Below are 264225 nucleotides of genomic sequence, written 5' to 3'. Positions count from 1 at the left end.
CATGGAAGAAGATAAAACGGGATACAAGAACAGACACGTGACTCATTAAAATATTTACAAAAAGACACAGAGAAAGGATGGAAAAGAAACCAAAATATTAGTAGTAGGTATTTCTGGGCTGTAGGATTATAGGCATTTAAATTTTTCTGTCTCACTCCTGTGTTTTTGGTATTCTCGGCAAGGGCATGTGCTAATTTTCGATGTCAGCACGTATTTATAACCGGAGGCACGGACGCCCCACATGCTGCTGCTGCGCTCAGGGTCCCGCTGGCTGTGCAGAGCTGTGGGCCACCTCGGAAGTGTCATCCCCTGCCCCCCGGCAGGAAAGCTCCCAGAAAGGATGGCCTCAGCTCCCGTGGCCTCCGCGGACCCCGCTGGGCCCCTGTTTCAGCCCGAGTTAGTTTTATTTTGCGATGGTTGTTCCTACCAGTGATATTCTTTATGGAATTGTTGGAAGACTATAGCTCCTGTTTCTTCTCTGGCTGGCGTATAAGTCAGTGTGAGGCACGCCCTGCAGATATTTCGGGACTGCTCTGTTTTCAGAATTGCTCACCGGCCTTGGTCTCTGTGGGCTTTTCCACAGTCTGGTTTGTCCTGCGGGGCGGGGGGGGGACCTCTCCTCTGTGTCTAGTGTCCCATCAAGGACCTTCCTGCCGTGGGAGACCCTGCCCCCCCAGTACCCCCCCCCACGCCACGGTGATGCTGAGTGCCTGTCCTCTCCCTGCTGATGGCTCCTGGGATGCACGCCCGTCTGTGGGGAGAACAGAGGGCGGGGTGGCGGCCACGGCTGGCTGGGGGTCCCAACACATGTCACTGCACCTGTTCAGGCAGCAGCGGCTGGGCGAGGTGGGGCCTGCTGTGCTCCCAAGTGCACAGTAGGGCAGGATCACAGGCCCTGCAGACTCACTGGGGAGGGGAGGCCGGGGTCTTGCAGACCCCTGGTTGCCCCGACACCAGCACTCACTTCGCCCCCACGACTCTGCTTTGAAGCCTTCCTCGGTTGTTATCTGACCGTGCCAGCCAGGGTGCGCTTCCCCTCCCGGGCCTGGGCCGCGGGCAGGGGTGCTCCCGCTTGGGCACAGCGTCACGGTGGCTGTTCGGGGGCCCAGTGCCTCCCTCCGGCGTCTCGACTGACAGCCGCAAAAATGATCACATGTGGTGTCCTGTCCTCAGCTTCTTCCAACCCCACATTTTTTATTTCATTTGAGTTGTGTGAGTTCTGGCAACACCCCTGAGCCTCCTGTCCTTCTGGCATGTTCTCTGGGTGATGCCCAACCCTTCTCTCTGTTCATCACTGCAGGGTGGGGCCCTCCCTTGGGTGTCTGTGAGTCATTTTGCATAAATGCCCCAGAGCAGGGCTTCCTCCCCTCTGGTCCCAAATCCTGCCTCACCCTCAGTTCCTCCTTCACATCTTGGACAAACTCACCTCCAGGGCAGGCAAGAGGCAGCAGGAGCTGCTGATACGGGGCCTGCTGCTCCTCCCAGTGAGACAGCTCCTCCTTCATGGGCTGCTGGACGTGGGGACGGTCCCTTGTGATCCACTAGCTCCCTGCCTATCGCCCACTGCTCACCCAGACCCCAGGTGGGAGCTGGCCCAGGGCGCCCTGTTCTCTGGGTCTCATCCTGTTCTCTGGGTCCCAGGGGCTCTCACTGGGGGTGGGGGCGGTGCTTCCTCCTGGCACCCCACCTTGCTGTTGGCTTCTAGTGGGCACGTCCCTTGCCCTTTGCCTCCACAGCTAATTGCTCTCCCTCTTCTCCCCATTCTTTTTTATTTTTCATGCTCTGTTTAAAAGACATGTTATGTTCCAGCTAAGGTCGAAAATTTTGGGCAAGAAAAAATATTAGATGTATGTATAAGTGAGGTCATTCAAATGCGATTCATGCTGTGAGGCTCTGTGCATGTGGTGGGGTGACCTGCAAAGGTAGCTGGAGCCCTCACAGCGGTGCCAGAGGAAGAGCAGCCACTCACACCAGTGGTTCTTAAGCGTATTATTTTCCTCGTGAAGCAGTGCAAGTGTACGTAGCAGGGAGCACAAGCAGGCAGAGCAGGTCCTGGGGGCTCGCGGGCATCATGGATCCCCCTGCCCCGACACCTACTCTTAGGGCTTTGCAGGGCAAGAAGACCATGGGACTCCGAATCCATCCCAGAAAACACATCAACTGCTTAGACTCATGAACTGTCCCTGACACTGAGGGTCAAGGGACAGCTCTCCTGGGATCCTGGGGGGTGGCCCGGCTAGTGACTGGCCCTTTATGGCAACTCCTGACAGGTATGTGGTGGGCACCCCAGGCCTGTTTCTTTATTCACTGGGCTCCATGCAAGGTCACGGCCAGTGGAGCAGTGAGTGGGGCCCACTCACTTCCGTCTTGGTGACTCCAGGGCCTCATGTGAGATGTGGGACATGGAAGGTCCTTGATCAATTGAAAAATATCTTGAAATTCAGTATCTTTGACTGTCTTCAGATCTCTGGTGACCCTGCCCACCGTGCTGAGGGTCCCGGGGTGCGTACACGTGTCCCCGCTCCGGGTGGTAGAGGATAGGTCTGCGGCCAAGGCTCTGGCCACGCCGAGCTGGGCTGTCTGCAGTCTGCTGACCATAAGGCTTAGCTTCGCCGATGCTTCTCAAACTGTGGTGCACGCGGGAACCCGCTGGGCACTCATTGAAATGCAGCTTGGGTTCGGAGGGCGGCTGAGAGGCGGGCATCGGTCGGCAGCTGCCCTGGAGGTGCTGTTCATGATGCTGCCCTGGGGTGTGTGCTGCGGGTGGGTCCTGAGCATCTGCATGCCCTCCCCTGCCGCTGCACCAACACCTGCAGCTGCATGCTCTCCCCCGTGGCTGCACCTGCACCTACACCTGCACGCCCTCCCCCGCAGCTGGACCTACACCTGCACCTGCACACCCTCCCCCGCAGCTGGACCTACACCTGCACCTGTATGCCCTGCCCCGTGGCTGCACCTACACCTGCACCTGCACGCCCTCCCCTGTGGCTGCAACTACACCTGCACCTGCATGCCCTCCCCTGCTGCTGCACCTACATCTGCACCTGCACACCCTCCCCCGCGGCTGGACCTACACCTGCACCTGCACACCCTCCCCCGTGGCTGCACCTACACCTGCACCTGCACACCCTCCCGCGCGGCTGGACCTACACCTGCACCTGCACACCCTCCCCTGTGGCTGCACGTACACCTGCACCTGCATGCCCTCCCCTGCTGCTGCACCTACACCTGCAGCTGCATGCCCTCTCCTGTGGCTGCACCTACACCTGCACCTGCATGCCCTCCCCTGCGGCTGCACCTACACCTGCACCTGCATGCCCTCCCCTGCCGCTGCACCTACACCTGCAGCTGCATGCTCTCCCCCGCGGCTGCACCTGCACCTGCACCTGCACCTGCACACCCTCCCCTGCGGCTGCACTTACACCTGCCCCTGCACTCCCTCCCCCGTGGCTGCACCTGTACCTGCACGCCCTGCCCCGCAGCTGCACCTACACCTGCACTTGCATGCCCTCCCTCGCGGCTGCACCTACACCTGAGCCTGGACACCCTCTCCTGCAGCTGCACCTACACCTGCACCTGCACGCCCTCCCCCACGGCTGATCTGCTCCTCTTAGCTTCCCCCAAATGCAGCTGCGTCCAAGTGGGGCTGGGCTGCAGGAGGGATGGCTCCTTGGCTGACTTGCCGTGTGTTGGGGGATCTCAGGCCAGCACTTGGAGCAGGCCCCTGCCGGGGAAGGGAACTCAAACAAAAGAAAGTGCGGGCAAGCTGATGGATGCTTTTTCTGAAATAACAGAGGTAGGCTGAAGGGTCTGCAGAAACCTCCTGCTGTCCTGTGTCCTTTATTGAAAGGAGAAGACTTCCCCCATGCCTGGTGTGCACAGCTTTGTGGCAACAGTACAGAGCTGGCTTTGCTGACACGGCCTGCGACCTGTGTCACCACGGTTTTCAAGGCTCCTCATTCCCAGATGCGCTGCTAAGACAGGATTAGGGAGGCGCCTGGGCCACCTGTCTGAGGAGCTGGGGACTCTCCTGGCAGGCGGAGGTGGAGGGTGACCCTACGTCAGGGACAGGCTTTCTGGGCTCTGCACCGTGCCCGTTACCCTTCATGAAAAATCGCTGGGGAAGCTGAATTCTGAGTGTTCTATTTGCCCCGTCTCCACTTCAAAGGACTGCGTGAGATCTTCATTAAAATTAATAAGAATTACGTGCCTGCTGCGAGCTGCTCCCGTTCTTTCCTTCCTCGTGTGTGTCTAGAGGACAGACGGCTCTCGCACACCTCTCATTAGTGGAACGGGAGGAGGAAGGGGCCTTGCATCAGCCCCAGCTCCCTGGGGAGCTCTGCACGGAGCTCTTCAAACTCGAGGGGACGGGATCTAAGTGTCTCTGCTGCATTTCCAATCATCTCCTACAACCAAGGGAGGGACACTTATTTGCTTTTTGCAAAAAGCTTCTTGTCATTTGGGGGAGCAAGAAAACCTTCCTGGGAGCAGGAAGGCGGCAGTAGAGCCCTTGTTCTAATCCGCGCTCCTCTGGGAGCCTCTGGGTTTATAACCACGATCCTTTTCTACCCACGGGCTGCTTCCCAAGAAATGTCTGTGGGTGAAAAGAGGTCAGCCACGCAAACCACCTGGGATTGCTGCAGAGAATGTGTTGACAGTCTCAGCAGATTTTAATGGTTCTCACCTCTCCTTCCCCAACACACCCAAGAGGTAGAATGTTCCTACTGGGAGCAATAGGTCAGTGTGCAGGAGTGCTGGCAGGGGGCGAGCGTGAGGGGTGCTGGGGGGCCTCCTGGGTGCCCTGGGGGTCTGTGCTCAAACCCAGCTGGTGCTCACCAGCTGTACAACCTCGGGTGGCCTGTGTGCACACGCATGAGCATAAGGGGTGTGTGCGTGTCTACTTGTGTGTGTGTGTACATGTGTTTGAACAGGTGCAGGTATGTTTGCACACACGTGTGTGTTCACGCAGGGGCCTATGAAAAATCACAGCTTCCCCAGCAATTTTTCATGAAGGGTTTATAGATGCATGTGTGTTAGCATGTATGGCGTGTGCACGCATGTGTGTGCATGCATGTGTCAGTGTGCTCTCTGCCCAGCACCAGCGAACGGCAGCTTTTCCCAGCCTGCTCGGGTAGCGACTCTGCCCTGGGGTGGGAGCGTGTGCACGGCGGGCTGGGGTCTCTAACCCCCTCCAGGCCCGCTGGCCCCAGTGCCCAGACCCTCCCCACGCTGGTGCTCCTGTAAGGCCGCTGGGCGTGTGGCATGAGCAGGTCCTCTGGTGCCTCAGGGCCTGGGGGGGCCCAGTGGAAGAGGCCACTGTCTAGGGGGAGAGGGGCCGCTGGTGAAGGCAAAGGGGTTGCTGGTGGCTGCCCTGCTCTCCACTGGTCGAGGGCCCTGAGCCACGGCACAGCCCGGGGGGCTGGTGTTCCCACAAGCGGTCAGCCCTTCTCTGGGGTTTGGAGCCCTGGATGCCGACGGAGGCCTCAGTCTGGGTGAAGCGGACGCTACCAGGCGCTCGGCGACACAGGCGCTGGACACCGCTCTGGTGCCACCGCCCAGATGACGATGCCGGGGCTCAGAGTGTCGGTAAGGTGTCCTGGGTGCCCAGGCGAAGGACTGGGGCCGGGCTCCCAGCAGCCTGACAGCGGGGCCCACACCCTGAGCCACCGAAGGGCAGCCTTCACCAGTGTGCTGTGTGGCTCAGGTGGGCCACTTGGCCGCTCTGACTTCCTGGCTCTCGTGGGGCAGCAAGTGTCCCCTCGTGGGGCTGCTTACACATGGAGGTTTACCCTCCGGGTGCCCGGGGCCCACTGAGAGCAGGGTGCCGGCGCGGCGGGCGCCCGGTGGGGGCTCAAGGACCGCCTGCGACATCTGCCCCGTGAGGCCTCGGGTTTTCCTCAGGAGGCCCGGGTCCCACGCATCTCCCAAGGCTCAGTACCCGCCGGGGAGGGAAGGAAGGGCCACGGGCGCAGCAACACCCGTGAATCGGCGTTGGCGTTGGGCGTGCGATGCAGAGATGGCCCAGGAGGGTTGGGAGCAAGGAGTTTAGGGAGGACGGCGGCCCCGTGGCCTCGGAAGGGCGCGGGCGCGGAGGGTTTTGCTGCAGGATGCTCTTTGCAAGAGGCTGAGCGGGAGCACCGTCCTCACCTCTGATGCTCTGACCACACGCGTGGGCCCGAGGGCCCCGGATCGGGACAAGGGAGGTGACTCGGTCGGCCGCGCTGCCTTTGCGGAGCACTGCACGCCGGGCGGCGGGAACAGCATGTGTGTTTGTCCCGGGCCGGAGGCCGAGGTCTGGGATCCGGCTGCTGCTGCTCGGGCTCTGGCGACGGCCTCGCCCTGGCCGGACACGACCGACGTCCCCACGACGGGAGGCGGCGAGCTCTGGTGTCTCCCTTCCTGCAGGCACACCCGTCCCCGCCACCTCCTGACCGCGTGGAGCCCCGGTCACCTGCCGCTCCTGTCGCAGGGGTCAGGGCCTCAGCCCTGGGGGGCAGGGCGGGCGGGCCGCGTGGGAGGCAAGGGCCCCCGGGACGTTCCAGACGGCGGCGGGGACACAGCGCAGGGCTGGGGGCAGCCCGATCCGCTGGCCTGGCGGCGGAGCCCCTGCTCCTCCTTAAGCACAGCGTCAGGGTGGCGTTTGGCGTCCCTCCGCGACAGTGACTCCTTGGCCTGTCGCCCCACATGCCCACACTTGGCGGCGATGGCCGCACCGTCGGGAGCAGGGTGACCGCCGATGGAAACCGTTCTGTTACGTTTCCCTCTGGCGGCCCTGGTGGCTCACCGTGGGCTTGACGCGGGCGCACCTGTCCCGGGGACCCCGAGGGCAGGAAGGGCTGGGCGGGAGCCTGGAGCACGCTCCTTGGCAGTGACTCAGGGTTGGTGGCCGGAGGGACACAGAGGAGCATGGACGGCCAGCTTCCAGCGCTGCCCCCGCGCGGACCCCCTCCCCCTGGGGTGCCGCCCCCGCCCCCCGCCGTCGCTCCCTGCCCGCTGCCCTGACTCTCTCCACTGGGCCCCCGACCCCGCCTGGGGTCCCTGTGACCTCGTACCCGGAGGCCTGTGCCTGTCCTCATCCCAAGGCTTCTCTGCAGTGCTCAACTGATGGCCCTGCTCTGTCCAGGGCCTCACACTCACCACATCCCACCAGTGTCAGGGCGCAGCTCCCACCCTGTGGGTGCCCCCACCTTCTGCAGGGTGACCTCCAGACCGCCTGTTTTCAGTTACCCCCACCTCGCTGGCCTGAGGCCCTGCTGGACCCTCCTGCTGGGGGTCCCCACGGGAACGCCCACTTCCTGGTCCCCTCCCCTGCCCCTGCGTGCCCCGGTGCCTCCCCACCATCACCGCTGCCAACCCCTTCCCAGACGAGGCTTTACTTCAAGCCCTACGTTCCCCACCCCCGACACGGCTGCAGTGCACCTGCAGCCCCCCTGCTCCCCCGGCCGCGTGTCCTCGCCCCCTTCCAGCCCCTCTTGTTACCAGATGCGTGTCCAGCCTGAACCCCGTCTTGTCTCTCTCCTAACTCTCGACCTGGCCGGTTTGTGCGTCAGCCCCCAGGTCGCCTTCCCCCACCCCCAGCTGGGTCCCGGGCCCCTCCCCAGGGCTTCCCCGCGGCGCCTCTCTTGTTACGACACTTCTCACACCTGTTACAGGTGTCCGATCCCCCAATGTCCCCGGCACCACACACAGCACGCCGTCCACAGGGTCTGTGGCCTGAGGCGCCTCTGTTGCGGCTGGGCCATCTGGCCTCGGTCTCCCTGTCGTCCCCGCCTACCATGGCGCCTGGAGAGGGGCGCTGGGCCTCAGAGCAGCAGGTCATGGCTCCGTCCTGGTCCTGCTGTACACCGGGGCTTGACCCCGACAGGCCACCCAGGCCCACGGGGCCTTGTCTGTGCAGCAGGTCACGTCTGTGACCAAGTAGGCCAATGGACATGAGTGTGCTTTGTGGATAAGGTAGTGTGAGGGCAGCTGTTTGTGTGTCACGGGGGTGTTTCCCCGTCAGCCGGGGCTGGTCCCGAAGCCTGTGCCCTGTCCACTCATCTCTGTCCAACCCTGATGTAGGCAACATCGCCAATCCAGGAGCTCCCGGCGGGGCCAGCCCCAGCGTTAAGGCGTGAGAAGGTGTCAGGGGGCTGAGCCTCGCCCGGATGCAGCATAAAGTCCTTCCCGTCACCTCTGTCCTGCACAGCTGCTTGCACCAAATTGCTTTTAGTTTTATTCAGTTTAAGGTCATTAAGTTAAATCTGATTGCATGTTCCCTTTACCGTGAGGGTTCTGCGTGTATTTGCTTGGGATTTGCTGGCTCGGTTTGCGGTCTGCGGGGACCACCCGCCGACGGGCGGGAGCGGATGCCAGGTGTTTAAGAACATTGTGGGAGAAAACCTTCACGTCGAGAAAATCCCCTCTGCTGGCGCCATTTGTCCTGTGAATGGGCGACACCTGCTTGTCTTGGTCGCCGTGCATCGGTCAGCGAGGCCGGTCCTGTGGGCTCACGGCGTGCGGACGGGTCCCTGGGCCAGCCTGTGGTGATGCGACCGTGGGAGGGGCTCGGGGCAGAGCGGGGTGGCCACCCTCAGTGCCGTGCGGAAGGCTCTGATGGGTGCTGTGCAACCAGGCCCTGCTGGGGGTCACGAAGCATTCCCTGGGCCCTCCTCTGTCAACCTTCCCTCCCCCTCCACTGGCCTCCGGGGACGAGAGCCACCCGTGCACCTCCAGCTCCCGAGGGCAGCCCGTGGGCCGGTCGGTGGGACTGTGGCCTGCTCCATGTGGTCTGGGGCCGGGACGGAGGCCAGATAACCTCCCTGCACCGATGTAGCTGCCGAGCAGGAGGGGCCGTGGCTGCGGTCGGGGCTGGTGCTCGTTCGGCAGCGCGTGTGACTTCCCGGGGGAGGTGTGCCTTCCTCCAGAAACTCTATCAGCAAGAACCACCCGGGGCCCATCACTCGCGTGACTTGGAAGAGACGAAGACGAGAGCTGTGCACCTCCGTCTCCTCTCGTGTGTGTGTGCGTGCGCGTGTGTGCGTGTGGGTCATGTTGAGCAGGAGGTGTTCTGAATTACCTGTGCACCAACCAACTTTGATCTTATTGTTTTCTACAGGAGACATGGGTGACAAAGGACAGAAGGGCAGTGTGGGTCGCCATGGAAAAATTGGTCCCATTGGTTCTAAAGGTACTTGCGACGCCCTTCTTGCCCCATTCCCTCCCCGGCGGACGCGCGGGCGCCCTCGAATGGTTGCAGGTTGGCTGTCCTGCCTGGGGGCTGTGCCTGTTTATTTCTGTGTGCTTTGCACACGGTATGTTCGGTCCCAGGGTTTGCATTTGGGATCGGTCAGAGTTACCTGCAGGGTGTGCGCCACCCGGGGTGGGGCGAGCGCTCCCAGTCCCAGAGGATTCACAGGGCACCCGGGCGGAGAATGAAGCGCTGAGCCCTGTTTGGGTGATGGGAGGGCCATGCTCCAGAAACACTGTCCACCTCCAGCTTTGGTGACTTCTTGAGATCTGGGGTGGCTCTCCGTGAGAACGGGGCCCAGGAAGGCAACAGCCAGTGTGAAAGCAACCCTGTAGTGACACCCGCGGGTGCGTGGGTCCCTCTCGCGGCCTCGTCTGATGGCACAGCCCTGCAGAGGTGGGCAGGTCAAGAGGCCCAGGCCCGGGAGGACGAGGATGCTCCGAGCCCCTGGTGTGTCCTGTGCTGGAGTCCCCGGGCCCTGAGCTCACGATGAGTGGGCCCGTGGAGGCCTCCCCACCTCTCCTGGGGGTGCTAATGAGGAGGCCAAGGCTGGGGGGCGGGGTCGGCGGCTGCCGAGCACCTGCGGCAGGGAGGGGTGCGGTGTGGGCTGCTCCATGCCCGTACCAGGGTTCTGTCGGGGTTGTGAGCTGTGAGTGGGTTGGGGCGGTTTGTTCTGACTGGTGGCCACGCACCTCCCCGTAGCTGCAGCCCGTCCCCGGCAGGAGCAGGTCCTCTGCCAGGAGCGTGATGGAGACAGGCCAGCTCCACGTGTCTCCTGGCAAAGCCGTGGGGAGCACCTGCTGGGACAGCCCACCAGGGAAAGAGCACCTAGACCTGCAGGGTGCAAAGAGGGACAGGTGTGCTGCACAAAGGCTTTGACAAATAGTGGTGACATACTCATCACATAAAAGCGGCCACTTTAACTATCTCGGAGTGCACAAGGCAGGGCATTAAGCACACCTGCAGTGACGTACAGCCAGCACCACCGTCTCCGGGACGCCTCATTCCCCGAGGAGGGACCTAGTCCTGGTGGAGCAGGGTCTCCGGGCCCCTCCCTCCGCCGTGGCCCCCTCTCATCCGATTCCCGCCTCTCCACGGGTTTGCGTGTTCCACGGGATGCACCGACGTCTGTCTTAGTCCACTTGGCATCACGTGTTCACGGTTCGTTTCCTTCCTTCCTGAGGCTGAATCGTGGCTACACCACATGTCCTTGGGCCATGCATCTGCCTCTGGGGATTTGGGTCGTTGCCACCTCTTAGCTGTCGGTGAGAACGCAACGCCTGCTGGCGCCCAAGTAGAGACGTGTGTGCTTTTCGTACACGACACGTGCTCGGGGTGAAGGCCAGCGTCTCGCCGAGGGACAGCGTGCCCACAAGCCCTCGTTTGGCTTAGCTCACGCGCTCAGCTTCCCGGGCCCTCGTCCAGCCGACCTTCGGGTCACGTTCAAGCCCCGATGCTGGCGAGGGAGTCACAGGCTCGTGTGGACGGACCGACGCCCTCTGCCTCTCCAAGCGGACGGGATACAATGTGAATCCAGAGCGGGGGAGGCACTGCTCCTTCCCCGTCCCACGCCAGCGGGGACGTCCGGGCTGTCTCAGGGAGGACGAAGATCACACGGCAGGAGTACTCATGTGCCGTTGATGGATTTGTCGTCTGACTTTACAGGAGCCAGACAGCGTTGTTGGCACGACTGTGTCCAACCCCTTCGTTTTCGAAGCTGGGCAGCAGGGTGGGGCGGGGGCTGTGGGGCGTGTCCTGTCCCCAGGAGGCCGCGTCTCAGGCCCGGCGGCCCCGAAGGTCCCCGGGCCCTCCCACAGCCAGCATCCCGCCTTCTCTGTTCCCCTGCCGTGACGGGGGCGAGCACTGGAGTCAGATTTAGTTGTTACTGACTCAGGGTTCGTGACATGATAGCTACAGATTGTTCTATGACACAACCGGGATTTTTCAGAATCAACTTCAAGAAGGACCGTCTGGTAATCTCTCTCATCTCGTGATGAGCATATGCTCCATGTCACATCCATAGAGCCTGAAGAATTAATTATCTGTAGAGCACACCTCCCCGTATTCACAGCAAAGGGAGGGTCTGTGGGGAACCCTGGGACATTACACGTGGAAGAAATAACACCGTGAATCTTGGCAATTCTGACCTCATGTGATGTGCCCACCTCTGCTTGACCTTGGTCTGACCTTGCTCTCTCTCTCTTTTTTTTTTTTTTTTCAGGTGAAAAAGGAGATTCTGGTGACATAGGACCCCCTGGCCCTAATGGAGAACCAGGTATGACATAGAGGGTCCAAGGCTTTTAAAAAATGTATTAAAAGTTGCATTTTCTTTCTTTCTTTCTTTCTTTCTTTCTTTCTTTCTTTCTTTCTTTCTTTCTTTCTTCTTTCTTTCTTTCTTTCTTTCTTTCTTTCTTTCTTTCTTTCTTTCTTCTTTTTCTTTCTGATTTTACTTATTTATTTATTCATGAGAGACACAGATTGAGGCAGAGACAGGCAGAGGGAGAAGCAGGCTCCATGCAGGGAGCCCAATGCAGGACTCGATCCCAGGACCCTGGGGTCACGACCTGAGCTGGAGGCAGACGCTCAACCGCTGAGCCCCCCAGGCGTCTCTGCATTTTCTTTGTTTTATTGAGAGATAACGGACGTACATTCCCATAAAGGATTAAGGCGCACAGCACGATGGCTTGATGCACTGATACTGTGAAATGATCCTCACCATAGGTTCGGCTGACACCCATCTCATATCTAGAAACAGTAAAAGGAAAAGAAAGAAAAGGAAATAACAGATTATCCTTGCGATGAGGACTCAGAGGACTTGCCGTCCTCCCAGCTGCCCAGTGTGTCACGCAGTGTCAGCTACGGGGCTCACGTGCGTCACATCCCTGATGGGCGTTTACCCCATGCCGGGGACCCTTCCGCTGGCTCCTGTCCCCCAGTACACATGGAAGTGAGGTCCTGCGGAGTCTGTCCTTCTCCGCCTGATTCGTTTCACCCAGCTATAGGCCTGCAGGGTGCATCCATGTCATCAATGACGGGGGTTCCCAGGGCGCCTGGGGGGCTCAGCCGGTGAAGCGCCTGCCTCGGCTCAGGTCGTGATCCCGGGGTCCTGGGATCGAGTCCCGAGTTGGGCTCACTGCTCAGCGGGGAGCCTGTTTCTCCTTCTCCCTCTGCCCCTTCCCTCGCTCATGCTCTCTCTCTCAAATGAATAAGTAAAGTCTTAAAAGAAAACAACAACATCCCAATGACAGGGTTTCCTAATTGTTTAGAGCTGAATAGTCTCCGCTGTGTACATGTCACAGCTCATCAACCCATTCATCCATGTATGGATGCGCACGCTGGTTGGCTGGTTTTTCTTCCTCTCTATAGCAAGTCTTGAGGGGCTTCCATTGCTTGCGAAGCTTATAATGTGCAAAAAAAAGAGTTAGTTGAAGAAGCGCCAAGTGGGAGGCATCACACTCTGGGACTTCAGGCTATCCCATAAAACTACAGTAATCGAACCAGCGGGACACTGGCATAAAAACAGTCACACAGACGAATGGAACAGAACCGAGAGCCCAGAAATAAACCCAGGCATACACGGTCGACTAACACTTGATAAGGGGCCAAGAAGACTCCATGGAGAGACGACGATCTCTTCCATAAACGGCGCTGGGAAAATAAGACAGTTACACAGAAAAGAATGGAACGGGATCCCTATCGTACACTGCTCGCAAAAATTAATTAGAAATGGACTAAAGACTTCAATGCAGGACCCGAACCCATGGAACTCCCGGAGGAACACACCGGGAAGAAGCTCCCCGATGCGGGCCTTGGTCACGAGTGTTTGGATAGGACACCTCACGTGTTAAGCCACAAAATGAAAAGTAAGCCAAGTGGGACCACCTCCAACCAAAAGCTTCCGCAGAGCAAAGGAAACCACCAAGAAAGTGAAAAAAGATTCACAAACTGCACGTTTGTTAAGGGGTGAAGATCCAAAACATATAAAGAGCTCATGCAATTCAATAGCCAAACAACCTAATTAAAACATGAGCAGGGACACCTGGGGGACTCAGCCATTGAGCGTCTGTCTGCCTTGGGCTCAGGGTGTGACCCTAGGGTCCCGGGATCGAGTCCCGCATCGGGCTCCCCGTATGGAGCCTGCTTCTCCCTCTGCCTGTGTCTCTGCCTCTCTCTCTGTGTCTTTCACGAATAAATAAATGAAATCCTAAAAACAAAAATAAAAAAATAAAACATGGGCAAAGTACCCGAATAGACATTTTTCTAAGGAAGATGTACGAAAGGCCAACAGGTGCCTGACAGGACGCTGAACACGTCTAGTCCATCAGGGGGATGCAAATCGGTATCACAGTGAGAGGTCACGTCACACCTGGTGGATTGGCCGTTATCAAAGGACAGGTGTCGGCGAGGAGGCGGGGAAGGGGAGCCCTCGTGCCCTGCTGGAGGGAGGGCAAGCTGGCGCAGCGCTCTGGGGACAGTGTGGAGGGTCCCCAACAAGTTGAGAATGCAGCTACATGTGACCCAGCGACCCCGCTCCCGGGAATATATCCAAGGGAAACAGCTGTGACTCCAACAGCGTCTGCGCCCCCGGGTTCATGGCGCATTATTTCGAGTAACCAAGACGTGGGGGAAATCACGCTGGAGAAGTCGGTGCGAATCACGGACTAAGACCGCAGCGGTCTGGGCTTAGGGGCCCCCTCCCCGTGGGCTTCTGCTGCCTCAGCTCCCCCGCGCCTCCCCCACTCTGCTGGCCCCCAGCCCGGCCCTGCCCGGCCCCTGCCTGGTGCGTGCCTGCCATGCCCCGCGGCCCCATGTGTGGGTCGCCCTCCGTGCCCGGCTGGCAGGTCCCCCGCCGACCACCGTCCCGCTCTGTCCCCTGCTGCCCATTGTCCTGCCTCGTCCCACACTGGTCCCCGCCGTCTGTGCCGTCCTCCATCGGCACAGCTGTCCTGTGTTTTCCGTCCCTGCCACCAGCCTCTCGCTCGGGGCTTGCCGTCAGGCCTGGGGGTGGGGAGCCCTGGAGCCTAACAGGCCTCCCAGGGGCTGGTCCTGACCGCCCCCCCCAGACCCTGTGCCTGCAAGACGTTCAGGCGTCCACTTGCTGAGTCAGCCTTTCTCTCTCTCTCTCTCTCTCTCTCTCTCTCTCTCTCTCTCATACGGTGTCTCCACTTGCTGTCATTCATCCCGATTGTGATATTCAGAGAATAGGCCTCGAGAAAGCTTGGAGCTTGGAAATGGGGGAAAAGAGGTTTCTGAGTAAAGTCTGAAGGGCTCGGACGGCGCTGCCGAGGGAGGAGGAAGGCTGGTGGGCGTCCACCCGGCAGAGCCGTCCCGGGCCGGGCACAGCACCTCTGTGGCCGCCTCTGGACATGGCCGGTCCCGCGGGGAGGAGGCCAGGAGGCCTGTGGAGCCGTCCAGGAGGCTCGGGGACACGGGGGACCAGCCCAGCACTTGTCGCTGCAGAGCCCAACCCCGAAAGCCTGGCCACTGGGGGGGAGCGCGGACGGCCCGGGTCTCCGACGAACTCCTGCTGCAGCACCAGCCCCGGGCCCGAGTGTGGTTTGGGACGCCGAGTGGGAACCGGATCTGGGCGTGGGAAGCGAGGGCGACCTGGACGCCGGGTGACGGACAGGGGCTGAGACTCTGGAAGGCGGGCCCCGTCGTCCAAGGGGGGTGGTCAGGCCGGAAGTGCGGCTGGACCCTGCGCCAGGGGCTCTGCGGGGAGAGGAGGGTCCTGCATGCGGGCTCTCCAGGGGCCGCCCAGCTTGGTCCTGGGGGAGGCGACAGGCTGGTGATGGCCAGGTCCCCTGCTGCGGTGGGGATGGGGACGGGGGTGTGAGGAGGCCCTTACGAGCAGTGCTCCTCACGGGAGGTGGCTTGGGGCCCCCCGAAGGGCCAGCACCCTGACCTGAGCTGGCACGGCCGGCAGTGCCGTGTGATGAGCCCTCAGGCCCTGGGGCCCCCACCGTCCTCGGAGGGTCCCGCTTCTCTGTGGCTGCAGGGTCACGGCCCCGGCGCCACCCTCCAGCCTGTCCCCCTGCACGTCCCCTCTTCCTTCCCCCAACCAGAGCCCTATTTCGGAACCGCGCTGCCCTGAAGTGGCTCCACGGCTCGTCCTCGCCCTCAGGGTGGAGCCTGGGATCTGCAGCCCAGAGGGCCCGCAGGTTCCGCTTGCCCAATAAGCTTTCTGCCTGGGTGGGGGGCGGGGGGGGCGGTCACCCGCTAACGCCAGGGCCGTGTCCCCGCAGGCATCCCGTGCGAGTGCAGCCAGCTGAGGAAGGCCATCGGGGAGATGGATAACCAGGTCACCCAGCTGACCACCGAGCTGAAGTTCATAAAAAATGGTACGTTCCCTGCGTCTCCCCGCCCCCTCCCCACCCCGAGACCGCGGTCCGTGTGTCTGGCGCGTGTGCCGCGCACCGAGTGTGCTTACGGAAACGCGAGTGCTCACTTTCCAGCACTGCCCCCCCCCGCAGCTGTGGCCGGCGTGCGCGAGACGGACAGTAAGATCTACCTGCTGGTGAAGGAGGAGAAGAGGTACGTGGACGCGCAGCTGTCCTGCCAGGGCCGCGGGGGCACGCTGGGCATGCCCAAGGACGAGGCCGCCAACGGCCTGATGGCCGCCTACATCGCGCAGGCCGGCCTGGCCCGCGTCTTCATCGGCATCAACGACCTGGACAGGGAGGGCACGTTCGTGTACTCGGACCGCTCCCCCATGCAGACCTTCAACAAGTGGCGCAGCGGCGAGCCCAACAACGCCTACGACGAGGAGGACTGCGTGGAGATGGTGGCCTCGGGCGGCTGGAACGACGTGGCCTGCCATGTCACCATGCACTTCCTGTGCGAGTTCGACAAGGAGCACTTGTAGCGGGCCGCCTCCCGGGTGGCCGCCCCCTGGCCCTGTCCCCCCGCCCCTGCCCCCCCGCCTCCTGCACGGGGCCCCTGGTGCCTGCGGCCCGCCGTCGGGAGGACAGGCGACATTGCTGGGCGTTATTGGTGAAGACGTGAGGTCTTGTCACCCGTATGGTGGCCACATGCTCATTATGGAATTATTACTCAGAATCGCTCTCGCCTTTGTCCAAACTATAAAATAAAAGCTTGAAAGATGACAGGAGTTCATCCAGACAATGGCAGTGGGGTTTACGGGATGGTCTTCCTTTAGATTTCTGCCTGCAGAGGGACCCGCGTCACCCTGGCTGACTTCTCTATGAATCACCTTCATGTGTATGTCCCCTTCGCCGTTGGCTACGTAGGGACAGTTCCGCTCACAGCAAGCGCGGCTCGGGGGAGAGAAACCCGAGTTCCCCACGGGACACGCGGGCATGGGTGTCCCCGGAGGTGCTGTCCGCCCCTGTGATGGCAACCCCACCTGCCTTGTGATGACCTCATTCAGGGGGTCGGGGTCCCCGGGGGGCAGGACTTTCCCGGGGCTCAGCTGGACCCCCTTCTGCACGTGGCGAGCCGCAGTGGTCGTGGGTAGGGTCGGGCTCGGGGTCACGGGGGCCTGTCCCCGGGGCAGCTCCCGACGCCCCGTCCCATCGCAGGGGTGTTGTGTGCACGGGCGGAACCACCAGGTCCTGGGAGCTCAGGGCGGGGACACCACAGGATGCGGACACCGGGAGGCCCGTCCAGAACCTTTTCGTGCATCACATTCCCTAGTGAAAAACACGCTTCTTCAGGTTCCAGACACCACCACACGCAGGCACACGCAGAGGCAGCCCAGCTGGGGTCGTGGGGGCAGCTCCTCAGGGGCCGCTCATGCTCCTTGTCCTACGAGTGAGGCCCCGGCCGCCCGACGGTCTGGACCACGTCTTTGAGGATGTCCGACCTCAAAGTGTGGCCGACCGCCGCGGACGACAGTGGTGTGTCTCCCGCTGGAAGCAAGGGCAGGTCCGCTTAGCCTCCAGGGCACCGGGCACCAGTCACCGTCCAGCATGCCCCCAGCCTGGCGCTCCCCACCTACCGCCCAGTGCCCGCCTCTCTCCGAAGGGACGCCTCCCCGGGGCCCATCCAGTGGGTGGGGGCTCGCAGCTGTGCTGGGGCAGGGCACGGACGGGGTCCCCGAAGCCTCTGCCCCGCGGTGCCTTTCCTGCACCCCGCACAGAGGCCCTGCTCTCCGTCAGAGGGCGGGTTGGAGGCGTGCACCCGCCTCCCCCGGGGCTCTTCTCCTGGCTTGTGCGCCATCCTGGGGGAGCCCCGGACCCCCCTCGAAGCTTCCTCTCTCTCACTTGGAGGTGAGGGGGATGGAGGGTGACACGTCTGTGCCCTTGTGTCACCTCCGACTCTGGAGAAATTGGAGGGAGCTCAGCGGGTCCAGCCCCTCCTGCCGCGTCCTGCACTCGGCTGAACTCCGAGGGGACACACGGCCTTGTGGCTGCCCCCTGGTGCCCCTTGCCCCCCCAGGACGAGGACCCTGTCAGAGCGAACCTGATAGGATGCCAACAACCGGGCGTGAGGTCAGACCACGGTCCCGAATTTATTCCCCAACTTCTCAGAAGGAGCCTGATTGCAGCTTGCAGCGTCTGATCCGCAGAGGAGGGGGGACGGCCTGGTTGAGGCCAGAGCCTGGGGTCCGGAGGTGCCGCACTGACCCGTGGCCAAAGAGCGGGTGCACTTGTTTTGTTCGGAGCTCTCCAGGAAGCAGGGGCCCAGGTGGAAGAGCACAGCCCCGGCTGCAGGCCAGGCCTCGGATCCGCGGGTCTACACTGCCATCCAGCGGCGGCAGGAGGACGTGTCCGCAGCCAGACCTGCAGGGAGTAGGGAAGACACAGATGCTCCAGGGAACTGTTTTGGATGGTGTGTGTGTGTGCGTCCATGTGCATGCGTGAGTGCATGTGTGTGTGTGTAAATGCATGTGTGCATATGTGAGTGCATGTGCATATGCAAATGAGTGTGTGGATGTATGAGTGCATATGTGAGTGTGTGCGCACACTTGTGAGTGTGCGTGTGCAGATGTATGAATGCACATGTGTGCATATGCAAGTGAGTGTGTGGATGTATGAGTGCATGTGGGGGTGCGTCTGCGCATATGTATGAGTACGCATGTGCATGTGTGAGTGTGTGCATGTGTGAGTGTATTTATGAGTGCGTGTGTGCATGCATGAGTGCATGTGTGTGCATATGCAAGTGCATGTGGATGTATGACTGTGTGTGTGGATGCATGAGTGCATGTGTGCACGCGTGAGTGTGTGTGCATATGTGAGTGTGTGCTCATGCATGTGCATGCGTGTGCGTGGGGGCAGGGAAGGGGGCACAGCTAGAGGCGGGGGGGAGATTCTGCAGAATAGGGGCAGCAGGCAGGTGGGGAGGGAAGGGACGGGCTGCGGCTCCCACACCCCGGGCGCCGTGCCCTTCAGAAAACCCTCAGCCGTGTGGTTCCGCCTCCCCGGCGCGAGTGTCCCCAGCGCGGTGGCGGCCACCTCCAGCCACCGAGTCAGGAGAAGAATCGGGGTTCGGAGCGTGGGAGGACGATAAGCTCTGGGAAGGGGAAGCGATGGATCTCTGGTCTCAGCGTCCCCCCAGCGCGAGCACCAAGCTTGGTCCAGGCCGCGGGGAGGATGACGCGGGGTGTTCCCGCGGGGCAGGCTCGGGTCCCCGGCAGGGGTCTTCTCCCCGGGGCAGCACCGTCTCGTGTTCCTGCCTCACTCCAACTCGCACGAAGACCCTCACTGTCGGCCCACGCCGGCCGGCTCCCTCCAGGGACCGTTTGGACCACGCACCCACCTCGCTTCCGTGGGGGAGTGGGTGGCAGGTGAGGACCGAGGGGCGGTCACCGGGCACAACCCACTGTGATCCAGCGGATCCGAACCCAGAGAGGGAGGTGTTTCTTAGCTGTAGGCGGGAAATCCGAGTCTGCCTAATTTAAGCAGAGAGGGGATTCGTTGAAAGGTTTTTGGGAGGTCACAGGAATTTTGGGAAGACTGGAGAGCCCCCCTGGGGCCTTGCGGAAAGGTGAACCCAGGGTCAAGGGGCCCGGGAATGACGCCAGCGCCTGATGGGAGAGGCTGCAAAGGGGTGCGGAGGACTGTGGCCACATTTGCAATGTGCCACCTACACGAAAAGGCCCCATGTGGCCAAACATGAGTACAGAGGTCCCTCCTGAGAGGACGGTGCGAGAGGGTGGTCTGCGTGGGGTTTGGCACGTGTTAAATGGAAGGGAAACCCCACGAGGGGACCAGCAAGCTGCAGGCCCATCTGTTCCTTTGTCGCTTGCCCTGACGGCTCGGCAGGCGCCGTGGGCCATGGGCCGGGGTAGGTCCTGCTCACAAGTCTCTTCAGGGCCTGGGGCAGCTTGGGGCACGAGGGGGTGGGTCACAGGCTGGGGTGCTGCGCCCAGCCCCGGTGGCCCCGAGAGGCTCCTTACGCGCCCCCTCTCACCCCCTGGCACAGACGGCGCAGAGGCAGCCCCCGAGGCAGGGCAAGCATGGCTGCAGGATGCTGCGTCTCTGGTCCCCGCTGTCTCCAGGCCAGTCACCCGAATCCTAAGCCTTCCTCACCTGCCACTGCGTGGGCTTCCGGGGCGGGCTCGGCCATCCATCGCTCTGTGATGGTTCAGCAGCTCTTGTGCCTCATCTTGCACAGTTTCCGGGCCCAGGAACGTGGGAGCAGCTGAGCCGGCTGCGCGCTTCTGGCCCCGCGCCCCCTGGGGCCGCAGTCAAGGTGCCAGCAGGCGGCTCTCGACCCCAGGCTCCGGGTAAAGCGCCTGCTGTCGGCTCTCCCGTGGCCCCGACGGGCTCACCTCCGGCCCCGGCTGCTGCCCGAGGCCCTCATCCCTCACCGGAGCCGCCCAGGAGCTGTGCGTGGGGCTGCCGCACGCGGCCCTCGAGCGCGTGACATTTGGAAAGTAAGACCGAGGACATCGATTTTAAATTTCGTTTACTTTTCTTACATGAACTTACATTTTAGATGTGATTTTAAGTAGCTAGCGGCTGGACAGTGCGGCTCGCAGAAGCTTGCTCTCCAGATGTGGTCCCGGACCCCCTCCCAGCACCGCCTTGCCGCGCGTGGGGGTGCAGACTCCCGGCGCCTCTCAGAGCCGCGGCGGGCACCCGCACCTCAGCAGGTTCTGCGGTGGCTCGGAGGCTCATCAGACGCGGGGAGCGGGCTCCGGGTGCGGACAGCGGGCCGGGCAGCTTGTCATGCCATGCCAGCCCCCGGCATCCCTCTTGGCTGTTCTCTGTGCAGGGGGCCTAGACTGGGGTCGTGGGTGAAGGGGACAGCGGGAAGGGGTCACAGGGTCACCTCTGTTAATGTAATAAAACACCACCTGCTCCGTGCAGAGCCACAGGCTGTGGCTTGTGTCCGTAAGATCTCCCTCTGGAAGGGTGGACAGACGTGCCAGCACGACCTGAGGGTGTGGGGACCGGCCAGAGGGAGGTTCCTGGAGGTGGCGTGCTTTCCCAACTGGTTTGGTTTCATCGGGGAGAGAGCTGGGGGCAGGCGGGGAGGAGGGGCCAAGCCTGGTGAAGACACGAAGGACGGTGATGCACTCCCGGCCCCACGCCTCCGAGGCAACGTGCCAGGGGCCGCCTGGCCGCTCGGAGCTCCTGCTCCCAGTCAGCCACTCAGGACTCTGGTGGCCTTGGATAAATCTCCTCCTTCCTGAGCCTGTGTTTGTCCATCTGTGGACCAGGACATGACCGCTCTGCAGGGTGGTGTGACCACGCAGTCAGCTATGCACCATGCACGTCGGGGCCACGTGCTGTTCCTGCCTCATCGTCTAGACCACAGGCTCCGAGGGCAGCCACCTGCGCTGCTGCACGCCACGAGGAGCGGCACCTCTCATCATGGGTTTCCTCAGGGTCTGCGGAGTCCTTTAAATTGTGTGAAAACTCCAGGTGCATCTGTGTCTTCCTGGGGCTGAGGGTCCCTCTCCTTTATCGAGCCCCCCGAAGGCTATCTTCTCCAGAACCGTTGCTGGGCGAGTAGAATAAACGTGTTTGCTGAAGGCTCCTAGACACAAGAGTGGGCGTGAAGGCTGGAGGTGAGGTGGGCGTTTCAGGGCCAGGCGGGCAGGTAGGAGTGGTGGCGGCGGGCCTTCCAGGGAGGAACCAGCCGTGGGCCTCCTACAAGGCTCTCGCCGAGACTCCGTCGGCTTCTCTGCTCCACCTCGGAGCCCCCTCTCCCTGCAGCCCTTGTGACATCACAGAGGCGCGGCCAATCCCCGGAAAGTTCTGTCTTGCTAGGTGAGGCTCCTATAAATTCTCTCCTGGCTGGCACGCGAGCACCATGGCACCTTGGCTGGCTTGTGGGGAGCAGGAAATCCAGTCCTAAACACTGAACTTCGGCTTCCTGGGCGAGGTTGGGGTGCTGTTTATACTTAACTCCCTGTTTTAACGCTGTCCTGGCCAAAGGAACAGGACGCAATGAGCTTCTGACAGTGTTGAGAGGTAAGGGCTGGGTTCCTGCCCTCCCCACTCCGCTTCCCGTCCCGCCACTCTGTAAGTCCTGTGACTTTGGTCTTTACCAAGATGCCAGTGAGTGAGGCCTGGAGGGGACGTCACCTTGTGTCTGAAAGCAGAGCCAGCCAGGCCTTCACCCATTGCTGCTTACGCTCCCTCTGGATCTGTTCGAACGTGGATAGATTTCTCTTATCTCACGGAAACCTCAGACTTCTGGCCCAAGGCTTCACCAGGAGTCACTGACGGTGACAGCGGGTCACCGAGGGTCACCGAGGGTGTGCTCCCCCCGCGGTGACTCCTGTGGGCAGAGCCCGGCCCACTGGTCCGAGAAGACCCTCCTGTAGCTCCGTGCTCGCCTCGCCTCTTTTCTCATTTTAAGGCAAATCCCAAAGGGTAAAATAAAGAGCAAGAGCACTTGAGTGTATAAAATCTCCAGATTATCCTTTTTCCATCAGAAAGAGAATGACTGGCTCTTCTCACCGGGGTAACCATCCTCCTCGCTGCCGATGACTTGCTGTGATTTGCATTAAAAGCTGGGGCGCCTGTTTTTGTGCCAGGACCACCTGTCTTGATGACCACAGCTTTGTAGCACAACCTGAAATCTGGCATTGTGATGCCCCTGGCTATGGTTTTCTTTTTTAAAATTCCCCTGGCTATTTGGGGTCTTTTCTGATTCCACACAAATCTTAAAATAATTTGTTCTAACTCTCTGAAGAAAGTCCATGGATTAAAAGTGATTTAAATGGGAAAATTAACAAGGCAGGAAACCACAAATGTTGGAGAGGATGTGGAGAAAGGGGAACCCTCTTGCACTGTTGGTGGGAATGTGACCTGGTGCAGCCACTCTGGAAAACTGTATGGAGGGTCCTCAAAGAGTTAAAAATAGACCTGCCCTACGACCCAGCAATTGCACTGTTGGGGATTTACCCCAAAGATACAGATGCAGTGAAACGCCGGGATACCTGCACCCCGGTGTTTATAGCAGCAATGTCCACAATAGCCACACTGTGGAAGGAGCCTCGGTGTCCATCGAAAGATGATGGATAAAGAAGATGGTGGTTTATGTATACAATGGAATATTCCTCAGCCATTAGAAACGACAAATACCCACCATTTGCTTCGACATGGATAGAACTGCAGGGTATTGTGCTGAGTGAAATAAGTCAATTGGAGAAGGACAAACATTATATGGTCTCATTCATTTGGAGAATATAAAAAATAGTGAAAGGGAATAAAGGGGAAAGGAGAAAAAATAAGTGGGAAATATCGGAAAGGGAGACAGAACATGAAAGACTCCTAACTCTGGGAAATGAACTAGGGGTGGTGGGCGGGGGGTGCGGGTGACTGGGTGGTGGGCACTGAGGTGGGCACTTGATGGGATGAGCACTGGGTGTTATTCTGTATGTTGGCAAATTGAACACAAATAAATAATAAATTTACTTTAAAAAAGTGAAAAAAAAAAAAAAAAAGAAAGTCCATGGTATTTTGATAGGGATTGCATTAAACGTGTATATTGCCCTGGGTAACATTGACATTTTCACAATATTAATTCTGCCAATCCATGAGCATGGAATATTTTTCCATCTCTTTGTGTCTTCCTCCATTTCTTTCAGAAGTGTTCTATAGTTTTTAGGGTATAGATTCTTTCCCTCTTTAGTTAGGTTTATTCCTAGGTATCTGATGCTTCTGGGTGCAATTGTCAATGGGATTGACTCCTTAATTTCTCTTTCTTCAGTCTCATTGTTAGTGTCTAGAAATGCCACTGATTTCTGGGCATTGATTTTGTATCCTGCCACACTGCCGAATTGCTGTATGAGTTCTAGCAATCTTGGGGTGGAGGCTTTTGGGTTTTCTAGGTAGAGTATCATGTCATCGGCGAAGAGGGAGAGTTTGACTTCTTCTTTGCCAATTTGAATGCCTTTAATGCCTTTTTGTTGTCTGATTGCTGAGGCTCGGACTTCCAGTACTATGTTAAATAGCAGTGGTGAGAGTGGACATCCCTGTCTTGTTCCTGAGCTTAGGGGAAAGGCTCCCAGTGCTGCCCCATTGAGAATGATATTTGCTGTGGGCTTTTCGTAGATGGCTTTTAAGATGCTGAGGAATGTTCCCTCTATCCCTACACTCTGAAGAGTTTTGATCAGGAATGGATGCTGTATTTTGTCAAATGCTTTCTCTGCATCTATTGAGAGGATCACATGGTTCTTGTATTTTCTCTTGTTGATATGATGAATCACATTGATTGTTTTACTAGTGTTGAACCAGCCTTGCATCCCAGGGGTAAATCCCACTTGGTCATGGTGAATTATCTTCTTAATGTACTGTTGGATCCTGTTGGCTAGTATCTTGTTGAGAATTTTTGCATCTGTGTTCATCAGGGATATTGGTCTATAATTCTCCTTTTTGGTGGGTCTTTGGTTTTGGAATTAAGGTGATGCTGGCCTCATAGAACGAGTTTGGAAGTACTCCATCTCTTTCTATCTTTCCAAACAGCTTTAGTAGAATAAGTATGCTTTCTTCTTTAAACGTTTGATAGAATTCCCCAGGGAAGCCATCTGGCCCTGGACTTTTGTGTCTTGGGAGGTTTTTGATGACTGCTTCAATTTCCTCCCTGGTTATCGGCCTGTTCAGGTTTTCTATTCAGAAGTGGACCCTCAACATTATGGTCAACTAATATTCGACAAAGCAGGAAAGATTATCCACTGGAAAAAAGACAGTCTCTTCAATAAATGGTGCTGGGAAAACTGGACATCCACATGCAGAAGAATGAAACTAGACCACTCTCTTACAACAGACACAAAGATAAACTCAAAGTGGATGAAAGATCTAAATGGGAGACAAGATTCCATCAAAATCCTAGAGGAGAACACAGGCAACACCCTTTTGAACTTTGCCACAGCAACTTCTTGCAAGATGCATCCATGAAGGCAAGAGAAACAAAAGCAAAAATGAACTATTGGGACTTCATCAAGATAAGAAGCTTTTGCACAGCAAAGTGTACAGTCAACAAAACTACAAGACAACCTACAGGATGGGAGAAGATATTTGCAAATGACGTATCAGATAAAGGGCTAGTTTCCAAGATCTATAAAGAACTTATTAAACTCAACAGCAAAGAAACAAACAATCCAATCATGAAATGGGCAAAAGACATGAAGAGAAATCTCACAGAGGAAGACATAGACATGGCCAACACGCACATGAGAAAATGCTCTGCATCACTTGCCATCAGGGAAACACAAATCAAAACCACAATGAGATACCACCTCACACCAGTGAGAATGGGGAAAATTAGCAAGACAGAAAACAACAAATGTTGGAGAGGATGTGGAGAAAGGGGAACCCTCCTGCACTGTTGGTGGGAATGTGAACTGGTGCAGCCACTCTGGAAAACTGTGTGGAGGTTCCTCAAAGAGTTAAAAATAGACCTGCCCTACGACCCAGCAATTGCACTGTTGGGGATTTACCCCAAAGATGCAGATGCAATGAAACGCCAGGACACCTGCACCCCGATGTTCATAGCAGCAATGTCCACAATAGCCAAACTGGAAGGAGCCTCGGTGTCCATCAACAGATGATGGATAGAGAAGCTGTGGTCTCTGTATACACTGGAATATTCCTCAGCCATCAGAAACGACAAATACACACCATGTGCTTCGACGTGGAGGGACCTGGAGGGTATGATGCTGAGTGAAGTAAGTCAATCGGAGAAGGACAAACATTATATGTTCTCATTCATTTGGGGAATATAAAAAATAGTGAAAGGGAATAAAGGGAAAGGAGAGAAAATGAGTGAAAATATCAGAGAGGGAGACAGACCGTGAGAGACTCCTAACTCTGGGAGATGAACAAGGGGTGGTGGAAAGGGAGGTGGGCGGGGGTGGGGGTGACTGGGTGACAGACACTGAGGAGGGCACTTGATGGGATGAGCACTGGGTGTTATTCTGTATGTCGACAATTTGAACTCCAATAAAAAAATTAAAAAAATTAAATAAAAGCTGGGGTGCATTCACGGTCCGCCCCTTTCAGAGGGGATCTTGCTCCTCTGCGAGGGATTATTTAAGAACTCATTGAAACACACAGACTTGGAAGCAGTCACCTCGGGCAGTGTGGGCGCAGAGGTGGCCTCTGGGGGAGCGGAGGTTGGGGCTGGCGGGCGCCCCCCCTTCCGCAGACACCTCGGCTTTCCCTCCTGCGGATGGAAACAGCGCGACACATTAGACTGCAGGGGAGATGAACTTCCCCGGAGCCCCCGAAGGTGCCGTGCAGCCCCGGCCGTCGGGGACACTCTCGGGGTTCGTGGCTCAGGAGAGAAACTTCCCCGATGCAGACCACCCGGTCCCTTCCGCAGCGGCCGGGGCCGGTGTGTGGTCAGGCCTGCGCTGTGTTCTGGAACCCGCATGTGAGGGGTCCCCTCTTTTCTTTGGCACATTTAAAGAAATTGTTTATTTAAAAATTTTTATTCTAGTAAAGTTAATATACGGTGTTGTTATTAGTTTCAGGTGTAGAGTATCGTGGTTCCGTGCCTCTGTATGTCACCTGCTGCTCCTCACAACAGGTGCCTCCTGCATCCCCATCACCTGTTTCCTCCTCCCCTCCCAGGCCCCTCCCCTCTGGTGACTTCCGTGTGTTCTCTGTAGGTAACAGTCTGTTTCTCATTTTGTCTCTCTCTCTCTCTCTCTCTCTTTTTTTCCCTTTGCTCGTTTGTTTTGCTTCTTAAATTCTGCATATGCGTGAGGTCATATGGTGTTTGTCGTTCTCCGACCGACTTGTTTCACTCACCATCATGATCTTTAGGTTTATCCATGTTGTTGGACACGGCAAGACTTCATCCTTCTTTACGGCTGAGTAATACTCCACTGTGTACACACACCACATCCTCTTATCCCTTCTTCGGTCGATGGACACGTGGGCTGCTTCCCTGTCGTGGCTGTCGTGGACAAGGCCGCTGGAAGCACCCTGGTGCGGTGTCCCTTTGGGTGAATGTTTCTCTATTGTGTGGGTGATGCCCGGTAGTAAGAGAGCTGGATTGTACAGTAGCTCGATTTTCTGTCTCATATTTTTATCCTGGGGCAGAGGGACTGTTCGTATAATGCTCTTCGAGACTGTTTGGAGAACACACATAGTAAGTTATGCAGCTCCTAGGGAAACAGTGAAGACTTTGCTGTCTTCCTCATAGTCCATATAGAGGTGGGGCTGTGGCTCTACCCCAAGGCTCGTTGGAAATGCATCCCTTCCCCTTTCATTACTGCATGACGCTGGGCAAGCTCCCCGCCTCTCTGGGCTTCTCTGCGACAGGTATGATCACAGAGGACTCTCTGGCTGGCGTGAGGAAGGCATGAGAACAGGTGTGAAGATGCGGGGTTGGGGCTTAAAGACATCCCTTGTCTTCTGCATGCCCGTCTCACATGGTTACACTTATTTTATGGAATGTGTGGCAGGAACCCAACTGTAGCCAGACCCAGAGCTTTGGTGGAGGTGCCAGCGTGGCAGACGAGCCGCAAGCTGGGGTACTCAAATTAAAGCCGACCGGTGGGGCTGCTGCCTGGGCTCGACTAGCTGGGAGCCCAGGGCAGCCTGCAAGCCGTCAGCTGGGCATTTGCAGGGTTAGGGGCTGGGGGCTCCCAGACGGACAGATCAGCCTGGGTCCCCAGGGGCTCCAGCTGGCGTCCTGGGTGCACCTCTGTGTGTCCCTTAAAATGGCCACAGCCTCTGGCCTCAGGGATCTGATGGGCTTCATGGTCTCTCCCAGAAGCTGAAAACTCTGCATATCTCTCTGGCCCCTGCGGTGATGGTAGCTTGTCTCAGTAGTTAAGTCTGAACAAGCAAATATGGGCTCGTGTTAGTGCTGTTGTCACACATTCTCAGCATCTTTTTAAAAAATGTTTTTAATTTAACATTTTTAAAGTTTAAATTCAATTAATGATCATATGGTGTATCATTAGTTTCAGAGGTAGAGTTCACTGATTCATCCGCATTAGAGAACACCCAGTGCTCGGGATGCCTGGGTGGCTCAGTGATTTAGCGCCTGCCTTTGGCTCAGGGCGTGATCCTGGAGACCTGGGATCAAGTCCCGCATCGGGCTCCCTGCGTGGAGCCTGCTTCTCCCTCTGCCTGGGTCTCTGCCTTTCTCTGTGTCTCTCATGAATAAATAAAATCTTAAAAACCCCAGTGTTCATCCCATCACATGTGCTCCTTCATGCCCATCTCCCAGTTACCCCTTTCCCCCACCACCCTTCTCAGTATCTTAGAACAAATTTGTGATCTTTGGGTCTGCAGGTCTGAAGTCCAGCTGGGCTCAGCCGATTTCTCTGCTCTGGGCTTCACCAGGCTGTGGTCAAAATATCCACCAGCTGGGCCTGATTATTAGGAGGCTCGGGGGATGGGGTAGGAGAATCTGCTTCCGTGGTTGTAGGACTGTGGTTCCCGGGTCCCTGCTGGTGTCAGCGGGGGCCATTCTTCGCTGTGGTCCTTGCTCTTGGGCCTTCTTGACGGTGTGTAGGGGCTTTCTCTCGTTTGGAAGCATGACTCAAACCTTTGATTCTTTCTGACTTTCCTTCTGCTGGTGGTAGCTTTTGCTTCCAGCCAGAGAAAGGTCTCTGCTCTTACCGTGTCATGCACGTAGATCAGACCCACCTGGATTAGCCAGGATTACCTCCCTGTCTTAGGATCACATCCGCAAATCCCCCACACCCCCTGCCTGGTGCGGTGTGATGTCACGTGGTTACAGGGTCAGGCATTAGGAAGCCAAAGAGACGGTTTTGTCCTGTTGTTGGAACTTTCCTGCATTGATGAGCAGTTGCTAAAGAGTTCTGAGACCATTCCTGAACATTGAACATTGTGTCTAAATTAATAAAAAGGGATTTTAAAACAATGGTGTTTGGGGATCCCTGGGTGGCGCAGCAATTTGGCGCCTGCCTTTGGCCCAGGGCGCGATCCTGTGTCTCTGCCTCTCTCTCTCTCTCTGACTATCATAAATAAATAAAAATTAAAAAAAAATAAAACAATGGTGTTCTACAATGTGCACCATTGGCTAGAACCTTCTCTGGCAACGGAAATCTCCCTTCTCCTTCTGTGCCATTTGGTGCAGTAGCTACCAGCCGCACCTGGCTTCTGAGCACATACAATGTGGCTAGTGTGACCAAGATACTGAGGTTCATATATCATTGGATTTAACCTTGTGTACACGTGTGGCAAGCGGTTCCCATCTTAGCGCAACCATAACACACCCTGCCAGCGTTCCACCTTTTGCATGCCCGGTGCCCAGTACTGATGGCCTGTGCTACTCACAGCCCTGACCCCTGTGTACAGCAGTGGGGAGGGCGTGTGCGGCAGTGGGGAATATTGTTGCTGAATGTTACCTGCACCCACCCCCTGCTCTGCTACTCCTGGGACACTGTAGATTGGGCCTCATGCTCCTTGCAGGTTTTTTTTTATTTTTAACATTTTATTTATTTATTCATGAGACACACACAGGCAGAGGGAGAAGCAGGCTCCATGCAGGGAGCCCAACGTGGGACTCGATCCCGGGTCTCCAGGGTCATGCCCTGGGCTGAAAGCGGCGCTAAACCGCTGAGCCATCCGGGCTGCTCTCCTTGCAGGTTTATCTCTTGTGGGGCCTCTGACATATTTTACAAAGGTCTGTTTGTTTTTCTTTTATTTCAGTGAAACACATTTTGAGCACAGCTACTAATGGAGCTTTAACAACAGGAATGATGAAGGGTTGAAGTAACTGCGACTCGGGGGCAGCTGTGCAGCACCCCGTCTCTGGGGGAGCTCACAGGCTGGGGGTGGGGGGACACGCCAGGGCGCAGGCGCCGTGGGGAGGCTGAGGAAGGAGCCCACGGAGACATCTGTGCCCCACACCGAATTCATTTCTGCTAAGTAGAACAGACGCGTCCAGGGGCTAGGTTTCCTTTGGAGAAAGAGACATGGGCCTCGAGCACCTCCACCTGGGTCCCAGGAGCTCTTCTGCGAGCACACAGGCATGTTAAGGGTGTGGGGAAAGCGTGTCCCTCCTGCCTGAGGGGCAGGCTGAGTGGCCTCACCCCGCGTACTGGCCCCGGTGCTGCCGCAGCAGGAGTGGGAAGGCCAGGTCCTCGGCCACACAGCGCTCTGCTGCCCTGACGGATGTTTTTCAGAGGAGGCGCTGCTCATTTATTTATTTGCCAAATGGAAGCAGTCATTCCCAGAAGGGAGCGTTCTTCTTTTTAAGATTTTATTTATTTATTCATGAGACACAGGGACACAGGCAGAGAGAGAAGCAGGCTCCACACAGGGAGCCCGACGTGGGACTCGGTCCCGGGACCCCAGGATCACGCCTTGGGCCGAAGGCGGTGCTAAACCGCTGAGCCCCCGGGCTGCCCGAGATCGTTCTTTTTAAGAAGTGCTGAAGTGAGTGAGTGTGTAAATCGAGCATCGGGATTCAGACCCTGAAGCTCGGACCCTGGCGCGTTGAGATGGAGCCCTTGGAAACACGTGTAAAAGTGCGGCTCCCTCGCCCGTGCCCTGCAGCCTGCGGTCCAGCGCCGCTCGCTGCACGTCCTCCGAGGCGCATGGAAGGAAAAGAGGAGATGCAGCGAGGATGAAAAGAGCACCCCTTCCCCGGCTCCGGGCGGCCGGGAGGCAGGGTGACACGACCCCGTGAGCAGCCCCCCGCGTTGCCATGACACCTGGCCTTTCCCAGGGGCTCTGGATTGTGCACTTTGGCAGGATGTTGGGGCGCTCTGACCCGGTGCCTGCCGGGCTCGCTGCCACTGCCTGGACACACGAAAACCGAGCCTTTTCCGAAGGATGACCAGGTACATCCAATGCTTTGTGATCATTTAAGAAAATTAAATAACACGACGAGCCTTTGTCGAGCGCCCACGACGGGCCTGGCGCTGTGCGGTTTTGTCCGGGACATGGGACAGACGCGAAGCCGTTGCTGTCAGGGGGAGTGACCCCCATCGGTGACGGCCCCGTCCCTGCCGGGCTGGCCCCGAGCTCTGCGGGCTCAGCCTGGGGTGCTGGCCGCTGGAGGGCCCCCCGAGCCCGAGCTGGGAGCACGGCCACCTCGCCTCGTCTCAGCCTCGTCTCAGTCTCGCCGCACGGGCCCGGGCCTGGCGTGCATCGGCCTCATGGCCCGGCTGGTGCCGCGTGCGAGTCGCGCTGGCGCCCCGCGAGGTGCCCGAGGTGTGAGCCCTGTGCCTCTCTGGCCGGGCCAGCAAGGCTTTCTGTGACGGAAGCTTCCGCGTGCGTGCCCGCTACCCTCCACGGAAGCCTCGTGGCTACTGAGCACGCGAAATGTGGCTAGGACAAGGGAAAACGGCATTCTTAGCTTCATTAGATTTACGTAATTCTAATTACATCTCACAGTTAGGTGACTACGTGCATTAGCCAGCCATGCCTGGCCAGCAGCTTCCCGGGTGGCCGGTGCCGTCTTCCAGCTCCATGACTCCTGCGGGCGCCGGCCTGCCCCCCGCCCTGTCCCCCACCCTGTCTCCCCATCCACCCCCATCAAGTCCTGGCTCAGTGTCCAGGTCCTAGCGGAGCCCCTGAGCCCCCTGAGGTCCCGTCGTGCTGCGAGGACGTCACTGCCACCTCCATCAGCAGCACTGCGGTGGTTGCGTCTGCGTCCTGCCCCCCACTGTCAGCTCCGAGGAGCAGGTGTAAGGCCAGAGCCTGGCTCAGTGCCCGAGCGTTGCGGGCCGGCACACACGGGTCCCCAGTGACCTATGCTGCAGCCTGCCACGGCCACCTGTGCCGGCACCGTGCTGGGGGCTTTCAAATAGCAATCACATCGGGGCGTAGCTGCGTTGGGAACGTGGCTCACTCTCCAGCTGTGAGGTTTGCACAATTTACATGACCCCTCAAAGGCGCGTTTCTTCATGCGTAAGATGCCAACGAAACCAGAATCTCAGCGTTGTTCTAGGATGAGGAGAGAGAGAGCATATGCGAGCCGTGCACGACGTACTGCAAACTCATGCAATATTAGAGGATTTCTTCTGCACCTTTTCAGCCTCAGGAAGATTTTAGTCCAGTTAGGGAATCAGTATTTTAAAACATAAAATGGGTTAGAAAACATTGTTAGCTCACTCATTTATTTATTTTTAAAGATTTTATTTATTTATTCATGAGAGACAGGCAGAGACACAGGCAGAGGGAGAAGCAGGCTCCCTGCGAGAAGCCCAACGTGGGACTCGATCCTGGGACCCCAGGATCAGGCCCTGAGCCAAAGGCAGGCGCTAAACCGCTGAGCCACCCAGGGATCCCTGCTCACTTACTTGTTTAGCAGATATTTATTAAGCTTCTGATGTGGGCCGAGCCAGGTTCCACGTCCTAGGAAGACACCAGAGGCCCAAACGGAGATTACAGTCCTCACGGAGCACACACCTAACTGGGAAAGACGGATGCTGAGATAATAAAGAAGTAAATTACACAGTATGTCTTCCGGCTACGGGCTCGGGGTGTGGGAGGTGCTGGGGGGAGTGGAAATGTCGCTGTAGGTGGGGGGGGGTGTCAGGGTGGGTCTTACTGAGAAGGTGATCTCGGAGCACACAGACTTGCACGGAGCTGAGGGGCCGCCCCACAGAAGCCTGGGGAGGAGCCTCCCAGCAGAGGGAGCAGCAGGTGCCAGCGATGAGGGCAGGACCAAGCGGGGGTGGGAGCCGTCGTGTGGCGGGGCCCTGTGGACCTTGGAAGGACACGAGCTCTTACTCCGTGGAAGGGGAAGCACACGCACCAGGGTTTTAACAGACTGACCAGCTTGAGGAGGCTGCGCTGGTGTGTTGCCGAGGGCGGCCGGCGGCAGTGAGACCAGCTGGGGGGTGTGGAGGCCCAGGGACAGATGGGGGTTCCCTCCCGCCCCACTGCCCCTGGCACACATTACTCGTGTGTAATACGTGATGGATTTCAATGTGTTCAAAAGCAGACGAAGCTATCGGGGCCTCCATGACGTGCCCTTCCCCAGGGATGGAGCCATCGAGCCACGGCCCGCCTAGTTACACACTTTCCCTGCTCCTCGGACACTTCTGAAGCCGGTTCCACCTGTGATGTCGTTTTGGGGTCCTGGGTCTGGCTGCAGGGTGGATGTAATGTTCTGAGAGATCGGATTCGAGGACGTGTGGGTGACGTGACCCTAAGACTGCACCCTGGAGGGGGAGGTGGGGGGACCTGGGTGGGGCTGGAGTCCAGTGGGTGGCGCGGTGACCCGGGGACGGGTCACACATCCCGGGGAGACAATTTGAGGTGGTGGGTGGAAATCCAGGAAGGTGATACGTATTTGTGGGTGATGTTAGGAGCCTGGGGGACGGTGTGAGGCCAGCGGGGGCAGGTACGGAGGGGACGGGGGGACGTGGAAGAGACGGGGACCCCGCAGAGTGAAGAGCTCAGGGAGGGACAAGCAGATGACAAAGGCAAGGAGCTGCCTGCTGTTTTGTAGCGATACCTAACCACCCAGAAACTGTTCCAGCTCATGCTCCTCAGGGCAGGTCACGGGGCGGTGTTTGTTCTAAAATGTGTAACACAAGCGTCATAAGGAAAAATGTCATTTCGTGATTAATTATATTCCCATCCTTTCAAGGGAGCGTTGACTTCTCGTGCCCATTGACCGTTGTGTTTTTTCCTTTGTGAATAATTCTTAGTGAGATCTTAGTCTTTTATTTATTTATTTATTTATTTATTTATTTATTTATTTATTTATTTATTTTTGTGATGTTAGTTTTTGTGTGGTTTGCTCTTGTCACTGTGAGACATAGGAAGTAAGGTAGGAACAAGGGGACCTCCGTTGGCTAAGGAGTGAGATGACCTCCAGGCCGGCCCCAACTCGCCCTCCATGCCGGCCCTGACTCGCCCCCCACGCCTCTGCCCTGCTCCAAATCTGCTTTCCCAATTTCAGAATAAGGGTGTGGGGCGCGGGGTTGGATTAAGTTACGTGAGCCCCACTGGTCACATGACAAAGGGTCCTGCATCCTCTTGGATCGAGCGACCTGTGTGCCTCCGTCTCGATGGCTCTAGAACCTCGCTCCGCATGGGCATCTGGGGGCTCTGTTTCCCCCATCGGGGAGCCCCAGGAGGCAGGGCATGTGTTCTACATACACCGGTGCTCGCCGGGGCTGCCACCTGGTTGCTCAGCAAGTGTTTTTGAGTGGATCCAAACACTATTGAAAGCAAATTATTCCTTTGGAAATGAAAATATTTTTCCCCTTTTAAAAATTATTTATTTATTCATGAGAGACACAGAGAGAGGCAGAGACACAGGCAGAGAGAGAAGCAGGCTCCATGCAGGGAGCCCGATGGGGAACTCCATCCTGGGACCCAGGGTCACACCCTGGGCTGAAGGTAGATGCTCAACTGCTGAGCCACCCAGGTGTCCCTTTTTTCCCCCTTTAAAAAATAAAATAAAATGGCAATTTGAGGCAGCAGGATTTGCGTATTTAGTGGTATTTTGTTCTTACACACCTTGGAGGGGAACCATGCCCGAATTCCCTCCTGGGTCACTGTGTTTGTGCAAAGTCACCTGCAGGGACCCCTGGCGGCCACATCTGAGCGTCGCAGACCCGGGGCTGGGAGCCCACGCGGGTTCTGCTGCCCCCACGCGAGGCTCACCCAGCTGCCTTTCTCTTTGCCAGGAAGCATGGCTGACTCTCCCAGGGAGGGAAAACTGGCCAGGTCCCTGGACTTCACGCAGCTGGTCGACATGGCATCTGAGTCTGTAGGAGGACAGGTGAGTGCGTGGGGCGTCCCCACGCTGAGGGCCCACTCGCCCGCCGAGAGCCCGGCTGGAACGGCAGGCTGGCGCGGCCTCCTCCACGAAGCCCGTCCCCGCACACGGCCTGCGGGGAACCCGTTAGAACCGGTGACGGCGCTGGAAGTGCAGCCCTGCCTCAGGCTTAGACCGAACTGATGCTTGGCGCCCGCGGGGAGAGTCCCCTATCCTGCGTGTCTCTCGCAGGGTAGACCGCTGGACCTCGCACGCCGGGGGGGGGATAACCTGGAAGGCGTGTTGGCCCCGTGCAAGGGGCGGGCTGGCCCCCAAGGGAGGGCCCCGAGTGCCCGCAGCGCGCAGGCGCCGTGTCCGGGGCAGACAGGGGGGCCTGGGGTGCCCTCAAGACGCTTGCGCTCCGCCGGGGAGACAGGTGTGGAAGCCGAGGCCCGGGCTGTCCTCATGGCGGGGGCAGGTGTTGGCGGGGCGCATCCCCCCAGCTGCGGGCAGCTGGACGGGGCGGGCAGGCTTGGGAAAGGCCGTCCAGGTAAGTGATGCTCAAAGAAGTCCTCAGGTGGGAGAGGTGGCCGGCAGGGCAGAGGGGCGAGGGGCGTCTCAGGTGGGATGCGGGCGGAGGGAGCATCACACGCGCCCCTGGTTTAGTGTTTCTGGAAGTCGGCAGGTGGTGTTGGGCAGCCTGAGCCTTGGGAGGTCGGAGAGGCCCTGTGCGCCCTGCGAGGGTTTCTGCTGGGAGCCAATGAGGACCTGGACAGGTGAGGGGCTCCTAGGTGTCCCCTCGCCCGTGCTTTGCCCTGACACATGCTTAGGGGGCAGGTCGACCCCAACACAGCAGGATTTCCCCTACCCTCTGCCTCTCAAACAGCCAGCAGCTCAACACAGCAAGATCTTCGCTGCCTTTTAGGTTCTGGGCTGGGGTCAGAGACCAGGAGTCTCACTGGAGGCAAATTATGCTCAGATACCGAGATCATCTTTGCCAGTAATTTATTTAACACAGGTTCACTGTGGAAATTATTATTTCTAATAATAATAATATTTCAGAAGCCAACAGCACACAGGATGATGTCTTCTACACAACATACCCTAAACCAGTGATGGGTTCGTTACACTATTGTTCCAGGCAAGGGGCAGAGGAAGGGAAGAAAGTCCAGGTCCACGTGAGGTGTCCTCTCCTTTTCTTCTTTTTCTTTATGATTTTATTGATTTGAGAGGGAGAGAGAGCAGGAGCAGGGGGAGGCAGAGGGAGAGGGAGAGGCAGACTCCCCGATGTGCAGGGAGCCTGACGGGGGGCTCGATCCCAGGACTCCGGGATCGTGACCTGAGCCAAAGGCAGATGCTGCACCGACTGAGCCCCCCAGGTGCCCTGAGGTGTCCTTTTCTAAGAGTCTGTTCTCCATAGAGTCATCCTTCTGGCTGCAAACTAGGTGCCCCCTGCCAGCTTGGGTCCCCGGTGGGCGATGGCACTGGTGTTGGCGGGCAAGGCGGCTGCTCCCATGGTCATCATTTAGAGGCCGCTAGGGGGCTCGAACCCACCCACGAGGAGCAGCCTCACCAAAGCAGGGGCGGATGAGCCTCGTCCCCCGAGGCTGCCGTCCGGCTGAACCTCTGGCCGCCGAGAGTCGCCTGGCCACGGCGGGGGCAGGGGCCCCAAGATCTCGGACAGCTCCCGAGGTCAGCGTTAGCCTTGGCCAAATGCTCTGGATAAGGCCTCCTCACAGATCTGTAGTCGAGGTTTAGGTGTCGGCTCCGTGAAGCCGCTGCACCTGTCAGGGGTCAAGTTGTTGAGCTGACACCAGGTGTCCGTGACAAGGCCCTGGGGCAGCTTCCCCAATGTGCCCAAGGTCACCCGAGAGCAACACAACCTCGCTTACGTCTTAGACACGCGGGCGTGGAATGGTAACCAAGCCACACCCAACACCAGTGCGCGGTTCCCCTCCTGCCTGGAGCCGTCCCTGGGTCCTGGGTTAGGCAGGGGTGACAGCAGCCTGTTTGGCCCCGAAAATCCGTTTTACGCCTGTTTTCCTGGTGGAAGCAGCGGCAACCCCCTCACTCTCGGGAATGTGCGGCCCTGGTTGACGGATGACCGGCCAGCCCTCCTGCGGGGCATCCTTCGGGGAGTCGGCCAGACCACAGCGGTGGCCCAGCGGGGCGGCATGAGACGTGAGACCGTGAGATGATCGCAGAGCCCAGTGTTCTCCATTCTCGAAAGAGCGCGTTGGTGTGTTTTCTCGCCACGCGTAGGGAGTTAGCCCCTCCGCATCCGGACGGCAGGGGGTGAAGAGCGAGGGCGGGAGGGGAGGGACGCAGGGGGCGGGCGGTGAGGTCCAGACAGTCAGGAGGGCCCTGGGCTCATTGCCTGCTGCTCCTCTCCCCCGGCCACGTCGCGTCTCTTTGCACTGTGTCTCCTACTGTTTCACTGAGGGAACGGAGCAAAATGGTTTTTAATTCACGGTTACTTCATCTTCACCTTTCTTTATGTCCCCAGGTTTTATTTGCAACAGATGACTTTTTTGCTCCTGCGGAAAACCTTATAAAGGTAAATCGGCGCTCTGCAATGTGGGCTGTTGGTGTAGAGCGGTCTGTGCCTCCGTGTTAATTAAAATTCCCCCGAGTGTCTGGGGCGGGGGTCCTGTAACGTGTACCAGTGAGTTAGCACGTGGGACGGCAGAAGCATGTAGAGGTCAGCTCCAGCTCACGCTAAGACGCCCCGGAGACAGACGGGCACCTGACGCGGGGGCGGGGGGCCGCACCACTTTATGGGGAAATGACTGAGATCCTCGTACGTTGTCCTGTGTCCGATAGTGAGTTCGTAATCTGTAATCCCTGCTGGGGGGACACTGGCATGCAGCTTGGAAGTTTGGAAAATCATAAAAAATAAATCTATGTGTAAATTATATATATATATATATATAATATAATTATAAAAGTGTAGGGCACGCTTACTAAAAAAAATGAACAAAAATTTCCCAGAAAATACTGACAAATGGAGGGAGGAGGTGGAGCCTGGGATGGAATCCTGCGACCTTGTTACAGCAGCTGTGGGGTGTCGATTCTTGTGAGTGGGCGGGTAAGCACGGGTGCACCCAGAGCTCACAGCCCATACCCGGGGTGGGGGTGGCGGGTGACTGCAGTTGGTCTCTGCCTGGAGACTCTAAAGCATGGTTAGGGCATCTCATATATATGAACTTACGCCCCGCAGAAAATGACAATAAAATGAGGAACAGAGATGTTGATTTACTTGTTCCAGGTCACACGGCCGATAGATGTCAAAGCTCTTATCATTTTACCATATGTCTGCCTAAAGGAAATTTAAATGCAGGCACACCTTGACCTAGCTGTTCCGCAGATTTATATTAATTGCACACGCAGGCAAGGATATATAGAAAATATTCATTCTTGTGTTGTCCAGAGGGGGGAAAAGAACCCAGCCTAAATGTCCATTGATAGGGGAACTGGTTAAAGAGTCCACGATACGAGCTTCCAGATGGGGGACGCTATGTGACTGGCAAAAAGAGCGAGCCAGCGCCCTACGCACCTGCGGCGAGAGGTTCGGGCAGGTTGTGTATACGTAACAAAGCGTTCAAAAAGATTCATGTTAAATCGTGAAGTGTGGTTGCTATGAGTTGTCTGGGCATGGGAAGTGGATGGGACGAAGAATGGGGCCTTGTTCCCCATATTACACTTGACTATATATAAATATATTCTCTGTGCACCCATCCATATCCGCACACACGTGTGTGTATATTCCCACTTACGAGTCACGTCAGATACGCTGTGTCTTTATGTATAAGCACATTCTCCTTTTTGAATGAAAATCTCGGATAAAGCTGAAGCCCCTGTCACCACCAACTTTAATGCCGACCCACTCCTTCCCTTTACAGAATTAGCATCACTGTGAGGTTGGCCTGTTCTTCGAATACAGTTCATCCCGTTAAATCAATATGTCCATCTCCAGAGGTGGGACGTAGTGCTGCTGTGTGTTTTGTCATTTACATACGAGTTCTCATCAAGTACTTCCCCCTCAGCGAACGTCCCCCTGGATCCGAGCGTGCTCCGCCCGTGCCGAGGGGTGGACAGCTGGTGGCCCCCACTGCCCGCCACCTCTGGCCCCCATTACACCGGGTCCCTTTCCCGTGTTGATGCACATGTAGGTCGGTTAAACTTTACCTGGCACGAACATCCGAGTGTGCAGGGCTCGGCACACGTGTGGGCTTATCCCTGGGCTTGGGCTTTGGGGTTCCTTTCTTAAGCACTGATTTGCTGTCCTTGGCGAGCACCGTTCTTGTGAAGCACTGTTTCCAGTTCAGTAGCGTGTTTCTTTCCACGTCCATCCAGTTGCCACTGACCCTGAAGCCCCCGAAGCCACACTAAGCACCAGGAAGCTTGGGGCAGAGCGAGCGGCAGGGTTTAAGCGGGGGGGGGTTGGGGGGGTGGGGTGCAGCCCCTCTTCTCTCACTGGGTTCACGGCACAGCTTCCAAATCCTTCACTGATCTTAAAGACGTGTTTGGATCGTAACACGATTCGAATGGCACCAACTTTGGCGTGACGATGCCAAACAGATATCGGGCACTTACCACGTGCCAGGCACGGCTCCAAGCATTTTAACGTGTGCTGCGGCCTCAGAAGGAACACGGCCTTTGACACCTAAGGATGCCGAGGCACAGAAGTCAGGCGTGAGCCCGAGCATGTGTGGACCTGCCGTGGGCCCCACGTAGCGGCTCCCCGGGGGCTCAGCCCGGCCCCACCACCGCGTGTCTGTGACTTTGTCCTTCTCAGCACCTGCTGGGGAGACGCAAGATCCTTTTTGAACCTGAGTTGTTGTGAAAGGGACATGTCCCCTAGCTTGGCCACCCACTACCCACAGAGTGATTTCTGGGTCTATGCTGTTCCTGGGGCTGTCACAGGTGTCATTTCAACCTCATCGCAGCCCTGCAAGGGGTGTGCTCAGCAGCCCTGTTCTTTGGGATGAAGCAGTAGGGGCTCAGCTATTTGTCTTGGGGCTGCTAAGGGGCTGAGCTGAGCCTCACCCCTGTCCTGTTCCCACCCCCGCCCCTCGCTGGGCGCAGAGCAGCTCCAGGGGCTGGGGTTTGAGCGTTCAGCTGGGCCCGAGCATCCAGCCTACCCCTGACTCTTTGGCCAGATTCCTTGTGAAGCAGTCTTTGGTGGGTTGCTTGGGAAGCCGGTCCTCTCTGACTTTGCTCCTTTCAGGGTACAGTAGGCGGCAATGGGGGGTTGTACCCTTTGTGGGGCCGCAGAATGAACCGTGGGGGGCCTTTATCTATCGCCATTGGCAGTTAACTCTGTGTTCTGAGGCCCACAGACAAGCAGAATTGCCTTCTCTGGAGGTGATGCAGAGATAAGGAGGCGTCCCTTGATCCGGAATGGGTTCCCTGTGTGTGAAGGCCACCCCCCTCCATGCCTACCAAGGAGTCCCATAGAGTCCTGGGTGGCACGGCCCACCCATCCTTTTGGGGCAGGAGTCGATGTGCTGGGAGCCCAGGCCCGGGCATGGATGTTAACGATGGACTTGTTATGCATGTTTGCTTTAGAGTGACAGCCCAAGCTTCAGAGAACATGAATACACTGAGTTTGGGAAGTGGATGGATGGATGGGAGACCAGAAGGAAGAGGATTCCAGGTAACGAGACGCTCTTCCACTCACTATGGTGAAGCTTAACCAAGGGGTTGGGAAGCCAGTGTACATTTTGGGTCAGCTTTGTCACGGGCCCTGGGCATGCTCTGTCGTCTTGGATGACCCTTCTGAACGTCAGGCTCTGAGGAGGGAGGACGGGGTCATGTTGCACCACCAGGCAGAAAGGAGGGCGTGCACATGGTTGGGCCGGGACGGCACGGGTGTTGGTGAGGCTGTTGGGGGTGGCAGTGCAGACCTACCCGCAAGGTGGTGGCAAACTTCGCTTGGTGTGTATGTTTGTGGGGGGACTTCAGCGCGATTCCTGAGGCAGATGCTCTCATCCTCATTTAGCTGCTGTGGAGTGAGGCCTCACTCACTCACTCACTCACTCACTCACTCAGCCCCAGTCACATCACCTGTGAGCAGAGCCGGGATCTGCACACAGATCTGCCCTTCGTGTCACCTGAGGGTCTACTTTTATTCATTGCTACTCATCGGGCTTAATTAAAATAGACCTTTATAGCAGCCCAGGTGGCTCAGCGCCACCTTCAGTCCAGGGCGTGATTCCGAAGACCCGGGATCGAGTCCCATGCCAGGCTCCCTGGATGGAGCCTGCTTCTCCCTCTGCCTGTGTCTCTGCCTCTCTCCCTCTCTCTGTGCGTCTCTCATGAATAAATAAAATATAAAATAAAATAGACCTTTTAAAGTTGAAGAAATGTCCATAAAAACAAACTAATCCAGCATTAGGCAAATAACCAATTTTTTTTGTGTGTGTGTGTGTCTGTCTCAAGTGCTACAGAGATACTGGGTATTTCTAAGGGACTCCAGACTTTATCAGATTCTAATGAATCTGGGCACGTCTGCCTGCAAGTAACCAAGAACTACCTGGTGACCTAGGACTCTGAGATTTCCTAGACCTTAGCAGATGCAGGTGGTGAACCGGGCGGGCCCCCCCAGGAAGTCCTGAGAGCGTGAGATGATGGTGAGTGTGCCGTTTCCAGGACGCCCGGATCCACACTGAGCACCTGCCGAGCTGGGCCAGTGTCGTCTACATTGCACAGTCACATCTGACCTTCAGGGAAGCTGTTCTCGCCCCTGATTCACAGTTGAAGAAACGAGGCTCAGAAAGGCCAATTTTCACTTTGGAAACCGGAATTGGATTCAAGGCCTACACGTGTCCTGCTGTGACTGGAACAGGGGTTCTCATGGGACATGGGGGCCTCGTGTGGCCACGTGACGGGGGATCTTTAAGTCATAGCTGGGAGTTGACCTGTGTGCACTTTTCTTGGCGGGAGGACGATGTTGCTGTTGTTTTCACTTCAGTTCTGTTCAATCACACGCTTTGTCTTCCGAGTTAAACCTGACGGGATGTCCTTTTTTCGTCTTGTAGGTCACGACTGGTGCATCATCAAGCTGGGGATACAAGGGATTATCCGGGGCTTCGATGTGGATATTTCTTACTTCATGGGAGATTATGCTCCTCGAATGTCAATTCAAGCAGCAAACTTGGAAGAAGGTGCCTTGAGAACCCAGAATGGGTGCTGTGGGGTCGTGGGGCCCATCGGCCCAGCCTGCTGACGTGCACTTTCCGCCCAGACAGGTTCAGCCACTTGTCTGAGGTCATGTCACTTGGGGCTTTAGAACTTGGATTCCCGATTTGGTGCTCTGTGATGTTTGATTTTTAGCTTGACCAAATGTAGGGTTTGTTATTCCCCTTCAGGCCTCTCCCAGAGGCACATCCTCCTGGCACCACCAGGTTTGACAAACAGGTTGCAGGGGAGGGTGGCAGGGAGTGGGCCACGGGGACAGTGTGGAGCTAGGTCTGGGCCAGCTGTGGACAGGTGTCATTGGCTTTTCTGTGGCTACCCCAGTGTGCATAACGGTGCGGTAGCCGTGGGGTTTTCAGGAAGGGTTCCTTGCTGCCTTGTGGGATGCAGGACCACATGGATCCCACAGGCTCGGTAAGTTAGACTGTTGTTATTCCTTCAACTGGCACAATCTGATGCTGGTCCCAGCATTTTTTAAAAAAGAAACAAGTGCCATTATGTGTGTGTATACACATGTACTTAGGGAAGATAGGTCATGCCAGTTGGCAAATTTACGCTGAGACATTGTGTCCCAGCCTTGTACGAGGCTCTGTGGAAAGATGGGCCTTGCTCCAGACGACAGTGGGGGGAAGCCGAAGAGTCAGGTGTTGATGGAGAGATGCTACTGTGGAGGCAGGAAATGACTAATGACAATTAGTAAGATGCCTCCCGCAAGCCAGCAACTGTCTGGGATATCGCCCAAATGTCAATTCCAAGGATGCCATGTGGGGGTGGAGGGGAAATCCTGCTTCTGGAACAGACCTGGCAAATGTGCCAGAATGTCCGTTGATCCAACTTCTAAAAACTCTACTCATGTGATAAATTTGTAGCAGTTGGACTTAACTTGGAGATGGTGTGTACTATTTTGACAAGCACACGTCCTGCCAGATGTTTTGCAGCACTTTTTGGAATTACGTAGTGTTTTAAATATTGAGGAGCTTCAAGTGTGTCTATTACTTGGATCATCTGATTCTTTGACTTAAGAAATGTTATCTATGGGGTTATCTGGCAAAATGAAAGTGAGCATACAGTCCACTAAGAGAGTATACTCTCTTTGACTTTGAACACCAACCATAACCCTACTGGTCAATCTACCTTCAGATAAACAACCAGAGATCCCACAAAGAGGAGTCAGGATGGGAGCCGCAGCCACACCAGAGGAGTTTGAGGCTGTTGCAGAGGTATGCCTGCAAACAGGATGGGGGCTTGTCATGGTGGCTGGGGTGGCAAGGACACCACTCTGCATGCCAGGCCACGAGGGTGTTTCCTGAGGACCCTCAACCCCAGGCACACTTCCCCTCATTTACTTGCCCCGCAAACCTTGCAGATGCTTTGCAAGTGGTTCATGCAACCCCGCACGAGGGAGTGGCATGGGCTCCGCGAGGTTTAGAGTAGCGTGTCTCAGGGCGCTCTGCTTACCTGTGCTCATCTGCCGGATGCTGCCCGGATGAGATTAATATAGAAATCCACAGTAAGAGTTCAGGTACCTTTTACAGCAGTATGACAAAGCAATCTTATGCCTGATGAATCTGATAAACAACATGGGCTTGTGTTCTGGCACACTCTTGTTTTTTAAAGTTTGTCTAGTAATTGATTTATATCGTGCCTTACAAAAGTGTCGATCGTAGCAGACTAGAAAATAAATAATGTCAGCCACACAGTTCCTTAAGTTTGAGGAGCACTGACCTAGAAGAAATGATCACAACATTCAGGTCAACTGGTCAACCTCAGGTCTCAGGGCCTAAGAGAACAGGTTGTTTTTTTACTAAATGTTCACGTCATAATTCTGGTTTCTTCTAAGAATCCCCAGAGGGAATCTCAGATGGTGTCCTTCAGTTCCCAACCCTCCTGCCTGTTCTCTGGCCACCATCATTTCATCAGGATGAAAAAAACCCTTAGGCCTTTATTCTGTTTGTTAGACCTGGGACTTAATCTTTATTAGTATTTTTATTAAAGTATTTTATTAGGCATCCATCATCAATTTTTATGCCAAAGTATTTGTATCCTGTGGATCCCACACGAGCCGTAGGATGAGAGAATTTATTGTTCCCTGGAGCCACTGCTAACATTTTTATATTTATTGCTAGCTAAAGTCTGATGACTGGAATTACCTGGTCCCCATGACAGAGCTTAAACCAGGAAAGCCTGCGTCCAGCCACAATTATTTTGCTGTCAATTCCCAGGAGAGATGGAGTCACATAAGACTCAACATTTTCCCAGGTAAGTTTGACATGGACTCATCTGTCTGTGGCTTCTTAACGTGAGTCATGTATCAGAGTGAAGTCACTCATCGCTCTAGCATTTTAGGGTTATAATTTGCCCTTTTTGTGCTCTAGGGAATTCTCATTCCAACTCAACCATCCATTGGTAGTTATTGAAGAAGCATTAGGTCGGGGCGCCTGGGTGTCTCAGTTAAAGTGTCTGCCTTTGGCTCAGGTCATGATCCCAGGGTCGAGATTGAGCCCCACATTGAGCTCCCTGCTCCACATGGAGTCTGCTTCTCCTTTTGCCTCTGCCCACCAACCCCCACTCGTGTTTGATCTCTCTCAAATAAATAAAATATTAAAAAAAAGGAAAAAGTATGACGTCAATTAGGATATGAAAGAACTAAGCTGTATTAGGTTAAATATCTCCTAAAGATTTCTCCCTTGCCGGATGCACTAGCAGATGAAATAGTGCGTGCAAAGGACCCTCATTTTCCTTTTTTAAACAGCTTTATTGTAATGTAATTCTCATGTCATGCAATTCACATACTTGAAATGCACAATTTAGCGGTTTATAGTATATGTCAATATATGAACAATTTAAAGTCTACGGAAATATACAGCAACGTGCAGCCATCACCACAGTCAATTTTAGAATGTTTTATCACCTCAAAAAGAGATCCCATCCTATAACTATCAACCCTCATCTCCATCAGCCCTAAGCAACCATTAATCTACCTTCTGTCTGGATATTGGTGACTATTCTGGACATTTCATATAAGAGGTCTTTTGTGACTCGCTTGTTCCACTTAGCATGTTTTCAGGGCTCATCCGTGTTGTAGCATTGTTAGGGGTCCATCATTCCTTTTCATGGCAGAATGGGTATTCCATCGCATGGAGGAACCACATTGTTCATACAGTTGGTCCGTTGGTGGACATCACGGTTGTTTCCACTGTTGGCTGCCTATGGATAGTGCTGCGATAAATATTCCTGCACGAGTGTTTCATTTGAGGATGTATGTAGGACTGGGATTGTTGGGTCCTGTGATAACTGTATGTTTAATTGTTGGAGGAATGATCAGATTGTTTTCTAAAACGGCTACACCGTATTACATTCTCAGCTGCAGTTTGGATGGTTCCAATTTCTCCACATTCTTGCCAACACTTACTATTATCTAACTTTTTGACGGTAGCCTTCCTAGAGGATGTGAAGTGGTATCTCATTGTGGTTTTAATTTGTATTTCTTTAATGACTAATGGTGGGGAGCACATTTTCAGTTCCTTACTTGGCCATTTGTATATGTTTACATATATAACATGCATATATAAACGTGTTTTTTTGGAAAAGTGTTTTTTGCCCATCCTTAAGTTGTTTTTTTTTATTGAATTTTAAGAGTTCTTTATATATCCTAGATACAAATCCTTTATAAGATGTATGATTTGCAAATATTTTCTCCTGTCCAGTTATAAAGGGGATGGAAGCAGTAGGACAACCTGATGGGACACATAGGGTGGCAAAATTTACTTTTTCAGAGCATGGAGGGGTATATTTAATACCCTTGATAGTTTTGATTAAAAGGGAGGCTGGATATTAACTCTGCAAATAAGAATCTTTTTTTTTTTTAATTTCAAATCAACTTTACACTCAACAGACAAGTGTCTGTTATACCATCTAAGTGGATCACGAAGTCCAGTGAACCAGAGCAGTGGTTCTCCTAGGTTAGCTCCTGCTAAATTACTCCCTCTATTATGTTTTTTTAGGGTTTTATACTAGCTCAGTTTGATTTTATTTATTGTAAATGTCAAGACTGGTCTACTAAAAAAATGTTCTGAAATTTTTTTAAGTTGCTCAGTTTCATCAAATTTTTCATGTAAAAATATATAGGGCTTGGTTTCAGTAGAATATTCCGATTAATGAAAAAAGCTTGCTCCTGTCTTCCAGGAAGTACTATTTAAACAAATAAAAATATTCACCTTATTAGAATCAGATAATGTGAGCTGATGTTGGCGGCTACTATCCGCTCTGCAGACCTAATCTTGGCTGCTGTGGTTCTCGGAAGTGATCTGGTTTTGTGAATATTATCTTTTCTGTTCTCAGTCATATTGCTAAGTAATGTGTTGTCATAAAAATAAAAACATGAGGCTCTTGCATGAGCCTGTGTGGGACTTAGCAATGGTAATCTGTGGCATCAAACATTGTATCTATGGTGAATTTTCCAATTGCTTTTTGACCTTCTTGGAGTTATTAATCCTGTAAAAAATATGAACAATATGAGCACTGACTATGTACCAGGACTGGTTCTAAGAGATGATAGAGATGAGAACCAGATAGATCATTATCCTGGCTGTCAAAAATTTTATATCCTGGTTCTGGGCCTCTGATATCAGTAGGGGCTTAAACAAATAAAATTACAGGATAATTTCATACTGTGATTTGAGCTCTGAAATAAATATGCGGGAGGTAGGGATTGTACACCCCAACCTGAGAGAATTGGGCAGGGCTGGGCAGAGCTGGAAAGATGTAACCAGCTGAGAGGAAAAGCCTTTTTGGGACCAATACACCGATGGTGAGACCTAACAACAAGGAGGCTCTTTTGGAGAGCTGGGGAAGTTGTTCCAGTACAAAGGAATGGCAGGTGCAAAGGCCCTGGGGGCAGGAGGGTTGGTGTATTTGAGAAACAGAGCGGGCAGTTTGTGGAGGGCTTTGTTGGTCATGAACCACAAAGAGCCATCTTTCCAAGTAAGGAATAACTCCGGCCTCTTTCCTCCTCAGATGGTGGAATCGCACGTCTTAGAGTGTACGGTATGGGGCAGAAAGACTGGACTGCAACCGACCCCAAAGAACCATTTGACCTAGTAGCCATCGCTCACGGGGGCACCTGTGTAGGATACAGCAATGCACACTTCGGGCATCCAAACAATATGATCGGTAAGATGATGCTCTGGGAGCTGGTGTTTATTTGGGGCGTCTGGGCACCAGCATTAAGCACCCTCATATGGAATGAATGATTTAAGAGGAAGGTGCCGTCTCAAATCCCAGGAGTGGGTGAGATCAATGGTCCATACACAGGATTTGATGCCTTTATGGTGTGAAGTGAATCAATGTGATTTTCCTTCCTAATTTTGGCTTGAAGGGAAAAGGAAAACTTACTAAATCTCTGGCTGTATGTTAACAAAGCACTAAGTTGAATGAAAATGACTTAACGTAGCAATGCTCAGGCGCGTGGGGTCTGGAATGTAAAATTATGCCAGTGCATTCATGCTCACATTTAAGATAAAATCTTGTGACATTCCCGTTAAACCGTGTCATGCCTGGCAGGAGTCGGCAAGGCCAGGTCAATGGCAGATGGCTGGGAGACGGCGAGAAGGCTGGACAGGCCGCCGGTATTAGAGGTAAGAAGTTCAAAACAGCCACGATGTAAAGTTCCCTATATCTCGATTTATTTATTTTTTGTTTTTTAAAAAGATTTTATTTTATTTATTCATGAGAGACACAGAGATAGAGGCAGAGACACAGGAGAAGGAGAAGCAGAAAAAAAAAAAAAAAAAAAAAAAAAAGAAGGAGAAGCAGGCTCCATGCTGGGAATCCAATGCAGGACTTGATCCCAGGACCCCGGGGTCACTCTCTGAGCCCAAGGCAAGGGCTCAATCGCTGAGCCACCCGGGCTGCCCTATATCTCATTTTAAATTGACAGCAAGGAAATGCTTATTTCAGAACCTCTCAGGCAATGTTCTGGAAGTAGTCTGTGTTTCCTGGATCCTCTGCTGCTTCACTGTATGGTCACGGCAGGACCCAGGAGGCCCCGTGCTGGCCACAACGACCACTCCAACCCATTTTGCAATGTCCCTGTTTCTTTCATAAAGAAACGGGGATCTACAATTTAATGATAGAAAACCCATGGATAAATTCACTGGTTGAGCTGGAGGAAAAAAAAAACCCAAAACACTGGTTGAATCATTTTTGGTATCTGTGTGTCCCTGGATGAGACCACCATTGTGGCTATGGCAGGTTGGGGACTCTAGAGCTGGCTCAGCCGTCCAGTTTGGCCAGCGTCTACTGTGAGAGGTGAAAGTCAAAACGAAGCAAAACAAAACACCTTTCAGCGTGTGAATCCCACTGAGAACTTAACTGGTGAACACCCGTTTCCTGGGTTAGTTTTCATGTCAGCCAACACTTCTACTGTAAAGGAACATTTGGAGGCAGACCATATACTGGTATAGATTTGACCAAGAACTTAACTACTTCAAAAGGTCAAAACAAATTGATTAGAGGACCTGGGGCTGGGTTAGACCCAGACCCCCTCCTATGGGTCCCATCATGCACAAATTTATAATCGACCTAGAAAATCATATAAAAAATAGATGAAAACTTACCAAGTACCCTAAACTCATGAGTCCGTATGAGGCATTTAAGGACTAATAGGCCAAGGGGCCATTAACACAAAAAGTAATTTACGTATTGGCATGGGGAACACTCTTTTATAGTAAGAAGTAAATATCACAAGTATGTGTCAACATTTTTCACTTGCTGGTTTTCAGAATTCGTTTTTCGAAAGGCACCATGCTGGCTTATCTTTTTTTTTTCCTTTTTCCTTTTGGATTCCAGAATGATGAGAATGGTGTTCTCCTGGTTCTGGGTTCTGAATGGGCCGTTTTCCGATTGGCACACCCTGGAGTAATAACTCAAATTGAAATTGATACAACATATTTTAAAGGTAAATGCAAAGTTGTCCAGAAATGCATCTAATGGAGTGCTGGTTATGGAGATGACACGATCCTGTGGGAGCAGAGCTCAGGGTGGTGGACTCGGGATGTAGCTTCAACACTCAGATGATGTGTGGTTTTGAGCAATTTCCATGAATTGTTGGTACCTTACTTTTTCTTTATAAAATGTCAGAATTGGATGATCCTTCCCTCCCCCAAAGTTGGATGAGATTCTGTGATGCTGTAGGACTCTTTACTACGGGGACCCTGGGTCTCACTGGGAAGAGTGTGAAATAGTGATTAGGACACGGGAAGAACTGGATGGGGCATCATCTTACTGGGGCAGGTGGTTGGGGGCAACCATGTCCGCTCCAGACTGGACTTTTAAGGCAGGAAGCTACACATTTTCAAAACCATGCTCTTCCATTAGTAAAAAAATATTGGCACTAAGCACCCCTGATATTCAATACCTACTTTCTTATGAAAAGTATACACATGTCATCATATTGACAAAATTCAAGAGCAGTTATGAAACCTGTTGGGTGAGATTTACATACCTACTGGATTGGGTGTCTCATGGTTGTTTAGTTGTCAGTAAACAGTGGCAATTTATTTTCATATTTCGGATGTCTCGATGTTTAAATGTCTCGCGAATCACTGTGACTTCGCTTAAGCGCTAACTACCAAACCAAGGCACAATATATATTTAAAGGGAAGCTCTTCTTCAGTGGTCGTGGATTTAATGATTTCAGGATGTGTGGGTCATTGGGACCTCTTTTTTGGAAGACTATTTTAGATCTGATTATCAGGTTACTGTTTTCACTTTTCAACACAGCTGATGAAGAGCTCCTCCTGGGTCAGGGGCCGATGTCAGCTCCATTCTGTTCTTGCGGTTCGTGGATGCTTGTGTTTCTGGTGGCATCTTTCATCCACGGGGCTCTGCATGGGTAGTTCAACATCACTGGTTAGTTTTGTGAGCGAGAGGTTAATTAGACCCAGGTCACAGTCAGTACATCCGTGTAACTAGGGGGCTGACCTGCACCGTCTTGAGTTTGTTGCTGTTGGCTCTCTGGGCTCTGTCCATCACAACGTGAGGCCAGGCCTGGAATGGGGGGCGTGCTGTACCCAGCTGAAATCTCAAGTACACAAGCCTTGATATGCACGTATGTGGGTAGATATTAAAGAAATAGAGACACAAATAGTGGCTTTAATGTTCTTCTCCTGCATCTTTTGGGTTTCCACGTGCACCCAGGAGCGAGCCCTCTCACCTGAGAGGTCAGATACAGATTTTGTTTCAATCCTTCCTCTGCTGATCTTCAAGTCTTAGGGGACCCCTAAGGCGGTTCTCCCCACAAAGAGTGTGGTCCTGCAACCCCACTGGGCACAACCCTGATGACATTCCAGAGAGAAGAGCGACTCAGGACCCTGTGTCTCACCCAGGGAGCACTTAGCACACCCCGGAACACAGCACTTCGGGTTGGTGCCACGCACTGACCAGTTAACTCAGCTCGGTCTTCCTTTCTGCTTTGCATGACCGAGTCTGATGCCGTAAGGAAAGTGTCTTCCAGCCTCATAATAGCTTCAGGCGAGCCACGTGGCTGTACCCAAGTATTTAGCTGTGCAATCTAGGGTGCTTAATGAAGATACCTTCAACTTTCCAAGTAAACTCAGATCCAAACTCGGATGCACCAGCCCGTTCACGTATGTCAGGCCGATTTTGATTCCTCTGAAAAACACACACCTAGATTTCATCCGGCAATCCAACCCCGTCATGACTGGGTACATTCCTTCTCTCACGTGTGTCACACGTTGGGTGTTGTTCAGAGACAGTTTGTTCTCTGCTGGGTCTTTGATTTGATGAAAAAGTCCAATACCCTGAGCCAAACCACTGAGTACCAACAGCAGGGAGAGTCACTGTGCGTTTGCTCCGACAGGCAATTCTCCCGACAGCTGTAAGCTGGACGGTTGCATCCTGACAACCCAGGAGGAAGAGGACATGATCAAGCAGAAATGGGAGCTTCCCGGCCAGAAGTGGAAACCGCTGCTTCCAGTCACGAAGGTATGGCGCCCATGGGGGCTGTGCAGGCTCGTCCCAGCCCGGCCCCTTCCCTTGGATTCGCTTGCCAAACCCTCTGCTCCGTTCAACAGTAAAGGGAAGGAGCTTCCAAACATATTTGTGGGTTCATGTAATAAAAGATAGGCTCTTGTTTTTCATACCTTTGCATTTCTAACAGCCAAGTTTTCTTTTAAACCATCATGTGCAAAGAATATATATATTCTTTATATTTCCTATATATTTCCATATATACTCTGTATTTCCATACACACACACACACACACACACACAGAAAATGTTTCTTTAGTATATTGACTTTTTAGAAGGGGTGACTAGCATATTTAAGGCTATAATGGTGTGTCCTCCTGTGGGATGGATTCTGAGATGTTCTGGAAGTGTCCTCTTCGATCCCGTGGGAGGTAGTCACTTTCGGGTCACAGCAGGGGGTCAGGACCTCCGGGAGGCACCAACATGCCTGCTTCTTACTTTCTTTTCCTTGTCGGTGTGTCTGCTTCACTAACCATTAAGAACCACAGACACCATGGGCCCGCGAGCTCAGGTCCCTATTGCCAGGCCATGTGATCCCTGCTAGCCTAGCTTTCCTGGGGGCCAAGCGGCCTGTTGTCAGTGAGTAACTTCCCTGGTTTTGGGCCCTGAGCCTGCCCAGAGGGATGGCCCAGGTGAGCCGGCCAGGTGAGCCGGCCAGGTGAGCCAGGCCGCGTGGGCGTGGGCCTCGAGCTGCGTTACCCCCAGGCCGTTTCCCTGTCTCTTCCAGCTGTCCGCCGACGAGAGTCACCTGTTCCACAGCCTGACCCTGGAGCTCCAGGACGTTATCACTCACGCGAGGCTCACCATCACCCCCGACGGGGGTGTCAGCCGCCTGCGGCTCAAGGGCTTCCCCAGCTCCATCTGCCTCTTGCGGCCCCGGGAGAGGCCCACCATGAGGTTCTCGGTGAAAGTGGGCTTCCGGGCGAACCTCTGACTCCGCGGGGCCCAGCGCTTGGGGGATGACTCAGCCCTGCGCCCCTCCGGAAGCGTTTTTAACACCAAAAACCGAAGAGGGTTCCAGCAATCAATGTTTTTAAGATGGATGTAATCCCTGGGGATTTAATAAAGGGGTCGCTGTGACACGTTGGTGCAGGGAGGTGTGGGCGCTTCGGCACGGGCTGCGCGGGGAGGCAGCGGGTGGGAAAGATCCCTTTCAGAAACACAAGATGCCGGTATTTACAGTATATTCCGTGCGCCCGTAGGTGGCCTTGGCAGCCGGTGTCCTCAGGCCCATTGCCTTTGCAAGTTCGAGCTCATCCAAGTCCCTGGAACAGCAGGTCTGGAATGCCTGGTCTGGGCTCAGGAGGACGGGTGTCCTCTCCCAGGACAGGGAATGACCCCCAAGGACACCCACCCCCTGGAATTGGTGTTCCCCAAATGAAGGTGCCTTCCGAGGTAGACGTTTGAGAAACCTGGTGCCAGCTGACCAGGAACCCACCTTCCCACATGTGGGGCCCACACAGGTCTTCCTGGACACGATTCTGATTCACAAGAGGGGCCTGGGATGCCGTTGAGGGGGTGTGGGAGGGGCTCAGCTGTTTGGGACATGCCTTCTGCCTAGGCCAGGACCCGGGATCGAGTCCCACCTTGGGCTCCTGCATGGAGCCTGCTTCTCCCTCGGCCTGTGTCTCTGCCTCTCTCTCTCTCTGTCTCTCATGAAAAAATAAAATCTTTAAAAAAAACCAAAAAGCAAGAGGGTCCCAATGCCCTCGCCCCACCCCAGCCTCTCCCCACAGGGCGCTGGTGCGGTAAGGTGGTGAGTGGCGGGGGGATCCTCTGCTCCTACCAGGCTGCAGGGACGGAAATCAGGAGGGTGGCGCCTCCCTCCCTCTCCCTGAGCTCTGCCCCCCCCCCCACCTGTTAGGCTCCTGATGCCCCCTCCCCCTTCCCCCTCGGCTCTCCTTCCCCCTCCCCTGCCCTGGCTCTACCTCCCCCCTGCCCCGGCCCCACTCTCCACCTCTCTCTCCCCTCCCTAGGCTCTCAGACGTCCTTACTCCCCCCACCCCCCACCGCTGCAGGCCGGGGCGGTCACAATGGCAGGCGGGCGTCAGCGCGGCGGGGGGGTGGGGGGCGGGGAGCCGGGGCCGCACCGCAGAGGCGCCCACGCCTGGCTGCCCGGGGCTGGAGCGCGGGCGGGGGCGGGGGCGGGTGGCCCGGGCGGCGGGGCCATGGGGTGGCGCGGGCCGCCGGGGCTGGTGGACAGCGCGCCCGCCAAGGCCATCGTGGTGTACCGCAACGGGGACGCCTTCTTCGCGGGCCGGAGGTGCGTGCTGTCGCGGCGCCGCGCGGCCACTTTCGAGGCGCTGCTGGACCAGCTGACGGAGCAGGTGGAGGTGCCGTTCGGGGTGCGGCGCCTGTTCACGCCCACGCGCGGGCACCGGGTGCTGGAGCTGCAGGCGCTGCAGGCGGGCGGCAAGTACGTGGCGGCAGGCCGCGAGCCCTTCAAGAAGCTCGAGTGAGTGCGGCCCTCCCCCGGCCCTCCCCCGGGGCCCACCTGCCGCCCCGCCCCGCCCCGCCCCGCCCTCGCCCTCGCCCTCGCCCTCCCTCGGTGCGCGCTGACCCCGCGAGGGCGCGAGCGTGGGGGCGCACCTGTCGCCCTGCTCTCGGTGCGCATTGACCCGGTGACCGTAGGGCGCACCTGTCACCCTCCCTGAGCCTGACCCGCAGAGTGTGGGTGGCGCACCTGTCACTCTCCGTGCAGTGACCTGGCTAGAGCGCAGTAGCGTGAGGCACACCGGTCGCCTTCTGCACCTGCTGACTCCCCAGCGGACAGCACTCCTGTGCACACAGCCCGCTCCTCCTGGTGGGCAGCGGTGAGGGCTGGGGTCCACCTGCCAGCAGCACCTGTGTTAGCATCAGAAAGGGCCTGGGGAAGAGGAGTGGGTGGGCAGTGGCCATGAGGTCAGGCCTCTCTGGAAAGGCGACTTTGGCTGGAAGATGGGGTGGGGGGGAGAAAGGGAGTTAGCCATGCGCAGAGCTGGGGAAGCAGGCTGGAAGGCGGGACTCCTACCTGGGTCACCCCCAAGTGGCTGCCCCAGGCTGCTGTGCTGCCTTCCTGGCCCGGCCTGGCCACAGGAACGCCGTGTGATCGTGGGCCTCCAGCCGCGTCCCCTGCTAGGCTGGGCCGTCATCTCCAGAATCCCGACACATCGCACAGTGCTGGCCACAGTACAGGCCTTGAATATCTGCGGAGAGCAAACGTATCTGCTGTTGAGATCAAGACAGCCAGCGGGAGGGATGTTAGCTGTCCCCGGCAGGTGGCCATGTGTAAATGCCGGGGCCACTGCAGAAAGTCCTGATGGAAATTGGTCGGCTGTATTCAACTTGTTAGTTGAACTGCATGGTGTCCACTCAAAATGTCAGTTTGATTCTCTTTGGCTTAGCCCGACCCTGGCACTACAATCCCTTTGAGATCTTATTGCATATGGAGGAACACAGCGTAGTTCCCTTTAGACTCATACTTTTCTTCTCGAGAGCAATCTCCTTACAATATTTCTAAACTTTCTTAGCAACTGTCATTATACAAATGTCTTCGAAACCCAAAATTCAAGCTTGCGGTTCTCCAACAAGTAGTACCTGTTGTTCACCTCTTCTGGTGGTGCAGAGTTGGGGTGCTGTAGAGGCTGGGGGCGCTTTATAGTTTATGGTTTAAGTAAAACTGTGTAAACACCACTCTGGAGCAAGAGAAGGCATGACCTGATTTGAAAACCTGCCACCTCCGTCCCCATCCTTTTCCCACAGGTGACCACCACTATTTTGGCCATTGAATCATCCTTTCATGATAATCAATCCTCAAAGGACAGATTTTTCAATGTTTCACGTTTGTGTACTTTATGTAAATGCGATCAAATCGTATACAGTTTTCTGCTGGTTGCTTTTTCACCCGATAGTAGGCTGTGAGGTTCATCCGTGTCACTAGTGTGTAGCTGTAGGTCATTCACTTTTACTGCCATGTGTTCTTTGATTGACTAAAGTACCAGTTCACTTGTCCAATCTGTTGATGGTTGATTTGGGTTGTTCTAAATTTTATGCTGAAATAAATAAGGACAGTGTTGCAGACATTCTTTTGCATGGCTGCTGGTGCACGTGGGTAAGACTCTCTCCAGGGGGGTGCATTCGTGATCTACCGCGGCATAACCAACCACCCCAAGCGTTTTGGCTCAAAACAGCTTTATTATCATAGTTTCTGTGATCAGGAATTCAAGACCAGCTTAGCTGAGTGGCTCTGGCTCAGAGAGTCCCCTGAGGTTGTAATCAGCATGCTGGCTACCGTCATCTGAAGGCCTGACTGGGGTGGGTGCTTCCAGGTTCGCTCCCAGGGCTGAGGCCGGAAGCTTCATTCTTGCTGTGGGAGCCCCTCCGTAGGTGACTTAGCAGCTGGCTCTCCCTAGCACCGGGGATCTGCGATGGAGCCCGGCTGATGCTACAGTGTGTGTGTTGTTGCTGCTGTTTCTCTGTCATGCCGTCTTCTCTGTCTGCCTAGTTATCTCTGTGTGCTGGGCAGTACTTTCAAAACTTATTTGGGGAAATAATTTGAGGCCTAGGGTGATATGTCTTTGGCCAAAGTTGATTTTTTGTGTATTTGGGCCAGATAGCTGTCATCAACGGTTCTTGATCACCTTAATACACCTTTAGAATGTAAGATCACTTGGGCCATCCTGAAGACTTGAAGACAAGATGGCCCCCCCTCGGGTCCCAGTTCACAGAGAAAGGTAGTTCACAAGGAGCCCCAGCGCTCGTGTGCCCTGAGCAAGTGCTTCTGGCTGCTGGCCACAGAGCCTGTCAGGGACACGATTCAACCTCTCAGCCATCTGTCCACAGTTGAAGAGAAAGCTCTGGGGTGAAGTGACGCCAGGTATTGGGCTTACATGTTTGGAATTCCTTTATTTCCTGGATCTTGGCCCAGTAATTCCTCATTATCCTTGTGAGATGTCTTATGTTTCAAGTAAATGTTTTCATTTTGTTCAACTTTATTAGTTTTTAGTGGACAGGTGGATCAGAGTTACTTAGTCCATTGTTCCCAGGGGTGGAAGCCTTCTCTCCCTCCTTCTTCATATACATTTTTATAGATGTCTGATTCTGTGGATGACAGTGTCCTTCAGTCCACAGAAGGTATTTTTTTTCTTTTCTTTATCTTTTTTAAAGATATTTGAGAGAGAGACAGAGAGAGCGAGCTAGGGGAGTGGCAGAGGGAGAGAGAGAATCCCAAGTAGACTGCCTGCTGAGCGTGGAGCCCAACGTGGGGTTTGATCTCACCACTCTGAGGTCATGACCTGGGCCAAAACCAAGAGTTGGACGCTTAATGGACTGAGCCATCTAAGTGCCCCAGAAGGTACTTTTCTATTGACTTCTAACTTCAAGATTGCAGATAAGAAATCAGTTCTCATAATTTACTTATTTGAAAGTAATATTTTATCTTTTCTGACTGTTTAAAAAATATATTTTTTGATCTCTGTACTGTGGTTTAAGCGATATGTCCAAGTACAGATTGATCGAACCCTCTGGAGTCCGGTGTGGTGACTCATCAGCCACTGCGTCTTCAGAGGATGCCTCGTCTTCTCTCTGTGTTTCCTGCTTCAGAGTCAATGTGGATCGGCTTTTCTCACTGATGCTAAGCTCCAGGCATCTTCCTCTCTGTCTTGAATTTCTCTCTTTTATCTTTGTACTGTTCATTAGGTACTTTGTGCACATCAGTCTTTTGGCTAATTTTTCTGCTGTGTGTAAGATGTCATCAAACCAGTTCACTGAGTTTTAAATTTACTTACTTTTTCATTTCAAAAAATTCTACCTCGTTCTTTTCAAATCACGTACGTGACTCTTTCGAGTTTCTCAGTCTTGCATGCACTTCCAGGCTTGCCTTTTATTGAAATGTTGTCCTCCTGTGGCTGTGTTGGAACCCGGTTTCTGTTATTTTTGTTGTTTTCTCTCAGTTGAGATAGTGATCTCCTTGTTAGTCTACTTTCTGCCTGTATGTGACTCCTTTTATATGGATTTTACATGAGGAAATTTCGTCCAGGACTGAGGCAAAAGTGAGGTTCTTTGGAGAGGGCATCTGTGCTCATCTGCGCGCTGCCAATACTGCCAGCCCCAGAGCACTCTGATTCAGTTAGTAACGTGAGATTTTCGGGACCACCAGATAGTGTAATTTTGTGAGCAAGCTGGCTTGTGATCTGAATTCTTAATGGCATCTGCAAAGATGCAAATTTAACATCCTGTTGATTTTGAAGGAAAATCTTAATCCACAGCCATCCGAGTTGCTGAGAGGTATTGGACTAATGCCATGACATTTTAGAGTCAAGTTCATTACAATGATAATCTTGTGTGTGGGAACTGCCTGCAAGAACGTATCCATAGAGATGTCTGATTTTGTGATGATTTTTTTCAGGTTGGTTATATGAATTTCCTCTGGAAATTCATGTTGAAACCTAATCTTCAGTGTGGGTGTTAGGAGGTGGGGCCTTTGGGAGGTGAATGGGTCATGACAGTGATCCGGCCATGAATGGGATTAGTGTCCTTGTAAAAGGGACCCCAGAGAGCTTGCTGCCCTTGCTGCCAGGTGAGGACACAGCAAGAAGGCAGCCATCCCTGAACCAGGAAGAGGGCCCTCGCCGGAACCGAACCACTCTGGCACCCTGATGTCTGCTGTTGAAGCCACTCAGTCTGGTGTCTTTGCTACTGTAGCCCAAGCGGACTTAGATACTGCGTATGCTGAATTTTGATTTTCTACCAGAATCCAGTATTCAGGTAGGAGAACATGTTGCTACAAAAATTGATTTTAAAATCCTTTTCAATGCATGTATAATGAAAAGTAATTAATCCCCCCCACACACACACATTTCCTTGTAAAATCAGTGTATGTTTTATGTGTGAGCTGATGAGGAAGGAAGCTTGAGAAGCACAGGCCAACATGCCCGCAACATGCTCAATACATTTTCCTCTTTCCTCTGTCCTGCGGGTCGAGGCATTTTCTAATAGGCTCTATCAGATCCCTGATTTGGTAGGGAAACTCATAGTTTATTTGAAATGCTTTGGAAAAAAAAAAAGAAAAGCTTTGGACACGTGGCCGAAATATTGAGACTTTGAGGCATTTCTCTTCCCAAATCTCTTAACGGTTGTCATTAGTGTTTTCCGTGAGGGAGGCAGTGTGGTCCAGTTGGCCAACGGGGGGTGGGGAGGGCAGGTGGGGTTCTCCTGTGGCCTCGATTCCCTGCCATTATCCATATACCTTCAGTGCTGTACGTAGGTGGATGCTGTTTGCACGTGAAGTTCATCACGGAGACACATTTAAATTTCATTTTCTTCACTACTTTTTAGATCAATGAACTATGAAATCAGAATCCAGATTTTGGTGAATAAAGCTCTGACAAATATTTTGGCTTGATCTCTGCTGGTATCAGTAAGCTGGCACTTGTTGGAATGTGTATTCTGTAATTACTGAGCCACTGAGCAGTTAAAATTAATTTTCTCCAGCAAATAATCTTCTAATTGTGCCACCAGCCAATGAACTTTGCGGTGAAACCTGATGATGTATTAGCCATCCTGGGGCTCTGAGCATAAGAATGGCTGCAAAACGGTACATTGAAAATCTGTATAGAATCCAGTCATTATTCAAACGGTTCCTACATATTCTGGAATGAATTAATTTGAGGTGAAGAACATAAGTTTTCCTTCTATAAAACAAATATCATAGGATAGTAATTGCATTAAAAAAAAAGTCTAGTAAAACCTAGAATTCATGGTTTCTTTTGTGGAGAAAGCCATATTCACAAAAACAATGTAAATAGGGCATTGTGTGTGTGTGCACGTGTGTGTGTGTGTGTGTGTGTGTGTCCATGCACGTGTTTGGAGGAGACACCATAGTATTTGGATTATACCAGAAATTTCCTGTTTGCCACATGAGTTTGCTGTTGAGATTTGAAATGAAAGAGCCTTAAATCACACTGTCATAGTTCGCCCGCACCCAAACATTACTCCTGTCTCCCTGCCTCCCGCTTATACCCTGAGGATAGTTGGTGTCAGGAAAAGAGTATCAAAAATGTGGACTCAGGGACAGAGACCTGGTCTGAATTGAACCCTAGTTGTTCCTATCTCAGCATTTAGCCAATTAAATGACTTTGCTGAGGGCCCATGTCCTCATCGATAAAATGGGGTTAGTTCATAGCCAATGTGGTGCTGCTAAAATTTAGTGAATGCCTGGCTTGATCCTAATAGGCGGCTTCTTCCTTTCCTTTTTCTCTGGATGCAGCAAGGAGGGATATTGCACATTAACGTCCAGTCTCTGCTCAAAGGCCTGCTCCCCTCTCTCCAGCCCCAAGGAAACCCACGCCCCACCAAGCCCTTCTCCGAGCACCAGCCTGATGATTCCAGTTCACTGCACCTCTGAGGAATTATCTGTTCTTTCTTTCTGTGGTATTTGTGTGTTCTTTGGAATCCAGCTTCGAAATAATAGACAGCATTTGTGCTTTTGTAGGATTTTTTTATGCCTTAGTTTTTCTGCATTTATTTTTACTTTTCAAAAAAAGATTGATTTATTTTAGAGACAGAGGGAGAGGGAGAGAGTGAGCATGAGTGGGAGGGGTAGAGGGGAGGGAGTCCCAAGCAGGCTCTACGAAGAGCATGGAGCCCCATGTGGGGCTTGATCCCATGACCCTGAGATCACCACTCAAGCCAAAACCAATTGTTGGACACCCACCGACTGCCCCACCCAGGCGCCCCAGGCACTTATTTTTACTTTTTGTTTCCACTTAATGATAGAATAAGTTGTCTCATTTGGGGATTAGTGTTCATAGTCAAACATGGAATTTTGAGGGTGAAAACTGGAAGCAGAGCTCAGAGGAGGCTGCAAGCAGTGGTGGTAAGCCAGAGATCTGGGGCGGCCACGTGTAGCTTGGGTCCCATGGGTTTCAAAGCTGTGAGTTGGCTGGGACGTTTTATAACAAGGGTGTTCATGTAATAGCACGACATTTTAGTTTTATTGAAAAAAAAATAGAGGATTTGATTGTTCAAAAGGATGGTGTTTTTAGTTGTCTGCATTTCCATGTGAAAACAGTGTCCTGGAGCAATGAGCTCTGCTCAGCTCAGATGGGAAGTGGGCTTGCACTCACCATAGTCCCCAGCATTCCCTAATGCTGCCCTGTGTAAGCATCGTCATTACCTGCCTGTAGGCATTTGGCTCGTGACTCCTGACTCGACTGAACACTTAATTCCCTTTTCTTTCTAGCTGCCAACTCTTGGTCCATACCTGTCTGAATATTGCTAAAACTGTTGACAACAACACCAATCTCAGATATGTAATTTTTTTTAAATCAGAAAGAGACTTTAAAAGATATAATTAAAATTAAGGTGTTTATTATCATGAAAAAATATGTGTCCTATTTTTGAGGCATATGGAGAGCTCTCTGGAAGTTCTCACATAGGTGTTATGCTGGTGACTCTTCTTGGTGTTCACTTTTGGCAGAATGGGGACAACGATATAATTCTGTGTGATGGGGGGTGGTGGTGCAGGTGATGAGCTGCACAGGAGGGATGCTGGGTGAGCTCACTTCTGGGCCCTTTGGTGACCTGGTAAATAAGGAGGTTGAATGAGATGATTGATACAGTTCCTTTTGGATTATTAAGGATATGAGAAGGAAAGAGTGTCACTCAGGAGGCAGTTTCCCGTGGGTGGTGTCAATGGCAGCTGCTGTGTGACATGGTCCTGTGGTGACCTTGCTGTTGGGTGTCAACATCCCACATGCTCCTCTTGACTCTAGTTTTAAGTTGCTGTGGAGTCACGTATGGGAATGCCAAAAAGGAGTCCTCTCTTGAAGAGGCTCCCATCTTCCACTTCGATACTTACCTTCTAATTAGGTTTTTCTTTCTTCTTTTGCAGTTATATTCATATAGTGCCCAGAAAACCTACAAAGATGAGAAAGTTGAAGGAAGTAAGTATTCACTGCTAATTATTAAAGATGGGATAAATGGGGTGACCTGGGAAAATATCGAGTGTCAGTATTGAATCATGTCAGTTGTACAAAATCAGCATTTTGTAGGCGATGCCCATAGGGGCATGCTGCTCTCAAAGCCCGAATTCATTGTAAAAGCTTGTCATACTCATCAAAGCACTTCGTAACATGATGGAAGTCAGTAAAAATACTCTAAGACCGTGGTTAGGAAGACCGTCATCTTTGAGACACACTTGTGCAATTATTTATTGAAAGTCTTCACTTTTGTTTTGGGGGGATTTGGAAAGACAGGCATCAGGAAAGGCTATTTTAAGGTCCATCACTTAAAGTTGAAGTTAATTATCATGCTAAATTTAAAGATTTGCCCCAGTTCTCGGCATTGTTGTGCTTGACAGACTTTTGAAAGGTCTACAGGGTGGAGCTTTCCATCACTCTGTTCACATCACCTGATTCTTAGCAAAAAAAAAAAAAATCCATTTAATAAGTATAAAAGAGATCCACTTTTTAAAATAAACAACAGAAATTGCTAGGTTTTAAGCAAGATATCCTGTTGATATTTAGAATGTAATATGGTTTTTATTTATTTTTTAAACATAGACTTGTCATTTTGTTGGGTATTCAGAGGTGAGATTTCAAGAGTATTTACTTCTCTCAGTGGTAGTTTTGGTATTTTGAATTTTCTGCTCCGTGAACTGGTGTGATGGCTGAATGGTGAGACATGTATCATGTACCAGGAAGACATCCATGCTGGTCCCCTCCCTCCGCAGTTTAAAGAAGCAGGGCTTCTGTGTGCCCTGGGATCTGTGCCCGAGGTCCAGTAAAGGGCAGCCTAGGAGCTCCAGCACAGGTCTCAAGCATGAGCCCTCAGAAGCATTGAGCTGTTCCCTTAGGGTCTGCATTGCAAGGCACGTGATGAATCAAGTCATATTTGTCATGTACCCACCCTAAACTGTGACTTGCCAGGGCAGTGGGCAACTTTCCAACAAGAAACACTCCTAGCAGTGACAGAAGTTCAGGGCCACCTGAATAAAGAGGGTGGGAGGTGGTGTGTGATTCTCCTCCTCCTCCTCCTCCTCCTCCCCTTCTTCTTCTTCTTTTTCTTCTTCTTCTTCTTCTTCTTCTTCTTCTTCTTCTTCTTCTTCTTCTTCTTCTTCTTCTTCTTCTTCTTCTTCTTCTAGATTTTATCTATTGATTTGAGAGAGTGAGAGTCAGAGAGAGCACAAGTGGTGGGAGAAGTCACTGAAAGCAGATTGTGTTGTTGTTGTTGGATATGTAAATTCTATCTTGGTGGGAGTGTAGTATTTTCAGGGACGTGTATCTGTGGTGTAGCCAACCTTGAATGAGCTTTGACTGAAGGAAGATTTGGTCCAAGAAATCTGTTCCCATGAGTGGACCCTAAAGATAGCCTGAAATTAAGATCTGGGTCCTTCTGTCCCATACAAAGATGGAGGGCTAGAGTCACAGGGCTGAGGTTTGTAGGTCATACCGGTGGGCGTCTCTCTCTTGCTATCTCTACTGCTCACCTAAACTACTTACCTTACCCCCTTTTGGTCATCTCTGATTACTTTTTTAAAACAATATTTTTAAAATTTATTAGAGAGAGAGAGAGAGAAGAGAGAAGAGAGAGAGAGAGATTGTGACCAAGATAGCATAAGCAGGGAGGAGAGGGAGAAGCAGACTCCCCACTGAGCAGGGAGCCTGATGTGGGGCTTGATCCCAGGACCTGAGCTGAAGGCATACACTTAACTGACTGAGCCACCTGGGTGCCCCAATATCTGATTACTTACCATTACTTAATACACCATGTCTTTGTGTTTCTTGGGGGACATACCCATAATTCTGGGGATAATATAATAATGAGCTAAAAGACTAGTCTTTTATTGATTGGACACCTGCCACATTGGACACCTGCTAAGGAAGTCAGCTGCAGCGGCTCCAATCACAGTAGACGCTGTCCTTCCCATGCCCTCCAGCCCAGCCCTGGAAGAGCAGGGAGGAGGAGAAGGCTGAAGGCGGACAAGATAAAACACGGTGCCCACTGTGGCTGGGTCAGGCCTGTGCGTGGGATGTAGGATTCAGATTTAAATTAGAAATGGCAGGCCTTCTTCTGTGTCTGCTGGGATGATCATGTGGCTTTTCATTTTTTGTTTGTTAATATTATGAATACATTGATTGATTTTCAGATATTAAGCCAACCTTGCATTCCTGAGACAGACCCCACCTGTGAAATATTGCCCTTTTTATGCATTGTTGGGTTTTATTTGCTAAACTTTTGTTTGTAATTTTTATGTCTATGTTCACGGAGGGATGCTGGTCTGTAGCTTTTTATTCTTGTAATGTCTCTCTCTAGTTTTGGTATCATTTCTTCCTTAAATGTTTGATAGAAGTTATCAGTGGAGCCAACTGGGCCTGGAGTTGTCTTTGTGGGAAGGTTTTTGACTACAAATCCAGCTGCCGCACTGGATACAGGGCTCCTAGGGTTGTCTGTTTCTTCTTGAGTGAACTTTGCTAGTTTGTCTCTTTTGACTTGTCCATTTCATTTTGGTTGTTGAATTTATTAGCATGAAGTCATTTCCCTTTTATTTTTTAAAAGATTTATTTATCTATTTGAGAGAGAAAGATGGAGAGTGGGCATGTGGGAGCAGGAGGAGGGGCAGAGAGAGAGAGAGAGGGAGAAGCAGACTCCTTGCTGAATGTGGAGCTGTATGCGGGGCTCCATCCCATGACCCTGAGATCATGACCTGAGCCGAAACCAAGAGTTGGAGCTTTACTGACTGAGCCCCCAGGTGCCCCATGAAATTGTTTATAGTGTTCTTTTATCATGTTAACATCTGTGGGATCCCATGATGTGACCTCCCTCATGCCTACCATTCCTGGTCATTTGTGTCTTCTCTCCATTGTCCAGGTGATACTGTCTATAGTTTTATCAATCTTAACAATCTTGAAGAACTAACGATTGGCTTTATTGGTTTTCTCAATTTCTTCGCTCTGCTTTCTATTTCATTGGTTCTGCTCTGAACTTTCTCCTGTGTTGTTGGGTAGGGAGCCATGCTTCTGTGTGGGGTGACTTGCACCCTCACTTCTTTTCTGAGCCCATCGCTCTCCTCTCATGCTCCCCCCAGGTGCCCTTCCCTCCCAGGGCTCAGGCCTTCATGGATGGTTACTATGTCTTTGTCACAGGAGGGAGTGACTTTCTTTCTCTGCCATGTGATGCATTTGCATTTTTGTCAGAGATACTGTGGAGACAGCGTCTTGGCCCAACAATGGAGATTTAAAAAAATTTTTTTTATTGGAGTTCAATTTGCCAACATATAGCATATTACCCAGTGCTCATCCCATCCCATATTACCCAGTGCTCAGCCCCACTCAGTGCCTGTCACCCAGTCACCCCCTCCCCCCGGTCACTTCCCTTTCCACTACCCCTTGTTCGTTTCCCAGAGTTAGGAGTCTCTCACGTGCTGTCTCCCTCACTGATATTTCCCACTCATTTTCTCTCTTTTCCCCTTTATTCCCTTTCACTATTTTGTATATTCCCCAAATGAATAAGACCGTATACTGTTTGTCCTTCTCTGATTGACTTCACTCAGCATCATTCCCTCCAGTTACAATGGAGATTTCTGTTGTGGTGTCAGGCGGAGGAGGGGAGTGACTGGCTTGGGTGTGACCTGGGCCCACCAAGCGGTGTTGACCTGCTTGCTTGCCTCCTCCTCCCCTGTCCGCCAATTGCTGGGTAGACCTGCTTTTCCCAGCCTCGCCATGGAAGCTGATGCGGGTAACTTCCTCCTCCATTGGCTGGCATTTGTCAGCAGCTTCATTATTTCTTCTAACCCACGCTGTGAACATGGGAGCAGACTTAACCACCTCTGACCCTGGGGATACTGGTGAAGTTTAAATGTGCTATCTTGTGCTCACTCTGCTTTCATTCTTTTCTTCTCTGCTTCTGTTTGCATTTTTCCTAATCCTCCACCCCCTTAGTCTCCCTCTTCTTTCTTCCTTTTTGGTTATTTTATTCATATGCCATCATTTGAGACTGTATGGTGATGTAGACGGTTGACACCAGGCCCGTCGGAGTGGTTGGTCTCATGTGTTACTATTTTATTTTTTCCAAAAGGAGTCATTGAAGGATGTTCTCTCAATGTTGAACTTACCCCATGGATGCTCGCTGGGTGATTGCTTGCTTTGCATACTGTGGCCCCTCTGAAGAAGAGGCCTGAGGTTGCCGAGGTGGGATGAGGAGAGCGGGCGAGAGAGATGCTGGTGTACGAGGAGCAGCTGGCAGTCAAAATAGTTTGGAGAAGATAAAGCATCTTACAATATGAAGAAATAAATCACCAAACCAATAGGATTTGAAATATAGGAGTAGTTAGGTGGGAAACACTGTTGCTCTTGGTAAGAGTAACACAAAATGAGGCAACCCACGGCCCGCTGCCTAGCAAGAGGCCCCAGGTGACTTAGGAGCTCAGTGGACAGTGGTTGCTGTTGTCGTTGTTCGGCTGCAGAGCAGGGGCTGTCGTCGGGGCAGGAGCTCTCGTGTCAGCTGCTCTGAACTACCTGGCTGATTCCAGGCGAGTGGCTGGTCTCCAGGCCTCCCCAGAGACCTGGGAATGCTGGCCTGGCCCATCCTCAGCCTTTCCGCTCCTCTAGCTCTGTGACTTCCACTCAAGGCTCATGATCATCCAGCGCAGCCGCTGTCGTGGAGGGCACGCAGGAACCCAGACAGGGACCTGCCCTCCTGTGCCATCATCATGGAGAAACCCCCAGGGAGGTCTGGGCAGCGTCCCTGCGGCCCTCTCCACATGCCGGGAGGGGGCGGCAATCCCAACTTTTAGAATCATGATAGAACTTTACAAGGTACATGGTATCAGATGAGTCAATTCTAAAACCCCAGTCATAGTTCTTCTGTTTTATTGAATGTAAAAAAAAAAACGACATTTTCCAAAAAATGGGAAATAAAAATTCATCATCATCATGACCAAGAAGGCCAAGAATCTATTTCTCCAGCCATGTTTTATTTTTATTTTTGTTATATTTTTAGAAAAGATTTTATTTATTTAAGATTGAGAGAGCGAGAGATGGAGAGAGAGTGTGAGCAGCGGGGAGGGGAGAGGGAGAAGCAGACTCCCCATTGAGCAGGGAGCCTGACACTCCATCCCAGGACCCCGGGGTCATGAGCTGAAGGCAGACGCTTCACCGACTGAGTCCCCCCGTGTCTTAGACACACCTGCCTGGTCTCCCCATCTAGTGCCCACGTGGTAAAAGCCGGGGGAGGGCTGCAGAGGTGCCGAGGGCTTGCTCAGATTTGCCACATTTCTACAGGCAATGGTGCCAGGGTGGGGGAAGCGTGATTCCCCACCTGCTTGCCTTTCCCACCCCGCACCTCGCTGCTCCAGAATGGCTAACCTATGATGATTCTTGGACGTTTTTGGAAAGAGTTTAAGCTGATTTTTTGGTTTTTGTTTGTTTTGGACTCAGAGGATCTCAGAACAAGAACTGAAGTGCCTTTGGAGGTGGCCCAGGGTGACCTTTTCCTTAATGGACAGAATGAGCAAAGGAGAGCCCACTGTACCTTCCGTGGGGTTTCTGTGACCTGTGGCCATTGTGTGTCCCTTTACAAGTATATCTGTTTGGGCCCTTAGGCTAAGCAAAGGGCCACTTGTTAAGTGGTGTAGGAGCCTCTCTGTTACTCCAGCTTGCACAGCACACGCTCCAGACCCTGATGAGCACCGTTCACTAATTATGAGACTCTCCCCCTGATGTGGGTACGTGACGGGGTCTTTTCTTGGTGCTAGACTCACTTGGGTCTTTTTTGTTTGGGGTCTTGCACCTCAAACAGGCTGTGAGGATGTTCACTGAGGGTAGTCGGAGCAGCTGGATGAGGTGCCAAGACTAGAGACTTGGGAGGCTAACAGCAATAACAGCCGCCACCACCACCCCACCGCCACAGCTGCTCCCAGCTGAGCTCCTAACGCATTCCTGGCGTTTTGCTGAGCGCCCCACAATTGCACCTTCTCATCTCCTGTCACACATCCTGAAAGCAGACCTTACACGACAGGCACCACTTTCGTCTGCATTTGCACGCGAGGACACAGGTGCACAGCCCGTTCAAGGTTATCAAAATTGAAGGTGATGGAGCCAGTGCCCGAATCGCGGATGACTCAGACTCAGGACACAGCCTCCTAAGTGCCCCGCTGGCAGAGGTTCAAATCCCCAGTTTGCTAAAATCTACGATAAAATATTTTTTTGATGGCTTATTACGGCCAGGACGCTTCGCGACGGTGTGTTCTTGGTGAAGATTCTTAGCAGCTCGGGTTGTTTACACGCAGGTGTTTGGCCTGGTTATTTTGAGGGTGAGGTGTGGATGCAACTCCTGCTGCGGAGCAGGCCTAGTAAGCCAGAGCCGGAAATACACCTGCGGTAACCTGAAGGGTCTTCTGGCGTGGGTGTGGATTTGGTTTAATTACCTCGGACAGTTGGTTAAGGAGCCACAAAGCCCACTGAGCCCTTCAGCCTCTCAGGCAGATGGGTGACACGATCTCTGAAGCTGTCATCACCGCCAGACAGTTACAGAAAGCCACATGAGCTTTCTTAGGAGATTATATGCAGTTCAGAGGAAAAAAAAATCCAGAATCATGTATTTAATTGCTGGGGTTATTTAATTAGGCAGGTGATAGCAGGGTTAATGAATCATTAACACATAAAAAACCAATTAGCTCATTGTTTCCATAATTTGAGGCGATGAAGCAGAAAGCTGTTTCTTAGGGTAGTTGTACCTTAATAGAATTTTGCAGATAATAATTTCTGTTGTTTTGTTTTTAAACTAGGTCAGTAAATTCATGGTAGCTATTGATGCTCGAGGCTTTGATGGTGCTGCTATCAGCAGGCAGGTGGATATAATCTTCTAGATGGTGTGACATGGCTCTAGGTCTCCAATGACCTTGCGTTTTCTGGATTCTTCCTGGAGGAGCAGGGCTGTTTATCACTTGCCGTGACAGCGTCTATTCATTCACAGTCACGGCGTCCTTCTCCAACTCCTCCTGTGGGCCACTCGCTCTTCGGACTCTGGGGGTCCTTTGTCCCATGTGACAGTCGAGAGCTCTGCTTCTCAGGAGGCTTGCAGCCTATAAGGAGGAATTGATAATAGGTAAATAAATAAGCACGAACATTAAGACAGTATTAAATGCTGTGGTGGAAACGAATCTAGGGCGTGACTGGTCCGGGAGGGCCTCTCTGAGGAGCTGCTTCCAAAGTGACTTCCTCGTGCAGGGAAGAGGGAGGTGTGCAGACCCAGGAGAACGTTCCAGGCTCAAGGTCTTGATGTTCAAGAGCTGCAGGAGTGCGTGCGGGGCTGTGGTGTGGGGAGGCCGGGAGGGGAGGGGGTGTCGTGGGCGAGTAGCCATCGCCGCCACAGGGGCTGAGTCACAGGGTGACCACGGCGACTACTGTGTCCAAAGGCGACTCTGCCCCGTGTGGGGAGGGGGTGAGGGTGGGATGCGAGGACAGCCGCCTGGCCAGCACGGTAGGGGCGGGGACAGCGAGCGCCGCGGGGGAGGGGGTATGGCTCTGACGGGGGGCGGGGTTGCGGGCATGGGGGGAGGCGGAGACGTGCTAATGGTTTAGCTGCGGGCTGTAAGGAGCAAGGGACTCCCCAGTGTCTCCCAGGTTCTGGGGTAGAGATGGGGAAATGGGGGGACGAGCAGCTGGCTGTGGGTCAGACCAGCATTCTCTCGGGGCCTCAGTGAGATGCAGATGCCCAGAGGCCTCAGTGAGATGCAGATGCCCAGGTGTCTCTCTGTCCCACCACCTCTCTGCGTCTCTCTCCATCCCGCCATCTCTCTCCGTCCCACCATCTCTCCGTGTCTCTCTCCACCCCGCCATCTCTGCATCTCTCTCCATCCCGTCATCCCTCTGCATCTCTCTCCGTCCCACCACCTCTCTGTGTCTCTCTCCGTCCTGCCATCTCTCTGCATCTCTGTCTGATGTGTTGGGAGACTCGGGTTCACTGCATGGGGAGTTATCACTACGGGGCAGGTGTGGTGTCGCGCGTCTTCTGTTATCTCACAGGCCCCTGCGAGCTGTGTCGTCCCCCCTGCAGACAGGACTGGACTCAGCTCAGGGCTGCATCGGCCCCGCAGGCTCGCGCGGGCAGGGGCAGGGGGAGGCGGGCTGGATGTGAGGCCTGGGCTGCAGGGTCCACGTGCCCTCGTCCCACCTGCGGTTGCCCGTGGCCTGCTCTGCCCGTCCGGGCCTCTCAGGCAGCCCTCCCTCCTGACTCGGTGGTTCAAGCCGCAGCAGGTGCTGGACGGGCCTTCTCCTCGGTCACCTCGCCGTGACTCGTCCTTCTGACCCTTCTCCACTCTACCCGGCGGGCCCCCTGCCTCCTCGGGGCCTCAGAAGACCCAGAATGGCACTTTCTCCTCCTCTTTTTAAAAACCAGTGCCGGGGAGAGCAGGAGATGCCCAAACTTTGTCACCCCTGTTAATGGTCCATGCAGCTCCCTCGTCCCTCTCATGGTGAACCCGGAGGACGCAGGTCGGTGTTATTCTTGGCAAAGGAGCTTTGTAGGTGACTCTGACGCACGTGGGGTAACTGGGAGAGCTGCGACAACGTCACAGGTCTGGGTGGTCTGTGTGGGTGTGAGCGGGGCAGCCTGGCAGGACTAGGGAGTGGGGGGAGACAGGGCGTCCAAGCAGGCAGGGTCGGGGGACTCAGGGCGGTCAGGCAGGACGGGGTGGGGGGAGACAGAGCATCCAGGCGGGCGGGGTGGGGGTGTACAGGGCGTCCAGGCAGGTGGGGGGGGAGACAAGGCGGTCAGGCAGGCGGGGTTGGGGGAGACGATGTCCAGGCAAGCGGAGTGGGGGGATCCAGCTGTGGGCCCGGGCGGTCGGCCTCTGCCCTCCTGCCCTCCCTGCTGGAGCAGGGCCCCGAGCGCCGGTGCCCACCTCGGGCAGAGCCTCTCCCAGCTGCAGGCCTGGCAGGGAGAGGAGCTCAGGGAGGCAGCGCGCTCGGGGCAGAGATAAGGCTCAGGAGCAAGGGAATGAGGGAGGGGTTCGTGGTTGGACCCCAGTCCCAGCCCCAGGCCTGCAGCTAATGGTTCCGGTACAGAGTGACTCGTCCCCTGCTGCGAGCTGCATGGTGGGCCTGAGACTGGTGAGGGAGGGGCAGCAGCAGGTGTGCAGGTGCAGCAGTGCCGGGGGTGGGGCTCCAGGTAGGGCTCTTGGGGGCGGGGCTCCAGGTAGGCCTCTGGGGAGGTGAGGCTCCAGGTCAGGGCTCCGGGGGTGTGGCTCCAGGTCAGGCCTTCCAGTGGCCTTGGTGTGAGGAAGGGTGGCTCGTGCATCTCAGCCAGGAGCTCACTGTGCAGCGGGGCCACCTTACAGGGACAGCAGCATGTGGCCTGGGCGACCCACTCATTAGAGGGTGTCATTAGAGGGTGCTTGGTGGAATGGGTTTAGCGCTGGCACGGAGCGGCTGTGCTGTGCGTGGTACATGGGCTCTGAGCTGGCAGGAGCCTGAGCAAAGGCCCTGTGCTGCCGAGGTCCTACGTGGAGCAGTGGAATGAGGTGGGTGCACTCGGGGAGAGGCAATGTGGGGGCCTCGTGTGCCCGGGGAGGCTTTTGGGCTATGGAGGGCTGGAGGGTGATGAGGCCCCAAGCTCTCCAGCTGGGTGGGCTGGGTGACAGGGAAGGAACACAGCTGGGGCAACTTTCAGGGGTGCTGATGGAGAGGCCTCGAGAAGCTCCGGGGCTGCGCGGGGCCATGGGCTCAATCCCCCAGTGCGCCAAGGGCGCAATCCCCTCCTCTTGCTTTTCCGGACTCTTAAAGGAGAAGACCGTGAGGAAGAGAGGTTCTGCTTGTCCACGGCAGGGCTCCCATCCTTGTCGCCCCGGAGGGTCTAGGCCCTGGGGGGCGTGAGGCTGAAGGTGAATGAGGCCCCAGGGGTGGCTCAGCCCCTTAGGTTGGAGTCGCAGGGAAGAGAAGCATCGGGGAGCCCGGGGAGGCCCTCTCACCACCTGGCAGGACATTTAGCTCGTCCCCCGTAGCCTAACTCAGAAACCTCAGTCATGGGATCCCTGGGTGGCGCAGCGGTTTGGCGCCTGCCTTTGGCCCAGGGCCCGATCCTGGAGACCCGGGATCGAATCCCACGTCGGGCCCCGGTGCATGGAGCCTGCTTCTCCCTCTGCCTATGTCTCTGCCTCTCTCTCTCTGTGACTATCATAAATAAATAAAAATTAAAAAAAAAAAAAGAAACCTCAGTCATTCTTGGCGCCCACAATTTGCCTGAGCCACATACCTGGGGAGCCCACCCTACACCTGCCGGGCGATGAGCTGCTGGGCGCCCCTTAGCACCCTGGTCGGTGTGTTTCCCCCGACCTCCCGTGACTGCTCCAGCCCACTGTGCTCTGCACCTGCGCACGGGACCTTCACCCCCACTGGAGTCCACAGCCACTGACCCCCATCCCTGTCACCTGGCCTGGCTGGGTGGGAGTCCCGTTCTGCTCCCAGCAGGGAATCCAGCCTCCCTGGAGCCCGTCCTGGGGCCTCCCTGCCTTCATTTAGGTTTTGGGGCCGTGCTCTGCAGGCCATTGGTATTTACCAGGTGTTCGCCAGTTTGAACTGAAGTCTCAGGCCTGCTTTTTTCTTTTTTTTTCAGATCAAACCAGTGGTACATTGTGATATGATTGTGCCGTCCAGGTGGCAGACATTTCATCGTACATCTCGACACGTTAAGTGAGTAAGGTCTTGTGGGTGAGAAATCACGACTGCTGTAGCTCCTTAAAGATAAATGTTCGAGCTACGCGGACTTGCCTTCACCCCTTCACCCCTCTCCCCTTCACCCCTCTCCTCCTCCCCTCCTCCTTCTCTCCCTCTCTCTGGCAGGGACACCTGTATGATTCAGCCTTTTAGGTGCTACATATCCTTTCTTCCCTTGAACCCTGATTTTGGAAAAACATTCCAATTGCCATGCTGTCCAACAGTTTACATGGAGGTTGAAATCCAAGGGCTTCACGCAGACAATTTGGTCTTAGGGTTTATTTATTTGGTTTTCAATCCAGCAGTTGCAGCTGCTGGGTGTTGAAAGGACACTCACGCGTGGCTTCCCCACCCTGAGCTCTTGTTGGCAGAGCCCTGGGGTTACAGGGAGTCCTGCTCCTGTGCTGCTCGGTGTGCAGCTGTCCAGAGTGATGGAAGCCACGTTCTGGGCCCGTCTGGCTTACGTTTTGGGGTTGGGACAAAGAACATACTTGACTCAACAAATCATTGGCTCAAATCCTGCCTTTAAAAAAAAAAAAAAGATTTTATCTATTGATTCATGAGAGACACAGACAGAAACAGGCTCCACGTGGGACTCGATCCCAGGACTCCAGGATCATGCCCTGGGCTGAAGGCAGGTGCTAAACCGTGAGCCACCCAGGGATCCCTCAAATCCTACTTTTATTTTACTGTCTTTGTGAATGGCACACACCTGGTCTCCCTGAACTGGCTCCCTTGCTTGTAAAACGGGACTCCCGAGCCGCGTGGCAAGGTGCGCTGAGGGCTCCCTGGCGACCTGTCCAAAAGGCCCATGCTGCCGGTCCCAGCTCTGACGCTCCCCAGATGGCAGTTCTCTCCAAATCCTCCTCGTATTGTGATATTTTAATTTTAATCCATAATATTTTACAGATTAAAGTCTCTGGTGTTGAGGTGGGCATAGGTCCCTCCCTTTTACCATGTTCTGCTCCCAGTGGACAGAATTTCAGCAAGAGGCAGGGGCTCTCCATGTCCAGGCGACACTAGCAGGGGCGTCCAGTCCTGGCTGCCGTCAGCATCTGCCACATTCCTGACCCGGTGCCCTCCATGCTTGTGCTGACCGTCAGGGGGCTGGGGGCCCATTGGATGGAAAGCCCCTGCTACATAGATTCCTCAGAGCCCAGACTGGGAAGTGGAGGGATGTGGGAAATGTGACCTGTTGATTAGTCAAATTTGGCCTCTTTCATCTCTCTTCAGAGCCTCCACGATCAAATACCTTTCCTTGCTCGTGTGCAGGGCACACACGTCAACAGCTAGGCCTTTCCATTGTGCCTTCTGCAAGTCTGAGAGCTGGTTTGAAAGGATGAGAGGCACAGTGTTTCCGAATTTTGTGAAAGACCTCTGTTTCTGAAGAATGTATAGAAATCTCAGGGGACAGGATTGGCTTATGGTCCTTCCTGGCAAAGAAGCATATTGCTAAAGCTATATATATATATATATTTTTTTTTTCTGGCATGAGCCAAGACATCAGTGATTCTCACTTATTTTGATGGACATTTTTCTATTACCACTTACACTTGCTCCATGCAGACCATGTACGCATGTACTCCATGCATTATATTGGTGTGTCAGAAATTCCACTAGATGGACCCAAATATCCATTGAAACACAGTGTCTTATCTACAAAGACCTGATCATTTTTGCTTGGAGACCTTGTAACTATAAAAACAAGCAAACAAAATAGTTAAGATGGGTTCCAGAGGCTTCTCTCATCCTCATGGGTGGGGTGGTAGGGTGATGGGGTTGGGGTGGCTCATTGAGCATGTGCTGGATTTGGAGGGAGAGCCCCATGCTCCCCTGTCTGGGTCTCCTTAGAATTGAACTGGTCCAGGCGATATAAATTTGAAGTGGAGGTTGAGGCTCGATTTATGTCCTTCAGCCTCTAAGCAAGCTGTGTAACCTGGTACATGTTGGGTCATTGTAATCACCATCACAGGCACCTGACTGAAGTCCATTCCTAGATCCATGTGGTATTTCCTATTTGAAAAAAATTAGGGACGCCTGGGTGGCTCAGCGGTTAAGCATCTGCCCGGTGGAGTCCCAGGATCGAGTCCCACATCGGGCTCCCCGCATGGAGCCTGCTTCTCCCTCTGCCTATGTCTCTGTTTCTCTCTCTCTGTGTGTCTCTCATGCATAAATAAATAAAATCTTTAAAAAAAGAATTAAAATATTTCCTATTTTAATAATTTAAAATATGTCCTCCTTAGAATATTTAAAATATTTCCTATTAAACATTAATGAGCACCATTGGCGGTACATTGACTATAGTTTTATGCCTTTAACTTCTCTTATTTCAGTTATTTTTGAAAATCAATGATTTTTTTTGTGACCAGAGCAACCCATGCCCGCGGTAAATAAATATATAGTTTTAAAAGGTATACATTAAAAGTAAGTGTTCCTCCCACTTTATATCCCTGTATCTCTAGTGACTTCCCAGAGGCAACCACTGCTAACCCTTCTGGAGGGTCCTTGGAGTGCAGGCTCCCAGGTACACACTTTGGCAAACATAATATCCTACAAATACTGTTGTGCAGCCTCCTTTTATTTTACCACATAGTGTATTTTGGAGATGGTTCCTTATGAGCACACATGGGTAAGCTGTGCTTTAAAAAAAAAAGGCAAAAAAAAAAATAAGCTACAAAGTTTCCCAAAATTTGGATGTGCTCTAATCTAATGGTGCTGGGCTTTTGCCATGTGCCAGGGGCTCCTGCCCACCTGTTACCTCTCCATCACCTGCGTTCCTGGGAAACCGTTCTTGGGTGTTCCAGTGGGGTTGGTCGGTCAGCCATCCAGCCGGCGACCGGTCTGATGCTTGAATTCTGGTGTAGCAAGGTCTAGTTCATTCTTCATCTCAACTAGCAAACTTTGGGTGACGTGTTTAGTCCAGCATGCCCTCTGAACTTGTGATTTCCTAATTTATAAATTGGAGATAACAGTTCTTTCCTTTTTGGGGGGGTCTTTTAAAATTAAAATATTCATATGGGTAGCTTTCCCCATGTTTGCATGCTTATTATAAATAAATGTGAGAACCTAGAAAAGTGTAAAGAGTGAAATAAAAATCCCTCATCCTACACTTCGGACAACCACTATTAGCTGGAGGGACACTTACTTTTCCTGTTCTCTTTGTATCTTCTGTTGTGCATTTTTTTTTACGACATTAATTATATTTGACCATTTCCCCTGTAAATATAAATTCTGCATAAACAATTTTAAACGGATGCATAAGTGATTATTGTATGGCTGGGCCACAATTTATTTAACCATTGCTCAGTTCCTGGACCTAGAGGTTGTTTTTATGTTTTTGTTTCTATAAATAATCCTGTGGGAAACATCTTTACATATAAATCTGTTTCATTTCCATGCATTGGATTTTGCGAAATGGAAAGAATGGGTCAATGGTTATTAATCCCATGCATCTCCTCAGTCTTTGTGACCAGCTTGCACCTGAGGAAGATCGTGATACTCTGAGCAGCGCTGCTGTATGTGTCTGTGTGTCTGTCTGCTGGGGCTGCCACAGTTTTGGGGGGGACACAATTCAGTTCATAACAGTGCCCATTACCCCACACTCAGGATAAGCATGTATGTTAAATATCCCTGAAAATTTAGATGAAAACCCAACATGACCTTGTTTAAACACTTGTTTCATTATTAGTAATCTGTGTTTGTAAAGACTTTTTTGAATAAAACACTTAGGAAAACCAATAGATGGAACAGGGTAGCAAATATTATTTGGAGTGATAGCACATAAGTGCATTGTGATATAACTTGAACAGAACATTGTTTTCTAGGGTTTATTTTGGGGCAATATTTTACCCATGGAAGGAGATGGTCTCTGCACTGATTGGAAGCCCCTTACCACAGAGCATTAGAAAAGAAAACAGATTCTCTGTATTTTCTCACAAACATATTCAAGTTTAGATTTGCTCTAAAAAGAAAAAGAGATGTATTCATCCAATTTTAAGTTATTTGCATTACAGGAAAAACGGCAACAAAACAACAGTAACCATAAATAATAATGTAAAAAAATGAAAGCTGGAATCGTAAAATCGAGCTCCTTAAGGTTAAATACTATTCATTGCTTTTAGACTTAAAGAAACAAGGCTCGTATTTTACATTATTTTAGTAGGAGTCACAAGAGTCTAAAACTGTTGCCAAGTGACTTGGACCAGGTGGCACAGCCTCATTAACGGGAGAACCTTGCCATGTGGTCTCTCCCCTCTGCTGACCCCCTGCTTCCCTCCAACACAGGAGAAAAATAAACCTGCTGGGACCTCGGCGAAGCTGCCTTAAAACTGCACGAGCGAAATCAGTTGTTTTATTATCTTTTCGGAGGATTGCACATTATTTCCTCTTGGACACTATCTTGGCTCCATGGGAAGGGACAGTAACTGCATTTTTAAAGTCAGAATTCCCCCTTTATTTGCCAAATGGGCACAATTTTCTTCCAGTTTACTCACCATAGTGGAGGCGTGTTATTTAAAAAGTGGAGTTTCGTTCTGTTCACATGGGCACTTGATTGTGAAAAGAGGTTTCCCTGCGGTATTGCTGTGTCCCCGGGCCTTCAGCATCGAGCCGCTTGGTGATGGTCCCCGGCGGGCCAGGCCGTGTGTCCGAGGGCCGCCTGGTGTGGTGCGTGCCCCTCCTAGTCCTGTAATGAGGGGTCCTTCTTGGAATTTCCAGTGTTTCACCCTCAAGTGTAAGGTGGTAATGAATGCTTTTTTTTTTTTTTCATTCTTACAGTGTTTTCACAAATGGAAGACTGTTTATCCCACCTGTAAAGATTATCATACCCAAGTTCACTCTGACCGAATGGAACAGCGTGCTGGCCACAATTGGGGAAAAAGTCTTCCCTCTAGGAGGCGTGCGAAAGTAAGGCTCCAGCACCCGTGGGAGACCCGATCCCAGCGCGGGAATGTCTGGCCTGGACCAGCAAGGCCTGCGATGCGACATCGTTAACTCTGAGTCTGATTCTTTGGGGGAGACAGTATTTCCTGTCTTTTTACCACACTTATTTTTAACCGGTTTATTTCATTTTTCATTCAACATAGTTTATTGAACATCTGACATGTGCTAGGTGCAGTGAATTTGGTGAATGAGGCCATGGGGATGGGGAGAGGAGGGGTGGCCAGTGGTGGGGTAGACGGGGGGGACAGAGGTGAGGTGGCCATGGGGATGGGGAGGGATGAGGTGGACAGAGGGGGGATGGAATGGGGACAGAGGTGAGGTGGCCATGGGGACAGGGAGAGGTAGGTGGATAGAGGGGGGTTTGGAGTGGGGACAGATGTGAGGTGGCCATGGGGACAGGGAGAGGTGGGTGGATAGAGGGGGTATGGCCATGGGGATGGGGAGAGGTGAGGTGGCCAATGGTGTGGGGTAGACAGAGGGGGTACAGAGGTGAGGTGGACATGAGGATAAGGAGAGGAGGGTGGCCATGGCTGGTTGTGGGAGTGAATCCAGGGACAGTCTGGTGATCTTAGACCAGGGGCCTGGTGTGGATCGGTGGACCAGAAGGACAGAGCAGTGGGAGCAGCAGGGCTAGCAGGTTGTAGAGGGAAAGGCTAGGGCTTCAGCGCTGGGAGCACTGCCGGGGATGAGGAGCCCCAGCCTCTTGCATGGGGGTGAGTTGAGGAGGCGTAGGGAAGACACAAACCTTCCAGGTTGAAAAGTAAGAGGTGTGGGATGAAGGATCATCTTTTTTTTTTTTTAATAATAAATTTATTTTTTATTGGTGTTCAATTTGCCAACATACAGAATAACCCCCAGTGCTCATCCCGTCAAGTGCCCCCCTCAGTACCCGTCACCCAGTCACCCCCACCCCCCACCCTCCTCCCCTTCCACCACCCCTAGTTCATTTCCCAGAGTTAGGAGTCTTTATGTTCTGTCTCCCTTTCTGATAATTCCTACCCATTTCTTCTCCCTTCCCCTCTATTCCCTTTCACTATTATTTATATTCCCCAAATGAATGAGACCATATAATGTTTGTCCTTCTCCGGTTGACTTACTTCACTCAGCATAATACCCTCCAGTTCCATCCACGTTGAAGCAAATGGTGGGTATTTGTCGTTTCTAATGGCTGAGGAATATTCCATCGTATACATAAACCACATCTTCTTTATCCATTCATCTTTCGATGGACACCGAGGCTCCTTCCACAGTGTGGCTATTGTGGATATTGCTGCTGTGAACATCGGGGTGCAGGTGTCCCGGCGTTTCACTGCATCTGTGTCTTTGGGGTAAATCCCCAACAGTGCAATTGCTGGGTCGTAGGGCAGGTCTGTTTTTAATTCTTTGAGGAACCTCCACACAGTTTTCCAGAGTGGCTGCACCAGTTCACATTCCCACCAACAGTGCAAGAGGGTTCCCCTTTCTCCGCATCCTCTCCAGCATTTGTGGTTTCCTGCCTTGTTAATTTTCCCCATTCTCACTGGTGTGAGGTGGGATCTCATTGTGGTTTTGATTTGTATTTCCCTGATGGCAAGTGATGCAGAGCATTTTCTCATGTGCATGTTGGCCATGTCTGTGTCTTCCTCTGTGAGATTTCTGTTCATGTCTTTTGCCCATTTCATGATTGGATTGTTTGTTTCTTTGGTGTTGAGTTTAATAAGTTCTTTACAGATCTTGGAAACTAGCCCTTTATCTGACACGTCATTTGCAAATCTCTTCTCCCATTCTGTAGGTTGTCTTGTAGTTTTGTTGACTGTATCCTTTGCTGTGCAAAAGCTTCTTATCTTGATGAAGTCCCAATAGTTCATTTTTGCTTTTGTTTCTCTTGCCTTCATGGATGTATCTTGCAAGAAGTTGCTGTGGCCGAGTTCAAAAAGGGTGTTGCCTGTGTTCTCCTCTAGGATTTGGATGGAATCTTGTCTCACATTTAGATCTTTCATCCATTTTGAGTTTATCTTTGTGTCTGGTGCAAGACAGTGGTCTAGTTTCATTCTTCTGCATGTGGATCCTCTCAATAGATGCAGAGAAAGCATTTGACAAAATACAGCATCCATTCCTGATCAAAACTCTTCAGAGCGTAGGGATAGAGGGAACATTCCTCAGCATCTTAAAAGCCATCTACGAAAAGCCCACAGCAAATATCATTCTCAATGGAGCAGCCCTGGGAGCCTTTCCCCTAAGATCAGGAACAAGATAGGGATGTCCACTCTCACCACTGCTATTCAACATAGTACTGGAAGTCCGAGCCTCAGCAATCAGACAACAAAGATATTAAAGGCATTCAAATTGGCAAAGAAGAAGTCAAACTCTCCCTTTTCGCCAATGACATGATACTCTACATAGAAAACCCAAAAGCCTCAACCCCAAGATTGCTAGAACTCATACAGCAATTCGGTAGCGTGGCAGGATACAAAATCAATGCCCAGAAGTCAGTGGCATTTCTATACACTAACAATGAGACTGAAGAAAGAGGAATTAAGGAGTCAATCCCATTGACAATTGCACCCAAAAGCATCAGATACCTAGGAATAAACCTAACCAAAGAGGTAAAGGATCTATACCCTAAAAACTATAGAACACTTCTGAAGGAAATTGAGAAAGACACAAAGAGATGGAAAAATATTCCATGCTCATGGATTGGCAGAATTAATATTGTGAAAATGTCAAGGTTACCCAGGGCAATGTACACGTTTAATGCAATCCCTATCAAAATACCATGGACTTTCTTCAGAGAGTTAGAAATTATTTTAAGATTTGTGTGGAATCAGAAAAGACCCCGAATAGCCAGGGGAATTTTAAAAAAGAAAACCATATCTGGGGGCATCACAATGCCAGATTTCAGGTTGTACTACAAAGCTGTGGTAATCAAGACAGTGTGGTACTGGCACAAAAACAGACACATAGATGAATGGAACAGAATAGAGAACCCAGAAGTGGACCCTGAACTTTATGGTCAACTAATATTCGATAAAGGAAGAAAGATGGGATCCCTGGGTGGCGCAGCGGTTTGGCGCCTGCCTTTGGCCCAGGGCGCGATCCTGAAGACCCGGGATCGAATCCCACATCGGGCTCCCGGTGCATGGATCCTGCTTCTCCCTCTGCCTGTCTCTCTCTCTCTCTCTCTCTCTCTCTCTGTGTGTGTGACTATCATAAATAAATAAAAATTAAAAAAAAAAAGGAGGAAAGACTATCCATTGGAAGAAAGTCTCTTCAGTAAATGGTGCTGGGAAAATTGGACATCCACATGCAGAAGGATCATCTTTATGGGCAGTGATGGTCCCCAGACGGTGGGCCTTGGGGTGGAAGAGCCAAAGCCTTTACTCCTATTTCACATGTTGATTATCTCTCTTGGGGGTAAATTAAAATGTAAACGATTGATTTACAATCACATTTACAATCAACGGTTGTGACACCACCGAGGGAGACTGAGCATCTCTTGTGAGCAGGACAAACTGTTGGGCGTTTAGAGCCACGGGGTCGGGGTCGTCATTAGCCCTAGCGAGGGAGGTGAATCCCAAGGTGACCCTACGCATGCCGGGCAAGTTAGATGTCACCTAAAAATCAGTACCGCGGGTCCTGGATGATTCCAGAATGCAGCTATAAATATCGGTGTGTGACTCTCAAAGACAGGGACAGTCGTGCGGGGCAGACAGACTTGTGTGCCCTTTTGGAAGGAGCCAGGAGCGGTCGTGGAATTAATCCCACGTGTTACACGTGAAATGGCAGAGGCGAAGCAAGCAAGGCAACAGGACATTAGGAGGGAAAATAGGTCATAAGATGGATAAGCTTATTACTTTTTCTCCCTCCAATTCTTTATGGTCGAGCTCAGAAGAAGTGCAGAGCCAGGGAATGAAAGAAATGCTTGGACGTACGAATAGTAGGTTGATTTGGTCTCCTCACTTCCTGGAAGGAACACTTAGCCTTCTAGAACAGACGTCCAAACAGACCCGCGCCCCCAGTCTCGTCCTGGCAAGGGGAGCTCGCCCGAGGGAAGACCTTGACTCGAGCTTCTCCAGGGTCCGGTTTCCTCCCAGCGCAGCCACTGTGGAGAGAGAGCTCACCTCCTGCACCTCCGTCCCCCGAGCCGTCAGCTCACCTCATCCTTGTTTCTGCGGAAGGCGCCCCGATCCTCCTGGACCCCAGAATCCGACCAGGGCTCCAGCTCCTCGGGCGCCTGTCGCCCGCTGGGCCTCACAGGTGCTGGGCTGCTCGCCTCCTTCCCTCCCGATGGGACCGTTACCCTGTTTGCTCCCCTCGACGGCCCCACCGCCTTGCCGTGAGGCACCCTTCGAATTGGGGGTTATGGCGAGTAAGATTTCTTTGACCAAATTTTTAAATCTTTTACATTTTTAAAAATTTTAAATTCAATTTGCCAACGTATAGTATCACCCCCAGTGCTCATCCCATCAAGTGCCCTCCTTGAAGTTTTCCAAACGGCAACCCAGGCTGTCCCCCTGCCTCCCGCAATCCCTCGTGGCGCGTCTGCGGGAGTCGCTTCCCTCGCACTTAGCTCCGTGCTGCAGGGCCACGGTCCGCGTGAGTCTGTGCAGGAACCTTCCGAGGCCCGTGAAGGTGACCGGTTTCCGGCGCGCCTTCCCGTTTGCAGGAGCGCGTGGCTTGCTGCGAAGTATTTTTGCTTCCAGGTCTGGAAGGCGTCACTTCCCCGTCCTGTGCCTTCCGTGCTGTTGAAACATCTGATGTCGGGGCGGCTCTGGCTCTGGGGCGAGCCCTCGGAGGCCGCGTGCCTCCCTGTGTGCCATCCTGTGCCCGCGGGCCAGGGTTCCATGGCCTCTGATTCCACGCCGGCTGACTCCAGCGAGGTCCTCTCCCTCTCTTCAATCCCGAGAAGTTCACCTTCATGCATTTCTCTTCCTTCCCACTTTAAAGTTACTTTTTTGAGATTCTTACTTTCTGGCTGTTGGCACTCCTGCTCGGCCTCATTTCTCGGCTTTTCTCGAATTCATGTTCCTTCTCACGCTGCTTTCCCCCGGGACACCCCTCACGGCGTCTTCCCCACAGCAGCTCGTGTCTGCACCCCTCCTGCTGGCGCCCCGCACGGTGCTGTCTCCACGACTCCGTCTTCGCTTCCATATTTCTGTTTCTTTTTTATGCATTCTTGTTTCATATTGATACTATCTCCTCCTATCTCGTTTATAATATTTTTCACGTTTATATTGAATTCTGGGCCCATGTGCTCCATCACTTCTGCCTCTGGTGGAATCCACGGAGCACTCCGCGGTGGAGCCTCGCTGGCTGGCCCGCCCGGCCCTGCAGCCCCTCGGCCCACCTGCCTCCGTCCCACCCTGGCCTGCTGCCGGCCTCTGTGCTCCCCTGACGTAGTCCTGGGGCCACTCGTTCCAGCCATCGGGCAACGTGGGCCCGGGGACAATGGCAGGAGAGGAACAGAATTCCATGCCTCACTCTTTCCTTGGGAGCTTTGTGCTCCTTGTCACGGCCACCTGCTGCCCGCACGCTCTCCAGTGGCTTCTCGCGCTGTCTCCCTCAAAATTCTTCTTGGTCACCAGGGAGTGGTCTCAGGCAGCCATTCCCCTGGGGGGCCCGGAGCAGCAGCAGCAGCCGGGCACTTGCTAGAGGTGACCGAGTGTCCCGGTCCATCTAGACTCACCGAATCCAAGGCCCCGAGGGCAGGGCCCGGCTGTCTGCGTGTTAGCAAGCCTTCCAGCTGGCCTGTGCTCAGGTTTGGGGAGGATTGATGGAGGGAAGGACAGTCCTGTGGCTTCTACCTTTTCAGCGTGACCTGCCCCCTTCCCACGCTGGAGATTGCTGCTCCGGTTCCCGATCGCCTCGCACACCCTTGCTCTGGCAGCCAGGCCGGGCTCCTTTGACTCCCTCAGCCGCATCGGCCTGACGCACCCACCGGGGTCAGCTATCTGTTGCTTGCACGTAGCTCTTGTCTGGTCTTCCATGGCAATCTCCAGTCACTGCGGCAAAATCAATCATCCTTTCCCTAGAATATTCTAGGCTCCAGAATTCACCGTGCAAGTTCCCTGTGTGCCTTTCACCTGTAGTGATAGTCGACCCCTGCGTCCTGCCTCCCCAGATGGCGTTACCATCTCCCGTGGGGAAGCCCTCCCACTGTCCCCACCCTCCTGCGTGCCTCTGCTTTTGTGAGGCCTACAGCCGAGTCTGGTTTTCCTCCTCTCAAAAGTCCGGATCTTTGCCCTTCTCTGCTTAGGTTTGTGTCCAAACCCTGGCTTTGGGCGAGCAGTGACTTCCTTTCCTCATATTTATGTCCAAGACAGTGTCCATCTCATTGTCCGGTGCTCAGCATTGAATGGATGGAATCATTTCTTAAGATGAATGAATGAATGAATGAATACTTGCTAAAAAAGAGTACAGAGTAAAAGGTAGACAAATATTAGTCTTTTGGTGCTTATAAAAAGGGGCATTATTTGCTGCTAAGTACTGGTTTGTTTTCCAAGTATTGTTATAATAATATAATCCAATTTGTATTAATTCTTGCTGTTATTAGTTAAAATTAATTGAACACCAACCAAGAGCTTAAAATGTTCTCAGGGGCCTCTGAGTACTTGTACATAATTAAAAATATACTTTAATTAAAAAATCTAAAATTGGAAAGCAAGCCTAACTCTGGAAGAGCAGCTCCCACGGGCTTTAATTAGCTCGTCTGGATTACGCTCGCCGACGCGGTCATGGCTTTGCCCCTAACCCACGTCCCAGTCGTATGATCTGCAGCAATGCCCCTAGCCCAGAGGTCGCTGCCCTAAAGTCTCCTGCCTGTCTCTTCTTGCTTTCTTCACAGATTATTTACCATGAACGGGCATCTTTTGGACAACTCCAAGGATCTGCAAGACAACCACTTTTATGTTGCTGCAGGACTGGAGACCTTCAAATATTTCCCTTACTGGAAATCCTCAAAGGTGCCCAGTGAGGTCCAACAGTGAGCACGCTTCATAAATTAACCTCTGGAGTTGGTGCAGTTTGCCTCTTTTCCTAGTATCGCCCCCGAGCATGGCCAGTTCAGCTGTGGGTTGTTTTTCTGCATATATGACACAGTTTTGGATTCTCACAGCTGGGCACGTGGGAACCCCTGTCGTTCGATGTATCACAAGGGCAGTGAGCCCTTGTGTTGTGTGTTCTGCTTTTTCCCTGGGGCCACTGGGCGCCTCGGACAGGAAGGGTCTCCGTGTGCCCAACAGTCGCAGAGCGGGCCCCGGGACACAGTCGTGATAGCCCATCTGGCGCCTTGTTCTGTTTTCTGAATTTAGCAGGCTTTTCCTGACCTGGAATCCAGAGTTTGTGTGGGGCAGCAGGCTCTCCTGGTGGAAAAGGTGGTGACTGTTAGAGCGGAGCCCAGCCCGGGCTTACGGGGTACACCATGGTGTGCGTGTTTGTAGACTCGTGGGAACGTCTACAAGGAAGACGAAGGCACGGGTGGGATCTCCCATCCCATCACTGAGGAGCACGCACAGCGGCTGCCCCTTCTGGGGCATTTTGCTCACTCCGCTGCTTGCAGTCTGAATTTGGCCAGACGAGCTCTTGTAATTAGAGCATAATTCTCCCCCGTAGGCTCCTGCCTGAGGGACGCCCTGTGGACTTACTCTGAAGAGCAGCCCAGCGTTGGGGCTCTGACCTGCTTGCCCAGATGTTGCCAGACCATCCCGCACTGATGCTCACGTAGACAGGCGTGGACTCTGCGTCCACCCGCAGTTCTCACAGTTCAAGGACCTTGAAGTCCCCTCATAAGGTGGTCTCAGTTACATTCCCAGCACACAATTACACTTGATGCTTCCTTAGAGAGACTTCCGTGTTCCACCCACCTTGCTTTTTAGCTGTGCCGTAGGTAAGAGCTCCAGTGTTCCCTGCTCCAAATACCCAGAGGGCCAGCAGTAGTCCAGAACACTTCCTGACTTCCCTGGTGTTGTACTGGCCAGATTCAGGAGCCCGTTTATTAGTCTGGGCCCCTCAGAGGCTACAGTACTGGGTGTCCAGGCTCGGTGATAGGTCAGGAAGGAGGAGGTGACCTGCAAGACTGGAGTTCAGAGGTACATACCAATCCAAATCCTCAATTTTTTGTCCCAATCAAAGCCCTAGCATCAGGGCAGAGTCTGAGTTCATTGCCTTTGGATCCTCTGAGAAGACAGGGTGGGATGTGGGATGGCAGGCAGGCTGCCTTGGATATGCCTTCCCGTGGACCTTGAGCCACAAGGGGATGTGCCTGCCAACCGTGCCCTTTGTCACCCACCCTGGAAGGCGGGGCTCTGCTCCTCCCTAACTTGGTAGCTGGGTGTCAGGTGCCTCCCTCCAGTGCACACGGAGCTCTCCTTCCTGGGGGCTGTGGGATGCAGAGTTTAACTCGGGCTCCTGGCGCCCATTCCGGGTCTGGCTGAGAGGAGTGGTTTCCAGCTGATGATGCTGGGATTTTGCGGCCTTGACTGCTCAGCCCCATGGGTGTGTTTGAACTACAGGCAGCGACAGCAGCTATTTGAGAGCCTGCCAGGGACCTTCCCTGTAGCTGCTTCTCATGTTTCTAATGGTCATTCTCTTGAGCAAAGAAAAAGAGGTGTCAGCGTCCATCTCATGGTGGAACAGGCAGGTGGTTTCGCCCCCACCCACCCTTTGAGTTCCCTTGCCCAGAGCCTGGGAAGTTGAGACGCCACCAGGGGACCTCGTGACTATTTGCACTCATGTGCTGTTAGGGCTTCTACTCTGAGGCAGATAATGGCTTTTGTCCTGTCCGAGGGGATGACCCCACAGCAGATGGTTAGGTTAGGGTCCTGCCTGTGAGCCTGGCAAGAGCGGCTATTTCCTGATTTTGTCCACGTGCTCTTTCATGCCGAGTGTCCTACCTGCGCGGTGGGTGGAGATTACTTAAGGGCTGTTGAGATGAGGTGCATGGTCCTCTCTCCTCCCATGTCCCCTGCTCCCCACACGAGTCCCCTGGCTTCTCCATGTGTTTTGTTTTCCCCTGTCACCTGTTCATGTGCTGAGCCCTGAGCTGGGTCTGTTGGTAGCTTTCTCCCTCACCAAAGAGGAAGAGAGTCCACAGAGTTGCTAAGAGAGTGATGTCCATTCTCACATGTGACGTGGACCCAGGAGGTGCCCCTCTGCTGGGGAACTGGGTGCCAGAAGTGCTCCCTCCTTGTGTAGTGATGGCGGGGGTCAGCCCCCACACGGAGGGATCAGGAGCAGGGTGTGTGCCTGGGCGCCACGGGCCGCGTCAGAGGGGCAGGCGGCTGTCGTGTGGAGGAAGCAGGCTGGGCTGGGCTGGGCTTTGCATGCGCATGGGGTCTCCTTGCTTCCCCTGGTCAGCGGAGCGGCGTTGACTAGACCCTCATGTCTCTGAGTGGTGCTCTCTCTCTGGCCCAGGGAGAGCCTGGTGCATGTGCCACAGGTCCCCGCGAGAGTGCATGAAAAATCCGTGTTTGTGGGAGTGGCTGTCAACTGTGAAAACCTCAAAGCTGTTAGAATTTCCCCCCATGGTTGTATAAAAGCTTTAGGGCATGAGCCACCTGTAACGATGCTGTCCCTGGGCCAGAATGCCATCCTGATATAAATGGAAATCCATCGGATTTTCCAAGGTGTCCAGGAAGGAAGCTGGGCAGAGCTCAGTGGGGACCGTTTCTGCTCCGAGAATGGGAAACACCTGTTGATGTGAGTCGGTGCCAGAGGGGGGACTGGATGCGCCTTCGGAATGGCCTTGTCTTTTGGTTGACTCTTATAGATTCTAGCTGACTGTCTTTTGTCTTTCAGAAAGTATACGGACATCGAGAAGTACTCACGAAGGAAGAAAATAGTAAGTCCTTTTCAGGGCACCCGGGTGGCTCAGTAGGTTGAATGTCTGGCTCTTGATTTCAGCTCAGGTCATGGTCTCAGGGTCATGGGATTGAGTCCCGTGTTGGGCTCTGCTGAGTGTGGAGCCTGCTTGGGATTCTTTCTCTCCCCCTCTCCATCTGTCCCTCCCCAGTTCATTCTTTATTAAGAAAAAAAAAAAGTCCCTTTCATGCAGCAAAGATGAGAACTGTGCTTGATCCCAGAGGCAGGTGGAAGCCAGGTCCTGGCGGCCGCACGGGTCCCTACCACCCGTGTCTGTGATGGCCAACATCTCTAACCATCTTATCTAAACTGTTTCAGAGGCTCTACTGACCTTAGTATTCATTCCATGAAGCTGCTGGGGGCCTGCTGCCGGGTCCCCTTCGCTCAGGCATGTTCCCCGCTGGGACTTTGCGGCCTTGAGGCCCCATGCACTGACCTGTTCTTTCCCAGTATCTAACGGTCAGCCCTTGATGTGGCTTTTCCCTTGGTGCAGCTCAGACTTCATAACCACATCTCAACCTCCCTCTCGGAAGTACTCTGGCTTCCTTATGCCCCTGAACCACCGTGGTGCTTGCTTGGCCGGAGTCCAGCCTTGGATGAGCCCAACCCCTCGCCTGCCCGTAGTTGCACTGAAGGGGTCAGTGTCGCTGGGGGTGATAATCCGACTGACCCGACTCTTCACCCCGGCTTCCCTGGAAAAGCCATACTGCTTAAAAAAAATGCTTTTCTGAATACATTTTGCTCAATTTTGTCAGGGATTTTTGCATTGTCTGTTGATAAGTGAGGTTCACCTCCAATACTTCTCTTTCATGTTGTCCTCATCTGGCTTTTGGTGTGAGGGTTTTCCTGACTCTGTTGTTATTTTGGTAGCTTCCTGAGCTGAATGATCATCTTATTTTCAGTTTTCTTTCTCTATGGGTTGCCTTTGGGATTAAGTGTTTGTCAGATGAATGGGCGAGAACCATCGAGAACACAGAACTGATAGATGTGATCCTGCCCTACGGATGCGCTTCGTCGCGTGAAGATGGACGACACACGGATTTGTCTCATGGTTAAAAAGTTGGTGTGAGTGAGCCAGTAGGGGCGATAGTTTGTAGGAGGATAATCGACACGTGGAGATGGGTGAGCGGAGCACGGGTCCTAATGTGGGTCAGAGAAGAGGGCAGATTTTCCAGGTGGAGAGAGGGCCCAGGAGATGTGCACAGGACTCCAGCCTCGCAGAGTTTCCTCAGCGGTGTTTTCACGTGTGCCGTGGGTACTGAGCTTGAATGTGGGAACAACACGAGTGGTACAACAGTGGAATCTCCTGCTTCAGTGGTTTGGGAGGCCTCTGAGCTCAGAGGACAGAGCCAGTAGCCCGGGGTCGTCATTACTTGCTTTTGTTAATGCCCATATTTCGTTATGTTGTTGTGACGCTGGGTTCCCATAGGGAGGAATAGTTTTCTTTTCCTTTTGTTAAATATTTGTTCTCCTTGGTCTAAAATTTAAGACATGTTTGTTCTGATATTGTTTCTTTTCTTTGGAAATCTATGACTGGGAAAGTTAACAGGTTTTGATGATGATATTTAACATTAAGAATCCTGAAACAGAATGATCACAAATATGCATACACTGCATCAGAAACACAAGGTGTTAGTCAACGAAAAATCATCATTGAAAATATTCTGTGACATGAGACAAGCCACGTAACAGCAGAGCAAACACACTTTATTCCAGAAAACAGAAAGTCCTAGAAAAGAACGCCTTGATTTTAACAAAGGTTGATGTAAAAATCTCTGCGTTTGTTGTAAAAAACACCTGTCAAGGTATTTTTACCTTATTTGTTGTTCCTTGTGTAGAGGTCTACGTGATTTGTTGAGCTGAGAGATCGCCCCATGTGAGGAACCGGTACATTTTTGAGGGTGAAAACTGTCCCATGTGCCAGGCTTCTCTGGCTGCAGGAGGCTGGGTTTTATTTCACTTTATTTTCTGAGGCTGAGTTTTAGAATTAGTCACAGCAACCACATTTTGGTAAGTACGGTTGCTTCTGTATGTGCGTGTGCCAGGCTTTGCACGTGTCTCTTATTAAACTTCTTTGATTTGTTTTCCATGTGAAATGGGGTGCGTCTTACGTACATGGCCTCTGACCACTGCCGTTGGCACTCGTGTGTGGTTTTGCTGTCATCACGGTGAGCCCAGCTAGAGCGGCTCAATTTGCTGTCTCTCCCACTGAGGTACGCATGTGGTTGGCACCACACGTGTTGAACGTTGTTGCTGTGCAAAGCCCTCAAGATGATTGGATCGAAGTGAAAAATTATTATATTCCCAGAAAGGTATATAAAGATAGAAGGGCAATCTGATATTAGTGGAGTACATTCTTCTTGAATTCCTTATATTTTTGCAAAGAAACAACCATCTCTTTTATGGCACCTGAGAAAGGAAATTACTATTGTGCAGTGGAAGATACCGGTCAGTCGTGTATTACAGGGGAGCAAGCCATGCCCACGTCTAGGAGATGAAAACAGCAATGAGCACCACGTGTCATATGATTCATGGTGTTTGATTCCGTGAAATGAGAAGGCAGGTAATGGCCAGGAGCACAGGGGTCTGGGTGGCTCTGGATGCGGGAAAGTGGGAGAAGCTGGCGTGGATCCAGGTGTCCGTTAACTTGAGCCAAGACTGTTTAGTCCAATGAAGATGACTGAGTGAACCTATTCTTGTTTCGTTATATCAGATCCAGTTTTACAGCAACTCATTTACTGTGATTTTATGTCTATTCTTTTCAAGGAAGTGCGGCTAATTTAATAAATGTTTAAAACTGTATTCTTTTATTATTATTTTTTTAAGATTTATTTATTTTTTATTTATTTATTTATTTATTTATTTATTTATTTATTTATTTATTTATTTATGAGAGAGAGAGAGAGAGAGAGAGAGAGAGAGAGAAAGATATAGGAGGAGGGAGAAGCAGGCTCCATGCACCGGGAGCCCGATGTGGGACTTGATCCTGGGACTCCAGGATCACACCCTGGGCAAAGGCAGGCGCTAAACCGCTGAGCCACCCAGGGATCCCCTAAAACTGCATTCTTATATTAAAATGAATATTTTAATGTGTAAGCCTCTGTAAAATATCAGTAAATAATTAATAAGCTTTGTATTTATATCACATCCTTAACCAGAATGTTGATACTGCCTACTTCTCTTTTGGGCATAGAGCACAAACATTGGGGAGTGAACAGAAATGAAGACGAGCTAAAACACTGACAAATTAGAGGTGCCTGTGTATGTGTGTGCGTGCACGTGTGTGTGCGCACGCGTGAGAAACAGAGATGCCTACCGTGGGACACCCATGCTTTAATGACCAGGTCTAAACTGTAAAGTGCAACATGGAGCAAGTGCCTTGGAACTGACATTTGCAGGCCAGTGACGTCAGGACCATGGCAGTATCACACAATATCCAAGGCTGCGTTTGTGTCTCCTTCTAGTGGCCTGAAGGTGCAACAGTTTGGTTCAAATGTTAGCAAATGTTGCACTTTAGCAATGCTTAGAGTGGGGGCTGGTTCACTGATGGCACACCTCGACCCACTTGGAAGCGGGACGGTCACTCTGGAAGCTGGTGGGAGGGCGTGCCCGGACTCTGAAATTAGCCGGGTGGTTTCTGTTCTTCTAATTCACATTACCCCGGGAGGCTGCCTTTCATGTGCCCGAGCAAGACTATCTGTTACAGCAGCAGCAGAGTTTAGCTGGATTGGACAGTTTCTCTCCAGAGAAGAATGGTAGTCCCCGGAGCACTACAGAGAAGTGAGCACAGCGTGCCCCACGTATGTTTCCTGAGGATGTTTTTAATGGGAGAAACGATGAATGAAATTAAAAAACAGCCCCCGTCACCTTTGCAAGAAGCGCTCGTGCTGATATCAGATTTGGGACTCAGAGCAGGAAGAAGCGGGGACAGGTGACACCTAGAAGTTTCCTCGTGTGGGGAAGACACAGATTCTCTGTTTTCCTGCTCAATCCGTTGTTTCCGAGAGCTGCCGTAAGTCTCTGTTGCTCTGACAATAAAGGAGCACGCGGAGTGTCCACTGTACACCACGTGTGTGTATAAAGCTGAAGGCTGCGTGCCCCGTCCTCGGGGAGCTCAGGCCAGGGGGGCGCTGGTGGGTGGAAGCTGCAGGTGCGTGGCCACCGGGTGCACGTGTGCCGGGGGTGGGAGTGCAGACGAGGGCTCCTCCGCTTGGGACACGGCGACGTTGGAGCAGGGCCAGCTGTGCAGGCACATCTGGGGCGGCAGGGCGGCGTGAGGCTGTGCCTCGGGCGCAGGAAGGCAGGCGGGCAGGCCCGTGTGCGGGATGTGAGCCCAGTCGCCTCCCAGACCCTGCACCCTGGCAGCCCTTCCCCTGTCTTTGCTCTGTTCTTCTTTTCCTACTCTTCTTGCATCTTCCCACTCAGCTCAGGACACCAGCAGAGATTTACTGAGCACCTGCTGGGATTACTCCATAGGGCCCGTATCCGTGTTGTGAGGTCGCCGATTGCCTGGGTCCAGGAATGCAGAGGGCGGCTCCTGGGTTCTGCTGGCGACGACGTGTGGGTGGGTGCTCCGGGGACCCAGCACAGGGGCCTGAAGCCGGGGGGAAGGGAGTTGCAGGTGGAGATGGCTGGATGGTGGGCGGGAAGGCCCGGGCGGTGGTGGGGGGCCCATGGGGGCTAGGAAGGTGGACGGGCTCCGACGGGACGCTCACAGCGCTGAGCTGAGGCACGCGCACTTCATCCTGCGGCTGGGACACTCCTGTGAGTGTCTGAAAGGCACAGGGAGAGGAGATTCTAGCGCTGCTCACTCATTGGGCAAGTATTTACTGTGTGCCTACTGTATACCACCCGGCTCCAGGCTCCGGGAATCTGTTATTAGACGAACATCCCTGGTCCCATGAGGCTTCCAGCGTCCTAGTGGTGAGAGGCAAACAGTAAACATCCTAAATGAAGGCTGCCTGCGGGGCTGGGGCGACAGGATGAAGGGGAGGAGGGGCCCTGGGTGTGCAGGCCATTGCGGTCCTTGTGGAGAGAGACGGGGACAAGCCAGGCCTTGGGCTAAGACGAGACGAGAAGCCACACCAGCCGGCTCCACATTTCACTGGATGTCGTAGGAATAAGGTGCTTTAAAACACTGGTGTTTCCTTCAGGCTCTAGGTAAGGTGTGAGATTCAACAAGAAAATCAATTTATTGCACTTATGGCCGCTCTTCACCCACCATTGCGCTGGCCCGAGGTTCTGTGTGTGTCGGGCCACCTTCCAGCTGGGTGTGGACCAGCTCATCTTCGTCTTGTCGCCGCCCCAGGGGTGACCGGGCCGGTGGCCAGGCCGCGACGGTCTTGGCTCTCGTGTGTGCTTGGCTCTGTGCCAGCGCTGCTCTTGTGTCCTCACGAGGGCACCGTGCTGTGTCACCGTCCGTTGACCATTACTTCAGAGGTAACACGGTAAATACGTGGTGTCTGTCAGAGGGGCCGAGGATCAGGGAAATGGTTGCGAGAAATAGGCATCAGCGATGCTCCAGGAGCCTGGCAGGTCGTCAGGATCCCTGCCCCCCGCTGCCTGCGAAACACGAGCCACACACACGTACCATGTTCTGTCTCTAAAACCATTTATTTTTTTTAAAAAAATATTTCTTTCTTGATGACAGACACAGGCAGAGGGAGAAGCAGGCTCCAGGCAGGGAGCCCGATGTGGGACTCGATCCCAGGTCTCTAGGACCAGGCCCTGGGCTGAAGGATGCTGAGCCACCGGGCTGCCCGCTAAAACTAGCTCTGCTGAGATCTTGATTCCTATGCTCTGAGCAGGATTGCAACCTTTACAGAAGCCCCTTAAAATGGGTAGAGAGATTTTGCTTGGTTCTTGTGTTTGCTTGTGGGACTGTTCTATGCACCTTAATTTCCGCCAGGAGAAGCCGGCCGGTCACTTGCATCGTAAATATATTGATGGTACAGGGGGGTGTTTGGTTGACGTTTCTCGGGTGCCGTGGAGAGCTCAGGAGAAACCTCTACGTATATAGTTCTGCCTATGTTCGGTAAAGATAGAAAACTGGGACGGCGCTTTGTATCATGGGGACAGTTTGTGGGATGGAGCTGGAAGGGCCCCTGGGATGAGCTCACCGTTAGCTTCGCTTCCACTGTGACTCCCACGTGCGTGGTCATCTTCCGCTGTCAGTAGATTTTTTTAGACACCTGAGTTTCCCTTTATCTCAACTCAAAACAAACCTGCCATGTGCTTAATATCCTTTTATCAGAGATGCCTCGCCTTGCTTAGAGGTCCCAGCGGGAATAGCTTTGTGAGTTGTTGGAAACAGGGGCGTTTATTCCTGAAGCTTCCAGGTGTGTCTAAAACCACACGGGCCTCCTCAGACGCACCTGTGCCCTTTCCAAAGCCGCCCCTCGCTGTGTCAGGCCTTATGGGGGCACCTCCGGAGGTGCTGACCTCACCCAGGGAGGGGAGTGTTTGTGCCACTTTGCTGGAGACAAGCGTAAGGGACTGAGGCGTCCAGACGGTGCCGGGAGGGAGGTCTCCTCCGGGCGCCCGAACGAGGCCGGCGCTTGCCCAGGGGTCAGACTCATGGCTCGCCGCTGTTCCTAATGTAGTTTTCATTCTTGGTTTGTGCCTTAGGAGGATTCCCAAGGAAAAGAACCTCATAAATACAACATTTCCCGTAAGGAACAGGATTCTGTGTTTTATGCCAAAGAGGGGAAGAAGAAAATGCTGGTAGACTCTTTAATACCAAACGGCGCAGGTAATGTGGATTTCATCATTTTTAATGGGCGTTAAAAATGCTGCCATTTTAAGAATGTGTTTTTTTTTTGTTTGTTTTTTGGGGGGTCAGTTTCATGCTGCAGGGAGAAGGCTTGTAACTGTCTGATTTTGACACTTGTGACTTTCTGATTTATTACGAGACCTTCAGCTCCAAGGGCCGTGGTAGTGGGAGGAGGGAAACAAAATCCCGCTGGTGAAGGCGATGGACTTCTCCACCCAGGAAGCCCTCCCGGATCGATGCAGGAGTTCAGTCCTCCCCGTGCACATCAGGGCAGGCGCGAGCTCTCACCCTGAGGGCCGACGACACAGCAAACAACCCGCAAACCAATCAGCCTTTGGGGGGAAATGCAAAACTAAAATCCGCCTGATTTTTTTTTTTTTTTTTTGAGGGTGAGGGACATTTGAAAGATTAGACTTTGGTGCTGATTTTATTTTATTTTTATTTATTTTTTAAAGATTTTATTTATTTGAGAGAGACAGAGAGAGTGAGCGAGCACACAAGCAGTGGGGAGCTGCAGAAGGAGAGGGAGAAGCAGGCTCCTCTTCGGTGCGGAACTCGATCCCGGGACCCCGGGATCATGACCTGAGCCAAAGGCAGACGCTTCACAAACTGAACTACCCAGGCGCCCGTGGAGCTGATTTTAAAATGAAATAATTAAAAAAAAATACTTGTTCCGCTCCTGCTTCTGTTTTGCGGAGCCCTGGCTGGGAGCCGGCCACCTGGGGTCCCTTCAGCGTGTGTCGCAGGTGCTTCGTGGGTGGCTGGTGACGCGGAGCATAGGACCAGGGGAAGGGGGGCTCTGCTTTGCTACTCTGCAGCATCTGACAGTTTGGGGGCATCATTTTTCTTGAAGACTTCCCCTTCCTGGGTCCTCCCCACACACCGCGGGTCAGGCTTCCTCCTCTTTATGCTCTGATTGTCTCCTAGCTTCCGGGGAGCCCTCTGCTTGCTTCCAGGTGACAGTTTCTACTGTCTCCCTGCGCTTCTCTCCTGCTGCCTGCCCGCTCTGGGCTTTCCTGTCCCAGATGATGGTCCTGTCCCACTGCTCCCGGGGGCCCTGTCTGGTGGGGCCTCGGGGGCCTGTGCCACTGTACCCTGGGGACCCTGTCCTGCTGTGCCCCTGGGTCCCTGTCCCGCAGGGCACCTCTGGAGGCCCGGGGGCCCGGTCCCGCTGTGCCCCAGACACTGGTCTGGACAGGGGGGTGGGTACTGAGACACCTGTCCTTCCATGGCACTCCTGCCTGCTGGGCGCAGCTGACACCACGTGCTGATGCAGCCTGACCACGGCCAGGATGGGCCCAAGACCAGAGCCTGTTGCCCCATAGTCCCCGAAATACTGTAATATGTCACCGCTAATAGAGAATTTAATCAGCGCATGTAACATTTCCTTCTTGGCCAAGCCTGTCTTTCGTGGCTGGGATGGCCCGGCACGCATCTGACCTTCCCTCCGGGAAGCGGGGTGTTGGGACCCGGGTTCCTACTGCCCTCCCAAGCCTGGGGCCCTCGGCTCATTCCTCGTTTACAAACGGACGCAGTGTAGACGGGTCCATCGGAGGCTCTTAAGTTCAAGCACGCAGAGGGGAGCCTGGAAGCGCCGTGGGGGACCTGACGGATGCTGCATCTGCCTCCTCCTTACCTTCACCGCTTCCGCCCAGGACTGCGGGAGGGTCCTTGGGGGGCCGGGGGCCAGGACGGGGGTGGGAAGGACAAGGAATGGAAAGAGCTGGGGTCCCTGCGCCCCTGGCCGCCGCGGGTACCTCCTCTGGGCGTTGAGGGAAGGGGCCGGGCTCCTGCTTTTTCTTTTGCTGTCACCTAGTCTCAGGTGGAGGATGAGGTTCTCCAGACCCCCGGGATTCTGTAAGCACGTGATACACCCAGTCGTAACGCTGATGAGATGGTTTTTGTGTCAGCTCCGGGGACTATGTCACACCGTGCGATTTTAACACCTCGTTTGTCAAAACTCATTTTGTTCATTACTTCAAAATACGTTCTTGGGATCCCTGGGTGGCGCAGCGGTTTAGCGCCTGCCTTTGGCCCAGGGCGCGATCCTGGAGACCCGGGATCGAATCCCACGTCGGGCTCCCGGTGCATGGAGCCTGCTTCTCCCTCTGCCTCTGTCTCTGCCTCTCTCTCTCTCTGTATGACTATCATAAATAAATAAAAGGTAAAAAAAATAAAACAAAATACGTTCTTGAAGTCATCTGGGAGTGACAGAGGTGCGTGTGCCCAGACCGTGATTGTGATGTGTGCGGGGTTCTCAGAGTTTCTTTCTGACCTGGGCCCTGGGCAGAGGAAGCCCAGAGGTCGCCGAGCCATGACTTTGGTTTGGGCCAGAAGATGTGCAGTGGGCATTGGCATGAAAACCTGTTTGTGCTGTTTTTCTCTAGAAGGCGACGTGTACAAAGCGCAGACTCCTAGCACGGAAACCCAGGGAGCGCCGGAAGTCAGAGAAGACAAGGATGTGCAGGTGGAGGTGCCCGTGGACCAGGTGGGTAGCAGGTGTCGTGTGACCGTGCCCTCGGCCTTCTTCCTTCGGCTCCGTCAGCCCCGCCTGGCTGCAGTCTCCTCCTCCCCCGACTCCCAGGCTCACCCAGGCTCTAGATTGTTCTCTGCCCCCTCTGGTCAGTGACTGCTCATCCCTCAGGTCCTGCATCACACGTTTTCCTGCCCGCTACTCTCCCTGGTGGGTTCTTCTGCTATGGGGACCGTTATGAATTTGGAGTCCAGCCTAGACTGGTGAGGTCCTGTCAGGTTTGTGACCGCGTAGTCAGCTGTGTTGTCACTTGAGTGCTGTCCGTTTCCCTCACGGTGAGGACGGGGTCGGCCTGCTGTGCTCGTTGCCGTCAGCCTTGTCCCCGGGACGGTGCCTGGCAGGGGAGGCCCTCAGAAACCACCGGCGGCACCACAGGGTGCTGGGATGCGTGGGGCACCAGGTGACGTGGTTGGGGATCGCAGTTCTCCCACTGCTTGGCCGTCTGACCCCCTCCCCCTCACCCGTGCTGTGGGCATTGATGCCCCTGGATGGCTCCTGGGGGGCAAAGTGAGGTCCTGCACTTGTGAGTACCTGGTTCTAGGCCTGGTGTGCCCCCGCCCCACCTCCTTGGGGCTCACAGAGGCATGAGGTGGAGGGAAGTGGGTGAGGCGTGAGGGGGCCACCCCAGCCTGGATGGGAGCAGAAGCACAGGGGCCTGGTTCCAGCCCGGCTCGCCCCGCGCCCACCCGCTGCAGGTGCGTCTCCACGGGTCTCTGTCCCCAGCCCCTGGTCCTGCAAAGGGCCGGCGGGCCGGGTGGGCTCTGAGATGCACAGCTTTGTCCCCAGTATCCACCTGAGGGCACTAGAAACACATTTCTTATTTTTTAGTAAGATTTTATTTGTTTATTTAAGAGAGAGCACGAACAGGGGGAGGGGCAGAGGGCGCAGCAGAGCCCCGCTGAGCAGGGAGCAGGGTGTGGGGCTCGATCCCAGGGCCCTGAGATCATGACCTGAGCCAAGGCAGACACTGCACCGATGGAGCCCCCCCCGGCGCCCCAGCGTCCTGTGCAAGTTCCACGTGGGCATCAGAGCTCTGTTTTCCCCCCTCTGACGTGGACTCGGCGTCAGTCCTGCACGTGTGGTTAGAGCCGAAGCCCGGGCGACAGCGAGCTTTCCGCTCCCCTTTGGAAGATCGCGCGTAATTTTCTCACTTTATTCTATTTTTCTTTCCCGTGGTATATTTTACGAACGAGACAGACCACGTCCGGCCCTGGCCACTTCCTCTGGCATCTGGAGCACTTTCCCCGGGGGTCCTGTTGTGTTCTCTAAATTGCCAGTGATAGCATTTATTCTTTTCCTCGACGTGGCGAGAAATGACCAGAAGATTCAGTTCTCTCTTAAAACCCAAACTAACCATGTATGTTTATTGCACATTTAAGGATTTTTGTAATAACTAAATGCAGACATTTTCGACAGTTAGGGTTATACCAGAAATTAGCACCCGGCCCCCCTCCAACGCTGGTTAGGGTCCTCGGGGTGTTCCCGTTCTGGGCAGGTTTGCAGCACAAGTGTAGTCCCTAGTGTCATGCAATCTCCATCACTGTGACCGAGAAACATTCTGGGGAGTTTGCGTCGCTAGTGTTTGATTTCCGTGGTATTCGGGGCAGTGCGGTGATGGGGGCTCCCCAGAAGGGTGAGTAGTGGAGGGAAGGAGGGGCTCTGGGGGCTGACGGGGCACTCCTCCATGGAGGGGGTCAGGAAGGTCAGAGGGAGGAGGAGGCCAGGCCCGGGGGTCAGGAGAGCCGCTGCCGCTGTCTAACCACGCCTCTCCCAAGGGGTGGGTGGTGGGTGGCGGTGCCTGGGGCTGCCTGGGTGTCAGGGGATGATGTCAGAGCAAGTTCTGCAGCTTTGAAGGACAAGGAGGCCATGGGACTCCCAGCTCGGCTGCCTCATGGGCTTAAAAATGAGAGGTGTGGGGGCTGGGCCAGTGGGGGGTAGCGCGTGCACGTGCATGTGAGCAGAGACACACACCTGCTGCCACCTGCGGGGCTGGAGACGAGCGGCTGGAGGAGCTGAGCGGGTGGTGGGGTGGTGGGCGCCCGGCACACCTGGAGGTCCGCTTACCGCCCGCCCTTCCCCCCCGCCCCCCGGCAGGGGCTCGGCTTGGGCTCCGTAAGTCCCAGGGGACAGACGCAAGAGGGTCCCAAGGGATTGGATAGACGGATGCCCCGCGGGGCAGGTTGAGCTGAAGTTTGTAGACAGACCCGTCCCCGGACTGAGTTCTGTGTCTTTGAGGACAGGACTCCCCGAGGTCACGGCCTTCCCCGTCCGTCCCCCGGGAGACCACGGTGCGCGTTAGCATAGTCGGTGTTGCAGAGAAGTCCTAACATTAGACTAACGTGTAAGCTTTTGGGTTAACGCCGGTTTCCTTCCCCAGGAATGATTTTCCTTCTGGGATCCCCGTGAAGCACGGCGTAGGCCCTGCCACCATGCAGTGTCCAAGGGGTGGTTTTCTGCCCTGGGGGAGGGGAGAAGAAGGTGGTGTTGTGGAGCAGGGCAGCAGGATGTGGTTTGGCGGGTCCGCCGGGTGGGGTCCTCACGCAGGGGACGGACACTCTGCTACCTGCAGACCTGGCCCGGGTGGGGGTTCGATCAGAGTGGCCCAGCCCGGGTGGGGGTTTGCCCCAGAGTGGCCCCCACGCCTGGAGAACCACGTGTTTGTCTTGGTTCTGTGTTTGCGTGCTGAGTGAGCTCTGGGCACGTGTTGCGGCTGCTGGTTTCCTTGTGGGGGGAGGAAGATGCTCCCACTGATGCCCTTGGGACTTCCCAGCCCGTTAATGAAGGAGGGTCTGGCCTCCGTATTAAACTATTAGCTTATAGTGTTGGCTTTTATAATAACCTGGAGTACTTTGCTCGTGTTTTTGAGGAACTGGTTTTCACCTTGTGGGTGAGCCTGATGATGTCACATGTTACTTTTTATTTTTTATTCATGAGGGATGCAGAAAGAGAGGCAGAGACACAGGCAGGGGGAAATGCAGGCTCCCTGCGGGGAGCCCGAAGTGGGACTCGATCCTGAGACCCTGGGTTCACATCCCAAGCCGAAGGCAGAGGCTCAACCGCTGAGCAACGCAGGTGTCCTGTCACATGTTATTCCTTATCCCCGGGGCCTCACCTTGTCTTCACTTTACTGTTGCTGTGAAGATACAATATTACAAAATATAACATCTCAGTGACTCCATTTATGAATTTGGAGTCCAGCCTAGACTGGTGAGGGGAACCTCAAGAACTGGGCGTCCCCCAAGCCTGAGGGCGTCGTTGGAGCTGAGCGTACTCACTTGCAGTCGAGAGCACCAGTTGCCAGCAGAGGACTGGAGGGAGCCTCGGCGAGGGGCGAACGTGCTAGAGGCCGCTCCACTCACCATGGCAACATCGCCGTGTCGCTGAACTCCCTCCCCTAGGCGAGGACTCCAAGTCCCGATCAACGGAGAGGGTGGGCTGTCCTTTGCTCCTGCTGGGTGACGTCATGGAATGTCCACCTTTTGTGGTAATGAGCGAGACTCACACTGTGGCCTCTCATCTTGCCTGTGTTCCAAGGGCTAGAAACTTTTGTACTTCTGAGTTGGTTTGAGAATCTCTTGTTGCTGCACAGAGAGGGGAGGACGGGGGGATCAGAAAGTGGGGCGGGGGTGTCGGGAACAGCGATGAGCAGAGAGGCCACAGCTGCTCTGAGCATTGCTCCCTGACAGTCCAGGAGGATGGTTGATTGCACGTTTTGACCTGCGTTCTGATTCCTAAAATGTCCTGTTTTTGTGGTCCTGTCTTCCGGTTGTTTTCTTTGTGATTTTTTTTAATAATAAATTTATTTTTTATTGGTGTTCAATTTGCCAACATACAGAATAACCCCCAGTGCTCATCCCGTCAAGTGCCCCCCTCAGTGCCCGTCACCCATTCACCCCCACCCCCCGCCCTCCTCCCCTTCCACCACCCCTAGTTCGTTTCCCAGACTTAGGATTCTTTATGTTCTCTCTCCCTTTCTGATATTTCCTACCCATTTTCTTTGTGATTTATTCACAAAGATCGATGCGTCCTTGCAGCGATGCACACCACTGTTTCTAGCCTCCACCTTCTGTCTCTTGGTTTTCTCCCAATGGAGACATTTGCAGTTGCTTCGGTAGAGCCTCTTTCTCCTGCTCACGTTGGGCTCCTGGTGGTGAGAGCGCATCCCCAAGCTTTTCTCAACTTGGCGCTGAGACGCTTGTAGAATTCCACTGATGGCCGTCGTTGGCTCATGGGAGAAACGAGGTCGAGATGCCAGGTCAGCGGCGCTCTTCTCAGTAACCACATGATCTCGCTTACGTGTGTTGTCGCTGCTAAAGCTTCAGTGTCACCGAACCCTATTAGTCCTGAACCAAGTGGCTCCTGACCAAGACGGAAGGCGTAGCGTGTGGGAAACACAATGCAAGGGACGGGGAGAGAGCCCTAGGGTCTGGCACTGGGATGTTACCAAGTGTTACGCTGGATTATAGTTGGTCTTGACTCACATTTTCTTTTTTCCTGTACTATGTTGTTTCCTTTCGAGTTTGTGTTTTTAAGATATTACAAATTATTTCCAATGCTTTTTGTTTCTCTCTAGTTTTATGTTTTTAAAAAAGATTTTATTTATTTGTTCATGAGAGACAGAGAAAAAGGCAGAGCCACAGGCAGAGGGAGAAGCAGGCTCCATGCAGGGAGCCCAATGGGGGACTCGATCCCGGGGCCCAGGGTCATGACCTGAGCCAACGGCAGACGCTCAACCACGGAGCCACCCAAGTGTCCCTCTCTCTGGTGTTAATAGCACACACTGTATCCCCTTGCCGACATTTCTATCAGCAGGCCTTGGGTGGAGGTCTAAAAGAGAAGATGCTCTATCAGCTTTGACTCTCTGGGGGAGATAAATTTTTACACCGGCTTCTATTTCAAAGTCGTGAGTTATTTTTTTTTTAAATTTTTAAAAATTTTTATTTATTTATGATAGTCACAGAGAGAGAGAGAGAGAGGCAGAGACATAGGCAGAGGGAGAAGCAGGCTCCATGCACCGGGAGCCTGATGTGGGATTCGATCCCGGGTCTCCAGGATCGCGCCCTAGGCCAAAGGCAGGCGCCAAACCGCTGTGCCACCCAGGGATCCCCAAAGTTGTGAGTTATTATACCCCAATGTTAAGGAAACATTTCTTAGCTCTTATAATTTACACAAAATGCCACCCAGATAGTAACACACTGAGGTTGAAATCCTTCCTTGATCAAGGTGCGCATTTTTCACAAAAGCAATGTCTTCTGCCAGAGTTAAGGTCATGTTGATTTTTATAAATATCTTAAAAGACAGAAAAGTGCCTAGAATGGTGGGTTCTCTTTGGCGCAGGACTCTGACTTTTGAGTTTTTCTGGGGGAAGGGAGAGATACTTTAGCATTTTTCACCAATTCCACTCTCCAGAGCGCCGTTACGTCGTCATTCCCCAGCGGGCGCTGGGCACATCCAGTGGATGCTTGAGAAGGGAAATCAGGGGACCGGGTTGGCTCCTGACATCTACTGAAACGTGGTCATTTTCAGAGAGTCCCCCGGGGCCAGTCCCAGCAGAGAGCGGCTTTGCTTAGATTCCCTGTGGCAACCCGAGCAATGCACCTGAACTTTAATTCATTTCACTCCAGAGAAAGAGCTAAGAATGAGACATGAGCTAATGTAAAACCAAAATAATTTGGATTAATTAGGAGAAGGTCAGTATGCATTTGTATAATCTCCAACTTGTTTAATTAGAAAAGACATAATGGAGCTTTAAGCTTTAAGCTTTGTAGGTGCAGGGAGTAGCTCGGATTAGGCTCACTAAGGTCCCTGGGGTACTCCCTTTAATGAATAAATTAAAAAGCATAATTAGCAGTTTATCTGTTCGGATGCTTCTAGCTGGAAAGAACAGCAACCCACGAGAAGCGGCTCACACGTGAGGGACACTTATCCAGAGTCTGGAGGCCCCTGCGTCATGGGAGCTTGCAGGGTCGGCCGGCCCAGCCGTGTCATCCCGGGCCGGTCGCTGGCGTCGCTGCGCCCGCCTTCCTCTGCACATCGACTTCGGGCCTCAGGCTTGTTTCCTCACGGTCTCAAGACGTTTCCTCTGCTGTCAGCGGCACGTTGAGACGTGAAGGCTAATGTGACGAATGGAGACCCCACTTCCCTCCCTTGTGCCTTTATCAGGTGGTGAGAACAGTCATACCCAGGGGCCCTCCTGAACTCTATGGTGTCTTGACCTAGTCCTTGCCGTAGTTGGGGAGACGCCATGGGCCTCCGGTGGTGTAGACTAACCAGGGTCTGCGTCTGGTGTCTGGAAAGTGGCCTGGGCTCTCCTTAATTATGTGATTTTTCTTTCAGCGAGGGGTGAGGTAGGGACTGGTTGTGAGCTAGGTAGCTCTGGTGTCTACGCACAAATCCCTCTGCACCTTCCCGTCATCACAATGGAGCTGCCCGTCTTCCTGCCTTCTCCTGGGCTTTGGATCCTGTCCCCTCTGAACCGTTCAAGGGTCTGGCGCTCTCAGGTTATTTGTCTCGCCTTTTTTGGGTAGGTCGGACTCCTGGCTGGATGCTACGCATGCTGGAAGCGAGCCGGTTATAACCAGAACCGTCCCTCCTTGGCCTCCTTCCTCTGCGAGCAGTCCTTGGAGGGATGGTCCCTCCTCTCCCCAATTCCTCTGTCTCCTCTCCTCTCCTCTCCTCTCCTCTCCTCTCCTCTCCTCTCCTCTCCTCTCCTCTGCCTCTTCCGGCTTCTGTCCACAGGCACACAGAACAGCTCGCTGCCTCATGCCCCAAATCCAACACACTTCTCAGTTCTCAGGGCACTTGACCTTTCTCCTCCAGCCGACACTTCAGGCCGCTCCCTTTTCCTCAAGCGCCCTCTTCCTTTGGTAAGACCCACCGGCTCCCGATTTTCCTTCCATCTGTCTAGCCTCTCATTCTTGTTCTCATTCTCATTCTCTTTTTTTTTAAAGTGTTATTTTTTAAGTCCTCTCTACACCCAACTGGGGCTCTAAGTCACGAACTTGAGATTGAGGGTCTCATGCTCTTGCCGCTGAGCCGCCCGGGGGCCCCATTCTCCTTCTCCATAGGCTTCTGATCCTCCAGTTGGCTTGGAATGTTAGAGGTCAGCATGGGTCAGGGCAGGGCAATGTTCTTCTTGCTCTAGGTCATCTCCCCAGATTGAAAACTCTGTCAGGCGGTGCCACTCTCTCTGCAGGTCTCTTTTCTGGGCTCCAGATGCAGATGCACACACATGCACACACATCCAGAGACACACACACACATCCAGAGACACATATTTACTTCTATAAACACACACCCAGAGACACATACACACACATCTAGATGAACACACACATACATCTTTTGTAGATCCAGACACATACATACCTCTACACACACATATACACAGCCATGCACCCACATATCCACACACACACACACACACATATATTCACACACACACACACACACACACACATACTGTGAACTGACATCACCTGTTGGACGTTCCGAGATACTGAAGTTCACAGTGAGAATGAACACGTGTCCTTCCACACCGTCTGCACACCTTGCTCTCTTCCCGTCAGGGGGTGTATGATGCCCGTCCATCCAGTAAGACAAAGAGAAACGTAGAGATATTCCTGAGACTGATCGTTTCACCTCCTCCATATCCAGACCACCTCAACGCCTGCAAGTGTGACCTCCTAGATACGTCTAGAATCGGCCATCCTGACTACCACCATCCCCTGGCTAAATTACTGTGATCTCTTTTTCTCCACTGTCCAACCATCCCTGAAACCCCTCAAACTCAGTGCTCCTTCCTGCAGCAGGGCCTCCACGTGCCCTTGCCTTTATCTGGAATATTCTTTGCCTTTTTATGTATTTTTTTTTATCCCTCATATTTCAAGTTGTAGTCACACCAGAGTGTATGGTAAACCCTGGTACATCCTATTAGCTCCACGTATCTCTCTTACAAAGCATATCACAGTCGTGGTTTTATACTTACTTGTGCGACTCAATTAACATTTGTCTCCCCATATGAGTGAGCTTCTTGGGGGCCACGCTGGTTCGCATTCCCTGTCGTTGTATGCCAGCCCGCAGTGGACGTGAGGCGTGTGCACTTGCTGCGCCCACTCTGACTGGTACAGAACTACGATGGAAGTAACCCTTGGGGGGGCCCTTTCTTTCTTAGCCACAGAACCACATGGCTTTCGTCTGGCGGAGAGGCTCCAGGGCACCAGTTACACGGAGCTCACTGCTTTTAGCCAGTGAATCATGAAACCAGGAGCATGATATGCGAGGATGTGAGCGGCACCACTGTGTGTGGAGCGGGACCACCCAGGCGGTGGCGGGCGGGTCTCGAACACAGGGAAGGAGGACACTGGTTGGGGTCCTCAGGGGTGGACGGAGGATCATGGGCATTTATTACCTGCGGGCCGGAGGCATCTGGAGGGATGAGCCATTCCTATTTACATGAAAGGGGTTTCTAGTGTTCCTCCTTAAAGGTTTCCCCGACAATTTTGTTGAATAGGTTAGGATTTCATAAGTGGAGCAAAAGGTAAAAAGGCAGACACAGTTCTGGGTTTGAAGTAACCACCGTGGAAAAAACGGCAGTATTTTCAGCTCTGTCCACAGAAGTGGTTCACAGAGTTGCACTATTTCACCGCCCTTTGCTCCTTCATGGGGTTTCACAAAGCTTGACTGCCACTAAATCCAAACGTGGTGTGTTTTCTCTCTAGACACCAGCTGAGATAGTTAAGGAAGATGAAGAGTTCCACAATAACCCCCCTGATCTTGAAAGCAACAAGGTGAGCCAATTCTACTTTTATTTTGAGTTTAATGGTGTGGGCCGAAGGCACCTCCTTATTCCTTTTTAACATGTTGGGTGGAGCTCACGTTTGATGAAGAAAGAATCTAAAAGTCCAGTCCATTCCAGAATAGAGATGAGCATGGAATTAGAAACATAGCATGTTCCCAGGCAGGCTGTGCCTTAGATCTGGTCTCTCGGGTGCCAGAAATTACGTGAGTAATTTTAATGGCTTCTATACTTATCCCAGTTACGTTTTACTGTGTTCTCAGTCACAGACTTAAAACTGTTTTAACAACAACTTTGAAGAGATATTTTTAGAGGGAAGAGTCTCAAGGTGACTAGCAGAGGTGTGTAGTTACGTAGGCGTCTGTGGACACCATGGTCATCCTGCTTTGTGGGGCGTACGTGTTGTGTAAACAGTCTTCTTGTGGGACAAAGCAGGACGTGGACGGCGCACGCTCCACAGATGGCAGCATGAGCCAGGCAGGGGGGAACCCTGGCTGCGGGTGTCTGTGTCCAGGTGCTGCTCCTCTCCCCGTCCAGATGCTGAAGATGTGCCGTCTGAGCAGGGAGCGTGTTCCTGTGGCCCTCTATGAGGTCACGTGTATCGGGGAAACAAAATTTACTTTGCTTTGATCTTATTTTTTTTTGAGGAATATATGGCATTTAGAGCTGATTAACATATCCACCACAGGTAGTTACCATTTCCATTTTTTTCTTTATCATGGGGGGAACGTTTAAGACAAAATTTACTTTACGTAATTCACGTCGGTAAGAGATTTTTGAGAATTTGTTTTGAAAATTCCATGTCTAGATTTTTTTTCAGAGTAGTTCCTTATTAATTTTTTTTTTTTTTTTAGAGAGAGAGAGAGAAAGAGAGAGAGCGTGCAAACGCAAGTGGGAGATGGTGTGGAGGGGCAGAGGGAGAGAGAGAGAGAATCTTAAGCAGACTCTGTGCTGAGTGCAGAGCACCACCCTGAGATCATGACCTGCGCCGAAATCAAGTCAGATGCTCAATGGACTGAGCCTCCAGGCACCCCTCTTGTTTTAAATTTTTTTGGCTCCAGGCAGGGGGTTGTATAGTAGGTCTGGGGTATCACATCCTAGTCCATTCTAATGCCAAAGCCTTCAGAACTACCAGTAAACCTGGGGATATGGGATGGCCTTACGAGCTGTCCTTCCCCACCCTTCAACCTGCCAGGCGGCCTCCTGGTTCTCACATTCAAGAACAGAGGCAGGTGAGCCCGGGGGGCCGCCGGGATGGGCTGGAGCCACTCGGCACGGTCTCAGGCTTCTCGCCCACCTTGGGAGGGGCATTTGTGGGAAGGGAGGTCTGTTTGGGTTTTTCCAACATCAGTGGCATTTATGATCTGAAACAGATGGTCAAAGGGATCGGGCTTTCAAACAATTCTCCTTCCTTATATTCTTCCATAGTTTTGATGGGGAGGCGGATTTCAGTGAAAGCATACGGTGTGTATCTAGATAGTCGGCAAGACTTTCAACTGAGGAGGAAAGAGAATGTTTAGTTGCTTTGGTGTCAGAGCATGAGACTGGGTTCTGGGAGTCAGAGGAATGTCTGTCCTGGAGCGTCAGGTGAAGGGGTGCGGAAATCACCTGTTTGCACTGGGGGCATAGCGGAGAAGGGCACTAATGTGTGTCAGTTTTTATTTTATTAGAAATAGGGCACAGGCATTGTGATGACATTGAGTTCGCGCTATGCCTGAGCACCTTGCGTGGACTGGCCACGGGACTTTGCCATCCTTGCCTTATTGACTCTTTATGTAAATCGACTCGGGCCTCTGGGAGTTTGTGGGTGTTAGTAACTTGACATCAATCAGTAGATTTAATTTCTTAGAGTGAATCAGAATGTTCACTCTGATGCAGGATCGGAATAATGGCAAATTTGAGCATCTAGTTTTTATTTTTATTTTATTTATTTTTAAAAGATTTTATTTATTTATTCATGAGAGACACACAGAGGCAGAGCCACAGGCAGAGGGAGAAGTAGGCTCCATGCGGGGGGCCCAATGTGGGACTTGATCCTGGGTCTCTAGGATCATGCCCTGGGCTGAAGGCAGGTGCTAAATTGCTTAACTCCCCCCCCCCCCCCCCCCGCCAGGGATCCCCTCACCTAGTTTTTAAACGTCTGGGTTTGCAATCTCAGCTCCTGGGGAAAGGTGGTGATATGGAGCAGCGGCAAGACGTGAGGGGGCAGGGAGGGCATAGGGAGCTGGGGGTTTGCTCTGCTGGGCACTGTGCTTGGCCCTGCTGCCGGGGCTGCCTCACCTCACGTGCACTCCTCACCTGGGTGTCAGCACCCAACTTTGTAGACCTAGAAGCAATGAGACAGGAGAGAGCTTGAGTAACCCACCACCACCCTACAGTCAGGAAGAGGGGGAGTTTGCATTTGAGCTCAGTTCTGAACAATCCAGGGCTGTGCTTTCTGTCTGCACGGTGAGCTCTACTACTCGTGCCTAATGTCTCAGGACAGCCATTTACTGTGTCAGGCTCCAGGTCTGTCCCTTGTGATGCTAAGTGTTGTGTTACTCCTGTCCAGGAGTGTTTACTTCTATGAGGTCCACACCACTCCATCTTTGCTTCTTGTGTGACCGAAATAGAACTTTGTGAGTGTTTTTCATTATTGACATGAAAATCTAGCCTGTGTTTTTGAGGCAAGAAGGAGAGCAAGCATCTTATGTGTAATATAACAGCTGGTAATAATAATAAAGTAATAATTAATGCTTCCTGGCTGTTGGCCACAGTGATCCGTATCTGCTCTCAGTGAAGTATAGTTTTTTTTTTTTAAAGACTATTTATTTATTTGAGAGAGAAATCACGAGCAGGAGGAGAGTGGCAGAGGGAGAAGCAGACTCTTTGCTGAGTAGAAAGCCTGATACAGGACTCGATCCCGGGACCCTGAGATGATGACCTGAGCTGACGGCCGGAGCCACCCAGTAGCCCCAGGGAACTGCAGTTTTATTTTGTGTTTCATTTCCCTGTTGATTTGAAAAATGAGTCATGTGATATTTATTAGACACTGACTATATTAAGGTTTTTTTTTTTTTTTTGGTGTGTTATCTCCCCCTTCCCCTTAAATTGTGAAATCCTTAGGGAGCCGAGCACATGCCTTGGCACTTCCCGTGACCCTCACAGTGTCTGGGACAGTGCCTTCTACACAGTAGGCGTCCCATAAATGTTTGTGGATTTGCTTTGAGCTACCAATGGCTAAGGTACTTAAACTTAAGTATATAATCCCTGGGGTAAAATGAAAATCACCTTGCAAGGTTGTAAGAGCATGTGATTGTGAACAACATTTAAAAAATATGTATCTCTGCTCTTTGATCATAAGGGTGTCTGTTATCACCTAAAATATTTTGTGGTGAAATAGATGTATATGTAAAGCAGAAAACTTGCCATTTTAGCCATTTTTCAGTGTATAATTCAGTGGCACTAGGTCCCTTTGCCGTGTTGCGCTGCCATCAGCACCGTCTATGTGCAAACGTCTCACTGTCCCAAGCAGAAACTCTGTGCACCGAGCTCAGACTCCTCATCGCCTCCCCTCTGCTGCTGGCCGGAGGAGCTACGTCCGTGTAGGTGTCAGGACGAGATGCTCGCCACCAGCCCAGGGAATTTGACACGTGTCTTATTTTGTCCTTATGTATGTTACTGGCACAGAAGTGGGTGAAACCAAGAGCAGAGGTAGAAAATAGAGCCGTGCTTTCACCCGACACTCCCTCCTCGGGATGCTTCGACGACGCTGATTCTACAGCGGTCACGGCCCTACTGTATCTGACGCTTCAGTCATACTTTCACCTTAACACACACCATCATCATTCACCAGCTCATTTGAAAAGCTCTTCTGTGAACTGATAGAAATGATGTGTGTACGTCTTACCTGTGTCACATTGTGTGCACGGCACCCTCTGCGAACTGACCTGGGTGCTTGAGAACTCTCCGAATCCAATATCCCACAATATACACATTGATAACACCAAATAGAAACAGGTGGGTTCACTCTTAGGGCCCCCTGGGGCTCTGACCGCCACGGGAAGCACAGGTGCCACACAAACAGCAGGTGGACCCGCACACACGTCCAAGGAGTGAAGGCCCCAGAGAAGATAACGTGTCCTGTTTTGTATAGAGTACTTAACTAGAAGAGTGTGAAAATGCAGAATTTAGAGTAGGAGAGGTGTGGTGCCAGGAGCGGGGCAGGACATGGGAGGAGGGAAGCCGCCGAGGGCCTCCTTACCAACCGGGAAGGCGAGGGCAACAGGAGGGTAAGTTGTTTGACACTATCCTGCTTGCAGAGAGTTGATTACATATTTTTTTAATAATAGGAAAAAGAAGATGAAAGTCCTTATGAAGATAATGAAAGAAAGGTTTGTCCAACCAGTTCTGTAATTTTTGTGTTTAGTGTTCTGAAGACCTCACGAAATGCCCAAATCTCACCAGATGCTTTTTAAGGAATACAACTTTGGGCCCCGCCCGTCAGGCTCAGGGTGAGCGTGTCAGCGTGGAAGGGCGCAGGAGGAGGATGGGCTCCCCACAGCCGCGCCACTTGCAGCCCCCAGGAAGGTGTGGCTGTGGCTGGACAGCTGGCCCCACGTGGCAGGCGGGGACACGTCCATCTCCATGGTCCTGCCCTCCCGGCGGTAGCTCCGTCCTACACAGAATCAGCCTCACTGGTGGGACACCTGGCTGGGGTGGCTCAGTCAGTTAGGTGTCTAACTCTTGACCTCAGCTCAGGCCTTGACCTCAGGGTCATGAGTTCAAGCCCCGCGTTGGGCTCCATGCTGAGGTGGCACCTACTTAAAAAGTCTCACTGTTATTTGTTAGATGATTAAGTGGCCATAATGATTTTTGTCTGAGTATGCAAGATTTTACTTATTTCTTAGTTCACTTAGCTTCCTCATCGCTCCTTGAGGAACTTGGGCCATAAATACTAATATTGGGGAAGGTTATCTAATCAAAACCGGCACGCGGAAGACACCTGGGATTTGACATGAGATCCACCTGCACTGGAATCCCCGTCCATCGCTTCCCGCCGCGTGAACCTTGGCATAACCCCGTAGGAGATCAGAGCCTCAGTCTCTTCCTCTGAAGTTTGTTTGATGGTTTATTTATCAGCCAAATTAACCCCGACGTCATGATTTTTATTTATGATCTCAGAGATAACTGAATTGTAAAAGCATCGTGACAGCAGCGGGGGCGGGGTACGCACACGAGCTGCGGAACCTGCTGCCAGTGCACCTGTCAGGTGCGGAGGCGCGTGCGGCCACCTGAAAGCGCGGTGTTCCCGTCCCAGCTCTGCCGCAGACTCGTGAGGCGCCCCTTGTGCAGTGAGTTCTCCTCTCTGCGTTCAATAACCCAATCAGCAGTTACATTGCGCATTTATGGGTGTACTTGCCTCCCAGGAATGGATCGAGACCATGGGTTTGAAAGTTCTTGAAAAGAGCACCATATCTGTGTTTGTAATATTTTAAGGAAAGTGTGTTTCAGTTGGAAACTAGACACTTGGCTGTTCCCACTCATAACTCTCCCGTTAAAATCAGTGTCATCAATTTTCTTATCTCGAATTCCATCCCCTGGAATCTCAGCCAGCAGCGCGTGTGCACTTTGCAGGGAGAGGGCAATGGGTGGGTGATCAGCGCGATGTCCCCGTAAGCTCAGACAACACCCTCTCAGGCTTCAGGGCCGAGTAATTCTTTGGAAAATACATTATTTGCTTGGCATACGTGTTCCTTGCTCTTTTAGCCTGAAAGTATTGATAAACATGAAGGAACGAAGAGGGACAAACTCTGGACACACAGAAACTGTGTCTGGGGTACAGTTTCCTACCCCGAGGCTCAGCTGCCTTAGGTGCAAAATTGGGGAAAGCGTCCAACCTGTGACGTCCGTACAAAGATTAGACATATCCATAAAGTGCCTTCTCCAGAGGGTGGGGAGTAAATTATAGGGACGATTATTCTCTCTAATGGTGGTGCCTACCACAGGCTCAGGTCCTTTAGGAGGAGAAATTCCATTTTATTTATATTTTCATTTTTCTTTTTCTTTGTGTAAAAATTATTTGAGAGAAAGAGAGATAGAGGGAAGGGGGAAGAGCAGAGGGAGAGGGAGAGAATCTCAAGCAGACTCCACACATAATGCGAGGCTTGATCCCACGACCCTGAGATTGTGACCTGAACTTGAAATCAAGAGTCAGACACTTAACAGCCTGAGCCACTGGACACCCCTATATTATCATTTTTTTCTTAGCACCAGGCACACACAGTGCCTTACTCATTGTTGGCGTTATTTTGTGAAATTGAATTTCACAGGTTTAAAAATTAAGAACACTTTATCAAATTATGAAAAAATCATATTATAGAATTATAAATACAGATGAGAATAGTAAAAACCCTGAATTCTTCTGCTTAGAATCTGTCTTCGCTTTTGTGTATATTCTTAAGGGCTATTTTCCATTAAATTTTTTCCATGGTGTGTTAAAGGGATCTTGACTTTGCTGATAATAAAAAACTAATCAATACTAGTAGAATCAATATTTAGGATACTTTTGGTATTTTGAAGTTTTTCTTGGTATACTTCAGAATGTTGATTTCATTTATTGGAAATAGATTTAAACGTTTTTGATCAGAGATGCCACTCACATTAAGAAAAACCCCCATCAACTAGCAAGACAACACATGGATCATGCATACGTGGAGTTCTACAGAGTAGTGTTACAGGTTTTGCTTTGGGCATCATCTGTTTTGACACTTTGATCTCATATCAGGATCAAAAGAGACCTTTCCATTTCTCTTTTACTGGAATAAATATCCCATTGATTTCTCACAAGGTTTACTTTGTTACTGTGGTGAAAACTTGAGAGGCTTACGAAAACAGAAGGAAGACTTTACCCAGTGATAACATTTAAAAATGCAAAATGAAATAGAAGCCATGAATCCAGGGGTTGAATTATTCCATCGTGTCTTTGATAGTAACTCTCTGAAATGTGCCAAAGAACTTTTTAAATGCCCCACTTGTGCATTTTGATGGTTTTGTTTAGGTTTTCATTTTAGGATAGAACACGTGCACCTCACTTCTGGTTCAGAAGAGAGGTTGCCATAGTGAACGTTCCAGGTGCAGAGTAAGGAAGATGATGAAATGATAATTGTGACACTTTTTTTCTCAAAGACTTCAAATACCAAGCGTAAAGTGATTGATGAGTGTGCTACCGGTAGGAAAAAGTACCTTGAAGTAAGATTTTTGGCATAGGTACTCATCGATTTATAAAATGGTCTATCACCTTTTAGGGTTTTACGACAGTGTTATGTACGATGAGATCAAGCCCAAGTTCCTCCAAATGCATGGTGATGGCAACTGTGGACCATACCTCAGATCTGTGTTAAATGCCATCAGTGTGACAGGAAAATAGCAGGTTTTGTCTGTTTTTGAAGCATTTATATTGTAGCCCATTGCGTGATACCAGAAAAATGGTGTCACGCAACATACGAATAGAACTTACGTCTGTTAGTTATTAAACTTATTCCTTGAGGTACATGTAGACTTTTATAGATCTGTCACCTGTTCTAATAAAATCTTGACGTCTATAAACGGAAACAATTAGAATGTAAATGAACACTGAGAATCTGCTATCCAGTCTTGGAGTTGGCGATGAGGCGTTGAGAATCATTCTGCGGGCAGGTCATCTGCCGTTGTGGCTAACGTGAGAGCGCATCTCTGAGTGGCAAGTCTTGTGTCTTCTGCACAAAGAGGTTGTGCAGAAGCGATGTTGCTCGTGCCGGCAGTGGGGAGGAGCAGGATCCAGGTGAGGGACGGCAGTGGCGATGGTCAGAGGATGTCTGGCCGTGCAGGTGTGAGGCCCTCGGTGGGGTGCAGGCGCGGTGTTGAGGCCTGAGCCCCACCCTCCCCTGCAGCAGAGGGCTGGCCCTGCTTCCCCTGAAGGAACATCATGCTGTGTGACACCGATTCTCATGCTTGACCTCTGAGCCTAGGTGTCTGGCCCGACTCCCAGTCTCTCTCCAGTGCCGATCTTTACTTGGTCCGCCACTCACCTCTTCCAAGACGTGTTTGAACTGCCCCTCTGGTCACTTCTTACTGTTCTCTGCTTTTAGCGACTGTGCTGGCTATTGTCATAGGTCCCTGCCCCCAATCCCTCCCAGTTATTCTGTGTGTGCTTTCGGATTTTCAACAACTCCCTGTTCTGTGCCTTTTGTTCATTTTTTCCTACTGAACAGTCCGCCCCTTGGCTGGGGGTGTAGCTCCTGCTCAGAGCCTCCCCTTCCTTACTCACCAGGAGCACAGCTTGTTTGAAAAATTCTTCACCAAATGGGGCTAGAATCTGGCAGGAGAAAGAGGCAGGGATTTGGCCCTCTCCACACTTCCAATCTTCAGTGCTTAGGTTGTTGAAAAAGTTGGAGATTTGAAAACACAGTATGAATTTGCGTGAAGTCATAAGAAAATTGAAAAACAAAATAGAGCAAAACAGTGGGTAGTTTTGATACCATAGTTATGGAATAGGAGTTATGTATCATTGGCAAATGCTGTGGGCTCATTTTCTTAAAAAAAAAAAAAGAGTCATGTTCCGTTTTGTTTTCTGGTTTTCTTGTCGTCATGACTCCCCCCCAAATCATGCTGTGCTGAGACATTCATTGAGGATCAGGTCTCATAGGAAGAGGGGTTTGAAGGAAACAGGCACTTCCCCACCTTACAAGCTCGCCTGCCCTAAGTGGGGTCGCCGAGGCTGGAAACGGTGGTCCTCATGGCCGACAAGATCAGACAAGAAGACTGAGTAGTTGATGTGTCACTAGTCATAAAACGAGTGACAAAACAATGAGACCTAAAAAGTAATCAAAGTAATGGTTTATGTCAACTGACATAAATCGTATTTAAATGATTTAACATACTTAATAAATGCCAAGCTCAGAACAAGAGGCATTTTCCTTCGCTTGCAGCCACTGCTAGAAACCCTGTGTAAGCATCCTGCGACGGTAACTGGGGGCCCCGGCCTGTAACTGTGATTCCGTCTTATTGTATGCTTTATCAGTCAATCAGGAGACGGTTTTCATTTAATTAACATTGCCAGAAATGCCAATAAAACCAGGGAGCTTTTGATCTAGCATTGTGTCTGACTCAGGGGTTTTGTGACAAAATGAAAACGGCATTGATTCTCTAATTGATTTTTGAAATTCATTGCCTGCCCGGTATCTTTACCATTTTTCCCCCCTCTTTATTATCTTGATACCATTCTGTCGCTACAGCTAAGTATTTTATTGCTTCCCTGAGAGACGAGGTTCGTATTGATCAACACTGGAGTCTCAAAAGCTAAGTGTAAGTCATCAATAATGCTAAGTGGGATACGGTGCATTAGATATTAAGTAATGAAATTTTTAGAGAATTACATGGTTGGAGAAAAATAAGGCTTGGATTCCCCTATTACATAGGAAATTCATTTGGATTAGAACAAAAAGAGAAATTTGCACTTTAAAACAGAAGAGATGCTTTGTCCCCAAAATATAAAGGTATTCAACTGTATATATGAATGTATATATATGAATATATATGAATATATATATTCTGTGTATATATTCTATATATATGAATATATATATATATTCTGTGTAATGGATTTCATTAATAAAATGGAAGGTATAGAATATATGTTTTATAATAGGATGAACCAATTGATTTTTTCATATGGGGGGTTCAAACACTTTTGTTGAGTTCATGACAATTTTAGAAATCTCAGTTAAGGACCTGGAGGAGGAGATGAAAGGCTTTGTTCCAGTCCAGAGAAGCAGCAAGTGAAAGAGGATTGGTGAGATATAAGAGGACCAAGGCCCGGGGATGTCTCGTGAACAGTGTATATCGTTTAGTTGAGAGCAGATCTCACCTGTTCTCACCACACACGCACAGCAGGTGGCTCTGCGAGGTGGATGGGCTCCTTACCTTGTCTGTGGTCGCCACTTCTTAAGAACCACGGTGTCGCACCACCCGAATACGTCCAGTTGTCACTTATCCTCATACCTCCGTGAGGCTGGGAAAGGAGACCAGCAGGTGCAGGCCTGTGTCTTCTGTCTCGGAAGCGTCCGCACTTCGCTCCTGGCTCCCGGGCTGGGGACCCTCCGCAGCCTTCCGGGCCTGCCTGTCCTCGGTCCTCACCCCTCACCCCTCGCCCCTCTCCCAGCCCTGTGTGTGCAGCGGGGCTCCCCTCCACGGAAGGTGACGTCAGGGCGACTTCCTTCCAGCTCCAGGCCCTCTCTGGCTCCCAGCTGGGTCCCCACGTACCCCTGATGTGTCTGTGACCCTTGTCGCTGTGCGGGGAAGGAGGGAGGCAGTCTAGATGCTCAGGTAGGCTCCCTGCTCCTCATCAGCCGGTTCTTGGCTGTTCTCTCCGTAGTTTGTCTCCTTCACCTGCTGTCTACAATGCTTTCTGTTATAGAAAATGAATTTTTAGCAGATGGACAAAACTCTTGGAGCCATCTGCTAGGACACAGCCAAGAATAGCACCAGGATTTTGCTGTGAGCAAACGTTTGATGAAAAGCATCAGCAGAGGTACCTCCTCGGGGGTGAGAGCAAGGAATTTAATAGAACTTTATGCCCAACTTATAATGTTTAAGTAGCAGAAACCGGACTTGAGAGAGGGTCTTTCTGTGCTCAGCGAGGTGGTCCCTGCAGCTGTGATCCCAGCCCGGCGTGCGGGCATCGCGGCCCGGTTCTCTTCTCCATGGGTGGTCCTCTTCTCACACTCCTGCTGTCTTCGGGCGGGCAGAGTGGTTTTTTTGTTTTTTGTTTTGTAGATTTATTTATTTATTTTAGGGGGTGCAGAGGGAGAGAAGCAAACTCCCCACTCAGTGCAGAACCCGACGTGGGGCTCGGTCTCACCACCCATGAGAAGAAACCAAGAGTCAGATGCTCAACTCATTGCACACCCACCCCCCCAGGCTCCCCTTTATCAAAATATCCCCATATAGGGCACAAAGCATCGCAGTCACAAAGGGAAAGCATTTTATTCATATTTCCCTGGTTTTCCACATGAGTTATGGAGATGCCATGTATAATTTTCAAGATATATGAATTGTTTTTAATTGTGAAAGTATACATGGACAATTGACAATGTATTGTATGGGACCAAGCAACCTGGAGTTTAGGTTTGGGTAACATAGGGCCACAAATATAATTTTTGGATGCAGAAAGTAACATTTTAAATTCTCATTTCTGGGAAAGCTTCATGAGAAACCTTTACTGGCGGTCTGTGCCATGTTCCGGGAAGGTACTTTAAGGTGAATTTATTACCTAGTTACCCACAACAGATAGCCATATTTTGGAGAAAAAAATACTTTCTCCTGTGAGTAGGTTCAAAAGAAGAAAATTAAAAACAGGAAGGAGGGAGCTGGAAGGGCCACGGGCACTTTGAATTGACAAGGAGATTGTTCAGGGGCCTTTTTTCTTGATTCTACGTTATCTTCTGTGAACCTGGCAGCTTTCCCCCAAGAGAAAGTGGAGATGAGAAATAGTCGGGTACCCGTAACTCCAAACCCAGGTCTGCTCTTAAGATTTCTGGGAGATGCCATCTGTGAAGCCATGTGATATCGAGTCAAGTCAAGGCGTGTTCTTTATTCGTCTTCGAGGTTTGTCTATATTGGTACTGAAGGAGGAGAATCCATGGTGGTGCAGAAAAAAAAAAAGTTCTATAAATAAAATGCACATTTTCTGCTTGTAAATAGAATGAGTACAGAGAAAATAGGCTTTTTTTTAAACGTGTGATAAGTCAAAAAACATATACTTCACACTGAAATGCCTCAACTAATGCATCTCACAAATCGATAAAGGTCACAAGCACAGAGTGCAGTGAATTCCAGCAAACCGTACGTCTATCCGGGGTGGGTGAAACGCTCCTAGACATCCTTCGGATCCACCCTCTAAATCAGAGCCTGTGCGACATTCGACATTCTTTGTCACTGTTGTCCAAACATGTGTCATGAACCTACACACCTGCCACTGACCGACAGCCCAGACAGTCTGTCGCTGGAGGATGCAGGTCTCTGGGATCTTAAAAGCCTGAGCCAGGGGTGTCTGGGTGGCTCAGTTGGTTGACTGTCCAACTCTTGATTTTGGCTCAGGTCATGATCTCAGGGTTGTGGGGTCGAGCCCCATGTTGGGCTCCCCGCTCAGCGGTGCGTCTGCTTGAGATCCTCTCTCTCCTTCTGCCCCTCCCCCTGCTCACGTGCATGCGCGCTCTCTCTCTAAAATAAATCTTAAAAAAGAAGTCTGAGCCAGAAGCACCCCTAGAAATGACTCTTCTCCAATCCTTTCACGTTACTGAGGAGCAAATGGAAACATCTCTTCTCTCCATAATGCGAGTTTTAGAAGTTTCCCTATTGCAAGAGAAATGCCTGAAACCAATCCCAGATCCCAGTGGGGGTGTTCTCTGCCTTCAGAACCTGTTCATTTGCACGAGACTCCAGGCAAGGTTCAGAGACAGTAGGACGGGGCTCTGTCGTCGGAGCGGGAATGGTGGCGGTGGGTCCTGCAGAAAGGCTGCGGCCTGTGGGGACCAAGGGCGCCGTGTGTTCCACGCAGGTTTGCTTGCTTTTCCTCAAGCCCCCGAATGCTCGGCTTGCTCACCCACCTCTTTGGCTGCAGCGATCTGGTCCAGACCTTCATCTGTACGTTCCAGGACTGACTTTTTTACTCTTTCCAGCCCGTGTGTTTCTAGAGGTAAATGAAGGTGGCCCTTCAGTGGCTTCTGGTAACTATTTGGAACTCTGGGACGAGTCAGGGCACCTCTGGATGTGAGCAAGGTGGAGGTGGCCATCTCGTCCTGGGGATACTCCTAGGACGGTCCCTTGCGCAGCCTCCTGAGGTTGCCTTGTAGTCAGATGTGGCTTCAAGCCCCGGAGGAAGAGACACCTCTTCTTTCCTAAATGGGCCCACCCTCCACCCTTCTCCCAAATGTCTTCTCTCCCCCACTTGTGTGGGGCGCTGTGTCTATCATTTCTGTCTGCCTCGTCTGTGTCATTGTCTTTCCCCTGCCAGGGGATGTCTGTCCTGCTCTCCAGGAAGCAGGGCTGCCTGCTGCGAGGAGCCGTCCTGGCGGCCCAGCGCGGTGGCAGTGGTGGAGCATGGCCGGCCAGCAGGTGACCTCGCCCGTCCTTGCCGGCCAACCTCGAGTGCTCGTCGGCTTTGTGCACAGCCCCACGTGACGATGGCTGCTGTTGTGTCAGGTGTCCACACGAAATCATTCCACTTTCTCCCTGTCTCTCCTTGGGGGCCCCTTAAGGTATGGCCCCGCCCGCTGTCCTGTAGCTGCCCCCTCATGATGGGTAGGCTCTGTGAACACTTCTCATCTGCTGCTTCATCCTTCATTTAATTTTTTTTTTTACTATAGCATATCAATCTCTTGGCCATCAAACCCCTCCATTCCATGGTGTGACACTCTTTTGTCCCAACAGCCTGTTGACGTCTCTGTCTTGGTTTGGCCCGTCCCCAGCAGACACCTCTGTCATTCTGGTTCCCCTCTCTGTGGCCGCCCTCACGAGGACTTTACCTGATGACTGAAATTTGAGTCATGTTGACCTTCCCCACTGGTCCCCCTCCTCTTTCCAAATGCCATTTCAGTCCCTTGTCTTTTTTTTTTTTTAAGATTTATTTATTTATTTATTCATGAGAGACACACAGAGAAATAGAGGCAGAGACACAGGAGGAGCGAGAAGCAGGCTCCATGCAGGGAGCCCAATGTGGGACTCGATCCCGGGACTCCAGGATCACGCCCTGGGCCGAAGTTGGCACTAAACTGCTGAGCCACCCAGGGATCCCCAGTCCCTTGTCTTTTTAACAGAAGCTTGGACAACTGCCCTTCTTCCAGACCCTCAGAGCACGTAGAGCCTCGTGATGTTCGTGAGCCTCTGCATTTCCACTAAGATGTACCTTCAGACAGGACACATCCTGAATGCCGCTCGGTTCCTCCTTGTCTCTGTTATGGCAACTTTGTTCTTCCCTAAAGATTTAGGCACCACTTGGTGCCGGCTTCCCAACGTCCCTTGCTCAGAGTCTTCCCTCTGGCTCTGTGCCTCAGTGCTGGTCACCTCCTGGCATCACGCTGCTCTCCTGACTCTGTTTACCCCTGTCCACCCTTTCTCCTTGAACTATATATAACCCTGCTGTTCTCAAACCTTTATAGCCCCTACCCAGGGCTGACTGCGTCTGTGAAACCATTTTCGGCGCTCCAAACTTTGGCAGTTTTGGAAATCCTGCTCAACTTGCTCTGTGTGAACGGGGTTGGTGTGCACGGTTATTAACGTTGCGTTTTGCAGATTTGTTACCCACCATCTCATGGGGCATGTGGTTCCTCTTAACAAATAGGAATTAAAACGAGAGTCTCAGGACAACTATCTATTCCTTCATCGTAAGGACCATGTCTTACGCTCCCCGTGGCCCTCAGCAGTGACCAGCAGAGCCCAGGGCACATAGTAGGTACTCAAAAGGTAATTGGTGATTAGCTAACATTTGAGATTTTCAGGAAGCAGACATTTAAGATGAGGATCAAAATTTGTCCTCTGTCCCTGCAGCTGGGATGTGCCTCCGTTTTTAGAGAGGAGCTCTTCCCCCTTTTCTCCTTTCTGCCTAATTTGCTGAGGAGCTACTTTCTATTCTGTTGTATGTGCCACCCCTTATTTTGTTTCCTGGCTTCTGATTTTTAAAAACTTTAAGGCTGACAGCAAATCTGTAAAGGAAGGACTCAGTAGGATCAGACACCTTTTTAAAGAAACATTTTCTTATCTTGCTTGTACTTGATTTTATAACCAAAAGGTCATAGTTATTACATTATCATCAATATTGACCAAAATCCTGCCCTTTTCCCAGTAAATAATTAAAAAAAATTCACATATCTGCCCACCCTTCCCCATTGGTTTGTTCTTGGTAGTTAAGAGTTTGGGGATCCCTGGGTGGCGCAGCGGTTTGGCGCCTACCTTTGGCCCAGGGCACGATCCTGAAGACCCGGGATCGAATCCCACGTCGGGCTCCCGGTGCATGGAGCCTGCTTCTCCCTCTGCCTGTGTCTCTGCCTCTCTCTCTCTCTGTGTGTGTGACTATCATAAATAAATAAAAATTAAAAAAAAAGAGTTTGTTTCTTGGTGTCTCTTTTTTTCCCTTTGTTCATTTGTTTCTTGATTTCCAGGTATGAATGAAATCATACGGTATTTGTCTTTCTCTGACTTACTTCACTTAGCGTTAAACTCTTTAGGTTTATCCAAGTCATTGCAAATGGTAAGATTTCATTATTTTTTTATGGCTTAGTAATATTTCATTGCCTATATATGCTGCTTCTTTATTCATCAATTGTTGGACCCAGGCTGTTTCCATAATTTGGCTACTGGAAATAATGCTGCAAAACATAGAGGTGCATGTATCCCTATGAATTAGTGTTTTTGTCTATTGGGTAAATCCCAGCAGTGTGCTTACTGGATTGTAGTGTAGTTCTATTTTTTAACTTTTTAAGGACCCTCCATACTGTTTTCCACAGTGGCTGCACCAGTTTGCATTCCCACCAATAGTGCACAAGGGCTCCTCTTTCTCCACATCCTCACCAACACTTGTTATTTCTTGTGTTGTTGATTTTAGCCATTCTTTTTTTTTATTTTTTTTAATAATAAATTAATTTTTTATTGGTGTTCAATTTACCAACATACAGAATAACACCCAGTGCTCATCCCGTCAAGTGCCCCACTCAGTACCCGTCACCCATTCACCCCCACCCTCCTCCCCTTCCATCACCCCTAGTTCGTTTCCCAGAGTTAGGAGTCTTTATGTTCTGTCTCCCTTTCTGACATTTCCCACACATTTCTTCTCCCTTCCCTTATATTCCCTTTCACTATTATTTATATTCCCCAAATGAATGAGAACATACAATGTTTGTCCTTCTCCGATTGACTTACTTCATTCAGCATAATACCCTCCAGTTCCATCCACGTTGAAGCAAATGGTATTTGTCGTTTCTAATGGCTGAGGAATATTCCATTGTATACATAGACCACATCTTCTCTATCCATCATCTTTCGATGGACACCGAGGCTCCTTCCACAGTTTGGCTATTGTGGACATTGCTGCTAGAAACATCGGGGTGCAGGTGTCCCGGCGTTTCACTACATCTGTATCGCCAGCAGTGCAATTGCTGGGTCGCAGGGCAGGTCTATTTTTAACTCTTTGAGGAACCTCCACACAGTTTTCCAGAGTGGCTGCACCAGTTCACATTCCCACCAGCAGTGCAGGAGGGTTCCCCTTTCTCCGCATCCTCTCCAGCATTTGTGGTTTCCTGCCTTGTTAATTTTCCCCATTCTCACTGGTGTGAGGTGGGATCTCATTGTGGTTTTGATTTGTATTTCCCTGATGGTAAGTGATGCGGAACATTTTCTCATGTGCATGTTGGCCATGTCTGTGTCTTCTTCTGTGAGATTTCTGTTCATGTCTTTTGCCCATTTCATGATTGGATTGTTTGTTTCTTTGGTGTTGAGTTTAATAAGTTCTTTATAGATCTTGGAAACTAACCCTTTATCTGATACGTCATTTGCAAATCTCTTCTCCCATTCTGTAGGTTGTCTTTGAGTTTTGTTGACTGTATCCTTTGCTGTGCAAAAGCTTCTTATCTTGATGAAGTCCCAATAGTTCATTTTTGCTTTTGTTTCTTTTGCCTTCGTGGATGTATCTTGCAAGAAGTTACTGTGGCTGAGTTCAAAAAGGGTGTTGCCTGTGTTCTCCTCTAGGATTTGGATGGAATCTTGTCTCACATTTAGATCTTTCATCCATTTTGAGTTTATCTTTGTGTCTGGTGCAAGAGAGTGGTCTAGTTTCATTCTTCTGCATGTGGATGTCCAATTTTCCCAGCACCATTTATTGAAGAGACTGTCTTTCTTCCAGTGGATAGTCTTTCTTCCTTTGTCGAGTATTAGTTGACCATAGAGTTGAGGGTCCACTTCTGGATTCTCTATTCTGTTCCATTGATCTATGTGTCTGTTTTTGTGCCAGGACCACACTGTCTTGATGACCACAGCTTTGTAGTACAACCTGAAATCTGGCATTGTGATGCCCCTAGTTATGGTTTTCTTTTTTAAAATTCCGCTGGCTATTCGGGGTCTTTTCTGATTCCACACAAATCTTAAAATAGTTTGTTCTAACTCTCTGAAGAAAGTCCATGGTATTTTGATAGGGATTGCATTAAATGTGTACATTGCCCTGGGTAACATTGACATTTTCACAATATTAATTCTGCCAATCCATGAGCATGGAATATTTTTCCATCTCTTTGTGTCTTCCTCAATTTCCTTCAGAAGTGTTCTATAGTTTTTAGGGTATAGATCCTTTACCTCTTTGGTGAGGTTTATTCCTAGGTATTCTTATGCTTTTGGGTGCAATTGTCAATGGGATTGACTCCTTAATTCCTCTTTCTTCAGTCTCATTGTTAGTGTATAGAAATGCCACTGACTTCTGGGCATTGATTTTGTATCCTGCCACGCTACCGAATTGCTGTATGAGTTCTAGCAATCTTGGGGTGGAGGCTTTTGGGTTTTCTATGTAGAGTATCATGTCATTGGCGAAGAGGGAGAGTTTGACTTCTTCTTTGCCAATTTGAATGCCTTTAATGTCTTTTTGTTGTCTGATTGCGGAGGCTAGGATTTTAGCCATTCTCACAGGTGTGAGGTATCTCACTGTGGGTTTGATTTGCATTTCCCTGATGATCAGGGATGTTGGACATCTTTTTATGTGTCCGTTGGCCATTTGTATCTCTTCTTTAGAAAAATGTCTATTCATGTCTTCTGCCCATTTTTAAATATTTTATTTAACTTCAATTTGCCAACATGTAGTCTAACACCCAGTGCTCATCCCATCAAACGCCCTCCTCAGTGCCCGTCACCCAGTCACCCCATCCCCCCACACACCTCCACATCTGCAACCCTTTGTGTGTTTCCCAGAGTCAGGAGTGTCTCATGGTTTGTCACCCTCTCTAATTTTTCCCACTCAGTTCCCCTCCTTTCCCTTATGGTCTCTTTCACTATTTCTTATATTCCACCTATGAGTGAGACCCTATGATGATTGTCCTTCTCTGATTGGCTTATTCCGTTCAACATAATACCCTCCAGTTCCAACCAGGTCAAAGTGAATGGTAGTGTTCATCCTTTCTGATGGCTGAGAAAAATCCCCTGTATATATAGACCACATCTTCTTTATCCATTCATCTGTCGAAGGACATCGTGGCTCCTTCCACAGTGTGGCTGTTGTGGACATTGCTGCTGTGAACATTGGGGTTTCTGCCCATTTTTAATTGGATTGTTTTTTGAGTGTTGAGTTGTATTTCTTCATATATTTTGGATACTATCCCTTCATTAGATATGTCATTCAGTAGTCTGCCTTTTAGTTTTGTTGATTGTTCCTTTGCTGTGCAGAAGATTTTTATTTTGATGGAGTCCCAATAGGTGTTTTTTTTTTTTTTTTGCTTTTGTTTCCCTTGCCTCAGGAGACATGTCTAGAAAAAATGTGTTACGGCTGATGTCAGGAGAATTACTGCCTGTGCTCTTTTCTAGGATTTTTATGGTTTCAGGTCTCATATCTATGTCCTTGTCCATTTTGAGCTTATTTTTGTGTATGGGTAAGAAAGTGGTCCAATTTCTTTTCTTTTTAAAAAGATTTTATTTATTTGACAGAGAGAGGGCATGCACACACAAGCAGGCAGAGCAGCAGGCAGAGGGAGAGGGAGAAGCAGGCTCCCCACTGTGCAGAGATCCCAATGCGGGGTTCCATCCCAGGACACTGGGGTCATGACCTGAGCTGAAGAGAGATGCTTAACCGACTGAGCCACCCAGGGGCCCCCATGTGGTCCAGTCTTATTCTTTTGCATGTGGCTCTCCAGTTTTCCCAACACCTTTTGTTGAAGAGATGTCTTTGTCCCATTGCATAGTCTCGGCTCCCTTGTTGAAGACATAATCATGGTTGATTTCTGGGCTTTCCATTCTGTCCATTGGTTTATGGGTCCATTTTTGTGCCAGGACCATACTGTCTTGATGTATTTTTTTTATTTATTTATTTTTGTTGGGGGGAGGGGCAGACGGAGAGGGAGTCTTTTAAGCAGACTCAGTGCTGGGCACAGAGCTCGACGTGGGGCTCGATCTCATGACCTTGAGATCGTGACCTGAGCTGAAACCAAGTCCAACGTTCAACCAACGGTACTACCCAGGCGCCCCCTACAGCTTCGTAATATAATGTGAAGTCTACAATTGTGACGTCTCCAGCTGTGCTTTTCTTTTTGTTTTGATTGTTTTGGCTATTTGGGGTCTTTTGTGGTTCCATACAAATTTTAGTGTTGTTTGTTCTAGTTCTGTGAAAAATGCTGTTGGTGTTTTGATAGGGAGAGCACTAAACGGGTAGACTGAGTAGTATAGACATTTCAACGGTATTTGTTCTTCCAATCCACGAGCGTGGAATGTGTTTCTGTATCTTTGTGTCATCTTCAGTTTCTTTCATCAGTGTTGTATAGTTTTCAGTCGACCGGTCTTTCGTGTCTTTGGTTAGCTTTATTCCTAGATATTTTATTATTTCTTGGTGCAATTCTAAATGGTACTATTTGCCACATGGTACGTTCTGATGAAAGATGAAATGATTACTCAGAGTCCAGTATCTTGGAACAAAGAGAGGCCCGAAGGGGCTACACCATCAGACACCGCCAAGAAGTGTGGGTGCCGAGGTCAAACCCCAAGCCTGGGTCGGCTCTTGGTGTTATTATTGTAAAATGTAAAGTATGTGGGAACAAGGAAGTATAAACGACTCAAGAAACCAATCACATGAGGGGCAGCAGGGAACTATGTGCGTGACTATGTGCATGGATCTCAGGGGGGGCATTAACTAGGGGGCCGAGGGTGACGGGAGACCTGACCTAGAAGGCCTGACCATCTACCCACCAGTGTCGCTGTTTTCAGCATGTACTATTTTCAGTACGGACCCATGGTAGGAATGATTGGCTTTTGCACACACATAGAGCTGTAGCCATTTATGCGTGTCCCTGTTCTTATTCTTTTTTCTTTTACCTGCTGAGATCTTGCTCTCTCATAAGTGTTTTCTTAATTTCTCTTTCTGCTGCTTATTATGAGTGTATAGGAATGCAGTGGATACCTGTACCTTGATTTTCGTATCCTGTGACCTCATTTTTTTTAAGAAATATTTTCTTACCTTGCTTGTACTCGATTATTCCATGAGGTCATAGCTATTACATGATCATCAGTATTTAACCAAATCCTATCATTTTCCCAGTAAATAATTTTGATATCAAAAATAAACATTTATTTAAAATATCTCATTTCCTTTATCCTGCAGAAAAGGGGGAACACACCTATGATGTGTAAGGGAGGTTCATTGTTATGCAGGAAGTTAAAAAAAAATGTTCTTAACCTAATTTCAGAGAGCGCCTACCTGGACTGTCTTTACTACAACTGCAGGGCCTTTGCAGTGAGATTTTCATGGTGTTATCTTTTACCCCCATTCTGGCTTCTCAGGGAATTGTAATGTAGATTTAGGAAAAGTCTACCTTCCATTGAATTATTAGTGACACTTTCTTTCTAGATCTATTTGGACTAGACTGGATTCAGATTCAAAACTTGGCAATATAGGGGCACCTGGGTGGCTCAATCAGTTGAGCAGCTGCCTTCAGCTCGGGTCATGGTCCCTGGGTCCTGAGATCGAGCCCCGCGTGGAGTTCCCTGCTCAGCAGGCAGCCTGCTTCTCCCTCCCCACCACTTGTGCTCTCTCGTGCACACTTTCTTTGTTTCTCAAATAAAATCTTTAAGCAAAACAGAACAAAACTTGGAAATATAAACTGAAGTGAGGATGAAAGCAGTCACTGACCTGTATCAACTTAACATTTTTTTCCTTATCAATAATATGGATAACTAAAAAAATAAAATATGGATAACTGAAAATCAAGGAAATAACCCAAATAATCTCACTTAAGTGAAACATCCCTAATCCAACCTCATGAGGACCCGTGCAGAGCTGATGACAAACAATACACCTTTGATCCTTTCTGCTTACTCTCTGGAAGGCCTTTGGGGTAAGAGAGAGTGGCATTTACGTGTAGGGGAAGCCAGGAAAGGTGCACGTAGGGTCACAGTGATGCTGGTGCCTTGGGGAGGAGCCATATGTGCACCACTAGTGACCCTGCAAAATGACAAAGAATGAATGTGTCACCTCGGGCCTATGTTTTCGGTTCTTCACATCTGCAAGATGTTTTATTTTTATTTATTTATTTTTTTAGAAATATTTTATTTATTTATTCATGAGAGACACAGAGAGAGAGGCAGAGACACAGGCAGAGGGAGAAGCAGGCTCCATGCAGGGAGCCCGACATGGGACTCGATCCCGGGATCACACCCTGGGTCGAAGGCAGACGCTCAACTGCTGAGCCTTCCCAGGTGTCCCGTGCGAGATGTTTTATTTTTATTTTTATTTTTTTTTGTTTTTTTTTTTTGTTTTGTTTTTGTTTTTTTTTTGAGATGTTTTAGAAAGTATTTATGGCGACTAGGTTTTTTTTTTTTTTGCAACTAGGTTTTTGCAACTTTTTTTTTTTTTTTTAAAGATTTTATTTATTTATTCATGATAGACACAGAGAGAGAGGGGCAGAGACACAGGCAGAGGGAGAAGCAGGCTCCATGCACCGGGAGCCTGACGTGGGATTCGATCCCGGGTCTCCAGGATCGTGCCCTGGGCCAAAGGCAGGCGCCAAACCGCTGCGCCACCCAGGGATCCCGCAACTTTTGTTTTTAGTGTTCCATCTTAGAGACGGTGTAAGCCCGTACGAAGGGCTTACCACATGCTTTCCACGATGCCGCAGGCCAAACCAAACAGTTCCAGTGAGAACAGTGATAAAGTGCAAGTACAGAAAAACCTCATTTATCTCTCATTTTTAAGCAATGCTGAGTTTTGCAAAAGTGATCCATATACTTGAGGCCTCTGTAGATAAGCCACGATTCTTCGTTTTGAAAAATATGTCTCCTGATGAAGTCCGTCGTCGTTTTGCACACAGCAGATCTCTTGGCTGTGTTGTTTGATGTTTCCAGAGAGGACTGGGGTCCCAGGCTTCTGTCTCTTTGCAGAGTGGCTCCCGCTTGCCGTGCTTTCCGGGTTCTCCTACGAACTTTGGTTTTTCCTGCTTTCTCTCACCGTGGGACTAGGAGTGCCTCCTGGGGCTGGCGTGCCCGCTCCGGCCTCACTCGTGGGCGGGAGGCAGAGGGACGCTTGCTGGACGTGCACCTGCGGGCTCCGGGGGGACACTGGGACTTTCCCACGGACAGAGCACGTGGACTTCCACGTGTGGCCTCGTGGAATGGTTTTGATTCCTCTTCACCTTTGGCTCCCACCTGAGGGGCTGTCCCTGGCATTCTAGATCTCAGGCCAAGGAGGGCTTGCTCCTGGGCCCCCTGACTCATGTGCCTCTGCTCGTTCTGCTGTTGTCTGGGTGTCTGGGCGGCTTCTCGCAGGCTCGCCTTAGCAGAGCCAGGAACTGTTGGGTACACCAGCGCCAGAGGGTGGTCCTGGTTTTTTTTCTTTTCTTTGAAAGCTAATGTGATTTTAGCAGCATCATTGAGGTCTAATTTTCAAACCCTGGGATCCGGGGGGCTTTGGCAAATGTATCCGAATGCCCAGTTAGCGGTGGGCAGGAGAGCGGGGTGGGCTTTCCAACCAGACGGTGGTTCTCGGTTCTTCTGCGACTTCCTCACTTCCAGGAGTTCACCTGAGATTTCCAGGTGCTCAGCTGCCCTGAGCGGCCCCCCGGCCTACGTGGGCAGAGAGGCTGTGATTTCCGGCACCAGAGCCACGGTGGGCGAGGAGCACCCCGGCCAGGCCCGCGGGAGTCGGGGACCAGCACTGCCCGTGGGCAGAGAATCCCCCCGTGTCTCTGTCCTTCCTTGGTGCTTTCAAGGGCTGTCGTGGCTGTTTTTAAGGACTGTAATGATTTCTTTTGTTTTATAATTCCAATGGGCAGGAAGAGTCACCCCACTCAGCACTTGGCACCATCGTTCCTTCTCGGGTCCGTTTACCTCCTTCGTAAAGACTGAAGTGTAGTTTACGTCCGGTGAACCCCGCCTTCGCAGTGTGGAGTCTGGGAACCACGCAGCCGTGTTCCTACCGAGTCAGACGAGGACAGGACATCCACTGCCCCCAGGTCCCTGGCGCCCCTCGTCCTCCACCACCGGCCCTTCCTCCCTCCCCTGTGACCTGGTCGCCACTCGGTGGAGGGTTGGGGGGCTCTGTCCTGAGGTCCCGCCTCTCCCATGGTGACGTGGAACAGGAATTGTACATTGTGTTTCCCGAGGAGTCTTCCACCCACGGTGATACATGTGGGACTCGTGGGGTGGCTGGGGTGGTGAGAGTTTTCATCAGAGGCAGGAGAGGGGTTTACTGACTGTGCAGCAGGGGGGCAGCCCGGAGGGCCGCAGAGGGGAGGCTGTCTGCCAGGGGGCAGCGGTGGGGGGTAGCAGTGACAGGGGCAAGATGAGGACCTATAGGAACTGATGGGACTTCCCCGTTAGGGTCCCTGGGCCCGACTGTGAGCAGCCGTCGGTCAGCCAGGGCCTCTGGGCGATGGGAGTGGGGTGGCTTGCTGGGTCTGTTCACTCCCAGCCCGGGTCGCTGGTGGCCCTTGGGCCTCACTCTGGCCCCACGGCACCTCTGCGGCCCGACGGCAGCGTCTATGGGAACCGTGGCTCAGAGGGACCCCAGTTGCCCTTCCGCCTGCGGAGCAGTGCTCCACGTTGCGGATCTACCACTACGTGTTGTGCACTCACCGGTTGAAGGACGTTGGGTGGTTCCCAGTTTTCTGCTGTTTTGAAAAGAACTGCCGTGGGCCTCCACGCACAGATTGGCTAAGTACCCAGGGGCGAGGGTGCTGGGTTTTGCGAAGCCTACGTAGCCTCGTCACGTGGAGAGCGGGCACATGCTCCCACTCCGCCCTCCGTGGAGCCCTTGTTGGTGTGTCCTCTCTCTCTCCATATGTAGTCCGTGTGTTAAGGTTTGTGCAAGATCCTAGTGTCTGGTTTCAAGAGGGTCATGAGCCCGCGGTTTTCATGCGATGCCTTTAACTTTGACGGGTTTGCTACCAGGGCCAGGGGGGCCCAGAACCTGCCCCCGAGGGGGGTGGTCTGGAAAGAGCGCTGAGAGGCAAAGCGCCCTTCTCCTACCACATGGGGGACATCCGTGTGGCGTCCCCAGTCAGCACCCTTCGTCCCTCGGGGGCGTGGTGTTCATCAGGTTCTCCTCCGTGAACGTCCTACTCTGTGCGTCGGAAGCCAGTCCCTAGGTCTCGCCTCCAGAGGACGTGAAGTGTGAACTCACCACCACCTCATTGGGAATATTTGCTCCTTGTCTCCAATTCAGTTATTTGTTTCCGCAACCATGTATTCGTGTCCGTGTGGACTTCTGCACGTTCATGTTCTGCTCTGGCTTCTAACCCAGGTTTACGCTGTTCGCTGTCCTCATGGCTCCGGCGTGGGTCGTTGTAATTCTTTCAGCCCGGCCCCGGATCCTTTGACGTGCTTTGTTATTTGAAGAACTCCGTTTTCTCCCATTACCGTGAGCTCCTCCAGGCCTGTCCGCTGTCTCTGCCTCCGCCCTGGAATCGGCCACCTTCCGGGGGGCCCTGGCTGTGCGCCCTCAGGCCTGCTGCGCTCGCTCTGAAATCTTCCTACCGCTCGCCACCCCCCCCCACGCTCCGCTGCAGGGCAGCCGGTGGGCGCTCGCTCAGGCCCTGTCCCTCCGTGGCCGCGTCCGTCTGTCCTACATTCTAGGCTGACTGGTTTCCCTGTGGCCTCAACTCTCTCTGATGAGCTCAAGAAGATTGTAGTGTCATAGATTTTTTTTTTTTCACGTTTTCTTGTTGTTAGGATAGGAGGGACTCTTTCCAGTTTTCCACATTCCACAGTGAAGCTGGGTCATTTCTGGTATGGGAAATGTTGGGCAGGATGAGACGGTGGTAGAAAACTTGGAGCGGCCCACAGGAATCTGTGTGAACCGGGTCCGTCGGTCCCAGTGTCTGGCTCAGTCCCTGAACTGCCCGGAGCGAAGGCTCCAGCACACTGGGGCTGGAACCTGAGACCAGACGAGGGGAGCTTTTCTCATCCATGTTGACCCATGGGCTTCACTGATCTTGGTCTGGACTCACGGCCCCGGCCAGAGTGAAGGTGGCACCTGCCATCTCATGGAAAGGTAGGTAGCCTTCCAGCGTGGGTTGTCATTTTTTTGCAAATCAGTGTTGAGTGCAGTCGTGTCTCTAGTGGGCTAATGCCTGTTGCAAACCTCAGTTCTCAGGGTGCGGTTGTAACTGAGCGCCCTGCTCTTGGGACTCCTGGTTATAGGTTAGAGAAAAAAGTTCCAGCTGCTAACACTGATGGTTTCTATTTCAGGAAGACAATTCACGAATGTCTTTTAAGAAAAGCTTTCCCTTAAGACAGAACACAAAGAAAAAAGGTATGTCATGTAGATGTTGAAGAAATAGAAACGTATATATACTCTGTCGTAATTCCACCATGGGTGAGGACACTGGTACGATCCTGTTATAAACAGCTAGTCAGGCTTGTCTCCTAAAATACGGTTAAAATATGCAGAGAACATTCCATAGAGCAAAAGTCTTGCTTCTTGCCCACCACCCCTCTCTGGGCCCCCACCCCAACCCCATAGAATGGTAATAACATCAGCAGAGTATAAATGCTTTCCTACATTGCTTCACAACTGTTTATTTGTAATCATATATTTTTTAGGTTTGTAGTTATTTAAAATTTTTTTAAAGATTTAATTTATTCATGAGAGACACAGAGAGGGAGGCAGAGACACAGGCAGGGGGAGAAGCAGGCTCCATGCCGGGAGCCCGACGTGGGACCCGATCCCGGGTCTCCAGGATCACGGCCTGAGCCAGAGGCAGATGCTCAACTGCTGAGCCACCCAGGTGCCCCCGGATTTGTAGTTTTATTTTTTATTTTCTAATTTAATTTAGTTTTTAAAAAATATTTTATTTATTTATTCATGAGACACACACACACACACACACACAGAGGCAGAGACACAGGCAGAGGGAGAAGCAGGCTCCATGCAGGGAGCCCGATGTGGGACTCGATCCCAGGACCCCAGGATCATGCCCTGGGCTGAAGGTGGCGCTAAACCACTGAGCCACCCGGGCTGCCCAGGATTTGTAGTTTTAAAAGCAGTTTGATGTGTAGGCCTTTCTGCTATAACGTGTCAGCCACGAGGAGTGGGAACTTGGGAAAAGCTTGGGAAATGCTTTGCAAATTGTAAAGATCCTACGGACCTACGCATCATTTGTCTTTTCATTAGGTGAGTGGGACACCTTACAGATGGGGGGCGGAGGCACAGAGTGGGCAGGTGTTCTCTCCAAGGTCACATGTTCTTTCCTGTTTCCAAATCCTCCTGCTGCAGCAGAACCCAGACGGCGTGTCTTCTGGGGTCCGAGGGTCTCGTAGGGGCGGGAGGGGGCAGTTCGTAGCCTTGCATCATGACTTGCATCTTTATTAGCAACGACTGTGCTCGTTGGATGGAACCCAGCCCCCCAGACAGAGCCCCTGCAGCCCCTTTGCTCTCGGAAGTTGGTGAGTGAACACAGTTCCGTGAGACGGTAGTGTCTCCTGAGATTACCTCATAGTCGGGATCGCCTCGCTCTGCTGGTTGCCCCCCGCTCCTTCCATGGACCCGTGTACTGTCCCCCTTGGGAAAAGATAGTGGGGTGTCTATGCAGGAGGGGCTGAAGGGAGCTCTGCTGGCTCATGGGGAGGAGGTGCGCCCAAACTCCCTGGCCCCTGGGCGGGCTGTCACCTGTACGTCTCACTGACCACCAGGAGAGCCTGGAGCATGTGTGGGTGAGGAGCACCGGGTCCCTGTCAGGCGGAGCCACCATGGAGCCAGAGGGACGGCATCTTCGGGCCAGCGAGGCCGGGCTAGAGGACAGTCGCTGCTTTTCAGGCTCCAAGACGGTAGTGAGGTTCTCTGTGCTGTGGCTGAGTCTTTACACTATTTCCCATCTGTGGGCTGGGGGTGGGCACCGGCTGGCTTGGGACCCATCCCGCCTTATCATGTTGGGGGCTTCAAGTTTTAAAGTTTCATTTTAACTGCTTGCATCTCCATGATGGAAATCTTTCAACAACTATTTCTATTGGGTGTTGGGGAAAGAGAGTCTCCAGCGAATGTCGGGGGAATGCCCACCTCTTGATTTTTGACGCTTCCCGGCAACTTGGGAAAATCATCACTCGGTAGGATAATCCTCAATCCTTATCCCCGTAGGATAATCCAATCCGCCAACAAGATGATCAGAGGATTGTTATGTCTTGTTTGGAAGAAAAGAGGTGTGCGAAGCACGTCCCCAGGTGGTACAACTGGGAGGTGGGGTGTGCCCGGCGTGGGGCCCACACGAGGGCCCCTGATGGCCGCCTGGTGACCACAAGGGAGCGAGCCCGCTGGGCAGGCTGGTAGGTGGGCCCCCAGCACCTATGCAGTTGTAGCTGAACGGGTCCCAACCACGGCGTCTTTATTTGTTCTTTGATTTTTAACGAAGGGTGCTCTTCAGGTGACGGGTCACGCCAGAGAAATCCCAGTGGCCAAGCCTAAGCGTCTCCCCCCCACCAGCCATGCCCGGGCCGCTCCCTGCGCTCGAGGCCTGGAACACTTAAAAAATCATCCCATGGAACGCTAGGGGCTTCCATAGAGTGTTAAGTGCAGGACACATACGCTGAACCATTTGCTTTAAGGGCACTTGTAAAATACGCACAGATTCCAGGACACCTCCGTAGACATTTCCTTTTGGTTTTATTTTCCTTTCAACGACCTTGCCAGGTGACCATCCTCCTTTCTCAGAGGAGAGTGGAATGACGACCTGCCTTGTCCTTGGTGGCACAGGTGACAGAAGAAACAGCAGAAATTCAAGCAAATCCACTCCCCCCTCCCCACTCCGTCGTTGGTGAGGCGCTGCCCCGAGGGCCTGGGGGCACCCCCCTGAGCCTGGTCCAACCAGCCCCTGCCGGATGGAGGGTTTGCCCCTCATTCCAGCACCGTGTTGCCCCATGAGGTGGCTGTGGGTGACTGTGACCTGTCCAGTCTGTTTCCAAGCGCCTGGTTCCCTGTGGGCTCGACTGCATAGAGCTGTGGTTCAGTCACAGCCTTCAAGGTCGCAGGCCCTTTTCCACTCAAGTGCTGTCCACGGGGCTGTTGGGGTTAGCCCGCCAGTCAGGGGCCACTGGAGATTGTGGCCTGGAGCAAGGATTTATTTGGGAAAAGGTAATGAGCCCCTTTCACACCTCCCTTAAAAGATGTCACCTTTCCTACCAAGCGTGCACGGCTGTCAGTGGCCATCTGTCCTGCAAATGCCAAGGAAGCAGGTGCTTCCAGTCCTGGAGTCCTGGCAGCTCTAGCCCCGTTTCCAGAGAGGTGCTGTGCCTTCTGGCATTTTCTCAGTGTTTGCGGCATTTGTTTTTCTGGGGCAAGGAAGCCGTTTTAAGTCCTTGAGGGTTTTTTCTTTTTTCAAAAAAATATTTTATTTATTTATTCATGAGAGACACAGAGAGAGAGGTAGAGACACAGGCAGAGGGAGAAGCAGGCTCCCTGTGGGGAGCCCGATGTGGGACTCGATCCCAGGACCCCGGGGTCACGCCCTGAGCCGAAGGCAGATGCTCAACCACTGAGCCACCCGGGGGGCGTCCCACGTCCTCGAGGTTTAATCCAAGGCGGTGATAAGTTCATTTGTTTGTTTTCTGTTCCTCGGAGTGATGTTTGGCTGTGTCCCCTTGCTGTTAGTTTTGCTTGTTTTTGAGAACTGGGAAGTCGAGGGACATTCAAAGTGAAGGAACAAAAGAATCAGAAAAAAAAAAAGACCAATATTTTTCCCGCTGTCATTTTCAGCCTTTTTACTTTGCTTCAGAGTATTCACAGTTCCAGGGACAAAGTCAAGGGACTGTGCGCGATGCCACCCTGTGCCCGGGTGCCTGGCTCGAAACCCCCCTCTGCAGCCTCAGTGCCAGGGGCCCTCACCTGTTGCTCCTCTGGACGCCGAGGGGCTCGCAGCCACCTGGCGGAGCGTGGCCAGGCCAGACTCTTCGGCTCTTCAGAGGCTTCATTAGGTGGCTCTGTTCCCCCCTTCCTATGATTTTAGCCAATCTGGAAACTTAGGACTCATTTAAAAAAAATTCTAACTTACTGATTGTCATTCAAAGAGCTGCTAACAGTTGGTGAGACTGTGGGTCCAGCAGGTGGGATGGCCTCAGAGAGAGCGGAGAACACGTACCTAGCATCCACCTTGTCTTTTGGCTCAACGCATTTTTAGTTCAAAAGCACATCACCATTTTGCGTGCTTTTCTTTTCTTTTTTCTTTTTTTTTAAAGATTTTATTTATTCATGACAGACACACACACACACACACAGAGAGAGAGAGAGAGAGAGAGAGAGGCAGAGACCCAGGCAGAGGGAGAAGCAGGCTCCATGCAGGGAGCCCGACGCGGGACTCGATCCCGGGTCTCCAGGACCATACCCCGGGCTGGAGGTGGCGCCATCAGGGCTGCCCATTGTGGGCTTTTCTTAAGCGTGGTCTATGTTGACCGCCTCTCTTGACCTGTGGTAACAACAGTCTGCTCCGGCAAAATGAATTATGACGGTTTATCGTTTAACTCGTTTCCTATCTTCGAGTGTGAAGGGGACTTACTTGCCTGAACCAGGCTTCTGCTCACTTCTCTGCTGTTCTTAAGGGTGTCATCCGAGCGACCCCGAGCCGAGTGATGATTGGTTGCAGGGCTGTCGGCCCTCATCCCCCTTCCCCGTGTCCCCACCCCTCAGTGGGTGCATCCTGGCTCCCTCTCTTCCTATCAGGAGGCCACAGGATAGAGCCTCTGCTCCAGGGAGCTGCTCCCAGTTCTCTACAGCGTAGAGTGAGGCCAAGCTGGTGTCTCAGCTTCCCTTATGCTTGGAAGCCACCTTTGCTTGAAGAAGTGGACTATTGGTAAGTAGGTGTGGGAAGGAAGTAACTGAGCTCTAAGGCTTGTGAGGCCAGCCCTGGGTGGCAGGGGAGGGTGTTGACCACGCAGAAAACAATTCCACTGAACGTGCATCTTACCTTAGCAAAGGAGAGGGAAAAGTGAGAGAAAAGCAAATGGTCGCTGTTGGCCTGGAGTCTGGCCCTGGTTTGGGTTTCCCCGTGTACCTGCGGCGTGCCCGAGTGCTCCGTGTGGGCCCGGGTGCTTGGGCAGGAACTCGGCCAGCTGGCAGTTCTTTCCTTTCCGTACCTTACAAGTGCTGTTATTTGAGAGGTTTTATTTTTTTTGGGCAAATTCGTTTAGTGTTATCCTATGATCTTTTATGTAGGTAGAAAATGATGCTTAGGACGACAACGTGGTACAAAGGGGAGTAAGCGCCGAGCATCCACAAGTAGCCCCGCAGCCTGCTGTCTCCCGCTGTGTCAGCTCAGACCAGTCCGGGGGCCCTGAGCTCACTGGTCAGAGGAGGCAGTGGCATCAGCGGCTCCCTTTCAGTTCAAGTTGGGCTGAATTGGTGAAATCTGAGTGTCGTTCAAGTCTCCCTGTTAGCTTTTCTGAGCTGGCGAGCGTGTGAGGCGCTGCCCTGTGCCTCCATGAGGCTGCCCACGCTGAGGCTGCGTGGAGGGCCTGGAGGTGACTGTGGGGACAGCTGCCCTGGGGGACGAGAGCTCAGTGGCCCCATGGGCTGTATGATGGGATTGACGTGGGGGTTGAGTTTGAATCTGATCTTTACCTTTAGACAGAACTCGATCCAAGTAATTCTAGAGAAAAGTCTTCACTATACTCTTCTCCTTAGATACTTTCCTGACCCCTAAACCTCAGTCGTTTCTGAGCATCTAAGATCTCTCCTTCCTGTGTGAGCCGGACCAACTCGGGTCCTGTACAGCACTTGATCTGCAGTCATTCTTGGGAGATGTTGCGGTTTGCTTCCAGAGCACCATGATAAAGCAAATACTCCAGGAGAGCGAACATTGCAATAAACTGAAGTCAGACGAAGCCTTTGGTCTCCTACCGTACAGAAAAGTTGCATTTATACTGTAGTCTGTTGCGTGTGTAATAGCACGCAACATCCTTGCATCTAAAAAAACAACGCACATCCTTGAGTGAAGAAATACTTTATTGTCAAAAAATACCATCCTCTGAGCTTTAGGTGAGTGGTCATCACTGCTCACACATCGCCGTAACACGATGACAATGATGAAAAAGGTTGAGATATGGCGAGAATGACCAAAATGTGACACAGAGACCCAAGCAAATGCTGTTGGGACAACAATGCTGATGGACGTGCTTGATGCAGAGTTGCCACAAGCCTTCAGTTCATAAAAGAACCCCTGTATCTGCAAAGTGCAATAAAGCAAATTGCCATAAAAGGAGGTCCGCCCACATACGAAGCCCTGCTCCAGTTTGGTAGGATCAATAACGTTAGCTCGATTAAGAGATCCTTCAAGTTCATAAAAATTGTTTCTTGGCATCTGTACAAGTTGAGTTTATATGGCTGCTTTCCTCTTCAGTGATGGGAGACTACGTGCCGTATACACGGGGAGAAGGCGCTGTTTCCCTTGCCTTTCCCGAGAGCCATGAGGTCAGGGTGTGGGCTTTCTCCTGTTTGTGGGCATCCCTCCTCCACAGTGGTCTTGGAGAGGCTGTCCTTGGATAAAATAAAACTGATAAGGGAACATCAGTGTGTAATTACTTCTAAGTCGTATCAAAACGATTCGAGAATTGATAGAGAGAAGCCAAGTATTCATCAGAGGAACTGAGCATTCGGATGAACCTTGTGTGTGTGGAGGGAAGTGTGCTGGACCCAGAGCTTGGGGGCGAGTACGTGCCCTGCTCCTGGAGTCTACGGCATCCAAGCAAGTCACTGAGACTCTGAGAGTTACTTTCCTCACCTATAGAATCCATAACATATGGCCCTGTTGTAATGTTCAGTGAGGACAGACATGCTGGGAACTCTACACTGTGTTCCAACACAAGGCGGTTCTGTTCTTCATTCTGCGCTTCCTTTTCGCGGAGCCCCCGAATCCTGCAGGTCTGTTTGCATGTCCCGCTGAGGCACCTGCATCTCTCGGCTGGGCCCAGGGTCCCTCTCCTGCCATGGCACACCTTCAGCAGTGTCTCCCTTTAATTTCCAGCCATCTCTGCACACCTGATTTTGACAGGTCCTCCAGGTGGCATTTTATTGTCCTTGTGTGCCGAGCGGCTATTCAGGTTGAAATGATCCAGGAAGGCATCCTCTCCTGCTTCCACTGTATAGTTTTGTTGAATTTCTTGGCCAGTCCCACAGGAATGATACCTGTAGCATAATGTGCCGTTGTCCCTTTCAAATGCAACGCATGAAGAAAAGAAGAATAAATAGCTTATATCATGATTGGAATTTAGGCTAGGAAGGGACCTTAAAGATCCAGAAGCCGGGCCCCTCATCTCCTCTGCAATTTCTCTTCCGATGAGGTTCTACTCTCACTACTATCTGGATCTTATTTTTTAGGTGTAGACTAAAGGGCAAAATTAATCAGTTTTTAATCTTTGAAAGGAAACACTGGGGCATGTTGTAGAGTGTAGACCGCGGGGTCAGGGCTGGTACCACCAGAGATGAAGTAACATCGACCTAATGTACCTCTTGGGAGGACACAGTGGGAAAGGCACTGCTCCTCTGTGTTGCCCCCTCAATCCGTGACTCCTGTCCACTCGTGAGAATAGATGAGCCACACTCAGCCTGGGGGACGCTCCACGGAACCCGACCAAGAGTCTTCAGAAGTGACCTGGCCATGGGGAGTGAGGAGAGCCTGAGGAGCTGTCACAGTTTGGAGAACGCCAGGACACACGACCAGTGGCTGCAAGGTGCTGTCTCGCATCGGATCCTAGAACAGAAGAAGGATATTAGAAACTACTGGGATCCAAATAAAGCGTGAGGTTACATGGTACCGTTTTAACGCTAATTTTAGTTTTCGTGACCGCACCACGGTTAGGTGAGAGGTTGACTCCAGACGGAGCGGGGTGAAGGGCGTGTTGGGACTCTGTCAGGATGGCAGGGGGCGGTGGACACAGGTCATCACGTTGCTTGGCAGCGACAAGGTCCAAGGTGTGGTCTCGGGGGGAGGCTGGAGAACAGGCTCGCTGGATGTGACGAGGTGTCAGAGCTGGGAGACCAGGACGGGAAGGTGTGTCGCAAGTGGCTACTGAGATCCCCGAGGGTGACTCGGGGGCTCTGGGAGGGAGGGGGTGGCCTGAGTTGGGGGGAGAGGGGCGTGGCCAAGGGGAGGGTGGGCGGCGGGTGGAGTCTGAGGACAGGAGCTGTGTGCAGAGGGGCTGGGATGTTTCAGCGGGGAGGCCTGGAGGTCCTGACCGGCGGTGAGGTGCAGGGAGGACCCGTCCCCACTTCCGAGCATGTGAAGAACAAGCTGCCATCGCTTGGGAAGACGAGTAGGGAGGCCGTGTCCTCAGGAGGGTGCGACTTGGAGCATCTGTCCTGCAGGGCACTCGGAAGCTAGTGTACCTCTGGGCCAGTGGCCTGCATCTGGAAGTTCACCCCAAGACTGTAAAGTCAGACAAGTTCTTATTCTGTAGATTCCCACTTAAAACAGCAAGCTGGTGCGTCTGTGACTTAAATTTATTTCCGTTTGGGGAGGAGGGGCTCTTCTCTTATTTTTCCGAATTTTCTATCATGAGCACATTTGAATACAAACGAACGATTAAAATAATTCTAAGAACAAAACGGTCTATCCTGGCTGCAGGCGGGCTCCTTGGGCTACCCCGTTATTCTAGGTCCCCCGTGGGGCACGACTCCTTCAAGCCACTTACCAGAGAGGCTGCGAATCCAGACTACTTTTTGGCTTGGAATTTGTTTTTTTTTTTTTTTTAATTTTTATTTATTTATGATAGTCACACACAGAGAGAGAGAGAGTCAGAGACACAGGCAGAGGGAGAAGCAGGCTCCATGCAGGGAGCCCGACGTGGGATTCGATCCCAGGTCTCCAGGATCGCGCCCTGGGCCAAAGGCAGGCGCCAAACCGCTGCGCCACCCAGGGATCCCTGGCTTGGAATTTGTAATTGCCTCTAAGGACTTGGGAAATGTCTTTGCCGATTTATTTAAAAATATTCTAAAATAAATAAATAAATAAATAAATAAATAAATAAATAAATAAATAAATACCTTCTAGCCCGCAGAGAAATCAGACGCATTAGGTAACAGTTATGGACTACAAAAATTAATTGCTCTCTAACTCTGGGCTTCTAACTTTTTTGCCAGGGATTTATACCTTGAACCAAAACGTTGGTTTTATTTTCACCAACTTGAGCCTGACGTCTTAATCCATCAGGAGTGGCTGCCCGGTAGCCTGGCAGTCACAAAAGTCCGTGGCAGTGGACACACGGCTTCCGGGCCCCGCGTGCTGGAGACCTGACGGGTGCTCGAGCTCTCGGGGGGCAGCAGCGGGGCGTCCTGAGCCCCTCCGGCCCCCCGGTGGCCCCCAGCCCACTGCTCTGGAATCTGTGGGTCTCCCGTTCCTTCTCGTCCGCCCCAGTTTTCAGATTCCCCGGCTGCTGCTCTTGGCAGTTTAATCTCTCCCATCAAGTCTTGTGACAGCTTCTCGAGTTCCTTCCTGCAGTGGCTGGCAGCTCCCCTGGCTGCTCTGGTGCATCCTTTCCATCCCCCTTTGCCAGAGCATCAGGCCTCCCAGCGCGGCTTCCGTCCAGCCTTTTGGCTCCTGGGTTCAAGGTCTTGGAGGTGCTTCATAGCAAAAGTGTTCCTGTGTTACTCATGCCCGAGGCGGGGGCCCCACCGGTCCCGCAGAAGCGCGTATCTGTAACGGGCCCGTGTTTTCATGCTATGTTCCTGCGCTGGCAGGGACTCCATAAAAACCTCACAACACCTGAAGTCAAAGCGAAATTGCCAGATAAGCTGTTAAATGGGGCGGATCCGCACAAGCTGCTGCGTTACGTGCAGCGTGCCGTGTGCATTGGCGTGTTCGATCTCGCAGGCGTTGACGCGAACTCATGCGTTTCTACTTTTAGCGTTTTTTCATTTTAGACTGAATGTTCCGTTTTTATTGCTATTTACTGTTGGGCTTTTTGAAAGGCAGCTGTTGTGTAAGTTGAGCTGGTTTACATTTTCTGGGTATTCGTAGGGTACACCCGACACCTGCATTTTACGGTTTACTGGTGTAACCGGAGAGACTCTGTTACCTACTAAATCTTGTGTGGAGCAGAGGAAATGCCACCATATGCCCCTGACTTCCCTCGATGAAACTGCACGAGGAAGCAGTTTATGAAAAATGTGCTTTTCTTTAGAGGAAGAAAAAAAAGATCACAATTTTGCCAGTTGCCCTGCGATCTCAGAAACTACAATTTGCATAATGTTGGCAGGACTTTCTGTGTTATGATGCACGACTATCCTTTTACTCAAATTGGCTCTAAACTCCCTCTACGCTGGTCAACATGGTTATATCCCAGCGATTCCTTTAGATGTAGGTCTTACATCTAAATCTCATGGGATGTAAACCTTCTGGTCAGTTTATTAATATCTGGATTTTTCTCTCTTTTTTCAGCATCTCTCAAGAACCTCAGCAAGAATAAAAAAGTGGTTCCATTTCCTGGTAAGAGAGTGAATTTTCGGTGATCATTTGTGGGGCGTGTGTGACATGCACAGATGCATGGTCTGGGCTCTCTTTGTCCATTTGGGAGTTTCCCACTGAAAATGTCCCCAGGGGGTCACTCTATGCATGGCCCCAGCCCCGGCACCCAGCGGCCCTCCGTCTACTGGCAGCTTTCCACTTGTATTATGTGGCTTTGAACAGATGACTCTTTCATCACTAAGCAGTGTAAGCGACACTCTGTACGGCCCGGTTTTTTGGTCGTTGGTAAGAATGGGTTTGGACCCAACCATATGGTGGTGCTGTCTGGCAGCCCACAGTTCAGTCCAGGTGTTATGCAAATATTTTAATATTTCACTGAATACCCTTCTAATATTTTGTAAAAAAGAAAAACAGGAGTAGAGAAAGGAAAAACCAAAGCTCCTGACACTTGTGACAAAGAGTACAGATTTCAGCAGATAGATAAGCGCACCCAGATGACACCCTTTATCCCCATGAAGAGGTGCACTGGGCTGTGGGCTCAGCTCTGGTAAGAAATGTAGCACACGTGTGTGTGGCACCAGCAGCATCTCACTGGCGGCTGCACTTAAAGGCAAAGAGAGCTCAGGGAGTTTGGAAATATGTTTTTTTCTATATTAATATAATGCCTATATTATTTCATATTAATATTTAACGTGACTTTGTAATACATTTTATGGCAATCTGTTACATAAGCATGCTTTATTACCTTAATTCTATTTTTAATCTTGCATATTCTAATTTTCTTTATGTTTAGGAATGCTTTATGTGTAGGACTGGGGGATGGCCGGTTCATTCGTTATTTATTACCTTATTCTTTCATTTTTCCAACATTTTCTGAGTACCTTCCGTGGGCTGGGTTGAGCGGGGTGCTGGAGACACAAGGCGGAGTGAGGCAGCCCTGCCTGCGTGTGGGGACAGGTGGACTGTGAGCAGGGATCACACCCCCTGCAGGAGGAGCGTGCAGGGCCCCATGCTGCCGAGTGAGCCCCGGCGCTGCACGCCTCCCCGGGGTTTGCAAAGGGCTGCTGAGGCCGTGTGCCTCTCACTGCTCTGCTGTCACTGGGCACATGATCATGTGACCCTGTGGTGGCTCTTAGTCCTCCCCCTTGCTGATTACACTTGTATGTGATCACGAGTTGGTCACGATGAGTTTTTAAGGCTCATTGTCTGTTTTCATTCACTCACCACCGTAATCCTACATTTTTAAGATTCATACATTTACTCCTGGGTTTCAAGAAAGAAATGACTGGAACCCAGGGAGGGAAGGAGACTTGTCTAATATTATTCATAAAGTAGGGAGCCAGGACTCGCATGAACACAGAAGAAAGCAGTGTGGAGCTGCCGGGTCTGTGCCGGGTGCTAGCTGGGTCTGTGCTGGGTGCTGGCTGGGTATATGATGAGAACCTGTCTGGGTGTGTGCTGGGTGCTAGCCGGGTGTGTGCTGGGTTGTAGCTGGGTATGTGCCGGGTGCTGGCTGGATGTGTGCTTGATGCTGCCTGGGTGTGTGCTGGGTGCTGGCCAGGTGTGTGCTGGGCACCTGGCTGGGTGTGTGCTGGGTGCTGGCTGGGTGTGTGCTGGGTTGTAGCTGGGTATGTCCTGGGTGCTGGCTGGATGTCTGCTTGATGCTGCCTGGGTGTGTGCTGGGTGCTGGCTGGGTGTGTGCTGGGTGCTGGCTGGGCCCGTGCTGGGTACTGGCTGCTGCTGGGCGCCGAGGGGCGAGGCTGGAGGAAGCTCAGTGTTGCTGCCCGTGGGGAGCTCAGTGTGGTGGGGGCGGCGCAGATACACACAGGTGGGGGAGGTGCAGAAGCCTCGGAACATTCCGGGAGGGCGAACGGCTGCCTGCCGGGCCCAGGACAGAGGCTGTGGGGGTGTGTGCACCGTGTGACACAGGAGAGGTCCGCTCAGGTGAGCGTGGAGGTAGGTGCCGATGCCGGCGGCGGCGCTGAGTCGGCCTGAGTACCGTGGCCCGGCGGCCTCCTGCGGGGACACCGAGTGGAAGGCAGGCCCGGTGGGAGGTAGAGACGGGGACGCGGGTCACAGCGTCGGGGGCCCCGGCAGCAGGTGGGCTGGGCACAGGGACGCCGGGGCGCAGGGACTGCACAGGACGTGGTCCTTTGTCCATGGCGCCCCTGGGTGCCCTCCCCTCAGGGCATCTGGCTTGCCATCTCCCGCACACGGCGCTGGCACTGGGGCTCACCCCACACAGCAGCCTGCAGCCTGGGCCAGGGGGTCCCGGGTGGGGTGGCCTGGCTGAGGGGCCCCGGGCTCGGCCCTAGAAGGGGACTGGCCGGCCTCGCTGTGGCCTGCTGTGTCCCTCTGAGGGGCTGGGGTCATCCTGCCGCTACGCAGGGCAGGGCCGATGTGCTCAACTTATGTGAACGTGACGTTGGTGGCAGGAGGGGAAGAGTGAGAGCATTGCCTTCACCCACAGCATCTGTAGGGGACAGGCCCTGGGGCGGGCATGGGCTGGAGGGGACAGTGTGCCCTGAGGGGACAGGCCCTGGAGGGGTGTGGGCTGCACAGGGGACGTGTGCCCTGAGGGGACAGGCCCTGGAGGGGCAGGGGCTGCGGAGAAAGGTCTTTTCGGGAAGACCTGTGGACGTGAGTAGATTGAGCAGACCTGGTGACAGGTCAATACCTGCGGCAGGGATGAGGTTGGAGTTGGGCTTCTGGACAGGGGTCTCGGTCTTGCTTCCGTAAAGGAGAGAAAGAAGCGGTTTTGGGGAGGCATCAGGCCAGCACATTATCCAAAGTTCCCGGCTTCTCTGCGGTTCTGTGAGCCTCATGGTGAAGACATCCTTCTAGGAGTAACTTCCAACGGTTCTCCTGTCAGTTTCCAGGGCCGGCCTTGCAGTCCCTGTGCCCGGTGGCCTGTGTCACCCTAGGAATAGCGGGTCTCGGCATCAACAAATGTGGTTTGGCAAGTGATAGGTTAATAAGTCCCTCATAGTCTTTCTGCTTCTTTAGGTCATTTTCTTCTGTTGGTGCCTCTTCTGGAGAAAGACAGTGGCTCTGGATTCTCCTGCACTCTGATTCTTTTTTTAAAATTTTACTAAAAGTGCCTTTTTTTTTTTTTTTTTTTTTTTTTTTACCTCAGTGACCTGCAGAAGAAGCAAGGGCCTTTCCTATGGTTTTTCAGTTTTTAGACAACTAAAGGATTGTATCTATTTAATATTTGGTAACACATTATACTTGTTTCTCTTAAGCTTCTCTGATACTATTACATTCTACCTATTTTATGCTTGTTTAAGATATTTCCAAGTGGGAACAAAAGTGATAATGTATGTAAAGCACAATGTAAATGTGACGTCCTATGTGAGACTTGTTTTTGTTAATATTATCACTATCAATATGAGGTCCAAGGATAGATATAGTGGCAATGTTTGTCATTTTATGATTTATTTCACTTGGTTTAAATGGCTACTATGTTTACTGGTGATTTTGTTTTATTTTGTTTACTGAAAACAAGAAAAAGAACCATATGGCATTCTAGAGGAAAAAAACACACCTGCACTACTAGAACCCGCAGTAAAAACAGAAGACCAAAGCGAACCACCCATGGGACAAGAACCACAAGAATCATCATCAAGACAATCAGAAGAAGAATATGAGGAACAAGAATTGCTCAAGCAGCCATCCTTGGGGCAAGCATCCCAAGAACAGGTGCCCAAGGAACAAGAATCCCTGGAACAGCCATCCTTGGGACAAGAAGAGATGACCCAGGGAGAAAAAAACTAAACAACAAAAACCATGAAAACAAAATATCAGCCACGTTGTAAAGAACAACAGTCAGAAGCTAGAAAGGACCAGAAGGCAAATGAAAATAAAATTAGACATTTTTTTTCACATTATACTGAAGAGGTATGCTAGCACAATATTAAAATTGTGCATTTCATATTTTGGTGGCCAAAGTTAAAAACGACTAAGACTAAATTCATCTGGAATTCCTTCCTGTGTTCCCTGAATGTAAAGCTGGAAGGGGGTGGGGGAAGTGACTAGTGAAATGTCATGTAGATCCCCACCTGGCTCCCACCCTCATTATTTACAATATTGGTCTGTATCTGGTATTCCAGAGTGACTCATCTGCCCTGAATATGACATGTATTTACATAGTGTGATCGATCATTGATTAAAAATGAGTAAAGGTATCTTATAATTATACACATTATATGCATACACCCAAGCACATATATACATCACACGCACACATGCACTCACATATGCCTTATATGTCAGAGATTGACAGTAGAACCCATGGAAAGGTACATTTTTGGTGATTAAGAAAATACAGATTATACTCACTAAGTGTGTGAACTATGGATGTGCCTCAGTTTACTCATCCATAAACTGGGGCTAATAATAATACCTAATTCATAGTTTGTTGGGATAACTTAAATAATGCTTATTATAAGAACAGTGCTGGACACACTGTTTAGAGGGTACTAAACTATGTTAGTAATGTTAGTTTTACTTCATTTTGGCTGTTTTTTCTTTGTTATTAAATGAGAGAAGACAAGCAGGTTATTCTACCCAAATTCTCTGCTAAGATTGTTAGTGTACTTGACTCCTACGGTTAACCGAGCTTCTTGGCTGCCAGAACAAAAATGGAAACAAGGATTTTGGGATCGTCAAGGTCTTTACCGTTGTTAGTATACAGTGTTGACTTGTCGATGGAGAAGGAAAAGCTACCATTTCATGGTAACGATGGCTTCTTGATTTCTTGTTGGACATGCCTGGAGCATTTATGACACCGTAGGGAGGGAATTGTAATCACATGGAAACCACCTCCATCTTATCTGTAGGTTTTCTTGGTTAACTGATACGTTTCTGGTGGAGAGCCCACCGATTCTGATCTAACTTCATGCTTAGTGCATATTTTGGTGCTTGAAAAATAACTTTAGGATGGCATTTCCTGCTCCTTTTTGCCAGAGGCTTCTGTCCCCATGTCCTGATGTCTGGCATGGGAAGAGGATGGATTGGGAGTGAGAACTTTGGGTCTAGTCCATGTGCCACCTTTGTTGACTGTATGGTCTTGAACATTTATTTGTCCTTTCTGAGCATCAGTTGCCTTCCGTAAGATGAGAATGTTAGAACCGTGAACAAATCTAGAGATGGCAGAGGTCACAGCGGGCATGTACCGTGGTCACCACAGGGGTTTGGAGGCTGGTCCTGAGTCATGTGTAACTGTAGCTTTAGGTGGCAGGGGCAGGGCATGGACTCATGTGTTTCTTTCCTTTCTTCCTTAAAAAAAAAAAAAATGTTCTAAATCCACTGTAATACTCAACCTACCATAGTACAGAATTATCATATGAATCAAATAAAATTAAGCTTTCTGAAATTCATAGTACTACCCTGGTGTAATATAGGTTCATTTAATTTTAATGAATACATGAATACTGGTCTTCATGTAAAATACCACATCTGGATGATGTTCATGGGGTGGAGTTTCAGGGAGGTTTAGGTGCCAGAGGGATGGACTGCTCAACTCCTTCAGAGAGTTATTAAGTATTAAAATCAAACAAAAAAAATGCAGACCCCAACAATGCAATGGTGTCTTAGCATATTTGAAGAATGGGGCTGAGGTTGGAGGGGAGAAGATGGACAAAGGGTCATCTTTATTTTGTTTTTAACTCTAGTGTCATTAGCCTACAGTGTTATATTCGTTTCAGGTATACAATACAGTGATTCAACACTTCCCCCCGACACCCGGGGCTGATAAGTGTCCTCCTTCATCTCCATCACCTATTTCATCCATACCCCCACCCGCCTCCCCTCTGGTGACCGTCCATGTGTTCTCTATATTTAAGAGTCTGTTTTTTGGATTGTCTCTTTTTTCCTTGTCTGTTCATTTGTTTCTGAAATTCCACATATGAGCAAAATCTTATGGTATTTGTATTTCTCTGGCTTATTTCACTCAGCATAATACCCTTTTGTTCCAAGTGGCAAGATTTCATTTTTTTTTTATGGCTGGATAATATTCCCTTGTGTATATACAAACCCCCTCTTCTTTATCCATTTATCTATTGAAGGACACTTGGGCTGCTTCCACGTCTTGGCTATTGTAGACAATGCTGCTATAAACATAGGGATTAAATTAGTGTTTTTGTATTCTTTGGGTAAACACCTACTAGTAGCAATCGTTACTACTGTGTTGTAGGGTAGCTCTATTTTTAACTTTTCGGGGAGCCTCCTGCTGTTTTCCACAGTGGCTGCCCCAGTTTGCATTCCCCACCAACAGTGTAAGAGGGTTCTTTTTCTTCCACGTCCTCGCCAACACATGTTGTCCCTTGTGTTTTTGATTTTAGCCATTCTGACAGGTGTGAGGTGATGTGTTGTGGTGGTTTTGGTTAGCATTTCAGGAAGGGGCTTCTTTAGATCAACCACTGAACTTAATGAGATAGCAGAGGACTACTGAAATAATTTCAAAATAGGTTTTCAGGGGTGTTTCTGTATCGGTACCTGCCTGGAAGCCAAGTGCTGTTTGGATGCCCTGTGATTAGCTTTCATGCCATATTGTAGATTCTCAACATGCTACAGGCTGCTGTCTAGAAAAACACCCAGAATCTAGACTCTAACAGGAATATCAGCTCTTGGGATCTGGGAATAAAATGTGACCAGATAACAGGTTTGGGAAGTTCCATTTTAACCTGCTTTTAAAAAATGTGTTTCAGATGGCCTGGGAGTGGATACCAATAAACTAAAAAAAATCACCTTTATATCTACTTGACATCAGTTTTTCTTCAATCATCGTGCTTCCATCTCACATATGGACATTTTAACAGCGAGAAAATCACATCTGGATTGAAATAAGCCCATACACTCTGTCTTCTCAAAAGCTAAAGAGGAAGATTTTCCAATGGATTCCATAGTGTTCTAATCTTTTCTTGGTGGTATTTCTTTTTAGTAAACATTTAAAAGCATGAAATGTGGTTCTTTATAATTAAACCTCATAAAAATCATTCAAAAAACAGAGGAATTTGGAATAAACTGCACATATTCCCCTCATTTATTTTTTTGGAATGTGTATTGGAAGGTATTATTGCATTTTTATTAAAAAAATTTTTTTTAGAGAGGGTGGGAGGAGCAGAGGGGGAGGAGAGAGAGAGAATATTAAGTAGGCTTCACACCTAGTGTAGAACCCCACATGGAGCTCGATCTCATGATCCTGAGATCACCACCTGAGCTGAAATCAGGAATCAGACACTTAACCTACTGAGCCACCCACATGCCCCTATTGTTGAATTTTTTTATACAGCTTAGAAGTTTTCGCAGTTATCTAGAACTGGTATATGAAGTTCTAAGTGAGAAAATATTTTTACCTTCTGAACGATCAGTTCAAAATGAAAAAAAATATCCAAGGTTAGGTGGGAAAAGGATATTACTAATTTATTTATTTATTACTTATTTTCATATTTATTTATTTTATAAATTATTTATTTTCATTTATTCATTTTCATATTTATTTATATTCATTCATTTTTGTAAAGGGTATTTCATAATACCCATACCCATAATACCCATGCAATTAAGTATGAAGATTTAAATTTTCTTTGGCAAAGATTTTAATGTCAGCAAATGACATCTGCCTTCACATCACTTGTTTTTGAAGTTGGTCTGTATTAAAGTTTATTTTTATTTAACTTTAAATGTCAATTTCCTAGATTGCTCTGAAACTCATATTGCCTCTTTTTTCCTGGAGTGTAGCTCATTTTTTATTTTATTTCATTTTGTTATTAATTTAAATTCACATTAGTTAACATATAGTGTATTAGTAATTTCAGAGGTTGAGTTCAGTGATTCATCAGCTGCTTATAACACCCGGTGCTCATCACATCGCAGGCCCTCCTTCATGCCCATCACTCAGTTACCCCATCCACCCACCCACCCCCCCTCCAGCAACCCTCAGTTTGTTTCCTAGAGTTAAAAGTCTCTTATGTTTGCCTTTTGAAAACAGCCAGATTTTATGTGCCATATGGGCCCATTTTCAAAACCTTCAAAGAATTATAATAATTCATAATCCCATTTTCATACACTCTAAATCAAACTAGTCTTTTTTTTAAGATTATTTATTTGAGAGAAATAAACTGTGCATGAGCAGGGGGAAGGGCAGAGGAAGAGGCATGGAGCCCAACATCGGGCTTGATCCCATGAGATCACGACCTGAGGCAAGGGCAGACGCTGAACCGATGGAGCCTCCCAGGTGCCACTAAATCAAACTAGTCTTTGATAGAAAGTTGAATATGAAGTTCAGTTTCCCTGTAGAGTGATTTTCTTGGTTGGAATTGTTCAGGGTTGCTGTGCTGATTCCCCATGCTGCCGGGGCTCAGGGTGGAGTCTTTCCCTGGAGCACACCCAAATGGCTGAAGGTCTCAAGCACTTGGAAACATATGAAAGTTTTCAGGGATGTTTTTGCAAATTTAAAATGTGGAAAGAAAAAAAAAATAAAATAAAATGTGGAAAGACCCATTTGTTTCTCTGTTAATTAGATAATACTGTGTGTTTCTGTGTTTGTGGGAAAGAGATTATTAAGAGAAGTCTTGTTTAGTTTTTATTAGAGCCAGAGAGTGGAGCAGATTGGAACTCAGTTGTCTGTATTCCTTTTTTCATCTGCTTCAGATACATTGACTAACAAACACTTGCAGAGAATTAGCTTTCTTTTGAGTTGCAGAAATGCCCTCAGAAACATTAACACATATATCTCCCCTACTCCCCTCTACCCAAGCATCTTGTTTGCTGTTTTCTTCAGTTTAATGACCATCTCTGCAAGCTGGATGGACCTAAAAGTCCCACTCCCATCATTTCACTGATGGATCTCCTCAAAGTGCTTGGGACTCCACACTGGACCAGTGGCGGGTGAGTCATCACCCACTTTGGCTCTTGGGGCTGATGCTTGGGCATTAGGAATATTTTGCACATTTCCCCCTTTGAATCATTTTCTCTTGTATTGGTCTTTTCATGGAGGGACAGTTTAAAACATGGGGGCATCTTATCACCACACTGAGCCCCTGCCACTATCAAAAAGATTTCCTCCAGAATGAAGCTACAAATTTCCAATTATGTCTGCCAATTTTCTGGAATATGTGACCTTCTTCCTTTAAGTTGTTTGATAGATTTACTAAATACATTTGATTGGGTTTATCTATTAAGTGAGTAGAAAAAATAAAACATAAATCTATGTTGGTAAAAATTAAATGTTTTCATAATGATCTGATGAATTATTGCTATATGTTAGCCCCCACTAGCAGGCTATCTACATGTAATGTAGTTACATTTTCAAGAATCAGTTTGATCACTAAATTAATTAGAAAAAGTTGGTGAAAGTCACCTATAGACTCCTTTTTCTTGTAATTATAAGCTTAGAACAATGAACAGTTCTTTTTTCCTGTATGTCCACTCTTTGAAAATATAATGAGAATCAAAGCTCTAATTGGCCTGAGCCTCTGCAAAGCCCTGTGGAATATTTCTGTGTATCTTTCATAAGAGAAAAATGTTGAGCAAAACCCACAAAAGCTGTCTGCTCACAGAACTTTCATTCTAGTAGGAGAAAGAGGGTAGTTGAGTCTTAGGGGCACTGCAGTCCAGTCCCAATTTCACTTAGTTCTTAGTCCATTCCTTAGTTTTAATTGGGTTCAATTATCATCCCCCACGAGGGGCCCCTGGGTGGCTCAGTCAGTTAAGATCCGCCTTTGGCTCAGGTCTTGATCCTGAGGTCCTGGGACTGAGCCCCATGTCAGGTTCCTTGCTCAGCAGGGAGTTTTCTTCTCCCTCTCCCTCTGTGATTTCTCTCGCTCTCTCTCAAATAAAATAAAATCTTAAACAAAAATATCACCCCCACTAAAGTTTAGCAGAAAAGGGGAATCTTCCCTGGAGAAATAACATTGTCTTACACAGTGCCCTGCATTCAATAAGATGCAGGATTCTGTTGCTGAAAATCCAGAGACTAAGCAGGCAGGGGAAGCACAGGTGATACAGTGATCTCACAGGAGTGCTGATGTTAGTAACAAAGAACTTGACAATAATAAGAATCAGTATATTCAGGAATATAGAAGGAAAATAATAGAGACATTTACCAAAGATGTGGAATCTACAAAAAGAGGTCAAAGGGAAATTTTAGAACAGACCCATATGATATCTGAAAGTAGCAATGAATGGAGATAACATGTCAAATACGGCAGAAAACAGGACTATAAACTGATCAACAGAAAATGCCTGACTGAGGCACAGAGAGAAAAAAAGAAGAGAAAATGCATAAATGACCCTAAGGGGCATACATGATGTAATGAGAAGGTTTACTATCAGTGAAGGTGGGTCTCAGAAGGAGAGGACAGAGGGAATGTGGCAGGAGAACTTTGGGGGGAAGTAATCCTGTTAATGGCAACAGGGAAGTGGGTCAGGAAGAGCAGGGAGATGGAGGGCGCGGGGAGGTTTTAATTTCCCTTTGCTTCTCCTCTTTCCTCCCCTCTTCCCCCCTCCCTTTCCTTTCCTTTCACTTCCTTTCAGATGATTGATACTCAAAATGTGGCAGGCCACTATTAGAATGATTCCATAGAAAGAGTGAGATGGGCCAATTTTAAGGAACTACAGGGAAAGGAAGCAAGATCAGGTGGACTGTGGGCTATATGGACTATTGGCACACACTTCCCTTGTAACAAGAGTGAGTGGGACACTGATACAGATGTACTCATGGTTGTAGGTTTTCTGGCAGGAATCTTTGGTTGCTTTAATGAAATATGCACTGGGGTAAGCAATGGAGAGTGAAGATGGGATATAAGAAATTGTAAGAGAAGGCAGGAGGATAAAATACACTTTACTAGGAAAGGGACAGTGATACATGCCAAATTCAGGGTTAGATCTTGAGATTAAAAAAGGAGAAGAGAAGAAAAAGTAAAGATGGTAAGTTCTTTCAGGTGGGAGATGAAATGTTTTTTGCGGGGGGACAAAGTTTGCAATCTTAGAGGATAGCTTAGCCTTGCAAGGGAAGACTTGATGCTCTCAGACCCTAAGGAATACTTTGATACAGGAGGCCAGGCTAGAGAGTTATAAAACTGCTCTTAAAAGACAAAACTAGGGGGAAAAAAAAGATAAAACTAGGAAAAGGAATAATAGTCGCTATTATGTCAGGAAAGAATTATTGGAGCCTAAAGAAATATAACACAGGGAGAGAGGATGAAGTTCAAGGGAGTGAAATAGAATTATTTCCTTAAAGGGAGCCTAGAGTCTTGAACCTCGAGACAGGAAACCCATTAAAGATGCTGATAGGGACTCATTAATAAGGGCAATTGGATAACCATCCCCTAAAGACTCAGGACTATGAAAGATTAGATGAGAGAAGGGAGAGAACTTCAGGGCCTACAAGATGAATGAAGATGCCGCAGTATTTTTAGGCAGGGAAGCAGGTCTAAACTGCATGGGTAGCTTAGTTAGTTCTCTAAGGGAAGGTACAAAGAACATGAGGCTGCTGGGGACAGGCAGGCAGGTTCCTAGCATGTGGGTTACATGGTGGACTGGGGAGCAAATAGTTCAGGTGGAATTTTACAACACGGAGTTGAGGAGGCACAGAATTTGTTCAAATAATAAATGCTTTGGCAAAATAAAAATTTATTAATTTTATACTTTTTGCCATGGGAGTTCCCTCAAGGGTGACATTATGGAAGAATGTCAGAAAACAAATATCTGGATTGGGGAAAAAGGGAACCAAGGAAAGCATGCTGGCTTGAGAGTGTCAGACCCTAATGGGGCACATGAGGAAAAGTGAGAAAGTAAGCAAAAGAGGAGCGTTTGCAGACGTCTGCTGAACCGCCTGAACTTCGTGGTGGAAACCAGAAGGAAAAGGTACAGTGGGAACTTATTTCTCCTTTACAGAGAAAGACACAGCAAAAGAAAAAATTCTGCTCCCGTGGAAGTAGCTAGCACAGGTAAGTTACTCAAGGCCGGGAATACTGTGACTGGCTTCCCCTGACAAAATTGTGGGAAGGGCACACATCATCCCAAGGGATCATTGTTGAGGGGCTGGGGTTCTTGCTTCTCAGGTATTTCTTCTTTTTGTCCCAGGGATGACTGTTCTCATGACTGCTGTCCCAGTGGCGATTCTCTCTGGGCTTCTATCTTTACTGTAGTTTTTAGCAGTATGGGTGTTATTTGTATTGTGAGATTTTTTTTTTTTTTTTGGTACAGTTTAAGATTCTGTCTTTGCCTTTGACTTTGGATAGTTTGATTATGATGTGTCTAGCTGCAGATCTCTTTGAGTTGATCTGATTTGATGTTTGTTTAGTGTTCAGCTACTGATTGGACAGAGATTTTATTAACCACCTCAACCCAGAAAGTCTCCAGCCTTTCCCGAAGGGCTCTATGTGTGTGTTAGGGAGCCTCTAGTACTCCAGCAGGGGATTTGCAGCTCTGCCTTTGCCTTTACTTCTTGCTTGCATAGTCTTAAGGTCAGCCAAAGGTGAGAGTTTAGGGCCTACCCAGGTCTTTCCTGGGTATACATGTGGCACTGCACATATGTGTGGCCTTTTAGCTTCTCAGGAATATGTCAGAACTTTGCAAAAACCCCATATTGACATATCATTCTCTAGTTTTTCCTTTAAATTGAAACTTAAGAATTTTTCATCAGCTCTAACAAATGTTGCCACTTCAAGCAGACGTGATATTAAACAATCGCCACTGATTGTTTTTGAGAAATGCCCCAGGGGATAGGGCTCTTTGTACAGAGTGAGTTCTGAGTCAGGTTAAACAAAGAGAAGCCTTGAGAATAGGGCTTTTTACAATGTTGCCAGACAGGTCGAATAGGGACAGATATCTGGGTATGAACTTCTGGGGAGTTCTTAACTCATTCTTTCTATAGTGGATGCTAAGCCACAGTTTTTCACAGCTGCTGCAGTTATGAGACTGTTAGTTTTCATGGCTCCTGTTAAGCTGAGGAGATGGAGATTGGAATAGGTTTGCTGTTCTTAGTGAGATTCAGTTATTGTCTTGAATAAATGCCCCCCGAACAGCTGCAACATTTTGGATAATTTAATAAATTATGAAAAAGTTAATTTTGATACTTTTTGGTGTCAGAATTACTTATATAGAGGGGTGGTCTTCTGATGGCCCTTACTCTGGCATCTCAGAAATGCTTCTCTCATGAAATGCTAGAAGTGTGTGCTTCCCCAGTTTTGCACCTGCCATATTTTCTTAATTCTGTTCTCCTTTGGTTCACGTAAGTACAGAGAGGCAGATCAGCAAGTCAGCTGCCATGCAGGCTCCCAACTGGGGAATGGCACATCAGGTTGTCTTTCTTGCAAGCCCTCAATTTTTTTTTGTGATTGATACATATGACAGCCTCCTTCACTTGACTGGGTGGGTGTGGGAGCAAGCACTTTTCTCCCTCTACTTAAAGGGATGGAGGGAAGGAAGAGCTGAAGCATTCTCCACTGAGCCAATGATTAAGATGCTCATATTATTATCTGAATGAGGATATTTTTAATAGAAAAAAGAGTATTAAAGATAATTTAGTATATGTATGTGTGCATAAAGGGAGGGAGAGAAAGAGGGAAGGAAGATAAGTAGAGAAAGACACACAGAGGAAGAGACATACACAGACACACACAGAGGAAAAGAGAGATTAACTCCAAATTAATTTTATGACATTGGTGCCCCTGAAGATAGTTCTCCTAGAAAAACTGTTCTTAAAACAAGTTTTTGTATAAAATAAGCACAAAATATCTGTGTGCATTAAAACAAAACATGGAGATTTTTGATATTGATTGTCTGAACTTAAGCAAAATAATCTTGGTATATGTTCACATGTGTTAGTGCATCTTAAAATTATCTTTAATACCATGTCCTTGATAATTTTCCCAAAAATGTATGTTTTAATATAGTCTAATTATTAATTTTTCATAAAATTTTTAGCAATTGTCTCCAAATAACATTCTGTAGTTCATGAATTTGAAATTTTTGACACCTTCATTTAACTCTTCTCTATGTACTATCAGATTTTTAATTGAGAATATGCTCTCAGAGGTGCTTAGGGACCTGGTAAACTCTGAGCAAATTTTGCTAAGTATAGAAAATTATAAAAAAATATATCAATAGTATTTAAAAATACTGAAATTGTAAATATTTTAAGCAAATACTTTTGTGGTTATTGTCTTTGTTGCTTCCATTTAGGGCCCCTTTCATTGACAAATATTTTTATAAACTCATCAGAGAAGTTGTTTCTTTTGATGATTCTTTGAATGCTTTGTTAAATTTGTATGCTGCAGAATCACAATGCTTCTGAATTTTATCTTATTATAATACAGTATATAAACCCATACAATTAAAAATAGATGCTTCATCAACAAATTCTTCCTACAAGTTATTTTCAAGCAAAATTACAGATTTTCAGAATGAAATCTTCTTCTCCAGTTGACCTCTTATCATTCAAAATATTGGGCATTTTCCTTTTTTTGGTAAGTATTATTGTCAATGAGTCCTGTTTTCAAGCTTTCCCCCAATAATTGCAAGTTGCCCGGATTTCAAAAGTAGGTTTATTTGGCTCTTTGGGTTGAATAATCTGATCAAAGCTTACAACAAATTTTGAACAAACTACAACAAAAATTTAGAAAGATGTAAGAAATATTTAATTGATTGTAGAATCCTTAGTTTGATGTACAAAGTGGGTTTTCAAAGCTGAAGCATTTCTGCAATGGCAGATGGCAGGAAGCAGAGAGAAAAGAGCCTATTGGCATGCATGGGGAAGTTGTTTTTGTTTAACCACATTATCACAAAAACATTGTAGTTCACATGCTCTTTGATATATAAAAATATCAATTTTGACAATGACAGCTTTTGTTCTGGTTGGTGGAATGTCGCATGCACAGCACAACCATTCCAAGTACCCTCTGCTCCGTTTAAGTCCTCAATTTGGTAAGAATATTACTGAACCACAACACAGTGCCCTGTTTCAATGTGGACTCATGAGATCCCCACAAAACCTATTATTTTGCCTAATGTTCAATTTTTAAAAAAAGATTTATTTATTCATGAGACACACAGAGAGAGAGAGAGAGAGAGGCAGAGACATAGGCAGAGGGAGAAGGAGACTCCCTGCAGGGATCCTGATGTGGGATTTGATCCCGGATCCCAGGATCATGACCTGAGCTGAAGGCAGGCACCCAACTGCTGAGCCACCCAGGCATCCTCCTAATACTCATTTTTTAAACTGAATTTGCAGTAGCATTCACAGAAACGTCAGATGCTCAACAGAATGGAATTCCCAAACCTTTTACTTTATTCTATGAATTGGATGGAAAACTGAATCACCGGAATTAGTTAAAATTTCTATTCTCAGTATCTGGTGATGCTGATGTGAAACTGGCATAATTTAACTCCGCAGTATTCTTCTGGAGCCAGCACATTAACAGCTATTGCTTCACATTTTGTACGTGAACAAGAAAGCTCAGAATGAGCCACATTAATTTACAAAACCCATCATTTGACGTAATGCAAAAGGAGAAGATCTGATAACTCGACCAGTTTCTATTTGGTTTGGGGTACCCTGGCTCTGCTGAACTCCAGCCAGACCACCTCAGAGCCCATGAGACAGACTTTTGGGTTCATTTCACATCCTTGGTTGAGTGGGCTGTGTCCATTGAGGTGAGGTTCTCAGCATGGCATCCTCCTGAGGATCCCAGCATAGGGGGCATGCACTCGCCTTGGTCTCCAGATCATGGGGAAGGAAGCATTAGGGGGAGGCTATCTGACATCCCAAGTGCTGTGAGGTCTTCTCTCATGGCTGGCAGGAACATCAACAATTTCTAGTTTAGGTGGGCTTTGGGAATTGTCTGTCTGTGTCTTCATGGTGGGTCTTTCCTTGGGTTGTTATTTCTCCTGGATATACAGATAAATTTTTCACCAGAGTTGTCTGCAGATCTTGGAGCTTGCTCTTTGGGCAGCTCCCTCCTCGCTGATACTCTTGCCCCTGCAGCCCTCCCCCCCCATCCCCCTCTCTCCCATTCTCAGTCTTGTTGGGTTCTCTTGGCTTGTCTGCTCTGTGGCCTGGAAACTGTCTCTAGGCAGAAAGCCAATAAATTGTGACTCCTTTTTTTAATTTCCCTTCTTCAGAGACCACAGTGATGCTGGCTGTCCAGTGTCAGAAAATCATGTTTTGTCTGGTTTTGTAGTTGTTTAAGCAAAGAGAATGAATCCAGTCCCTGTTACTACATCTTGGCCTCAAATAGATGTCCCGGGTTTTGCCTTTAGTTTCATAGTTTTGAGGGGATTTGTTTTTTTGCTAGAATTTCTCTGTATCAGAGATAGAACATTCTGTTGCCTTTTTGCCCTTTTTGAAATTTTGGGAAGAATAAATAATTTTGATGGAGAAATACTTGGAAAGTGAGGAGAGATATTTTGCCCAGTGACGGTAAACAGTTGTAGACTAGGGCTCTCATTCTTCTAGGGACAAGTGGACTAGTTTTCTTCTGAAGCAGTATGAAGGGGAGACAGAAAGGAAGGGTGTTATGTATGCCTCCACTTGACCCAGGGGCACCATATAAGTGAACAGACACTCATCAGACCCAGAATAGGATTTTAGTAACTCTGGCAGCAGGTGCCTTGCAAGGACCAGGGTGGAGGTGTGGCTATTCACTGACCTGTGGCTGCAGAGTGCTCATACACCTGTGTGCCCACCTTAGGAGGGTAAATCTGCATGAAAGTGCATCATGTATTCTCACTCAACATAATTGTCTCAACGACTCAAGATGAGCGTTATGAAAACATCACTGTGTGACAGTGTATGGAATCAAGACCCCTATAGGTCTTTAGTGTCTCTTTCTGGCTCTTGCCTGTCGGTGAGCTCTTCTCACTACCCCACCGAACTTGTCTAAACACTTCTTCCCCTCTGTAATTCACTACCTTCAATCTACTGTAGACCAGAAACAAGATAACAAGACGTCATAAGGACGTACAAGTCAAGAGTGCTGAAGACCATGGGTGAATGCTGTGGGCTTTCATTTGTGGAAAATGTATGAGTTCAAAGCACAGACTATTCAGGCAAGTCCCAGCCACCAGCCTCCTGCACTTGCTCTATGGGTCTTGGATGAGTCCAGGTGGGATAGAGAAGTGATATGTTTTTGTTCATTCTGAAATAGGCCACTCCCCTTACTTGGCTCCCTGGTCATTTCTTACAGCTCTTCTGGGGCTGGCCCGAGGTGCACCTTATCTTTTAATGAAATATTAGTGATGTGGAAATCCATTTAGAAACAAGGTGGGCACAAATTGTACCTGGAAATGGCATCTTGGCTGTAAGAATGCCATTCATCACTAAGATTATGGGGTGCTTTTAAGCCAGTATCTCTGCTTATTATTCATAAGGCATATGCAGAATGATTCAGTGTTGGTGACTCAGCTAAACGATTGAAAAGAAAATTCAGTGAAAAGCCAGCTTTAACTGCACATCATGGACTCATTTGATTCTCTGTTTGCTCCTCAGCTCCTGTTTCTCATTTTAAATGTTGGAATAAAGCACTTAGAACAGATTTGAATGTGAACTTTGAGGTTTAGAATGGCCTACTCAAGAGAATTTTAAAAGACATGTTAGATGTGGTAAGTCTTCATTGTACACGGGTAACACCAACACACATTAGTTTGAATAAAGTTTCCCTGTCATATTTTTTGGTGTGAAAACAAGTTTACATGCTAATCAAGATGACTTATTTTCTGGAGGCAGAGGGAAGAATACATAAGATATTCAAAATTTTTAAAATTTGAGAATTGGTGAGCTTAATTTTTTTTCTTATTTCCATAGTGATATATTTTGACCTATTTCTGGCATTCTGCATAATGGGCTAATTCCAGATTGCCATGGGAGAAAGGTTAGGGAACACCTACCTCCTAGAGGTGCAGGTGCTATGAGCTGGTTGGTAACTTGAAGCTCTCAGATGTCATAACTTCTTTTATTTTTATTTTTGTTTTACATCTGTCCAATGAAAACTTAAGACTTTTCATGTATTGCTGATTTTCGGCATGTTTTAATTTCTTTTGAAAAATTTTAAGGCCCATATCACTTATACCTTAAATGGTACTATTAAAGTTTTAATACAAGACTGGTAGAAAATTTAAGGAAAAGTATGGGAGACCGACTTCTTAATGATCAACATCAGCTACCTCATTTGTTAGCCAAAAATCACTGACTCCTCATTATCCTGGTAGAAATTTTTCCATGATAATTCTTTTTATATTCCTTTTGTTTTTTTAGGAGTTTTGGAGTTAAATGTTCTTCTTCTTCTTCTTTTTTTTTCTTTTTTTTTCTTCTTTTTTTAAAGATATTCATTTCATTCATTCATTTATTTGAGAGAGAAAGAGCACGAGTGAGGGGGGAGGGACAGAAGGAGAGGGAGGGAGAAGTAGACTCCCTGCTGAGCAGGGACCTCGACGACGGGAAATGGGGCTCGATCCCAGGACCCTGAGATGGCAACCTGAGCCCTAGGCAGATGCTTAACCAGCTGAGCCACCCAGGCAACCTCTTTCTTTCTTCTTTTCTTTTCTTTGAAAAAACTTTTCCAGCTTTATTGGGATACAGTTGGTATATAACACTGTAGGAGTTTAAGACATACAAAGTGGTTTTGATCCATTCTATACTGCAATGTGATTACCACTGTAGCTTTAGCGAACACTTCCATCATATCACACCATCACCATTTCCTTCTTGGGGTGAGAACACTGAAGATCTACTCTCAGCAACTTTCGAGTCTGTGATACAGTAGGGTGAACTATAATCGCCGTACCATGCATTAGATTTTCAGCACTCATTCATCTTACAACTGAAGTTTGGGCCTTTGGACCCAGGTCTGTGGTTATATTTTCAAAAAAGTTACATTATTTCTTCTCTTCCCTTATACTTACTGAGAACATTCTGGCGGTTGGCAGGGTGGAGGAATCTTAGCTAATAGGCCGTGCTGTGCTGGTAAATGTTGAACAATTGGCTTTCTGGGATGGGGTGGGGGCAGCCCTTACTATAAACATTTGTCAGCTTCCGAGTTGTGACTATTCCCACCATGGCTGATTTCCAGCCGTCACAGGGACACCCTGACCGCCCTGTTGGGAAGAGCTGTGTGTAATCAGCGTTTGTGACCCCGTGTGAGGAGGCGCCAGCCCACCCCTGCACAGACAAATGAGCTTAATGGAAACTCAGCTTCCTGTACTAAGCCCCCAAAGGTCCATGTGTTCCTAGAACTATTTTCTCAAAACCATGAAATCTGAGGCAAGCTAAACACTTGGATTAGATATCTATAAACAGTGATTTATCTCAAAGTATCTTTTTACTCTGAGAGCATAGTTCTCATATTTCTGTAGTGAAGACAGATTTTTAAAAAAATATTTTATTTTATTATTTTTTTATTTTATTGTTTTTAGAGACAGAGTGTGTATGTGCAAGTGGGAAGAGGTGCAGAGGGAGAGGGAGAATTTTGAGCAGACTCCCTGCTGAGTGCAGAGCCCAACATAGGGCTCGATCCCAGGACTCTGAGATTGTGACCTGAGCCGAAACCAAGAGTCAGATGCTTAATCAACCAAGCCACCCAAGCGCTTCCTTCCCTTTTTAGAAAAAGATAAAACAGATCTTTTTTTTAAATTTAGATAAAACAGATCTTATACAAGATAATAGAGTCATAAAAATTGTGAACAGTCCAATGGATTCCCATTCTTATTGTGCCGCAGCTAGCCAAGCAGTTAATGAGAAAGAGCAACCGGATGTAGGTTCTTTCCTTGTAGATCTCATCTATTTATATTGATATTTGAAAAAAATAGCATAACAGTTCTATGCTATCAGTTAACCTTTCGGTATGCTTTCTAGGATTCCAATGAATTTATCAGAGAAGTGGTAATTTTGTTTTGGGTGAAATAATTTTTTCTTGGTCATCTTTTCAACCATTAAAAAATCATTCTAAAACCTGCCATATTTGGGATATGAAAAAAATTAATATGTTGTATGTATGGTATAGATAGTGGGTAAGGCTAAGCTAAAGTTTATTTTTATGAATGAAATATGTACATATAAGCTATAGCTTCTGCATAATTACTTAAAGCTTCGATATGGCTTTTTTCTCTGACATCTACAGCAACAGTACTGTATTTTTTAAAGAAGATTTATTGATTTATGATAGACATAGAGAGAGAGAGAGAGAGAGAGAGAGGCAGAGACACAGTAGGAGGGAGAAGCGGGCCTCATGCCAGGAGGCTGATGTGGGACTTGATCCCGGGACTCCAGGATCGCACCCTGGGCCAAAGGCAGGCTCCAAACCTCTGAGCCACCCAGGGATCCCCCAGTACTGCATTTTTGTTGAGCGACTGCTCTGCTCTGCTCTGAACATATAATGAAATACTGTGGGGTATGTTGGTTTGCATAAAATATGAACGTGACCAGTAAGAATTTGGAAAACGTAGTGTGTGGAGGAAATTTCAGAACTTGCAGCATCAGGGGGAGGAAGAGTTGTCAATTTAGTTCACTTAATGCTGCTTTGAGAGTGAATGTAAAATACCTACCAGTACTTGGCAAGTAGCAGCGCCTCAACAAATGTCAGGTCTCATGGTTGGGGCGGAAGGCAGCATTCACTGGTAATACAAGTTCAAGGCCACCTTCCTCCTGGGGCACAGAGCGAATGTGCCATCCAAGGTGATGGATAAGACTGTCATGAATAGTCAGGGAAAGCTTCGTCAAGGTGGCAGATGTGACCCGAGAGTTGAGACAGGTGCAGTGGGCTGGTGTAGCCCTTCCAGGTGGCGTGATTCTCAATGGCTAGGCAGTAGGCCTGGGCAGCTGGTCACTGGAGAGGAGACTTTGGTTAGATTGTGCTGGGAAATAAGGGAGGAAAAGTAAACTCTGGAAGAAGTGTGGGCATCATTGTACATTGGCCTAAGGAACTTCGGCTGAAGATGAAGGTACTGGAGGGTGGGGCGGATATGGCTTCTGATATGAGATTTCCATGATCAAAACCAGCCTTTCAGGAAGACCTCTGATGAGGGTGTGTAGGCCTCTTTCATGTTTGCCCAGAAAATAGCACCTTCTGTGCTTTTATCTGGGCTGGCCCCGACATTAGCAGTGCCTACGATTAACGGAGACCCAAGCACTATGATTTTTAAAAAAATATTTATTTTATTTTATTTTAAAATATTGATTTATTTATTTGAGAGAGAAAGACAGAGCGAGAGGGAGAGAGAGAGTCTCAAGCAGAGTCCCCTCTGAGTTCAGAGCCTGACACATGGGGCTCGATCCCAGGACCAGGAGGTCATGACCTGGGCCAAAATCAAGAGCTGGCTGCTTACGCAACTGAGCCACCCAAGCGTTCCATTTTTTAGCATTTAAAAATTATAAATAAGCTATAAATGTTTACAACAAAAATTCTTCATGTTTGTTGTAATCAATATTGGTTCATAGAAACAAAATCAAAATATTTGTGAAGTTATATTTTTTATGATTGAAGTTGGCAAAATAGAAAGTTGTTCAAGTTGTGGATTTAGAATAATTTTCTTGCTCATATTTGCTGTTTTGATCAATAATTACACTTTCATAAAATAGACTAGTGGTGCCTATCCACAAATTTTATGTGGGTTACATTTGACAAAAGTGTGCTCGTCTTTACTGTTGTTAACATTTTTGGCAGGCTGCCTCTGTGAATGTTTTCTGTTCCTATTTCTTCTCTGTCTTTACACCCCATTTTCAGGTTTTCTACTTGTAGCAAAATACCAACTCTCATCATTCTTAATGATGTAACACAGGGTTTTCATAGAAAAAAAAAATCTATCAACCCCTGATCTAAAAGATTAGAAAGGGAAATGTAGTTGCAAAATATCAAATTTCAACCTGTTACCAATAAAATACAAACTGAGGTAAATAAAAGTTGAATTAGATGTATTTTTTAAGGATGTTTTTGAGAGAGCTTTTTTGGTAAAATAATCAGAATTATTCAACTTAAGAGGCATAATAGAAACAATAATGAGTGACTATAAAAAGACTAAATAAAAATTATTTTAATAAAGCTAATAGTTGAAATGTACTTTATGCAAGATTTAATTGCTTTTAACAATGAAAGTATTTCATAAAACTCGTGTTGTTCAGTGTCTATCTAGTTTTGGTTGTGAAGAATCACGATCATGCCTCGTAAATGCTGTGTCCAGAATCCATATGATGCTTCACTCGCGATAAATCTAGACCTTTAAGGTCTTAATCTAGACAGGATAAAACCTTCCCCAGCCCCCTGCATATTTGCTGCTGATGCCTCTGTGCTAATCCTCGCGCAGCAGGAATCAGGATGCTAGAAGCAGCTAGGGGAGGGGCCTCGGGGAGGGGCCTCGGGCAGGGGCCCCGGTCAGGACTGGCTGCCTGGTGCCCTCTGAGGGGAAGGGGTGACCTAATGCTTGGATGGCCCTGGTCCCCGCTCTGGAGCGGCACCCCGTGCACCCCACAGGCCTTCCTGGCACTCTCCTGCACCACTTTGGGGACACAGGGTGGAAGGGTGACAGGCTGGAGAGAGCTGTGGCCCTGTGGCTCCCCACCAGGGGCCAGGCCTCCACGTGCTCTGACCCGTTGAGCTTCCGTCTATCTGTTCTCCGCCTGGACCTACCCACTGCACCCCTTGCAGGAATGTGAGTTAATTCTAATTTTACTTCTAATTTTTTTTCTATCTGGTTTAGCCCCTCCGATGGTTAATTCTGATTTTTAATCTGCCGTTCGACAGCCGGTGGTGTGGATTGTTGATGCAAAGGATAAATTGAGGAGCAGAATGAGGAGGAGGCCTCTGGGCAATTGGCATCTCTGGAGAAGTTTCTCAGAAAGCGCTTGCTGGAAAGATCTGCACCGAGGTTGGACAGGAGATGGGGGACCCTCTTCCAAATTCGCCTTGTCTACCGTAGGTGCTGCACTCGTGGGCAGCTCTAGAGGGGCAGGGCAGGAAAATCCGGCCTCGAGGAAACCACTTACCAGAGAGCAGCTCCCAGGGACCTCCGACGTGGGGTTTGGAGTTGCGGCTGCCCTGGCTCGGGGAAGCATCGACGGCCCTCCTGGACCCCGCAGCGGGCTTCGGGTGGTGTTGCCGCTGCCGCCGCCGTTCAGGGCTGCGAGCATGAAGCCAAAAGGATTTCCTCGCCGGTGGCCCACCGGCTTTTTGTTGTGGCTCGTATTCTAAAACATCACCACAAAATACTTTTTTTTTTTTTTTTTAAAAAAAAAGATTTTTATTTATTTATTCATGAGAGACACAGAGAGAAAGAAAGAGAGAGAGGCAGAGACACAGGCAGAGAGAGAAGCAGGCTCCACACAGGGAGCCCCATGCGGGACTCGATCCCGGGACTCCAGGATCACACCCTGGGCCGAAGGCAGGCACCAAACCACTGAGCCAATCAGGGATCCCCCTCACCACAAAATACTTAATCCTTCTAGGCCTTTAGAAATGTCAGATCAGAAAGACAAAGATATTCTAAACATAAATCCGTGCCATGAGCTCCTGCGGGTATAATAGTTTACGAATGAAAAGATTTTGAAATAATTTGCACACTGAGAAACGCCAGTAGTGGTTTGAGGTCCATTGTTTGTGTCTATTTACCCCTCCCCTCCCCTCCCCATCCCTCCCCTCCCCCACCCCCATCCCTAACACTTGGGGAGCGGCTTTCTCGTACTGCTCCTGTCTTACTGCGAAGACAGTACCTGGGCTCAGCTACAAACGAAATCCAGTGTGCTGAGGCACATGCAGAGCGCCACGACTTTGCGTGTGTTTTGATGTCCCTGAGGCCAGAGGCCCGTGGGCAGAAGCCACAGTCAGCAAAGTGGAGCGGATAATCCAGGGGCATCAGTTCCCGGCAGCGGCCAGCAGCCCCTTGTGTCTGGTTCAAGTACGGGAGCCGTCGTCCGCTGGTTCTCCTGAGGCCGAGGTCCTTCCTCGTCGCTGACCCGGCAGGGACTGTGCTGACCGGGAGGCCGACACTCCGTGCCCGGGTCAGAAGTGCCCTGGGCGTGGAGCGTGACCTGGGGTCAGGAGACCGGGATCCCGGACCCTGCACACCCAGCCCATGGCCCTGATAGCCCACCCAAAGTCGGTGAGCCTCAGCGTACTCGTTTGGGTTTTTTCATTGTTCATAATCCACAAAAATGGGTGATTTATACGTGGAACTGGCTGATCGATGACCAAAACCGTGTGGCATTTCTAAGTCCTTGAGGTTATACTAGTGTTTTTTTTTTTTTTTTAAGATTTTGTTTATTTATTCATTCATGAGAGACAGAGAGAGAGAGAGAGAGAGAGAGAGAGGCAGAGCCACAGGCAGAGAGGAGAAGCAGGCTCCATGCAGGGAACCCGATACAGGACTCGATCCTGGGACCCCGGGGTCACGCCCTGGGCTGAAGGCGGCGCTACACCGCTGAGCCACCGGGGCGCCCGTTACACTTATCTTTAATTTTAAACACCAAAGCTGGGTTGGTTCGCAGTGAGCTCATGGCCTCCTGCTTCCCTACGGGACGAGACGTGGGCCCTCGGGGGCTTGACCTCCAGCAGGCGGAGGGGCAGGGGCTCCCAGGAATCTCCTCCCTGGGCTTGCGCCACCTGGCTTTTCAGGGCACTTGGTCTTGCTGGACAGAGTCAGTACACATAGTTCTTCCTAATCACCAGTCGTAATGCGTGCATGACAAGACCATCGCTTACCCTCGTGTGTCCGACGGGTAGTGAGTTCGCGGTGGAGAGAAAGCGCCACACTCGATAGCCGCAGGCCGCGAGGAAGTCGGGCCCGGCTCACGCCCGGCCCAATCCTGGAACGATGATCTCTTTGTTGCCATTGCACTGTCGTCTTCTGTGCTTTTTATTTCCAAAGATAGGAGAGGCCTCCTAGAGCCAAGTCGTGCCGAGTCTGAGCGTCAGGCCAGCCTGGCGCCCAGTGCAGCCCTGGAGGTGCCCTGGGACCGGCTGTCAGCCTGATGGAGGAGTTTCTTTTTGTTTAGATATTGAAGAATTGCAGCTAGCTGGGGGAGTTCTGTCCTTAGAATTGTATTTTTTTCAAGATTTAATTTATTTATTCATGAGAGGCAGAGACACAGGCAGAGGGAGAAGCAGGGTCCTCACGGGGAGGTGATGCAGGACTCGATCCCAGGACCCCAGGGTCACGACTTGAGCCGAAGGCAGACGTTCAACCACTGAACCACCCATGGATCCCAAGATTTTTATTTTAAAGATTTTATTTATGAGAGAGAGAGAGAGAGAGAGAGAGATCGGGCAGGGGGAGGAGCAGAGGAAGAGGGAGACTCGGGGCTCGATCTCACAGCTCTGAGACCATGATCTGAGCTGAAACCAAGAGTCAAACGCTCAACTGACTGAGGCACCAAGGGGTCCCTGCTTTTAGAATTTTTTAAGATGATGGGTGGGCAGCTACAGCCATCCTCACAAGTCCTGTGAAATAAATGTCAGAAGACATACAATTCTGGGCAAATTCTCTCATTGATTTCAGTAAAACCTAGTGGTTCATGGAGTAGACGGAGGAGCCTACCTGTTAATAACAAGCTCCATTTATCACTGAAAAATTAATGCATTTAAGAATCCAATATGATGTTACTAACACTTTTATTTGAAAGAACTCAACTTTGGCTCCCCTTCACAGTCTGATGATCGTTGTATAAGGCTGACACATATGTTTTATCTAGTGTTGGGCTTGGGTTAACGACAGATTGGTAAAATCCTATAAATGTTAGAGTGTCGTTGTCTATACTGTTGACAGTTTTTGGAGCCAACAATCGTTCTACCAATTACCAGGTAAGAGTCCCACCTTCTCATAATCTCTAAGCAGGTGCATGATGAAGCTGTATGGTGTGGAGGGAAACAGAAAGAGAGGCACGTAAATTAATACCATCATTATGGCGGTCACATTTGCCCTTTCCCATCTAGATGTTTTCTGTTTTTTTTTCCAAGACTATTTTAAAGGATTTCTGACTCTGTGGAATCCCTGGGTTATGGTGATGCGTGGGGAAATGATATCAGTGTCTACCCGGCTTCCAAGGACGTGTAGGAGCCCTAAGAGAACTCTCGGGTCTTTGTCAGCCTCCCCCCCCCCCCCCCCAATTCGGCTGAAAGGAATCAGAGCTCTTCTGTGAGTGTTGACGACACAAAGTCTTGCCATGGCACCTGGCAACTTTTTTATCTATGTGGTCACTTTTTAGTGGAAAGGATACCAAAACTGTTTTTGGATATTTACTTATTCATGAGAGACACACAGAGAGAGGCAGAGACACAGGCAGAGGGAGAAGCAGGCTCCATGCAGGGAGCCCAACGCGGGACTTGATCCCAGGACCCCGGGGTCATGCCCTGAGTCCAAGGCAGATGCTCAACTGCTGAGCCACCCAGGCCTCCCTGTTTTTGGATTTTATATTAATGGTGGACGACGCCATCATTTAAGACTAGAGGAAAATTAGTGTGTGTGTGTCTCATGTTAAAAAATGTTCCTCATGTAACTAAAACCTTATTAGGATCCAATGGTATTTAAAATACTATTTCCATTGTTTGCTTAGTGTAATTAATGACAAGAACATATGTGATTAGCCTCTGAGTTTTAGCAGTTGCTTTCCGTGAAGAGTTTGTGGTTCGACCTTTTTCACGGCGTGACTTTAATAGTATGATGCATCTAGACAAGACTTTAAAGACTCATGCATCCGATGATTTATTTGTTTGCATTCTTATTTCTACCCGTTCTTTCAAATGGATGAAAAATCACTCATGAGAAAGACGCGCCGACAGTGTAAAGGAGATGTGAAGAGACCCAACAGAATCACACAATACGTCGCATGAAATATTTAAAAAGTGAAAAGCACTGGAACTACAAGTATGTTAAATGTTAGTATAAAAAAACTCTGACCTGCATGTGATCGTTAAAAGTGTGTTCTTTGTTAACATTCGATTTTCCATTTCCTTTCACTGTGTCTCAGTGTGAAAACCTTTCCTTAAATGAAAAATAATAAAACCAGCACCATGGGCAGCACGACTGAAGATTTCATGGCACAGAGCCTGTTGGGGAAACTGAACCGGTGTTGGTGGTACGGCGTAGCGGGGACCTTGCTAGTGCCACATAAGGATGGAGACGGTCCCGCGGACACTGGTAAAATGTCTCTATTACAATGCTTGCTTAGCTTTTTATCAACTTAATTGACATATGCAATAACTGCATCATTTGAGCCGTGCGTTTTCAAGAATTCTGAAAAATGTATAGACCCACGGACCCGCCATTGATTCAAAATACGGAACATTTCCATCGTCCCCAAAAGTTGCCACTCCTTGGTGGTCCCTTTCTTCCTGCACACCTGGCCCCGGGCAACCACTGATCAGGTCTCTGCTGCTAAATTGTGGGGTTTTTAAAAATTCAATTTAATTAATTAAATTTATTTTTTTCACATTTTTAAAATTTAAATTCAATTTTCCAACATCTAGCTCATCCCATCACATGCCCTCCTCAGTGCCCATCCCCCAGTTACCCCATCCCCCCCCCCCCACTTCAACGACTCTTCGTGTTTCCCAGAGTGAGGAGTCTCTCACAGTTTGTCTCCCTCTCTAATTTTTCCCACTCAGTTCCCCTCCTTTCCCTTATAATCCCTTTCACTATTTCTTATATTCCCCTTATGAGTGAAACCATATAATGTTTGTCCTTCTCCAATTGACTTACTTCACTCAGCGTCATACCCTCCAGTTCCATCCATGTCAAAGCAAATAGTGGGCATTCATCTAAATTGCGTTTTTATAAGTAGAATTGGACACTATGTACTCTTTATGCTTTGTTTTCTAGAGGTTATGTCTTATGATTACTATTAAAATATGTTTTTTTTCTTACAATGATGGCTCTTTGGTTATGAACCTGCAAAAGAAACTGTTTTCATCACGAGAGCACACCTGAGCTCTGCAGGGAGATCCTTCCCTGACACTGTAATTCCTTTTCTGGGGTTCCTGTCACAAAGTACTACAAACAGGGTGGCTTAAAACTAACACATATCCTCTCACAGGACACCGGAAGTCCACGCTCCGTCTGAGACTCTGGGTAGGGTCCTTCCTTGCCTCTTACAGCATCTGGTGGTAGCCAGCAGTCCTTGCTGTCCTGATGGGCATCACCCTGCCCCCCACCTCTGTTGTCTCAGGGCATGCTCCTTGTGGGTCTGTCTTTGCCAGGCATTTCCTCTTCTTAGAAGAACCCCAATCTTTAGACTTAGGGTCACCTCAATCCAGTAGGACTTTGGCCTAGCTAAAGGCATCTGCAAAGACACTAACTCCATGAGAGTTCATATGCATGGCACTGGAGGTTAGGACCCGGACACGATGAACCCATAACCCTCAGCTATGTCATTGGCCCTGGGAGTGCAAGTATCTAGGGGGTGCTGGTTTTGTTTTTTTTATTTTTTAAATTTTATTTATTTATTTAGTTAGTTAGTTAAATAAATATTTAAATAAACAAAATATATTTGAATATTTAATAGATATTTAAATAAATTCATGAGAGACACAGAGAGAGAGAGAGAGAGAGAGAGAGAGACAGGCAGAGGGAGAAGCAGGCTCCATGCAGGGACCCTGATGTGGGACTCGATCCCAGGACCCCAGGATCACACCCTGGGCCAAAAGCAGGCACTAAACTGCTAAGCCACCCTGGGATCCCCGAGGGGGGTGCCTGCTTTAAACGATACCACGTGAACATTGAGAGCAGGAGGCAAGAATGGGTGTAGACTGAGTTCCCACTGCTGTGTGAAGGTTGAAGGAACAGCCAGGCCAGACGGAGGCCGAGGGCTAGGCTGCCTGGGACAAGCCCCCACGTCCCCGCAGGGTGGCTGTGTCAGGTGGACTCTGCTGACCGGGCCGTGGGCCGCGTGGGGCTGTTAGGACAGCACTACCCGAGAGAGAGTGAACGTGGGAGCCACACGTACAATTTCAAATTTTCTAGTAGCTGCATCAAAAGAAGTAAAAGGAAACAGGTAATATATATTAGTTTTAACAATATATTGTATTGGACCTCGTATTCCAAAATGTTATCACTTCTAGGTAATTACTATGAACATAGGAAGGAGGTTGTGGACTCTTTGTAGTAAGCCTTGGAGTCCGGTGCGTGTTTTACCTTCACAGTCCATCTCAGTTTGGGTAGCCACGTTTCAAGTACTCAGTAGTGACACGTGGCCAGTGGCCACCGTTTTGGGCAGAGAGTGAGAGAATGGTCATGGGAGGTCATGCCGGATTTGGGCATCACGGTGGGACCCCGCTGTGATGTGGAGCCAAGCGTCTGAGCCAGCCTCCGTGGACTGATGCTGCTTCTAGAACGTGTGACGTGAACCTTCTCCATCTCTGCAGCGCGCCTCTCAGAAGGGGAGCCAGGATGACGAGGAGCAAGAGGAGGGGTGCGGGGGGGGCACCGATTTCACAAATAAGAAGATCGGCTGGAAGCACGTATACTAGTCGCCCGAAGTCACCCATCTAGTAATGACAATCACACAGAACGGGTGCTCTCCACCGTGAGCCGCCTCTCCCCAGGCCTCGACCCCGAGCCTGGGAAGTGAGGGGCCCAGATGACTCCTCCACGAGCCCTGGAGACGTTATGTGTCAGCAGCGTCTTTGGCCCAACGGTGTACATGCCGATGTGCCGTTTGGCATGTGGCAGTAAGTCTTCCACGACCGTAACAGCTGGGGGTTGGGGACGCCTGCATTTCCATAGCTTCAGTGTTTGGCTGGAGGAATGATTAATGATAAAAGAAGAAAACAAATGGTCTGAAATCCAGATCCCTCAGCCAAGTCTCACATGGCTACGTCCCAGTAGTGATAAATAATAAAACAATGACATCACTCTCCCTGTGATCCAATATGGTGTGAAAGGAAAATAAATGGCTTATCGCTCGCGAGCTCCAGCTCTATTTTATATTGTTTTACTTCTTTTGAATGTGTTTTTCTCAGTTGCTTCAACACGATGAGCTGTGTTTCTATCAATTATACCCCAGCATTCAGCATATAAAACATTCCTCAACCAACTCACGGGGACATTTCATGTGCTCTTTTCCCGGTTGCTCCAAAAGCTCAGAACGCATTCGGGACGTAGTCACCCCAACCTCCAAACCACGGAGTCGCTTACATGCAGGCACCTGTGAAGACACGGTCCCGGCCCCCGAGCCTACACACGGGAATCTTTGGAAGTGAGCTGCAGATGACATGGCTTCAGCAGGGGACACACGTCACCATCTGCTTTAAGTCACTGTAAGTCCGCTGCTACGTGGACACAGCGCGTGGGCAAAAACGTGCCCCGTGGAGGGGGCGGCGGGGACGCTTGTCCAGGGCCCATGCTGGGGCGTTGACCCGGTGTCGCCGTCTTGGCACACAGTTCTTGTTCAGATCGCGCTGGTTCGGGGTGCCCCTGCCTTCCCTGGCCCGGGCGGCGGGGACCATGGAGCAGGGCCCCAGCTCCAGCCGTGGGGACCCAGGATTTGGTATTAATGCTCTGCCCTTAGTACGGGTTCAATAAGTGCCACTGATCTGTTTGACTGAACTTGGTTAGGTCACCTCCGTCCGTGTGACACCGCCCTAGGAATAGAGGGGAAGCCCTGTGCTCGTCCCCGTGTAAACTGTTTCACTGGCCATTGGTCCCCTAGGAGTCCTCATATTTAGGGTTTGCTGAAGCTCACTCACCTGTAAAAGTGGTCGAAGACTTCCCAGATCCCGCCGCCTCCGCATGCCCCTGGACGAGGATAGAAACACGACAAGGCGGTTTTCCTTTCAAGAAGCGGAATCTTCTTTTCCTCTGAAAATAAAAATTATGTGTGCTTGTTGTGTAAACTATTTGCAAAAGCCTGCGGTTGAGAACAAAAGACAATTTGCCACATCTCACCACCCAAGACAATGGCTGGGACTGGGGACAGCAGGTGCAGGTAAGGAGAGGACTCTTGGAACCCTTGGCGGGTTCTGCTTTGCCCTGCGGGGAATCTGAGGTTTCGTGGATACGATCCTACTGTCCCTTGTGCCCTGGGGTCACCTGCCCTGATGGGAGGGAGAGGAATTGTCCTGCACCCCCCGACAGGTTTTCCCACGCTGAGCCTTGGCTGGACCCCGGGTACCACTCGGGTGAGGGGTGGAAGCTCCAGGCTTGGCTTTGTGCTTGCCCGGCGTCAGGCAGGAAATGGTCTGGGAACAGCACTGCCACCCCAGGCCAGCCACCAGGCCTGGCACACCGGGGGTTCTGCGAGTGGTGGCTCTTCTGCTCCCACTTCTCTCCCCGGGATGTCGTGGAGACGTGGAAGGGAGTGTGCAGGGCCTCTGACCGTGGGTCCCCCTTGCCTCCTGGCCCAGGCTGTGTCCTGGTCCCCTACTTGCGGGGCTCTGGGCCACCTCACTTTGCAGTGAGTGTCTGGGATTTAAGAACCCCACAGGGCTGGCAGCAGAGGCCACTTTTCAAGGCACCAAGTGGGCATCTTAGTGTTACAAAGAGGTGACTTTAGGGCACCTGGGTGGCTCAGTGGCAGAGCATCTGCCTTTAGCTCAGGGCATGACCCCGGGGTCCTGAGATCAAGTCCTGCATCGGGCTTCCTACAGGGGACCTGCTTCTCCCTCTGCCTGTGTCTCTGCCTCTCTGACTCTCATGAATAAATAAATAAAATAAAAAACAAACCAAAAAACAAAGATGATTTTCTGGGCCATAAAGTTATCTTTAGAGCCCTGGCTTCCTCCTCTTAACATAGTGTCCATGTCCTAGGGCTTCCCCAAGGTTAAGTGAGGTCATATTTACAAGCACCAGCCTGTGGCTTTGGAAGGTGCTCCCCAAAGTCTCCCCTTGGACCGGGAGCAGCAGCACTTCCTCCTCGACTTGAGAGTATGATACGTTTCCTGGGCACAGCTGGAACCCTGAGAAATTCCTAAATGTGAGGCAGCCTTTTGTTAGTGGGGGCATTTAGTTTGATAGAAGATGCAGAGAATCACTTTTTTTTTTTTGATAGAGGAAGAGGTGGATCGTTCCTTAGTGTTGGACTTCTTTGGGAGTGAGAACGCTGCCGGGGGCTGTACCAGGCACCGCTCCTGCCCCACAGCTGTCAGATGGCGTGGGGCTAGGGTCTCGTTAAAGTGAAACCTGTTGCTTCCTCCCCTCCCCCCACTGCTGATTCTGCTAATTGAAAAAACTCAAGAAAGCTGTTCCCATGGAGGGAAATTTTTCCCATTTTCTTAGCAGCTCTGGGCACATGTTCTTTTTTTTTTTTTTTTAAGATTTTATTTATTTATTCATGAGAGACACAGAGAGAGAGAGGCAGAGACACAGGCAGAGGGAGAAGCAGGCTCCCTGCAGGGAGCCCGATGTGGGACTTGATCCTGGGACCCCGGGGTCACAACCTGGGCTGAAGGCAGATGCTCAACTGCTGAGCCCCCGGGCTTCCCCTGGGCACATGTTTCAATTCTTTGTTGTTTTTGAAGGACTGATGTGTATACACATACACACTGGAGATCCCTAAATGATTTGGCAACGATGAACATTTATTTGAAGTCTTCAGAGTTAACTCCTTTTGCAACTGCACACGAGCTCTACGATCAAACTAGGCGGTGGTTTTTGGAAGATGATTCGTACCTTCGAGCAATATGTGTTTAGATAATTTTGCTGAGTGTAAGACTGTTGGACTCCACCTATTGGAAGATCATGTTCTTCACCCACGTTCCTTACATCTGGACTTGGAGACACAAATACTTTTCCAAGTCCTTGTTTTGACTTTTCTTCTTGACTTTTCTCATGATAATCATCAAAGAAGGTGAATCTTTGAGCTGGAAAACAGCAACCGTAGATATAGAAAGAATCATTACAGGTGAACGCAAACCCCAGACCACGGCAATAACTCCCCTTGTTATTTTTAGAGTGACCGTCGTCAGCACATGGCGACTCCAAGTTCATTTAGGGGCTGCCAGAAACTGTAGCCAGTGGTGTGGACCCCGACATCAGGTCACAGGAAAAGGACCACGAGTCTGGACCAATAGCCCACGGGCCAGCGCGAGAGGCGTCCGTCCTCACCACGCGGCTCCTGCCATCGCCACCTAATGAGATGCAAATCGGGAAGCGTGACACGGAGCTTCTTGGAACTAATGAGATCCGGAATGGAGCCACACAGGTCTCGCCTCAGCGTGAGAACATGTGAGGTGACTTGTTTCTCAATGATTTGGGATTAATCGCAGACTTCTTACTGTTCGCTGAATATGCTCTGTGTTCTCACAGTGTGCGGCTTCGCTCACCAGCTCCGTCCCCCCCGACCTTGGCTGGTCAAAACCCACGGTCCTCTTAAGGCCCACGGGGCTCACCTCCTCCGTGCGTGCATGCGTTTCTGCAGAACGTTGTGTGCGCTTCAGTGGGGTTTTCACAGAGCCTGATGATGCATGTGTCTGGGTTGGCTCTGAGCCCTTTCTCTCTTTAGTCCATCTTTCAAGGCTGTCTCGTTAGGGACAGGATTAGGAGGGCACCAGGGTGCGAGCCCTTTGCATCCAACACTTCTTCCTTCTCGAGTGACCCCACACGGTGCCCTGCACAAAGGAAGCACCTGTTCAGGTGTGTCCACTCCCATGTACCCTTCCCCGTCCACCATCCCTATCATCTGCCCAAGTCACAAGGGCGGGAGGGGCCATCCATCCATGAAGACCCTGTGACCCCACCTTGGTAGCCGATCTATCTCTGGAAGCTCTTCGGATTTTGTTTATTTATTTATTTTTTAAAGATTTTATTTATTCATGAGAGACCCAGAGAGATGCAGAGACATAGGCAGAGGGAGAAGGAGGATCCATGCAGGGAGCCTGATGTGGGACTTGATTCCGGGACCCAGGATCACGTCCTAGGCCAAAGGCAGATATTCAACAGCTGAGCCACCCAGTCTAGATTTCGTTTCTCGACTAAATTAAAAATGATTATGGAATAAATAAAGGCATGGCATTAAATCAAGAGAAGTTTCTTCTTTTATTGTCCAGCCAACCAGCTAGGCCTAGATTAATTGTTCCCATTTGGTGCAATGTAAATTCTGTAACATCAGAGCAAGTTCATGGACAGTAAAATTCACTGAGGCTCAATTTTATACTTAGAGACAGACATGCCACTCTTGTTTGTTTTAGCCAGGTTACACTCATATATATCTCACAGCAGGGCTTTGCCCATGGGATCTTATTATTTTTGAGGCATGTTGAGTGTTAATTTTTTTTAAACCGAATTGCAGATAATACCTCAGAAGGAGAGAGTATTTCTTCATTAAATGGTAATGATCATATGGAAAGAGGATGATTACCTAGAAAAGGTTCAAAGGTTATTCAGTTATTTCGGAAAAATATATAAATAATAAAGATGTAGACACATAAGAGGTATACGTTAATACATTTCTAAAAAAAAAATCTTGGATTTTTATCTCATTATGAAGCCTTCCTGGGATGCAGAACAAATAATAGCAAAAAAAAAAATTTAAAAAGGCTTAAGATTTTTTTTTCTAAGGTAGAGATTGATGTCATATTTGGAAAAATGAAGAATTAGAGTTGGTATCCTACAACTTTCTAACAATTCACATAGACTTTTGGAGTGGACATTACATATGTGTGACCTGACTCGTAGTGAATATTTCTCCTTTTCTTGCTTGAATAAGAGAGTGGGTGTGGGACCTGCTTGTGAGCCCAGGAACACTTGACGTTGGCTGAGATGGGGGATGCAGAAAGACGGGCATCTTGTGGGAAGCCGAGGGTCGCGCAAACACGCAGAGACGCTGGTGGGAACGGAGGGTGGAACCGGAGGGGAAACGGCCACGCTGTGTAGAAAGTAGCGAATTTCTGTCACTGCCTGGACGGCTTAGGGGTCAGCATTAAACGGTGGGGACGAGGGGACCCGCCTTAGAAAACAGTGTTGTGTCGGTGCAGAGATGCTCTGGGATGAGCCCTGCCTGGAACCAGCCGGAGGCAGGGTGCGGACCCCCGACGCCGCCGGAAGCCGTGCTGGCCTGTCCTCGTGTGCGGCCCCCAGAGGCGCCTGGCAGGTGCCCGCTCGCCAATGCGTGCAGCCCGGGGACTGCACATCGGCGCTGCATGGTTGCGTGTGGTTCCCGGGCCTCCTGAGTGACGTGCTCCTACAGTCTGAGGGTCCGAGAGGTGCTCCGGGCGCCGGGGGCAAACCAGTTCATGTCTGCCGGTCGTGTCTCCGGGACCCAGAGCACGAAGGGCCTGGCCCCGTGTGCTGTGCAGCTCCTCCTTTGCGGGGTGATGGCGCTCAGACCTCACCCACGCAAGCCTGGGGTAGCAGGAGGTTGGAGCCGCCACCCCAGTGTCTCCCACTCGCACCTGAGAGCCAGCTGCACCCGCACGGCCTCACTCCTGCCCACGCCAGTCTGCAGTCTCCCCGGGGTGGAGACGACGTGGGTCGCCCTGCCTCTGAGCCCCAACTCCAGCCTCTTAGGGCCCGCTACCCATGCCTGTAGAACATTCGGGAGTTAAAAGAAAGCTAGTCATGTAAACGAACCAGGTTAAGATAATTTAGGGCCCCAAACACCAGCATGAGTGCTTGGGAGGTCCTGGAATTTATCCTCCTTTTAATCAAAGCCTCTACCCAGAAATCTTGAGAATATTCTATAGCCCTGAGCCCTTCAGCTGCAAATCAGCCATGCATAATATATCAGGAGATTCTTTTATTTTTTTAAAACAAGACAGATCATCAAACATGACAGGGTTAGTTTCTAGGTAGCTGAAATTACCCAAGTTCCATGACGTCCCGTGATTCCTCACCACCCACAAAAGGCATCTCTGGGTTGGAGAGTATCTTCGCACTGTGAGTACATCCCCTGTGGTCGTCCCGTGGGCCCTGTCCTGTGCTCATGTGCAGGTTGTGCTGTGTCTTGATGTGTGCCTCCAGCTGCTGGTCCTCGACGCTGTAGGTGTGGGAAGGCTGTCCTCCTCTTCTTCCAAGCAGGGCTGGAAGGACCAGGATGGCATACGGCACGGATCTCCCTGGGCAGAGGGGCCAGACAGCTCCCAGGTGAGCAGCCAGGTAAGGACGACTCCTGGGTGCGAGGAAGGGCATGTCTGTGGCAGGAAAACCCGGAGCCCAGCCCTTTATTTCATTTACTTCTTGCCACACACATTGAGGAAGAAACTTGTTGGGTGACTACTCTATGGTGCCGTGCAACGCAACCAGGAAACACATGTTCTGCTTCGGTTTTAGGGCAAAGCTTTTTAAACGCTTCCTGGGACATTGTGAATGACCATAGTCTACTACTGAGTGTGTATCCACACGCGTGCACACACATGGGATGGTACCTTCACTTTCAGAAAGATATTGGGCTGATTAGCAGTTTCAAATAAACAAAGATAGTGATTCTAGGGGCACCTGGGTGACTCAGTGGTTGAGCATCTGCCTTCGGTTCAGGTCGTGATCCTGGGTCCCGGGATCGAGTCCCACATGGGGCTCCCTGCAGGGAGCCTGCCTCTCCCTCTGCCTGTGTCTCTGCCTCTCTCTCTGCATCTCTCATGAATAAATAAATAAAAATCTAAAAGAAAAGAAAAAATGCGATTCTTGAGTGGGCTGCCTTCCAAAGGCAATCTTTTGTTGCTGAGAAACCAACTTAGGCCTGACCTAGCCCTAAAAAGCAAGGAAATAGCAACCAGAAACCCCTTTGCTTTATGATTGAAAAGGACCCCAAAAGTGGTAAGACCTGGCTTCCCCACGCCGGCCTTGCCCTGCCCTGTTTGTTGTGTATAATGATGCCACCACGATGACAATGCAAAGGAAGGACGCAGGGGAGGTAGAGTCAGAATGTGTTCTCATGGCAACCTAGGCACTCCTGGGGCACGTCCAGGATCCAGGATGTGCACCTCCCAGCAGAGATCCGTGATGGGTGGTGTCCACGGCCCCTTGGACGTGGGGCTCATATGGGTCTGGTTAAGTGGATATTGCTCACAGGGACACAGCGTGCCCTTGAACCACAGACTGGATTCTCCTGAGAAATGCTCGTAGAGTGTTGTCCCCGAGCCGCCATCCCAAACCGTGGGTTATTCTATCACAATGAAGGAGCAAAATACAAAAGAGGGTGTGGACCGTGTAATCGTCTTTGGCCTTTGTAGACTCCGCGACTCAGGATTCTCAAGATCGACTTTCCCAGCCAGAGAGGCTGAGCTCAGCGAAGAATCGAGACAGAGTTTTGGATGCCCTGTCCCACTCAGTTCCCACTCCCCGCGGGAGAAAACGTGTAAAAGGCGTCGTGCTGCTTGCTCTTGACCTCAGACGGACGTGGGGTTGTTATCTCACTGCGTGGCTGAGTTGGGAATACCAGAAATTATGATTTGAGTTTTTTCCAGATACTGTATCCCTTAGACATAACGCTCTGGTTGAACACAGCTCAACGCAGCCACTCGTGCAGTGTCGTTCGCGGGGAACCCGTCCTCCTCTCTGGGTTGGAATCATTTTTAATTAAAAAAGAAAGTGCCGAGGGTCCGCCGTGGCTCAGGCTTTCGGCTTGGCGCGGGAAGGCCCCCGGGGGCCTGGCGGATCAGAGGATCCCTGGGGACCCGCTGTCGCTGTCGTAGTGTATCTTTGCGGGCTCCTTTCGGGCCAGGTACGAAGCTCCTGCCGGCCGCTCAGTGAAGGCGTTTCAGGCCCCTCCCGGCCGGGCGGCCCCGAGCCTCACTGTCCCTCAGGACTTGCCCCCTGGCTGCCCTCACGGGGCTCCAGCCACAGAAGTTGAAGTTGGGTTCACCTTCGTTGAGTTTTAAGTCTTTGATCACGTCCACTACTGTTGAAATTTGGGACAACGCGGGGGCATTATCTCAAGGCGGCATTGGGCACAAGAGCTTCCCACGCGTGTTTGCGTGGGAGGAGGAAGACGAGTGACATCCGAGGACAAGAAGATGGTGGCTCCATCGTGACCACAGGCCCCCGGAAGAGACCGAGCCCCCTCAACCACCTGCAGAAAGCAGACCTGTTCGTCACCACCCACGAAAGAGAGAGCGGCCGCTAGTTCACTAGCGAGGAGGGAAAACTGTGACCATCTCCAGTGACCTAGTGACATTGTGCAAAAGCAGAGAAGAGCACAGGGAGGGGAGGTGCACTCCTCTCCGGGCCGTGGGGTCAGCTCCACACGCGGGGATCGGTCTGAACTCGAGGCTGGGGGTCTGCTCAGGGCCCTGGGTGTCCTCGGGGGCTCACGACCGGCCGTGTGCTGAGCTCTAGGCCTCCCACCCGCGCTGAAGGAGACGCGGAGCCTCACCCTGTGCCGATAAGGTCTGCAATCCAGTCCTAGTAGAACAGCATTGGAGGTTCAGAAAAAAAGGATTTTTGTTCCAAAAAAAGAACCTGGCCCAGTTTAGCAACAAGGCATGGCTTTATTTAAAACATCACGCTTCCCCGGCGGGGGTTGGGGGGCGGAAGGGGGCACCTGTGATGAACTGTCATGGGGTTCAAACTGGCATCGTCCTCTGCGTGAAGTACGGCTCGTCCTCAGGTGCCGCAGGTGAGTACAAAACCCAGTTTCCAAGGCTTAGTAGGAAGAAAGAATGTAAAACGGCTCATGAATCATTTTTTTTACATTGATTTCATGTTCAAATGAAAATCCGTCTGCACATATCAAGTTCAGTGAACCGTGTGGTTACAGTTAACTTCACCTCTTACCTTTTCCCAAAGTGTGGCGCGAGGGCGCTTCGACTTACGGACGTGGCTCACGGCCTTCTGACCGGGCGGCACTGCCCGGCGACACTCGCTTGCCTGGATTTAACTCAGAGGCACGTGGGCGAGGCTTCCTGCGTGTCTCCTTGCCTCTCCCTCCTCCTCTCCCTCCTCCTCCTCCTCGTCCTTCCTCCTCCCTCCTCCCCTGCTCTCCCCTTCTCTGCTTCTTCCCTGATCTGGTTCCCGGGGTCGCTCTGGTTCCCGACCACCCCGTGTTGGCTCTGGCATTCATGGCTGATCGGGAGCACATCTAGCACCGACCTGGTCCTGAAGGTTATGGAGCATCTGCGTGGGGCCCAGTGGCGGGGGGCAGCCCTGGAAACCCGGAAGACACACTCCAGCTCCGGGCGATGGGAATTCCCCGCCCTCGCTCCCTGCCCGCCTTCACGCCATGAGGAATCATTTCCACTCAGGATCCCGGGTCTGTGGGAAAAGCGAGCGAGCACTTGTGGACTTGGTGACTCCTTCCTGGAAGCTCCAAGCAGAACTTGTAACGCTGGGATCATCGTTGTTGGGGACTGGATCTTCGACCCCCTCCTTTCCCGGCGCCATGAGGGAGACGATGCAGTGACAGGTGAGCCCTACGTCGAGGAGCTCAGAGTGGGGAAGGCGGCCTGCTGCCCCTCACGTGCCGTCGGGTGGCGTGTGTCTAGGTGGCTCCAGGGCCACAGCGGGACTCCACCCTGGAGGCTGGGAGGTGCTTTTCCGTGGGGAGAAGCACCCCGAACACTCCCTAATGTACCCTCTTGTCTTCTAACCACTCCTGGTGTGAAGCCCCGTGGCAGCTTTCAGAGCATCTCTTCTGTGCTCTTCGCGGGGCTGGCACAGAGCAGGGCCGCTGGGGGCCAAGTGGCTGCCTCGGCCCGAGCCCCTCCACCCTCCCGGGCCTTCCTCTCCAGCACGGGTGTGGGTCCGGGGCAGACAGGGAGGCGGGAGCCCAATCAGGTGAGCGCTGTCGCCCTCCACCTACGCGGTCCCCACCGGAGCAGAAGGAAGCGTGGCCGTCAGCTCGCCCACTTCTGCGGGTGCGTTTGGGAAGGTGTGAGGGGCTCATCGCGGGAGCAGAGGACTGTCCGCTGGGCCCAGAGGGGGTCTCCTGCCACGATGAAAACCCAAATCAATTCTGTTAAAGAGGTGATGTCAGAGCTGAGTCCTTGCCTCCCCCGGATGCCTCTGGGAAGTGAAACTCAGCTCTGCAGGATGTCGCAAGCGTAACGCATCCCGGTGGACGGTGGACGGCTCGGCGACTCAGTAACGCAGAGAACCTACATGAGCCTCTTGAACTTTATCTTTGTTTATTTATTTTTTTGGTTGTAGTTAAATGGGGAAGCCTAGTTTAGCCTAGAAACCTTTATCATGTTTGTACGGCATCAGGAAAGTGTCGATGTCACATCGCAGGAATAGTCGGTCGGCAAGGGAACCGTGCGGCTCGTGACACAGAAGAGGAGGCGACACGTGATGTCTTCCTCGTTTCTCGTCTTCCTGGTGATTCCTCGTGGCCACTTAGGACGGCAGAGCCTCGTGGGGCACGTCTGTCCACGCGTGTCAATGGGCGCAGATTTGTGTCAGTGTCGGCACGTAATGAACAAACCTTTAAGAACTTCAGAAAGAAAGGCAGAGAGTTTTCTTCCAGCCCCAGTGAGGACAGGTGCCGGGACGTGGGGTCTTCATGAAGAAAAGCCTGCTCCAGCAGAGGGGCTTCTGGTGGAGGGTTGTGTTCAGTTTTTACACAAAAAGTCACAAATCACGAGACAAAGGACGTTTCAGAAAGCTGCAGACCTTAAGTCAAGCTTCCAGGACCTGCAGGGCTGCATGACCTTAACCTTGTGGGAACTCGGGAGTCTCCAAGTGCTGCTTCCTGCCAATGCTCTTTAGTGAAGCAGGTGCACGGAGTGGTGCGCTCGGGGCAGAAACAGAGCCTGTGCTTTGAGGTTTTCCCGCGTCCTTTTGTCCTCAGTGATGCTCAAGTGTCACATCCCTGGGAGCCCAGGGACAGGGCCTGCGAACTCAAGATGTTGGAAATGTCCTTTGCCATCAGAATGGGCATTCCAGCGGAGGCGGCGTGTCTCGCAGGTGGAGACACACGGGTGGAGACGTGGGCGTGGGGACAGGTGAGCAGAGAGGTGTGGACAGTGAAGAGTGTGAGCAAACCCCTGATGTGTGGATGGGTTTGGTCACCGCATGGAGTCGCTGCGAGGGGTCAGGCTAAGTGCACGTACTTTCATCCGCGTGGCTGTCTGTCACCTTCAACTCTTCCCTGCAGGGGAGCGTCTGGGAGGGCGACCACCGGGTCTCGGGGAGGATTCATGGAGGGCGTGGCGGCCGGGGCCCCTGGGGCCACCAGAGGGAGACCCGCCTCGCTCTGCACCGGCCCCAGCGCCTCGCGGGTTGTGTGCGGGGTCTGAGCCCCCCCGGACACCGCCGAGCCCCAGTCAGACTTCTCTGCTGGGAACAGCTGATGGAAACTCTAGGAACCTCAAGGTTCCTAAAAATGAGAGTGTTCGCTACGTGCTTGAGTTTCCCAAACCAACTGTTAACATTTTGGCTCAGAGCTCAGGGTCAAAGGAAACAAACGGTGGCAGAGGACTGTGGGCCCAGGTGGGTGTGGGCATGCCGTGGTCTGCCAGCGGGCCCCTGTCGCTCTGCAGATCGGACTTTTGAAGTTTATCTCGCCTCTCTGTTGGGGTTCCGACCTTCTGGGATCCCCAAACCTGCGCTAGATTGGGGATCGCGGGGCTGGGACTTGCAAAGGGGAGCATAAATCGGCAAAGTCCTCACGGGCACAGAGGAAGCACTTTCCCGTGGGTTCTAGGGTCTTCGGGGCACTTCCTGGAGTAAGGAAATGTTAACTGAACTGGAATCACAGTCAAGCGCAGAGTAGCGTATTCCAGTAAACACGCCCTGGGTCTCTTGCAGCCTAAAGTTTTGAGACTTAGGGTGATGCCCGTGGTCATGGGACAAGGGTTGGGGGGGCCATGCAGAGCGGAAGCCCGCAGATCCCGCTGTGGCTTTGAGGGGATGGCCTTGGCGACCGCTCCTACCACTTGCACCTGGACAGGGGTGCCCGTGAGCGCGTTCCACGTCATCGCACTGCAGACCGCAGGCCTGGAATCCCGTGTCGACATCCGTGTGCACGATTGATCTGGGGGAGGAACCAGAGATGAAAACAGAGAGCCAGAGCTCCTCGCGCACCAGAGATTTGCTATTTGATGCCAAAACCCAAGTCCTGATGCGGGAGGCATCAAAAGGGGCTTTACGGTGTCGGGATCCCGGTGCTCAGAGTCACTGTGCCTTCGCCCCGCTGCCCTGCAGGAGGACCGTCCCCGCAGCGCGCGGTGCCCCGGGACCAGAGCGCCGTGACCCACCTCTCCTAGCCCTCCTGACCCCCTTCCCCTGTGGCACAGGCCCAATGACATTTTCCAAAATATAAATGAGTTTCTATTCTCTTCCCTCCAAACCTCCGCTATTCACAAATGGAACTAGTGCTTCGGAGGTCTCGACCTCCCGGGCCGACCTCACGACCTTTGGCTGGCCCCTCTCATCCCGTGTTCAGATCACCGCGGGAACTCAGCGTCCCTCAAAGCGCCCTGGTCCTGTCATCCCTCCAAGGGACTCGCTCCCTCCTGTTGCCCACTGTCTCTCGCGTTCCTCTGAGGCAGGACCGCAGGGCAGGGAGGTGCGTTGCGCTTTCTAAATACCAGTCTGTGTTTTCTCCGTCAGGAGCGGATTTTTTTTTTTGTTTTTTTTTGAGCTTTTTAAATTGATGTTCCATCTGCTAGAGACATTTCTTAAAAGCATTAAGGTGCATCTGTGTAGTGTTAATTTTTAAAAATGCTTTGCCTTTCAGAATGCCCTTTCCTGCTCAATCAATAGGGCGACCTCGGCTTGGAATATTTATTTCTTTGGGGTCTTCGTTGAGGATACATCACGTTACACAAGCATGTGGAGATTCAGTGTCATCATTTATTTTCATGACTTAAAGTCTGTCCGAATCTAAGGATTCATTGGGATAGTGGATGCAGCTTGTGGGTTTTATGAGCTTTTTTAGTTGTAGCTGAAGGAAAAACTTAAATCTTAAAAAAAGTGTTTTAACTTTACTTCTTACCAATTACGTTGGAATCGCGGTAGGACCTAGATGTTAATTGTATGGTCAGTGCTGAATTATGTTTTCCTTTGCTCTGATTTTCCTGGTATTTATTATATTGCTGATTCCTTGTTGGTGCACCAGGGGAAAATGTTTTATTTTCTCCCCCTCTGCTCTTTCTGAAGAGCAGTTTGCAGCCGGGTCAAGTGAATTAATGAGGGTCTGACCTCCAGCAAGATGGAATTTATGTTCACTCAAATGTAAAGGCACTTGAAAAAGACACAACAGCAAATACACATGCCTAGGCATGCCAAAAAATCAAGGGGTGCAATTTATTACCTCTAAAAAACGATAAACTGGGACTCCAAAAGTTAATTGTGTGCAAATGCAGCCTGGCGTGAAGTGCAGCTCGGTGCTGCCTGCAGGTGTGCACACAGGAGCCCCCTGAGTGGGACGTGGCACAGCTTTTAGGTTGGTCTCATTTATGTCTCTGCTTTGCGCAAATTAAAACCGGGTACCGTTTGCGCCCTGACATTTTAGCCTCTTTGGGGCCTGAATCGTGCATTGTCATCGGGGTCTTGGCTGGAAGCCCAAGGGTGGGGGCTTCCCGTAAAGCACGACGTTGAGGAAAGGAGAAGCAATTTAATACTTGAGATTATTTCGTGATCCAATCATGCCAGTTATTGGAAAGGTGGGGAAAAAAATGTACCACTTCTTAATAGTCAAGCATTTATGATTTTTAAAAACACCAGTCAGAGGGACGCCTGGGTGGCTCAGGGGTTGAGCGTCTGCCTTTGGCCCAGGGCATGATCCTGGGGTCCTGGATCGAGTCCCGCGTCGGGCTCCCTGCATGGAGCCTGCTTCTCCCTCTGCCTGTGTCTCTCATGGATAAATAAATAAAAATAAATAAATAAATAAAATCTTAAAAAAAAACACCAGTTAGAAAAATCAGCTAAAAAACATGTCATTAATTTTAATTCCCTATTCAGATGGTGTGAAAAAGAGAGAGGTCTGTGGCCAAAGCCTGAAAGTTGGCGCGCGGAAATGTGTACATGGCACCTGCCGCTCGACGTCCGTATTTTGTCCATAGAATTACAAGTTGTGAGTCCACGCTAGTGCCTTATAGTCTTATAAGCGTAATTACTAAGGCTATTAGTGAAAATTTTAAAGAAATGGAAATATTCTACGGTAGCAATTCTGTTCCGTCGTTTGCTCACGTAGGTTTGACGCATACTCATGGTTTTATATTTATGCATTCCTGAGCAGATTTCCTCCGGCCTATGTACCCAACTGGCCCAATTCTAAGAATAAGATATGACATTTTTCCTTTGCATATTTCTCATCATTGTAGGCCCTTAGGGACCTATGCTTATAACGGAAGTGACCATGAACTCCTGAACGCAGGTAATATCTGCCCATTACAAGCACACTTCGTAAATCAGTTCTGGTGATGCTTGTCCGTTTGTACTCCCCAGGAGTTTCTTCTTCATTCTTGGTGTTTTTAAGCCTTTTTTTAAAAATAAATTTATTTTTTATTGGTGTTCAATTTGCCAACATATAGAATAACACCCAGTGCTCATCCCATCAAGTGCCCCCCTCAGTGCCCGTCACCCAGTCACCCCCACCCCCCACCCACCTCCCCTTCCACCACCCCTAGTTCGTTTCCCAGAGTTAGGAGTCTCTCATGTTCTGTCTCCCTCTCTGATATTTCCCACTCATTTTCTCTCCTTTCCCCTTTATTCCCTTTCACTATTTTTTATATTCCCCAAATGAATGAGACCATATAATGTTTGTCCTTCTCCGACTGACTTACTTCACTCAGCATCATACCCTCCAGTTCTATCCACATCGAAGTAAATGGTGGGTATTTGTTGTTTCTAATGGCTGAGGAATATTCCACTGTATCCATAGACCACAGCTTCTTTATCCATTCATCTTTTTTTTTTTTAAGATTTTATTTTTCTAAGTAGTTTCTATACCCAAGGTGGGGCTCGAGAACCCCGAGAGCAAGCGTCGCTCGCTCTACTGACTGAGCCAGCCAGGCGCCCCCATTCCTGGGGCTTTGAATGCAACAAAGTCAGATCGTCTCAAGGGCTCCCATAATACTGAGTGCGGGTAGGAGCAGTCAGCTTTCCAGAACTGACGCCGCAGCACGGCTGTGTTTGCGATTATCTGCTGTGTGTTTACTCTCTGGGACAAACACCTGGGGGCACACGCTCCACACCAGGCGAGCGTCAGGTGCTGCAGCGACGGGGACAGCAGGGCTGGGGTGTGCGACACCGCGCTCCTACAGGGGCAGGTCAGCGGCAGGATGAGTGGGCTTCTCTCAGAGGAATAGACACTACAGTAAAACCGTTCCACACTCTTCACTTTTGCTAATGCAGCTGTGGTTTGACGACTCACCTGTGAATGCCATTTTGTCCTTCAGCATTCTTTTTTCTTTTTTTAAAAAGATTTTATTTATTCATGAGAGTCACACAGAGAGAGGTGGAGACACAGGCAGAGGGAGAAGCAGGCTCCCTGCGGGGAGCCCGATGCGGGACTCAATCCCAGGACCCGGGGTCACGACCTGAGCCAAAGTCAGAGGCTCCACTGCTGAGCCACCCAGGTGCCCCATCACTCAGCATTCTTAGGGACCAGGTATGCTCCAGGTGTGTGCTGAGCATTGCAACGGACTCTTGATGCATCCATGGGGACAGTGTGGAAATGAGTTTAGCTTGGGGACTCAGACTCCGCCTGCCTGGGTTTGGATCTCAGTCTCCCCCCTTTAGCTGTGTGCACCGGGTGAATGTGTTCACACCCCTGCCCTGTTTCCACCTGGAACATGGACTGGATGGCCGTTCTTTGCTCGCAGCGTTGTTGTTAAATTAAATGTAGATCGTTGCTAGGATTAAATTAAACCCGTGCCTATGTTATGTAAGGGCCCGGGAGACGGCACCAAGCTCACCATACCCGTGTCTCCCTCGCCGCGGGTTGTCCTGTACCCTGGTGCCCTGTGGGTGCCGGGCTCACCTTGTCTCTCCAGCGTCGCGGCCTGGGACCAGGCGCAGAGCCCAGAGCTGCTGGCAGAAGGAGGACAGTCCCGTCGCTGAGATCGGTGAGTGCTGGGGCCCCGTCTCTACAATGACCTGTGAAAATGACTTATTTCCACCGGCCGGATGAGAAAATGCCAAGTCTACTTCCACTAGGATGTAAATCGCACAATGGAAAGGCTCTCGTCTGTTTTTTGTTTTAACCTCACGTATCCCGAGGACTCAGAAGAGCGCCTGGCACGTAACAGACTCTCAGTGGAGACGGATGAGCGGGTGCCCGGTTCTGCTCAGCAACAGGACAGGAGCTCCTGCCAGGATGTCATGTCCTCACCCCCTCCTACTTCTGCTCCCAAGGTCCCAACCAGACACCAGTGACCGGGGTCCGGGAACATGAAATGTGAGCACCACGTTGTGAACCTGTGGTCATCGGCAATTTTCTCCTCTGACACAGCTTTTTCCTGGGAAGAGTCAGGGTCCTGCCCTGAGCCCGGGTCCCGTGTTCGCCCTCCCTGGGGACGATCCCCCATGGAAGTCAGAAATGCAAGAGTGACGGTCAGGCTCAGGTGTGAGTCTTCCCTCCTGTCCCTTCCCTCCTCCCTCCTCCCTCCTCTGCCCTTCCTGGTTCGCCTCCTCCTTTCATCCTCCCCCTCTTCTCTCCTCTCCTCGTCATTTCCTTCTCTTCTCACTCTCTCCCCTTTCTCTCCTCCCAAAATTCTTAAGAAACTCCCCCCGTGTCAGTCCCTGTGCCCTCCTGCCCTTACGGAGCTCCTCCTCTAGACAGACATTCGTCAAACCATTACACGGACACGTGCAAAGTGCCAATGCTGCGGTGAGAGCTTCGGGGGCTCCTGGGGCGTCTAAGGGGGACTTGTTGGGGGGTGGACGGCCGTGAGGCTTGGGACGGGTTTGGGTCTGAAGGGCGAGGGACAGTCTGCAGTGAAGGTCATTCCAGAGGGAAGGAAGGGCTCGGAGCCTGGGCGGGGATGGAGCACGGGGCCAGCATTGGAAGGACAGTGCGGCCGGGACGGGTGAGGCTGAGGTCATGGAGGGACCACGCTGTGTAGTTTTGAGTTTGGTCTCTACCCAGAGGGTGACAAGAGGCGTTGAGGGCTCACATTTGTGTTTTGTTAAGATCCTCCAGGGGCGCCCGGGTGGCTCGGTGGTTGAGCGTCTGCCTTTGGCTCAGGGTGTGATCCCGGGGTCCCGGGATCTAGTCCTGCATCGGGCTCCCCTCAGGGAACCTGCTTCTCCCTCTGCCTGTGTCTCTGCCTCTCTCTCTGTGTCTCTCATGAATAAATAAATAAATAAAATCTTAAAAAAAAAAAGATCCTCCGGCCGCAGTGTGCAGAGGAGATGATGAAGAGAGGAGGAAAGACCAGGTTAGCAGCATCGCAATAGCCCAGGTAAGAGCTGGTACCGGAGGGGAGAAGAGAGCCATTCAGGAAGAGAGATCCAGAACCCAGTGCGAGGGGCAACATCAGGGGCAGGGAGGGGCTTCAGGAGTGCAAAGCGGCGAGGTTGGTGGCCACCAGCTTGGCGTTCACCCCCCTGCCCGGGGGGAGCGGTCTCTGGAGGCCTGGCCTTTGGGCCGACTGCGGTCCTCAGTGCACCTCATACTTGGCTGCCTTGGAACGACATCTTCACCAGGGGGATGTGAACAGTGACATTCAAAGCTCGCAAGGAACGGGAGGACCGTCCCGCAGGTGCTCTGTCCGGCTGATGTCCAGGACCTCGAGGGATACGGCATGCTGGGCCCGCGCGGTACTGGGGGCTTGGCGCCGCGGGAGGAACCCCACTTACCAGGACCCCATGTCGGAGCACGGGGGAGGAATGGGCTCGGGCATGGGCATCCTGGAATGAGAGGGACGGTGGAGGCCGGCCAGCCCACCCAAGAGCCCTTTCCACAGGAGGCCCGAGGGCAGGCCAGCCACTAAGGCCATCGGGTGGTGCTGCCCAGAGGGCCCCCGGGTCCCTGGTGGGGATCCAGGTGGTGGTTTTGCAGGGCGACCCGGGGCCGGGAGCCATGTCGGGGGGGGCAGGGTGGCCCCACTCTTGGGATTTCTTCTGAATGCCCGTCGCCTTCCCTGAAGCCTGTCCTCTGCACTCGGCCCCGTGTGGGCCGTGGAGATCGCGCCGCTGGCCGCCGTCTGTGCTCTTGGAGAGCGTCCCCGTGGGGCCCCCGCTGTTGGCTCTGAGCGTCCCCAGCAGCCCGCCAGCTCCAGCGCCCCCGGCCGGTCCTACCCTGGTCTGGCTGCTGCTGGGTTGTCGGGTTCCCTTTCCAGAGGCTGTTCCATCTCAGGGAACACGCTCCCGCGCTTGTCCGACGGTGTGCGGGTCTGGGCCCTGTTACTTCCTCGTGGCTGGAAGCACACGTGCCCACATCGATTTTAACGGCCAAGAGTTTGGTTTCGATGGAACGCAGGCACCCAGTTAGGTGTAAATTCCAGAGCCACCGCGAGCACGGGGCATGGGGACACCCGGTGTCTGCTCTCTGGCGCCCCTGCGGCCACAGTGGGTGCGGGCGACGCGGGGCTCGGCACCTGCTCTCTGCGCCAATCAGGCTCCTGGGAAGACTGGCTTTTCATCTGAGAACTCGGGAGGACTTGGAAACGGGGACGGCCTGGCAGGGGACCAGCTGAGCTCCTGAATCGGGGGGCGGCGGGGGGGCGACACGGGTGACCCCCTGTTCAGCCCTCAGGGCTCCCAGGCAGGCCGAGGGTCACACGGGAATTTTCAAAATGTAGCTTGCCGGCCCTTCTTGTCTTTGATGTCAGTGTCTCCAACGAGAAAATGCTTAGGAAACGTCATCAAACAGAAGAAAATTAAGATTGTTGTAAAGTGATGGAAATCGTAGCTTTGAGCTGTTTCAGTGATGACTTCTGCAATGAGGGCACTTGCTAGTAGCATGTACTTAATGGGAACGTTGTTGTCATTCCTTACAAACCTGACAAATTAAGAATGGGTTTTAACTGGAAAAATAATTGTGAAATGGGAATATGACACGTGCTGATGATAGGTCCTTGTTAAATGAAATGTTAATTATTGCCAGTGGATGGAAGAGGGAACGCATCCCAAATGTGAAGATAAGGGCTGGCCCCTTTATCTTCGGCAAGACCCAGGGTGCCTAGGAGAAACGCGCGCTGCGCGCTGAAGTAGGGCGAATACTTTTGAACAGATACCAGAGGAGGGGAAGCTGTGTCCCTGGTGGAGGGTCCCGGACTAAACTATTATTTCAGTGAGGTTAGAATGAAGAGGTGTTTGTTCATCAATACGTGTAAGATTCTCTGCTTTCAGAAAATTTAAGAATATCCTAAGATATTGGGATGGAAGTGGCTAAAATTAGGTTGACTTTTTCTTTTTCTAAAAAGATTTATGTATGTATGTATGTATATATGTGTGAGAGAGAGAGAGCGACCCTGAGCAGGGGCGGGGCAGAGGGAGAGAGAGGGCGGATCCTCGAGCAGACTCCTCATTGGGCACGGAGCCCGACATGGGGCTCGATCCCAGGACCCTGAGGTCAGGACCTGAGCTTAAATCAAGAGTTAGATGCTGGTTAAGCATCCGAAATCAGGTCGGCTTTGATAGTTACACCTTAAACCCAAAACAGAATGGATCCGATCAGAGACAAGCAAAGACAGAGAAGAGCCGCCGAGTAAGCTGCCAAGGGTCAGCAGGGGCGCCCACCCCGGCCCTGATGCCTGGGAGAAGCTTTGGGTCCTGCTTCACGACGCCCCTCCATCCCCGTCACCTTTACCCTCCTGCCACATTCTGGATCTGGTTTCACACTTTGACACCTTGAGCTTCGTCCCTTGGTGGCCTCGTGCTTCTTGCACTGGCTGAAGCTGGTGCAGCGTTTCCAGAACACAGATTCCCCAGCTGGTGACCCTGGTCAGCCCCCGGGGCAGAGCATCTAGGCTGTGGCCACGGAGAGAGGCCAGTAAGAAGGTGATTGGTCACCACGGAAACGGGGAAATGGGGACCCACGGGGACTCTTCTGCTGTGAAGTCTTCTCCACTCTCTGTCTTCCAACTATTTCATTGAATTTAAACGTTTTCTGCTCTTTCATAATATCAACTTCCAAAAGTTGTTTTATTCTCAAAATGTTTTTGTTCTCCAAATATTCTTTTTTTTTTTTTAATGTCTTTAGTGGTTTGTTGTATGGATGCACTACCTTTTCCTGTTCTCTGACACTATTAGTAAAATCTTAGGGGATGTCTTCAATGTTTGCAAAGCAAAGTATATTATTTTGGGCTGTGTGTTTCATATTAAAATGTTCAGAGAGTGGCACTGAAACAGGAATTGAAGGCCTGTGTTCCTGGGGGTCTTTCCGCAGGGTTGGTGGCGGGGGACCCTGCCAACAGTGCTGTGACGTCTTCCGCTGTGGCTGGCTCGGCCAGGCTCCTGCCCAGAGCTCCCGCTCTAGGGGCTCCGTGGGGGTGGGGTGGGGGTGGGGACTGAGCGAGCGTGCAGGAAGCAAGCGCTCACTGAACCCCCGTTGTCTGACCGGTATGGCTATAGCGACCTTCACTTGGCCTGACGCCCCCACCCAAAGACCCTCTGTTCTTCCCCAAACAGTAAAACTCCTCATTTCTGCTAAGGAGGGGAGGTTGGAGGGGACCCGGGGTTGGTCCCATCACCCGCCACCCCTCCTCAGTGGGCTGTCTGGGATCCTCTGATACCTGGTGGGTGGTGCCACTCTCTTCCTTTGCCAATGGTAGACTTTGCTGATGGATTAAAACCTTGCTTCTGACTGAACTTTGACATAATCCATAATCTTACAACTTCCTTTTTTTTTTTTTTATCTCTTTGTATTCCCAGAACTTTAATTCTGAAATACTCGTAGACCTTCTCAAGAGTGTTGCTGCTGCGATGAGCACCCACATTCCTCTCACGGAGATTGATCAGGAGATCGCTCAGACCATCGTGTTGATGTCTGACCTCAGCCCCCTTCTTTTCTTGCTGAGCTGTCAGTGAGAGCGTTGCAGAGAGCATGCTATTTTAATCCTAGATGCTTCCACGTACATTTCCCAGGAACAAGCACATCCTTCTACAGAATTTCAACAGAATTCCTATGCTTGCTGTAGGGGTCTCTTCTGCTGCTGTAACAAGTAGCCATAAAGTTATGATTTTGCAGTTCTGGACATCGGAAGTCTGAAACGAGTAGCGCTGGACTCAAATTCTGGTGTCGGTTGGGCTGTGCTCTTTCTAAAGGCTCCAGGAGGGAATCCATGTCCTTGCCTTTCTGGCTTCTGGAGGCTGCCTGTGTCCCATGGCTCGTGGCCCCCTCTGTCTTCAAAGCCATCAGTGGCTGATGGAGCACACTTCTCGAGGCACACCACACCGGCACTGATGCTCCTGGGATGACACTGGATCCACCTGGATGGTCCAGTAAACCATGACCTGTTCATGCCAGTGCATAGAGCATCTACAGCCTTCCTCTGGCTGTGTGATCCAGCATGGGGTCTGAGGATTAGGGTTTGAAAACCTTTTTTGGGAGAATATTATTCTATCAGACTTGGGATGTTTAGCATTATTGTAACTATTTACTCTTTCCCCCCAGTCGATCCAATGATGTCCTTCAGGCTGACCTAAAACAATCAAAGTCCCTGCACAGCACTAGCTCTTAGGTCTCCACTCTCTGGTAATCGAATGGCTCCTTGGCTTCTTTATCTTTCTTGATGGGCATTTTGAGAGTGTAGGTCAGTTGATTTGCAGAGTTCCCAATTGGTTATTTTGAATAAATGTAATTTTTTGGTAACGGAGCCAATGCTTTAGACCTAAGTCATAAAGCTGCTTTTGTTTCTTTATGTTCTGAGAGAAGAAATGTGTTGTCTTCTAGGAGCACAACTGAGAGGCACCCCCACTGCTCGCTGTTGTGGCTGAGGGACACGAGCACAGAGCTTTCACAGGGTGAATGAAGACTGTCACAGTGATGGCATTTTTTCACATGTGGCTGAAACATCCCCTTTGCCCTCTGAAATATTAAGTTGCCAATCAGTTCACAAACAACATTTTCCAGGTTTGTTCCCTGTTGTTATGCATTTTCACCAACATGCTAGTCATTTCTCCAAACTTACATGAATAGTCAAGAAACCCATAAGTTGACCATTTCCACAATAATATCATATTTCTTTTGTCTTCCCATCTCATTTTGTTGATAGATTTCCCCCGTTTTGGAGACTGTTGGAGAGGACATACTCCCCTTCACACTGTCATTTCTGCATATGGTTAAAAGTACCATCTGTGAATTCTTTCATCTGGTTCATTTAACTGGTTCATATATATGTGTGTGTGTGTGTGTGTGTGTGTGTGTGCGTGTGTGTGTGTGTATACATACACACATTTTGTGTGCATGAAAATTATTTATCTTATGGTTGCTTTTAACTCGCATTTTTCGAAAGAAAGTAGTTTTGCCATATTTTCTTTTCAATGCTATTTAGCTTAGTAGACATTTAATGCTAAAGGGGTATTTGGAACTGATTATTTAGAATAAAGACTAACTAGCAAGATTCAGTATTGGCTCATCTTTATCGTGTCCCCATCCTGAGCCAAGCACTGTGCTAGGAATGTTGCGTATTATTTCCAATCCTCAGATTCTAAGAGGTAAAGACTGTCAGAGCCTCTGTGGCTTCCCACAAAGGACTCATTTAGCACATAGTGGGACCGGCTTTCTCATCAGCGTGTTTATTTATAGGATTTATAACAACTGGCAGCTTCTCCCTACAAGGAGAATCATGGATCAGGAAGTCCAAGATGCTCACATTTTCCTTTTCAATTAGGCCAAAATCATTTCTTGATAAAGTGACCACTTATCAGACTCAAAAACATTCCATTGGGTTAATTCTCACCTTTAAATGTATGCATCATTTTGGGCGAGAGGGGTTGGGGTTCCTTATATGAGCCATGTCCTGAAAAGAGTGTGACTATTAAATAAACCCTGTTAGTCAGAACTCTCAGACTCTTTCACTGCTTTTGATTTTTAATGAGAAAAAGCCTATTGGGAGCGAGGAAGTCATATAAGGAAGTGAAAACACCCTGAAGTGTAGGTCTTGGCCTCAAGACAATGATTTCAACCCCTTTGCCTTGCCTTCTTCTCTTTGCAGCTGGAGTCCTGGACTGTCAGATTTTGTTGAGAGTGATTCTTCTGAGACAGGAATCCTTCACCTGACATCCAGGAACGCTCTGGGTAGAGCAGAGAATCCCATTTGAGGTGCACGCATGTTTATGTGTGCATTTGCTGGGAGAGGCTACGCAGCCCTCAAAAATCAACGAAAGGACTGGGGGCCCTGAAAAGGTTGACGACCTCATTGGAAGATCTTGGATTCTTTTTTTTTTTATTTTTTTTATTTTTTTTATTTTTATTTTTTTTTAGGATCTTGGATTCTTAAACAGATTCAATTAAGTTCATTCTGTGCTGTGTGTTAAGGTAGGACAGTGGAGTCACACACTGTATGGATGAAACAAAGTATTTTGTGGTAATTCTTCAATCAGAATATGAGTCGATCCCCATCATGCATCAACAAACATTTATTTATTCAAACGTTTTATTTAACAAATATTTATTTAAAAGAAATATTTATTTAAAGATTGCATTGAGCTTTTCTTGGGCACCAGGCACTGTGCTATGTAGTAAGAGTAAGGACATAATGGGCTCTATTCTAATGGACCAGTGGTCAAGCAGGGTAGGAAGACATTAATCAGATAATGTCCCTAACAGATGCCTAACTACGGTCTGTGATTAGGGCAGGGCAGTGAGACACAGATTTCTCTCTGTGGTCGGGAGGGAAGGTCATGGAGGAAGTGGCCTTCAAGTTGGGATCTAATGGGTGGGGAGGAAGGTGAGCTAACAGAGTGGAAGGGGTAAGTAGAGAAACCTGACAGAAGGAGGGGAGGCTAGTGCTTTGGAGGAACTGAAAATTCAAAGGATTTTTGCCAAACAGCAATGTTCGAAAATCCTACCAGGAAACTTCGGAAATCGTGGGGCACGAAACTTAAGCGAGTTCCCCTCCTCTCTCCTGGATACTCAGCTTCACGTCTTAAATAGGATTTTGGTCTTTACCCTGAAAGCAATTAGGGCCCATTAGGGAGATGAATGACATATACATTTTGAAAGTTTCCTCAGGTTGATTCAACTAGATGAGTATAGAGATCCTTCTCCCTCCCTCTCTCTGTGTATCTGTAACTACATATCTATCTATCTATCTATCTATCTATCTATCTATCTATCTATCTATCATCTATCTATCCATCCATCCATCCTGTCATCTATCCTATTCTATCTATATCTATCTGTCATCTATCACTCCTATCATCTATCATCTATCATCATCTATCTATCCATCTATCCTGTCATCTATCTATCATCTATCTATCTATCTATCTATCTATCTATCTATCTATCTATCTATCTATCAAGAGAGGGCAGAGTGGATATAAAGATAAGTCAGGAAGTTTTTCAATGTCCCCGTGGGACGTGATGGCAGGTTGGACTAGGGATGGTGGAAATAAAGAGAAGTTGATGGATGTGAGAGTTATTTTAGGAGGTAAACCTGCACATCTTGGCAGTGAATAGATTTATGTGCTGAGGTAGATGGAGGAGTCTGGGGTGATGTGTAGGTTCCTAGCGTGTGTGGACAGATGGTGCTGCCATTGCGTGGGGCTGGGAAGACAGGGCAGGAACAAGTCTGGGAAGAACATGGATCTGGTGGGGAGATGCGGGGCTCCAGGTGGCCCGAAATGGGGGAGTTACCGTGTCAAGCATTTCCATCGCACATCTGGACAGAGCTGCATGGGCCTCAGGACAGTGAGCTTCGGGTAGAGGTGGAAGCGTGTGTTGTGTGTGTCTCAGGTGTGCACAGATGGGGTTAACACTGTAGGTCTGGGGGTGGACTGAGTGGGATGGCACTTGCAGGAGGTTTGCCCGTGGAGACGAGGAGGGAGAGGCAGCTGCTACGGGGGCCGTGCTCCCGTCTTCTTGCCTTGTAATGGAGAGACCCGCAGTGTGCTCAGAACCTGATGGAAGAGCCTATTTAAGACGTAAAGCTGAGTATCCAGGAGAGAGGAGGGGAAATCGCTTAAGTTTCGTGCCCCACGATTTCCAGAGTTTCCTGGTAGGATTTTCGAACATTGCTGTTTGGCAATGTTATTCCAGTGGTGAAGCTACAGTGTTGACGCAGAGATTTTGTGAATATGTCTTATCTATAAAATTAGACAAAGGATGGTGTTTGTTTCCTGCTTATAAACGTCCCCGTCAATGCGCTCGCTTCAGTACCTGGCAGTCAGCAGGGCTTGGGGAGCAGTGCAAGTTATTTCAGTGCACGTCTTTTTTTTTTTTTTTTTTTGTATATATATATTTTTTATTGGAGTTTGATTTGCCAACATATAGTGTAACACCCAGTGCTCATCCTGTCAAGTGCCCCCCTCAGTGCCTGTCTTTAGAACCAGCTCCTCCCAGGAAACAAAAGCCCAGCTCAGTCAGTGAGATGCCTGAGGCCACACAGCAGCCCTGGGGCAAAGCTCAGACCATCCCACTTTCTACTGCAGAGCCCCCATCCCGCTCCACACCGCTTCCTGGTAGTGGGTTCAGATGGCTTTAGGGAGAGACCTTGGCCGCACCTTGGTAGTTAGTGTCATGAGTTAGCACTGGTCAGCCCAACCCACTTCCCCAGCCATCTGGGACAACAGAAATAGGGACAAGGAACTGCACAAAGAGTCATGCGAATTGAATAAATAAGACAACGTGAATTTGGCAATTGTACAAAAATCTCCCTTTTCATCAATTTTTTAATCCTTGAAGCTTTTGCTAGCTGGTTCATGTTGGCTAAAAATTTGGCTAGTTTTCTTCACCACTTTTTCTGGAGGCTGTCTTCTCTCCTCCCCCGGATCAGCCTCATCACAAAACTGTGCTACTTTTGTCCCGTGTGGGCAGGTGCACCCATGTTCATGGGCTTCCCTTCCTCTGTCCTCCAAGTGTCTCCAGCATGGGGACTTCTTACTGGCCTCTTGTCCTCACCAGCCCTCTGCAGGCTCTGCAGGCTCCTTTCCCCGAGGGAAAGCCCAGGATCAGGAATTCTCTGTTTGCTATCATTTTACACGTGCAGTTTGCTTTATCAAGTCAAACACCAATATAGCACAGCGTATACGATGTGTGCAATTTTTAACAGATTATTTAGCAATTTTCTTTGGGGAAGCAGAAGGGAAATACCGCTATTACTGTCTTGTCCTGGCAGCTGAGACTCTTTTTGAAATGCTAGTTTCATTTCAGATTTGGTAGAACGTTCCTGATGTTGCCCGGTGTCAGGGAAATTCAAAGGAAATGTGTCCTTTCTTTCTCCTTCCTTTCCTTCCTTTCTTCCTTTATCAGAAGTAGAGCATTTGTTTTGTATTTGTAAAGTATTTCCAGATTCAATGGTGGAAATGTAAATGCAGAAGTGCCCACGTTGGGCTCTCAGAGCGAATGTAGGAAGCGGCGTGTTCTCACTTCTCTGGTGTGAGGCTGTGTCCCCCCCACCCCAGGTCCCTACCATCACCTTGTAACTTCCCCTGATGTTTGACAACGGTTGCTGCAAATAAATCCTGGTTGGTTGTTGAGTGAATGAATGAATAATTTAGTGGGTGATGCTATAGCGTGAAGACCACTGGGCCTTTAGAACCCAAGGAAGGCAGCCCACGCATGGTTTACGGAGAGCAGACTCATCAACAACAGTTGAGTTAGTAGCTAACACGCCATCAAGCTACCTGCAGTCTGTATTCCTTTCCTAATGCAGTCTTCTTAAGCGATTTCTTCTGTTAAATATGGACCCAATATAAGTTGGACCCAACTTACATGAGGAGTTATATATTATATGTAATGACATGTATATTATATTATTATTCTGTTTCTTTTGCATACATCTCCCCTGATCTGTTGTTTCTTAAAAACACGTTCTAAGGTGTACTGGAATGTTGAGAATTGCAATCTGTGCCCACTTCCTTTCAGGGCTGGCTCACCATTTCTATTAAATTTAATTATTTACACACTTCAGTGGGTGCTTACAGCCTGTTAGGGGCCGTGCTTAAGGGCTGGGTGTATAACTTTGTCCCACGAGGTAGAAACTCCAAGTTCACAGGCAAGGAACCTGAAGCACAGTGTGTGAAGCTGGTGTTGGTCGGGGTGGAGTCTACACTAGAAGTGACATCTGTCGGCCTCTGAATTCCAAGACTGTAGTCATCATGCTGTTATTTATTAAAATGCATAATACTTGATATTTCTTAGTGGAGGTTTAGAGAATATAATTAATTCAAAGGACATATCTACGTGTCTCCAGAAGACTAACAGCAAAGCTCCATCTAAAAAGAGGTCATTCACCCTCCGTCCCTTTGCAGGCTCTCATCCAATCGATGGTTGCACGCCCATTCAGGATGAACTTCTTGCAAGAACAGGCATCTGTTTATTATGCTGAATTTATTATTCGATGCTTTACGTTTTCATTAGCAAACAACAACAGGTAATAATCCATGTGATCACGTGCATTACACTGGCATCCATGACACGTGAGGCTTAGGAATGCCAATCTGGAGCTCATTAGCGCCTTTTCCAAGGTAACCCTGCATTCCTCAGGTAAGACGACTGAGAAAACAATGAGATTGTCTGCTTCTCACCAGAGACTGAATTAGAATCCACTAGCAGCAGGTGGGATCGGCCCATGCCTCACTGTCATCTCCGGTCTGATGTGGCCCCAAGCCATGACTTCTACGGGAGCCCACAGACACCTGCTGAGCACGCAGGAGGTAGATTCTGGGAACTGGGACTCCCAGCTTGCATTTCCTTGTTTCCTCCTCTCTGCTCCCCAAAGGCAGGAGTGATTTTTAGCCCTGAGACCAGGAGCTGCAGGAACTTCCCTGAAGTAGGCGTGCAGTGGGTAGATGGTGTTGGGTTGTCTAGGTCAGCACACATACTCTTAACCACTGGGTTCCTCCACCCCTTGGTGCGGTCCTGAGGCTCCAGCACTTGAGCTAGTAGTCACATGCTAGCCAGCTGGTCTCCAACATGTGTATCACACTGTGAGGCCCTGCAGACCCAGCGACAGAGCCCAAGACAAAAATGCTCCTTGGCACAAAATTCTGCAGTGCTCGTGCTCCTGTTCAACCCCAATGCTCTCCAGACATGACGGCTAGACCGGCTAGACCAGATCTGCTCAAATACATGATAGCTCACGCTCTGTGCTTCAGGGCCACAAAAGAGTGGTTTTGGAGTTTGATTAAAAAAAACCCCCCAAATTCCATGGGATGCCGGGTGGCTCAGTCGGTTATGCATCCTGACTCTTGATTTCCGGCTCAGGTCATGATGTCAGGGGCACCTCGTTGGGCATGGAGTCTGCTTGAGATTCTTGCTCTCCCTCTGCCCCTCCCCCTACTCTCTCTCTTAAAAATAAAAGTCTGTGGAAAAGAAAAAAAATGGTGCTCCTTTATAATGGTGCATAGGAATTGGAATGTAGAAATATGTATGTCTTTACCTTTAGAAAATCTACCTCAACATAAAGTACATGCCAGGAGTTCTTTACCTTTGCCTTAAGAAACTCCAAAGGAGCTTCTAGCTTCTGCGTGGGGTGGATGAATGTGGTTGGTATTCCCTCTCCTGTCCCCCCACCCCCCAAGCCACACACACGCACTAACCCTCAGTCAGGGACTCTTCAAAGACCACCTTCCAAAGGATGGGCCCCTTTCCTGTTCTTCTCATCCTTCCTAGGTCTTTGGCATTTCCAGGCAAACAGGCCCAAATCCATGGGACTCCAAGTCCTGGTAAGGAAGGCGTCCTCGTAGGGAAGGTGTCCTCGTAGTGGGGATCTGCAGAGGACGCTTAACTGGCCGGATGGGCAAACATCACAGCACAACTTTGAGACAGAAAGTGAAGCGTCGCTGAACCATTGCCAGTTCCCATGTCCAAGGCCTAACCTGTTTTGCTTTATCACGTTCTCGTGCCACACTTGGGGCTGTGTCTTGGAACAGAGCCTAGGCTGTTGACTTACAGGGACTAATAGGACAGACCAAGAGGGCTCAGAGAAGCTGCTTGACTCCACTGAAAACATAACATACATTTTCCTTTTAAGAAAGACCCAAAGCTCCCCGTGTACATGACAGACTACAGTAATTTCTAGAGGGCTATCGTCGTCGGCCTATCCGGTAGCTAATACGCATTTTAAAAGTGTTCTAAGCACGGGCTTTTATGATAGATGGTACCTGACACGTAAATAATTTCTGTTATGAAAGCCCTTAAATACACTACATAAATTTGATGTTTATTTTTTAGCTTCCTGGCTCCAAGCCGTGGGCTCATCATGATTACTCTGCGTTGGAAAAATTGCCTTCAGAGCTAAGCGCATGCAACTGCAGTGTATCATGGCCTGGTTTACAGCAGGGCCGCCTAGCACGCTCACGCCTGCCTTCCTTGGCCCTCACGCGCCGATTGGATCTTTCTATAAACAAAGAGCATATATATCCAAGTACCATCCCTGTCAAAATGCAATTGTTCAATATGGAAATGTGTGCATGGCCACAGTATATCCAGAGGGCTGGCCCATAAATAACGAGGGGACTTGACGGCTCTGCAAAGAAAATTAAATTAAATTGTCCTGCGTTGAAATGGCAGTGGGACGAGCCATCGGGATGGCGGGAGCCCTGTTGTATTGTAAACACATTTCCCCCTTGTGTTCGGAACACACATTATGCTGGTTCAGTCATCAGCCTCTTACTGCAGGGCACACGTGGTGCCCTCGAGGTACCCAGTGCTGCTGCTGAAGCATTGTCCACAGGGCACCGCTTGGGGGGCCCAGCCTCTGCCCCCCAGGGACGCCCACCAGGTGCACCCACGCGGCTCACATCCTCCCAGCACTGTTTCCCACATGCAACTTTTCTTAAGAGCATTGATGTAGATTTTGTACAAAAGATGTCCATACGTCTTCCCCGGCCTTGCAGGTGTCTCAAAATTTTAATCCCACTGGACTCTTCAGGCTCGTCTCCTGTTTCCTGCACTTGGTCCCTGCCCCGTGCAGCCCTGAGCTCTGGGACAGAAGTCCTGTTTCTGGCATCTGGGCTGGTCTTCAGGCTGAATGTTCGGCTTTCCTCAGCTTCTCCACATCCTCCGAGGGCTTGCCCAGAAACCTCCAGATTCCAGAAACACTTCTGAGCACTCTGAATACCTATTACGAGCCTGGACACACTGGGTATATGGAAGAAGCATGTATGCACACGTGTGCACACACACATGTGCACGCACCTCAATAGGGTGAACAGGAGGCAAACATGATCATAGCAGCTCAGGTGTGAAATCTGCCCACGGCCTGGCACTGACCCAGAGGTGGAGTCGTGTTAGACTGTTTTCAAAGCTAGAGAGGATTCCAGAGAGGGTTCTGAGGGTGGAATAGGAGTTCCTCAGGTGACCCAGGTGAGGAAGGATGGTGCTCTAGGCCAAGGGAGGAACATTTGCAGCAACACAGATATTCCGAGGGGGTGGTGGCGTGACAGAGGATTTTTTGGGACAGCAAGGGCAGGGCCCCCACGTGGAGGGCCTTGCAGGTCGGGAGAAATCGCTCGTCTCTGTAGATAGCAGAAAACGACGCAGGTGTCTGCCACAGAGAAGCGACATCTACCGCAGTTCTGGAAAGCTGATTTGTATCGTGGTAGGAGAGCTATTGGAAGGCTGCAGGGCTGGCCGCAGGCGGGTGGCTGACGCTGGGCCGTCGTCCCTGCTCCAGGGCTGGTGACCGCAGCTTTGCCCACCAGTAAAGCCGCTGACTTTGGGGGACGAGCTGTTGTGTGAAGGTCCAGGACGAGGCTGACGTTGCGGCAAACCACGGGGGCTGAACACAGGGGTCGACTGGAATCATTGTGCGGCGGCATCTCTAGGACAGTCAGGTGGGTTTCCTGCTCTGCGGATGCAGGTGAGATGGTGCAGCCTCCAGGATGACGATGTCTCCTCCCCTGGACGGCGGGGACGGAGTGGGGCCGGGGGCTCGGGGTGCAGGGGATGGGCTGGGAGGCCGACATGGGGCACCGCTCCCCGGTGATGACCTACGACTGTTCACTTCTTATGTCTTCAAGTTGCACGCAGGAGATTCACAGGGTTCACTCGGTTCAGGACGTCGTGATGCTAAGCCATGCTGTCCGAGGGGCCCGGGGCTCACCAGACAATGAGCCGGAGCCGGGCTTTCAGAGCCACAGTCACGGGAGGGGGCTCATGTCCACAGACGGCGCGCAGCAGGCCCTGGTACTCCTGCCCTTTCTGCAGCTGGAATCATCCCGGGTTTCAATCAGCAAACCACGTACTGAGGACTGAGGACTGAGGACTCCTTCCCGGCTTCCCTTAGACCAGGCCTGCCCGTGGCCGACGCTCCGGCCAGCGCGGTTAGGGAGGCTCCCACCCAGCGCGTGGTCTGGGCCCCTGAAGACCGAGCACTCCCTCTCCCCTTCCTTCCTCTGGATGGACGACGTCCTTTCACTTTGATCGGCCCATTGAAGGTGTACTTTACGCTGAGAAACGCACGGACGTGATTTTTCCCTGCTTGTGTCAGTAGCGACGCGATATTCTTGCTTGGAATGATCCCTGAAGAAGCAGGTGTGCCCGTGGGGAGGACGGTGGGGGGGGGGGCTGAGGGGCTGTGGGGAGGCTCCCTGGGCAGCCGGGAGGGCGAGCGCGGACTCCCCCACAGGCCGGCCTCGCCCCTTCGCTTACCTCCTCGGGGACTTGGGAAACAGCCGCTCGGGCTTCGTGGACGCTCGCTGGCCTGGGAGAGAGATGGTTCGTTGCCGCGTGGGAGCCTGTGCGGCCCGCCCCTGCCACCTCGACTGTGGGCCCCAGGCCACGGCCTGTCCACGCTGCTCTGCTCGGGGCGCGGCGGCAGCCGGGAGGGTGGGTGTCTGCATGACAGACGCTGACTCTGCAGTCAGGCTGGGCAGGAGGGCGGAGCCGCCCAGAGGGTCCCCGGTGCCCTTCTGCGCGTGGGAATCGAATGTCAGAGAAATCGTAGCAGAAGTTGTTATTTGGCACTGGTCCAGCCTGCGACTCCGTAATCAGACGCAGATAAATGTGGGGGACGCGGGGACGTGCGGCCGGCAGGCGCAGCTGTGTGGATCCGCACGGCCCCGGCGCCCACGGGTGTCCGCGTCGTTCTCCGTGGAAGTGGTGCCCCCCTCTGGGGGCGCTGGAGGGCAGCTTTCAGGTCATCTGGTCCAGTTTTACAGAACGGGAAACTGAGTCCTAGGTCAGGGGCGTGAGGGGGGCCCGTCTTCGTGGCAAAGCTGACGGCGTCCTGCGAGCCTTTCCCTCGCTGTCTGGGGCGGTCCCCATCGGAGGTCGCCTCCAGGCTCTTAGGGGACATTTGCCCTTGTCCGCAGGTGGATCTTTAAAATCCCCATCACTTGGCATCGTTTGTGTTCGTTTTGATGTTGTTTCCCCTCGTTGGCTCTGTGCGCGAGGTCTAACAATAAAATACATGTTAATAATGAATAAAATGTAAATGTAAGTTAATAAACGTAAATATGTTAAATTTTTTTCCCTCCCTTTCTGCCTCTCCCGTGAGCAACGGGATATGAGACTCCCTGAAGTATTGCTATTTTTGTTACTGTGAAAAAAAAAAAAGAAGCTCCTTTGGTTTGGAAAAGTATAAACCATTTCTGTTTTTCTTCTCCCTCCCGAGCCCTTCCGTCTCCGTGCTCACGTGCACACAGGTGTAAGCGGTGTAACCTGAGCACGTACTTGCTAGTCTTCCGACCTGAGTTGACTGGGTTGCAAGCACAGCTTTGTGGGGATGTTTGTCTGTCAGTAGCGCTGCATTTCCTAAGATGTGCAATATTTTTTAAGGCACTGGTTCATTGTATGCGCCATCGAGTACAAAGAAGCGCCGGAGAGAAAAACGCCTCCTTATGGGAAAGTCCGATCGGATTGTCAGCCTCCCGTCGGCTGGGACTGTCCTTTCACCCCCTTGCCCCCTGCATGCGGGTCCCGGGGCTGCTCTGGGGGCCACAGGGGTGGGGTGTAGATCATCCTCGGCGTCTCTATGCTAGAAACCAGCGTCACCCACTAGTGCGGCCGGGCCGAGCCGACAACAGCCAAGTTTACAGAAGACACTGGTCTCCTCCAGGAGCTACCGAGCAAGGTCATTACTGGACGTTCACAAAAGCCAGCACAGGGCTTCCCTCTCTAGCCCTAGTCTTGTTTTAGGGTCGCACGTGAACGAGCTCTCAGCTGCCAGCGCTTGTGATGAGAATCCAGGAGAACCCTTCTCCTCCTCGCTTGCTGACTCCGGGGTCGCCGCATGGGAGCGTCGCGGGAGCCGTAACACGAACCATCTGGAGCTAGCGAAGGGCGCTCGGCCACTGCAGCTGTCCTGGGCACCGGCGGGTCGGCAGCCGGGGGCGCATCCCCAGCCGGTGTCCCCGCGTGAGCAGGCGTCTTCTCCGGAGCTCGCTGCCCCAGCACCGAAAGTGACACGCCCGTGTGCTCAGTGCAGGGGAAACACGCGGCTCCGGGAAGACCGGTACACTCGGAGGCTCAAAGTGACCCCACTCATAACCATAGAGCTGAATCGCTGCCCCCCGGGAAGTTCCGTCCTGACTCGGGGGGTCTGATCATCTCCCGCATCTCGCCCGGGCCTCCTTGGCGCCAGCAGCTCAGCTCACGCCAGCCCGGCCGGCCGCGCTGCCTCGCGTGCCTGGTTCTCCCAGAAGGTCACGTATTTTCACCCACTGGCCAGAGGGGAATTGGTACCGCACGTCTGGGGCTTTCTGTCAATGAGATTAGAAGACAGCAGGGAGGGAGTGAAGGAAGCTCCTCGTCTTGCTTTTCCTAAATCCCAGATGACGCCCCGGCGCCCATGACATGGGTGCACTCGGTGCACAGGACACTGAGCGCTCACCCCGTGCTCTGCCTCGCTGCACCCGGCACCCCAGCTCCTGGGCCCTGCCGTCTGGCCGGGTCCCCTACACCCCCATCCGCTTTGAAGGGTTGCAGCTTCCAGCTGGTGGGCAGGGCGCGTGGCGCTCACTCCTTTGAAAGCAGGCTCTGGTGTGCTTTTGATTAAATATGGAAAAGCCGGCTGGAAGCCTTGGCACGAGATTTGAAAGGAGGCCTCCAAGAATATCTCAACTCTCGAGTGCTTTAATGTCCTGAGCAGGTTGAAGTGAATGCAGAACACAACATGGGAAAACGAGACGGAGCGAGATCTCCTGGAACCTCAAGGAAAGTTCGGTAGGCTCCATGACCGAGCGGGAGAGGGATCGATCGGCCTTTCTCCGCTGGGCACGCGCACTCTCACCGCATCCAGGACAGCGTGGCCGGGGCAGGGTCTACACTGTTGCGTGTACTCCTTGGGATTCCCTCTGACCATGCTGGCCGGAGGCCCCCCCGTGACCTCGAGGTCCTGTGAAACTCAGGGTCTTCTTTGCTGGGGCCTGCGAAGCCCCCCGTGTGCCAGCAGGTGCGCACAGTCAGCCGCACAGGAAAACCAGCCTCCAGAGGAGCCCATGCGGGGGCCGAGTCCCACCGTGAACTGTTCTGGTCTCCTTTGTAACCCCTCACCTTTCTTGTCCTCTGGCTCTGGACCAGAAGTGCATCGGGCAGGTTCCTGCCTTCCCCGCCCGGGCATCTTCCTCCTCACCTGGGCATCCTCCTCCCCACCCAGGCATCCTCCTCCCCGCCCGGGCATCTTCCTCCTCACTCGGGCATCCTCCTCCTCACCCGGGCATCCTCCTCCTGACCCGGGCATCCTCCTCCCCGCCCGGGCATCCTCCTCACCTGGGCATCCTCCTCCTCGCCGCACAGATGCTTCCCTGGCTGGGCCCGGGCAGGACCGGCTCCCTCGGCAGCTGGCTGGGCCCCAGCCGTCAGCCCTTAGCACATCCCCTCTCACCGCACGTTTCCATCGCAGTGAGTGTGCTGGTCGGATCCCGGAGGACGGTGCCAACGTTCCTGCTCTGTCCACACTGCTCAGAGCCTCCATTTCTCATCCCAAGAACCGAGCTAGTCCTACCTCTCTGTCCACCCTTCGATTTCGAGAAAACCTGACCTGGATGGTGGGCAAGGACTTTCTGAATTGCAGATGCTGCGCAAACACAAGGTGGGGGCTTTGTGTTTAGGATATGAAACCCAGGCCTGTTCACAGCCTTTATAGGGAATCATGTAAAACAATTAAATTCACAGATTCCCTTGCTGCTATTTTTTCACTTCAGAAGAGAAATGTCACGTTTTTTAAGAAGACTCTGTTACAGCGTGATTTGAGGGCTCACGAAGAAAGGCAAGGTAGAAATATCCCGAGTCCGTAAAACGCTCAGTGACTAGGATATTCTAATACACCTAATTTCGGGTTAACTGGCTCACAGAGGATCCCTTTCTCTGAGCCTTCTATGTATTGAATGTGTAAAAGTCTCTATTGTTTTTCTTATTGTAGGAAGTACAATACACAACATGAATCTTTAATGCTTTGCATCTGAGAGCAAGTGTGGCTTTATTTGAAAATACTGATTGCTTCTAGGGTGGCCATGCCCCAGGTTTAATTAAAAGATGTTGGTTGAGGTCCAACAAGAATGGGATCTGAACTGTGATCATTTGTTACTTATTTTTTCCAAGATGGGGTCTTAAATGATGTTTTTATTTAGTTAACGGGGGGGGGGGGACGTATCACAATTAAATGCCACGTATACCTGTTACTATATCTTTCCCGCTCCCTTACTTTCAGGTCCGAGGGAGCAAAATGCTCGTGTATTCTCGGAGGCCAGGCTCAGTCTGGTCAGGGGACACGACCCATCGTGCAGCAAACACCGTAAATTCATTCTGAAAAATGAGTCCAGTCAAGCCACTGGCTAATATTAAACCAGAGAAAAGGGTAATATTTATATTTATTTAGAATTGGATGCTGTTTTGAGTGCTGTAACCGGAGACTCTCATGTTGGGATCGTCCTGGCATTTTGTTGCTTTAGTCTTCATCCAGGCACTCCTGGATATTTAGAAGAATCCCATCCAAAATGCAAGTGATAAAGTCATGTTCAAGACTAAATTCATAAATAAGGCCTCAGAACGGCAGCACGTTGTGATTGAATGCCTGTGTCACGGGCATAATTTATACCTATACATTTGAAATATAAGCTTTCTAATTTAATGGTAAATCACGGAAGCCACTTGTGCTTTACGGGCTCCCGGCTCCTGCCTGGGAGCTGCAGCGAGAAGTGAGGCAATTCTGTAGGAGCACGACTGGTCCATTTGGAAGGAGTCTTGGAGGGACCCTGTCCCACCCTCCCCTGGCTCTGCTGTCAGTGATCTGGGGAGCAGATGGGAAGGGAAGGGAAGGCCTCGATTGTGGGGGAAGCTCCCAGCGGGGCGGGCCTGGGCTTAGTTGATAGAGCTTGCTCAGGAACTCCCAGAGAAAAATTTCATTCAGGCCTCACAGTTTGGGGACGTGAGTAAAGCGACCTCATTTTAGGACGAAGTCACAGCCTCCGTGAGGTCGATGACTGGCCTGAGGATCCGAGGGTGCAGCCAAGTCCTCCTGTTGGCCTTCCTGGGTCTCTTTAATTTCCCCAAACCCAGGTCTAAGGAATTATGGAAGCAACAGTTCGTTGCTCCTGAAAGGGAGAGGTGGCGTGGTCGACCAGGGTAGGGAGACTAGTCAAGGGAAGCCTGGAGGAGCCGGGTGGCCGTGGACGGCACCGTCGTTGGCACCTGAGCAGCGAAGGCTTTGAGATCCCCCCTCGGCCGGTCAGCAGGCGCCTGGGCAGCCTTGCATTTCCCTTGCAGTTTGCTGACCTCTCGGGCTAGGCCACCTTGAGCACGTGCAGGAGGGTCTAAGGCTCTAGGTGCCTTTTGGTTTCTTTTTCAGGCGTGGGTTCTGGTGGCAGGAACTCGGCTTGAGGACGCTATGCGGCGTGGAGCACGGCAGCTGCCCTGCGCTGGGTGTTCAGTAAAAGTTCTGATGAATCACAAAGTACCTTCTACGTGGATTCCTTCCTGGGCAGGTAGCTGGAGACCGGGATTGGTTAATGTAATAGGCCGCTAGATGTCACTGTTCACCCACCAACCGAGCATTGCACGCCGCCCCCCCCCCCCCCGCCCCCCCACCTGGTCAGGACAAAAGCCTCTGGAAGCCGCTCCAGGTGCAGACATTTCAAGCTTGTTTCTCATAAGTAACCTGTTTTCTCTCGGGAGAAGACTGATTCCTGGGTTATTCAAGTCGGGATATTTTCTTCTTCCATCAATTTAGGTCCAGGACTGATGTTTGTATGTTTTTTTTTCTCCCCTTCTTTTACTCCGCACGCATGCCCCCCCACCCCGAAGTTTTCACCTGCTAGCACAAACGCGGGGGTTTATCTTGCAATTCATCTCGGGAGCAGGAATATTGGTTCACCAGTCTGCGAGGTTGCATGCGGAACTCGGTTGTTGAGCTCTAACAGGCACCGGGCGTCGATTCCCACCTGGTTAGGCTCTGCGGGTCCCCATCTCCGCAGCGGCCAGGGTCACTCTTACTCTCCGGTGCGCAGGGAAAACAGATTTGAGTTCCTCTGCTGCCGCTCCCAGTTGTTACCTGTGTGACCTCGGAGATGTTACTCAACGTCTCTGATCCCGGTGTCCTTCACTCTTGGGCAGGATTTCCAATCCTACCTGCTAGGGTGGCAGGGAGGTATAACATTCAATCTCAAAATTTCTTAAATTTCTTTTTTTTTTTTAATATTTTATTTATTTGAGAATAAGAGAGAGAGGTACAAGCTGGGGGACTGGAGTCAGAGGCAGAGGGAGAAGCAGACTCCCCGCTGAGCCCGATGCAGGACTCCATCCCGGGACCCTGAGATCACGACTTGAGCCGAAGGCAGATGCTTCACCGACGGAGCCACCCAGGTGCCCCTTCTTAAATTTCTTAAAAACTTCCTTCGTTCCCTGGGGCCCTCCCTTAGAGTCTGGGCCGACCGGATGGATGATCTGGGGACTGTCACGTTCCCCTTGCTCCTCCCTGAGACGAGCGAATGTGTTTGCCGAGTGTCGACAACATGATCTAGGCTGGGCGGGTCCACACAGCCTGAATCCCTAAGTCAGAACCTCACGGAGAAAGACCCGTGATCACCCGATCCTTCCTGTCTTCGCGGGTTTCACGGCTGCCCTGGAGAGCCCAGAAAAGGATGATCTTAATTAGAAGGAGCCTTAGGGTTTAATTCTTCCCCTTAATGCTTTTTATTCTTTCTCCAATACTCCACGGGGAGCTGCGCAGCCTCAGGAACAGGTTTTCTTACAGTTTCCCAAAGGTGTGAGAGCAACCAGGGGGATGAGGAAGGCCGGTGGACCCCAGAAGGCCCCCTGGTCTCCGCATCCCTCCCCGCACCCCCCCCACCTCCACCCTCTATCTTTCCTGGGTCCTCACTGCGGCCCGAGGTGCTGGGGCATCCCTGACTTCCTGGCGAGGAAACCGCCCGGGGCGGTTAGATGCCTCCTGCAAACCACTTAGCTGGTTAACTAGCAACACCGGCTTCTCCTTCTTCCCTTTGAGCCCCTCGCCGGCTCACAGCAATGCAGGAAGGGGCACCTGGGGAGGTACCCACGGAGCTCAGCTCAAAGGCCACACAAGCGCGGCCGCTCAGCATCCTCTCGTTCAGCCACAGTCTCGGATGAGTGTCGGGGGGGACGTGTCTGTGTTCGGGGGGCCGGGAGGGGCTACCCGCGTGAACTACTAGATACGGAAGGAAGGAACTCTTACCTGTGCACGTTCAGAGGCCTGGCTCCCATCAGGGAAGACAGCAGGTGGACACCTAGGGTTGTCGGACATGGGGGAGTGGAGTGGGGGGCAGGCACCTGCCATTTGTAGCAGAAGCCGCGTCGATGGTGGTTTACCCTCAGCCTATCGATTGCCTGAGGGTTTCCATTAATATCGATCTGGAAATGCCAATGGTGTTTACGCTGCTGAATATTCATCATCGTTGTCATTGGAAATATGTCAGTCTCGCCTGAGACGGGGACGCTGGGACTTCAGGGGCCCAGGGACACGCAGGGTCAGCGCCAGCTCCAGCTTTCTGCTCCAGGCTTAATTGCTTCTCGGAGGCCACCAGGCATTCACTTAACCTCCTCTTTCCAAGAGTTGTTAGATTTTCTCTCCTGCGCTATCTCATTAAACGGGCAGGAGGAAGGTAGGGGTGCTGAGCCCAGGAGCCCGGGGCACGGCTAGGAAGGGCGACGCTGCAGCTGAGAGAAGGCACGTTTCTGGAGCTGTTCCCAGGGACTTATTCAAAGCTTTGGAAGGTGCTATTTGGCCCCTGCGTAGGATAGCCCTCAAGCGGCCGCCTTCGTCCCCGTATCTTTGGGGCACACGTGTGTGTCTTGCCAGGCCAGGTGCAGGGCCCTGGGTGAAGACGGCGAGGGTGCTGCACCCAGGGCTACAGAGCCTCCAGCCTGGCTCGGCGCGCGCCGTCGAGCTGGACCCGGACTAGGCGCTTAAACCCCTCAACCCCAACTTCTCCACGTCTGGACGGGCAGCTCCGACGTCAGCTCCCGCCCACGGTGAGCGAGGCAACGACGTGTAATAATGCGAAGCACCAGGACGTCGACGCGGGACGGAGGTTATTTTCCTGAGCATCCCCGGCCTCTGTTAGAGGAAAACCTCGTGGCTGGCTCTCGTGCGGACTGTTCACGACTTTACGGCTTTGTGACACTGGCCGAGGAGCCCGTTTCTGGGCTTCCATCTGTGAGTGTCACCTATAGAATAAGGACCGTGACACCTGCTCCGTAGAGATGACCACACGTGGAGCAGCGCCCTGCGTCTGCAGCGGGAACGTGTCAACACAAGTACCCTCGGCCCGGGGATGCCTGACACCACGGGGCCCGGAGCCAACCCCTGCGTGTGCTCTGTGCCTCCTATATGTACACACACGCGTGATGGAGCTTAGTTTATAAATGAGGCACAGTAAGAGATCAACCACAAAAGTAATAATAGAATAGAGATTTATTTTATTATTAAACGACAGGTATGTGAAGGTGCTTCCTCTCAAGATGTCTTACCATTCTGCGCTCCCCCTTCTTCCTCGTGCGACCATGTGAGGTGATAGAGCGCCCACGGGACGAGGGGGGTGAGCGAGCGATGTAGGCAGGTGACGCAGCCTTAGGCCCTGTGACCTGCTGACCCCACGTCAGTAGTAGGGTCATCTGCTTCCAGGCTGCAGGTGACCAGAGCCGCGGGACGGGGACCGTGGCTGAGCCCCTCGCCGCAGCCGGCCCACCCCCCCGCAGCGTCCCATCACCTGGCACACGGCGTGACTGCCTGCCTGCCTTCCAGCTCCCTCCTCCCGCCCCCTTATTAATTGATCAGCCTCCCGAGGAAGTGATTAGAGAATGTGATGAAGCGCAGGAGTGCGGTTCCTATTTATAGATCATTAATTCGTTGGCCTTTGGGAAAATCACTAACGCTGTCTGCCAAACCATTTGTCTTTTTTCAATCGGAAGCGAGGCCTGCGTTCCCAGTGTGGTCTGTGGGACGTGCGGCGGTATGTGTGCGCCCCGACACCGCGCGAGGGAATCGTGGGGTCCGCCGTAACCCCAGGGTGGGCGCCCGGCTTTCGTCGCTCAGTGATTTTAGTGCCGTTCAGACGCTCGCTCTATTTTGATTATTAATCATTTCTCTCCACTATCAAAAGGAGCTTGGGTCTATTTCCCACGCACGCCAGCAGAGCATATAGTGAAAAAGGGCAATAAGGGCCCCAAGAGAAGAGGAGCGGCAACGGCCCGCCAAGGACGGGTGATGGGGGATCACACTCCCGGGCGTTACCTTGAGCGCCACGCTTCCTAGCGGCTCGGGGGAGCTGGGGTAGGGACCTTCCCTGGGTTTTGTGTCTTTTGTGGTCAGATTGGCTTTTCACGGCAGCCAACGTTTTCCTGATGCAAATTCTAACCGATGGAAATAAGGGTAGCGGCAGGCTTCCTGAAGCCTCGGGTCATCCCCTGCCATCGCTTGGGTCCCCGTGAGCACAGAGCATCCCAGTAAGGAGGAGCCGGGGGGATCTGGGAGGGCGCTGCGCCAGCTCCGTCAGGTGCACTTTGCCTGCCCCCATGCCCGGGGCGTGGAGCCCCCCCAGGTGGGAAGATGGAGTAGACGCCCAGCCTGTGTGTTGAGCCCATGGATGGTTCCAGCCCTGGACGCCCCGGAGCCCACTTAGGCTTGCTCCCACCCCGCGTGGGCGAGGCCCTTCCGTGATCGGCCGACAGGGAGGGAATGTGGGTGCCCTCCCTGAGCTCCTAGAATGGAAATCTGCAGGCATCATAGTGCTGCACGGACGCTGATCCCGTTCAGTCCCATTCACTTCAGCCCATTTCTGGGTCTTTCAATTTCCAAGTGAGGAGAAGCCGGCAGGGGAGGGCCAGGGGAGGGAGGCGCGGGACACGGGGCTTGGGGCTTCTCCTTGGCTAAGGGGGGAAGGCACGGCCGCCTTCCTCGGGGACGGAGCGCGGCGCTCCACGCAGACCCCGGGAAGGGCCGCCACCAGCTCAGAGGGAGAAACCAGCCCGTGGAATGTGCTTTCTGGATTCACAGCGAGAGGCTGCCCTTCTGTGCGACGATCCCGTTCTGTTATATATTATTGTGGAGTTTCCAATTACGCTGTAGTTCAAAAAATATTTTTCCTGAGGGTTAATGTTTACATTTACAAATGTGTACAGCTTAACTAACAGTTTAAATGGAAATTTTAATGTATTCTATGAATTGTTGGCTCATTTGCATATTTTATCAATTCACCATCATTCTGGGTTGTAGACAGTGCAGTAATTAGAAACAGAATTAAAAAGGACTGTGCATTAAAAAAAATTTCATTTCGGAACACGAAATGCTTGCTGTTGGCTGCTCCGTCCGCAGCGTGTGGTGTCGCGTGTGGAGCCCGGAGCATGCGGCCAGGTGGGGGGCCCTCGGGTTAGTGGACGGGAAGGAGAAGACGGGGTGGGGCGTGAGGCCCCTGTGGCTGTGGTCGCCCTGCGTATCGCTGGGTGTCCTTGGTCATCTTGCTGGTCCCCCCCGTCTGCCCAGCGTCTTGACCCCGCTGGACAAGCCAAGGAGTGTGTAGGGTGGACGCTTTCCTGGAAACAGGAAGAGCCGGCACTTGAGTGCGTCACTCTGGCTGCCCGTTCCATTCACAAACCTGTGTTGAGGACCTGTCTGTTGGGTGCAGGCGGTCGTTGAGGTGGGTGTGCACCCCTCTGGGCTGCACAGAGGGGCCAAAGCTCACCGCAGCTCTGTGCTCCTGCCTGCTCTGGGTCGTTACTGCCCGCCTCGTGCACAAGACTGGCTGGTGCACGAGGTGTGCATGCACGCCCAGGTCTCTTCCACGAGCGGTGTGCTGGCCATGCTGCCCGACGGACTCTGCTGACTGCACACGGAGCCAGCTCACTCGGACCACAGCCCTCCGCAGCAGTCGTCTCAGGATGTCCCGTTTGGTCTCCTTTAGCTTCTCGGCTGTAGGTTTTCTTTTCAGGCAGGCCTCACTTCCGGGACTTGTGAACCGCAGCTGCCCTGACAAGCTGCTCCAGAAATGGCTGCATCTCCAGAGCCTAGTGTTGTGCCTGGTACCCACCAGGTGCTCGATGTATCAGCCAGGAGGGCCCGGATTGTGCCGCATAACAAACACACCCCCCCCAGCCGACCGTCAGAGGTGTGTCTGTGGCTCATGCATACATCCCTTTGCAGTGGGCAGCGTCTCTGGAACCTCCCCTGCCGTGAAGCCAGGGGAAGGGAAATGGTGAACTGTGGATGGCTTCTGAGAGGCATCTGTCTAGAAGCAGCACAGCTACCTCTGCTCATATTTCACTGGCGAACTTTAGTCGGTAGCCACGTCGAACCTCAGAGAGGAAGGAGACACAGTCCTACGTCCCCAGAGGGGACGGAATTGGATGTGTCGGTGAGAAGCACAGATTTCTAACACACCTGAGACGTGCATCAAGTTGGACAGAGATGTGACACTGACGTTCACTGAATCATGCTGGGGCTTGACCTGTTCCTACTTCACGGGATGGCACTGCCATCGAATTAGGTGACGTTCTCTTGATGTGAAAGCCCCTAAAGACCCGGAGGCCTTAAACGGACGTGAAGATGGTCTAGTGACGTGCCCCGCATCTCCAGGACTCGTGTTGGGGCTGCCGATGCCTGGACGGGCTCTGGCCGCTTTCCTCCTGTTCCTGCAAGAAAGTGGCCCGAGATCTTGCAGCAAAGATGGTCTTGTTCATCAGCCTCCTGCCGAGCAGCCAAGCAGAGGTGATGCCACCAGTCACCCCAGGCCTGGGGGTCTCCCAGTCCAGCCGCCCCCCGTGAGGACTCGAGAAGTTCATGTAAAGAGCTCTGGATGGTGCCCGGAACACAGTGCATAGACTGTCGACGTCCACAGTGCCTGTGACTGTTGTTACTGCTACAGTCGGATGCCGTCAGGAGGCCCTTCTGGGCTGCTGGGGAGACGGGCCCAGGTACCGGTTCTCCAGGCATGGTGCTGGGCTAGGGTTCCAGCGGCCGACACGGCTCCTGACTCGTCTCAGCCACGTTTGAGCTTTGACCTTCCATGTTTTCCAACCACCACACCCTTGAGTTGAGAAGAAAAGAGGAGGCCCAGTGGAGCAGGAGGGAGCAAACTGGTGGAAGAGGCTTGGCGGGCAGGACAGGATGCCCGGGGGCGGGGGCCGAGGTAGAGAGAGGAGCCGAGGGAGGGAGGCCCAGGGGCTCAGGTCAGAAGAGCCAGGACAGAGGACAAGAGGAGAAAGACACAACGGAAGGGAGGTGTTGGGTGCAGAGTGAGTCTGAGCGGACGCCCCCCGTGATGGGGCCGGGCAACCCCGGGGCTTCCAGGGCTGCCGCTGTCCAGCAGTCTGGTGACTGGCCGGTCCTCCGGGCTCTGATCTCCCTGAGAGCAGGCAGGTGGCTCTGGGAGAGGACTCATGTCATTTTATAAAGGAAATTCCAGCTTCCAGAGCGTCAGGGAAGGGCGTCGTGGGAGGGGCTGGGGGGCCGTCACAGCCGCTGTGACCATTAGTGCTCAGTGACACCCAGGAGGGGTCGGGCTCGGGCTTAGCGTCTTTTCTGCTTTATTACCAGAGTTTGGGATCATCGTTGTCGTCATCGTCATCACGCAGGTGATGTGAGGTGCAGCTGTGCTTGCACCAGTGCTTGTTCTCTGTCCTTGGGCATCTGATCCACAGCAGTGACACAAGGTAGGAGGCGTCCCCAGGGGGAGAGTGAGGCTCGGGCAGGTGGCACCGTTGCCCCAGCTCAGAGCATGCTGTCTCGCCTCAAGGCCCGGGCCAGGGCCTCCAAGCCTCCGGGTGCACCTTAGCAGCTCAGGATTATCCATCCCCACTTTTGCACAGAAGGCAGCGGGGCTCTGAGCCGCCGAGGTTGACAGGGCACCTTCGGCTGTGTGGACTCAGGTCGCCTGAGCCTAGGGCTCTGTCCTCCCAGCATGTGTGGGCCCCAGGGGGTACACCCCAGGCTCCCTGGCTCCCCACTTTATAAGGCTGGGGCAGCCGGGCGTGGAGAAGGCCTCAAGGGGCCGCTTTTGGGGTCTGCGAGGAAGGGGGAGGATGATGCACCGCCTCCCACCCATGCGGTGCATAGGGCTCAGCTTTGGAGAGCAGGACCCCGGGGGGTGCAGGCAGCGCGTCCGCTGGCGCGCACGGGCACCGCCCACCTCCTGGGGTTGGGGCCGAAGTCACAAGCACCTGCCTGCGCCCACCCTGGAAGGGGGGCTGGTCCTTCCTCTCTCAGGGCCAGTCGCCGGCTTCTCCAAAGCTGCCCAGCCGCTCGGCCAACACGGGCAGGTCCGCGGGGCCCCAGACGTGGCAGGTCCACTGCGACCAGATCTCACTGCGTGGCTGCACCTCCAGGGGAGACGGGGAAACAGAGATATTTAAACATTTCTTAACAATGATAGCACTTTAATTTTCTCCTCCCTTCCTCCCTCCCCAGCCCATCTCTCTCTCTCTCTCTCTCTCTCTCAAGCTATGTCAGAGAAAGGCTGATGGAAAACAGTCAAGACAAATAACTTAAAATCTTCAAATGAGATCAGACGCTTTGTGGTTTTGACTTATCTGTGTTGTCCTTCCATTCACACAGATAATCAAAAGTTGGTTTTATCTTCCTGACTCTTTATTGATCCGTCCACCCGTATGCTTATCTGTGTGTGTTCTTCAGTGTGGGAAGGGGTCAGAGTCCGTGGAACTGAGCTGGAAGCTTCCAGCCACGAGACATATCTTACCGGTTCTGCTATAATATCCTTTACGGCACCTCTGGTGCCACCAGGGATGCTGGTCTCAGATCTCCTCAGGGATCCAAGTTCAAGCCACAGCCGTCCTAGGTGGTGATTCTCTGTGCCCGGGGAAGACCGCGCAGGAGGGCTCTGGGGGCTGAGCCCGCAGAGGGGCAGGCGGGAGGGCGGAGGAGGCCGCGTGGCCGCGCTCTGTCCTGGCTCCTGATAGCGGGAGCCCGGCACCTTCCACACCACGTGGTGACAGTCTCTGCATTTGCCACATCGTCGAGTGGGGTCCACTTGCCGGTTCCACCTGGCTGTGGTGGCCAAGGAAGACAGGACGCAGGGGTGGCGCGCCTATGCAGAGCCCTGGGGTCTTGCTGTGTTTAAATGTTTATCCCAAAAAGAAACAAGTATCTGCAATTTCACTCTCTGTGGCCAAAGCTACTGGTTTCTATTCTAGATGGTTTCCTCGCTGAAGCACAGTTCCCGTGGGCCCTGGAGGTTTGGGCTCTGGCGCTGGGGTGCACGGAGCCTGAGGGCCTTTCTAACTGGGCCGGGGGCCAGGGGGGCAGGGGGCCTGGGAGGGCTTGTGCATGTGAAAGCTGCCGCCTGTTCCCGGCACCATCGGTGGGCGGGCTTGGGTGGGCACCGGGGTGTCTGGGGGACGTCCTGGACCTCATGGCAAAGGAGGAAGGTTCACCTTGACTCTGCTCCTATGCAGGGTGGGCCGTAGAGGGTTCCGGGCCAGGCTTATTCTTTGCTCTTGGCCACCAGGCTAGGGTGGCTAAGAGCCTGCATGAATTTTAGGGGTATAGAAACAGTCTATAGAGGGGATGATAGAGTAATAATGTCATTCTAACTGAATGTGTCCCCCCCAAATTCATGTGTTAGACCCCAGGCCCTGAGGGGATGGTGTTAGGAGGTGGGCCTTTGAGAGGCGAGCAGGTCGTGGGCAGGGGGGCCCTCGTGTAGGAGACATGTCCTTGTGAAAAGCGGCTGGAGAGCGAGCCACCCCCTTTCTTGCCACGTGAGGGGGGACATGAGAAGCCAGCAGTCTGTGACCTGACCACGCTGCTGCCTTGACCTTCCACCTTCCACCTCCACTGCTGTGAGCGCCCCTGTGGGTGCTCTGTCCTGGCATTCCAGACAAACGAAGATCCTCACCTCGAGTCTTCTCTCTGTCTCTCTCTGAATCTCTCTCTACATTTAAAAAACATCTCTGCTCTCTCTTTACTGTGGAAGTTGCCCATCATCCCTAGTGTCATAAACCGCTGTGCGTTTCTGGGGCTGCTGCTCCCCAGCCTTGCACAGTTGGGAAAACTGTTGAGACTACTTTTCTTTAGAGCTTGCTTCTGTCTTGCTGATGAAGTTTCCTAGATCTCTAACCAGATGGAGGTAGAGCTGTATGGATGTGCTTATGCTGTGTCTTCATCAGCAAAGGGGCCAAGTGCCTCCTTTTGGTTTTTGATATTTGGAAAGAAGAAAGGTCCACTGGCAGATGGGAGGGCCGCCCATTCTCCAAGTGTCCTGGCTGGAGACCCCGTGGTGTGAGCGCCACTCAAGTCCCTGGGAGGTCTGAGGGAACATTAGGACCTACTCTGGCATCCAAGTTCCATGGCCGTAAAGAACAATGCTCTCAGCCAGGCAAGGGCAGAAACTTGGAATTGCCTTCTCCTTAACTCCATTAACCGTAATTGTAATCAAGGATGCACTGCTGGCTGAGTTTCAGATCTAATTTTCTAATATTATAGTCCAAGAGGATCGCAGATGTCCTGAGGATATCACGTAGTTTCTGTGAACCTCTGACAATGACCCATTTCATGAACTGTCACATGGGGAAGACCTGGTTGCGACACTGCAGGATAAACCTGGCAAATGACTCATGTTTTCATGAACTACCTGGAACCAGCGGTTGACTGACTCTTGCATCCGAGCTACTGCAATGATTCCTTCAGTCTTTTTAAAAGAGGAAATGTACTAAGGCACACCCACCCCACCCTACTGTGCCATGGGTACTGAACACTAGCTAAGTAATGTAATGTCGCCTCTAATGGGTTCACATTCCAGAGGTGAAGGGACTGCTCACTGTTGAAAAGGTTTTGTTTCAGGATAGTACTTGTCTGATTACGTGTAGCAGTGTTCTGTGCAAACGGTGTGTGCATGTAAAAATTAGATGAGTTGATAGGCAGATGATAGATTTGGGGAAAATATGGATGGATGGATGGATAGATAGATGAGTGGAAAGAGAGATAATGGATAGGAGATAGATGATGGATGGACAGATGGATGGATGGATGGATGGATAGAAGGTAGATGTGTGGGTGGATAGAAGAATGGAAAGAGAGATAATAGATAGGAGATAGATGATGGATGGATGGAAAACAGTGTCTGCACTCTTAAGTACACCTTGATGCCTTGCTGGCAGTCAGCGTAGACCACAAGTGCCTTATTCATGTGGCCAAAGTCTCGGCTGTAATTCATTAAGTGACTTGCTGTACCTGTGTTACCTTGGTACCAGGTACCTTTGGCTCTGCCTCAGAACTGATTGCGAGGTATCCATTTTATTTAAACTAGCAAATGAGAAATGTGTAAATCTTCTCCAGTCTGCTTATTATTTTAATACTTTAAGAGCCACCTTGCCTGCGAAAATGACCCAGACACTTAAAGATACAGGAGTGGTTGTGTGATAGCGGAAGAATAGCAGAGATTAGAAAGAAATATAAAGTATGAGGCCTGAGAGTCTATAGTCAGAAAAAGCTTCTTGGAAAATTATCTGATATAAATTGTATATATTCAGTCTCCATTAAAAAAAATTTCCAAAAAAAAAACCCAGAAATGTTTGTTAATTCAGAGGTAACCAATGTCATGCCTTTATTTTACTGAGTTTTCTCGTAGAATGAACTTATAGGTATTTCTTGCTTTAATCCTTTGAGCTTCCATGAATGTTTTTTTAAGTTAAATCAGTCAATCTATGTTTTTGAGTCTAACCAAAGAAATCAAATGTACCGCAATTCAGAGATGAAAATGCTTTTTCCCCAAATAAAACTAATGCGATGTAGCAGGTACTCCCTAGCAAAAATATCACTCTTACTTAGTCACAACAAATAGATTTCTACTGGAGCCACTGTGAGCTGCACAAGATATGAAAGCTCTTTATATAAGTACATCATGGCCAATAAGCAGCCTAATATATCTTAGGACCACTGGAAAGAAACAAAGAGGAAAAAAAGAAAGAAGTTACAAAACGTTATGGAAGGGTTTGTGCATTTCTTTTCCTCTGCCTTCAGTCTAGCCCACGTTCTTGATCTAAAAGAAATACCACCTCTCAAGTTTCCATGTTGTCGAAGTACTTAAAACTCCAGTGCTGGGAACCTGAGATGGCACCCAGGGTGTGGAGCAAATGTTTCCATCAAGCCCTGGGAAATGGGCTGGTGCGTAGATCCCTGCAGGACGTTCGGACGGTCCCTGGACCTTGTCAGCGATGCAACAGGAAGGGGCAGTTTGTCTCTTCTGGATAAACCAAATGGCAACCAGAGGACTATAGGGTGTGAGCCAAGTGCTGGAAATGAGACGTGATTCCTCCCCTCTGCTCCCCTTCATACACATTTCTCGGGTCAGCTGCGTGGCAGACACAGTCCTCCGTGGTGAGGGCGGGAAAGAGTCAGAGGCATCAGATAGACAAGTGCAAGGACTCAGATTAGGTGTCCTCTGTGGTTGCAGCTTGTTAGGGTCTATTCGTGGTTAGAAACTGGACTGACAGACATGAAAATCATGGTCTTTCTGCTGATTTATGAGCCAAAGAGCAGAGGGGATGGCTCTTCTAAGCGTCCACCCAGCTCTCCTGAGGTAGCTTTGCAGACATTTTCTAGGCGTGATCATGGGGGTCCTGGTCCTGGGGAGACCTGGGGTTCCAGGCACAGGGGCCTTGGTGGTTTCAGTCCCAGCAACAAGCAGTGCACCTGCTCCTGGAGGGACAAGGCAGGAACAGTTCTGCACCCGCTGACCACCTAATGACCATCGAACGGCCACTCATGGGGACATCAGACGTCACCCTCTGACTCCACTTTCCATCATAAAAAGCAAGGAACACTTTTTATATTTGCTTTTGTGTTTAATGATTTGTAAAATCAACAGCTACACAATTACCACTCTCCAGGCTTGCCATCCCTGCCTTCTGTGTCCCATACCTGCCTTCCTGGACCGAGCTGTTTCTCCGCGGGCACATTGTTCCTAAAATCAGATTCAGAGCAGACCTGGGAAGCACCAGCAGGCATTTCTGGCAATGTTGGCAATGCTTTCCTTGCGTGGCTCTCAAGAGCTCATCTTGGACTTGCTCATCTAGGGGCTCATTTAATTCTGACGACAGCCCCATGGGGAGATCTGCAGCAGATTTTCCTCTTCCCTTTTGTAGATGAGCCAACTGAGGCTCTGAAAAAAATTAAGTGGCACGGCTGGTCAGTGGCAGAGGCAGGACCAGAACCCAGGCCTTGAGTCTCAGGTCAGAGCGGCTCTGGTGGAGGAGCTGGGCCTGATGGGGCCTGGGGTTAGGTGCTGTGGGGGCTGGAATTGCACCAGGTTCATCACTTCAGACTGGCCACCTGTCCGGGTTAGGTCTGCACACAGCTGCGTCTGTGGTCAGGTCGGTATCAGAGGCAGGGCCCGATAAGGGTCAGTGTTTGACAAGTGCCAGGTCCCTGCCTCTCCCTCAAATTCTTAATTCTGATAACCCACATTCCCAAGAGTTGGGTGAGTGAGGCATATCTACCGTTGAATCCACTTTGGAATCCACTTTGGAATCCCCCCAGCCAATTAGGTACTCATGGCGATAGCAATTTTTGGAGAGAAGATGATGGTTTTGACTTTATTCTGGAACTTGCCCAAAGTCTGGAAGAACTCAGAGACGTTCAGGACAAGGGCAGGTTTGCTGGGGCCACACACGCCTATGGTCATACCCCATATCGTCCGTGTTTGGGACAGTAACCCGCGTGGTGCTCCTCACATAGCCCGCGGACTTCCAGCCTGTCGTGTCCAGGTGACCACACACCAGTGAATCTACGTCCCTAGACTTCTTGTAGGTGGCCCACCTGAGAGGTCCCTGTGCTCTTCCCTGGGTGCCTCAGTCCTGGCCAGCGTCACATGTGTCACAAATTCCACCACAGGTCCTTGGACGGTGGGTGGGTAAGGAGCTGGGAAAGAGGGACAATGCAAGAAAAATGTATATGGCGAACCCAAACAAGTCATATTCAGTTATTTTAATGAGCCCCATGCAGGATTAGCGACCCTACAAATCTGTGTGCAGATGCATTACAAGGAAACAGCAGAAGGCCAAAGACAGGAGTCAGTTTTAGGAGAGAGAAAGGGAGGTCGCTGTTATAAGAACAACAGCCAGAAGGACAGCAAGGATCAACAGGAGCTACAGGAGCTACAAGGCTAAATGCTAGGGAAAATAATAACCAGTTTAGGAATTTATGCAGGGTGAACTTGTTATTTGAGAATGGCACAAAAAATAAGACATTTTAGTCTGCCTCTTGGAAAATATAGAATGTACCTAAAACGTTAAACAAGAACAGACAACTTATATGTACTTTTAACATTAAAACTATCGTAAATATCAGTAGTTTAAACACCAAATCTGGGGATGCCTGGGTGGCTCAGCAGTTTAGCGTCTGCCTTCGGCCCAGGGTGTGACCCCGGGGTCCTAGGGTCAACTCTCACGTCGGGCTCCCTACAGGGAGCCTGCTTCTCCCGCTGCCTGTGTCTCTGCCTCTCTCTTTCTGTGTCTCTCATGAATAAATAAATTAAAATAAACAAAACAAAAACATCAAACATGAAGACTTTTGTATGGAGATTCCAGGAAACATTTCGGGGATACGTGTCCCAATTATGAGAGAGCAGAGTCGGGAGAGATGGGAGATGATTCATTTATGCGTTTGATATGATCTTGATATCAGAATCGGGGAACGGTAAAGAGTCACATGCTAATCTCTCTATGAACACGCACTGAAAGATGTCAATATTGGCGGACCAGTTCCAGAGTGCGTATCCACGTACCTCCTGACAAAGTGGGATTATCATAGGAATACAAAGACGTTTGTCATTAGGAAAAAATATATACAGCTCAGCTCTTTTCAGTGATGACATGGGAAGAAAACACATATGGCTTCGGTAGACACACGGAAAGGGCTGGGGTGGCCTCATCCTGGTGGGAAGGCTCAGCGTTGGAAAGGTCGGCATTTAGCTCCAAGGGAAAGCAACTCCATTAGATGTAACCCAAGGGTGGGTTTTTTTTTTTTTTTACTTGTTTTTTTTTTTTTCTTTCTTTTTTGAATGTGACAGGCTCAGGGACGCAAAGGCCAAGAGCGTCGTTCTGGTCGCGGCTGTGGGACAAGCCACCCCGAAGCTCGGCAGCTCTGAACCTTCATTCGAACCTTCATTCATCCGAGGGCAGATCCTCTGGGCTTTCCTCGGTGTCAGCTCCTGGGCCTGGAGGCTGCCTGCCTGCGGGGATCGTCCAACTGAGCTGGATTCTTTCGTTTTTGTTTTTGTGGACGAATGCACACATTTCATGAAATAATAGTGTGCTCACTGGGCAACACGACTAACAGTCCTCATCCTATCTCTGATAGGCGAACATCGCGGCACATGAGGTGCAGCACAGTGTAGTGAGCCGAGCTGGGTTCCTGGGCCTGATTTGGGGCGGGGACCCAGTGGCACTTTGTCACACATACGTAACCAGTGGTCGGTCTGTCCCTCTCCCTCTGCAGGCCCAGCTCTGCACACAGCAGACACACAGCCACAGCGCGATGCTCAACGCCTCAGAGCCTGCTCCCGGGCGTCCTGCTCTGCGCCCTGGTCTGTGGTTTCCGCTGCGTCCACCTGCATGATGGCTGGCATCTCCGAGGGCCGTGCCCCTGCCCCCGCGTGGGCCGTGGCGCTTGTTCTTAATGGTCGTAAGCGTCTACCTGGTACGAGCCTCTGCTTTTCCACACCCTATGACCGGCCGTCCAAGTTCTCCAGAAACACTGCTGGGGGTTGGACGGAGACTGCTTGGAAGAGAGAGTAATGATGGAGAACCTACGACCTTGCACTCTCAGCTTCTCTCCAGGAGCATGGATATTTCCCTCCACTTATTAGGTGTTTCTTTATGCTAGACTCTATCATTTTAAATAACATATCATCCCTGATAGACACAAAAATACCAGACACACACACACACACACACACACAGATGACCAATGTCTTTCAACGGCGCTTAATATTGTCCCCAAAGATCTGCTACATCTTTGGTTAGAATTTTTTCTGTGTGTCTTTGTTATTGTTGTTGCTACGGAGAATCGTGGGCTTATTTTTCTAACATTTTTGGCCGGTTACAGAAATGTCACTGACTTGTGTGTATTGATTTTGTGTCCAGCGACCTTGCTAACTCTTCCTATTAATTCAATAATTTAACTGTTGATTCTTTTGGACTTGCTATGTGCAATCTTCTTTCTTTTATATCTTTTCAATTTTTCCCTTTCTTCCTCCCCCCCCCTTACAGTTCAATATTGAATTGAAGTGGTGACAAAGGGTACTCTGCTCTTATTCTTGCTCTTAAAGGGGATGCTTTAAATATTTCACTGTTGATTTATCTTTGCAGCAAATTTTTTTATTATTCCTAGTTTGTTAAGGGTTTTTATCTTGAATGTATTGAATTTTGTGGAATTATTTCATTGCATCTATTGGGACAATCATGTGGGTTTTGTCGTTTAGCCTGTTATGAATCTATTAATGTCATTAATTGCTTTAATAGATTTCTAAGTGATAGAGAAATGTTGTGTTCCTGGCATAAGCCTGTCTTGGCCATAGTTGATTTTTATTTTCCTTTATTTCTTATTTCTTTATTTCTTTTTATTGTCTTCTTGTACCAGCTAGAGCTTCCAGCATGATGTGGTAAGAAGGGCCCCCTTGCCTTGTTCCTGAACTTAGGGGGAAATTATCCAGGTTTTCACCATTAAGCATGACAGTAACTATATTTTTTTGTAGATGTTTTAACAAGTTAAGAAAATTCTTCTGTGTGTTTGATGAGAAGTTCTACCATGAATGGATATGGGATTTTCATCAGATGCTTTTTCTATGCTAATTGATAAATGTTCATGTGCTTTCTCTGTGTCAGCCTGTCAATGTGGTACAGAGCAGAGGTTTAGTTTCAAATGTTGATCTGGGCTTACACACCTGCAGCGAGTCCACTTGATCTTGCTGTTATAATTCTTTCCTATATTTTGTTGTACATGACTTGCTGGTAGTTTATTGAGAATTTCTGCATCTTCCTTCATAAGAGATCCTGGTCTCTAGTTTCCCCCTTTTATTTTTATATAAAAATATTTTTATTTATTTCCCCCCTTTTATTAAGTAATAATAATAAATATTATTATTTATTAATAATAAATAATTTATTTATTATTTTCCCCCTGTTTTTATTAGGTTTTCATACTTGGGTAATGCTCATCTCATAGAATGAGTTATGAAGTATTCTCTTTGCTTCTGTTTTCTGGTAGATACTGGGGAGAATTGGTATCATTTCTTCCTTAATAGTTTGGTAGGATTCACCAGTGAATTTATTTAGTAGGTAATCAACCTACCCAGATGATCTGCTTCACCTCTGTGGGTTTGGCAGTTTTTAATCTGTCAATTAATTGGTCTATTTCATCTAGGTTATCAAATTGGCAGGCCTAGAGTTGCTCCTAGTATTTATTATTCTTTTAAATATCTGTGGACTCAGTGCTGGTGACCCTTCTTTCAATTTCAGGGTTGGTAATATGTGTCTTCTCTCATTTTTTTCTTGATTAGTTTGGCTAGAGCTTTATCAATTTGGGGGGATTTATCAGTTTTATTGATCTTTTTAAAGATGTAGCGTGTGGTTTCATCAACTATTTTTCCTGTTCTGTGTTTCATTTTATGATTTTCTTGTCTGCTTACTTTCAGGTTAAACTGTTTTCCTTTCTCTTGTCTCCTGAAGTAGAAACTTAGGTGATTGATTTTTGAGCTTTCTTCTTTCGAAACACATAACAGTTAATGCTATAAATTTTCCTCTTAGCTCTGCTTCTGCTGAGAATTTTGATAATTTATAGACTCATTTTCATTCACTTGAAAATATTTTACAATTTCTCTTGAGACTTCTTTTTCGAATTATGTGCTATTTGGAAGTGTGTAGTTTTTCAAATATGGGAGGATTTTCCAACTATCCCTTGGTTATAATTTCTAATTTAATTCCGTTGTGATCCAAGGACATGCCTTGTGTGATTTCTATTCTTTTAATTTTGTTGATGTGTATTTTGTGGCTCATGTAGTCTCTCTTGGTGGATGTTCCAGACTGTGCTGGAGAAGAATGTGTATCCTACTGCTCTGGATAGAACACTCTCTACACGTCAGTTAAATCAAGTCAATCGATGGTGCTGTTCTGGGCAACTTTATCTTCATTGATTTCTCCCTGCAGGTGTATTACTCACTGAAAGAAGGGTGGAGAAGCCTTTAACCAGAAGTGTGGATTTGTCCAGTTTCCTTATTCTCTCAGTTTTCACCTTGTGTATTTTGATGTTCTCTTGTTTGGTGCTTACTTCTTGCCATTGTTATGTCTTATTGGAGAACTGTTCCATTCATCATGTCACCATGCCACTCTTTTTCCCATAGATCTTCCTTCTTCTGAAGTCTGACTTTTATAAAAATAGTATACTTTCTTAATATTTCCTTTGATTGGCCTGGTATGTATTTCTCCATTCTTTTACCTTTAACCTACTGACTTTATTTATTTATTTATTTTTGACCCTTTATATTTAAAGTGAATTTCTTGTAAGTATGGTTTAGTCTAGTTTTTTAAATCCGCCATGAAGAACTGGGTACTTCTAAATAGAACTGATATATTTACAATATTAATATTTAAAGTGATTATTGATATAGTTGGATTAATGTTTACCACAATTGTCTGTTTCTAATCTTTGCATTTATTATTTTTCTTTTTCCACCTTCTCTGATATTAATTGAGCAATTTATATTGTTCCATCTTATCTCTTCTCTTAGCCTATTGATTATGCTTAAAAATTTTTAATGGTTGCCCTAGAGTTTCCAGTGTACATTCTTGACCAATCTGCATCCACTGTCAAATAACACTATGCCACTTGCGTGCAGTGTAGTTTCCTCTTCATGGAATATTCCAGATGCCCTCCCATCCTTTGTGGCATTGCTATCATTCCTTTCACCTGTCTGCATTCTACAGTCACCCAAGGTATTTTTACTACTTTAAACAAAAAGTCATCTTTTAGATCAATCAATGGTAAGAAAAACAAAATATCTTACCCTCACTTATTTCTTTTCGGATATTCCTCTTTCTTCATGTAGACCCCAAATCTCTTAGCTGAATCATTTCCTGTGCCTCTAAAGAAACTTCTTTTAACATTTCTTTCAAGAAACATCGGTTAGCTATGAATTTCCTCAGTTTTTGATTTGTCAGAAAATGTCTTTATTTCTTCTTCACCTTGAAGAATAATGTAACTAAATATGGAATTCTTGATTAGTGGTTTCTTCTTTCAGAACCTTAAATATTTTATTTCACTTTCTTCTTTTCTTGCTTGCATGGTTTCTAGCAAGAAATACCCTATAATTCTTAACCTTATTCCTTTATAGATAAGATTTTATTTTATTTTTGTTTTACTTCTGGCATCTCTCATGATTTCCTTTTTGTCTTTTGTGTTCTACATTTTGAATATTATATCTCTATTTTTTGGGTAGTTTTTTTGCTTGGACTTCTTGGATCCTTGGTTTCATGTCTTTTATTAGTTTTGGATAGTTCTCAGCCCATATTAAATATTTCTGTTCCTCTCTTACCTCTCCTGATATTCCAGTTATTTGTAAGCTACACCTTTTGAAATTCTATGTTCTTGAATGTTCTATTTTTAAAATTTTTATTTTTTTCTGCATTTCAGATCATGAGTTTATTCACTTATCTTTATGCTTGCTCATTCTGTCTTTGGTAATCTCTAGTTTACTAATGAGCCTATCACTGGCATTCTTTAGTTTTTGTTACAGTGTTTTTTATATCTAGCAATGAATTTTTAGTTCTTTCTAGAATTATCATCTCTCTCGTTACATTACCCACCTGTTCTTGCATTATATCTACTTTTTCCTTTATTACACTTAATATATTAATCTTAGTCATTTTAAATTCTCTATGTAATTACATCTACAATGGTGCCTTATTTGAATCTTATTCTGATACTTGCTTTTTTCTTTAAATTGTTATTTCTTTCCTTTGGGAACAACTTACTGTTTTTTTGTTTTGTTTTGTTGTTGGTAGTGGTGGTCAAAAGCCAGAGATGTGTCAGGTAATAGGAACCAAAGTAAATAGTCCTTTAGTGTGAGGATTTATGTTCATCTGACTAGGAGCCCCCAACCCCCTCCACCAGTGCTACAGAGGATCTTTCTCAGACCTTGACCCTGAACTTGGTGGAGTTCACTGAGTTAAAACCCATGAGAGTGTGGGGTTCCCTCTAAGACTGTGGCCCCAGCTACTTCATAATCCACACCTAGCTCATCATCAGATTTACTTGCTTGACCTTACATCTTCCTGCCAATTTTTGGCTCTAGTAGCTTTTGCTTCTGCTAACCAGATCTTGGCTCTGACCCTCCTGAGTCATCAGTTTCCAGATTTCATGGTAGCAGGTTTCTCTTCAACCCCAGCTGTCCAGTGGGTCCAGGAAAAGTTACTGATGCTTAATTGTTTAGCTTTTTCTTATTGTAAAGGTAAGAGTGACAATTTCTAAGCTTTTCACACTTTGGATGTGAAACCGTAAGACTCCCAGCTTGCTTCTGATTAGTGTTACCATGTTTTATATTTTTCCATCCTTTTATTATATTGAATGTTTATTTGTATAGCGAGTTTCTTGTAGGCAGTATATTGTTGAGTTTTGCTTTTTTATTCAATCTTACAATTGACATCATTTAACTAGGGAGTTTAGATCATCCATATTCAATGTGATTATTGTTGACAGTTTGCTTTAACTGTATCATCTTGCTACCTGTTTTTCTATTTATGCCATTATTACCCTTTTTCCCTTTAACTGTCTTCTTTTGGGCAATTGAACATTTTTTTCTTATTCAATTGTTTTTTTCTGTTGGTTGATTAGCTAGAATTCTGTATTTTTACTTTAGGGGTTGCTTTAGGATTTCCCTTTAACTTCTCTCAGTGATGCAATTGATGTGAGGATATTGTATTAAGAGTATGCTTGAGTATTTTGTGCTTGATAAAATAAGCAGAAAATAATAATTCCATAGAGCATTATGGCTTGTCTGTGTGCACAAGAACATTCTGAGGAGAGGGACACCTGGGTGGCTCAGTGGTTGAACGTCTGCCTTTGGCTCAGGGTGTGATCACAGGGTCCCAGGGTCTCACATTGGGCTCCCCATGAGGAGCCCTTTTCTCCCTCTGCCTTTGTCTCTGCCTCTCTCTTTGTGTCTCTCATAAATAAATAAATAAAATCTGAAAAAAGAGAACATTTTGAGGAGAAATAGATTATCAATTATAATGTATTTTGAGGCTAGGAAGATCTGATTTCTCTGGCAGCTCTATGATATTTCTTAAAATATTTGTGCTACATAATACTATGGGAAAGGGAAGATACTGTACAATATATTTAGTAGGTAGAGAGTTAATAGAATTTAAATCAAAGTGCCTTTGACTTAACTTTTAAATATAAGGTTAAACAAAGTTAATTAAAATTTCTTTGTTGTGGGACTTCAATGACCAAGATTGTTTTCCATGAGCTAGGGTCTTGTGGGCAGTTTCCCATATGAACATGGGACTGTTTTTATTAGGTTTTCTCTCAGGATGGGTCCCACAGAAAACCTTGGAGATGCTGTGATAAATATAAATGTTCTCTGAAAGTTCTATTCAAGAGGTGCAGTTGATGAAATGACAGGAGACAGGTGGAAATAGAAGTCTCCACAAAGAGCTGCTCTTACTATAAAACCAGTGTGGCAGTGACTTCCTGTCGCAGAGGTGTTTTTGAAGCTACAGTAGTAGAGGTGAAGTAGCTAACAGTCACTCATTATCGATGGTTATGACGTGTCACTTCTAACCTAGTTGAGTAACACCCCAAATGTGAGTATGCTTTTCTTCACTGGTTGCTGAGGAAGTTCAGAACTGCCTCAGATTAATGATTATGAAGCATCCTGAACACACACCTTGCTACGTCAACCTTTCCCCGAGTCTAACGATGGTAAGTCTATGTGCAGTTAGCCATGATTCTTTGTCAAATAAAAGAGTGAGTCATTTTGTATTTCTTAAGCTGTTTCAAACAACTTTTATGGAACAAAGTAGAAATTTAAACAAACCAACCAAACAAATAAAAAACTAAGAGACATCCATACATAGTCTTACCTATTCAAATCATCGTAATGTTCTTATGTTTCTTTTCCATCCAAATTTGTGGCCTTGAGCACTGTCTTATGCTTGGGCCGCCATAACAAACACCACTGACTGGAAGGCTTAAATGACAAAAATTTATTTCTCGCAGTTCTGGAGGCCAGAGTCCAAGATCAGGGTGCTGGCGGTCTCGTGTCTGGTGTGGTCTCTCTTCCTGGATGCAGATGGCAGTATTCTTGTCCTTGCATTGTGGAGAGAGAACTCTTGTGTCTCTCCCCCTGTTGAAAGGGCACCGATCCCATCATGGGGGCTCCACCCTCATGACCCAATCACCCCCATGGTTGCATCTCTTCACATCACATCATCAAAATCCAGCATATGGATTTTGAAAGGACACAAACGTTCAGTCTGTAGCAGGTACAGATTGCTTCCTCGCACTGTCTTCAAACCCCACTTCTGTCTCTCTCTGTGACTTTACCTCGACTCTATGACTTTACGTCTCTCTCTATGACTCTGCTTTCTACTGTCACCAGCATGGCTTCCCTGATGCCAGCATTGAAGCTAGGTGATCATACGAGCAGAGGGGATGAGTTGGTTCTCAGAATCTTGTTTACATTATTGCCAGGGGCTGTTCTTCTCCATGGGGAAGACATGATCGCAGAAAGCAGCACTGACCACAGTTGTCCCTCCTTTTACATCCCAGTGTGTGACAGCCTCTGCCAAACCAGCCTGGCGTTGGTGCTCCAGCCCCTTCCCAGCAGCCTCTGTTACAGGAGTGAAGCCTCACATCCCCTGAGAACATGGCCCAGCCTCATCTCTCTCCAGCTTCCTGCTCCCATGCTGTGCTTGTGGGTCCCTTTGCCTCAGGAGTGGTTTTTGTCCGGAAAAGTACAGGCAATTGCCTTGGGTCTTGATTTCTCTACCTCTGAGTAACATCTTGCACATAAACTTATGCCTACTTGTGGCCCTAGAGGACAAGACCAACCTTATTCCAAGCGTTCTCTTCCCATTCGGCTTCAGAGAAGAGCAAAATCCTGTGGGTTTTGCTGGTTCAGGAATGTGGACAGCACCCACCCAGCTGGCTCTAAATAAAGGCAGTCTCCTAAGTAAAGATAGGAGGGAAGAACAGTGCACATACTCATACACTGGAGTCTTAGTCCAGGCCTACTCGAACAGGAAAATATTTCTTAGTTTAAATACAACTTTGTCTTATTTGCAAGTGGAAGTCTGTGAACATATGAATAGTCCTCATGATGACAAATGGTGTGGTGCAAGCATATTTGTGAATGCAAACAAGTGACAGCAAATAATGAACGCAAACAAATAATTAACACTCACCGGGGTAAGACAACAGACTCTAATAATTTTCCTAATTGGTTTTCCTCCCTGTGGCCAGGCAGTTGTGTAAACCTTTTGTTTACAAATGCACATCTGTACACAAGCACGTAGAGAGCTACCCCAGTTATTTTGCATTGCTTAGGAGTGTGGTGTTCCAAATAAGTGGATAATTAGAACCTACTGTATTTGGTACTATCCTCTTAACCTACCTTCTTCCAACCTTCCTGTGGTGGTTTGTTTTCCTCCAGAGTTCTTTCCCAGGGGCCTCTCTTCCTTTCAACTTCTCTGGGAACCACATAAGCAGGTTGATGAGAATTCTACATGAAGCATCGATGAAAAGGCCTGAGTAGTGGCTGCTGGATCAGCTTCCAGGAGTGAGTCTTCCACACTAATTTGGGGTGCTTGTATATGTCCCATAGTGTTTTTCCACATACTTCCATCTAATGTTCACTTTTATCGCTGCCTTAGGATGTATGGAAAGTGATTATTATTTTAAACTGAAAGGTACAAAGTTAATGACAACAGGAATGACTGAAGTCATCGAGACACTGTTTGAAACTATCAGAAGCATTTTCTTAAAACTATGTGGCAATTTTACTCCATTTCCTCACGTATACTACCTAAGGATTTAAGCGTTTTGGTAAGCTGCAAATAGTTTCATTGAATGATGACTGCTATAAACCCATCAGCAAGTATGCGTTACAAAAAGTGCTCATTATTGTTAGTTATTGGCAAAACTGACGTTTTGGTTGAGATTGCAGAACCAGAAGCCAACCCAGCAGTATTTAACATTGTATGTTAATGAGGAGGTAGGTGTCATGCAAACTGGTACAGATTATTATGGAACGTAGGAGAAAAGGGAAAGTGGTTTTAATGAGAAAAAATGAAGTGGTGTCTGAAAGAAAAATACCTTACAAAAAGCTGGACTTTTACTAGTAATATTCTCAATAGTCACATAGGAAAGCCCCTTTATCAAGTAGTTTACTGATTTAAAAAAAAAAAGGAGGTGTGACTCTAAAGCAACAAAACGAATTGCTTTGAAACAATCATAGCAAACCTCCCTGCTTTCTTCCTGGCCTGGCTTCTTTGCTTGCGGCTTCTCTGGCTGGGCTTTCCTCGTGTTGCTGGGAGCTCCCCGTCCTACAAACCCTGCTTGGCTCTTCGCTGCCCTTCGGGCTGTTTTCTCCTGATGCCTTTGCACTTATAATTCCATCCACTCGATTGCTACACACACATCCCTGCTCCTGCAGGGATGACCTCTGCCTTCTCCAGCTTCCCTAAAATCTGCCTGAGTCCAACCACCTCTACCTCTGCTTGCTCCCTTCCTGCACCCAACCTCCCAACCTTACCACTGTTCTCCATCCTCCTCTTGCTACTTCTGGGCACACTATATGCTTCTGTTGTAGCCTTCTAATCCACAAGGGCATGTGTTCTCAATGTCTGCCTCCCGAGTCAGGTCTCTCTGAAGGCACAGGCTTGATACTTCCATTTCCATATTTCCAAGGGGTAGTGCCAAGTCATACCAAATGCTCCAAAAGGTAGTTGAATGGATGAATGAGATCAAGTAATTCTTCCATTGGTTGCAACCAGAGAGGGCCGAACCCATCCTTATCCTCATCAGCATCCTTGTCCGTCAGGACTTAAACTAGAATCCAGGTATCCCCCGGTGAGCATCAGGCAAAATAAAAACATTTACAGAGCAATGGCAGGCTGAAGACCCACCTCATGGCCTCGGTTCCACCCTGACTGCCAAATGCTCATGTTCTTTATAGACTTCCCAGGCCTGCCACTGTTTGGAGGAGCCATACCAGGGAAGGTGTCTTGGGGCCCTTCCTTTGAAATATCCCTGAGTCCATTTATGAATCTGTCTCTGTCTTTGTCTTACACACACACACATGCACACCCAGCCTCAGTACTTTTTATTAATCTCAGTTTATTCTGATCTGGCACTGTAATTATTTAGTAGATGTGATTCTGACTTACTTTTTAAAAAAAAGACTTTATTTTTTAAAGAGAAGTTTTAGGTCCACAGCAAAATTGAGAGGAAGGTACAGGGATTTCTCATTTACCTCCTGCCTCTGCGCACACCCAGTCTCCCCCGATGGTGGACATATTCCACCAGAATGGGACATTTGTTATGAGTGCTCCACCTACACTGACACATTATTATACCCAAAGTCCATAGCTCATATGAGGGTTCACTCTTGGTGCTGTCCATTCCATGAGTTTTGACAAATGGATAATGATGTGGATCCACCATTATAATGATGGTCATACAGAATGTTTTCTTGACTTATGCTTACTCTTCTCAAAACTTACCCTAAAGTAAGAGTCTTTCTAATACTGAAAGAATATATGGAGAACTTTCTTTATGCCAAACACAGCTCTGTTTTACGATATTAACACAATTCTCAGCACAGCCTTGTAAGGCAGGTGCTATGTTATCCTATCTTACATACAGGGAAACTAAGGCCAGGTAGGGTTTAATAATCGGTCCAAGGTCACCATTGGAACCAGGCCACTGACTCCAAAGTTGTGACTCTTGAGGGATGCCTTTGACAGCCTTAAGGCTGTTTGAGATGGCATCCCCATGGCTGCTTGGAGCTTTGGTGGCATCTCCCAGTGACCATATGGCTGACGAAGGCTTCAGAGCCTCCTTCCCCGACCCTAGGGCCGCTCCAGCGCAGGGTAGGGCATTACCCTTCTGGGCTTCAGGAAGATGTTTTGTTTTATTTTGGATCTTCTTAATTACATTTCAGAACTGATTTATTCCCCTCTATTTCTCCATTTTCATGGACTTTTGCCCCCCGAGGAATGGCCCACCTGGGTATCTAATCTGTTTCCATTGCTTTACTAGTCATTTTATGCCCATACGATCTCCAATGGGAGCAGGGAGGACTTTCCTCTTAGGAAGAGATTCCTGGGGCTTACACATGCTTCTGTGAGCTAGCCTTCCCATTCTGCACATGTCATTAATGATGGGAAAATGAGGTTCTCCGGAGACATTTCCCTCTCAATATTTCAAGTGCGTCTTATTTGTCTGCTCTTTTTCAGATTTGAAATTTGTTCTTTTGGTTGATATAAGGGATGTAAACTTTTACATATGTATTTTTATTGGTGGTACCAAAGGATGTTGAGTGCAGGGGCAAGTGGCAGCAGACGATGGGCTCTGGTGTCCCGAGTGTGTGCATCTGCGTGTGTACTGAGGTCGTCACGACGCTGTCATCCTGGCACATTCCTACAGAAACACACAATCTCTTCCTGCTTTTCCCTGATACTTGCTTTTGTTCAATGAAATTCTGGAGAATTTGTAAGCAGTCTCTGATTCAGATTTGTGATACTTGAAGTCTGTTGCTTTACTGTTAAGGCAGTTTTCTGGTGAACTGGGAAATGGATCTTATATTCAGAAGGTGGGTGAAAGCCCTGCAGAGAGAAAGTGGGTCCTCAGTCAGGCTCCACTGGTCTTTCTTATTCTCTGGCAGAAATAATTCAGCCCTCTGGGCTTTGGTCACCAGAAGTTCACATTCTAATTCCCTGGTTTCCTGTGATTTCAGATAAGTCATCATATCTCAAAAGGGGGCTGCACTTGCCCTACATGAAAGGTAAATAGAAGTGCCAGCAAGGGGTCAGCAGTTTAGGTCTTGGAAACATCAGCTGTGCTCAATCAGAAAGGGGTGTAGGTGGCTGAGGGTCAGAACCAGGGGGCTTCGAATATACTCTAATGGTAATTTAGAAAGATATACATTTATACGTGTTTAGGTTTAAATTTAAAATTTTTCATCATAATTTTAAGCCTTTAGAAGGAATTAATTTCCAAGTTCTAGGAATATTAACATTTAAAAAATAAATGTTATATGACTTTTTTCCAAGGGAATCTAAATGCCATTGAGATTTGATACCATCGGCTGATTTAAAAACACATGAACAATCTCTTCTTTAATTAGAAATATTACATATTGCTTCCTCCTCAAACTCATATTTCCATTCTATTTTCCTCATAAAGTTACATTTAATATAGTATTTTAAAGCACAAAGTTCTTTTATTGATCACACTGGCTTATTTGCAACAAAAAATATATATAGACTGATTAAAAATTTCCTTTGACTCTAAGTCTGAAAGTACTTTTTTTCTAAATTCAATAGTTATTGGCACAAAATTAATCAAGACAGTGTAAAGATAGTAATTTTATTCATTATTAAATATATGAAGTAAAGTGTTGGAAATGCCTCTATTTTTTTTTTAAAGATTTTATTTATTCATGAGAGACACACAGAGAGAGGCAGAGACACAGGCAGAGGGAGCAGCAGGCTCCCTGTGGGGAGCCCGATGTGGGACTCGATCCCGGGACCCCGGGGTCACGACCTGAGCCAGAGGCAGACGCTTAACCCCTGAGCCCCCCAGGCATCCTGGAAATGCCTCTGTTGATTGATGGGTGTGTCTGTTCTGTTTACTTTTCCCTCTTCGGCTTGTGGATTCATATATGATATTACTTATTGCTAGAATGAGGTAAGATTTGGCATCAGTTTTGCTCATTTTTATTATTATATATGTAGATAGTGACACATGCAGTCCATAGAAATAAATTGATGACAACAGTTTTTCCTAGTGACGCTATTCACTTTTCTGAAGTCTTTCTTACCAGAAGCCAAAAAATCATATGACTGATATATGAGCCCAGACTTATTATGATGATCTATCAGGTAACATCTCAATCAGATCCTATTAATTTTGTTGAAAGCAAAGGCATCCTGCCCGAGGATTCCTTGCCTGGTGATTAGAACCACTCACTCTCGGTCCCCACGCGGATGCTGAGGTTTGCCCCTTAGCCTGACCCTTGGAAGCTTTTCCATCCTGGTGGCAGGGAGGCGTGCTTTCCTTCCGGGAGCAGGAGAAGAATATCGTTGAAGAACTGATGGAAACCGAGCATCGCGGCTTGATTTCAAGTGGCTCCACGTGGGGAAACACTACACTTAGAAGCTGTGGGTGTGAGGGCGGGTTCCCTTAAATGCGTCCGCTGTGCACTCCCTGTAGGGGAGCCTGTGGGTCATTTGGTTGTATATTCGAACAGTTCAGAGCGTTTGAAAAAACACCCATGCCTGGGTCCTACCAGTAAGAATGCTGATTCCATCCCGTGGTGTGCTGTCAGGACATATTTTAAGACATGGTCTCCAGGGACGCCCAGGGGCTCAGCGGTTGAGCGTCTGTCCTGGGCTCAGGGTGTGACCCCAGGGTCCTGGGATCGAGTCCCGCGTCGGGCTCCCTGCATGGAGCCTGCTTTTCCCTCTGACTGTGTCTCTGCCTCTCTCTCTGGGTCTCTCATGAATAAATAGATGCAATCTTAAAAAAAAAAAAAAAAAAAAAAAAAAAAAAGAAATATCAGAAAGGGAGACAGAACATAAAGACTGCTAACTCTGGGAAACGAACTAGGGGTGGTAGAAGGGGAGGAGGGCGGGGGGTGGGAGTGAATGGGTGACGGGCACTGGGTGTTATTCTGTATGTTAGTAAATTGAACACCAATAAAAAAAAAAAAAAAAAAAAAAGTGTTCTCCAGTTGATTTTAAAATGTGCCCAGGGCTGGAAATTCCCACTTAGATTCTAAGCTCTGTTAGGTTGGGAACCAGGATCCATCACTCAGTGGAGCAGCTTTGCTGGCTTTCCTGGCCTCTGGTGAATAAGTAACGGGGAGCAAAACCACAAGGACCAGAAGGCAGCAGGTGCCGGGGAGTCACATCTCAAGCCCAGGCGGTTCCCTCTGAAGGGGCGGGGGGCAGGAGACGTGGGCAGGAGGGAAGCTGGCGCTCTGGACACGGTGGGACGGGGCGCGGCCCTCCCTGCCCTCGGCTCTTGCCCGGGGAACCTCAGGGAGCCGGACAAGGGGGGAAACCGCCTGCCGGCAGCAGTGGTTTTCAGAAAACTGCTGGAAGGGACCCACATTTTCACCTGCCAGTCACAGGAAGGGACTTCACTCTGCGATCTGGGAAGCGCTGTTCCTGACGATGTCAGCTCAGCGGTGGACTTCCCCAGATTTCAATATCCTGTGTCACTGACCCACGGGACGCCTTCCACTGGCCAAGGGAGCATCTGCCGTCCACTCGGCCTGCCGCCCACTGGCTGGCCTTCATCCGCTCCTAGTCATCAGCAAAGAGATTGCTTTTCCTGGGGTGCCCTTCTCCCGTCTGCAGGGGAGCCCGGGGAGGTGGGTGGCCCTGAGCCAGGGAGGCTGCTGCTTCCTGCTGCAAACGCAGCCATTCAAGCGCATTCCCAGCTGCCTCACGCCCCTCCTGTGTCACTTGGCCTCTCTGCATGAATCAGCTCATAAAGCTGCATCGTGTGCCTGCTATTCATTTAGGTCTCTCCAACTAAAGTGTGAGCTTCGCAGGCGCCAGGACTTTATTCCTGCTGTATCCGAACACCTAGAAGCGAGTCAGGTGTACTGTCGGTGCTTGGACCCCCGAAGAGGAGGTAGGGCAAGAGACGAAGGGAAAGGACTCTTCTCTTGGGGTATGGTAAGGAGAGGGCTGCATGGCTCTGGGCTCTGGGGTGCCCAGTGACAGTCGCTGGGGTGCCAGCTGTCCTGCCCCAGGTGGCTCTATGTGCACTTTTCTGCTCAGAACCAGCAGAACTGCTTCCAGAAAAACTTTCAAGAACCCTCTTTGTTTCCATCCAGGGCTCTTTGCCCCTGCCGGGCCCTCCCTGGACCTTTCCCGGGGTGGGAATGACTTCCCAAAGTGAGGATGTCCCTATTTGTTGGCACTTCTGTTGCTCGGGCCCCCACTGCCTCCTCTCACCCACCTCCTCCGGCCCAGTTGACACGAGCGGCACAGCCGGCCTACGTGTTCGGGGGAATCAGCCACACAACCTACTGGAGTCACGTCGGTAACGTTTTATTGTGCAGCCGAGATTCTTTATGTTTGTCGCCATCCTATTTTTAAAACTCACTATGAAATCTGGCTCCAGAAAAACAACTTACTCCGATGTAATAACCAAAAGAGAAAGGCCAGGTTGCGAACGTCAGCGGACAAGTGGTCTGATGTTAGGTGTTTGGCGGCGAAAGCACCTCCACCGTTTTGCTCTTTTACAGTTGCCAATTTGCACGTGCAAATAATTATTCCTACGGTTGATTATGCTGGCACACATCTGGAACCCATAAAATAAAGGGCAAGAGATTACCGGTCCTTGCAAGCGGCTTGATTCAATTTCCATTTTGTGCCCACAAATGGCTCTGCCTGCAGAGCGTGTATTTGTTCATGCGAGGAGGCTGCCCTTTCAGGTCATAGAAAATGAGTGAATATCCAGCACCCCAAGGTAAGAACCGCCAAGGCGTGTTGGGAGCTTTGGGGAGGTCACGTCAGAGAGCACAGACTAGCCACGCGCTTAGCTCGTGATGCAGCACAGTGCTTTTTTCTTTTTTCTTTTTTTTTTTCCAGGGGAAACTTCTGGTTTTGGACTTTCCCCGAGCTTCTTAGGTGCTGGTCTCAGGACTTACAGTTTCTTTTCCTTGTATTTTGATCGTTTGCTTTTGCTCATATTTTATATCTTTTCAATGCACTCCGAGGAACGTGGGGCCACAGCTCTCCCGTGGTCATGTTCACGAGACATCGCATCGCATCGCATCTCCTTCAGGGATACGCAGTCTCCCCAGGGACTCTACCCTGATTATTAGAGAGAATTTCTGAAGAATATTTTCTTCTAATGAGTCAGGTATATAACTCACAGGATCATGAGTACCAGTTACTAGTCACCATTCCATCTTACTGTAACAGTCCCCTGGGTCAGTAATGGTTACTAGTTACTCTCACTCATCACTAACAGCTTCTTTCAGGCTCAGTGTGTGCCTGTGGGATATTCTCACAGGGGCGGTGAGGTCCACCACGGGCGCAGAGCATCCGCCTCTCTGTGAGATGCTCACTCATTCCAAAAGCAAATGAGATGTGCCAACTGACACATCTTGTAAGGATGTCCTCATTACTTTGAAAACTAGTGGAGTATTTTCACACCCAGTGCCCAGAACCTGGTGATGAGTAATGACCGTATTTCATGCTGGGCCCCCAGCGTCAGCTTCTCCTTTCTGTATGGCAACTTCAGTGAGAGGTCACGCACAAGGCTCATGGTTCGTCCATGAAGGCGTGGAAGTCAGTGTCTTCAGGATAGAACGCGATTAACTTTTAGAAATGATGATAAAACACATAAACGAACTTTGCCATTGTGACTACTTGAAAGTAGCATTAATTGCATCCAAGGTGTTGTGAAACCATCACCGGTATCTATTTCCAGAACTTTTTCATTACCCCAAACAAAAACTCCACCCCCAGGTTCCTCAAAGAGTTAAAAATAGAGCTGCCGTATGACCCAACAATTGCACTGCTGGGGATTTACCCCAAAGATACAGATGCAGTAAAACGCCGGGACACCTGCACCCCGATGTTTACAGCAGCAATGTCCACAATAGCCACACTGTGGGAGGAGCCTCGGTGTCCATCGAAAGATGATGGATAAGGAAGCTGTGGTCTATGTATACACTGGAATATTCCTCAGCCATCAGAAAGGATGGATCCCCACCATTTGCTTTGACGTGGATGGAACTGGAGGGTATTATGCTGAGTGAGATAAGTCAATCGGAGAGGGACAAACATTATATGGTCTCATTCATTTGGGGAATATAAATAATAGTGAAAGGAAATAAAGGGGAAAGGAGAGAAAATGAGTGAAAATATCAGTGAGGGAGACAGAACATGAGAGACTCTTAACTCTGGGAAATGAACAAGGGGTGGTGGAAGGGGAGGTGGGGGGGTTGGGGTGATTGGGTGACGGGCACTGACGGGGGCACTTGACGGGATGAGCACTGGGTATTATGCTATATGTTGGCAAATTGAACTAAAAAAAAGACTCCACCCCCATAAAACCATGACCCCCCCGTTTCATCTTCTCCCTGAGCTCCTGGGAACCTTTAGCTTGCTTCCTGTCTCTGTGGGTTTGTCCATTCTGGATATTTCCCATATTCTGCAATCGTACGTGTGTCCTTCTGCGTCTGGCGTACTTGGCTCAGCGTAACGTTTGCAAGGTCATCCATGGTGCAGCTGGTGTCAGAGCTTCGCGCCACACTCGGTTGTATGAATCGCACAGATTTTGTTACCCGCGCATCTGCTGATGGACTCTTGGGTTGATCAGTTGCCCGTTGCTTCCGGCAGTTGTGCAGAAGGCAGCACGGCGTTGAGTGTGTGTGCATGAGTGTCCGAGTCGGCCTTACTGACAAGGCCAGCGTGATGCAAGCTGCCCAACCTCCGGAGAGCCGCGCATTGTTGCTTTCTGCCCCCGCTCTTGGCTGAGGGCTCCCTCATGTCTCCTGGGACCCCAGCATCTGTGGCGAGCCCCACCGATGAGAGCAGTCCTGGCCTCCCCCCTCAAATGCGCTCCTGGCCTCAGAGTCTTGTCACTGTACAGAAGGGATGCCAAAATGCCGTGTTCTCTCTGAAAATTTCTTCAAAGAAAATTATTTCTGCCCTTCAATGCCTGATATTCCCATAAATTCCAACTTCATAAAGTTTCGGTTTCCAAATTTCCTGGTTAGCTCCTCCTCCTCAATCACATACCAGCAGTTTTTAGGGACACATAAAAGGGTTGCAGCATGTATATTGCAAACTTCACTAAGCCAGAGATTTCCAAACCAGCTCGCTAATTGAACAGCTCGTAAAATAGGTAATTGTTAGTGGGGAGGCGAAGGGAAATAGGCAGACGAAGAGGATTTTTCGGGTACTGAAACTGTTTTGTGTTTCGCTGTGACGGCAGATTCATGTCATTATAAATTTGATCAAACTCCTAGAATGGACACAGCCAGGGTGAACCCTCATCTCAACTTCGTGCAGGTGGGCAGCCCGGGGGGCTCAGCAGTTTAGTGCCACCTTCGGTCCAGGGCCTGATCCTGGAGATCCGGGATCGAGTCCCACGTCGGGCTCCCTGCATGGAGCCTGCTTCTCCCTCTGCCTGTGTCTCTGCCTCTCTCTCATGAATAAATAAAATCTTAAAAAAAAAAACTTTGTGCGGTAATGATGTGATAATGCAGATTCATCAGTTATAACAAATGTATAATTCTGGCGTTGGGGGGTGTCATTAATGGGGGAGGCTGTGCACACGTGTGGTTAAGCGTTTTATATGAAATCTGCTCAATTTTTCTGTGAACCTAAAACCTAAAACCTAAAAAAATAAAATTTATTGAAAAAGAATTTAAGGATCTACATGGCACAGAAAACTAACCTACACAGCTGTCCGGAAATTACGATGGGGGTGGGGTAGCACCTGGGAATCTGTGTATATGTTATATGTAGCTTTAGTATTATGACTTCATTATATATTGATTATTTGATGGCATATGCATATATGGTCATACATATATATGGTTGAACACGTATATATTTGTATATATGCAGTCTCTCGTGTCGGAGACCCAGACAGCCGTGGTGTGGCATTCAGTCCAAGCCCGAAAGGATGAGAAGCAGGGCAGCCAGCGGTGCAAAATCCAATGTCCCAGCTGAAGCAGGCAGGAAAACTACTCCCTTCTTCTGCATCTCGTTCTGCCCAGGCCCTCAGCAGCTGCACTGGGGAGGGCCCTCCCCTGAGCCCACAGATTTAAACCCTAATCTCATCCAGAAACACCCCCATGGACACGTCCAGAAATAATGTTTGATCTGGGCCCCCGCAGCCAATCGGTTTGGCCCCTAAACTTACCGTCACACTGGCCGGGCTTCAGGTGACCAGAATAATGACCAGCGGGTCTGTCCTGCGAGGTTTATTTCATTCCTGGGGTTAATTATCGTGACCCCCGTGTGGACTGCGCCCCCCAGCTCCGAGGACACCCGCACATCTCACTTGAGGTTCCAGTGAAGAATTAAGTGGGGTCTCATGGTAACTGGAGGAGGAGCCGAGACCGCCTCCAATTTCTCCACGAGGAGAAAATAAATAAACTAAATAAACTAAAATAAAATAAACTAAAAGACGAGAACGTTAGTGACTTGCAGCATCCCCGACCGCGCGAAACGGGGGCTCGCTCCTTAGACTCTGATCTTCCCACCAGCCCTGCCGCCTTTCCTTCCAGCGCGTTTATGAAGTGGAAAGTCATTGCGACCGAATCCATGGCCACAGGTGTTTCGTGTGTGTTTTTCTCCTGGTGGTTTACCTGGGTCCCTCCCCGCGGCCGTTCTCGCTCCTGTGCCGGTCTGGCCGTGGGCGGGGAGCAGCGGGGTGGGCAGCGGGGTGTCGGGTCCCCCCGGCCGGGGACGGGCTCCCGCCGCGGTGGTCTGTGATGAATGGCTTTTACTGTGAAAGCAGTCTTTATAAACCAAGCTCCTTTACCATCACGAGAACTGAAAGCAGACCCTTCTGTGCAGGTGACGGACAGGGGCAAAGTGGTGGCCCGCTCAGCAGTGGGCATGTCCTTCCGTGGCCTCGGCGTCCCCTCCGCTGGGAGCCACACAATCGCCACCAGGTTTCTCTTGAGAGGAGCCGTGAGCCCTGGTGCCTGCACAGCCCTGGGGGCCCCGATCCGCCACCGTCCTGCCCGGGTGCTCCCTCCCTCGACCCCGGGAGGATGACTCCCAGTCCGTGGCACGGCGCTTGTGTTCGTCGCTTGCTTCTTGGTGTCGCTTGTCACGGGGTGAGCACCTGCTGGTGGCTTTTTGTGGGTGGTGCTTGCATCCCAGGCATCCGGGGAGGCCTGTCGCAGACACCCGGTCGCAGACACCCCGCCGTTGTTTCAGTAACGAGTGAGCTGCGAGGAAGGTCCTGCACTCTCCCCAGCCACCAGCTGGAGGCACACCGCCCGCACCCAAGCTCTGAAGCCCTGTGTGGCTCCCGCCTGGGGACAGGAAAGAGCAGACACGCTCCGGGGAGGGCAGGGGTGTCATCTGGCCTCCGGGGACAGCTCTCTGTCCAGGGTTAGGAGAGGGGAGAGTGGGTGGGGACGTGGGGGGACAGGCGCCAGCAGTCCTGGGTGGGTGGGGGGGAAGAGGATGAAGAGGAGGGGCAGGGCGCCCTGAGGTGGCTGGAGCACCCCAAGGTGGCTGGAGCACAGCACCCCAAAGTGGTTGGGGTCCCCCGAGGTGGCTGGGGTGCCCCGAGGTGGCTGGAGTCTCCTGAGGGGGTTGGAGCATCCCAAGGTGGCTAGAGCAACCTGAAGTGGCTGGAGCACCCTGAGGGTGTTGGAACACCTTGAGGTAGCTGGAGCACCCTGAAGTGGTTGGGGTCCCCCAAGGTGGCTGGGATACCCCTAGGTGGGCTGGAGCACCTCGAAGTGGGCTGCAGCACCCAAGGTGGCTGGAGTCTCCCAAGGGGTTTGGAGCAACCCGAGGTGGCTGGAGTCTCCCGAGGAGGTTGGAGCACCCCGAGGTGGGCTGGAGCACCCCAAGGTGCTGGGCTGGGCGCCCAGAGGGCATGAGCAGGGGGTGGGATGCACCCCTGTGGAGCCCAGGCGGGAGGGTGGGTCCCCACGGATGTCCCGGCGGGTGAGGGGACGGGCCACAGCATTGGAGACAGCGCGAGGGGGAGCCCGTGAGACTGACGAATCCCAGGAGCTGCCGAGGGGACACTTACTTTTCATGACATGAAGCGTCAGTGACAACTGTTTGCTCCCGGGGAAGCTGGTTCTGTCATTCTCTCAGGATTCTTGCGCGATGCCCATGTGTCTCCGTGTCGTGAAGCAGCTAGGGCCCCCGGGAGCACACAGCGGTGCCTGCAGGGTGTCGGGGCGTCCTGGGTCTGCGGACACTGTCCGGGCGCAGTCGGCGTGCGCGGCAGCCCCGCGTGGGGACGATCGCCTGTAGCCAGGCCTGTGGGATGGGGGTGCGAGGGGGCGGCCCACCCTTCTCTCCTCCAAGCCCAGGGATGGGCGAGCCCCAGGACAAGCTGCTCCATCCTCGGTGTCCCTGCTGGCCGCCGTCGGTGGCTCCTGGGGGGGAGGGGACGGGGGGGCAGACCTCCTCCATGCCTGGGCGCTGCTGCAGGAGGGGCTTCCACGCACCCCTGGGCGGCCTCACGCAGCCCTGCTCGTAACCACTGTAGCAGCTGTGAGCAGGGGTGTCAGAGTGGCCGGGAGGAGCTCTGGCCAGCCTCTCCCCTGCCCGGGCCGCCTCCCTCCACCCCGCTGCCTCACCCCCACCCAGGCTTCCTCTCCCCCACCCAGGCCACCCTTCCCCCACCCAGGCCGCCTCTCCCCCACCCAGGCTGCCTCTTCCCTGCTCCCCCAGGCTGCCTCTCCCCAACCCCCAGCCTCCTCTCCTGCCTCCCACTGGTCCCCACGTGGGAGTCACATCCTCATTTCTCATCGGGTTGGTCTGGTCTTTTCCCTCCACACCCCGGGGGTTCTGGAAGCATCACTTCACTTGCACTCGCGGAAGGAGGGCAGGGGTCGTTGCCTCCCGCTGAGGTGGAGCTGCTGAGCACCCGCTGCGCTGACCGCACCCAGCAGCCTGGGGGGCCCGGGGAGCTGGCCGGGAGGGCCCCTTCCTCGCAGTGAAACCCGGAGCCACTGGGGGCTCCACCCTGGCTGGGCGTGGAGCTGGAGGCTGGCCTGGGGGCCTGGGGGCCTTGGGCTCGGAGCCTGAGGTGGAGGCCAAGCCCACCCACCCCAGGGGCTGGACCCTCCCTTCTCCCAAAAACCTGCCTCCAGGGCCTCCTCCCAGTGCCTGCTGCCCCTCCGGGGAGGGGGGGCCGGTGTCGCTAGGCCCTGTCCTGCTCACTCTCCCACTCCTGCCACTGTCCCTGCTCTGCTCTCGGGCTTGGCATCGGGTCACCCGCACGTCGGGGTCTCAGCTCCCCATGCTTTGGTCGCGCTGCGGGGCTCATTCGGCAGTGTCCTCGAGGGGAGGGTACCCCCGAGCCTGCAGCCCCCGCGGTCGAGGGCCGGGTCTGCACCTTCGCCAGCGTCCACCCGGCCGGCCCTACCCTGGGCCTTTGCAGTGCGTGCACGAGGCTTCCTGGGACCATCGCTGAGTGACAGGTGCACAGGGCTCATACCTGGGGCTACAGAGCCCCTGGCCAGAGCCCCTTTCCATCCTGGGGCGCTGGGATGTGAAAGGTGGGACCACGAGGAGCAGGGGCCTCACTGCCTGCAGGACGGGAGGTGTCGCGGGCCAGCGGCAGCACCCCGGTGGGCTGGCCAGGGGCAGGTTAGGGACGGGAGCCTGCCTACCTTTCTGCAAGATGGCAGGTGTGAACTGCTTGCAGATGTTGTCAGGATTTGCTGTGCGTTCAATAAACACTATTAGGTGACATTTCCTTCCCTTCTCGGCATCCTCAACCGTGTGCATGGAGAAAAAATGGGGCAGGGTTGTCGTCTGAGGCTCGAGGTAAGCTTGCACGTAGAAGCCTGGAACGGAGAGCGTGTACAGGGGGAGTCGGGAGGTGCCCCGGTGGCGGGGGCCAGGCTCGCAGAGCACGGGGGATGTCTTGTCCTCCTCACGAAGTGCTTCCTGCGTGTTGTGGGGCCACCTGCCCATGCTGGGGCCACGCAGGCGGGTGTCGCTGGGTCACCTTCCATGGGGTGCGCCTCCCGCCAGGGCTGAGTGCCGGGATGCTTTAGACAGATGGGAGCAGAGGACGTCCAAGCCCTTCCTGCATTTGAGATGCTAATTCCATTTGCCAATTTAGTTTTTAGTCAAAATCCATTTTTCACTCTAATTTTTATTTTATGCCTGTTGTCATAAATGGAGGGGGAAAGAAGACGGCCTTGTCAGGATGATTGAATCTTCCATGAAATGAAAGCCATTTCCTGAGACAGTATCCACCCCGGGAACAAAGAGGAGGGCAGAAGTCGTTAGCCGCCAGCCTTGGAAATGCGGTCAGGCCCGCCGTCAGACCTGTGGCAAAGGGGACACTTTCAACGGTCTGCGTGTTTTCTTATTTTTAAAAATTGCATGGCTGATTTAAGGCCAATGACCATTTTTTTGCGAACTTAGGATAGCCAGGTGAATTTCTGTTACAATACGATGTTGAGAAACAGGGAATCCCCTTTTCAAAGAACTAGTTCTCAATAGGAACGGTTTTGAAAGTGATGAAAATAATTATTAACGTACGCATTACTTTTAGATATGCCTTTTCTGCTTTTAAACCTTGAAAATATCATGTTCCCTGAGTAGTTACGTGATCAGGTCAAATGTTTAAGTCTTTGGTTGCTTACTATTGAGTATCTGGGCCTGCAGTATTCACCTGGATACTTAAAAGGAATAATTTAGTCGTGGGATGTGTATATCAGCTTTTTTTTTTAAGATTTTTAAATTTATTTATTTATTCATGAGAGTCAGAGAGAGAGAGAGAGAGAGAGAGAGAGAGAGGCAGAGACACAGGCAGAGGGAGAAGCAGGCTCCATGCAGGGAGCCTGAGGTGGGACTTGATCCCGGGACTCAGGATCACACCCTGGACCGAAGGCGGCACTGAGCCACCCGGGCTGCCCTGTATATCAGCTTTTAACTACTACGGAGCACGTTGAATTTTCTTCTGATGAGTGTCAACTGACAAAAATAACCATTTTTACATTTTATAATTTTGGAAGCTGCCAGGTGATCATTAAATTCTCTTCTGGTAGCGTGAAGCCACTGGACACGATGCCCATGGGTTGTGTGCAAATGGCTTCCTAATGTAGGTTTCTCCGGGATATAAGGCGAACACCCAGGCATTTTCGGGTAGATACCCCCTCGAACTGTTAGGCTCATTCACTCCCAGCCTGATGATGCCGAGGACTATGGGTTTGGGATCAGCGGAGTGGCAGCTGGGGATTTAGGAGGGGGTGCTCGGCAAGGGCAGGGTCGTCTCGTAAGGTAGCACGCTAGACTCGGAGTGTCCTCTGCTCATACGTAGGGAGGGTTCTTGAGGAGGAATTTGGGGCGGTAGGAAGCTCTACCTCTGCCACCTTCTCTCTTTTTCCCAAAACGAACAAGAGAACAGAGGAAAGCTGGGCTGCCCGTCCTGCCCTTTGTTTTGAGGATCATTAAATGTGCCGGGTGCTATTTTCAGTTGAGCAGCGGAGACCCTAGTGCAGGGGTCCCCACCAGCTCATCCCTTGGGAAGCCCTTAAGACATGCACATTCCTGGCCCTTAGCTCCAGGAATTCTGATTGGACCGGAGCCTGGAAATCTGATTTTTAAGATGCTTCCTAGAGCATCCTAATGACTGGCCAGGTCTGGGAACCACTTATTTAAATGGAGGAACACACTCTACTGATCATTCTTCAGTTCTGTGGTTTTTAGCACACCCAGGGTTGGAATAGCCCTGGCTGCTCGAGTGCCCCAGGACGTCACTGGGGCATGTAGGGGCTGCTGGTCACGGCACGGAGCCCCCACAGCCAATGAGCACTACTGGGAGACATCCATTTGCCAAGGCCCTTTGCTCTGTGAGTAGTGGCCCGGGACACTCAGGACTGGCTTACTACACGGTGGAGCCCACCCTGGCCCTACCAGACTCGCTGCCCTCTTGGTCTCAGAGGACCACTCACTTCTCCGTTACCGTCCGCCACGGAAACCAGATGCCACTCGTGCCTCTTACCAGGAGCTTCACTCCACCCAGTGTCCTAATCCCCTCCATATTACATCCCAGGCAAATGTTTGCATTCCTGCTTGTGGTCTCTTTACTCAGTCCGTTGGAACTGTTCATCTGAATCATATACGTTTAGGCTAGAACAACGCTCGAGCCTTCTGGCACTCAATTCCTTTATTTTATAGGGAAACTCAATGCAGAGAGAGGAAATAATTCAACCGAGGAGACCTGTCAGTTGGAGCAAAGCCTAGGACCAGAACCAGCCCACCGCTCTTGCTGCCTGGCTGCAGACTTGAGTAATAAGAAGGCATTTGTCGATTTAATATGGTCATCAGTGAAAAGCGGCTTCTTTCCTCCGTCCCTGTAGAAGTCTGGAAGCTGAACTGATCAACACTCTCGGGGCCTCAGACAAGCATTCTCTATTCTGAAAGCAGATATTATGCTCTCTGATGTCTCTTCCTGCAACATTTTCGCGACCTGAAATGTTTTTGGCAGGGCACTTTTACCTCATTTGCTGTTTTTCTGGGCTGCTGCATCTTTTCAGAAGAAATGCTTGGAAGCAGACAAGCTGGCTGCTGGCTGGTGGGTGGAGCAGGGGTGGGCAGCCCAGAGCTGTGGCCGTCCTGCCCTGCACTCGAATGCTTCCATGCTGCTGATGGGAGTCCGTGTGCTTCCGGGCCTTGGGATTTCCACCAGCTGGTCTCGAATAAGGGAATGAAAACCACATCTCCCGATCCTGTGCTAAAGGATCAGGAGTCTTGCAGGTGCAGAGAAAGGGGTGAGGCACTCCCGTCTCCCCGATGGTCTCAGGATGTTGCCTCTTTCATGAGGCAATGAGCGTTCCGTGTGTGTAGGTGACATGCACTGATCAAGGCACCTGCTTTGGGATCAGTCAGCCGGAGCGCTGGATCTCAGGGGTCAGCACCTTGTGGGTATTTCACTTAATTTGTAACCTAATAGCTGATTCCATCCCTGTTAAATAGTGTTATTTAAAGAGTTGAATGTGATAATGTATGTAAGTCACCCAGTTCGGTGCCTGACACACCACAGGAACCCAGCAAATCATAGTTATTAGTGTTCCAAGAGCCACTGACCAAGGGGACACCCCTAGCAAGTGACAACAATTTGATTTCAAATAAGAAGAGCTAATAACTTTTATGAAGCATTTAGACCATATCAGGCACCAGGGTAGTTATTGTATCATCTATAAAGGTTTTACTTAATCTCTAAGCCTCTTATGAAGGAGGCCCTACCATCATCTCCTTTTTGAGGATGACACTGAGGCCTCGGAAAGGTGATCAGCTTGCCTGAGGTCGCCTTAGAGCTGCGACTCCATGCCCCGCCTCCAGAGCCTGACACGCGCCCTCCGCCTGGTGATCGATCGGCGTCCTGGTGCGCACTACAAGGTGAGATCGTTCCTCACTGTTTGACACATGGTGTCCGTAAGTCATCCTTTCCTCTGGGTGTCCTACTGCATGAGGTTGACCTAGTGAACACACCCTTGGGGTAGGGAATGTCGCTGTCACGTAAGACACATGTAGAGAGAGTGCGGCGCGAAGGTGCACGTAGGAGGGTGACGGTGAGCACGCTGGTGAGACACTTCATCACAAAATCAACGTGAGGTCCTCCTAGCTGCTGCTCCCAGCCCTTGCTTCCCAGGGACTGGCCAGAGGGCTTCCTGGCGTGCGAGAGTTTGAGAGTTCACTCTGATTGAACTGCGCTTGTGACGATTTTCACGCGTGGGGCCTGCTCCTGCCGTCTGAGACGACACAGGGAACAAGGAACCCTTCTTTTTCTGACAGGTTGTGGTTAATGATGGGTTTTCCTGCGTCGTCTTCTCCTTTTGGCAGAATGGTTGTGGTTTGCTTAACTATTCCTCGAGGGGCCCCCTGGTTTCCCCAGGCTTGTCACTACCCCGTTCCGCGTGACACTGTGGACATAATCAAAATCCCCAGTCTTCCTTCGTCCAGTCCTGTATCAGCTTTTCCTAGGTTATGTGGTGGTGGCATGCAACACAAATTCTCATTTGTGGAGCTGAAAACAATCACCAATATTTTCTTCTAGTATTTTAAGCTTCTTTCCATGTATATAGTTCATTCAGCCATTGAGAGTTCATTTCATTGTATAATGTGTTCCCATTTAATTTTATTATTATTATTATTATTATTTTAACCTGCAGGTAACAACTCTGCTAACACTTTCCCATGGCTTGTCGTACCTCCTCTATTGTTTTCCAAGAAACTACGAGTGAGTTTTTTTATACCTCTTCTATACTGTGTTCTGTCTATTTCAATGCCAAAATCAGAGTTAGCAGGTATTACTTTGTCATAATTCTTAATATCTGGAGGGAAAGCCCTCTTGTCCTCGTATTTCGTGTTGAGAATTTCTGGAGCTTTTCTTGAACTTTTGACATTTGATCCCACTTTTAGAATCCATTTGTCAAGGTCCCCCCAAAATACTGCTAGAACAGCCTTTATAATTTCATTTTTAAGAAATCTTATATATCCTTACTTCTTTTTCTCCTTTTTTTTTTTTTTTTTCCCAAGTCTGCTTTGCTGTGTTTCTGGTCTGGGGCATCTTCTCAGAGGATGTGAAATTTTAGTTTCTACTCTACTTTCTCCATCTCAGTCTGTACTTCCTGCCACCTCCCCTTGGAAGTTATGTGGTGCCTTCTTGCCAGAGCCTAGACCGAAGCTCTACTTGCACCGCTGGCCCAGATTCCATTCAAAGCGTTCAGCGAATGAATGAATAAATGAATGAGTGACTTGGCTCAAGACCTAACGGCTCAGCTGTATTTTCCTTTCACATCTCAAGTACGAATTGTCGTATAAATTACAGTCACAGGAAGTCTTTGTAGCCTTTGCACCTTTTTGTTTCAAGAGTGGAGCAGCCCCCTCCAGGAGCCCAAACATCCCTGTCGGAGCTGGTTCTTTCCATCATGTTGGATGGTGTTGGTTCTTACCTGGTAGGAGCCTGTGTGTCTGGACTGGAGCAGACCCGTGGCTTTCACCCTCTTTTTTTGCCCTGTGTTTTCTTCTCTCCTTTTAAAACCACAGGCATATTTCTCTTGTGTTGAGTATGGATAAGTCTTTACAATTAATTTTTTTTCATTGCCTAGAGAAGAGTCATTTTAAAGATTGAACTTGGCGTCATCTTGAAAACAAGTACAACTTGATTTTTTTTATTGTTTTAAGAGTATGCGGACGCTTGCTGGATTTACAGTTGAGAGCAATCCCTAGACCTTTCGCAAATTAAACGCCGTCCACACCAAATATCTTCTAATCCCACAAATTGCCCAGTTATTTAAAAATGAAATGTCCTTGTCCCAGTTGAATATTGTGTTTGGAAATCCAGTGATTTTTCAGCAGACCCTCCAGGTTCCGAGAGCTGTAGACACTCTCTGTCTTCACAGGATTTGCTCACAACTTTGACAAGGACAGGGCTGAGGTCGGGTCCGCTGGAGACTGCTCGACATTGGTTGGCACCTGGACACTCTCTGCTTGTGCTTTTTCATCCAACAGCAAGTTCATTTAACTGCAGAAATTTGCTCAACGAGTGTGAGTTTTGGAGGCAGACAACATATTTGCTATAAGAAGGGTTAGAAACTTGATTGTGCCACTTACAAGGTATTTGACCTTAAAAAATTTGCATAATTTTCCTCAGCGTCAGATTTTCTCATCTACCTAATGAAATGTATTAAGCAGCGGCACGTGAAGTCTGAATGAGGTAATAGGTAAGTGCCTGGTGCACGGTGGGCGATGAACAAACCTCTCTTCTTGCCTTCCCCTAACCAACCCCTGTACCCCACCTTATTTCTTCATTGTGCTCTAGGCCAACTTGTCCGAAATCCAGGTTTCTACATGCATGGCGTGACCTGGTGTGCTGGCTTCTTATTTCCAGGGCTGGGTCGGGTCCTGCCTCCGTCTTCAGTACCCCCAAAGGAGGCAGGGTTAGGAAAGGAGCAGAGAGTTGATGCAGGGAATGCTGCTCTGCGACACGGCCGGATCTCAGCAGGGTGGTGGGCAGTGGTCTGGAAGAGAAGCTGGTGTCCAGGATGGAAGGGCCTCCGAGGCCACGAGGGACCAGCAGACAGTGTGGGAGAGGCAGTGCCGAAGCCTGATTACGTTGGTGCCAGTGCGGGGTCTGATGAGTGGCACAGTGCCCCCCTCTAGGCTAAAGCACCTGAGCGCTGAATTAAGCCAGGGTCAGCAGGGAGGGAGAGGAGGGTTGAGAAGTGGCCGAGGGCATGCTTCCCTGGGTTACAATCCCCAGGACATGGTGACCAAGTGAACACCTGAGGTTGAGGCTGAGCAGCAGAGAGGAGCTGGGTGGGAACTGGAAGCTTCTCTCTTGGGAAACATGGTGTTGGATCAGACTCTAGCTCTCCAGTGTGACCACTAGGCCAGCAGCAACCCGGACACCTGCTAGGAACGCAAATTCTCTGGTTCCCTCCAGGACTCCCTAACCAGCCCCTCTGGGGGTGGGACTCAGCATCTGTCCTGACCAGCCCTCGGGGGAGTTCTGGTGGAGGCTAGTCTGAGAACCACCAAGGCAGGTCATGTGGGTGGAAGAGGAGCTTGGGGCAAACACATAACATATTTGATTTGTTATACTTTGGGGTTTGAGATAGCTGTGGAGCATGCCTGACATGTGGTATTGCAAGACCGTGATTAAAGGAATTATTTATTATTCCTAAACCTGTGATTAAAAGAAATATTTATTATTTCTAAAACAATTTTTGGGTATAAATCTGCTAGACCCTAGTGTTTATATTTTTGGGATTGGTTCATGTTGCTGGGATTTCTAATAATTTTATTTTCTCAGCTCAAGGAGTGCAGGGCAATCAGTTAAATAAAGAGTTGTGATACATTGCAAAGTTTTTTACTTTGCAGTGGAGTTATAAAAGATATGAAAAAAATAATGCTTTTATTTCCTAAGCATAATTAGAAGGTTTGATTCAAATAATATTTGAATTTCCATCCTGGGGCCAAAAAAAAAAAAAAAAAAACCACGTAGAATTGAACTTTAAAATCTACCTCTTGAGCAAACAGAGGCTATTCCTTCCTGACATTTCAGAAGGATATTTACACCGTGATGCCATTACACATTATAATTACATAATTGCACAGAATCTAATTATATGATCACACATGTTATGCTAATTATATAATTAGACTTAATGATAGCAATTGTGCAAGCACATAGTATCAGAATCAAAATGAATGAATTGAAAAACTAGAAAATACATGAGAATTTGTAAGATCGCCTTCAAAAATCGTAAAGTAGCTCGTGGCCATCTCAGAGGACTTAACGGGTCTGAACAGAAACTACCTCCTTTGTTCATGGGTTATGTCAACCTCTAAAGTTTTGCTGAAATCTGATAAAAGTTAATGTAAGTTGCAAAATCTAGAAGGAGAACGAAACAGGAAGAGAAGCAGTTGAAAGAGTGAATAGGATTTTAAACAGAGCAGAAGCCATCAGCTTCTACCCTTACTCACATTTCCCTTCTGCTCTGACAGCCGTCAAGATTTTAATCATATCTGAATTCCTGGGCTTTTGTCACATAACTGCCAACTTTCAGATTTGGTGAATGGGACATTCACAGTAATTACCGTTCTCTTGAACTTCCTCAGGATCGCAAATCTTTAGATAGTATCTCAAAACGTTGGAATGTTTATTTTCAATAGTTTCAACTGATCTTGATCCTGGGAAAATAAGAGTTTGCTAATAGTTATTCCTTTAATGTGGTGATTTGATCATTTTTGCTTATTTTTGAAGCCAAGGGTCTTAACTGAGAAAAAAAAAAAAAAAGCCACATGCACTTTCTCCCCCTTCCTGCTGGGGCTGCGAGTCCTCTGTTAGCAAGTGACTTGTGAAGGATGAAGGAGGGCACATTTACCTTTAGGGCTTTTTCCAGCAGCTGGCTGCATAGCACAGAGATGGAAACGTCATTTAAAAAAAAATGTAATTTTAATTGCATGTTCTCCTGAAGATTCACCAAAATGGCTGGTTTAATTTCCCAAGGGAACCTATTTCTGCCCTTCATAGAATCTGGAGACTGTCTTCGGGCTGACAGAGAGCGTGGATTTATGTTCTTTCCTTGGGGTGTGCGGCAGGCACCGTGCGCGAGCAGTGGCTGCCTGGAAAATGAACAGACCCAGCCCTTCCTGTGCTTTATCGTCTCCTCATTAGGTTCCCCGGAACATCTCGCACCTTCTGTCTCAACCCCTCATTTGTTCTACGTAGATGACACATTCCTGCAGCTTGCGGGCTGGAAATGGGACCAGCGTCCTCCCTGCAGGTGCATCATCCCGCGGCTGCAGCCCTTGGCTTTCGGGCTCGTGGTGGAGGGTCTGCAAGCCCGTGACCGCCGCGGCTTCCAGGGGTGCAGGAGCCCCGCACCGAGCCTCATTTCCTTGGGCGCCACGCAGATGGAGCAGAAGTGCTCGCCCTCAAGCATCCCGTCCCCAAGCGAGTGCGTCACGGGGTCACATGCTGGCTTGTGACAAATGCATACTTACTGCAAACAGAACATCGCACAGCGTTTCATCCCCTGCCCCCCAAATGTGGACAGCGCTGCTTCTGTGCTTTTGGTAATTCTGTGTCTTGGTCTACGCATCCGGATAATTTTGATTATCAAGATGTACCAATCCCAGGACTGTCACATGCCTCCGGGGGTTCCTGGTCTCAGAGATGTAATGCGTACATGAAGTCGTGTTCATGGTCTTCCCGTAATTCAGAGTGATGAAACCCACCTTGTAAAAAATGAGGGATAGGATGTTGTGAGATGTCACGGAACTAGAAGGCCCCTTTAGAATATTTGGAGTTTTTGCCACCTGCAAATTAGAAAGCTGTTGAGGGATAGAAGCCCAGGAGGATGTAGGGAGTGTAGAGGCTCCGCTCGTCCCGAGGGGCTGGATCCTGGACCCCACCGAGTCGCCATCCGACTCCCACAGCTCAGGGGAGGGAGAGCCAGAGCCCACCTCTTCCGAGTTCTAATTGTGTGCTGTGCTCACGACCCCCCAATTGCTTTCTCAAGCCATGTTCATTCATTCATTCATTCATTCATTCATTCATTCATTCATTCATGTACAAAGGGTTAATACTTATCACCACGCTGAGCTGCGGGGAAGGACAAAGATGAGTAAAGCACACTCAGGGACCCTCTGATTGATCAGGACCGTGCAGCCTCTGCTTGACCTCCACAAATTAAGGCAAAGTCAGAGGAGCGCGAAGACGAGGTTAGAAAAACGGGATAGGCTGGGAGGAGACAGAGGGTTACTAACAGCATGTGAGTTTAAGCATCACGGGGGGTAGGATCTCAGGGCCCATCGCAGGGACGTTACAGGAAGTGCGAGCAGAGTCCCGGCAGTGGAATGTGAATAGCGTGTCCTGAAACCAGTAGGGACTCCATCTGACACCAAGCTCGGGGGGTCACCATGGGTGAGTTTCGCCAAATTATGTAAATCTTGCTTTTGGGCTGGTGGGTTTTAATTTAGTCTGGGGGTGAAGGAGCCATTGAAGATGTTTGAGCAGGGACAAAAAATCCCGGAGGAAGGATTTAGAGAGACCCTGAAATCTGGAGAATGGGTTTGAATGGAAGGAAGATCAGGAAGTGAGTTCTCATCGCACCTGGTATGTTCTATTTCTTTCCCAAAGTTGTTGATCCTGCCCATGGCTGATGGATTCCTTTTCTCAAAGGCCACTTCTCCTTTCCTCCCTCCCTCCCCCATAACTTCTCTCCCCTCCTCTGCCATCCTCTCCCTCCCTGTCCCCTCTCTTATCTGCTATTCAGCAGCCATCCATGGAATCTGTGCCCAACTACGTGCCAGGCGGCAACAGGTACAGATGGAGGGACAGGGGAAGGCCCAGCAGTTGGCCTGGAGGAGAGCACAGTCTCGAGGGAGGGCATGATATAACATGAGACATACGTGAGAGTGAGTGCTGAGTGGGGTGTAGGAGGCCCCCCAAATCCTGATCCTCCTGAAAAGGGGTGCAGAAGGCTCCTTGAAAGTCCTGACCGTCCTTCCGAGCCTTGCCAAATGAGTGGCAGCTAGCTAGATGGGCAGGTGTGAGGGAAGGACACCGCAGGGTGACTGGTGCATGGGGCTGATGAGGGCGCCTGCCCCTCTCCCCTATCCGTTCACGGCCTGAACGTGCCTCCTTCCACAGCCCGGGTCCATACAACTATGCACACCATGGCCTCAATCCCTGCAAGACTTTGCTCAAATGGCATCTTCCCAGGAAGGCCCATCTTGACCACCTTTTTCAAAGTCGCGTCTTCCCCCACACAGACAGCCCTATTCTGATCTATCCTGTAACATTCCACCTTCGAATATCTTATAAAAGTCAACTTTATCTTAAAATTGGCCTGTCTTCCACCCACCTCCTTCCTCTCCGCTGCCGTCTCCCTCCCCTTCAGCAAAGCCCAAGCCCCATGAGCGGGGGGTGGTGTGGGGGGGTCGGGGGGGTTCTCGATTGTTCACTGTTGCATCCCGGGCGCCTAGAAGGTCTGACGCAGGGCTGTGGCTGGATAAATATTTGATGAATGAACGACTGGGCCTCGAGCACTTCCTTGCTGCTAATACACCTGTTCTGTTGGCTTATCCTGTCACCTACTTCAGGGGTCTACCCCACATCCACTCACTCTCCTTCCTGCCCAAGGCTGCTGACTCCACTCCATCAGTTAGTGCCCCTCTCCTGCATCCCCGGCTTCTCACTTCCCGTCGGGGCCTCCCTCCACTCGCCAGCATGCCTCTGTCCGTGCGTGAAACGGACGGATCCTCCCCCGACATCACATCCTCTTTGCCTGCGTCAGGTTCCTCCCCAGCCCTCAGGCCAACCACGCTTCTCGGGAGGGGATCTTCCTCATGGCCTCTGCAGCTATGCACGTTGTCGAAGGTCGGCCACGGCCTCCCCCTTGCCCTGACCTCTGCTGGGAATCTGTTGTGGGTTGACCTGTGTCCCCAAAGGAGATCCATTGAGGTCTCATCCCACAGGCCCCATGGACATGACCTTATTTGGAAGCAGGGTCTTTACAGAGGTGACCAAGTCCAGGTGAGGTCACTGGACTAGGGTGGGCACTACTCTGATGACCGGTGGCCTTTTAAGAAGAGGGACATTTGGATGCAGACACGCAGAGGGATGGCCCTGGGGTGATAGATGCAGACCTGGAGCCGTGTGTCGCAGACCAAGGACGGCCAGACCTGCTGCCTCCACCAGAAGCTGGAGAAGGAGGGACAGGTTTGGCCTGTGTCAGAGGGAGCGTGGCCCTGTCGGCCCCTGGATTTCAGGCCTGCAGCCTCCAGGGCTGAGAGAGCAAAGCTCTGTTGTTAGGGCTGCCCCGTCTGTGCTCCTCTGTTGGGAGGCCTCGGCGGGCGGGCTGTGAGTTTACTGGGCATCTCTGGACCCTGTGACAGAAGCGACCCCTCGTCCTTCTGCTCTGGGCTTTCTGCCCAATTCCTCTTGGGGTCCTTCCGGCCTCCCGCGGCCGGGTGAAATGCTGGTTTCCCTGTGACTCGGAGGGAAATTGGGGTGATCCACCATCAACAGCAAGTCAGCATTTCTATTTTCTGAGAGGTTTCTCGGAGGCCAGACTGCCGTGGCTGCAGGAGGTGGGACAACGAAGACACATCACCCGCTAACCAGGGCACGCGCTGTTACGGGAAGACCAGAGGGAAGGGCCTCGGGAAGACAGTGGGGACACAGCGGCGACCCCGGTGACTCACAGGGTGTGAGGGGGTGGGCTGCTTGTGGGAGTCCCCCTCTCCCTGATGGGGCGTGGGATTCCTCGCCCTCCCAGGGGCTCTGGGCCCCATTACAAATGTAGAGGCTGCACTGCCCTCTCCCTCTGACCTCAACTCCGTGGCTGTGGCTCCTCAAACCCTTCTCCTGACCCATAGCCGAGGCCTTGTTCAAGGCAGAGTAAGAAACAAAAGTGAACCAGACACCAGGGGAGCTTTGAGGCAACACAGGACCCTCTCCTGTGTCTACATTTGGGTCTCGACCAAAGAACACAGACTCAGTTTCCTCATCAATGAAAGGAGAGTGCCAGCCGGTCTCCACCAGACTGGCTCTGTGGCTCCGCGTGACCTCCTCACAGCTTGGGGCATGGGGTCCCAGACATGTGCTTGTGGGGTGGCAGCCTGTGATCTGAAGAGCTTTCCGGAAGCAGGAAAGAGCAGTCCCAGCCACCAAGCTTGGAGCACACATGTGTGATTCGGGTTTTGAGGAGGCGCTATGGGGTGCTTCCTTGTCTGTTGTGCACACGTCACCCGGGTCTTGTTGAAATGCAGATTCTGCTTCCTTGGGTCTGGGGCAGGGCCCAAATCAGGCTTTTTTTTTTTTTTTTTTTTAAGATTTTATTTATTTACTCATGAGAGACACAGAGAGAGAGGCAGAGACACAGGCAGAGGGAGAAAGAAGCAGGCTCCATGCAGGGAGCCCGACATGGGACTTGATCCCGGGACCCCAGGATCATGCCCTGGGCTGAAGGCAGATGCTCAACCATTGAGCCACCTGGGCATCTCCCCCCAATCGGGTATTTCTATGGGCTGCTGCTGATGCCACTGTCCATGGTCCACACTCGGAGCAGTGAGGCTGTGGACACAGAACGATGACGTCCTTACTGGCGGAGCTGATGGAGGAAGGCGAGGGGTACTTCAGGTGCACGAGTGCCAAGCTCGCAGACACATCTCTGATGGCAAAGCTAAAACTAAAACGACCTGTTTTGTGCTCAGCATCTCCCCACGTGGAGGGAGCCCTGACTCCTCTGTGCTCCGTGGCTTCATCCCTGGTGGTTCCTTGGCCGCTTGTACACAGTTTGCCAGGGCCGCTCCCCCCACCCCCCTGCTGAGGCTCTCAACACGGTCCTCAGATTGCTCCACAGCCTGAGAGCGGGTGAGGACACAGCAAAGCACCTGAGTTATACATAAAAACTACTCTTGTTTTCCAAGTTCCATCCATTTTTCTCCTTAGGCCAGCTGGCCTTGAGCATTCGTATTGACTCCTCTTGTATTCCAAGACCTGAGTCTCTGGTAGCAGCCGGTCCTGTGAGCAGCTTGCAAGGCAGTGACCCAGTCTCTGTGACTTCTGGCAGCTGCAAGGAGAGTTCATCATCTCATTTTGTAAGTGGCTTGGGAAAAAAATCTCCATCTTGAATTTGATACCTTGGACTTTTTGGTGAGGGTGCTCGGCAGGTCCGGAATTCCAGAAAGGGCTGTTTTGGGTGATCGCTTATGATACCAGGTTTCTCTGGTAGCAGGCTTTGTGGAGCATGCTGGCTTTGGAATTCACGCCAAGGTGAGTCTGAGAGGTAACACAGGTGATGTCCGTGCACGGCCTTTGCACCTGGCCAAGCCCCTTGCTGAGTGTGAGCACTCCTGTGACCACTCGGCAGGCGAGCAGTGAACTGGAAAGTGCAACTGCCTACCGGGGATTGCCCAGTGTCTGCCTATCATCTGTCTCTCTCTCTCTCTCTCTCATCTATCTCTACCTATCACCTATTTTTCTATCATCTATCATCATCTATCTACCTCCCTGTTTATCTATCTATCTATCTATCTATCTATCTATCTATCTATCTATCTTCTATCTGTCCATCTATCTTCTAGCTACCTCCCTGTTTATCTATCATCTATCTACCTGTCTGTCTACCTATCTATCTACCTGTCTATCTGTCATCTATCTATCATCTATGTACATGGAAGTATGGTTGACCAGAACATGTATCTATCAGTTTCAGATGTATGATGTAAAGATTTGATATTTGTACACACTGTGAAGGGCTCACCCTAGTACGTCGGGTTAACAGCCATCTCCATACAGAGTTAGAGAATCTTTACCTGTGATGAGAATTAAAATTGCTCCTAAAATAAGATCATTTGTTGTTATAATGGAAGGGAGTCTATATCTAGTATGAGGATCCTCAGGAGGTTCTCTGTAACAAAATATCACCTGGCAGGGGCAGTTCAAATCTTCATCCCTGCATTCTCTCATTCTTCAGTTTGGCTTATGATCTGCAACATACAATATTTTTTTGTTCAATGGATCCACATTATCTTACTTGTCTATATGTTACATGTGTGCATATATATGTACTGATATGCACGTGCAATATGTGCCGTGATAGGTACTTTCTTTGCATGACATTATAAAATTTTGGGCCTGTAGTATGACTCACTGTGAGATTTGGTTGGTAAGCTATAGTACACAGGAGCGCCTGGGTGGCTCAGTCTGTTGAGCGTCCGACTCTTGGTTTCAGCTCAGGTCATGATCTCGGGGTCGTGAGATGGAGCCCAGAGTCGGGCTCCAAACTCAGCAGGGAGTCAGCTCGGGATTCTCTCCTGGCTCTCTCTCTCTTTCTAAAATAAATAAAATATTTTTCCCCCAAAAGATACACTGCACAAAGTGAATTTTGAACATTAGGTATATACAGATGTGGAAATTCTGCATGAGAGAAAGCCAGGCATGGGGTGTAACTGTCCCGTCACCTGGAACCTCGGAGCGTCGTGAGCCGCTGTGCCCCAAGCTTGTCTCTTGGGGTCTTCCTCGTTTCTCTGTTGGAAAGATATTAAGCGGATTTTATGGAGGAGTGGGGGACTCTGGGGAGGGTGAGTGGAGGAAGGCATGCTGGAGTCAAATAAGTCTTATGGGTTCCTTTCCCCCAATCCCTTGGGGGCCCTGGTTGTTAGTTCATCGCTGAGGCCAGGATTGGCATGTGTGGACGGTCAGGTGGCAGGTGGGACAGGCTCTGAGGCTGCGCTGTCTCTCTCACGGCTCCGTAGCTTTTCTGAAGTAGCAAGAAATCAGCCAGAGTCAACACATAAACGAGCATGGCTGTATTCCAGTACAATTTTATTTATAAAACGGGCAATGGGCTGGATGTAGCCCGTGGCCATAAATTGCAAACCCGTGGTTTAGACTACATAACGGCATTATGAAGCTTTTTAGAACCTCCCTGTGCACACATAGGGATGGTTGACTACTTAAGGTCATGGGGTGAGCGCCTGAAGTTTTGCTAGAGGATCTCCAGATGCCCATCCAGAGGTCTTCGCCCTAAGGGCTGCTGGTTTACCTTAGCAGAAAGCCCCACTGGCTTGCCTGGGCCGGGAAGTCTGTCTGGCCCACACCCAGGCTGCAGTGCAGCGGGTGCCCTTCCCTGGGGCTTTTTCTCTGCCTCTCTTGCCTTCTGATCATGTCTTGGATTCTTCAGCCTCGCCAGAATAAAAAATTGGCTTGTATTACCAAAAGCTTCTTGGGCTCCACCCCAGAACTACTGCATCGAAGTGCAGGACAGTAGTGCTGAGGCATCTGGCGAGAGCTCTGCAGGTAGTTCCAGAGCATGGAGCTCAGGATCACAGCTCTCCGATGGGTGGCTATTTTTCAGAGTTTTGGATTTATGATTCAGAGGGGTTGGCACCTGACAGCAAAGACTTGTTCTAATATTTGAAAGACATTTAATAAATAAAGTCATTTATCTATGTTGGAGGACCTTACTAAAAAGCCAAGAGGGAAGCATTCACTGCAGGACACAGAAATCGCTTCTGTTGAGAAAGTCCAGTGCTTGCAAAATCGTATGAGTTATAAGAAAAAAGAGAGTAAGTCAGGGACTCACCACGAGATGTTTAGCTCCAGGGTCCAGCCGGCCGGAGCCGCCATCCCAAGGTCAAGGAAAATCACACAGAAACCATCGTTGATGAAATGAACTCTGACTTGAGCATCTAATAAACTGCACAAAACATGACTGCAAACTCTTCTGCCTGGAGTTGTGATATACCACTTCCTTCTGACCCAGAGTTTTGCCATCATAAGACGGCAGGAAAACTAATTTAAATAACGCTTCATGGATCCATGTATCTGATATGATGAAGTGTCCCTTCCTGTAGTCCCCGGTGCATTCAGACTGTGCTCACGAAATCCTTCCTGATGCCACCCTCTGTGTCCAGCCCTCCAGCCCCTCCCCGCCCCTCCCCTGATTTCCCTCTTTGGAGACACTACTGAGATATGTTCAAGTTTCATGAGCTGAGCTTTGTGTAAACAGCAGGTGTTCCTGGACCACTTTGTGCAGAGGTGTCCCCTCAGGAAGCCGTGGCCACCACGGCGCCTGCCACCCAAGAAATTAATGCTTCAGACCAAAGCGATGGGTCGGATATTGTTCAAACTCAGCACCCAGCCATCAGTGCTGCAGGGGAGATGCTCTCTGCCCCTTTCATCTTCTGAATGCTGTTTGTGTTCATCTTCTTGGCAGAAACTAAACTGCATCCGCATCTCAGCTGCTAGGAGTCTGGGGTATGTCATTTTAAACTGTCCAGCCCCTACGATCCAGGAGCACAGAGAACAGAATGGAGTGGAAGTAGAAGCCAGTGCCCACTGGCAGACTCCAACAAAGGCCATCTATCAACCTATCGATTATCTCTATCATCTACTTATTGATTAATATGTCATCTATTGATTTATCTATCATCTGTCTATCCATCTATTAATCTGTAATCTATCAATTTATCTATCCATATGTCATTGACCAATCACCTACCATCCAATTTGTGTATTGATCAATCTATCATCTACTAATTCATCTACTGATATATCATTTATCTATCATCTATCACTTTATCTATCATCGATCTATCAATCTACTGACCGATCATCTGTGAATTTATCTATTAATCTATCTATCCAATCTATCTATATCTGATTCTTCTACCTGGAGGTCATGCTGTAGATGGACACAGCAGTGATTCAGAAACAGAAGACCTGAGTTGGCACCTTATTAGTTGTACCCTAGAAAAAAATCACTTAACCTTTAGACACTGGACTTTTCCTCTATGTGTGAATATTATATTTTTTCCTGGAATTTTTTATGAGGATTAAATAACCTCAATTCAAAATGTGTGAAACGTTGACACTTCCTGAAATGTATTAGAGGCTTAAAAAAACAGCAGTACCATGAACGTATCATAGCACAATACATGCTCTATTACCCAGTTATGAACGAATGAGAGAGATCACTGGGATTACACACACCGTGGAAAAAATGATAAGAAATAGCCTCCTGCTTATCTCTTCCTTCTCATGAATGTCGGGGCAGCATTTCCTCATTGTTAATTACTCCCCATCACATCAGTTGACATTCTCTTGGAGTTGACATTCTCAAAGCAAGGGACGTTGTTTGCCTTTAACATTGTCATTCAGCAGATGGGGTTGTAAATTTTGAGGAATACCATAAAACTTTTAAGCAGATGTACATATTTATTTTTTTAAAAGCTCGGGTATATATAAGCATGTTATTACTCAGTGATTTCTATTGATTGAAAGAACGCTCTGTCCAAGGAAAGAGAAGAAGCGTAAGATGAGATTTCTGCTCATAAGATATGTCACTCCATTACCATGTGTTATTTGCGAAAAATAATTTTCTGTCATGTGGTTATATTTAAAAATTTTAAACTATGGGTGAAGTATTTGCCTTGGAGGCTCAGTGTAATTTAAACAATTATTTTAATTTCCTGTGCATTGGCCCAGAGAAGTGGGTGGTTATTCAGAGAGGATTTTAGATTGGAGAATTTTAACTTGGTTCTATCAAGTCTATCTGTAAAGACTTCATTCTGGGAAGCCACGTCCTAAAGACTCCTGGAATTTCCCAAGGCAAATGGTCTTTAACAGGTGTCTCTGAATGTTGGAAGTGGTCATGAGGCTGCTGGTCAAGCAACTGGTCTTCCACTGCTGGTATTTGTCTCCTTTTCAGGAAGAGGCTTGACAACAGCCACGTCTGGTGCCACCAAGGCCTGCAGAATCCTTTATGTTGGGTACAGGGTGTGTGTTTTGGGATGGCAGCCACCATAATGTGTATAAAAATCTCAATTCAAGGAAGAGAGGCTGCTCAGACCCAACTCTACCAGCTGTTGACCTCTGTTATTTGTCAGGTTTTATAAAGGGCTGAATGCCCCTTTGGGCAGTCTCTTTGAGTTGGACAGGAAGTTGGTTCATGCTTGAGGGACTTTAATTCTCTGGTTTCCTGAAAGAGTGCAAACCACTCTCTTATTCTCATCTGTTCTCTCCTTTTTTTTTAATCTTTAAAAACTATATACCCAGGATACACCAACTAAGAGACGTATCATGTTGGAGTTACAGACTATCAGCTCATCAGCTGCAGTTGACTCACCTGAGGGCCAGACTTGCCTTGTTCTCTGTCCTCCATCCCACTCCTTTCTCCTACTGGTCCCTGGGGCTGCCTCCTCGTTGTGTGCATGTCATCTTCTTGGTCTTTTTACTATATATATATATTTTTAGATATATATATGTTATGGGTTGAACTGACTTCCCCCAAATTCATCTGTTGGAATCTCAATGCCCAGTATGTCAGAATGTGACTTCATTTGAAGGTAGAGTCTCCACAGGGTTAAGAAAATCAAAATGAGAGCATTAGGATAGGTCCTAATGCAATATGATTGCTGTCTTTGTAAATAGAACTTTGGAGACAGGCATGCATGGCGATAATGCCACGGGAAGGTGAAATAGCTGTCGAGCCCAGGGTAGAGGCTGGGACAGACTCTCCCTCACATCCCTCTGGAAGACCAACCCCAGTGACACCTTGGCCTTTGATGTCCAGCCTCCAGAAGCATGAAACAGTGAAGTTCTGTGGTCTAAGCCCCCCAGTGTATGACATGGTGGGAGGAAACTAATACAAGAGCAAATTCACCTTTCTTTAAAGAAGAGATACTAGTAGCGATGACCTCAAGTATCATCTCCACAACTATAGTAAGAAGTATGAACTATTGGGCTCCTTCTATTTATCAGGAACTTTACATATGGTATCTTCAATTCTAAGAGTACCTGGCAAGAAAAGTGTTCTGCTTGCAGGTTACCAGGCAGAGAAACTGAGGCTGAGGAAAGGTAAGTAATTTGTCTGAGAGCACGTAAGATGTACTGGTGAGCCAGGTGGCAGTCAACCCCTAAGACACGGGCTCCGGTCCTCAGATGTTCATCAGAACTTGTCCCTGATCCCACGGGAGTCCAAGAAAATAAAATCAGTTTTTTTGTTTGTTTTCATTAGTAAACACCTTTTAAGGATTTCAAGAAACTAAAATAGTAAAGAGAGGAGTCAAAGAGCTTTGAGATGCATTTACTGCAGAATGGCTTAAATGTAAGCCATGGGGTCCACTGCCTTCAGTAAAATTAATCCAACGAGTATTTTCTCTTCTGAAAATGCTGAGTTCGGTCTTCTCAGGATGTGCCACTAGGCTTCAGGGGTTCTCGGGACTTGGGTTCTGAGCGGGGACCGTGTGTGCGGGGATGGCCAGTCGTGCATGGCCCTTGCTGGGTGCCAGGCACCATCCTGAGCCTCTCCTGCGGCTGACACAGCTGAGGTCCTTGGGCCTCAGGGGGTCTCCAGCACCGTTCGGTGGTCAGGAGACCAGCGGCAGGGGTGGACGTGCGGTAACCGGCAGGGATGGGGTTTGGGCCCAGGCTGCACCGCCACCTCCTTGCGACTTCGTCTTGTCGCTGGCCTGAACCCCTGAATTCAGGACTGACCTCATGAAAGCAGGGAACTCCTAGAAGTTTCTGCCTAACTGGCAATCTTATCTTTTAGAAACTATACGAAATGTTTGTGGATGATGCCTACACGAAAGTGCCAGAAAGTGCCTCAGCTTCCTCATCACGTTAGAATCCCCTCTGGACAGTCATCCCATCCCTAATCAAAGGAGCCTACTGTCCTCTGTGCCAGAGTCAGGGCTTTGGAAATCTCTTCTGTGATCTCCTGGCCTGTGCCCCTAAAGGTGACAAGGTGACGGTGTGAGGCCAGCCCACACCCCGGGGCCGCCCCCCGGGCCTGGAGACCAGCTCGCAGCCTCCGCAGCCACGGCGCCAGCTGCTCCGGCCTTCACGTCGTGGGCAGATCCCACGGGCTCTGGCGGCCTCAGGACTCAGTCGGCAACGAGGAGATATTGCGGCCTGACCCACGGCGCCCACATCACAAGGAGCAGGTCCGGGTTCATGCGCTCCTGTGGTTTCCTCCCTGCAGCAACCTGTGGGCCATTTTAAAAACAAAAATGCTGGGCAAGGGGCCACCGTCAGGCTGAACTTCCTGCTCCGAGTCCCTCCTGCGGGGCTTGTCAGGCCACGGAGGCCGCGGGTCCCCAAGCTCCCTTGGCTGTGACTGCGCCAGGCTGCCTGGGCCGTTGACCAAGCTCCGGAGCTGC

The 264225-nt window shown here is 50.3% G+C and overlaps 3 protein-coding genes and 2 long non-coding RNA genes across 23 annotated transcripts in view; all 5 read left to right on the top strand.

Annotated features, from left to right (window-relative positions):
- The window catches only part of COLEC11 (collectin subfamily member 11), a 33209-nt gene extending 16874 nt beyond the window's left edge, over positions 1–16335 (top strand). For 3 of the 7 annotated variants that reach the window (XM_077844250.1, XM_077844247.1, XM_077844249.1), the window contains 4 exons: positions 9098–9169; positions 11451–11504; positions 15475–15570; positions 15685–16335. In XM_077844250.1, coding sequence (XP_077700376.1) covers positions 9098–9169; positions 11451–11504; positions 15475–15570; positions 15685–16094 — 632 coding nt within the window. In that variant the 3' untranslated portion in view covers positions 16095–16335. The remainder of the gene's footprint in view (positions 1–9097; positions 9170–11450; positions 11505–15474; positions 15571–15684) is intronic. The other 4 variants (XM_077844251.1, XM_077844248.1, XM_077844252.1 and 1 more) reach the window with 3 other exon arrangements.
- Positions 16336–21406: 5071 nt separating this feature from the next.
- Positions 21407–51637, top strand: ALLC (allantoicase). The gene is made up of 12 exons (XM_077844246.1): positions 21407–21615; positions 34236–34330; positions 36813–36863; positions 39878–39965; positions 41350–41475; positions 42647–42726; positions 43633–43765; positions 46523–46678; positions 47069–47142; positions 48356–48464; positions 50388–50512; positions 51285–51637. The coding sequence occupies exons 2-12, from the start codon at positions 34241–34243 to the stop codon at positions 51489–51491; spliced, it is 1239 nt and encodes a 412-aa protein (XP_077700372.1). The 5' UTR covers positions 21407–21615; positions 34236–34240; the 3' UTR covers positions 51492–51637.
- A 1074-nt stretch (positions 51638–52711) lies between these two features.
- DCDC2C (doublecortin domain containing 2C) lies at positions 52712–146724 on the top strand. 12 transcript variants are annotated; one of them, XR_013349893.1, is made up of 14 exons: positions 52712–52820; positions 60429–60480; positions 71150–71226; positions 76027–76155; positions 83015–83152; positions 85966–86008; positions 92656–92779; positions 95188–95288; positions 104054–104122; positions 108462–108503; positions 129568–129631; positions 139734–139781; positions 143269–143660; positions 146471–146724. XR_013349893.1 is itself a non-coding variant. In XM_077844239.1 (13 exons), the coding sequence occupies exons 1-13, from the start codon at positions 52726–52728 to the stop codon at positions 146524–146526; spliced, it is 1230 nt and encodes a 409-aa protein (XP_077700365.1). In that variant the 5' UTR covers positions 52712–52725; the 3' UTR covers positions 146527–146724. The 12 variants fall into 12 exon arrangements, 6 of the variants coding, with proteins under 6 accessions (XP_077700365.1, XP_077700366.1, XP_077700367.1 ...); XR_013349890.1 differs by having other exon boundaries at positions 52712–53012; XR_013349894.1 differs by lacking the exon at positions 52712–52820 and adding an exon at positions 53192–53360.
- A 1528-nt stretch (positions 146725–148252) lies between these two features.
- On the top strand, positions 148253–162973 carry LOC144281320 (uncharacterized). Of its 2 annotated transcripts, none has more exons than XR_013349898.1 (4): positions 148253–148652; positions 151662–151714; positions 157258–157370; positions 162500–162973. It is a non-coding gene; the product is annotated as an uncharacterized LOC144281320 (long non-coding RNA). The 2 variants fall into 2 exon arrangements; XR_013349897.1 differs by having other exon boundaries at positions 162456–162973.
- A 2875-nt stretch (positions 162974–165848) lies between these two features.
- LOC144281319 (uncharacterized) lies at positions 165849–173824 on the top strand. The gene is made up of 5 exons (XR_013349896.1): positions 165849–166613; positions 166717–166886; positions 169825–170002; positions 170395–170670; positions 172202–173824. It is a non-coding gene; the product is annotated as an uncharacterized LOC144281319 (long non-coding RNA).
- Positions 173825–264225: the final 90401 nt, after the last annotated feature.

Source organism: Canis aureus, chromosome 12, assembly GCF_053574225.1.
Source record: "Canis aureus isolate CA01 chromosome 12, VMU_Caureus_v.1.0, whole genome shotgun sequence".
In the NCBI taxonomy this organism is placed as follows: domain Eukaryota; kingdom Metazoa; phylum Chordata; class Mammalia; order Carnivora; family Canidae; genus Canis; species Canis aureus.
The sequence above is the reverse complement of the archived record's forward strand: the minus strand, read 5'-3'. Positions and strand labels throughout refer to the sequence as shown.

Bases quoted from the DNA above. Each gene is read 5' to 3' on its own strand.
- DCDC2C (XM_077844239.1), top strand. From the start codon at position 52,726: ATGGGGTGGCGCGGGCCGCCGGGGCTGGTGGACAGCGCGCCCGCCAAG. The intron at 86,009-92,655 runs GTAAGTCCTTTT...TTTGTGCCTTAG, and splicing joins ACTCACGAAGGAAGAAAATA to GAGGATTCCCAAGGAAAAGA. The intron at 104,123-108,461 runs GTGAGCCAATTC...TTTTAATAATAG, and splicing joins CTGATCTTGAAAGCAACAAG to GAAAAAGAAGATGAAAGTCC.
- ALLC (XM_077844246.1), top strand. From the start codon at position 34,241: ATGGCTGACTCTCCCAGGGAGGGAAAACTGGCCAGGTCCCTGGACTTC. The intron at 34,331-36,812 runs GTGAGTGCGTGG...TTATGTCCCCAG, and splicing joins CTGAGTCTGTAGGAGGACAG to GTTTTATTTGCAACAGATGA. The intron at 43,766-46,522 runs GTAAGTTTGACA...TTTCCTCCTCAG, and splicing joins AAGACTCAACATTTTCCCAG to ATGGTGGAATCGCACGTCTT.